This window comes from Equus quagga, chromosome 7, assembly GCF_021613505.1.
Source record: "Equus quagga isolate Etosha38 chromosome 7, UCLA_HA_Equagga_1.0, whole genome shotgun sequence".
NCBI lineage: Eukaryota > Metazoa > Chordata > Mammalia > Perissodactyla > Equidae > Equus > Equus quagga.
Window position 1 is genome coordinate 3,751,641 of NC_060273.1, and position 252,172 is coordinate 4,003,812.

Genomic DNA, 252,172 nt, shown 5'->3' on the forward strand with positions numbered 1-252,172 from the left:
CAAAGCTATAGTAACCAAAACAGCATGGTACTGGCACAAAAACAGACACACAGATCAATGGAACAGAATCAAGAGCCCAGAAATAAACCCACACATCTACGGACGGCTAATTTTCAACAAGGGAGCCAAGAAAATACAATGGAGAAAGGAAAAAAATCAATCAATCTTCAATAAATGGTGTTGGGAAAACCAGACAGCCACATGCAAAAGAATGAAAGTAGGGCCGGCCCGATGGCACAGCGGTTAAGTTCGCACATTCCACTTCTTGGCAGCCCAAGGTTCGCTGGTTCGGATCCCAGGTGCAGACATGGCACCGCGTAGCACGCCATGCTCTGGTAGGTGTCCCACACAGAAAGTAGAGGAAGATGGGCACGGATGTTAGCTCAGGGCTAGTCTTCCTCAGAAAAAAGAGGAGGATTGGGAGTAGTTAGCTCAGGGCTAATCTTCCCCCCCCCCAAAAAAAAGAAAGAAAGTAGACCATTACCTTACACCATGCACAAAAATTAACTCAAAATGGATTAAAGACTTGAATCTAAGATCTGAAACCATGAAGCTTCTAGAAGAAAACATAGGCAATACATTCTGTGACATCAGTCTTCGCAGCATATTTTCAAGTACCATGTCTGACGGGGCAAGGGACACTATAGAAAAAATGAACAAATGAGACTACATCAAACTAAAAACCTTCTGCACAGCAAAGGAAACCACCAACAAACTACCTAAAAACACAACCTAACAATGGGAAGAAGATATTTGCAAACCATATATCTGATAAGGGGTTAACATCGAAAATATATAAAGAACTCATACATCTCAACAACAAAACAACTAACAATCCAATAAAAAAAAATGGGAAAAGGATCTGAACAGACATTTCTCCAAAGAAGATATACAGATGGCCAACAGGCACATGAAAAGATGTTCAACATCACTAATTATCAGGCAAATGCAAATCAAAACTGCAATGAGATATCACCTCACACCTGTCAGAATGGCTATAATTAACAAGACAGGAAATAATAAGTGTTGGAGAGGATGTGGAGGAAAGGGAACCCTCATACACTCCTGGTGGGAGTGCAAACTGGTGCAGCCACTATGGAAAACAGTATGGAGATTCCCCCCAAAATTAAGAATAGAACGACCACATGATCCACCTACTCCACTGCTGGCTATTTATCCAAAGAACATGACAACACGAATGTGCAAAGATATATGCACCCCTATGTTCACTGCAGCATTATTCACAATAGCCAAGACTTGGAAGCGACCTAGATGCCCATCAAGGGATGATTGGATAAAGCAGATGTGGTATATACACACAATGGAATACTATTTGGCCATAGAAAATGATGAAATCCGGCCATTTTTGACAATATGGATGGACCTTGGGGGTATTATGCTAAGTGAAATAAGTCAGAGGGAGAAAGTCAAATACCTTATGATCTCACTCATAAATAGAAGACAAAAACAACAAACAGGGTCAGGCCTGGTGGCATAGTGATTAAGTTCGCCTGCTCTACTTTAGCAGCCTGGGTTCACAGGTTCAGATCTGGGTGCCAACCTACACACTACTCATCAAGCCCTGCTGGGGCAGAGTCCCCCACACACAAAATAGAGGAGGATGGGCACAGATGTTAGCTCAGGGACAATCTTCCTCAGCAAAAAAAAAAACACACACACATAGAGACAGAGATTGGATTGGTGGTTACCAGAGGGGAGGAAGGAGGGTAAAAGGGGCGATTAGGTACATGGGTACGGTGATAGATTTTAACTAGTCTCCGGGTAGTGAACATGATGTAATCTACACAAAAATCGAAGTATAATGATGTACACCCAAAATTTATATAATGTTATAAACCCATGTTACTGAAATAAAAAAATAAAAGAGGGGCCAACGCGGTGGCGCAGTGGTTAAGTGCGCACATTCCGATTCAGCGGCCTGGTGTTCGCTGGTTCGGATCCCGGATGCGGACATGGCACCACTTGGCATGCCATGCTGTGGTAGGCGTCCCACATAGAAAGTAGAGGAAGATGGGCACAGATGTTAGCTCAGGGCCAGCCTTCCTCAGCAAAAAGAGGAGGCTTGGCAGCAGATGTTAGCTCAGAGCTAATCTTCCTCAAAAAAAAAGAAAGAAAAGAAAAAACCCAGATAAAATTGAAAAATAAAATAAAACAAGTTTTGTTGAAGCTGAGTTAATCATGTGTCTCCTACTTTCATCCCCTTCATAAAAAATAAAGTCCAAGCTCCTTCGCATGACTTGGAAGTCCTCCGCGTCCCCGGTTCCACAGCTTCTCCACTTCGTCCTCCTCCCAGGCCAGGGTCTGCACTGCCCGCAGGTCACTGCCCTTTCTGACCACCCAGCGTTGTCCCTTTGGCCTGGCGGAGGCGTGCCCAGCGGCTTCCCAGACTCGCGGGAAGGCGAGAACGACGTATGTCATGCGTACTTTAGCACATTCATCACCTGTGCTGAAAGGACAATGCTGCGGACACCGCGGGTTAAAGGCAAATGTGCTAAAACTAATGTCACCTGCTCCCCTTTTACTGCGGCCTCTGGACCGTCCCACGTCACGTGCGCGTCGCGCCGGCCTCTCCCGTGACCGCGCGAGTCCCACGCCCGGGCCCCGCAGCGCGCGGCCTCAGCGACCCGCCACAGGAGCAAGTCGGCGAGCGCCTCCGCGCGGAGGGCACGCGGGAGCCGCACGTCTGCGGCGTTTGCGTGCGCGTGAGTGAGAACGCGCGGGCGCCTGGCGCGGAGCCGGGACCGGGCCGGGGCGGGGCCGGACGGGCGTGCTTGCGGGAGCGCGCGCGAGAGACGGCCTGAGGCGCCAAGGAGCATGCGCGCCAAAGGGGGGGCGGGGCGAGTCCGGGAAGGGGTGGGGCCGCGGCCGCGCCCCTGACTTCCGCCGTCTGCTGGCGAGACGACCTACGGTCTAGTAACGCGCCACCGCAAGGCTGGGGAGGGGGGGGATTTCCCTGGCCCCGCCCCCAGGCCCCACCGCTGGCCTATAGGAACTGAGCAGTCCCGCGGGCACCGGAAGGAGGCGGAGCCTGCGCCCTTTCAGGGGCTGGGCGTCCTGAGCCCAGCGCGCCCTCTGTTGATCCTCTTAGGAGCTGCATGGAACCCGTCGGGCACGCCTCGCACCTGACCGAAAGGGGTCGCTTTGGGGGACTTGGGAAGGGGCGTACCCCTCAACCCACCCCCCCCCCCGGGATTCTAAGCCTCACGCCTCAGAGGCGCAGAAATTTAACTAGATATACTCAAAAGGAGAGAAAATTACAGTTATAATGCTAAATTAAAGAAGCCAGACTCAAAGGGCTAAATATTGTTATGATTCCATTTATATGACATTTTGGAAAAGGCAAGACTATAGGAATAGAGAATAGATTGGTGGTTGCCAGGTGGATCATAAAGGGATATGGGGAACTTGGGACAAGAGGGAATTAATGGATGTCTTGACTGTGGTGGTGGTTATACAACTGTATGCATTTGTCAAAATTCACACAACCAAAAACTAAGTGTGAATTTTACTAAATGTAAATTACACCGTAATTTTTTAAAATACTAAAAACGGAAAGCAGATTGGTAGTTGCTGGGGGCTGGGAGGAGGGAGTAATGAAGACAGACTGATTAACAGTAAGGGGTTCGTTTTGGAGTGATGGAAATGTTTTGGAACTAGATAGAGATGATGATTGCACAACATTGTGAATGTACTAAATGCCACTGAATTATTCCCTTTAAAAGGGTTAATTCTGTTCTGTGAATTTCACCTTTAAAAATAATATAAAAAGTCCTAAAAAAACAAAAAATGCAAGCTCCTGCCTGCCTTTCCATTCAAGTTCATGTCTGGAGGCATTCATGGTGGGGTGTGACATGAATCGGCTCTTCTTCCACTCTGGCCTCTGGCCTCCCGTACCTGTCACAGTGTGAGTATGAGGAAAAGCAGGCAGAGAGGGACTCGTTGTACATCTGTCTCCGGTCATGGCAAAACCTAGGGATCCTGACCATCCTATGTTATAGGAACCTGGGGCTTGGTTGTTTGTTCTCTCCTCGCCTCCCGCCAAGGAGGAGTTGAGAGCTGCTTGTCCCACCCCCAACACCATCTCCCATCTTTGCAGAATACCCAGAGTGATCCCAAGAAATCTGAGAACCCCGATTTTTCATCACAACATCACACACAAATTGGGGGAACAGTGCTTGCCCACATCCAGTCCCAGCGAGTGGGCCCAAACAGCACCCCCTCCTCTACCCCAGGAAGCTTTCCCCATCCCCTCAGGACAACTCACACCCAGGAGACACGGAATCTAAAAAACAAAGTACAAACTTTATTTTGTTTCTTTATAAAGGCACCGTGGCCTCTTGGTTTTTTTCCCCTCGCTTTCTTAACAAAATATAATAGCTTCTCCTTGAACACAAAGACCTCAAAATTGTAAAACAAAAAACAAATCCAAAAAAAAAAAAACCAACAACAAACAAAACAAAGAGAGAGAGACGAAGACATTTTGGGGGGTTGAAGATGGGACACCCAGAGGGAGAGGTGGGGGCTGGGTGGTGGTGGAGAGTGGCGAATCCTAGTGCTGAGACGGGTGGGGAGGGGGGAAGGGCAGCAGCAAATCCCAACCGAGAAGCAACGTAGACCCCCGGACCCCCAACCCAACCAGACCCCCACCCAGGTAAGTGCTTAAAGGAGAAAGAAGAAACCCAAAAAGAGGAGGGGGAGGAGAGTTAAAAACTGACGGTCATAGGGCTGGCTCCGGGGAGGGCAAAAATACTTGGGGTTTTGTTGATTTTCCCTGTTCTTAAAAACACGTTTAAATGAAAAAATGCTTTTTGTCCGAGAGAGGCCAGGCACCCCAGTGTCAGCTCCCCACGCCCCGGCCGAGGCCCAGCCCCAGGGGCCCCGGTGGCTCCCACGCGCCTCTGCCACCCCACCCCGGGGACTTCGGGTTGGGTGGCTTCGCTCAAAGGTCGATTTACAGTATTGAAAAAGAGGTCATAAAAGAGACCCAAATGACGTCGTAATTTTGTAAAAATTCCTCACTCGTGCGCCCGCGTTTCTCCCTGTTGCTGCCCTGGCCCCCTCCAGCCCCCAGAAGGAAGAGGAGGGCTGGGGGTGGTCAGGGAAGCGCCCCGCTCCCCGCCGGCTCCTCCCGGCTCTGGTCCATGGCGTCGCTGTCCGATGCCTCCGAGTCAGAGGCGGTGTCCGAGGCGTGCGCCTCGGGGCAGCTGCGCACCGGCTTCACGATGACCGCTCGCCGCTGCTCCTCCTCCTGCTCCTGCCTTTCCTGGGTGCCCTCGATGTGCTGGATCGCCTGCAGGTCAGGCTGCAATGAGGATGGCCGGGGGCACGCGGGAACCCACTGGCCATCCCCCACCCCTACACCCCCAGAAAGGTCCAGAAGTAAGCCTGGCAAAGCTCCCAACCGCTGGGGGCAGCCAGGGGAAGCAAAGTTTAGGAACCCCTCTGCTGAGCTGCAAACCCCTCCAGAGGTGACAGGGCAGGGCTGCGTGGAAGTCACAGGTGTCTTTCAAAGTCCGCCTGTTCCCTCGTGGAACGTCTTTGTTTTAACTTTATTATTCACTTTGCTGGTTTTATGTGCAAGGAAAGTTCCAGGGGTTGACGAGCTTTTTTTCTGTTTGGGCTTTTTTGGTTTAGTTGTTTATTTCTTTATTTGTGACGTCCCTGGGTCTCCCAAAGGGTCCCTCACAAGGCTGGGCACAGCAGTGACTTTGGGCTTGACCCATACAGCGGATCATCTTTCTTCTTCCTCTGTATGAGGCTTAACTGTCACCCTCCCAGCCACGGCCACCTCTACCCCCATCCCAGGTCCTAGGAGATGGAGGCAAGAGAAAGTTGTGGGCCAACCCAAGAGCTGGATGCAGGGACTGTGAAAGCAGTGGGCTCTGAGAGCAAAGGATCCTCAGTGAACCCCATGTGGAGGAAAGGAACGGGGTCTTCCCTCTGCCCCTCCCCTTCTCCACAGAGCCACCTTCCACCCGAGATACAGATGCAGGGAAGGAGACCCATCCGGCTTCCAGACCTTGCCCCCGCGACGCTCGAACCCCATCTCAGTTCCCTGCAGCCCCCCACTTTCTAATCTCCTCCAAAGGAGCTGTTCCCAGAGGATGACCCTGCTGCCCCCTCCCTGAGCCAGGTACCTGCACGATGGTGTCCAGGTTTTGCCGGGACGTGGAGACAGAGTTGATGACCGAGGAGGGGCCCATGGTGACGACGTTGATGTGGTGGGAGGGAGGGGGTGGCGGCGCCGGCACGATCACCGTGGGGTGGTGGGTGGGGGCCGGAGTGGGCAGGAGCTGTGAGGCAGAGGCCCTCAGTCTTCCTCCAGAGGTTCTGGGAGCTGCTCCTTCCCTTCCGTCCATCACGGAGAGGATGGGCCAGCCTTCCCAAACCATCTCCCTCTGCCAACCACCCCAGCCCACTGACCTCCTTCCCTCATAGGGAGCTGGCCAATTTGTGACCACCGCCCCCCCCGCCACCACCCCGAGCTATCTTATTTTAAGAAACAAAGAAAAGGGGGCCTAGTGAGGGGCTTCCAGCCATCCGAGATCCCACAGCCCCTTCACTCCCCAGTGCCAAGCAAGCACTTCAGCATCTAATAATTACAGTGGTGGTCAGCAGTTTAGACTCTGAATTTAGACAGCCAGGGTTCAAATCGCTGAGGATCTTGGGCAAGTTATTTAACCTTTCTGTGCCTCAATTTCCTCATCAGTAAACGAGTCATCACAGCTCAGGCCTGAGAAGGCTGCTATAAGGATTCATTGTAATAAAGTATGCAAGACACCTGGGAACCACGAATGTCTGCCTTAATAAGAGTTAGACCCTGGGCCTGCCCTGCTGGACGCCCGGAGGCACCGAGGCTGACTCTGAGAGTCCCTCCCGGGTACCACCTGCTCACCTGGGTCCGCAGGTGCTGCTGTTCCCGCTCCAGCTTCTCCTGATGCAGCAGCCGCACCTGCTCCTGCTGCTGCTGCAGCTGCACCTGCTGTGCGATCACCTTGAGCTTTTCCGGGTACATGTGGGCCTCCAGCGAGCGTACCTGGGGGCGGAGCAGCAGGCTCAGGGGCAGGGCCCAGACCACACCCTAGCTCCTCCCGCAGTGCAGGGCCTCAGGTCGGTTGAGGTTGGCCTCCCTCCCCACGCTCTATCCTTCACAAAGCAGGCCATTCACTCCTGCTGCAAACCCTAGCATGCGCCGGCACCCTCGGGGTAGAGACCTGGGGTAGAGCCCAAAGTCCGACCATAGCCGCCAGGCCCGCCATGACTCATCTCTCCCGCCCTGGCCTCCCTCGGGCTGTGCTCACTACTGCCTCCAGGCCTTTCTTTGCCCTTGCTGTTCCCTCTGCCTGGTTAACTGTGAGACTTGGCCTCCCAAACTCGGCTCAAGTCACTTCCACAGAGAAGCCATGGGGCGGCCACTCTGGACCCAGGCCAAATCCCCCTCCTGATGCCCACCGCTGGCGCAGGGCCTTGATCACAGCTGCATTTTTACAATGTGAGATCCTTTGACTAATCTCCCCTACCCCTATGCACACAGCCCCAGGTGGACCCCCCACTCCTAGGCCTGGCACAAAGTTTTCAGGTGCTCCTGTAAATAACTGCTCAAAAGAAGCAGGGACAGGAGGAAAGGAAGAGAGATGGACAGGAACGCCCCTGCCCCGTCCCGCCCACCTCACCTGCTCCTCCAGCATCATGCGCACCGAGCGCTCCTTGTCCAGCTGCTGCCGCAGCTCAATCATCTCCCGTCGCAAGTCTTCCGCCTTCTCATCCTCCCAGATGTCTGGTGAGCCAATGCCCTCATCCTTGTCTTCTGCCCGCCGCCGCTTGGGGGACGAGCCACTCAGTTCCTGGGGACCCCAAGGGGTCGGTGAGTGTGCCTTGACACCCCTATTCCACCACCAATAACGGGGAAGTCAGGGGGCCCCATCGCAGCCCCCAAAGCTGTCAAACCCAGGTGCACCAGCACTGGGGAGCCCCAATCTGCAAATCCAACAAACGGCCAAAGGCCAGAAAGGGAGGCAGAATGAACTTGCTTTCCAAAAGTCATGCGGTTCCTCCCAGAGCCCACTTCACTGCACTTGACAGATGGGTAAACTGAGGCCCAGGCAGGAAGGCAAGTGCCTGAAGTAGGCAGGTCAGTGGGGAAGATGGGACCTGCAGCCACATCAGAGTCCCAGGCCAGTGGTTGGACCCAGGGCACGCCCATGCCGGGGAGAGGGTGCCAGGAGCGGGGCAGGGTGCTGAGGGGTCGGGAGGCCTCCACAGCATGCTACCTGGATAAAGCGCTTGAGCTGTGTGTTCTGCTGCAGGAGCCTGGTCTTCTCCTGCTCCAGGGAGAAGATGTACTCAGCTGTCTGCTGGAGGATGGCTGCCTGAGGGCAGGAGGGACAAGTCAGGGGCCCTGGCTGGCAGTGTTTGCCGAAGCTCACTTCCTTCTCCTCACTTGAGCCCACCACCTCCCCCAGGAAGCCCTCACCCACCTTGCTGAGCTTCTCTCCGTCTGTGTGGGGGATGAGGGTCTTCAGGGACTGGAAGCCCGCGTTGATGCTCTGCATGCGTCTCCGCTCGTTGCTGTTGGCGATCTCCCGCCGAATCCGCCGCTCCTGGTCCCTCTGAGTCTCAGGCGTCAGTGGAATGTTGGCAAGGCTGCCAGGGAAGACAGAGACATGCTCAGGCTAGGCCCCCGCCGTGCCCTGCCCCAGATGGGCCCGTCTTTACAGTTCGTCTCCAGAGGGCCCCGAGTGTAACTTGCATCCCTCCTGCTGCAAAAGATACCAAATCTGTCTGAGGCCCACAGATCAGGAGGTAATGGAGGATCCTGCTCTGGGATGCCTACGTGTCAGAATAAGCATGCAGACTCCAGGCCCTGGCCCCAGTGTCAGGCCAGCAGATTTAGGTGGGGCCCAGAAACGGGCATGGCTAACGAGAGTTCCTGTGATTCTGATGCAGATGGGCCCAGATGCTAATCGGAGACACCTGCTCCTGGGACACTTCTGAGCTCCCTGCTATGTATCTGGACCCCTCCTTCAGCATCACAGGCTTAGGAACTGAGGAAGATGTTCCTCCTCCCTTCCTATCCTCACAGCCACATCTCTAGCCACAAACTCCTAGGCAAGCCCCCAGCCGTCCCCAGGCACGCTGCGCTAAGACTTCAAAGACAAGACAGGTACCATTCACTCCTGGAAGGGGACACCAGGCCAACTACCCCTGGGGACAGTTCTCCTCCAAGCCCACCCACCCCAGGAGGCAGGCCCACCCTGTGCCAGGGAGGTGAAGCTGCCAGCATGCAGTGAGCAATGTTATTGCATATTATGTGACTGCATCTTGCAAGAGCGGCAGCGAGTGGGGTGAGAGAGAAGGCAGCCAGCGGAAGGGGGCGAGGCCGAGGGCCAAGAGGCGTTGGCGGGAGGTAGAGACAGCAGCGGGGCTTGTAGGCCCAACGCCACTACTCCCGAGGGGTGGGCCTGTGTGTGGCCTGGAGGAGGCATGCCCCCCTTCCCAGCCCTCTCCTGCAACTGCCCCCGCCCCTGGCCTGATGGCTTCCAGATGCTGGGCTCCCAGAAGAGGCCACCAGCCCCACCCAAAGCCACAGCCCTGGCTTCCTTCTGAGGGGCCCTCCCGGGGTGACCTGGGTGGCGAATGGGGAAAGGACTCTGGGCAGCCTTGTCCCATTGATGGGGGAGCCTGGGCTTAAGGAGGTAGCCAGGCCCCCGTACCCATCCCCAGGTGGGAAGGAGTTTGCTCGCAAACCCAGGAGGGGACACATCTGCAACAGCTGGAGACAGTCTTGCCTCCCCCCCATCATAGGCCCACTCCATCTCTCCCACCTCAGCTCCCTGCGGGACCCTGAACTTGTCCTTTCCTTCCTGGGCCTCAGCCTCTTCTCCCGGCAGAGAGGGTGGTCACCTGGGGGTGGGCTGGGAGGAGGCTCCACAATAGCCACTGCTGGGGGTCCACAAACAAGCCCTCTCCTCTACCTCCCACCCCCACCAAGGGCTGCTGGCCCTTGCCCCCAGAGTGCAGGTCTCTTGCAGGACCTTGGAATGTCAGCGCAGGAAAGGGTGCCCACAACTCCTACTTTATAGATGAGACTAAGGGCTTAGAGCGGGAAGGACATGGTTTTAGGGTCAGACAGTGGGGCATCTGGCTCTCCCACTTCTGGGCCAAAGGACCTCAGTTCTAGTTTCTCTGCCCTATAGTGGGGGTGACGGGTAGCTGGACTGAGAAAAGAGACGATGGCGGTCAGAGACCTGATATGCGGCTGCTTGCCTGCCCTTTGTGGGGAGGGCTCAGAACGGAGCCCAGGCTCCCGGGCCTGGCAGCACCCTCCAGACCTCTGCAGTGGGGGGATCAAAGAAGAGATGGGGAGGGATGTGCACAGGACGCCAAGCCACCAGGTGATGGAGATCTGTCTGGGAGCATCCCCGTCCCCCTCAGGAGAGATTCAGGGAAAAACCTCCACTCACCCAGTCCCTGAGTCCCTCCTTGTGATACCCAAAGGCCAGAGCTGACCAGTGGTAAAGGGTCAAAAAGGAACCACTTCCACCCTTGGGCCACCCTGAGTGCTGGCCCTTCCAGAAGGCCCACCTGGAGGGCCTAGCAACAGAATAATAAGTGAAAAAAAAAAGTCAGAACATGCTCAGGACTCGCTGTGCTGGGATTTTCTCATTGAATTGTCACAGTCTTCGTCTGGGTTATTTGGCCTCCTGATTCCTGTGAGATGAGGACAGAGGCTTGGCAAGGAAACAGCTACAGCAAGTGAGGGGGCTGGGACCTGAACTCTGATCCTAGAGCCCTGCGCCTACCCCAAGAGGTCTTGGGCCACAGAGCAGAGTGGGTTCTGCATTGTCCCAACAGACAGTTAGCCCTACAGGAAGGACCAAGCACATGTATGCATTGCCATCATGTTACTAATGCTTTTACATTCTTCCCTGTCTGAAACCCAGCATGGTGGCTGTGTTACAGTGAGGACTCTGGGGTCCTGGGAGGGGAAGTGACATGCCCAAGTTCAGGCAGCCAGACCGGGGCACAGAAGGCGCCTACAGACCCCAGAACTCAAGCTCTCCGCTGTCCCCTACTGCTGGTGCCCTCTACTGATGGCTCATGCACACCACCCACCGCTTACCAGAGCCTTTGTGTGTGGCCTCAGGAGGCAACACGCTTCCCTTCCTGACCAACGGTGGGACGAAGCCCAGAAGGGAAGTGACTTGCCCAAGTCACACCGTGACAGACAGGCAGAGCAGGGTGCAATTGCAAGGCACCTCCTGCCCTTCCCAGCCCCAACTGCCTCCAAGCAACTCCCCCACCAAAGCCAGAGCTCAGGGTACACCCCCCAACCAGCCAGCTCTTCTGTCCATGAAACCTGAGCCCTGGAGAGCTGACGTTCAGCCCCTCACTTCTCTCCAGGATGCCTATGAGCTGGGGAGACCAAAGGAGACCCCAGCCTGAAGGAGACCCCAGAAGGGAGAGTCCTGGTGCCCAAGCAGAGAGCAGGGGCCTGCCCCTCCTGCCTTTTCCAAATGTTCCATCCTGTCCCCTTTAACTCCATGTCCATCAGCCCAGCCTCCTGGTTCAGGAACCAGCTGCTAGTTAACTTCATGCAGACTTAAGTCCCAGAAAACAGACTTCACCCCAAAGCTATGATTCCTCATGAGGACTCAGGCTGCCACCAAGACCCTCAACTATAAGTCACTTAAATAGCCCTGGAAGTACCAGCTGAGTTTCTTTAATAGAATGCGGACTGACCAGGGGTTCTGATTGGTGGAATGTTGCCTAGCCAGGGATTCTCACTGGTGGAATCATGGCCAACCAGGCGTTCTGATTGCTGACCAACCAGAGGCTCCTATAAAGGAAAGCTAATTAGAATTTCCAGCTGATACTGTACTTGATAAAATGGACTTTTCTGCAAATGTCTGAAAGTTTCTTACATTTCCTTCTGAGTTTTGCAGAAGTAAACATGATTTACAGTATTGTAAGGTCCTCCACCCCGTCCACATCAACTTCAGACGCCCCAGGTGAGCAGGGAAGGTGGCCAGGTCCACTGACACCAAGTGTCTCTTGCATCTTTCCCTCCCTGACTGCCCTCTGACAGCCAGTCTCCTGGGGCTGGGCACCCATTGGCAAATGAACAGTTTGGGTACCTGTTCAGCCTCAGGTGCCAAGACCAGAGCTGCCAGTCTACTACCAGAGTACCCCCAGACAAGCCCCTAGGAATAATGCTGGCATCCCACCCAGAAGCTCAGGAGGAGGGAGCACGCTCTTCCAGTCTAGATCCTGACCTCAACCTGTCCCTCCCACCCAGCCCAAGGGCACTGGGTATCCCCCATCCCTACATCCCTTGCCCAAGTTAGCCTCAAATTGGCCAGGGAGAACTCTCATCTCACACTGCCCTGAAGTCACTCACACACCGGCCAGACAACATCACACAGTCAGAGGTAGGCAAGCCCACACGGGATTTCTCCCATACCCCAAAAGGAGGACAAGAGGGAGGAAGATCACCCTCACCAAGATGCCCAAGGCACTCATCCTTCCCTCGCAGCAGGCACTGAAGCAGCCTGGGGCCCTTGCCCCCTCACACTCCAACCAGCCTGCCACCCCTGCCCTCCGTCCCAGAATACACCACATCCAGGCTAGTCCCATCAGAAACACCCCCTCCCCACGGCTTCTCCAGCCTCTCAGAGGGAGCCCCGTACTGGGTTCAAGTCCAAACTCCAGCCCTGCTTATTAGCAGTGGAACCCTAAGCTTAGCCACTTCATCTCTTGGAGCCTCAGTTTCCCCATCTGTAAAATGGGGGTATACTGCCTGGCTTCATAGGGTGGTGGTGAAGTTTAAGAGATGGAGGAGAAACAGAGCGAGAGACTGAGGAAAACAGGATGCCTTGTTTGTCCAGAGTCTGTGTACCCAGAACTCCAGGAGAAACCAGGGATCTCTCTCAAAGGGCTGACAAAACCCTTGAGCACCGAGACTTCGAGCTCTTAGGACAGAGGCCAGTTCTGGTTCATTGTGGTATCTTCGGTCCCAGCACAAAGTAGGTGCCTCGTAAATCGGGATCAGGGACTCGACACACCCTCCAAGGCTCCTAATTGTCCTCTAACTCCTCTGAGGGGAGCTGGCCTCCTTCCCTCAACCACGGGCAGTAGGTAAACTCTTTAAGACCACCATGCTTCTAAGAGTTTTGAGTGCCATTTTAACAGCTGCCAGGCACTTTCCAATACACACAGCCACACTTCCCAGGTGCTCCATCTGACAAGGGCTGAGAGCAGTTAGGCGACAGGTCCAAAACCACAGAGCTTGCACGGGTGCCCGCTGTACAGCACGGCCCCCTCTGGTAGGTCTGGGAGATGGAGGAGAGAGGCAGGGAGTCCTGCTAGTCACTAAGGGATGGAACAAAGTCAGCCAGCCTGAGAAGCAAGTCCATCGAGCCAGAAGGTCCCTCCCAACCCACACACTTGATCCCCAACAGGTCTCCCACCTCAGGCGGCAGCCCCCTTCTGAGAAAACAAATCCAGAGGCCCCAAGTCCATACCCAGTGCACAGGCTGACCACTGTCCCGTAGCCAGGCAGGCTGAGCACATCCTCATGCCCAACCCTGGAGGGTTTGGCCCCTGGGGAACAGCTGGACTCCTCCGAAGAGGGGTTTGGGACAGAGACAGAGTGAAGCCAGAGCCCTAGGGGGCCCAGAGAGGACTGAGCCAAGGCCCAAGCCTGGTGGCCAGAGGGCCCCAGGGTGCCAAGCCTGCCCAGGGTCAGGCCTGGAATGTTCTCTTTAGCACCTGGAGCAGCTCACCCCACCCCTCACTGCCCAGCCCTCCCCTGAGCAACCAGCAGCTCCTGTAAGAACAGAGGCTCAGGGTTCAAGTGCCAGCCCCACCACTTGCTGTAGCTGTCCGCTTCCCAAGCCTGTGTCCTCATCCTACAGAGGAATCATACAGCCAGTTAACTCAGAGGAAGATCGTGACCATTCAGTGAAAAAAAATCTAGCAAAATGAGTCCCTAGAACATATTAAGAGCTCCACTTTTTTTTTTTTTTTAACCTATTACAGCTAAAGCCTCCAGGTGGACCTTCTGGAAGGGCCAGCACTCAGGGGAGCCCGGCTGGCTGCTCACTACCCTGGCCCGTCCACCCTGAACTGCAGAGTAGTTAAGGTGGGGAGCTCTAGGGCGGGGTGTGTGTGTACACGTGTGCAGCCACCTTCCTCAAACCTGCTTTCCGCAGCCCCTAGTGTCCACCAGCCTGGGCCACCCCGCCCAGGGCTCCTCCTCCCTCAATCGCCGCCCTGCCTGCCCGGGGCAGCGGAGCACGTGGCCCCAGCCCTGGGGAGCCATTTCGCTCCTAGAGCAGCGCGGCAGAAAAGGGGCCGCAGGTTCCAAACTTGGGCACGCAGAAGAACCCCTCACGAACCCCTCCCACGCAGCACCCCCATCCGCGGACTGTGTTCAATATGCAGATGCCCAGGCCATTCTCCTAGGGATCGGAGTTGCGGGCATGTGCATTTTAACAAGTGCCCAGGGTGATTCGGGTGCAGGTGGCACACGAACCCGTCACCCTTTGGTAAAGAGTGTATCTGGAGCAACCCGGCCACACGTAGAAAGCGGCTCCTGCGGAGGGCTGCGGACCTTGGACCACCCACCCACCCGGCTGGAACACCGGACGCTTTCCGTTTATGGCTGGGGGGAGGGGCGTGGAATGAGAAAGTTTGCAGCGGAGACCCACGTGTGACGGACAGCGGTCTCGTGAAGCTAGGGGCGGCCTCTGGCGCCCCCTCCCCCAAAAGCCCCCCAACCCGGCCTGCCTCGCCCATCCAGCTCGCGGGGACCGAGCTTTGTGCGGGGAAAGCGTGGCCCAGGCGCGCCTACAACTCCCACAATGCCGCACCCGCGGGGCGCGCAGAACTACAGCTCCCGCGAGGCGACGCGCCGAGGTCCGCCTACTCCAAGAGGGCTGCAGAGTCACGTCCAGGCCTCGCTAGTAAACAGCGCCCAGGCGCGGGCAGCGAGCGAGAGAGCCGCTGCCAACGTGCCCAGGTCCGCGGCGCCCCCGGCCGGCAGCGCCGGCCCCTCGGGTCCCGCCCACCCCCGCACCCCACGCGAGCACGCCCCGCGACCCCCCTGCAGCCCCGCTCCCTGCAAACACGCGCACCACCCGGCTCCCCGCCCCCCCCGCGCCCGGAGCCGCGGCGTGGCTGCATTGTAACCGCCCGCGCCCCGGCCCCACGCGCGCCCCAGGCCCCCCAGGCTCCCTTGGAGGAGAGAGCCCAGAGAGAGCGAGGAAGGAGGGAGAGGAAGGAAGCCGCCGCGGGAGGGGGGAGGAGGAAGCGCGGGGGGGGAAAGCCACCAGCACCAAGCATGGCCGGGACTGCTGCAGAACCACGTGGGTCTGTTTGCAATTTACAAACGTCGCGACTCGCCCGCCTGCAGCGGACAAAAGTGACCGGGGCCACTCGGGGCCCACACGGTCCGAGGGAGGAGGGTCCCCAGGCGGCGGGAGCCCGGCGAGCGGGGCTGCAGCCGCCCCGGAGGCTAAGAAAGGCGAGCGGGGTCGGCGGCGCGGGCCATGCGTGCGCACACACGCGCCCGCCCGAGCTGGCTGGCCGGGGGCTGCAATCGTGGGAAGGGGTTGGGGGGGAGGAGGAGTACACACCTACAGAGCCCTCCTATCACTTCTTTCTCTGTTTTCCTGAAATGTTGCAAAGAGGGCACCTTCTGAGTGGGCACCATAAAATACTCCATAGCGATCGGCCCCCCTCCTCTGCACGAGCCGGGTCCCGCGGTCCGCCGGAGAATGCAAGATGGAAATCCGAATCAAAGGGCAGCGCCGGACGGAGGTGCAGAATCGGCCGGTCCCAGATGCTGGCGGCGGCGGCGGCGAGGGGAGGGAGGCGGGCGGGAGGGGCGGGAGGGAGGTCTCTCCGGCCTGCCTCCCCGGGCGTGTGTATGTGTGTGTGTGTTTGCAGCTGATCAGATGTCTGTTTCAAGGCGGGAAACAGCTGGTGAAAACTCAGCACTCCCCCGGCCTCCTTCCGCGGAGTAAGGAATTGCATGTAAACAAAGGACTATTTGCAGCGCCCCCAGGGCGGCGCGAGGCCGGGGCGTGAGGGGCGCGGACCCCTGGGGGCCGGTGGCAGCCGGGGTCTGCGGGCCTCCCCCCCCGGCTCAGGGAGCCGGGGGCCGCGGGCCGGCTGGGGGGGCGCGGCGTGAATGGAGCGAGCTGCGGCCGAGCTACATGCGCCACTATGGGTGATGAGGTCCATCAGCTGACAGGTTGGCAAGCGTTGCAAAAAAAAAAAAGGCCAGCCACCGAGAGGGAGCCCAACCCGTGCGCCCGGGGTCCAGCGGGGACTGCCCGGTGGTGCAGGGTCTGCGCGCTCGGCGGCCCGCGGGGGCGGGGGATGCGCAGCTGGGCCCGGCGTGTGGCGCCGGTGGCGGCAAAGGCGGCCTGGGGTGCTGCTCGGGGCTTTTTCTTTTTCAGTATTTCACTGCACGGAGAGGAGCCGCTCTGGCGCGCTCCCTCCGAGCCCAGGGCCCCCTGGAAACTTGCGTCACAGCCACCGCTTCCCACATGTAACTTGGGGCCGACTTCGGAGGCCAGCCAGCCTCCTCCCTCTCTCCCTCCCTGCCCAGCTGCCCGCCGCTGGCCGCCCGGCCCGGGCTCCGGAGCCTGGGAATCCCAGAGCCGGGGAGGGGAGGGCGAAGAGGGGAGCGCCGGGCGCCTCGGATCCTGGAGCTGCCTTAGGAAGAGGGGGCCCCGGCGGGGAGGGAACGGTGGAGGCGGGCCAGGACGGCAGCGGCCACGGGGGCAGGCTGCCAGCGCGGCCAGGAGGTCTGGTGGCTGCTACCGGCTTCCCTTCTATCCTCCCCACCACTTGCCCCGTCCGCGGGGAGACTCGACGGCGGGAGGCCTGCCCCAGCGTAGCCGGGGCAGGCGGAAGGCTGCAACTTCTCATTCATGGCGAAGCCAGTGCGGGACTTGCTCCTCCGCCAGGGTGCGCTCTCTACTAGGGGTGATTGCCTGGGGCGCGGGAGGGCGGGAGGAAGGGACGCCGTGGCGGCGAGCTTCCGTCGTCCCCTCCCCTGGCTCCTGGAGGGTTGGCCCCTGGCTCAGGAAGACCACGCCTGCCTTGGAATGTCCTCCCTCCTGCCCACCGCCTTTCCCAATCTCATCCGCCTTCGAGGTTCCTCCCAAATCGCGCCTCCTAATTGAAACACTAACAACAAGGATTACTGTTATTATTAGGAAATATTGTTGTTAGATATTGCAAGCACCTTGTAGATGCCAAGTAGTTTTGCATGCATGTTTTCCAATCCTTAAAGCAACCTGCTGGGCAGTTTCCCTAAGTACAGATCCCAGACCGCTTAATATCACAGTCTCTGGGAGGCTTCGTTGTGGGGACAGGGAATGTGGCGAGGAAATGATGACATCTGGGAGACAACATATGATAGAGGGCCACAGAACTATGTACACTGAGCAATGTCTACAGATCCTGAATGAATGAATGAAAGCTGGGAGAACGAATGCTGTTTCTTCTACAGAACTGCCCTGAGGGAGCCTGGTTCCCTGTGAGCATGCTCTCACTCAGACTGGCCTCACCATTTCTGCCAAAGGCTCCATCTCATCGAAAGTCCTTGGCTGTCTCAGATGCACGAACCCAGGGGCCAGACCAGTGGCATAGTAGTTGGGTTCCAGTGCTCCACTTCGGTGGCCGGGGGTTACCCGTTTGGATCCGGCCATGGACCTACATACCATTTATCAGGCTATGCTGTGGCAGGCATCCCATATATTAAAAGTAGAGGGAGATGGGCACGGATGTTAGGTCAGGACCACTCCTCCTCAACAAAAAGAGGAGGATTGGCGAGGGTGTTAGCTCAGGGCTAATCTTCCTTTAAAAAAAGGGAACCAGATACACAAACCCAACCCCCCCTGCACTGGCTGCTCAGCCAACTCCTGCCCCAAGGCCTGAAATACCATCACTGTCCCCGCTCCCTGCTCTCACCCATCACTTACCCCTCTTTACAGTAAAAGCACAAGAAGTCCCCAAACTCCAGGCTGTCCCCTATTCCCAAGAGGCTCTGTACATCCCTTAGTCTGACCCCATTCCCGCCTCTTCCCAACTCCTAAACTCAGTCCACTGTGCACTCTGGAGCCCTCAGAGTGTTCAGCACAACCCCTTAGATCCTCGACCTCTGACTCTCCCCATCAGCTGCTTGCTCTAAATAAGGGGTCAGCAAACCTTTTCTGTAAAGGGCACCTTAAAGTTAGTTGTATAGTTTCCTATTGCTACTGTAACAAATTGCCACAAACTTAGTGGCTTAAAACAACATAAAGGTATTCTCTGGAGGTCAGAAGTCCAAATGGGTTATATTTGGGTGAAATCAAGGTGTCAGCAGGGCTGGTTCCTTCTGGGGCTCCAGGGAAAAATCCATTTCCCTGCCTTTCCCAACTTCTCGAGGCTGGCCCTATTCCTTGGCTCGTGGCCCCCTCCTCCATCTTCAAAGTGTATCACTTCAGCATCTGCTTCTTTCATCACATCTTCCTTCTCTGACCCGTGTGTCTCCCTTTTATGATGACCTTGGGCCTACCCAGTTAGTCCAGAGTAATCTCCCCATCTCAAGATCCTTAACTTCGTCGCATCTTCAAAGCCTCTTTTGTTATGCAAGGTGGCATTCACAGGTACCAGGGTTTAGGATGCAAACATCTCGGGGTACCATTATTTGGTCTCCCACACCATTCTTATTTTGTGGGCCATACAAAACCAGGCAGACGTTACAATATGCCCCAGCAATTCCACTCCTAAGCATACATCCAAAGAAATGAAAACAGTGACTCAGACAGATCATTATACACCAGTGTTCACAGCAGCCTTATTCACAATAGCCAAATGGTATGAACAACCCAGTGTCCATCAAGTGATGAACGGATAAACAAGATGTGGTCCATCCATGCAGTGGAATATTATTCAGCTTTTTATATATACATTTTGTGTGTGTGTGTGAGAAAGATTGTCCCTGAGCTAACATTTGTGTCAATCTTCTTCCATTTTGTATATGGGATGCCACCACAGCATGGCTTGATGAGCAGTGTAGGTCCACACCTGGGATCCAGACCCACAAACCCTGGGCTGCCAAAGTAGAACACATGAACTTAACCGCTACACCACTGGGCCGGCCCTTATTCAGCTTTAAAAGGAATGAAGATCTGTTACATACTACAGCATGGATGAACCTTGAAAACATTATGCTCAGTGAGATAAGCCTGACACAAAAGGTCACATATGATTCCATTTATATGAAATATCTAAAATAGGCAAATTCATAGAGACAGAAAATAGACTAGAGGTTATCGGGTGCTGGGGGGATGGCTGACTGGGGAGTTATTGCTTATTGGGTATGAAGTTTCTGTTTAGGGTGATGGAAAATGTTGGAAATAGATAGTGGTGATGGTTGCACAGCATTGTCAATGTAATTAATGCACTGAATTGTATATATTGTGAATACATGTATTTACATGTAATTACATTGTATGTAAATGTAACTTTAAAATGGGTTAAAATGCCAAATTTTATGTTACACATATTTTTGTTGTAAATGCCTTTAAGTAGATTCCGACTCCTAGTGACCCTGTGTACCGCAGAGCAGAACCCTGCCTGGTCTTTCTGTGCCATCCTCTCAGCTTCCAGCACTCTATCAGACAATGCTGCACTGCTATTCAGAGTTTTCGTGGCCAATTTTTTCAGAAGTGGGTGGCCAAGTCCTTCTTCCTAGTGTGCCTTAGTCTGGAAGCTCCACTGAAACCTGTCCACCATGGGGGACCCTGATGGTATTTGACATACTGATGGCATACCTTTTAGCGTCACAGCAACACGCAGCCACCACAGTGTGACAACCGACAGACGAGCGGTGTGGTTCCCTGACTAGGAAACAAACCCCCAGCCACAGCGGTGAGAGTGCCAAATCTTAACCACTAGACCATCAGGGCTGGCTATATACATTTTACCACAATAAGAGAAATTAATAAACAATAACAAAAATGGTCAATGGGCCCAACCCCATTGGTCCAACCACGGCCTTGCCCCTTTATCTTCTCACTTCCCTCCTTATCCAGCTTAGAGTTCACAGCCCATCAATATAGTCCTCTTGCATACCCTCTTCTTTGCAAGTCTAACCTCGCCTGCTCTGCCTCTAACCCCCAGGGCTGAACAGGATGGGAAAAGGAAGCCCCACAGCCTCGCTGACAGGTCTTCTTTTTAAATGCCGGACCAAGACCCTCGAGTGGGTCCTTGAACGGGCTGGCGATCCCTTCCTATTGCCCTGGTCCAATCTCCCTTCCACCTTCTCCCGTCTCCTCCTCCTCCCCACCTCACTCTCAGCTCATGACCTCACCTCCTGTTTCTCAGAAAATGGAAGCAATTTGAAGAGAAATCCCACGTGCTCCGTCACCACCTCTGCCTCCCTACCTGTCCCTGAGTCTGCATGAATGTCTGTGCTCTGTGCCTGCATGGGGAACCCTCCACAGGTGTTGTTTGAAGCTATCTCTCGAGCAGCTGTCTGCTCTCCTGCATCTCGCTGTGTGCCCTTTATGGGAGGTCCCCAGCACCAAGAATTCCCACCGTCCTTATTCCCACTCAGAAAACAAAACCCCACGCCCCCGACACCCCCTTCCAGCCACCCCCCTCCCTGCTCTCCTTCAGGGCAGAACTCCCCAAGGTGGGTGCTTATGCTCCCTCCCCGTTTCCCTCCTACTCATCCGCCCCCTAGGCTCCATGAAAACTGCTCTCTATAGAGTCACTGGTGACCTCCAAGGAGCTCTGGTTTCTGTCTTCACCAAAACGGATCTTGAAATTCTTTTTTGCTTGACATCTGGGACACCCCCAGGCCACACTCCTCAGACCTCATCTCTGTCTACACACGTTCCCTCCTCTTCAGACAAGAGTTCCAGAAAGGACTAGAAGCCTTGCACAGTGGTTCAGAATCCAGGCTCTGTCTGAACCCCAGTTCCAGGGTGACCCCAGGCGAAACCCTCAACCTGACTCAGCTTCCTTAAAAAACAGAGGCTGGGGGCTGGCCTGGTGGCGTAGTGGTTAAGTTCGCGTGCTCTGCTTTGGCGGCCTGGGGTTCTTGGGTACGAATCCCAGGCATAGACCTACACACCACTCATCAGGCCATGTTGTGGTCACATCCCACATATAAAATAGAGGAAGATTGGCACAGATGTTAGCTCAGGGACAATCTTCCTCACCAAAACAAAAACAAAAACAGAGGCCGTACAGTGCCTAGCTTACAGGGTGTCATGGGAAATTGGTGACACACCTGGCATGTCACAGCATCAGTAAGTGGTAGTTGCTATCATCACTGGTACTGGATTGCCATGGGTGGCTGTGGCCAGAGGTGTCTGAGCTGGCCCAGGGAGAATGACAGGGTTTGGAGGGACAGAGGCGGGGCTGGCTTTCCCCCCTCCCCTGCTAAAACTTTCCCCAGCTGCAAGAGAGCAAGCATGTTATAAGGTTCTTTGCATTGAACGGGGTGCTCACCTGCTTTACAGGAGAAATGCCCCCGCACAGGATCAGGTGCTGTGAAAATCAGCCCACAGACCACTTGTCCTTTAAAAGGGGAGTTTCTGTAAAGAGTGTAATCAAATAACTGCCCATGGACGATGTGTTAGAAATGCAGATTATCATCCACTGAGCTAGCACCCAGCTCCCTTTCTTCCCACTTGCTCCCCTTCCCCCAGCCTTGCCCCCAAATTCCAGGTAAGAGGATTGGATGAGAGTCATCAACAGGCTTTAGTGATGAAGGGATATATAAAATGTGGTCTATCCATACAGTGGAGTATTAGCCACAAAAACATATGAAGTACTGATACACACGCCACAACATGGACGACCCTGAAAACATGCTAAGTGACAGAAGCCAGTCACAAAAGGCCACATACTGTGTGATTCCATTATACAAACTGTCCAGAATAGACAAATCCATAGAGACAGGAAGTACAGGAATGGTTGCCAGGAGCTAGGGGGAGGAAAGAATGGGGAGTGACTGCTAATGGGTACAGGGTTTCTCTTTGCGGTGACAAAATTGTTCTGAAATTGACTGTAATGATGGTTGCACAAATTCCGTGATGTACTAAACACATTGACTTGTACTCTTTAAATCAGTGAGTTGTATGGTAAGTGAATGATATCTCAATAAAGTTGATAAACAAAAAAGGAATGGAGTACTGATATCTGCTACAACATGGATGAAACTTGAGGACATTATGTTCAGTGACAGAAGACAGAAGTAAAAGGCCACATATTGTACAATTCCATTTCTATGAAATGTCCAGAATAGGCAAATCCATAGAGACAGAAGGCAGATTAGTGGCTGTCATGAAATGAGAAGGAGTCAGAGGGAAAAGGGAAGGGACTGCTAATAGGTATGGGGGGCTTCTTTTCAGGGTGATGAAAATGTTCCCAAGTTGAATATGGTCGTGGGTGCACAACCTGTGAATACACTAATAATTGTACACTTTACTTAGGTGAATAATATGGTATGTGAATTACATCTAATAAAGCCGTTATTTAAAAACATCTTTGGGGCCAGCCCCATGGCATAGTGGTTACCTTTAGTGCACTCCACTTTGGTGACCTGGGTTTGTGGGTTCAGATCCTGGGCGTGGACCTACACCATGCTGTAGCAGCGGCCCACATATAAAATAGAGGAAGATTGGCACAGATGTTAGCTCAGGGCGAATCTTCCTCAGCAAAATAAATACAGCTTTATTGACCCTAAAGATGGCCAGAAATCCAGAGAGCCCCAGAAATCATGGGATCCCCCAGATCCTAGATCTGAAGGTTCCAGGGCTCCTTTCTTCGGCCAAAATGGGACCTGGTTGCTCTGATGGTGTCATCAGCACAACCTTTCTCAGAACAAACCTGCCCTCATCCCAGGCTGGTTGGAAATTAGTGTGAGCCATGTGAGCCCCAAAAAGGGGGATTTAACCTGTGGCCAGGAGGGAGGACTGACAGCACACGCGGCTGCTGCAGGCTTGACTCTATGTAGCACCCATGTGGAGGGGGAATCAATTTTTCTCATTTTTAAACTTTTGTGTACACGTGTATCTAGAATACTGTTCTTTTGGGACAGATGATGTATTCGTTTCCTGTTGCTGCGTAACAAATTTCCACAAATTTATTGCCTTAAAACAGCACGGTTGATTACTGCACAGTTCAGGAGGTCAGAGGGCCAGCACGGTGTGGCTGGGTCCTCTGCTCGCCAGCTGAAATCCAGGGGTTGGCCAGCGCTGCAATCTCATCTGGGGCTTGGATCCTCTTCCAAGCTCACTGGTTGTCAGCAGAATTCAGTTCCTCACGGCTGTAGGACTGAGGTCCCCATTGTCTTGCTGGCTGTCAGCTGGGGACTGCTCTGAGTGACTAGAGGCCATTCTCAGGTCTTTGCCCTGTGGCCCCCTCCATCTGAGCAACAGAGGGCGTCCCATACGTCGATCCTTCTCCTGCTTCAAATCTCTCTCATTTCCTCTTCCACAAGCAGCCAGAGAAAACTCTCTATTTTTAAAGGGCTGGTGTGATTAGGGCAGGCCCACCTGGATAAATTCTCTGTATGTGCCGTATAACACAACCTAACCACGATGTGATACCACATTCACAGGTTCTGCCCACGCTCAGTGGGAGGGGAGTGGACAAGGGCAAAGATCACTGGAGGTTCTAGGAGAATTCTGCCACCACAGATGGAGAGAACATGAAGGATGTGCAAAGAGAGTTAAGGGACTTCCCTAAGGACACACAGAGAACTGGAGATGGAACCTAAACCAGAATCGAGGGCCCCAACCCGAATTTGAGGCTTCTTCCTGTACACAAATATGCAAAGAGTGGGGAGAGGGACCAGGTGGCCTTTCAGGCCCCAGCATGCTGTGGTGCACATGGGGAACTCCAGCCTGCATGGAGGGGTGGGGGGCCGGGGGCGGGTAGTGGATGCCAGCTGTTGGAACAGGGATGAGGCCCCATAGAAGCAAAAAGTCCCAGGTGGGAAAGGATCTTGAATGCTCCAAGGAAGGCAGATTGGGGGTCAGATGCCCCTGTTGGGGTTTGGAGCAAATCCCAATATCCCCCAGTGCCCTAGCCCCCTTTCCTGCCCTAGCCACAGGGAGATCTCTGGGCCAACAAGGCTGGGGTCCCCCAACCACTAGAGGGCGCCCAGCACACACCATGCCTTGTGGGCAGGCAGTGCGTGAACACATTTGGGGAACCCAAGGCGGGTACTGTGGGGAGGTGCTGACCGCCAGCCTCCCCACACCCACAAGGCCCTACATTTCCCTGGGGCACCAGGGTCCCGAAGGCCCTGACCTCTCAATGCCCACTTCCTTCGACCAGCCCGATCTGATTCACTTTGTTCATAAGCAAGCCCTTGCAAAGGGGTCAGGAGTGCACCTGGGGGTGCCCCCATGCCCTCTCTCTGGCCCTGCTCCCCATGTTCCCAGGCCCCTGGGTGGGCTCCTGCCCTCACCTCTCCCCTCCCTCCATCGGCCTGCCCTGTCCCGGGTCTCCTCAGCTTTCAGACCCTCCTCCCCCACACTCCATAGGAATGTTTTCACCTCCCAAAAGTCGGGGACTTTTCCCCCAGGGAAACGTCTCTGCTCTTCAACATGGCAACAAGGAGGAACCAGGTACTGTGCTTCAATTAGGCGCATTCCCTTTATGAAAATTCAATGTATGGCCACCCAGCTGGACTGGTTTGGTTTTAGACAGAAATGGCTGTCTGACCGCTTCCTCAGTTGATTCTCTGTAAGCAGATGGGACAGTTATAACCATCTCACTGGGCAGACCAGGAACTCGAGGCATGGGGTACAGGTGGGACCTGACACCCAGCCTGGGCCCTTCCTACCAGGGTGTGCAGGGGGAAGGGGAGGACAGAAACTCAGGGCCTCTGGTCAATAGAAAAGGAGAGTAAGTCAGCCCAGGGACCAAGGGGGTGCAGCTAGAGAGGGCCAAGTATCAGCAGAGGTGCCCAAGAAACTGAGAGGGAGCATTTGGGGTTCAGGAAAAAGGCAGGAAGCAGAGGGATATAGGAAGAGGACAACTGGGGGTGCTCTTGAGCTGGGAGAGGATGTCCAGTGTCATCCTCCTCCTTCTCGGGCAGCCGCCTCTCCTCCAGAGGAGTGAACAGAGGTAAGGGAGAGAAGGCAGGATGTTAAATCCCATTTGAGGCTGGAAAAGGACAGGCTGGGACTAGCCAGGTCAGGGGAGGGAGAGAGGCTGCTCTGATAAGAAAGCAGACCTGGTGGGCTGCGAAGGAGGGGGCAGCCAGGAAAACGGGAGTAGCTGTCCCTGGGGCGGGGTGGGCTCAGAGCCCAGTGTGTGGGGAGACACATGTGTACGTGAGCACGAGTGGTCTGTGCCCACCATGGGCCAGATGCTGCTCTGGCAGCCTTACTTGCATTTGCTATCTCATTCTCATTGCAGCACCCGAGTCCTAGTGACCATATCATCCTGGTGGTCAGTGCCAGTGCTGGTGGCCTTCAGAGTCCTCACGACCGCCTGTGCTGCTGTCCCGCAGGACAGCTTCCAGGCCAGCCCCAGGACTCCAGACTTCACCTGGTACTGGCAGCCCAGCCCTGGCCAGGTAAGGTCGGATACAAGAGGGGAGCCAGCCTGGGTGCGGTGAAGGATGTGGAGGGAGGAAACCAGTCTTCGTGAAAGGGCAAGGTCAAGGACACAGTGATAGAGAACCCACATGCTGTGGTTGACTGTCAGTGCCCAAACGAAGGAACAACTGGAGGTCGGGAAGATTCCAGCTTCAAGTCTGGGCAGACAGGGAGGAAGGAGGGAGGTAAGATCTCCGGAGGGGAACCGGCTGGAGTAAAGGGACTGGTTTCAGGACCGCTCTCTCCTCCCCGAGCACCTCTGGACCTCGAGCCCATTTCCGGCTCTGCTGCTGCCGCCACCAGCACACGGGGAGTTAACGTCTGTCTGGTGCAGTGGCCTGAGCAGCAGCGGCAGCAGCAGCAGCGGTGCCAGTAACTCAGAAGCTGAAATGTGAGAAGCAGGAGGAGAGGGCCAGGGCTGGGAAAGGCTGAGCAGCAGCGGCCAGGAGAGAGGGTTTCCCTGGCAGGAGCCCGCGGCTCCGCTCCGGCAGCCAGAGGAGGTCCTCCCCTCTCCTGCCTCAGGCCGATGGCCGTGGCACCCACTTAGGGGGCTCCACCATCACCGACAGCACCCAAGCCCTTGGGGCAGCAGGTCCATGCTGCAGATCTGGGGAAGGGGTGGGCCGTGCCCAGGGGACCAGCAGAGACTGCATCGGGCCCTGCCCAGTTTTGCCGGAAGTACTGGGTGGGGAGGCGGGCAGAGGGCAGAGAGGGAGGAGGACGCAGAGGTCCCCTGGGGCCCCGATCTCAGAGGCCTGGCCTTCCCCCTCCTTGGCCAGAACTGAGTCATGGGAGCCTCCCGCTGCTCCAGGGGCAGGGAGACGCACAAAGCTCCCCACTCCCTCCCGGGGCCCGCTGCAAGCTTGCCTTTGCAGTGAGGACCGACTGTGCCTCCCAAGTGTGTGCGAGGTGCTGGGCACTGTGTGAGCACCCCATCTCCCATCTCTTAGTCAATCCCACAACCACGGTACCAGTGTCTCAGTAGGTATATAATTGTGACCCCCATTATAGATGAGCAAACGGAAGCTCAGAGAAGTTCAGAAACTTGCCCGAAGCCACACAGCCAGGGTGACAAAGCTGACTTGAACCTGGGCTTATCTGATGGCAGGACTCAAACACTTGCCCACCATGACCTGAGGGAAGGTGGAAGAAGCAGAGTTCACTAGCAGGTGAACACTTGTCTATGTGCCAATCCAAGAAGGCAAGAGATGAAAGGCAGCCCAGGGACCCCAGGAAAGCGGCTGTAGATGAAGCACAGGGCCAGTAATGTTTTGGCTTGCTGCCCCACGAGGTGGTGCGGCTGAGAACAGCATCCAGAGGAAGCAGGGGAAATGCCTGTCCCACTTGGATCTGTGGATGACGATTCTGCGGAGGTAGGAACCTCCTGTAACCCCCCTGAGTTATGTCCCCTGGGGCCACAGGATCTCCACAGAGCAGGTGACCGGAGCTCACCTTAACAGATCACAGAGCGCTTCAGGGGCTTGAAGTTTGCATGGCCCTTGTTTCAAGAGTCAGCAACATTTACTGTGGACAGGGTTCGGCAAGGCTCTGCTAAAAATGAACAGAAACACCTTAGTAGGCATCACGGGGGCCTGGTGGCCCGGAGCTGCAGAATCCCAGCTCCACCAGTTCCAGCTGTGTGAACTTGACTCCCCTCCGAGCCTTGGTTTCCTCATCCGCAGAAGGCAGTGTCGTGCCAGATGGACACGTAGAGCTGCTGTGAGGACTAAATGAGGTGTTTGTCAAAAAGCACTTAGATGGAGGGGCCGGCCCGGTGGTGCAGCGGTTAAGTGAACATGTTCTGCTTTGGCAGCCTAGGGTTTGCCAGTTTGGATCCCGGGTGCGGACATGGCACCGCTTGGCAAAAGCCATGCTGTGGTAGGCGTCCCACATAGAAAGTAGAGGAAGATGGACACAGATGTTAGCTCAGGGACACTCTTCCTCAGAAAAAAGAGGAGGATTGGCAGCAGATGTTAGCTCAGGGCTAAGCTTCCTCAAAAAAAAAAAAAAAGCACTTAGACTGAAAACCTTCGTCTTCACAAAAACTTGTACATCCATGTTCACAGCAGCACTAATCACGACAGCCAAAGGCAGGAACAACTTAAACGTCTACTGATGGATGAATGGATAAACAAATGTGGGCCGTCCACACAATGGAATATTATCCACCCGTAAAAATGGACAAAGTACTAATAATGCTACAACATGAATGAACCTCAAGAACGTGATGTTCAGTGAAAGAAGCCAGACACGAAAAGGCCATGTAGTGTCTGTAGAGACAGAAAGCAGATTGGTGATTGCCAAGGGCTGGGCGGACAGAGCAGTGGGGAGTGACTGCAGATGGGTTCAGGGTTTCTTTTTTGTTTTTAATCGATTTTATTTTTTTTAAAGCAGTTTTAAGTTCACAGCAACACTGAGCAGAAGGGACAGAGATTTCCCATACACCGCCTGCCCCCTTCACATGCATACATCCTCTATTATCAACATTACCCATCCGAGTGGGACATTTGTTACAAGTAATGAAACTGCTGGGGGTGACTTTTTTTTTTAAGATTGGCACCTGAGCTAACATCTGTTGCCAATCTTCTTTTTTTTCCTTCTTCTTCTTCTTCCCCAAAGCCCCCCGTACGTAGTTGTATATGCCAGTTCTAGGTCCTTCTGGTGGTGCTATGTGGGACGCAGCCCCAGCATGGCCTGATGAGCGGTGCCATGCTGTGCCCAGGATCCAAACCGGTGAAACCCTGGGCCACCGAAGTGGAGCGCACAAACTTAACCACTCGGCCACAGGGCCAGCGCCTAAAGGGGTGACTTTTATAGTAATGTGAATTATATCTCAATTTTTAAAAAGAAGTTAGTAAGAGTTCAGAAAATGTGGCTCTCATTATTACTATGTCCTTCAATGTCAGAGAGTCTGTCGTATAATGGAAGAGAACCGATGAACACATTAAAGAACGTTCAACATCCATAAGAGAGCCAGGCAGCGTGGTCCTGGCAGCCTGGAACGACCGTCACAGGGGGTCACACTCGGTGCACATGGGATGTGGAGGAGAGACCGATGGCAGGGGCTGCCGATCGCTGTGTTGGTGACGTTGGCTGATGTGGTGTTCCCGATTAAGCTCCGCTGAAGTACTGAGCACTGCCTTAGACAAGAGCCACGGGTCCTCGTGGCCAATGGGAAAGGCTTCTCCGAGGAGGCGGCATTTGCGCTGAGAATCAGAGGACTTGGGTGGCTTGGCGGGGATAGGACAAGCAGGCACCCGTGGACCTGTGCCACCGGGCAGGGCTGGCAGCAGCGGAGGGCGCCAAGCCCAGAGGGTGGCACACTCATTCCAGGGCTCCATGTTCCCCAAGCAGATTCTGGGAGGTGCTCTACTTCAGTTCACAAATAGCTGCAAAAAGCTCACAGTAGGCCTGCCCTCCGCCCTCCCAGAAGCTCCAGGTTTCTCCCAAGGTGTGGGAGAGGCTCAGACTACGCTAGGCACTGAGTTTCCTCTTCTGAGAAGCCCAGGCCTGGGGTCCCCTTCTGACCCACTCCCCCGTTCCAGGGTTCCAGGAGAAGAGAGAATATAAGAGATCAGCAAGCCTGATTCAGGCCCTCCCGGCAATGTCAAATGACCAGACACGCCTATGATGTGGCATGGGATGGACAGGGGCAGCCACTCCTCAGTAGAACTGGAGCAGAGCGGAGGACACCTAGGCCCCTCCTCCAGCCCCAGGTGGAGCTGAGGGCACAGGGAGGCGACACCCAGAGGCAGGCCTGAGCCTGCAGGCCTGCAGGTGAGGCCCACATGCTTCTCTCTCCATCCCTTTCCTGGCCCTCCTGCTTCCACTCTCTGTCCTGTGTGGTCTCTAACCCTCTCTGGGGAGAAGCCAACCAATACAATACTCCTTGGAGAAGAGAAAAGGTGCTGCCCACACGCATGCACACACACGCACACATGCACCGTCCTCTCAGCCCACAGGGCAGATCGCATAGAACCTAGGTAAAGGGAAGAGAATGAGAAGTGGACGAGTCAGCACCGTGCCTCCTCTGGGCCAGGCAGGTGCCAAGGGATTTGCCTGCACAGTTTCATTCAATCCTGCAAAGACTCCTCTGAGATTTCATAGATGAAGAAAAGGAGCTTCCGAGAGCTTAAGGAACTGAACCGGTGGGACACCGGGTAGGCAAAAGCCATAAAGCCGAGCACAGTGCCTGGGACAAGCCCCAGAGCCAGGCCTGTGGTAGCAGTTTAGCAAAGTGGGTGTGTCTGCTGTTTCTGCCTACCACCTGGCATTGGCTTCTTGGGGGACCCCCGAGTCCCACTTTCTCCATGTGGTTCTAGGAGTGTCAGCCCTGTGCTGGGACGAGCTCCTGACCCAGACCTGTCCAATCAGTGTCCAGGATGTGCTGGGCCACAACTGGGCCGAGGAGAGGGTCTTGCTGGAGTCCCGGGGAGAGACAAGCTGGGAGTTCACAGGCCTCGGGGAGTGCTGGCCGGAGAGGAAAGCCACCAGACGACATGGGCCAGGAGATGCAGGCCAGTGTCCCAGCACCATTGCTGGGCCCTGGACCAGCTAAGCCCTTGGCCTTTGCAGTTATATGAGCTGTTAAGTAACCGGTCTTTGAACCCACGTCTGACTGCAGAGCTAGGCTGTTTCCCTGCCCCAGGCTGTCCCCTTAGAGGATCTCATAGCTTAGGGGCTGGGACTATGCCGGGAGGGGGCCTCACCTCTCTCCCAGAATCCTGGGGGGGAATCCTGGAGGGGAGTGTTGGACCCTCTCGCCTCCTCTCACAGCAGCTCCATCACTCAGTTTGACCTTCAAAGCTGGCATCTGCTTGCAGGAATCTGTCTCTCTCCTCCTGGAATTCAGCCTCCAGATGTTGGATCCAAGGCGGCAGCGGTGGCTGCACAGGGCTCCCTCCAGAGTGAGTCAGCCACATTCCAAAGGTGCAAACACAGACGCCGCCCTCAGCAGGGCAGCCTGGGGCTGCAGACTTCCTCCCCAGGCCTGCTCGCCCCCACTCCCCTCCTCTCCCCTCCCCTCCCCGCGCGCCTCTTCCCAGCCAGACCCAGACCAGGCTTTGGGCTTCCTTTCCACAGACATTCTCCTGGAAGTGGAACAGAGAGAAAAAGAAAGCCACTGGGGCTAGGAGACACCCTGATCTGCTCTGCTCGCTCCCTCCTCTGCAGCGAGCACCGACCCCAGCCCAGACCACCCCCAGTAGACATGCATTCATTCATTCAACAGGTATTCATCCAGCACCTTCTCTGTGGTGAACGAGATATAGACAAGCCCCCACCTCGTGGAACTCAGCCCAGCAAGAGAGTCAGACAAGATTGGGTCCACGGACAGAAATCAATTCCAAGTGTGGGAAGAGCTATAAAGGAAAGAAAGAATGGGGTGAGATGGACAACAAGTGACAAAGGGAAGGTTCTGGGGGCCTCTCTCAGGGGTAACATGTAAACTGAGGCCCGAAGGATGAACCGAAAGCTCCTCTACAGAGTCCCGTCTCAGCCATCATTTCACGAGAACAGCAGCAATGGAACCTCAAAGTATCTCCCCCAATCCCTCGGCGAGTCCTTGAGTCCTCTTCCTTCCGCCTGCTGTCAGCACTAACGTGGGAAGTCTGGTTCATATTTTTTAATAAAAGCTTTATTGAGATATAATTCACATACCAATCAATTTACCATTTTAGAGTATACAATTCAGTGGTTTTCAGTATATTCACAATGTTGCACAACCATCATCATAATCAAGTTTAGAATATTTTTCTTACCCTAAAAAGAAACCCTGCACTGCGTAGCAGTTACCCCCAATCTCCCCCGCCACCGGCCCTTGGCAACCACTCATCTACTTTCTGTCTATAGGTTTGCCTACATTTCATAGAAAGGAATCATACAGTACATGGCCTTTTGCATCTGGCTTCTTTCACTGGGCATCTTGTTTTCAAGGTTCATCTGGGTTATAGCATCCACCAGTACTTCATTCCTTTTTAAGGCTGAATAACATTCCAGTGTGTGGACAGACCACAACTGTTTATCCATTCATCTGTTGATGGACGTTTGGGTTACTTCCACCCTCTGGCTATCATGAAGAATGCAACTATGAACATCTGTGTACAAGTTTTGTGTGGACATGTGTTTTCATTTCTCTGGGGTATATACCCAGGAATGGGATCGCTGGGTCAAATGGTGACTCTAAGTTGAGGAACCCCAGACTGTTTCAAAGTGGCTGCCTCACTGGACAATCCCATTGGCAGTGTGCAAGGGCTCCAGTTCCTCCCTACCCTCCTCTGCACTTGTTATTGACCCTCCTCTTTTGTCAAGGCCATCCTGGGGGCTGTGAAGTGGTATAGCACAGGGGGGTCTTGATTTGCAGGCAGTTCCCTAATAAAGCTTGCCCTCAGCCTGGCCTGTGACTCACCTGGTTCCTTCCATGCCCACACTGCCCCCACCCCCGAGGATTCCAATGCCTTCAAACCCTACACCAGGTCCTGCTGTGAGCCACTTCCTCCTTCACAAGGTCAAACCTAAATCCAGTGCAATCCAGCCAATGCCCACCACCCGCAGGCCTTCAGGTTCAAGGCGCAGTGGGGAATCAGACAGGACTCCTGGTCTGTGCCCCCAGGGCAGACAGTGAGGAAGAGGGGGCTCCACCAAGTTCCTACACCTCTCTTCCTATCTGTGCTCCCACTGCGATGTAATGTAATGCAAGCGAGAGCCTCATCTGTTCATTCACTGCTATCCCTGAGGCAGCAGGCATGCTGTAGATAGACAAAGAACGAGAACCCAGAGAGGGGGTTAGCGGTTAGAAGTTCAGGCTCTGGAGTGGTTTGCACTTGAGTCCCACCTCTGCTACTTTATGGCTGTGTGCCATGGGCGAATCACTGGGCTTCTCTGAGCCTTCCTCTCCTCACCTACAAAATGGGCCTGACAGTGATGATCTACCCAGCCGGGTGGTTTTGAGGATTAAATGTGATAATACAGATCAGGCAATATTATGTGCTAAGGACACCTAGAGATGAGGTCATGTAACGTCCGTCCTCACAAGATCCTTGTGAGATAGGACTATTACCAGCTTTGATGTTACAGACCAGGAAACCGGAACTCCGAGGGCTCAAGGAATCTGTTGGCTCACAGGGCTGGTTAGGGCAAAACCAGGATCTGAACCAAGACCCCTGACGCTGGCCAGGGACACTGACCCAACGCCACATGGCCCCTAACACAGATGGAGGAAAGCTGGGCAGTCTTAGAGCAGGTGACGGAAGGGCTGGTCCAGAGGGGGCCTGCCCCTTCAACTGATGCCCCTGGGCTCAGTGTCCAGCTCTCAGCAAAGTGGGCAGGCCACTGGGGAGTTCCCTAAGGAGAACTCCCTTAGGGAAGCTCCCTGGCGTGAGAGATGCTGCCGAGGTGGAAGCTGAACAAGCCTGGAGGGGGAGCAGGTAGGGGCGAGATGCAGAGAGACTGCGAGGCTGCAAGCCTGGGGCACTAGAACAGACACCAGCGGGGTGGGGGGCTCAGGGACAGTTCTATCAGGGAAGCAAAAAGAAGTCAGAAGTTTCTGGCAGGGAAGCCTGGCTACTGAGATGGGCCTCCTTAAAGATGGCAGGTGCTCTTTCCTCTGTCAGGGTGGGCAGCTTCGAGAAAGAGCTACGTAGAACCCACACTGGCTGGACCACCCTAGGGTGACAGGTGTAGCCAGATTCCCCTCAAATCAAAGAGCCTGGTTTTTGTTTTTCTGGGGTTCTTTCGTGAGGAAGATTGTCTCTGAGCTAACACCTGTGGCAATCTTCCTCTATTTTGTATGTGGGACACAGCCACAGTGTGGCTTGATGAGCGGTGTGTCGGTCCACGCCCATGATCCCAACGTTTGAACCCTGGGCATTGAAGCGGAGCACATGAGCTTAACCACTACGCCACCCGGCTGGCCCCTCAAAGAACCAGTGTGGAAGAGCCCCAGTGGGCTAGCCAAGGGGAGATACCAAGCTAGCCCCTAAAACAGTAGGCCTGGTGCACCCCAGAGGCTGGGTATAAATGTTGGGGACTCTCCTGAAGAGAGATGGGGGTTCCCCTCACTTCTGCCTCTGCAGCTGAGGAAAAGCATCCAACTAAGAAGGTCCAAGGCCAGAAGGGTAGGAAACACCTGGTTTTAGGGCCACGGGCAGGTGGGGAGGAGGAGCACACCCTGAAGGGCTTTAGGAGGTGAGGAGAACCACAGGCTGTTGGAGAAGCAGCTGAGGGGTCTCCGTGTGACATCTGCATGAGCGGACAGCTTAGGACAGAGCAAGGAGCTGAGCAGTAAGTGGGTGATCTAGCACAGCCTGCTCTTTTGGGAAACTTGGCGGGGGAGGGTTGGAGACAGGGCTTTCCCTTGAGACTTCATCATTTATTTTAAACAGGGGAACAGCTCAGCTGATGACAGCGCCCCAACGGAGACTGGAATGCATTTAAATCCAGTCGTGGAAAACAATTACACACCCCAGGCTCCGATCTGCCAGAAGGCTCCAGAAGGGGTTTCTCGTGGCTGCCTGGCTGGGAGGTCCAGGACAGTGGTTTTCCAGGTTTAGTCAGAGGACCACGTGCATCATAATCACTTGGGAGCTTGTTAAAAATGCAGATCCCTGGGCCCCATCCTGCACTTACTGGTTTAGCATGTCCAATTTGAGAACCCACAGAGGCTTTAAGACTCAGAAGATCGCCAGGGAGGTGAGGAGTCTGGAGGGAATGAGGGACCAGCTCAACACCAGTATACAACAATGTACAGAGAGCAACTGTTGGCCACAAGCCCTGGCCCACAGGGGTTGCTGAGGGGACCACCCTCATCTCCTTCCAGCATTCTATCCACAGTGGTCTCACGACCTCTCTCCCTCCACTTGGGCACCATCACACTCCCAGCTGGCCCCTTAGTTCAAGGCCAGATGGGTCCCAGGCACCTAGGTGGAGTCATTTACCCAGTGGGCCTAGCTCTAAGACCAAAGTCCCAGACTTCATGAGGAGGAAGCCCTGGCTGGATGACCCTGCCAGGCGCCCCCTAAGGTGCTTCTGGCCCCACCTGCACCAGTACTACCCTAGAATCTGGACTGATTCCATCCAGACACAAAGGACTGGGGACAAGGCCTGGGGACTGTGTCGCTGAGAAGAGCAGAAAGTGTCTCTGTCCCCTGCACGTCATCTCCTCTGCCATCCCTATACCCCCAAAATGTGTGTATGTGTGTGTGGGGGGGGATCTCCAAGCCAAACGCAAAGTATATCCCCTCTAGAGAGGTGAATCCACTCCTTGAGGAGTCAAACACTTTGGACTTGGATCCCGTCTCTCTTTATAGCTGTGTGCTCTCTGGCAAACCACTTAACCTCTCCGAGCCTCTTTCTCATCTACCAAACAGGCCTCATAGGAAGTTCCCCCGTAGTCCTGTACCCCCAGGACCTCTGACTGCCTGAGGACCTGAGGCTCAAACACAGAAGGCTGGGTCCCACTCCTCAGGGCCACATTTCACACCACAGACCAAAAGCCAAGACTAGAAACTGTGGCAGGCGAGAGAAGGGGCAAACTGCAAAAGACTCGCCATCTCTGCCCCCATTAGAAACCCACAAGCCTGCCTGGGACCAGAGGCACAGGCAGATTTTCACAGGAGCACAAAACACCCCACCCCCACCCCCAGCAGAGCAGTGGTCAGCACAGCCGGCAGGGCCCCGACTGGCAACCCCGAGGCCCTTCGCGGCTCCTCTGGGGGGTGGTCAGAGAACCGGCTGGCAGGCGTAGACTTGGGCGGGTTTTGTGTGTGTTCATCTCTCCAGGCTCACAGGGACGTCTGGGTGATTCTGCTTGTTCTGCAGTTGCTGGTGAGTACACACAGCCTGCCTGGCTGACACCGCCTTTGTTACCGCTCCTGCTCCAGAGCACTCAGCCATCCTGGGCTCTCCACCCCATCCCAACTTCCAGAAGCAGCCTCTTCCAGGCTCTGGGCCTTCCGCCCTCCCTCCCCCGAAGCCACTTGTACCTGTTCCAGAGCCTGGAGGGGTGACAAGTGCTTCCCAGACAACAAAAGCCTCTCCCAGGAGATCAGACGTCCGGGAAGGCTCCCTCTACACCCTCATCTGTGCACCCTCAACTGTGCACAGGTCTCAGGGCCCCAATGGCTGGATATGCATTACAGCAGCTTTGGGGCAGACTGTCAGCAAAAAGAACCCTGCCTGCACATCCCTCCCTTCAGGAGGTCAGTCACCACCCTCTCCCTCTAGCACTTTGGGAGGAAACTGAGGGGCAGCAAAGAGGACCTGTCTTCTCAAGGTCTCCAGGGCGTGTTTCAGACAATGACGTCAGTCTCCTTGGGCTCCAGTGCTGTGACCTTGGGCAAGTTATTCAACCTCCCGGAGCCCGATTTCCTCCCAGCTAACGGTAGGGCCCAGGAGGGAGGTCCGGGTTGTCCTGAGGATGAACGGAAATAATATGCGTACAGCAGCTAGCACGTCGCCGGCACCTACTCACCTAGTCGACAGGAGAGCCATTACTATCATTACTCCATCCTCATCACGCTCTCTCCCTCTCCACTCCAGCCACAGCGGCCTCAACGCCCTGCGGCTCCTCAGACCCCCAGGCACCGGCTTGTTCCCTCCTTCCTCCAGGTCTTGACTCAAAAGTCACCTTCTCAGGGACGCTCCCTGGCCGCCTGCTTGATGCCCTTCCCCGCGTTTCTCCCGACCCTGACACTCGTCTGACTACTGGACATTGGAGTGGTTCACCCCTTGGCCTCTCTCGCTCTGGAACTTAAGCCCCCTGAGGGCAGGTTGTGCCGCACCCTCCATCCTGTGCGCCACGCCAGCGGGAAGGAAGGATCCCCGTCGCGTCTCCCCAGCCGCGGGCGCCCTGGGGGCCCGGCTCAGCGGCGGACCCCGCCCTGGGGTCGCCCAGGCCGGGCCAGAGCAAGATGAGGAGCGCACACTGGGTACCCGAGCCGGCGCTGGAGGCTGGACCAGGCTCCAGGGGGCGGCGCTGGGGACAAAGGGCGGCCCTACCTGTGCGGGGGGCGCGGGCGCCTCCCAAGGGCGGCTCCGGCGCGCGCCCGCGAGGTCACGTCCGGGGCGCGCCCGCCGGAAGGAGGCCCGGCGCGGGGCGGTGGGCGGGGCGTCCAAGGCCAGGCCACGCCCCCCAGGCCCCGGGCCCGCGGCGGGGGCGGAGACAGTCGGGCCGGGGCCGCCCCGCACTTCCGCTCGCCCCAGCCGGCTCATTCATATTCATGAGGCGGGTGAGGGGCGGGGCCCGGGTCCCCCGCGGCGCCCCACCCCCGGCCCGAGGATCCCGCCCCGGCGGAGGCTCCGGCCCCAGTGGGGCGCCCCCGGCTTCCGCCTCAGGGAGGGAGTTTCCACTTGGTCACGACTCAAAAATGTGTGGCTCCCGCTCCTCCGCCCCCTCGTCCCTGCCCTGGAGGGGGGTCTCCTCCCTCGGAAGGCAGGGGGGCGGGGCCACTGGAGGGGCGGCTCCTCCTTCCTGGGGCAGGTCCGTAGGGATCCGGAGCCGACCCCTCCCTCCCTCCCGCCCTCCAAGTTAGCGCCCCTAATAATCCTCATTTTTAAAACACACTAGTAGTTCTAATTTATAGAGGACTTATTTTGTGCCAGACATTGTGCTCTTTATATGAAATACCTCTTTTAACCCTCCCAACAGTCCAACTGAGGTAAGTACGATATTATCATACCCAGAAGCTCAGGAAAGTTGAGTGACTTACCCACCATCGCACAGCCGGCCTCGGGCTTTTTCGGAGAGGTTGGTCCCATTGGGTAGCCGGGGCAGCTGCTTGCCCGCCACCACCTTCAGGAAATGGGCTTACCTAAGGCAATCCTAGCTGGCTGGGCGTGGCTGAGGAGTGGGTCGGAAGCCCCGTTCAGGGAAAAGCTATACACTGGGGGAAACCAAAGCACGAAGGCAGGACAGGCTCTACAACTTGCTGGACCCAGTGAAAAATGAAAATGCTGGGCCCTGTGTTCAAAAGAGATGAAGAATTTCAAGGTGGTGATCGCAGAACATTCAGCCAAGCATGAGACCTTCTAAGTGCCAGGCTTGTGTGACTGCACAGGTGAATGATCACGAAGCCGGCACTGATGAAGGAGCTCGGGGGCTCTTCTAGGGGGCAGAGAAGCCAGCATGGGCATCTCCACCTCCAATGTCACCCCCGCACCTCCATCCCAGGACCCTCAGCCCCATGCTAGCATGCAGGCCTTGACCTCCAGAACTCCAAAAGCTGAGCACATCAGGCCCTCTAAGACTAGTTTCCTGAGGGTCAGGTGAGTCCTGCAGGGACATTGTCCCAAAGCTAAATGACCCAGCTAGCCCTTGGGGCTCTGCCTCCTGGGCATTCTTAGCCCTGGGTCCTGTGGGCAGGTGGGTTGGGTCATAGGTGCCAGGCCAAGCACAGGCCCTAGTTCCTTTTGTGTTTTTAAGGAAGGTTAGCCCTGAGCCAACATCTGCTGCCAATCCTCCTCTTTTTGCTGGCTGAGGAAGACTGGCCCTGAGCTAACATCTGTGCCCAACTTCCTCTATTTTATATGTGGGACACCTACCACAGCATGGCTTGAGAAGCGGTGCTGGGTTTGCACCCGGGATTCGAACCAGTGAACCCTGGGCTGTCGAAGCTGGGCGTGCAAACTTAACTGGCACGCCACCAGGCTGGCCCCCAAGGCCCCAGTTCTGACTCCAAGCCCTCCTTTCTCCCTAGGGCAGGGTGTAAGGAGCAGCCAGGGCTGCTTCCCAGAACAAACACCCGACCCATAGTCAGCCCCAACCCTGGAGGTATGCATGGCAAGCCAGCGCCAACTGGGAAAGATGCTCACCAGGCCACCAGCTCCAGGTTCATCAGTCACCCTGATCTCACTCCCTGCATCATTCTGTCCTTGTGGCTGGGCCCCGCTCGCTGTGGGTTGTAGTCTTCATTAATAACAATAATAGTTCGTTACTGTTGTGCTCTTTCTCCCTGGAGGGCATCGGTAGAACCCTCTGTGCCTGTACACTGAGCCTCACACAGCCCTGGAATGGGCACAAGGATCGCCATTTCACAGATAGAGAAACTAAGGCTCAGCGAGATCCCCGACTTGGCTAAGTTCAAGGGCCAGAGTTCCCAGTCTGCTGCCATTCATCCATCCTGGTTCCTATCTTCTCTCCTATGTCTGCAATGTAGGTCTTAAGGCTCACTTCCTCATGTTGTCTTCTTCTTTTTTTTTTTTTTGAAGATTGGCACCTGAGCTAACAACTGTTGCCAATCTTCCTTTTATTTTTCTGCTTTTTCTCCCCAAATCCCCCAGTATATAGTTGTATATCTTTTTAGTTGTGGGTCCTTCTGTGCTATGTGGGACGCCGCCTCAGCATGGCCTGATGAGCGGTACCATGTCCATGCCCAGGATCCGAACTGGTGAAACCCTGGGTTGCTGAAGCGGAAGGCGCAAACTTAACCACTCGGCCACAGGGCCGGCCCCCGTTGTGTTGTCTTCTATTAGTCACTCTCAACTCTTCGAATAGAATAAAGGCTCTGGAAAGGCAGGAACCGTGGTTATACCATTGAGTTTCCTGCTGGACCTAGCATTGTGCATTCATTGAAGAACCACTTACTAAGCTCCTTCGCTGTGCAAGAAACTCTCCTTGCAGCAAGCAGGTGCATGTGTGAGAATGAGCAAGTGTCCCCTCTGGGTACTGACAGGTAAGGGATCCCCACAAGACTAAGAGATCTCCTGGGAAACATGGATGGGATTGCCTTGCCTAGTGTACACAGTAGGCCCTCAATGAATGTTGTTGCATGAACACATAATAAGAGCTTAATAAGCATCTTTGAATGAATGGGAACCTAGGAGGTGTTCAATAAATATTTACTGATGAAGGATGAGAGGATGAGATTCAGTCCCCCAAATATATCTATCAGCAAGTTTCTTAGTGAGCTAAGACTGCTATAACAAAATACCATAGACCAGGCAGCTTAAACAACAGACAGCTATTTCTCACGGTTCTGGAGTCTGGGAAGTCCAAGATCAAAGTTCTGCCTGCTTCAGTTCCTGGTGAGGGCTCTCTTCGTTGCTTGCAGATGGCCACCTTCTTGCTGTGTCCTCAAATGGCTGAGAGAGAGAGCATGGGAGAACACACTCTGGTCTCTCTTCCTTTTTTTTATAAGGACACTGATCCTATCATGGGGACCTCACCCTCATGACCTCATTTAAACCTAATTACCTCCCAAAGGCTCCACATGCAAATACCATCACATTAGGGGTTAGGGTTTCAACCTATGAATTTGGGGGGACACAAATATTCAGTCCATAACAGCAGTATTTGTGAAGCATTTACTATATGCTAGGCCCTAGGCAGGATCCTGCAGGGGGAGTGGCAAAGCATATAATGTCCTTGTGTCCTACTCCTTGGAGAATTTAGGTTCTAACAGGGGAGACAGTCCATAATGCGTGGGAAGGGAGCAGGTCACAAAGGATGGGTGTTCAGAGTAAGGACTCTTGGAGGGAGGAAACCCAGCAAGATGGCAGGGGAGGAGGACATTGCTCTTGAATGTCTCGCACCCACACCCTGCCATTATCTGATGCCCCAGGGAGGCAGCAGGCTATAACACATAGAATCAGACTGACTGAGATTGCAATCTGGACTATGCCACCCACTAGCCTCTAAGGTCTTGACCAAGTTACTTAGCCTCTCTGTGCCTCAGTTTCCTCCTTTGTAAAACAAAAATAACAATAGGAGCCACCCTCAGGGTTGTTGTGAATAATGAAAGCAGAGCATCCAGAGCAGGGAAAGAATTGGTCTGGCTCAGAAGTGAGGGTCTCTGGTTGATTCAACTCCACCAAGATTACTGAGTTCTTCACTCTTGTCCGACTTGCAGGAGCCAAATTTAGGGGTTTATTTGCAGCCAAGGGGACACTACCTGGGTCCTGCAACTGACATACGGTGGGCTGATGGGTCAGGTTTGACACCTGGTAATGATTGCTAATAATGTATTGAGAAGGTAGGGGCCCCTGGGGGGCAGAGTGGTTAAGTTCATGTGCTCCACTTCAGCAGCCAGAGGTTTGCAGCTTTCGGATTCTGGGCGCAGACGTACATGCTGCTCATCAAGCCATGCTGAGGTGCTGTCCTACATACAAAAAATAGAGGAAAACTGGCACAGATGTCAGTCAGCTCAGTGACAATCTTCCTCAAGCAAAAAGAGGGAGATTGGCAACAGATGTTAGCTCAGAGCCGATCTTCCTCACACACACACACACAAATGTATTGAAAAGGTACCTCATTTAATCTTCACAAGGATCTCAGAATGGAGGTGCTATTATGTACCTTCCCAATGTGGGAATCCGAAGTCAGAGTGCTCACTGGGAGCAACCTGCTTGTCCATGAAAACAGGTGTGTGTAGAAAAACACTATGAAAAAGACCCTTGAGGGTGAAGGTTTCTGATGGTCAATCCCCCTGATGGCTTGGAGATCGTGGGGTTTCCCTGGTCAGTTAATTCAGTTCCTGCTGGACTACAAGACCCATGAGGACAAGGATAGCTGGGGTTGTTCACCCTTTGTCCCCACTGTCGCACAGTGCGTGGCATCCTGCAAGCACTCGGCAAGCATTTTTAGCTGATATGAAACTAGCCCCTTGTGTACCTGTTTTCCATACACCTGGATTTTCCTGGGGCTGGAGCCGGGCCTGGCGGAGATCCGACGACGTGACGCCGCCGGCTGCAGGGCTGACTCGCCAGGATCCCGACGCCGGGAGGGGGCGCTCTGTGGCCCTCAGCCTCGGCCCCTCCCCACGCACCGGCTGGTCAGCGGACCGGAGAGTCGGCCCTTAACAGCCCCCTCCTGGAAGGCGCTAGGTCCTGAAGCTGGCCTTCCCCCGAGCCCATCTGCCGGCTAATGTTTAACTCGGCCTCACTCCACATTACCCAGACGAGGGGAACCACGGTGGGGTGGACGCGGGGGAGGTCACCTCCAAGTCACTGCTTTCTGGGCCTGCGGCGCCTTTTATGTGTCACCCAACAGTTCATGAGCACCTACTCTGTGTCTATTCACGCAACAGTCATGAGTACCTATTATGTGTCTATTCATGCAAAGGTACGAGCACCTACTGTGTATCCATTTGCCCAAAATACATTGAGTATTTACTATCTGTCCACCTAACAGTTCACGAGCACTTACTGTGTCCGCTCATGCAACGGTCCTGAGCATCTACTATATGTACCTTTGCTTAAGATGTAATGAGCACCTACTCTGTGTCCACCTGCACAACATGCCTCAAGCAGCTACTGTGTGCCAAGCGCCGTGCCAGGCGCAGGACATGCCATGTGATCAAGAAACACGCCTCAGGCTCTAGCGAGGGACCTTGGCATCAAATACACCAATGAGGGCAAAATCCCACCCCGAGTCAGATGCCTCACCTATAGAGGATGGTTTTCATCTATCTCCTGGACTCCTCAAGGCCAAATGCGAAGCGGCAGAGTTGGCCAACAGCAGGAGGGCTGTTTTTGAACCAAGATTTGCCACCAGACAGCAGAGCAGCCAGGAGATAACTGGGCAGGGGCTCGGGATTGGCCCGAACAAAACACACTCAAGAAGGCGAGTCTGGGTCCAACATCAGGAGGCAGAAAACAGCTTAGCCGGGGGCGGGGCTTCCCCACACGCGTGTATCCACTCATTCCACTTTCTAACTGAGGGCACCGCGCCGGGCGCTGAGGGTCCAGGCGCGATCAAGGACCCCCGCGGCGCTCAGGCTGGGGACGCAGGTTGTCCCAACTGCTGGGACCAAGACTAGGGCCGAGCGGTAGCCCGGACAGCTCCGGGCCGGACCTCATCCTTATTCCACCGTGAGAGAAACTGAGTCCGAGGGCAAGGCGGGGACCAGTCATTGCCTCGAAGCCTAGCTTGCGCCGCCCGGAATCCGGAGCCGGGGCCTCTGCCCGCCGGGCGCTGCCCGCGCGTTCCTGGAACTGGGCTGGGCGGAGAAATCAGGGCCTGCGGAGAGGCATTCCTGCCGCCCTCCTCGCCGCCCGGGGCCGCGGGGGGCCTGGCCAAGGTGACCCCGCGGGAGGGAGGCGAGGAGCCCCCGCCTGCTCGCCCGCCGCGACCTCCTCCATCTTCCCGGTCTCCGGGGCTTTTCCTCTGGGCCCGCACGCCCTCCCTCCAGTCCTCCGCGCTCCCGCCCCCCTCCCCGGGCTTCCCCGAGGGCGGGACGTCCCTCCCCCCGCCACCCCCAGGCCACCTCCGGGCCGTGTCCTAGAGCTGCCCTCGGGCCGGGGGCGGGGCTGCGGGGGGGCACCCGGGGCGCGGCGGGGATGGGGCCGCGGCGGACGCGCGCCGCTCGGCCGCGGCCCGGCGCCCCCTCCCTCCCGGTGCCCGCTCCCCGCGGCCGCGCCGCCCTCCCCGCCTCCCCTCCCCCGGCCCAGCGCCGGCTCCCCGCTGCCCCCTCCCCCCGACGCGCACGCCCCGCCTGGCAGCTGGCGCCCCGGGCCTGGGGCCGCGGCGGCGAGAGGGGTTTGCTGGGAGGGCGGGAGGGAAGCAGCGGGGGAGGGAGCAGGGAGGGAGGCCGCCCCCCGCGCCCCTCCTCCTCCCCCTCCTCCGCGGCCCGCCGGTCCCTCCTCCCGCCGCCTCCCTCCTCCCTCCTCCCTCCCTCTCTAAGACATCCCCGCACGGCCCGGCCGCCGCGGCCACCTTCCCTGCCCGAGCTGCAGATGTGGCGGAGCGGCCGGGCGCCGGGCGGCCGTGCCAGGGGAGCCCGCGCCCCGTGAGCCTCGCGCTCCGGCCCCCGCCCGCCCCGGCCCCTCCCCCGCTCGCTCCCCCGCCGCCCCCCGACCGCCGGAGCCCGCAGCCGGGAGCCCGACCGCCCCCGCCGCCGAGGTAGGAAGCCCCCGGGCGTCGCGCCGTGGGGACAGGGGCCGGGCGGGGGGGGCTAGCCTGTCGCGCGGGGGCGACGGGGGCTGCGGGGCCCGAGGGTCGCCTCCCCCTCCTGCGTCCGCGCCTCGCCCCGGGCCATTGTGAGCCCTCGCCGGGGCCCCTGCGCTCGCTCCCTCGCTCGCTGGCTCGCGCGCTCCCTCCCTCGCCGGCTGCCCGGCCCCGTCCCTCAGTCTCTGTCTTTCTCCTCCCTCCTTCCCTCCCTCCGTCCGGAGGCCGGGCTGAGCCGCGGCCGGGCCCGGGGCGGGAGCAAACTTCGGCGGGAAGTTGTTCGTCCACGGTGGGGGCGCGCCGCAGAGTGAGAGGGGGCCCCCGGAGCCTGGGCACGAAGTTGTCTGGGGCAGTCGGGCAGCCGCCCCTTCCCGCGGCCGTGCCGGGGCTGCTTCTGGGACGAGGTTTGAAAGGTGTCTCCTCCCTCGTCCCGGAAAGTCTCCCCCTGCTGCCTCTGGCTAGCCCCAGCCCTTCCTTGGGCCGGGGAGGGAGGCGTCCCGGGGGTCAGGACAGGGGGTGCTGCCGCGTCAGGACTGGGAGCTGGAGTCCTGTCCAGCACTTGTTCCTCCCCTGCTGTCTGGGTGGAAGCAGGAGGGCCTGGCAGAGAAGGCAGGGCGGCAGGGCGCGGGTATCCAACCCGCCTGAAGGAGGGTCTGGAGGGGGCGGGTGAGGGGGCGAGGCAGGTGCATCCCGACTGAGGAGATGCCTGCGCCCTGCTTCCCCGCCGGCCCCCTGGGATGGGACTGGAATCCAGGCTGGCACCTGGAGGCCTTGGCACACTGCCCTGCCCAGCCGGGTACTCAGGCCACAGCAGGGTAGCATGCCTCCTGTCCAGGAGGGCCAGCCTGGCCTGGCCTGGCCACCCGGCAGTGATGGTTGCAGGGAGGTGACTGGCCCTGCCCTGGGGCCTGGGAAGCGGGAAGGGATCCTGGGAGTAGCCCTGGGCCCTCAGCCATCTCAGCCCAGGATCTTGGCTCTGAAGGGAACGCTTGACACTGAGGGGGCAGCCAGGCCAGCCGGGGACCTGGCCAAGGCCTGGACTCCCGTGGTTCTTGGTCTGGGCCAGGGGCAGGGCCTGTGGTGGTCCTCAGAGCCAGCCATCCCGAGGGTCCCACATCCCTGTCCTGGCATCCTGAAGGGAAGGTGGGGCTTAGCCTGCAGCTAAGGAAGACAGACCAGGAGACACTGCTCCCCAAGGGCGTCCTCAGCCCCCAGGCTCAGGGAAGGGGAAACTGGCCCCTTCAGTCTACCCACGCGCCCAGCCCTCCCCGAGCCCCACTGTGGTGCCACAGTGCCACAGCTGTTCCGGCCCAGCCTACACATCCCTCCCCATGACCTCTGAGCCTTCCCCCTCTGCTCCTCCTTCCCTCCTCTGGGCCCAGGCTAGGCCTCCCAGCTGGCCCTAGCCCACACTGGGGGAGGGGCTGCACCTGGGGGCCCTTCCCAAGACACCCCTTGCCGAGCTCCAGCCCAGCCCATTTCACAGCCCACCCCTTGCTCCACATGGCCCTGTCCTCAGCCAGCCAAGCAGGAGGCAGTGCCAGGGGGTTGCCAAACCCCTTGTGGGGTTGGAGACCCCTTGGAAGCAGCCCTGTTTTCCTTAGCCCCTTCCCCTCCCCCTCCTTTCCGGAGCTGCCATTAGCGCTGACCCTCTGACCCCCCCATGCCTGCCCCCGCCCTTCCCTGTCTGTGACCTTTGACCTTTGGTGTTAAATCCCTCCAGCTGGGGCTCTTCGGCCCCTGAGTGACCCTGGCGCAGGCCCCCTAGGGGCCTCTCCCTACTCCTGGCTGTCTACGCAGGGACACCTGCCAGTCCCTCCTTCACTGATGGGGCGGGGGTGCCCCAGGAAGCCAGACTATGAGTCACCCTATTTCCAGGCACCACCGCTTTTGGGGTCAGTGGCTTTGGGGGATTCACTGGAGCTGGGCCACAGCCTGGAGTGTGAGTGGGAAAAGCCCCTGGCCTGGGAGTCTGATGTCCTAGATTCAAGTTTTGGCTGGGCCACCAATTCCCAGGGGTCCTTGGGCCAGGCTTCTCCCCTTTCTGGGTCTCAGTTTCCTCATCTGAAAAACCAAGGGGTCAGACAAGGTGAGCTTCCTGAGTGCCAGGGTCCAGGAGAAGACTGGAGGAGGGAGGGGCTGAGAGCGGGGTAAGGCCAACAAAAGCCAACTCTCAATTATCCGTGGGTGGAGCCAGTATGAATAACTGGATGCCACAGACATCCCAAAACCTCATTTTAAACAATCGTGTGAACCGCGTCCCCCAAAGCTTTTGTTGTTTCTAAAAAGCCCAGCTGCAAATGGGCAGCCCCAGTGCCGTCCTCTCCTGCCTCGGCTCCCTTGCTGGGAGTGCCCGCGGAGGGCAAACTGGCCTGCGGGAAGCCGGAGCTCTGCCAGGGCTCCTCCTTAGAGCCTGTGGGGAGGTGTGGACCCCTCTCAGCCCCAGTGGCAGGCAGCCCCCACACTCTCCCTTCTCCCCTCTTTCCCTGGCCTTGGCCCCAGGCAGTGGGAGTGTCTTCTGCCACCTAATCCTCCCAGGGTCTGAGCTTCCGTATCCAAGGAAGACTATGCTTTCCTGACGACATTTTCCCATGTGCCTTTCCATCTACCCTACTCGCCTGGAATCCGAATTTCCCACTTGGGCGAGGGGGCGGGGACGGGTGCCTGGCAGAGTTTGGGGCAATCCCAGGATGAGGGAGGGTGGCAGCAGCTGTGGCGGGGGGACCAGATGTTGGGGCCCGGGCCTGCAGTTGAGCTCTTTGGGTGGGGCCCTAGGCGTTGGGAGGCATGGTGGGGTTGGGGGGTAGACAGCTGCTCCTGGCTCTCCCCTCCAGCAGGGGATGACTCCCCAGGGTCCCGTGTCCCAGGGGAGGCTGAGGAGGCCCCTCACCTAAGTGAGAAGTTCAGATTGCAGTAGAGAGGCCCTAGCTGGGTGGAACGGGGGGCCCTGCCTTTTCCGAGGCTTGGGAGAAACCTTTCTCTATTCCGGGTTATTATTGTCATTTTATATTTCACATAGATAGATGACTGAGGCCAGAGGGCCAACCCCAGAAGGTACTGGGTGGTCCTCCCTTCACCCAGATAAGCACCCTTCTTAGAGGTGGGGAGCATCCCTAGCTGGTGAGGGGGGACTCAGGGGCCAGCCAGAAAGATGTGCCCTCTCTCCCCCCGAGTTGCTTCCCCTCCCAGGGCTTGTGAAACGGCCCCCTAGAGATGAGCTGGGGCCCTGATGTTCACCTCTCTGAGAGCACCTGGGCCAGGTGGGATGAGATACCCAGCCTGCTGCCAGCCCAGGCTGTAGGGGAATGCAGCTCTTTCAGGGCCCTTGGGACACATCTGCCCCAGTGGTTTCCGGGGTGGCTGCCTCAGCCCCACCCTGGGAGTTTTCATTCAGATGTGGCCGAGGGCAGCACTTTCTACCAGAACCTCTAGTGCTTTGCTGATCAGCCAGGGTTGGGGATGTGGGACAGGAAAGGACTTGCTGAGGGGGACACACACAGCCTGGAGTCAACCCAGGTTTCCCCTGTAAATGCCTGCTGTCTCTCCAACGAATAAAAATGCTAGCTTAGGTGTCCAGGGGTGGGGGTCTGGGTGGGGAAGTGGGTCAGGCGATAGAGCAGCATGGGGGGATGCCTTGTGACAACGCCCTGAAAAAACCAACACAGTGCCTTCCAATGGTCCAGCGAACTTTGCAGGCGTTGACATCTGTCACCTGAAATTGCCACATTAACATTTTGAGAGAGATCCATTGATCCCTATTTGACAAATGAGGAAACTGAGGCTCAGAATGGAAAAGGGCTTGGGCTGGAGTTCCTGGGGTTGCTATGGCTGGCCGGGTATGTGTCTGTGTGTGTCTGTGTGTGTCTGGTGGCCAGTCTCCCAGGCTGGGATGAGAAGGGATTCTGCTCTTTTTTTTTTTTTTGAGGAAGATTAGCTCTGAGCTAACATCTGCCGCCAATCCTCCTCTTTTTGCTGAGGAAGACTGGCCCTGAGCTAACATCCGTGCCCATCTTCCTCTACTTTTTATGTGGGACGCCTGCTCCAGCATGGCTTGATGAGGGGTGCATAGGTCTGCACCCAGGATCCAAACTGGGGAACCCCGGGCTGATGAAGCAGAACGTGCGAACTTAACCGCTGTGCCACCCGGCTGGCCAGAAGGGACCCTGCTCTTGAGGGGAGCCCAAGCTGGCCCCAGCAGCTGTGTGCCCTGGGCCCCAAGCCTCCAGGCCTTCCCTGGCACTGATCCTCAGCCTCAGCTCCAGACCCCTCCATGTGGGAGGTGAGGCCTGGCCCAGGTCTGCAGGGGTCCCCAGCCCTCCTTCCCATTCCCACTCTAGGGCTCTGGGACCCTTCCAGGGGAACTCTGGGAGCCTCACACAGCCTGTCCCCATGGAGCCCCAGAGGTCTGACCTGCCATCCTGGCTGGGGCGTTTCTCTCCAAGCTCCCTCAGACTGGGCAGGCTCTGGGTCCAGGCATCTTGAGGGGCGGGGAGCTCTGGCCTTCCACTCCCCCTCCCTCTCCCCCTCCTAGATAGGATGGAGTGTTCTGGTTAACTGGTGGCCAGGCTGGGAGGAGCCTGGGGGGCACAGAGATGGGAAGTGATTCCAGTGAGGGGGGGAACTTCCCATCTGCTCCAGATGCCCTGCTGGGGGATGGGCAGAGGGGGCTAAGAATCTTCCAGTGCCATGACTGGGGGCGGCAGGGGGTGGGCGGGTGCTGGCGAGGCTGGGGCTTCCTCAGGCCCTTTGTCTTCACTGCCTGAGAGGCCAGGTAGTACCCGCCACCGGGAGGGCCCGGCTCGTGAGCGTGTGACATGTGTGTGTACATGTACTCCCGCCTTGGCAGATGGCTGCCTGGGGAGAGGACTCAGACCTGGCCCCTGGCCCCCTCCTCCAGTCATGGCCAAGGGCGGGTGGGAGCCTGCAGAGGCCCCAGGAGGCTGCTGAGCTGCCTGAGTCAGCCCTGGGAGCCTCCAGGAAAACAATCCTGCCTGCTGACCGAGGGTCTCGTGTGCACAATGCACTCACAGGCTGGCGCCCCCCGGGACCCTGGGAGTGAGGAGGCTGCCAGCGGGGATTGGTGGGGGGAAACTGAGCCTCAGAGATTTGAGAGCTAGGTCCAGGGTCACTTGGGGTCAGAGAGGACAGAGGGGGCAGCGGAGCCTAGGGTTGTCTGGCCCGGGCCTCTGGGAATCCCCCCAGCTCCACTCCTGCCCCCTCATGCACTGCACGGGCATGACGTGGGGGCAGCTGTGTCCGGAGGAAGCCTCTCCCCCTTCCCTGCATCGTCCACCTGGGTCTGGCGGGCAAGTCCCTGCCTGCCTGAGCCGTTTCTCCCCTGGGCCACTCCCTCCTGCGTCCGGAGCCCCCCAGCTTCATCCCCACACTTCCAGGCTGGCTGACCCAGAGCTGTGATGTCCCCCTGCCCCCGAGGCTATGGGGCCCTCCATCACATTCTAAAATCTCCCCCAGCCAAGGCTTGCTGACTGTCTGCCTGCCAGCCCCGCCCTCCTCCAGGCCAGTCCCCCACCAGCACCTCAGGCCACTGAGTGGTCACCCTGCATGGTACTGTGGGCCCTGGGCCCCAGGGCCTGGAGCGGCCAGGCCTGGCAGGGCCCACCCAATGGGTGTTTTCTTTTCGGTTTGGAGGCTGCCCCCGCCTTCTGGACTTGCTTTGCTGCCCAGAGTGGACAAGCCAGGAGGGCAGGGGTGGCCAGGGGTGGTGTCGAGTTTGTGCTGGAGCCCCTGCTGGGCCCGGTCTTGCCCAGCTGTCCTGGGGTGGGTTCTGTGCCCCGCTGGGTGGGAGTGGCAGGAGATGAAGCTGGCAGCCATCCCAACTGACCAGGATGATGCTGGCCGCCTCAGCCTCGTCCAGGTCTGTTCCTGGGTCCCTTGCCCTGGACCAGGAGGAGGAGGCATCTGTGTCAGTGCCCAGGCCCTGCCTCTCACCTTTACCTTGGGGAAGCCACTTCCTTCTTTGGGCCTCAAGCCCCTCCATACCTACCCTCTTCACCTGGCTGGTGGGCGCCACGAGTAGATTCATTCACTCAACACACATTCACTGAATGCTGAGTGGTCGGGAAAGCAGAGGGCAGGTATGATGGTGCTGGTAGGGGGCGGTTAGAATGCTCGAGCTCCAGTCCTCCTGTAGGCCAGCCCGCTCCTTTCATGGGTATGGAAACTGAGGCCCAGAACCTTGCCCTCATCAAATCAGGGCAAGCCTGGTTTTCTGGCTCTGAGCCCCCAGTTCACGCTGCATTGTCGCCCAGTTCACACTGGTGGAAGGAATGGGCTCGGCGTGGGGGGCCGTGGGAAACGGGGCAGCCATCTGCTCAGTGAGGCCTTCTCCTCTTCAACACCCCCAGAGGGCTCAGAGCTGCCTGGGGCCCAGAGATAGCTTTGCCTGTTCTCGGCCCCCCTTCTTGGAAAGAGGCTCTGAAAGCCAGGTGCAGGGGGTGAGCGCCTGGGGCCAAGGGTCAGGGGATGGTGTATGTGGCACTCTGTCTGCAGGGCCAGGCATCCAGGATGTTCCCAAGAGCTGGTGAGATTGTGGCATTAGTGATGCATTAGTAGTGACCCAGAGTGAGTATGGCAGGCAGCACAGGGCCGCTGCAGGGCTAAGGACGCTGTCCTCAGCCGTGTGGGGACAGAGGTGGGTCCTCTGCTCAGCTCTCAGGCACCTGGAAGAACAACTCATGTACAGCTGCAAGAGGCTGAGGCCAGAGAGGGTGAATCAGGGAAGACTTGCTGGAGGAGGGGGTGGGAGGAGAGTGGCAGCTGGAGGAGAATATGGGAGCATGGAAAGTTGTGAAGCAGGAGCTGGCACCCAAGAGGTGAGCATCTGGCTCGCAGGAGGCAGGGAACTCTGAGAAAGGAGGTGCTGCAGGGGAGAGCCTGAGGACAGGAGGCTCTGGGCTGGAAAGGAAGATGGCAGTTTCTGTGTAGAGCACTCCATGGCCACCCAGTGCTCTCCAGGTCCTGGCCCAAGCTCCCTCTTGGGCCTGGTCCTCAGCTGAATGATAGGCAAGTTCTCTGTGGGTTGGTTGGGGCCACACCCCCAGGCCTGTGCAGCATGGGGCCCAGAAAGAGTGTGGGCTTTGGAGCCTGGAGGTAGATCCCAGCTGTGCTACTTAGAGCTCTGTGACCTCATGACTGAACTTCTCTGAGCCTTGGTTTCCCCATCTGGAAATTGGGGAGAATAGCACCTAATTCACAGGGTCGTAAGGATGAACAATGGTGAGTGGGAGGCATGCTGGTCTGTCCCAGCCCACAGAATTTATTAGGACCCGATGCTCCCTCTGCCCCAACATGTCACCCATGTCCATGTAGCTGACTCGGATCTGTCCCCCACACTTGGCAGGAGCAGCCCACCTCTAACACTGTTTCTCCACAGCCATGTTTCTTCCACCAAGGTCTGGGTGCCCTGCATCCTCCTCCATCTGTGGGCCCCCCAGAACCCAGCGGAGGGCCTGGTGTTGGAATGCATAACTGAGTGATGGGGTAAATGAGGCGGAGGGAAGGGCTAAAGTCCAGAGCCCGCCTTGCCCGCCTCCCGCTTGGAGTTGGCAGGTGCTGATCTGTGGGCCTGGTGCCTGTCCCCGGGTGGTGGGAAGGGTGGGCCTCGGGCAGGGGCCCCCAGGACTTGGGAGGTACTCGTGGGGTCATGCTGCAGCCCGGCTTGGTTTGGGAAGTGCAGTGTTTCCTTCTTTGTGGGGACCGGGCCTCATCCTGCTCCCCCTATAAGCCGAGATTCCTGGGTCCTGGACCCTGACGCTGGTTATCTGCTGTGTCTCGTGTGTACCGTGTGTGACACATATGCGTGTGCCAGTATGTCTGGGTGCCATGGGTGCCTGTCCACCCCTGTTGGACACCAGCCAATGCCTTTGCTGGCCCAGAGAGCCTTGGCAGAGTGCCCACCCCTGCCTGCCCACAGCAAGTGGCGGGGCTGCCTGTGCCTAGGCCTCGCTGGGTGTGTGTCCCTGTCTGGCTCCCCAGTGCTGGCCCCTCCCAGGGATTTGGGCGGCCTCGGCCCAGCCCTTCCCTCCCTGCCCGGGTGGGTGGGCGGGCATGGGGTCTGCTTGGCAGGCGTGCCTCTGGCGGAGGCCCAGGTGCAGGCAGTGCTCATGGCCCCATGCACCACCTCCCCTCCAAGCTGGGCAGACAGGAAAATACCAGACATAGTTGTGCAAAGGTAGCTGCAGGCAGGCAGGCAGCAGGGGGTGGGGGCCACCAGGCCAAGGGGAGGCCTCTGTGCCAGGCTGGCCCTTGCAGCTGGACGGGCATGCACATCTGTGTGAGTGTACGTGTCAGGCTGGGGCCCGTGTGTGAGCTGCTCCCCTGAGCCTGGTGTCACTCAGCTAGCATTGGGGAAGGAAGTGCATCTCCTGGGAAGCTGGGGCTAGTGAGGGGCGTCGGGGGAGCCAGCTGCATGCCTTCCAGCTTCGGCGCTGCCTGAACTATCCGGGTGACCTTGGCTGGCCAAGTTACTGCATGGGCCACCCCCAGCCTGGGGCCGGGAACAAGAATCCTGGCTACCAGTTGCTGGCGCCTCCTGTATGCCAGGCGCTGGGCCAGGCTCGACCTGCAGGATGCCCCCCGTCCCCACCCTGCCCAGTGAGTTGGCACCTTATCGTGGTGCCTGTTACCAATGAAGAAACCAAGGCTCAGGGGGAGTGACAGGGACTCATCTGAGGCCCCACAGCCAGGGGCAGGGGCACAGGGGACCAGGACCAGGTAGTATGACACTGGGTAGTGTTCTCTAAACGTGTCCCAGTTGGGGTTCCTGGCACACACCCCTGCTCAGGTGCTGCCCAGTTGGGGGCTTTCCCAAGGCCCCCATGGCCAAGAGCAGAGAGCTCAGCCCTGGCTGGGTCACGTGAGGATGCTTGCACTCCCACCTGAGTGGGGTCTGCCCTCCCAGGGGATCTGGGCAGGCCTCGGGTACTGGCTGAGCGCCCATCTTGGGATGGGGGAGGGGCCTGCCAAGCCGAGGTTCTCAGGGAAGGCGGACCCCACAGTCTTCCAGGAAGTGCTGCCTGCCCTGGCCCCTCTCCCGGGACCTCCTGGGCGGAGGCCTCAGGATAAGCGCCTCCCCTGAGTCCCGGGCAGAGGCCTGCTCCTTCCAGGGCTGCTCAGGCCTCTCTGGGGCCTCCCAGTGCCCTTTCTTTGATGCAGGCAGGCCCTGGAAGGTGGCTAGGGTTGGCTGGGGCTGGCTGAGGGCCACAAGCTGGTTTAGTTACACACTAAACAGAAACCCAGGTCTCCCTGATGATGGTGACTGCTGTGTCTCTGGGTCCACTGGGGAGAGCCAGTCCCCACTCAGCTGTCCTCACAGCTCTAGACTCCGCAATGGTGACAATTCATTCAAGTTTGATGAAATAACCTACTCTGTGCCCACTTCTGTTCTAGGTGCTGAATATTACATCTTAATGGCAAACACTGAGTACTCCTTGGATGAGCATTACTGCACTGATTGCTCCTCTGAGCCCAAAGGGGGGGCATCTTTTTTGTTATGGTAGATTTTTTTTTTTTGGTGAGGAAGATTGTCGCTGAACTAACATTTGTGCCGATCTTCATCTATTTTGTATGTGGGACGCTGCCACAGCATGGCTTGATGAGCGGCGTGTAGGTCTGCATCCAGGATCCAAACCCACAAACCCTGGGCCGCCAAAGCAGAGCACACAACCTTAACCACTATGCCACCAGGCTGGCCCTGGGGGTATATTATTACTATTATTATCATCCCATTTTAGAGATGAGGACAGTGAGATGCAGACTGGGAGGTGACTTGTCCTAAGTCACATGGGCAGGAAGTGGCAGAGCCAAGTTGGAGACCCAGGTGGTCTGACCTGTTGGAGCCCTGCTCTGCTGCCTGGTCAGGAAGGGGGCCCGGCGAGGATGAGGCCTGCCCCTGCCCCCAGCCCCCTCCGCTGGGCCGCCCAGGAGGGTGGAGCTCTTGGCCAGAGCAGGGAGCCGCAGCGGTTCCCAGGAATGCGGGGCTGTGGGGCCGTTTGCTTTGGCAGCAGATCTGCCCTCAGCTCTCCAAGCCTCCCTGTGGGCCCCCATCAGTTGGCCCCTCCAGTGCCCACCCACTGCCTGCTGCCCCTCCTAGGTTCTGTCCTCAGCTCCCACAAAGCCCTGGGCAGGGAGGGGGTGCCAAGGCAGAGCCCCTTTGCCTGCCCCTCCCCACATCCATGGGCACAGGAGGGGCTAATGGTGAACACAGCTTTTGGACTCAGCTGGGCTTGAGACCCAGCTCTGCCACAGACAAGCTATGTGACCCTGGACAGCCCACTTAATCTCCTTGAGCCTTAGTTTTTGCATCTGCAAAATGGGGATGAAATGGCACCTGCCTTGACTGGGCTTGCCACTCACTTGTGCAACCTGGGGTAGCAGCCTGCCCCTCTGGCCCTCAGTTGCCCCATCTGTAAGCCCAGCATGCTGATGGTGATGGTCCCAGTCACTAGACATGGGGGGCACCCATGGAGCTCAGGGGCACAGGGGAGGCCAGGAGCTTACTTCTGCTTTCCATTCGATATCAAGAAAGTCACGCTGGCTTTTGGGAGGTGCGTCTTGGGCCCTTGTCCCTAAGTCCTAGGCTGGACGGGCCACAGCTGACCAAAGGGCAGTTTCAGGACTACCCTGGGGAATAAGGCGTGTCCTTCACATTGCCCTTGACCACACTGGTACATTGGTGGTCACTGACCAGGACCCATGCTGCTGTGGGGTGGGCAGGGAGAGCCCCCATCTTACAGAGGGCTCTAGCCTCTCTCTGCTTCCACCAAGGAGACCCTGAGTGCTTCTCAGGTTGGGTTCGTCGAGACCCCCGCCCCGCCCAGGCACCCCTCCCGCCCAGGCTCAGGGCCACCAGCTGCCCTCCCCCAAGCAGGGAAGGAGGGGCATTATCCAGAGTAGGATTCCAGCCAACTCCTATCGGCTCATATTAGCCTGGTGACCTTGAGCCTCAGTTTCCCCATCTGTACCAAGGGAACCCGACAGCGTCTACTCACAATAGCCATTTCTGAGGGTTCAGAGAATTCATGGACAAACGGTGCCTGGCACATGGTAGGTGTTTCGTGGATGTTGACCTGGGCCTCAGTTTCCCCAAGTGTCGGAAACTGCCCCGCCCCGCGCTCACCCTGACCGCCCGCGGGGGTGGGGGGCGTGGGCTGGGCCGCAGGTAGCCGAAGGCGGGGCACGGGGGGCGTCTGCGCGCCGCGGGCGGCCGCCGGGCGCACAATGGCGGTCATTGTCTCGGCCGGGCCGGCCGGCTGGGCGGGGCCCGAGGGCCAGCGGCCCACCCTCGGGGTGACCCCTGCCGCGGGGGGAGGCCGGCCGGGGTCCCGCCCGCCGCCCCGGTGGTCCCCGCGCGCCCCGCGCTTCCTCCCGCTCCCGCGGCCTTAATTAGTTCCTTTCGCAGCTGGAGCCGCGGCGCGGGCAGCACGACCACCTCTGCGCCGCCTCCCCCGCCGGGACTCCCGCCCCGCAGGCCGGGATGGGCCCAGCGCTCAGGGGACCTCACCACCCCGCGCGAGCTGGACGCTAGTCGCATCAGCTGGGAACCAGCGGGAAACTGAGGCCAGGGGGTTCAGCACCCAGGCTCCCGCGGGGAGGGATTCCGCGCTGCGCACAAGGGCGCCTGCTGGGTGCTGGCCCTGGGGCTGTGAGAGAGACGTGGCTTCTGTCCCTTGGCCGGCTCCACTGGTTAAGAAACTTGCCTGCACCCTCAGAACAAGGCAGGTCTCCCTTTGGAGCATCCCTGTCCTCTAGAAAACGGACACCGAGTGTCCACCACCCCGCCCTCCTGGTGGTTGTGAACCGTAAACCCGGTGATGGGTGGCGCCGCTGGCCTCAGAGGTGACCACTGCGCCAGTCCCAAGGTTCCAGGCCGAGAGAACCCCGTCTGGGCCTGAAGGCCCGGGAGAGCTGGACCCTGGCTCTTGCCTGTCCCCCTTCACCCAGCCCGGGAACAAAGAGCAGAGCTGCGCCCAGAACTGGCCACTGCCAGCCTGGGAGGTGGGGAGTGGAAGGGGACACTCTGAGGTTGGCTAAGGTCGGAACAGTAGTAGGGTCAAAGGCAGTCTTCCCCCTGGGGTTGGGCCACCATTGGGAGGAAAATCTGGGTGGGGCCAGCCTGGGGTGGAGGGCTGCTGGGAGCTGTGGGTTTTGGGGCGGCTTCTTCCTCCTTTCCCGGGAGTGGGGACGGGCAGCCCCTGGGCAGGGCTCTGGCTTCCATCAGAATGAACCCTTGCTTTCCTGGGCAGAACCCAGTGGCAGGAAGTAGGGGCTAGGGTGGGGTCTTTGGGGACTGGGTCTGATGATTAAGTGGGGGGGCGGGTGATGGAATCTCCCCCAACTTGGGCACTGTCTCTGGCCTCCCCCTGGGAGACAGGCCCCTTTTGGGGCCCTCCCTAGTTTAGGTTTCGGCAGTGTCTCCTGCAGGTCTTCAGAACAAGGTGACCCAGGGCTTCTCCCGCACCCCAACCCCGCCCCACCCTGGCTGAGGGGAGGGAAGTAGGGCAGGTGCCAAAGGATGTTACTTGGGCAGCGTCACCAATGAGAGTCAGTGTCAGTTTGAATTCCCAGTTCCCAAACCATCCTGCTGTCATGGTCCCCTTCTCCGGAAAGCTGGATTGGGGGTGGGGGACGGAGGCTATGCAGAGGCCTGTGGCCCTAGGCCAGCCCAAGGACCAGGCCACCAGCCCTTCCTGGCTCCTGAATTCTTAATCAGCATAAATATTTACTTCCTTCCTCCCCCTCCAGGCTCCCAGCACAGAGGAGCTTCAGGGGAGGTTGGACTGGGCCTGTGTCTAAAAATAAACAGGTGGAGGGACAGGCGGACACACAGACAGACAGACGTAACTGGGGGGTGGGTCAAGCAGAGGGCAGCTCCCTGTCCAGCAGAGGAAGAGTAGAGGGGGCCCAGGTCCATCCATCACTGTCACCCACCCACCTGCCCCCTGGGTCTGGAGCTCCTGAAGGACAGGACGGCCTTCTGGCCCCAGCCCCTGTGGCATCACTGCACTGGCCCGTGCATGGTGGGGGGTTTGGGAGGTGGGGGCAAATCCAGACAGATCTGATGGCTCCCACCCGAGGGAGTCTAGCAGGGACAAGTCAAGCTACAGACCTGGGTCCTCTGGCTAAGTGCGGCCGCCTGTGCTCTGACAACACAGCCTCCTCCCTGGGCTCAGAGCCTCTGATGTTAGCCATGTGCTGCTGGGCTCCCGGGATGTGTCCTCAGAAGCAGAAGGTCCCAAGTGAAGGAGGGGACCACCTTCTTCTCTGCTTGGAGGGTCTTGGCTGAAGTGGACCTTATCTGGGGAGATGGATGAGCCAGGGCTCAGAACCTGGTGAAGACAGGTTTCAAGCTGCTGAGTGGGGACGTGGGGGCTGTCCTCCCCATCCTGCTCCATGGAGAGCTCTGGGCAGCTCTGCACGGATGTGGGCAACACTGGCCCCAAGGACACACACACACAATATAGGAGGTCTTTTGCCGTGTGGTGGTTACGGGAATGTTCTGTATTAAATGGCGAAACCTGGATTTAGTGAACGGCACAGGTATTGCATAGCGGTGGCCTGTTTAGCAGATAGATGTTCAGGCTGTAATCATCCCAATTGACACACGCAAGGAAACACTGTTTCGCCATATGCGAAAAGATTACCGCTGGAAATTTGAATTCGGAATGAAGTTACTCTGCTCTTGGGTCACTTATATGTGAAAAAAATTACACCGTTAAGAAAATGGTGAGGGGCCAGCCCGGTGGCACAGTGGGTAAGTGCGTACCTTCTGCTTCTCGGCAGCCTGGGGTTCACCAGTTGGGATCCCGGGTGCAGACATGGCACAGCTTGGCAAAAGCCATGCTGTGGTAGGTGTCCCACGTATAAAGTAGAGGAAGATGGGCACGGGTGTTAGCTCAGGGCCAGTCTTCCTCAGCAAAAAGAGGAGGATTGGCAGTAATTAGCTCAGGGCTAATCTTCCTCAAAAAAAAAAAAAGGTGAAAATTCCTGTGTGAGAACTCATAATAAAAGTATATCACCACCAGTAAAAAATAATATATGTATACATTTTACTAACCACAGACAGACCTGATCCACTTCCACCCTAGCCTGCCCCTGGCTGGGCCACAGTCCCTAGCTGCCCCCTGGTGGCAGCCCAGAGCCCTGTGGCTCCCCATGCCTATGAGGACCTCTCCTTTGGACCTCGCCTGGGAGGCAAGGCCACCTGTTCCTTCAGGCCAGGCTTTGCACAGCTTGCCGAGGACAAGCTTTCAGCCTTGTTCCCTCGGAGGTGACCACAGCTCCCTAGGTGGCCCGGCACAGCGGGCACTCAGCAATCAGTAACCAAGGACCACTAATGGCCATCTGGGAGGAACCTCATTGCTCCCCTGGCCTGGTTCTGGGTCTTCTGGCTCAAACCAGGCATGTGTCCCAGGCATGACTTCCCACTGGATCAGAAATGACCTTTGAGCCTTGGCTGGCCACTTCTAGGGAGAAGATCTGGCCTTGAATCTGGTGACTCTGCCACTTCCCAGCTCTGTAACCTAAGGCAAATGTCTCTGAAACGCAGTTTCACGGCAAAATGAACTCTGTGAGCTTGGCTTCTCAGAAAAGTCTCATGGGAAGTGGACGTGGAAGCTCTGAGTAGGTTGTGGGCTCCCTATGGCAACTGCTGTCCAGGGCCACTCAGAGGGCCGCCTACCCAGAGAGACAGTCCTCACACTACCCCACACCCACTGCCCCTTTGCTCCTGTGGGCTTTGATGGGTGCAGCTTGAGGAGGAGGTCGGAGTCATAATGTCACAGCACAGCTCCTGTCCTCCCCCAGGTTCTGGCCCAAATTCCAGCTTGGGAGCCCCCCACTGCCTGCTGCCACTTGCAACCCCAGTCCCCCATCACCATGCACTCCTTGGACGAGCCGCTCGACCTGAAGCTGAGCATCACCAAGCTCCGGGCGGCGAGAGAGAAGCGGGAGAGGACGCTGAGTGCGGTCCGGCACCGAGCTCTGCACAGGGAGCTCGGCCTGGTGGATGACAGCCCCACCCCGGGCTCCCCAGGGTCCCCACCCTCAGGTGCTGCACCCCGGGCAGGGCAGGGGTCCCTGGGCCCTCATGGAGCCGTGGCAATAGGAAGAATGTCCGAGGTGTGTCCACCTGGACGTCCCTGCAGCCCCTCCCAGCTTCTGGCTTAGAGCACTCCCCACACTCTGTCCATGCATCCCCCCGGCAGTCTGTCTTTAGAGGTGACATTTTGTCCCTGGGAGTACTTGCCCAGTTCACGAAGCTGGTGCAGCAGAGCCAGGATTCAAATGGAGGCTTCTGGGAAGATTTGGAGCAGCTGGTCAATGGGAGCAGGGGATTCACAAGTAGTGACAAAAGGCCCATGACCCATCTCCTGGGCTTTGAGGCAGTGCAGCTGGTCATCCAGGTCAGGAGATGGGACCGAGCCCAGCAAGTGCTCTCAGAGGGTGCTTGGCGCTTGGGCCTTCTGCTCCAGTGGACCCTAAAAACCAGATCTACCATGTCTGGGCTGGGCAGCTCAATCCAAACCTCTTATGTTACAGAAGGGAGCACTGAGGTCAAGGGGCCCGGGAGAAGTTAGAAAGGTCCGTATCGGCCAAGATGATGGGGAGCCAGGGGGCCTGGGTTCTAGCTCCTATTCAGTTCCTCTCCCTGTGTGCCAGCCATTCCCATCTGTAAAATGGGTACTTCCCACTTCTTGTCTTAACTGATGGCTGAGCTCTCGCCAGGTGGTCCAGGGGGGAGTGGCGTGGCTGGTGTCTGCTTCCATGGTCAGAGGCTGGAGGGCTTGGCCCACCAGGCCTCCTGGCTACAGCACCCCTGAACTGTGCCTCTCCCTCAGGCTTCCTGCTGAACCCCAAGTTCCCTGAGAAGGTGGAGGGGCGCTTTTCGGCAGCTCCTCTGGTAGACCTCAGCTTGTCACCGCCATCCGGGCTGGACTCCCCCAATGGCAGCAGCTCGCTGTCCCCTGAGCGCCAGGGCAATGGGGACCTGCCTGCAGTGCCCACCGCCCCGGTAAGGAGGGGTGCGGGTTCTGGAGAGAGAAGGTATATTGGTTTCCTGGGGCCGCTGTAACAAAGGACCACAAATGGGGTAGCTGACAACAACAGAAATGTGTTACTCTCTCACAATTCTGGAAGCTAAAGTCTGAAATCAAGGTATGGACGGGGCCGTGCCCCCTCCGAAGGCTGAGGGTAGCGTCACCCCAGTCTCTACCTCCATCATCACACTGCCTTCCTCCCTCTGCGTGTGTCTCTGTGCCCAGAGCTCCCTCTCCTTTCTCTCATGGAGACACTCACTGGTCACTGAATTTAGGGTCCCCTAATCCAGTCTGACCGCCTCTTAACTTGGTTACATATGTAAAGACCCTATTTCCAGACAAGGTCACATGCACAGGTGCAGGGGGTGAGGACTGGGATGAATCCTTGTGGGGGACACAACTCACGCACTGCAGAAGGAGACAGAGGGGGTCCAGGCCTGCTGGCCCAGCGGGACACTGACCAGTTCTGCCCCTTGCCCTCTCCCCCAGGACTTTCAGCCACTGCGCTATCTGGATGGCGTCCCCAGCTCCTTCCAGTTCTTCCTGCCTCTGGGCTCCGGGGGGGGCCCTGCACCTGCCTGCTTCCTCCTTCCTCACCCCCGCCAAGGACAAGTGCCTCTCGCCAGAGCTACCCCTGCCCAAGCAGCTGGTGTGTCGCTGGGCCAAGGTGAGTGGGGGCCAGGAAGAGTGGGGCAGGGTCCAGCGCGGGGGGCCCCACGTGGGCTCAGAACCCTCCCTGGCCCCACAGTGTAACCAGCTCTTTGAGCTCCTGCAAGACCTGGTGGACCACGTCAACGACTACCACGTCAAGCCCGAGAAGGATGCGGGGTACTGCTGCCACTGGGAAGGGTGTGCCCGCCACGGCCGAGGCTTCAACGCCAGGTGAGGGAGGGCACCAGGGCGAGAGGGGCAGGAAGGGGTGGGGGAGAGGGGCTCAGGCGTCCAGCAAGCTGAGCCACGCTTCTGTGCCCTCCCTGGAGCAGGTACAAGATGCTCATCCACATCCGCACACACACCAATGAGAAGCCACACCGCTGCCCCACCTGCAGCAAGAGCTTCTCCCGCCTGGAGAACCTGAAGATCCACAACCGGTCACACACAGGTGAGGGGCTGGGCTGGAGGGCGGGGGCTGGGCGGGCTGGCTGTGGGCAGAGTACATGGCCATCCCCCTGGCATCCCCGAGATGAGAGATGCAGCCCATCGCTTAGCAGTCCCTTTTGGGTACCATTTACTGAGGGGAACTCCTGTGGGTTAGACCCTGGACATACAGGAACACAGACATGTCTTCCTGTGTCACACTCACCATTGTTGTTCAGATGTTCATCTGACTGAGGCCACCTGTGACTGCAGATAGTGTGTCTGCTCCTCACCGTACTCCAGCACACAGTAGGCCAGCACTGGCTGGCAGAGCCACACATTTAATTTTAAATTACCTAATCACTACATTAAAAAAAGTACAAAGAAATAGGTGAAGCAAATTGTAATGATGTATTTTCTTGAACCTAATATATCCAAAATGTTATCATTTCAATATTTTAAAAAAATCCCTGAGACCTTGAAATTCTTCATGTGGTACAAAGTCTGCAGAATCGGTGTTTTTTCCCTCTGGTGTGTATTTTGCACTCGCAGCACATCTCAGTTTGGACTGGCCACGTCTCAAAGGCTCATGGCCTCACGTGGCTCCCGTCCTGGTCAGCGCAGGAGCAGATGGTTAGTAAGTCTGGAGCCGTTTTGCTGAGTATGCCAGATAAAGGGCAGCAGGCTTCATGCCGCACTTGGTGTGGGCCGCGCCCCTAGTAGGGTCTTTATGTAGGTATACGATCAAAGTCATCCATCTGCCTGTGGTGGTCACTGTCATCCAAAATTTGAAGCATAGGACTCAGGCCAAGGGCACGCAGTCAGGCCACAGCAGAACTGGGGTGACCAGGCTGGCTTCTCGTGGTTATGCCCTGCTGCCCCCACCTGGGGTCAGATCTCATGCCAGGTACTGGGGACACCGCCCCTCAAATCAGATAGTCGGGCTCTCAGGGACATCTCGGTCTGGGGAGGAACTTGGGCTGGGGAGACGGGGAGAGGGCGAGCCCCTCACGCCGGCACGGCCCGCAGGTGAGAAGCCCTACGTCTGCCCCTATGAGGGCTGCAACAAGCGCTACTCCAACTCGAGCGACCGCTTCAAGCACACGCGCACCCACTATGTGGACAAGCCCTACTACTGCAAGATGCCCGGCTGCCACAAGCGCTACACGGACCCCAGCTCACTGCGCAAGCACATCAAGGCCCACGGCCACTTCGTGTCCCACGAGCAGCAAGAGCTCCTGCAGCTTCGCCCGCCGCCCAAACCCCCACTGCCCACCCCTGATGGCAGCCCCTATGTCAGCGGGGCCCAGATCATCATCCCCAACCCCGCCGCCCTCTTCGGAGGCCCTGGCCTGCCTGGCCTGCCCCTACCCCTGGCCCCTGGCCCTCTTGACCTCAGTGCCCTGGCCTGTGCCAATGGTGGGGGCGGTGGGGGTGCAGGGGGCATGGGCCCTGGGCTGCCGGGCCCTGTCCTGCCCCTCAATCTGGCCAAGAACCCGCTGCTGCCCTCACCCTTTGGGGCTGGCGGACTGGGCCTGCCCGTGGTCTCCCTCCTCGCTGGCTCCGCTGGCGGCAAGGCCGAGGGGGAGAAGGGGCGTGGGGCAGGGTCAGCCAGGGCCCTGGGGGTGGAGGGCCACAAGACACCCCTCGAGAGGACTGAGAGCAGCCGCTCCCGGCCAAGCCCTGATGGACTCCCCCTGCTGCCGGGCACCGTGCTGGACCTGTCCACGGGCGTCAACTCGGCGGCCAGTAGCCCAGAGGCACTCACTCCTGGCTGGGTGGTCATCCCGCCGGGCTCTGTGTTGCTCAAACCAGCCGTGGTGAACTGAAGCAGGTGGACAGCTACCCGCAGCCCAGCCAGGAGCTCTCGGCCCTGCCCCCGACGAACGGAAACTCTTCTGTGAAATAGCAATAATGTCCTTCTGCCCCTGTGGCCTGGTTGGCTGTGTTCCCCCAGCAGACCAGCCTCAGACAAGCTGGGCAGCCAGGATGGTGCTAGAAGGTCACTGCTGGTGTCCCAGGCTCCCAAGGGAAGAACAGCTGTGCCCCTGGGTGCTGAGGCCTCGCTCACCTCTGGCCCGCCCCCTGCCCTGTCCTCCACCCAGCCCTCACTCCCCCTGGTCCCCACTCTGGTGCTCCCTCATCCAGTGGCCACCCTGGGCAGGTTGCCCTCCCCCGCTGCCTTGCCCACCTGCCAGCCATGTCCCAGCAATGCGGGCGGCTGGGGTGGCCTCTGTCCTCCTCCTGGCATGGGGCTCCCTCCCCACCCCCTCCACATGGTGAGCTGTGATGAGAAGCCCCCGGGATCGAGGCCCCACCGCCTCCTGCCTAGCCTCATGGGCCCCTGCTCTGGGGGCTGTTTGGACCCTTTTCCCTCTGGCCCACCCTCCAGAGGGAGAGCAAGACAGACGCAGGCCCCGGCAAAGCCACAGGAAAAAGCCACCTTATCCCTATGACAAGGCGCCTCCCCACGTGGAGAGGGAGGCCCGCTCTCCCAGCTGCCCCTCACCTTGTTAACAGCCAGCACTGCCAGAGGGGCGGCCCCTCCTCTGGGTGGATGGTGCTCTCCAAAGTGAGGGGATAGCCGACCACTCCTCACCCCTTCACCACTGGACCTCCTCCCTTGACTTGGTTGGGGGAGCCCTTGGCAGGGAGGGAACAGGTGAGGCTGGGCCTGGCTGGTGGCAGTGCCACCCTACACAAGGGGCCGCAGTGTCAGGAGGTGGGAGGCTGGCTGAGGACGACCCCAGGCTGGGACGCAGCTCCCATTCTGGGGGCGCCAAGTCACAGCCAACACACAGGTGAGGGAGGGCTCCAAGCCAGTGCTGGGCAAGGGAGCTTTCTGGAGGCCATGGACTGAAGGCCCTGGGCTTGAGGGCAGTGAAGCAGCCAAGGATGGCAATGGGAGGGCCTGGCCCCTCTGCCTGGGAAGGGGAAGCCAGAGGAAGTTGTGACATGGCTGTTTACTTTGGCTTTTCCCAGCTGAGCCTGTCTGAGGTGTCACCCCCTTTACTCCCCTCCCAGTGCCCGGCTCTCCTCATGGCAGGGGACAGAATAAACTGAGGCTGCTGGCGCTCCATGTGCCCCACAGCCATTACCCAATACCACCAGGCCCTGGGGACACAGCACGTGCCTCCCCCACCCTGAGTCCTTGCTGCTCCCTCCCTGGAGGTGGCCTGGTGCTGTCTGCGAGGCGCTGGCCTGGCGGTCAGGAGCTCTGGCTTCTAGGCCTGCCCTGTCCTTGGCCACAGTGACCCAGCACTCCATTTCCTCGGCTGTAGAACAAGAGAGCTGCGGGACAGCAGGGGGTGAGCAGCCCTGCGGTTCCAGGGCCCCCTGCTGTTCCTCTGAGCAGCTCTGCTGACCCTGCCCTTTCCTGGACTGCCCTTCTGTCCCAGAGGGGTCACCCTGACCCAGCCCGCCCTGACAGGGCCCTGCAGTGCTGGCTCTGCCCCTCGAAGGGGCTGTGAGTAAAGCAGGAAGGAGCTGGCCTCCTTTCTTCGGGCCCCACCCAGGACCCAGGCACCAGCCCCCCCCCGGCCCTACAAAGGGACCCAGGCCTTAAGTCCCTGGTCGGTCAGGGGGGTGAGGGGTTTGAGACTCAAGCCCAGGGAGCAGAGGAACAGGGCACTGGAAGGTGACATTAGCTCAGCATGTGACTCGGTGATAGACCAGGCTCGAAAGGGCCAGTGTACGTGTTGTTGTCGTCGGTTTGTTGTTGCACATTCCAGGATATCAGTATTTTAACAGGTTCTAAGTGCCTTTCTATCGTAGCTTATGTTTTTCCTCCTGTCGGCTCCATTGCTGTTAGCATAGAGTTTTAAAAAAAAAAGAGATAAGCTAATGACTATAACAATATATTCCTCCGTGTGAGAGGAAGTTTATAAAGAAACAATAAAAGTGAGTTGCAAAGATGGCTTCTGTCTTGGATGTGCCAGGAGCTGGGCCACCTGACACAAGATCACCTCTGCCGGCCCTGGGCCTGGCTCTGGGGTCACTGGCCCCAGACGGCAGCACCCAGAGGCCCTATGCTGGCCCTTCCTCCCAACCCTGTGGGTGCCACCACCTCTCAATCTGCTGCTGGGTGCTGGAAGGGAAGGGTGGGAAGGTGCTGAGGGAGCATGAATGTTTGGAGCTGAGATGGAACATTCCAGACAAAGCATCACAGGCTCAGGCCCTTGTCTGCCACTACTTGCTCTGACTTTGGTGAGCCCCTCAGCTCTGGGGAGACCCAGCTCAGGGCCTCAGTCCAATGAGAGGGTGGCAAAGAGTTCTTTTCCCCTTGGACGCACACTGGAGCATCCCACCTAGATGACTGACATGCTAGCGTTGAACCCAGCTCAGGAGGAGGTGGCCTGTGACAGAGCTCGGGGGCCCAGGGCTCTGTCCCCAGTGGGAGGGGCAGAAGCAGACCTGAGGACAGTGATGTGGCAGGCTGGGCCTGGTGCTGTGAGCAGAGGAGTGGCTGCGTCAGGTACGTCACAGAACGTGGCTGGCTCCCTGTGGGCTGGCAGGCTTCTCACCAATTGTGCCCACCGCGGTCCCACTGGGTGTCGAAGACACAATAATGGGGAGGTGGACGCTGCTGCCTACCCCTCCCCAGAGCACACAGCCCCACAGCTGGCACAAAGAGCGGCCTGCTTTGTGGAATGTGGATGTGCGCATGCGAGAAGTGTGGAAAAGACATTTATTACCGAGCTATAAATTAGAGGTGGCGAGGTGGGGTGGGGTGGGAGGTGCCGGCGGTCACGTTGGGGGCGTCTGCTCTCTCTCTCTGTCCTCCTGGGCCTGGATTCTGAGTTCCTCATCAAGGCGCTCCTTCGCTCGAACTACCTGGGGTGGGAGTTACAAAGAGTCAGGCAGGGCGGCCTGCACAGGAGGGGCCTCGGCCCTTCCCCGGGCCAGTTCCAGCTGTGAGTCCCTGGAGAGCAGTGGGTAGGTCTGAGGCGAATACAAATCCCTCCATTACCAGTGCCCGGGGGGAGGGTGGCCTGTGGAATCCTCCCCAGGGAGAAAGAGCCCAGGGCCACGCGGACATTGGGGAGCTGAGAGCACGCCACCAGCTAATGGTTCCCTCAAAGCCATGGCTGCTGGGGAGTGGGGGGCCGCTGTCCAGCGTGACACATGGCCCAGGCTGACAGAGCCTGACTGGCTGGCCCCATGGAGCTGAGGGAGTCCGAGGGAGGGGCAGTTTAGGGGGGCCCCCTGAGGTTGGGGCACCAGGGAAAAGCTCAGCACACCTTTCCACCTGCCAAGCTCTGAACTGCCTGGAAATGAGGAAGCCCAGGGAGGAGGTCTCATGGCTCGCCCTCCTCCCAGCATCGAAGAACTCTCACCTTTGACTGCAGGTAGAAGGAACCGCCCACGGATTTATCGTTCACCTTGAAAAGGTGTTCGTAGTTCTGCAGAGGAGGGGAGACCGTGAGAGGGTGTGCAGTCTCTGGGTTACAGAGGCAGGGGGAGCTAGGAGATGACAAAGAAGGAAAGCAAAAGGGCTCGACCCCTCCACCCTGCGTGCCCTGCTACGCGACCGCTAGGGGGCAGAGTGGTGGACAGGCCACGGAGGGGCGCTTGCTGCTACCACCCACTGCTCTAGGTCTCTGCCACTGCCTGCCTTGGGCCTAAAAACTAACAGGCGACAGTGGCTCACACAAGTCCGAATCCCAGCTGGCTGCAGCCCGAGTCCCCACCCCCTGCCCCTTTCTGCCAGGCCTCCTTCACTCTTCCCCACCCTGGCAGCCTGCTTCCTCTGTGCCCCATTTCTGAGTGGCCAAGGCAAGGCTTGTCTCAGAGCCAGCCTGTCGGCCTCACCTTCTGGATCTCCTCGGGGCTCAGCTTGGAGACGTTGAGAATCTGCTGTGCCTCCTGGAGGCTGAGGCCAGAGAGGTTGGAGGCGGCTGCAGACTGGTGTCCGGCGCGTCCCCGGGCATCAGCTGCTGCCCGGCTGGCTGTGTGGACACACAGGTAAGCGCTCTGCCCTCAGCAGCCCAGAACTCCCCCGGGCCTTCCAAGTGGGCGGCTCACCCCTGCCACATGGCACCGGAGAAGAGACACCAGGGACAGAGGTGTGTCTCTTCTCCAGGCGTGGTTTAATTTTAGGGGGTCAGGGGTAGTGAAGTGAAGACATATTTGCTCCACTGGAGGAAAGGAGCAAGGTCTGGTCACCAAACCTCATACTCCATCGCCAACCTGGACCATGAGATGGCCCCGACCCTCTTCCTCTCTCCCTGTCCCCTCATCCCAGGTGCATAGCAAGTTAGGGAGCTTTAGGCTACAATGGGGAGCAGAGTGAAGCTGTAGGCAGGAGAGGCAGCAATAGCTTCAGTCGAGACCCGGCCACCCACTGGTTACAGAAGCTACCAAAGCAGGCCGCCTTGGGTGACCTCTTCCCTTCCAATGATGCCAGAATCAGGAGCCAGTAAATTTTTTCTTAAAGGGTCACAGCATAAATATTTCAGGCTTTGCAGATCAACTGGTGTGTGTTGCAATTATTAGACTCTCTGCCTTGAAAGCAGCCTGATGATGTGGTCGTGTTCCAATAATCCTTTATTTACAAAAACAGGCGGTCAGGTGTGCCAGTCTACCGACTCCTGCTCATGTCAACCAGGTTTCCCTTACATGGGAATGTTCCAAAGTCCAGCACTGCCCTCCACCACAGGAAGTGCCCCAGGCTGCCCAAACCGCAGCTTGAAGAGGGGCTCTGCATTCACACCCGGCCCACGCGAGGGGCTCACAACCACAGGGAAAACCTGACTGGGGCAGGAGCTCCCAGCCCAGGGGGACATAGGGCCGGAGCTTACCTGCAAACTCCTGCCGCAGGGCCCGGGCGAAGGCCCTGCCCACCACCTGCGCCCCCATCACGATGATCTGGGCCAGGTACTTGGCCTGTGGGCAAAGCAGACATCTGGTGAGCGGGCTGCATTCTCAGGGCCCCCAGAGATGGGACCCTGGAGATGGCTGCTGGGTGCCAGGGCTTCTGGAGAGCTGAGGTAATGAGGCACAGAGCAGCAGCCACAGGCCACTTTGCCAAAGTGCCCTGAGAGAAAGCTTCTGCTCTGGGTGGCTTCAGGCGCTCATCGGATAGCAGGCCAAGGGGTGAACTTGACGTAGTCCCCAGAGGCAGAGGGGTTCCTCCCTTGGCCTTCGGGAGAGGCAGAAGTGCCAAGGCGAAGTGGCTACAGGGCACAGAGGCCACAGGCCATGGTCAGGGAGCCGGAACCCAGGACTGGTCCCAGACCCGCCACGAACTCACTCCGCCACCGTGGGCCAACAAAGGCGCTTCCTGTGCTTCTGAAATCGGCTGGTCCAACCTTAATTCCACCAGTGGGGAAACTCGGGGCCACCCTAATCCTCCCAACACTATTCAAGTCTGTTTTATTCAACACAACTCTCCACCTTCAAACAGCAAAAAGCCCACTACATGGGCATTTAGACAAACACACTAAGGACCAAGCGGTGAGGGAGAGTAGGACCAGTCACCTGTTACTAGGAAGATGGGACAACGTACAGACCTTACTGCGAACAGAGGCGACATATAGACAGCACATGTGAAAACGACCGTGTGTGTGCAAAATGGTACAAACGTGGGTGCAGAGGATGCTCCGGAGAACACTCACCACAGGTCAACACTGCACATCCAAGTGCTCTCTCTTCTTTATACTTTTCTGTGGTTAGATTTCCTATCAGTCAACAAGTATCGACTAAGCCCGGGGGGCCAGGCACCCTGACAAACACGTTCTATTTATTGCCTTGGACAAGATACTGAGGCACAGAAGGGCTAGTGACCAGCCCAAGGACACACAGCTGGTACTTGGGGGAAGGTGCGCAGGAAACCCAAAGTCAGTGCTACTAGCCATGGCATCCCCAGGCTGCTCACCTCACACAGGATCCTGGGGTCTGTCGGGAGGGCAACCAAGCACCTCAACCAGGATCAAGGACCCAACTCAAGGCCAAAGCGGGGCTAATCAAATTCTAGCAGAATCTAGACTCCAGAACCAGCCTTGCTTGGCCTCCAACAGACCTGCCCTTCCCTAACAGGCAGGGCAGAATGTGATTCTGGGCCACGAGTGGGAATAAATAAATGGAAGTGGGTTTGGATTTTACAAGGAGGTGGAAATTTCCTGTGAAGACTCTCCTGGATCAGAGGGAGGGGCAGGGCTGCAGCCGGCCCCACTGCAGGTGTAAAAACAAATGAGGCACTGAGTAGGGAGTCTTTTTTTTTTTTTAAGATTGGCACCTGAGCTAACAACTGTTGCCAATCTTTCTTTTTTTTTGCTTTTTCTCCCCAAATCCCCCCAGTACATAGTTGTATGTTTTAGTTGTGGGTCCTTCTAGTTGTGGCATGTGGGACGCTGCCCCAGCATGGCCTGATGTCCACGCCCAGGATCCGAACTGGTGAAACCCTGGTCCGCCAAAGCAGAGCGTGTGAACTTAACCACTCGGCTACGGGGCCGGCCCCCGAGTGGGGAGTCTACCTGACTACCCCTCCTCATCTAAAGCCACTCCCTAGGGGGACAGGCAGCTCTGAGATGGCTGGCAGGCCAGTAGGTGACTCCAGAGGGTTCCCTTGGCCTCAGACCACAACTTCCTCTGCTGCCACTCACTCAGCATAACCCCATCACACTGCCTTGGACTCACCTGTTTGCTCCTCTGAGGGCCATGATTGTTGCTAAATAATAAACATTAAGAACTGAGGCTGTAACTGGGCAGCTTCCCCCCACGAGGCTCCAAACCAAAGTGGCAAGGTGGCCCCATGGTTCCTGCTCCCAGAGCTCCATGGCTGCCGGGAAGGCTGGGCTGGCCTGCAAAGTTTCAGAGGCTACACCAGCTGGCAAGGGAGCTGCCTGATCAGCCCCCTGAGGCCAACAAGGTTCCCGCAGGAGCCATCTCCCGGGGGGAGCCAGCGTGGTGTGGTGGTTACACAGGCCAGCTTTGGAATCACCACTGTGCCAGTCCCAGTTGTGTGCCCTGGACAAGTTCTCAACCTCCCTGAGCCTCAGGTTCCTCACCTGTAAAATGTGCGCAACAAGGGGGCTGCCATAGGGATAAAATGAGACAAAGCGTATAAGGTGCCTGGCAGAGAGTTTGACAATACAGCAGGTGCTCAATAAATGCTGGTTTTCACTTATCGCTACTCTTTGTTTCACAAAAGGTGACAATGGCCAGATACTAAGGAGGAACGAAGCTCCTCTCAGTACCGGAGTGCATTCCATATATCCCCTGATTCCACAGGGGAGAATGCTGCAAAAAGCCAGGCTCTGTCCCGGGGAGCTTGGACGCAGCTGGAAGAGGAGTGAGAAGGCGGCTTTGGAGTCAGGCTGATCAACTGGGAATCCCAGCTTTGTTTCTTGCTAAATGGATGGCCCTGGGCAAATTACTCAGCCTCTCTGAACTCCAGGTTTCTTATCTGCAAAATGAAGAAAATAACACCCTCCTCACAGGAGTGCAAGGCCCTCAGGAGGTAAGGCACCTAAAACTAAGCGACAGACAGACAGCGGCAGGTCAGAGGAGTGCAGCTCTGCCAGCAGCTGTTACCATAGGTGATGAAGACAGCCACTGGCTGAGGCCTCTCTCGGAACGCCCTAAAATATCCCATAGTCCACGGACTGACACTCAGGCCTGAAGGTCCCAGGCAAGAGCAACTGGCTGACATGGCATCCAATGTCAGGCCAACCTGACGATCAAGAGGCAGAGGTCAGAGCCATAGGACTCCAAGCCTGGGCCCCACTGTGTTTGGCACATATGCCTTCTCAACAGGGCAGCAACACAGCCCAGTGCAGGACCAAAGCCCCGCAGCTGGGGCCAAGGACCATAGGCAGTGTCAGGGGTGGGGAGGCACTTAGAGTATGGTTTATCCCACGTCAAGTGGGTTGACAAAGGAGCCTGGCTTTCAGACAGACCCATGCTCAATGCTCTGTTCAAGGCCGTTCCAGGCCCTCGGGCTGGTGGGCAGACACTGCCACTGAGACTCACTCCCTTCTCAAGGAGGGACGGAGATACGAAGGGGGCTCTGTTCACCCAGGGCCCCTGCAAACAGCTGCTGGCATCACAACTAGGCAGGAGGGCGGTCAGGACCACAATTGTCACATTTGCTGAAGTATGCCTGGGGCCCAGCCTGTGGCCGGTGCAGCAGGCGCCCAAAACATATTTGAATGATTATGACATGCAACCAGCTCCCCATCAGCTCTGCTTTGACCAAACTGAAGTCTCATAAACTCTAAGACCCCAGACAGGGTTTCCAAATGCCTCCCATTTGCTCTTTGAAAGGAGGGCTCTGGCCATCCTCCCACAATACACACACAGTTCTCTACCGCTGCCACCTACAAATTCAGTCCACTCCCCAGCTTGGCATCCCCAGCTCTGACTTCTCTGCTTTCTTCTCCTCTCACCTCTCCACCCTGCAGCCACACCAGCAACACCTAGATCAGCTCTCCTACTTCTTTACCCCGAAGTCTCTGCAGCCCTGAATTCACACACCATCTAAGTTGCTCTTTTAAAGTGCACAATTCAGCGCTTTTTAGTATATTTACAGAGCTGTGTAAGCATCACCACGAATTCCAGAACATTTTTATCACTCCCCCCAAAAAACTCCATACCCACTAACCTTAAATATCCTCCCTCCTACTCTGATAATTTGTCAAAATCCACCATCCTTCACAACAGCTCTACACATCACCCTTCATTCTGAGGGAAACCTTCCCAGGCTCCTCCCAGAGCAGTCTTTCTTTTCCTGTTAATATACTGTCATATTGTCTTATTTTACAGACTCGCTTACTTTCTCTTTTAAGATACAAACTCCTCCAGAGCCACATTTTACTCCGCCCCCACGGCCCTTGAGGGTGGCTGAGTTGCACGCAGGAATGCATGTGAAGGACCCGTTTAGCCATCATAGGTCCCCAGTAAATGGCAGTGACTATTACAAGGCAGGAATGACGTGGTGGTAAACGTGTAGTCTCAGGACTCAGAAGGATCTGGGCTCAAAACTAGTCTCTGACACTTCTAGGGTAAGTGACCCTAGAGGAGTGAACATCTCTGAGCTTCAGGTTCCTTATCTATAAAATGGGGACAATGAGAGTACCAACTTCACAAGAATGACAAGAGAATCTACATAAAGCCTCAGCTCCGGGCCTGGCACTTGTAAGCTGTTATGTTATCCTCATCATTATCAGGTAAGACTGGCTGCGTCAATCACTTGGGGAACATACATATACAGCCTCTGGGGAGAGAGCGCGGGATGCTGCGCTTTTAAAGGGTCTCCAGGAGACCTGATGCAGCCAGCGCGGCCCAGGTCTGTGGACCAGCTCTTGGTGCCAGTGGTAGCGCAGAAACGCTCAGTTTTCGGTGTCGCGGGGCCCGAGTCGAGTCCCAGTTCTGTCACTTCCTTGGGAAAGTCTCGGAGCCCGTTTCGTCAGCTTTTAAGCGAGGATGATAACAGGACGACACCATCAAGCAAGTGCAGGGCAGAGCGGGGGCTCGCGGGCCGACCAGCCTCCACCTAGGCTGCACGCACAGGGGCGGGCGCACACGGCGAGCGCATCTGCGGGTATTGCCCGGCCAGCCAGGCCCGCCCGCCTCCAGCCAGGAGGCTCTCTCGGCCCCGGGGCCGCCAGTGCCCGCCTCGGTACCCCCGGTGAGACGCCCCCGGACCCCGCTTCCCGCCGGCACGCAGGAGGCACGCGGCGCCCGCAGCCCGGCCGGGACTCGTCAGCCCCGCCGCGGCCCCGAAACGGCCTCCCTTTCCCCGTGCAGCGCCCAACGTGGGCCTCACCATGGCAGCCGCTCTGCCTCGGGGACGCGGGCTCCGGCTTCCTGGCCCCGCGGCCGCGACACAAGGACGGCCGGCAGGTCAAAGGTCGAGGAAAGGAACAGAGAGCGCGTGCGCAAAGCCGTGAAGCGCATGCGCATTAACTCGACCTAGGGGGCGGGGCATGTGCGAGGACGTACACGCAGTGGGCGGAGTCGGAGGCGAGGCCCGCCTGGGAAGGCAGGTAATGCGCCTCGCCAGGACCTACTTGTGTATCAGGGTGCGCTAAGAGTAACAGAATATATCCGTCAAATACGGGGCTATTTCTTCCCTTGATTTTGAAAAAATATTTGGGACTAAAAGATATGCAATAGGGGCCGGCCCCGTGCTTAGTGGTTAAGTTCGCGGGCTCCGCTTCAGGGGCCCAGGATTTTCCCAGTTGAAATCCTGGGCCCGGACATGGCACCGCTCATCAAACCATGCTGAGGCGGCATCCCACATGCCACAACTAGAAATATACAACTATGTACCAGGGGGCTTTGGGAAGAAAAAGGAAAAATAAAAATCTTAAAAAAAAAAAGATATGCTATAAACATACAGTGCCTCCCAAACGTAACAAGATGCCAAATCCTCACAAATATTTAAGAAAACAGGAAACTTCAAGATACATCTCATTCCAGGTTCCTTCTGTCTGGGAAGGAGGGCTCATTCCCGGTTCCTTCTGTCTGGGAGGGAGGGCTCATTCCTTCCTCCCTCACGTCTTTGCTCAAATGTCACCCTAGTGAGGCTCACCTTGAGCCCCTACCAATGCCGCAAATTGCTCTTTTTAGTAACTGCTTTATTGAGATAGAATTCACCCCTTTTTTTTTTTCTGCTTTATCTCCCCAAACCCCCCGCCGTACATAGTTGTATATCTTAGTTGCAGGTCCTTCTAGTTGTGGGATGTGGGACGCCACCTCAACGTGGCCTGACGAGCGGTGCCATGTCCGTGCCCAGGATCCGAACCCTGGGCCACCGCAGCGGAGCGCGCGAACTTAACCACTTGGCCACGGAGCCAGCCCCAGAATTCACCCTTTTAAAGTGCACAATTCAGTGCTTTTAAATATATTTCCAGAGTTGCGCAACCATCACTAGTTCCAGAACGTTTTCATCAACCTCCCAAAATACTCCAAACCCTTTAGCCATCAGTATCCATTTCCACTCCCCCAGCCCCCAGGAAACTAATCTCTGTTCTGTCTCTTATGGATTTGTCTGTTCTGGATGTTTCATAGAAATAGGATCAGACTGTATGTGGCCTTTCGTTTCTGGCTTTTTAACCTCCATTCTTGATCCCTTCTATTTTTCCCCAAAGCTCTCATCACCTTTATTATGTCATTCATTTATTTTATGTTTATTGTTTATAAACTGTTCCCTCCCACTAGAGTGTGGATTCCTGGTAGGCAGGACTTTTAGCTTTTCTCCACTCTTGGACGTCAGCACCTGGAGGGGTGGCTGGCCATGGAAGGTATTCCACAAATGTTTGTTGAAATGAATGAAAGTCAGCCTGCCTTGACCTATGTTCCGGACCACTGCCCTTCTTTTCCTTCTATAAACTCTCCAAATTCTTTCTTTCCTCAGCATCCAGGCCATGCTTCCTGCTGTCTGAAATGTTCTCAGGTCTCTCTCCGTGGCTTAGCAGGCTTCAGGCCTTATAGCTCTCAGCTTAAATGTCATCTTTTCAGACCCTGAATGCCCTGCTTCCTCTTGCAGACAAGTGGCTCCCTTTCACATCATTTCTCTTCTTTATAGCTCTCTTCACGCTCCCCACCTGCTTACTTGCACACAGTCTAGCTCCACTGCATAATATGACTATAGTAAGTGCCTGGAGAGGCCTGTGTCTCCTGTTCACTCTAGTACCTACCATCCAGAACACTGCTGGATACCTGTGTGTTGGATGAATGAATGAGCTCCCAGCAGCATGCAGCTGAAAAGGCCTCAGCAGCAAAGCAGGGCCTGGGATGAGGGGGAGCCCAGGGCCAAACCACCCTCCCTATACTCCCCCGCCCCTTCCAGCCAGCCCAGAGACCACTGCAACACAAGAGATGGCCAGCTTAGAAGAGTTTAATTGATGAAAAGATCCAGAGTCTGTGCAGGCCCGTCTCTGCAGGGCTCTCACCCCCTTAACTGGGCCCTCAGCTCTGTGATGCCCCTTTTCCTGGCTTCAAGCCTGGGGAGCAGGGCGACTGGTCCCAGGCCCCTGAGGCTGGTGCTGCTCCAAATGGCCTGGCGGGGGGCCGGCCCCCAAGGCCCTTGACAAGAACTAGGGCAGCAGGCAAGATGGGGTGGCATATAATACTGAAGGTGCTGGGTGAAGCCAGCCCAGGCTGGGACCAGCCCAGGTCAGAGTAGGGAAGACAGGGAGCCCAGGGCCTGCCCAGGGACATGCTACTGACCCCCGACCCCCACCCCCCTGGCTCCACATGCTAGCAGGCAGCTGAGGAGAAGCAGCTGGTCCCAGAGAAAACAAAGGTGCAGACAATCCACCAGAGTTGCAGCGGGGCCCAGAGGCCATGGAAGTGCCCAGGGCCCAAAGGAAGCCAGAGCTTCTGGGATGAGGTGTGCCAGAGCCAAGGGGTGTCTTCCAGTTTGAGGGTGAGATGTGAGGTGTGCAGGGGGCACAAGGTGGTTTTAGGAGGTGGCGGCAGCAGGTGAGGCCAGAGGTGGCTGGTGGGCAGGCTAGTCCTGGGGAGATAAACCAACAAGTGGGAGGGAGTTGAGAGGGCCTGGGAAGGGGAGGTGGCACATGCTGCAGGGGTGTGTGGGGAGGGATAGATGCGGGGTCCACTGGTCCACTCACCCACTCGTCCTCGTCCACACCTTCGAAGGAATCCTGGGGGAGTGGGTCCTCCCGGTTCCCCAATTTCGCCACCATGGCATTCAGCAGCTGGGAGAGTGGAAAGGAGCAGAGGTGAGAAGGGAATAGGACTTCCAACCCCAAGAATGTCAGACCACAGTTTGAACTCTGTCAAGGCTGTGAAAGAGCCATTTTCATTAGAGCCCTGACAAAGTTAATGGTTTTCATTGAAAAAGCCACCTCGACAGAGACAGGGGAGCCAGAGGACAGACTGTGACACGCAGCACCGGAGTCACAAGACAGCTGTCTCCACACACTGCCTCAGACACTCAAATGTGCACGGGGTCCCAAAGGCACTTGGGTCCCAAACCTCCAGCCCTGGTTGGGTTGGGCCAGGCCAGAGCGGGGCCTCTCTCTGCCGTTCCCTGGCTTCCCGAGCCCTGTGCCCCGTGGGTGGTAGCAGTCAGCTTCAGGGCTCCAGAAGGTCTCCCCATCAAGCTCTCCAACTGAGATGGGGGTGACACTGGCTCCTGTTCCCATCTGAGTCGGGTTAGAGAACTGAAGGCTTGCGAGGGCAAGCACCAACTGAGAGACCTGTCCCCTCCCAGGGCCAGCCCCCTCCTGCGCCTACCTCTTCCTTCTTTTGCTGGTCCGACTTCTCTTCCAGGTAGAGCGCTGAGGATGGGGCCCGCCGGGCAGGGGCTTCACGGGGGGCCTGGCTCACTGGGGCAGGGCAGGGACAGGCATGAGGCATCAGAATCCCCTTGGTTGGGGCTCCTTACTCAACCCTTTGGTACCAGCCCCTAGAGGATTTCATGGGAGAGACCCCAGAGTGGCATTAACAGCTACTGACTCCTCTGTTCACAGGACCACCCTGGGCACCAGGTTGCCTGTGCGCGTGCGTGCGTGCATGTTGGGCTGGACACTTGTGATGGAAACACAGAACCTGGGCCCTGCCTCCGGGGGCTCAGAGACAGAGCCTGGAGACCCTGCCTCCTCATCCCTGGGAGTACCAGAGGTTTCTGCGTGCCAGCAGGGATGGAGGACTGGACTTGGGCCTTCTGCCCCTTTCTCCAACTCTCACCCACTCCCCTGCTTTCTACTTGCCCCCCGGTCCCTCATCCTACCTGGGGTCATGCCAGGGGGCTGCAGGCTGAGAAGCCGGGGCTGCCCGTTAGCGCCTTCCAGCCAGGCCTTGGCACTGAGTACCGGCTCCCAGGTGATGGCTGTGTCTGGGAACACGTCATCCTGGAAGAACTCTTTCTGCAATGGAGGGAGGAGGGGGCTGCCCTGAGGCACTGACCAGAGCCCAGGGCACAGTGGCATCCGTTGGTGGGCGGGGGGAGAATGGCAAGACCTGGCACCCCAGTCTGGGGTTTCTGAATCTCAGCATAGGAAGGGGTACAGGTGCCCCAAAGAGCAGCAAGTGGGGCAGTTTCGTGACAGGGCCAGCCAGGCCCCAAAGCCCCTGATGGACTGGGATGGGGGCTGGGCATCAGTGAGCGGGGATCCAACCTCACCCTGACTCGGGGCAGCCGGAAGGCGACGGGCTCCAGGGATGTCTGGCGAAGCCGCAGGCATCGGGCAAACTCCACTTCCCGCACGTCACACTCGGACTTGGGCAGGAGGACAAAGCCCTGGGGAAGCAGAGGTGTGAGCTGGGGCTGCAGCCCAGAGCTCACAGCCCCCCTCCCTTAGGACCTCCGGGACCAGGCCTGTGCCTGCATAGTGGGGTCCTGGCAGATGTTTGATAACCAGCTGTCTGGAGGAAAAACGCCCTGATTTGTAGCGTTGGTGTGAAAACTCCCACCTTGGCTGATGACTCGCCGAAGGCAGACTTGAGAAGAGAGGTGCAGTAGCTTGCTATGAGGTGGTATTTCCACCAGACAGACCAACAGAGCAAATAACCTCAAGAGCATAAATAATAGTAAAATCAGGTAAAATAACTAGGTAGTGATAAATTGGGTATTTATTGCCTTGGTTTCTAATATAATTTATTTGTAGGTTCATATAACTTAACCTCATATGGTTTAATTTTTAATAATGGTTGAGTTTAACAACCAGCTTCCCGGAGCTGCTGGGCACAGCTGGCCCGGTGACCTGCCGACCCCGTGACCTGCCGACCCCACAGGCCCCTGCACTTCCCCACATGGCCACGAGAGGGCGGGGGAGTCCTGTGGTCCCACCTAGGCAAGAAGGGCCACGGAGCTCGAGGGCTCACCTTGTGGGGGTCAGGGGACGTGAAGCTGTTGCACTCCAGGAAGAAAGGGGCCTCGGGGAGCAGCTCGTACAGGAACACACGGGTGTCACCCTGGGGGGGCAGCGGCGGGGAGAGTGAGGTGGCCAGCTAAAGCTGCCTTTTTCCCACCTCCTCTCACCTGCCCAGAGCCCCCCACGTGCCCACCACAGCCCACCTTGCCCGTGAGTAGCACCAGGCCAGTGTCTGGGTCGTAGCTGGGCAGCAGGGTCGAGGGAGCCACGTCCAGCCCCAGTATTGCCAAGGGGCCACCGGCCAGGGCCTGGGCCGAGTACAGGAGTAGCTGGCGCTCACTTCGGCTGCAAGGGGGGACCAGGGGACAGAAGCAGGTAAACTGGAGGGACTGGGGCAGGGCAGACTTCAGAAAGGACCTTGATCTTGTGGGGCTTGAGGGCTGAGGGCCTCAAGGCCAGAGGAGAGGCCTCTGCTCATCCTCTTTCCTGGTCCAGCACTCAGGACTACTGACCTGGCCTAATGCAAGAATGTCCTAAACTACCGCCCTGCCTGGGCCCTCCTCCCCTACCACTGCCCCCTCTGCTGCCCTCTGACCCTCCTCAGCAGAGTCCTGGCCCCAGCGCATGTCCCATGGCCACTGCAGCCTACTAAGCCTGGACTTTTCTCCCCACATTTTGCCTCTCACCCTCTGGTCCACCCAGGCTTGTCAGCTTCCTGGCCTTCCTGCCCAAACTTGAATGTCCTCTCCTCTGGGTCTCTGGTTACTAGCCCCTTTGTGATCCAGTTCAGATGACACCTCCCTTAGGAGGCCCTCCCTGATCCCTCCTCCAAAGTGCCAAATGCCCATCCCTTGGACCTTTCTGGTAGGATTGGCTCTGTGTTTCATGCACTTCACCTGCTCCCCACCAGGCATGGGCTCCTTGCAGCAGGGTGTGGCTCTCATCCCTCTGGGCTCCCAGTTGACTCATTCTTCCTCCCCGCCTCCCTGCCTCCCATCCATCCAATCACCCACCTACCCACTCATCCACCCATACAGCCACCCACTCATCCACCCATCCATCCAATAAGCGAGGAACGGGAACAGCTTCTGCACACCTGACAGGTATATGTATATCTGGGAAAAGGGGACACAGGTGCTTGCTAAAGTCTGGGGATACGGATAGTGGGCCTTCAGTCCTACCTGTCAAAGCCAGACACCAGCAGACAGAGACCATCACACACCCAGACAATGCGGGCTCCACGGGCCCCCTCGGGCCCTGGGCCTTCCTGTTGGGATACAGCACATAAGGCCCAGCTGGGGCTCCCTGGCCGGGTCTGAGGGCCGCCCCCAGCCCATCTTGCTCACCTGTAGTGGATCAGCGCCACTCCGGGGCTTGTAGACCCGCAAGCGCCCGTCCTTGCAGACAGTGGCCAGCTGCTGCCCGTCAGGACTCCAGGCCAGGCCAAAGATCTGGGGGCAGGTAGGGAAGTGAGAGGCAGCCTCTCATCTCGTGGCTGGGCGCCTGCCTCTACATCTGTCCTACCTGGTCCTGGTGGCCCTGCAGCCTCAGCCGCTCAGCTCCAGCTTGAAGGTCCCAGATCCGGATGGTAAGGTCATAGGAAGAGGAGGCCAGTATGTTGGCTGCCAGCGGGTGGAAGCGCAGAGAGTAGATCTTTTCTGTGTGGCCTGGGGGTAAGGCAGGGGGTGACTCCAAGCCCCTCAGGAGCCACTGCCCATCCCCTGGCCCCCTCCCTGGGTCCACCTGACCTGTGAGCACAGCCTCAGGAGTGGTGAGCACCTTCTCCAGGCCCTCGGGGGGCACCCGCCACAGTCGGATCCTGGCGTCTTCCCCAGCTGCAGAGAGTGCAGGCTCAGGCTCATCACTGCTGGGCCTAAGACCCCGGGGCTTCCCCTGCCCCCATTCAGGACCCTAGGAACCCCGCCTTGAGCCCAGCGCCCAGGCTCCTTACCCACAGCAAGGCGGTGGGGGTCAAAGGGGTCCCAGGCCAGATCGGTCACGGCTGCCCCATTCTGCAGCGTGGGCAGTGCTGTGTCAGGCAGGCGGCCAGGCTTCCGCAGCTGTGGGAGGTGCCCCCACCCCAAGGCCCATCAGTAACAGGCAAGAGGGCCTGGTCCCCAGGGGCTGCAGGGCAAGCAGAGTGCCCAGGCCCCACCCTGTGCAGCCGATGCCCCACTGCTGGGTGGCCCAAGCTCTCTGCCTCAGCCACCTCATGCTCGGAGCCCCAAGTGCCAAACGTGAGGCCCCAGAAAGTGAGGGGAGGCAGTGTGGAGTGGTGGAAAGAGCTCAGGCTTGGGGCTCAGGCAACCTGGGTTCAAACCCCAGATCCACCACTTACACAGTTGTGTGACCGGGCAGGTCACTAAAACTCTCTGTGCCTCACTGCTCTCATCTGTAAAATGGGGATAAGAATAGCATCCCCCATATGGGGCAGCTGGGAGAATTAAAGGGAAGAGAGGGACGCTGGGCGGGTGCCTGGCACATGGTTTGTGCTCAGAGAATGTGAGCTGGTGTGGGTATCCGATGCCTTTAGCGTCCTGAAGGGACCTGGAGGCAGCTGTGGTGGGGTGGGGACTCTCACCTCAAGCACAGCCACCTGCCCACCGCTACTCAGCAGGGGCACGGCCACACGCAGCTGGTTGGCACAGAAGCCGTCGCTCTCGCCGGGTGTGGTGAGGTTGAGCCCCTTGAGGTTGGTGATGTGGCTGTCTCGGTGCAGGACGGTGCCCTGAGCATGGCGGAACTTGGAACTGGGGCCTAGTGGGCGGCAGGGACACGGAGCCACCTGAGGATGCCCTGCCTGCCCGCCCTGCACTGTCCTGCAGGAGGACCCCAGGCCATCCCTGAGTCCTGGCTGCCTGCTTCCCTCACTGCAAGATCAGGCAAGGTGTGTGCCCAGGCCTCTGCCAGGCCAGCCAACACAGCTCACCCAGACGGTGCCTGGGAATGAGAAGCCTGGTGGAAGGCTGGGGCTCCAGGGAACGTCCAGGACACCCCCCTACACATGAGCTTCACTTCATCCCACGAGGATGAATGACTCCACCAGGAAGGGAGGCAGGACTTGGGAAGGGCAGGCAGGGCTATGGGGGGAGCCAGGGCCATAGGGGGAAGCAGGGCTGGGAGTGGCAGGGCTGTGGGAGCAGGCAGGGCTGTGGGAGGCAGGGCCATGGGGGGAAGTAAGGCTAGGGGAGGCAGGGCTATAGGAGTAGGCAGGGCTGTGGGAGGCAGGGCCGTGGGGGCAGGCAGGGCCGTGGGGGGAGGCAGGACTGGGGTAAAGAGGAGGATGGCTAGGGTGGGGGTAGACAGGGCTCCCACTCTGACGCACTTACCCAGCAGGCTCTGCAGTGACCTCTGGCTAGGGCTGGTGCCGATGCCGCTGGTGCTGGAGAGCGAGGGCCCCAGGCTGGAGGGCGTGGAGGGCGAGGTCAGTGAGCTGGGAGGGGAGGAGAAGCCCTCCTGGGGGAGAAGCACGGGGGTCAGCCAGCAGGCCCCTGGGTGTGTTGGCCGAAGAGAAAGGGGACGCCCAGGTCATCACTCTGGCCCCTCCTCCCGTGTGGGACAGTGGGCTGGGCATGAAGTCCCACTGTGGGGCATGGGGTGGGGACACAATCGCAGACACTGACAGGGGCTGGGGGTAACACAATGGTGAGCTGAGCTTTAGGCCATGGGGACAGCAGGTGGCAGCTGCTGGCTCCCAGCTTTGTGGGAGGGTGGGCCCAGCGTGTTTAAGATCTGCCAGTATTTCAAGAGAAGCCAGAAATCTTCATTTTTATGTGAAAAATCTCTCACTTTCTAAGTGTTTGCTCAGTTTAGAGAACACTGTGAGATTCTTTATTTATGCTCTGTGGGCCTCGTTTCTGTGTTATGCTCAACAGCCAGAAAAGGTTAAAAAGACCTTCGGGGCAGGCGGACACACTTGCCAGCTTTGACTCAGGGCCCCCTGGTGGTGTCGTGAGGAGGAGGCTGGGCAGGCAGCCTTGGCACTCACACTGGGGTCCATGTCGCCCACAGGCGTCTCCGCAGGCCTGGCCACCTCAGCGGGGGGCTCGGCAGGGTGCACCAGGCGGGAAGTGAAGCTGGAGCGGGGCCGGCGGGCTGGGTGGAGGCTGACCCTCTGCACCTGTGGGGAGAGGCCAGCAGGTGAGGCAGGAGGGATAGGGATGGGGGGCACAGGACAGCTGAGAGAGCGCACGGCCGGACTGTGGGCCAGTGAATGGGGCTGCTGCCAGTGGGCTTCCAGAGGCTGGTGGAGGCCAGGAGTGGCCCGCCAGGCCTTGGTCCTACCTGCTGGTTGCTCCCAGCCCACCAGGCGTGGGGGTCGGAGGCAGGCACACAGCCTGCAGTGTCTGGGAACAGGTCCTGATGGAACTCTACAGTCTGGTGGCAGACAAGCACATGGCTGGTGAGGCCCAGGTTCCTCAGGCCCTCCCAGCCCCTCACCCAAGACCCCCTCACCTTGCGGGGCACGTGATAGCTGATGGGCATGATGGCCGTGTCACTCAGCTGCAGGACACGGAGCACCTCGCAGCCCATGACGGCCAGCGCCCGCCGGGGCACGAGTGCCGCCCCCCTCAGCGCACTCTCCAGGAGGCACTGGGTCACTGTTGGGGACACCATGGGAGGATGGTCAGGGTGGGCAGGGGAGGGGAAAGGGGAGGTGGAGGAGGGCAGGGCTTACCAGGGCTCAGTGCTGGCTGCTGTGGGGCCACCTCGTAGCAGGACAGCTGACTCTCACCCTGAAACGAGCCCAACCTGAGTGCTGCTCACTGACTGCACCCTGGTGGCCTGGGGCACGCCCCGGCTTGAGCACCAGCCCCCCTCTGTTCCTCTCCCAGGACCTGAGCCACAGAACCATGGCAGATGTCTATGGGGCCCTGATGTGTGCTGGGCACCGAGCTGAGCCCTCAGTAGACTTTACTCGACCTGTTCGTCATCACCGTGCATAGACTGAGCACCAGAGATATATATTCAGTATTTACAGAGTGCCTGCTGCATGCTAACACTATTCTCTGCCTTGTCCTCATGAAGCTGACATCTAGGGGGGTTACAGTCACCCGACTGCACGGATGAAGACGCAGGGGCCTGGACGCGCAGAGCCCCTGAGGAGGCTGCTCGGCTGGGTGGCGGTGGAGCCTAGGCAGTGCCCTTCTGGTTCCTCCCTTCTGGGGGCAGAGGGCATCCTGCACTCCCCACTCACACAGCTAGCTGGTTAGGTCAAAGGTCGGGGCCAGGCCTGGCAAGTGAGGGCACCAGCACCAGTGGCCGACGTGGGTGGGCATGGGTGGAGGCTCCAGCTTCTCTCTCACCTTTCCTGCCAGGACCAGGAGCCCGGAGTCTGGGTCCAGCAGGGGCATCAGAGACCTGGGAGAGAAAGAGGTAGTTGGCAGGATGTGGTCAGCCACTGTGGGCAAGGGCAGCAGGACCATGAACCTTCTGACCCCAGAGAGGGGCTCAGGCCAAGCAACACAGTGGCCAGGAGCAATGCAGGCCCTCCAGCTGCGTTCAGCCTGGTCCCTGGGGCACCTCTGCCTCCTCTCCCTGTGCTACCAATATGCTGAGCACATCACCACGTCCCAGCCTTTCTTCCTGGGTCCTCCATCTGCCCACCTTCTTCACTCAGGACTCATGCCGTGGGCATAGGGAGCCATCCTCTCTTTCTTCACTTTAGCCCCGACCTCTGCTGCTCCAGGAAGACCCACACATGTTCTGCCCCAGGTCCCACCTTGGCCAGCCTAGACATCAGGCCAGGGAAGGCGAGGGAGGTGCCAGAACTGGGGGTTCCCTTCACTAGCACCCAGGGCCGTCAGTCCAGGCGCACCAGGTCTGCACTAAGGTTTGAGGGCCACCTACTCAGTCACCCCACGCTCCTGGGGCGTTGATGACATCTTAGAGACTTGTAACCCTGCTCTGCGCAAACCTTGAGCCCCTGTGCCCAAACCTGAGCCAGGGGCCAGGAGCAGCGGCTCCTTTGCCACTGTACTTCCCTCCCCTCCCCATTCTCGATCCCGTTTCGGAGACAGGGGGCCTGGGGAGGGACAGTGGCTTCGAATGTAGAGGGCAGGCTCGAAGGCCCCAGAGCCCCTGCCACCCTTTGCCCATCTCGTCTCTGCCAATAGCCTGTCACTGCCCAGGGATTTATGACTCCCCTCCCAGGGCCCTGCAGGGCCCCTCTGCAGCCCCTAGCCCTGTGAGTGCTCCTTCCTGGCTCAGGCTCTGGGGGGTGGGGGACCAGAAGAACTTGGACAGGTGCCTCATCTGTTTCTGATTCTTTCTCCTGGTCTTGGTCTCACATCCCTGTGGACCCGTGGGCCTGGACCCCCACCCTGACACTGACACTTGCTCCACACAGAACCCCATCCTCACTGTGGTTCCAGCGGTCAGAGGTCGCCCAGCTGTGGCAGCTGCCTCTATCCCTCACCCAGGCAACAAAGGGCCCATCCCCCTTCCTCCTCCCCTGCCCGTCCATCCCCTCCCGGCCAGCTGCCTAAGGTCCACTGCTATGCCCCCCCCACCCGCCAACCCCTGTGGGGAGACACAGAATGGGCTGGGAAGCTGGGTGGGGCCCTGGGTGTCTCCAAAGCTTCTTGGAGTGCCCTGGGCCGGTCACCTGTGAGTAACACAGCCTCTAATTACCTCAGGCCGGCATGGTGACCCGGGCTCAGAACTGCACTTCTTGACCTGGTCTGACCACTGCCTGCTGCAGGGGAGTGTGCAGTTGGGGGGACAAAGTGGGTGTGTGACCTGGGGTGCCCCCTACACTGATGCTGGCTCCATCAGGGGTGGATACAAGTCCCTTCCACAGCTCTAACAGGGCTTTCACTCACTCATTCATTCACAATCATTCATTCCTTTGGCAAGCTGGACTGTGCCTGGCCCTCAGCTCGGCCTGCAGGTGTGACCAGGAGTGAGTAGAACAGACCCCACCTCTGTCCTCAAGGAGCTCACGGCCTGCTGTGAGAGAGAGAGATATAGTCCCACAGATAAACACATGAGGGAAAAGTTCTCTAAGGACACACAGCAAGGGGCAGAAGGGCCTGACTTTGGCTGGCCACAGGGGAGGGGGTGTTCTGCAAGACCCAAAGATTAAGGAGGAATCAACTACATCAAGGGAAGAGAGTTCCAGATGGAAAAAGCAGCACGTGAAAAGGACCTGTGGCAGGTGCATGCAGGGCGTATCTGAGGAACAGGGAGAAGAATGGTAGCGTGGTAGGTGGGCAGGGAGGGTAAGGGCGAGGCTCGGGATGGGGTGGGCAGAGGCCAGACAGAACGGGGCCTGGTGCTTCAGGAGGGGAGTTCTGCCTCCCTCTGTCAGACAGCAATGAAAAGCGGATGGACGTCTTAACTGAAGAGGCACAGGATCAGATGTGTGCTGAGCAGAGATCTCTATGTGGAGACAGGAAGGAGGAGTGGAAACATGAGGTGACGTGGGGCTCAGGGCAGAGTCTGAGAGCGAGTGACTCCTGTGGCCCAGCCACTGCCTTGGTGAGCACTGGTGAATGGGCCTGCGGGTTCTGCTATGACACTGATGTCACCCGTGCTCGAAACCAAGCTCCTGAAGAGGCTCGACCTGACCTTCCTGCACCGCCCCCCCGCCAGCCCACTGACTCAGGCGCAGGGGGCACAGGGGCAGGAAGTCACAGAGGGTAGGGCTGGCTCCTCCAACAGGTCAGGCCGGTCTTCCTCGCCTTGGGCAGAGCCATCTGGGCAGCTCTGCCAGGCGGGAGCATCCTGCCTGCCGCAGCACGGGCCAGGAAATGGGGTCATGGCACCCAGCCCCAAGGGTTGACTAACAGCAGGCATAGGGCTGACCCCAGGCCTCGTAAAGAGAGCCAGGCCGGGCCTGGGACGCAGAACCAAGCCCCAGCCTGGCAGAGGGCCAGAGGTGGTGAGCGCTGGCACAGGCATCTCTCTCGCTGCCATGGCTGGGGGGGCAAGGGGGGGTGGCATCTGAGCCTGCCACTGGGAAGGGCTCTGACACAGGTCCAGGTGTGGGGGTCTGCTCTAGACCCCACATCTAGAAGGTCTAGAGCCCAGATCTGCCCCCTACCCTCAAGCCCAGGTCCCAGAAGACACAGGATAATGGTGGTACCAAGTGGGTCATGTTGGGGAGGGTCAGCCCCCTGACAACCCCAATACTCCTGCAGTCATCACAGTAGAAGTACCAGCTGTGCCTGCCAGGAGAAGCAGCTTCAAGAGTCCTCCTCTGGTTCTCCCCGCCAGACCTGCCAACCTAGACATCCTGGCATTGCCACCCCTTGAAAGCAGTCCAGGTTCCTTGGATCTGTCCTTGTCACCCAGGCTGGGCAGTGGGGACCCCTTGGACCAAGCCCTACCCCACATTCCTTAGCTCCCTCCCATCACAGAGGCTGCATGTAACCAGGTTCTAAGGGGGAAGGTGTCCTGAAGCCACATGAGGAAAAGATGGACAAACTGGACAAACTGCTCCTGGAAGCTGCCCTTGAGCCTCTGGGGGGATGGGAGCATGGCCTGTGTGAGTCCAGGCTCAGGATCGGGGTTGGCGGTGGACCTTTTAGGTAGATGGGATCTCCCCATCGGGTGGAACTGACCACAGAGGTGACCCGTTCCTTGGTGAAAGTCAGGCCAGAGGTCCTCAGGGCACCCCTGAGGGGCATCTGTGGACCTTCCTGAGGGCCTTAGGAGACACAGGGCCCAAGTAAAGGCATAGGGACAGCCTGACCAGAACCACACAGCACAGACTGTAAACTCAAATGCTTCCCGGGCCGGGCAAGACACTGAGTGAGTGAAGCAGCCTGGTATGAGACCACTAAGAGTGGTGGGGACTGGGGCGCCTGTGAGCTCAGGCGTTGGTCAGAGGGGGCAGCTGCCACTCAGCCCCAGCCGAAAGTTCCTGTTCAAAGCAAGCTGGGAAGTCCCGTTTTAATGCGAAACCACCAGATTTTTTAATGTTGGCAATGGCTTCAAAGTTTTAAAAAGTCCCATATAGGCCAAATGAAACACAACCAAGGGCCAGCTCTGGCCCGGGAGCAGAGGTTCACAAGCCATGCCCCACATCCACACATGCCAAGTATGGAGTGTAGACTGCTGCCCATCCTGAAAAGGGGTCCTCTGTGGAGAAGGCCTGAGGAGGCTAGGAGCTGAGAGGGGAAGTCTAGGTGGCTGTCCCAGTTGGACCCTGCTTAGCCCACTAGCAACCAGACACGGACACCACCCTGCCTTCTGGAGGTGATCAGGTCCTCCAAAGACCACTCGAACCCCCCTGCTGGTGTGGCTCAGCCTCCCGGGACAAGCCTTGGGGGGCCCCCGGAGACTTGAGCTGGCCTAGCCAAAGGGCCTGGCAGCAGGCCAGACTGGGGGGGGAGGGGTGTCCTGGGGCCCTCTGGAAGTTGGGAGCTAAGCTGAGTCCCCAAAGGCTCTGAGGTATGACTCTGGCCACAAACACGGAGGGGGAGGAGGGCAGAGCATTTTCCTGGAATCCTCCAAGGCAGGGGATTTTTCTAGACTAGTTCAGCTCCTGGCTCCCGTCCCCCCGCCCCATCAAGAGCCACTGTCAGCTGCACCCAGGTCCCACCCACTGACAGTGAGGCCCAACCTCTCACCTCATCCCAGCCTCCCTAGCACATTCTGGGCTTGAAGCTGCTGTAAGTGTGGGGCCTTGGGTACACTGTCACTTCCCCAAACTGTTTTCAGTTATGTTCAATTACAATACCAACTAAATGTTCACTTTATCCTCTATATCATTCATTTTATCATACAGTGCCGAATTCTGATAGACAAGTAGCTGCCCCACTCCTGTGTTTCAGTCCCTTCATCTAAAGTGGGGAAGGCAGTCCAGGGATGCTCATGGCCCCGAAAGCCGTCCTGGCTGAAAGGACCCCAGCACCCAGGCTCGGCATTAGAAGGCTAGGAGGCTCTCAGAAGGGCTCTGTGCGGCCTGCCCACGAGTTTCTGAAACTGGGATTAGCTACCAACAATAACACATTCAGAGATTTCACCTCTACAATCCAGATTTCCAGTTTCTCTTGAAAAATCCAAAGCTCTGGCAGGCTGCGGCAGGTCACGAGGGCTCAACCCTTACACCAGCTCCCACTTCCCCCACCCGCTCACCCCCGACTTCTCCAGGTCTCCACAGGCTCTGGTGGTCGCTCCTCCAGTTTGTCACCTGCCTGGCATGTCATAAGCATCCGGATTTGGGACTCTTGGTCTCAATATTCCCTTGCTTTCCACGCGCAAAACACTGATCTGCCCAGGGTTACATGGCTAACTACTGGCAGACCAGACTGGAGCGCTGGACGCCTGACTCCTGGCGGGCCGGCAAGGTCTCACCTTTCGGAGGTGGTGGGGTGAGGACCAGGCTGCCTGCCCAAACGACCCTTCAGCTGAGAGGGTGGGCGGGGCTCCGTCGGCCCCCGCCCCAGCCAATGGGGAGCCGCCCCGCCCCCTCCCGCGGCGGCCCCGCCCCCAGCTCTTAAGGCGCGATCCGCCTCCTGCGAGCCGACTCCGCAGCCCGAGCCCGGGGCGGGGAGACGCGGACTCACTGCCTCGGGACCCCAGGATCCCCTCCGGCCCGGCCGGCCGGGAAGGACTGAGGCCGCGGCCCGCCCCGCCCGGCTCCCGCCGCCGCCGCCGCCTCCCGGTGAGTGTCTCCCGGGCTGGGGGGCTGCGGACGGGGGCGGGGGCCGCCACCGGGTGGGTGGTGTACACGCGCCGATCGCGCGCGCGGACCCCCAGCCGCGCACACGCACTTAGGGCGGGCGTGCGGCCCCCAGCCCCGCGCGATCACCTGGGCCGATCCCGGCTCCCGGCGGGCGGGTCCCTCGTGCCCCCTGCCCGCGCCTGGCTCGCCCCCTCCTCCGGCAATCCTGGGACGCCGAGAGCCCCAGGCCGGGGTGCGCGCGCGCGCGTACACGGCTCACCGGCCGGCGGGGCTTCGAGCAGACAAAATAAACACCCCCCTCCTTCGCTTCCTCCTCCCACGGCTAGGCCCTCTGGCATGACCAGTTTTATGAATCAAACCCCTTTCAGGGGATGGCCAAGCCATAGTCTCAGGTTACTTTTACCTCCTGGAGTAGGATAGTCTGGTTCTGAGCCTGGAGCCCCTGGTGCCTGTGTGCAGATGGGCTGCCTGGGGTCCTAAGGGCCCTTGTCACCCAGGGCAGAGCCAGGGGTCACATGCATGCAGCCCTGGGGAGAGGTGGGGGGCGGTGGGTGGCAGGTATCTGATGCCCCATCCCCCTAGAGATGGTGGCAGGGGACCGACCTTGGCTGGCTGGGGCCCTTTGTGCTCCAGGTATTAGGGCGCCCCATCTCTCCCTCAGCCAGGGAAGGGGCTTTGCTTGGGCTATGAACTCAATGGCCTGGAGCCAGCCTAGTCCTTTGTGTCCCTGGGCTGGCAGCGCTTGGGCCTGAGGGCTGCCGAGGTCCCCTGTGGTCACTGGCAGGCCAGCCGATTGGTGCCAACCCTTCTGCCTCGCCCCCATTCGTTAACGATTACCACACCAGGGTTGCTGACCGCCTCTCTTGCTGGGGCCTAGGGGTGGAGTCTGCAAGGTGGGAAGGAGGAAGAGGCCCTGAGGGTCCTGGTGTCCCCCTTCTTGCCTTTTGCACCAAGGGCAAGTGAGGCTCTGGAGAGAGGCACCAGGACCACAGCCTCCCTCCCCAGGCCAAGAACTTTTGGGGCTGGGAGACTGGACTAAATATCAAAGGACCCTTCCCACTAGGCTGGTCCCTGGGTGCTGGGGGCATAGAGAAGTGGCTGGGCGGGTGCCCTGCGAGTGAGGTCCATTCAAGTTGGCCCAGCAGGCAGTGAAGTCCAGTATGGCCCCAGCTGTTGGCAAGGCCCAACAGGGCTAAGGGAGGTGGGGGGGGGGATGGGACAGCAGTCCCCTGAGTTTGCTGTCTTCTCCCAGGGGAATCAGCCCCCGGAGCTTCTGTAAACAGAGTGTCAGAAGCAGGAAGAGGGCTCTGGTAATGAGCAGCCCAGCTGGATCCCCTCCAGACCATTATCTGGCCTTTCCCGGGCCCAGGGAGGGAGGATGAATACATGCGTGCCAGGCTGGGGGCCCTGGGCACTGCCTGTCCCTACCTCCCCCAGCCTCTTGTGGCTGCAGACTAAAACAGCTACCCTGGGACTTGTGGGTCTGGAGGGTCAGATGAGGCTGGTGTCCCAGGGCGTTTGCTGGGATGGCACCACTCTCTCCAGACTCTGGAAGTTGGGGAGGAGGTTCACCATGAAAAGCCTCTCAGATATTGCCCAGACCTGGGCTCTCCCTAGGAAGCCCCCTCTGGCAGGCAGCCCCAGGGCCAGGGAGATGCCCCAGGCAGGGGATGGGTCCACAGCTCCTGGCTCCCATTCCTGACATCCCCATCACAGCCCTGGGGGAGCTGGGACAAGTCCTAGGTAAAGAGAGTTGAGTCCTCATGGGGGCTTGTAAGTGGACCTCATCTGGGCTGAGCAGTTTCTGGGAACAGAAAAGTAGGGTCCCCGCTGGGCCCCGGAGACAGCTCCCACCTCGGCAGGCCAGCCAGCCAGTTCCTCTCAGTGACCAGAGAGAAGTCTAGGTGAGCATCTACCCAAAGAAGCAGCTCTGACCGCTGGCAGGCCCTGAGCTCATGGGAAGGGCAGCAAGGCCACCTAACTGGGTAAGTGACCCTTCCCGGAGCCCCCCTCAGCTCTCCTTAGAGTCCCCTTCCTGGGCTGGGGAGCCCAAGGCTCTGCACTGCCAAGAAAACCAGCTCCCCTCACTGCTGTGGAATTTGGAGAAGGGGGAGCGTGTGTGTGTGTGTGTGTGTGTGTGTGTGTGTGTGTGTGTGTGAGAGAGAGAGAGAGAGAGCAGGAAAGCACGGCCCAGTGGGCGTGTGTCTGGCGTGGGCGTGTGTCTGCGTGCGCGTGACTGCAGCAGGGCTGTGTTTGGGGGCCGGCAGGGGTGCTGCAGGAGTCCCAGTGCACCAGGGCGGGTGGGGGCTCAGCCTTCTTCCTTTTATCGGTTTCCACATTCCAGAGTCAGCCGGATTGCTTTCCCTCAGCTGGCTGGGCTGCCTGGCCAGCCAGGCCCACGAGCCTCCCCCGCTTTTCCTCATTCCAGCCTCCCTGGGTATGAGGAGGCTGGAGCAGGCTCCCTTGGGCCACTTCGGGTTTAGGGGGTGGGGACAGGCGAGGGGCCAGTTCTTCTCCAGGGCTGGGGACAGCCCCCCCACCAGTCTCCTCCCGGGGAATGCAATAAGGCTCTGACATTCCTCCGAGGCTGCCTGAGAGATTTAATTAAGGAAGGAGAAGAGAGCTGGCTTGCATTGAGAAGGGGCTGCGTCTAGGGGGTCACTGGGGTCCCTACTGGCCTAGGCCCCGGACCTGGGTGGGCAGCAGTGAGAAATGAGAGGCCTGTGGGGGCGGCAGGGTTGTAGCTCCCCTGGTCAGTCCCACCTGCCCACTGATCACCTCACAGACCCCTGGAAGGGCTACTTCTGCCACAGGGTGACCCAGAACCCTGGGCATGGGGAGAGTGAGAAGAGCAAGACCCCCTGAAGGCCACTTCCTGCTCAGACCCTGTCTAGGCCCCAGACAGCCTGGGCCCAACTGGCTTGGGGCTGGTGGCCTCCCTTAGTGGCTAAGGTCTTCCTCTGGCAAATCCAGGGTTAATTGCAGGGTTAGGGCCTTACTTGATGGCTGCTTGGCCCTGGGTGGGGACAGGGCAGTGAGGAAGCCCCATGTCGGAGCCCAGCCCCGGTGGTATTACACTGGCATGTGCCAGCGGTGGCATCCAGACTGGCCCATTTCTAGTTGGGCCACAGCCACCACATAGCTCCCAGGGCAGCAGGTGTCCTCTGCAAACAGAGTGGCACCTCTCCTGACTTGAGATGGCATGTCCCACTGCCCTGAGGGCCCATTTGAGCCAGAGACTGGCCTTAGTCACTGGTCTTCCTGCCCTGGGCTGACAGGTCTGGCAGCTGCCAAGTCACCCACGGTGCCACTGAAGGCACGCACCTGGGGCCAGGCAGCTCCTCTGTGGAGGAGGGGCGGTGGGGGAGGGCCCAGCTCCTGCTCTTCTCCTAGTTACTGCCAGCCAGCCACACCTGCTCAGGGATCCAGACCCCCCCCCCCCCTTGACAGGAAGATGGGCTGACATCCTGACTGTCCCCCTTTGCAACCCTCCACCCCAGGGTCTGAGCCCTGGCTGTACAGGAGACTCACCCAAGGAGCTTCTCCAAAACACAACTCTGCCTGGGTCCCACCCCAGAAATTCTTATTTAATTGGTCAGGGGGTGGGGCTCGGGTATCAGGAACTTTCCAAAGCTTCCTAGGTGATTCTGATGTCCAGCTGGGGTTGAGAAGCCCCTGGGTTTATAGGTGGGAGATGGAGGCCCAGAAAGGGAAAGGAACTGGACAAAGTCATGAAGTGAAGTGTCGGGGCCTTTTCTGTACCATGAGCTGAGCTGGCCGGGGATGGTAGATGGAGTTAGAAGGGCAGAGATGCTGAGACTGGTGGGAATCCCCAGCTTAATCACAGGGCAGGGCCACGACCCCCACCCAGAGAGAGAGCCGTCTCTGAGGAACCTGAGCAGGCCCAGCCCCCTTGGTGAGGGCCCGGTACGGAGATCCTGACCTCTCTGCCCTACTGGGCCACGGGCTACTGTGTCCCAGGGATGGGGAGACGGGAGGACCCAGCCAGGGCCCTGAGCCTCCTCAGACACGTCAGCGAAACCGGAGCCAGCCATCCTGGCCGCCAGTACAGTCCCGCCTGCCTGGGGGGTTGGCAGACTCCTGGGCTGGGCTGCTGCCAGGCCTGGCCGGCAGTGCTTAGCCCGGGCGGGCCGGTGATGGGAGCCAGAGGCCTGGAGCTGCGGGGTCGGACCCGCAACACCCAGTCCCTGCATCCACTCCACATTGTAGGGCACAGGAAAGGGGTGTGCTGGCCTCTGAGTCTCGTCTGTCTGAATCTCTCCCCCGCTGGCCAGGCATGTGGTTTTCCCCAGGAGCAGTGAGGTGCTCCAACCTGAGGTGTGATGTGGTCACCCAAATGCCTGGGTTCCACCCACTCGCCAGCCCCTGCCTGACCCAGGGCCTGTGTGTGAGTGGGTGCCTCCAGGTGTGTCCCATACTTGGGGCTGGGTGGGGGCGCTCTGGTTGCCTCTGAGAGCTGAGATGACGATGTCCTTACTCACAGAGCCCCACCCTCTGCTTCCCCCCCCATGGTCATATGCTGAAGGGGACTGGCCAAAGGACAGCTCACTCCCCCCACCCCCTTCCAGAATTGAAGACACCCCCTCATCAGGCTGCTCTCTCCAGCTCCTCCCAGTGTCCCACGCTGGAGGGTGGAGGGCAGCCTCTGCATGGAGGCCTCACCCTGGGCCCAGGGGGCCTCCTGTCTGTGCTGAAAGCAGGGTAATGCACCTCTCACATCACTGCATCCTCACCCCGTGTGCGTAGAAGGCAGGGCTCAGGTTTTATGGATAACACTCTTAGTAACTAATGTTTCCTGACCACTTAGAAAGTGCTCCAAGTAAAAACTAAACAGCCCTAAGAAGCAAGCACTACAGCTAGCCGCCCCACTTCACAGGTGGGAACTGAGGTGAAGGGTTGTGGCCAGGCTGTCATGCAGCCAGGCTGTGAGTGCAGGCAGTGGGACCCTAAAGCCCTATCCCAACTGTCCCCAGGAGGGTGGCAACGCCAGCAGCAGAGCCCAGGCCTCTGCCTCCTGCCTCTTTCTACCACACCGTGGAGGAGCCAGGCCAAGACGAGGGTACATAGAGTCCAGATGGAGGAGGGAGGCCCTGGACCCTTTGCCCTCCTGCCCCCCCGCCCCCAAATCCCAGGGCTCTCTCCAGAACTCTCCCTACACCCTTTGCAAAGGGAAGGGTCCCACCTCCCTGCCTCGGGGTCAGAGGATCAGATATCAAAGCCCAGGCCCCTGGTCCTTCAGAGCTGCTGAAATTGCACTGGGCAGGGCAGCCATGACCGTACGAGACACCCCCACCCCCAATGCACACACACACACCAGCACGCGCCCAGACAGGCGGATGGCTCCCAGAACTTGTTAGAAGAACTTCCCCATTTGAAAACAAACAGAACAACACAAAGCTACAACCCTAGGTGCTCAGAACAACTCCACAGAGTGAGGCAGGGCTGGTGAGAAACTGAGGCCCACAGTTGAGAAGGGACCTGGGAGGCTGTTTAGGGGCAGAACTTGTATCCGAACTCAGGCCTCTGTCTCCTGCTGCCCCGCCCCTCCATGGTTGGTCTTTGCCCTCTGGGTCCCCTCTGGGGGCTGTCTGATCTGCTCTTGGTGCCAGGAGCCCTGTGGCGGAGGCCCTGGAGCCACCAGCCACAGGCTTGCCGTTTCCCAAAGCCCCAGTGCCAACTCCTCGCTGGGCAGCTGGAGTGGGGTTCAGGCAAAGGTGCTCACCCTTGCATCCTCAGGGCTGGGAAGCAGGTTAGCTGCCATCTGCTGGGGTCTCCCTAGCCCCAGATGCCAGGCCCCGTTCCCCATAGTCTCAGCCAGATTGCCACTCTCTGGCCCAGACAGACCTGTGGCGTCCGTGCCTCCCTCCCCTGTGATGACTTTACTGATTAAAGGGCCAGCAGACTATGGAGAGGAGCCCAGAGCCCATGCTGGCTCCCCTCCTCAAGGCAGAATGGGGAACACCTCCCAGCATGCACCCTAGGTCCCCCAGGGCCACACCTGGCTGCTCAGTGCTAAGTGCTCCCAGTCCTGGGAGGTGTCGACTCTGAAACGCCCAGGTGGACAGAAGGAGAAACCAAGGCGCTGAGAGAAAGCCACTGTCTGTGGCCTCACAGCTTGGACGCCCCTGGCCCAGGGCTGCCTAAACGGAGTGTGAGCTCTTAACTACGACCTTATACGAGGCCCAAGGGGGCTCAGGCCACAGGGGCGGCCAGGCTGGCCACGTGTAGGGTCCCCTCCCACCCCAGAGCCTGGCTGCTCCCTTCCTGACCCTGCCTGCCCCGCCGGGAAGGCTGATTCAGGGGGAGGCGGCTCACCCCCCACATGGACATGGGGGCAGGGGGGGCGCTCACAGCCCACATCTGGAGGCCAGGCTGCACTCGCTGCCTCTGAGTCAGTGAGGGCGGAGTGGGTCCACACAGGGCAAGCAGCCGGTGCAGCACATGGAGCCCCACTCAGGACGGCAACGGCAGGGCCAGGGCACATGAGGCCTCCCAGGTTCCGGTCTGAGCTTCATCTGCGGCTCAGTGCAAGGCCCTGCCCCCGCCCCCGCCCCCCACCCCGCCCGTCCACTCAGCATAGATGAGCCAAGCAGCTCTGGACACATGGGAGCAAAGACAGACAAGGCCTCCCCTCAGGGAGGAGATGGTACAGCTGAGACCCTAGAGAACAGGGGAGGCCCCCAGCTGACCTCTGAAGGGCAGCTGTTAGAGTGAACCAGTGAGGGGCAGAGGCTGATGACCTTACTTCCCTGGCAAAGGGGACCCTGTGGGGGGGGTAGGGCCCAGGCAGGCCCAACCTGGGTGTTAGGCCTTTACCTAGAACTGGCCCAAGACTACAGTGACCTCCCTAGTGACTTGTCTAATCCGTCCTAGGACCAACTGCCCCTCCTCCACCTCACAGGTCCAGAGCCCAGGTCCCTGGGGGAGGGGCAGCACAATGGATGGCAGTGGGGCAGAGGCAGGCTGGATGGGGGGCCATGTTACCTGCTGTGGCTGGACAGACGGCTGGCCAGTGTGGGGGAAGGGGAGGCCAAGCTCCAGCACAAAAGGCCCTTGTATGAGCAGGAGGCACCTGGAGGGGAGGGGTGCTGGCCTCTCAGGGACTGGGGCCCAGAGTGTAGGGACTGCTGCTGGGGGTGGTCCCAGGGCTCCCCTCAGGAACCTGAGCAAGGAGGGGACCATGCTATAGCCCTATCCTGTCTCGGGCAGGTCCAGCTATGAGCTGGGGCCTAGAGTGGCTAGGGGAGCTACCCCGACACTGGGTGGGACGGGGCCCCATATCATAAGGGGAGGACCATCACAGGCTCAGGCCCAGCCGCACCTGGACGTGGTTAAGGACCTGGGCTCTGGCTCAGATTTCCCGGCAGTGTGACGGCAGCACTTCACAGTGCCTCCAGGAGCCCCCCTTGCTTCTGTCATCTGGGAGTGATGAGAATGATTTCCACCTGGAATGGCTGCTGGTGGGGGGCGGGGGGACTAGACGAGGTGACTGTAAATGCTCAAGGGTGCTGGGGCACGGGGAGGGCTGCTGCTCCTCTCAGCGCTCAGCCCAGAGTGGACCCCAGAAATGGGAGATGAGCCAGTCTGTGGAGCGTTTCCAGGCCTGGCACTGCCTCTGAGGTCACCATGCAACCAGTGTCCCTTAACTGAGCCCCGGGTCAGCCCAGGGAGGCCAGCACCCCCTCACCTCTGGTCCTCTCATCACACCTCAGAGATGCGGGATCTGATCTAAAGACCAGGGTCCCTTCCTCCCTATCCCCCTCCAGGGGGACACCTGCCAATGGCTCCAGCCCCCTTCTGCCCCCTCCCCAAGAACTTTCCCACTGGCCACATCCTGGCGGGCCCACAGCTCCCGTCTTGGGCAGGTCTGACTTCACAAGTGGAAAAACACCGATCCCATAGTTTCCATGTGAAGTCTTCCCGCTGCGGTCTCTCCCCACTTGGAGGACATGAAGCGTGGCGGCAGGGGCCAGCAGCCCAGGGCAGCCAGCTTCTCTGCTTACGCGCTCGGCCCACTGCCCGCCCCGTCTCTCCCAGACACTGCAGAGAGGGGCTGCCGCTCCAGAACCCCCCTGTTGTCCCCCCTTCCCTGTCCACCTCAGCAGAGATTTGGGGGAGCTTGGGGGGAAGGCACAGAGCCTGATGCTTTTTGACCATGTGTTCTCTCTAAGCCACAGAGAGGCAGGAGGGCTGGGGTTAAGGAGAAGAGGGTTATTTGTGGTCACTGAATGTTTGGGGGCCTGGCCCCCCTCGGCATGCATCAGCCCAATGAACCCTAGTGACAGTGCAGGAAGTAGCAACTAATATCATAATGAGGTCATGTGACTGCTCAAAGTCACATAGCGAGGGAGTGACGGGGCTGGGACAGGAACCGGGCCTGGGCACTGGGGACCTGACTCATAACTACTGTGCGCTGTTGGATTTGGGGGCAGGGAGTGGTGAAAGGGGATGGGAATTCCCTTCTCAGTCCTTCTTGGCGTGGCTGTCCCCTGGGCCCCTGAATCATGGTCTCCTGTGTCTCTTCCCTGCTCACAGGAACCAGAAGATGCGCTCCAGGATCCCCCCACCCCTGCTGCTGCTGCTGCTGCTGCTGGCCCCGGGGCCTGGGGTGCAGAGCTGCCCATCTGGCTGCCAGTGCAACCAGCCACAGACAGTCTTCTGCACTGCCCGCCGGGGGACCACGGTGCCCCGTGACGTGCCGCCGGACACAACGGGCCTGTACGTCTTCGAGAACGGCATCACCACACTCGACGTAGGCAGCTTTGCTGGCCTGCCGGGCCTGCAGCTCCTGGACCTGTCACAGAACCAGATCGCCAGCCTGCCCAGCGGGGTCTTCCAACCGCTCACCAACCTCAGCAACCTGGACCTGACTGCCAACAGGCTGCGAGAGATCACCAACGAGACCTTCCGTGGCCTGCGGCGCCTCGAGCGCCTCTACCTGGGCAAGAACCGTATCCGCCACATCCAGCCTGGTGCCTTCGATGCACTTGACCGCCTCCTGGAGCTCAAGCTGCAGGACAATGAGCTGCGGGCGCTGCCTCCACTGCACCTGCCGCGCCTGCTGCTGCTCGACCTCAGCCACAACAGCCTCCCTGCCCTGGAGCCTGGCGCCCTGGACACCGCCAACGTGGAGGCACTTCGGCTCGCCGGCCTGGGGCTGCGGCACCTGGACGAGGGGCTCTTTGGCCGCCTGCGCAACCTCCATGACCTGGATGTGTCTGACAACCAGCTGGAGCACGTGCCGCCCGCCATCTGGGGCCTCCGGGGCCTGACGCGCCTGCGGCTGGCTGGCAATACCCGCATTGCCCAGCTGCGGCCTGAGGACCTGGCTGGGCTGGCAGCCCTGCAAGAGCTGGACCTGAGCAACCTGAGCCTGCAGGCCCTGCCGCATGAGCTCTCAGGCCTCTTCCCCCGCCTGCGGCTCCTGGCGGCCGCCCGCAACCCCTTCAACTGCGTGTGTCCCCTGAGCTGGTTCGGCCCTTGGGTTCGGGAGAGCCGCGTGGCACTGATCAGCTCCGAGGAGACACGCTGCCACTTCCCGCCCAAGAATGCCGGCCGGCTGCTCCTGGAACTCGACTACGCTGACTTTGGCTGCCCGGCCACCACTACCACAGCCACGGTGCCCACCACGAGGCCCGCAGCCTGGGAGCCCACCCTCTCACCTTCCAGCCTGGCTCCCACTTGGCTGAGCCCCACAGAGCCTGCCACGGAAGCACCTAGCCTGCCCCCCGCCGCCCCACCCACTGTGGGGCCTGTCCCCCAGCCCCAGGACTGCCCAACATCCATCTGCCTCAACGGGGGCACCTGCCACCTGGAGGCGCGGGGCCACCTGAAGTGCCTGTGCCCCGAGGGCTTCACAGGCTTGTACTGTGAGAGCCAGGTGCAGCAGGGCCCAAGGCCCAGCCCCGCCCCAGCCACGCTGAGGCCGCCCCGGCCCCTGCCCCTGGGCATCGAGCCTGCGAGCCCCACGTCCCTGCGGGTGGGCCTGCAGCGCTACCTGCAGGGCAGCGCCGTGCAGCTCAGGAGCCTGCGCCTCACCTACCGCAATCTGTCGGGCCCCGACAAGCGGCCGGTGACGCTGCGGCTGCCCGCCTCCCTTGCTGAGTACACGGTAACCCAGCTGCGGCCCAATGCCACTTACTCCATCTGTGTCAGGCCCCTGGGGGCTGGGCGGGTACCCGAAGGCGAGGAAGCCTGTGGGGAGGCCCGCACGCCCGCTGCTGTCCGCTCTAGCCATGCCCCAGTCACCCAGGCCCGTGAGGGCAACTTGCCACTCCTCATCGCCCCTGCCCTGGCGGCCGTGCTCCTGGCTGCGCTGGCTGCCGTGGGGGCAGCCTACTGTGTGCGCCGGGGTCGGGCTGCAGCAGCTGCAGCTCAGGGCAAAGGGCAGGTGGGGCCAGGAGCTGGGCCCTTGGAGCTGGAGGGGGTGAAGGCCCCCTTGGAGCCAGGCCCCAAGGTGACTGAGGGTGGTGGGGAGGCCCTGCCCAGTGGGCCTGAGTGCGAGGTACCGCTCATGGGCTACCCAGGGCCTGGCCCTCAGGGACCCCTACCTGCTAAGCCCTACATCTAAGTCCAGGAGTAATGGACCACCTGGGCCGGGCTCTCAGCCCCACTGGGACCAGCCAGCACCCTCCAGCTGCCAGAGCAAGGAAGTTCTCAGACGCCTAAGACAAAGACACGTTGTGGGAGTGGGGGCTGTTTGAGCGCAGCAAGTCCCTGCCCCTCTCTGGACCTCGGTCTCCTCATCTGTAAGATGCTGGGACCCAGGTGATGACCTCTAAGGTCCTCCTGAGCCTGAGTGCCTATGAGGACGACTTCTGCCCCGTCCTCTGCAATGTGCAAGCCCTGGGGCAGGGCTGGGCGGGGCCGGCCTGCTGTGTGCTGGTAACACAGGCCCCCCACCCCAAAGAGACTCTGGGGGCCAGTGAAGGAAGCCGCCAGAAAGCAAGCAGAGGGAGAGTGGGTTTGGGAATGGGGCGTGTGACCCCAGCCTCAGCCCCAGGGAGCAAAGGAACAAAAGAAACTGGAAAGAAAGATGCTTCAGGAACAAGTTTTGCTTTTGTTAAAATATATTTATAAGAAATCTTTCCCATTTATTCTGGGAAAATGTTTTTCAAACTCAGAGACAAGGACTTTGGTTTTTGTAAGACAAATGATGATATGAAGGCTTTTTGTAAGAAAAATAAAAGATAAAATAAAAAGAGTGTGTTCTGGCATGGCGCAAGGGTACCTGAGCTGGGTGGAGGGAGGATGGGGGTACAGGCTGGGCATAAGAGGACAGCCCTCTCTGTGGGGAAGTTAGGGGCCAGGACCCCTCTCCCCAGCGGGCACGAGGCCCTGGTCAGCATCCCCTGGGCTTGGGCGTGCTGCTGCTGTGGGCCATGCCAAGAATGGCAGCCCTCTCAGGTGTCCAGTCCTGGGCTGTGTCCGCCCAGCCTCCATTGAGGTGCCCAGGCCAGTCTCCCAGGCGGAAGCAGGGCCACTTCCAACCTGGGGCAGCCTTACCCTACCCAGGCCATCTTCTGCCAGCTGGAGCTCAGTGTTCCTGCGAGAGGCTAGGAGGCTCACGGCAGACACAGGCCAAGAGGGTCCCAGAGGGTCCCTCCTCAGGGATGGGTCTGACAGACAGTTCACTGCCCGCCTTCCTCTGTGGAGGGGTACTTCAGCTGTGTCCTGCCAGGCCCTTGTGCATGGACCCCGCGTGACCAGCGAAGCCCTTCCTGTAGTCCCGTTGCCCCTCCACATGGGCTCATGCTGGGAACCTTGCTCCTGGCCTCCTGCTCCAGCTGCAGAGAAGGGGCCTTGGTGGAGGGGCACACAGATCCTGAACGGTGGGAAGCCTCTGTAGGTAGGGAGGGAGGGGCCGAGCCAGGGCTGTTAGGTGGCCTGGGGACAGGACCAAAGGTCAGGGTCAAGCTTGCGAAGGCCAGGGGCCTTGTGATGCCCCTTTACTCTCTGCACTTGGGATGTGCCTGGTCTTTCCAGAAACCCCGGAAGTGGGAGTGTCCTCCAGGAAGGCCACAGGCCGAGGTGGAGGCAGGGCCAGGGATGCCGAGTGCAGCTCTGGCCTGGATCGGGGTGCTGGGAGCTTGAGGACAGTGACAGAAACACACCACCTCTTCCTAGGACCCTCGGGGTGGGAGGGGAGGTGGGCCCTGGTGCCTCAGAGAAGCCCTGCAAAGGCTGGAGTGAGCCTCCCCGAGGCCCCATACCCATATGCCTCCACGGGTCATGACCCTTGGCCCCCAGCCTCACCCTGGCAGCAAGGACGCAGCCCAGCCAGGCCTGGGGAGCAGGCCCTGAGGCCTGGGGCGTTGATGTCAGCGCCGAGTCAGGCCTGGCCACGCGAGGCTCTGGATTCAATTAGCGGCTGCTGAGGGTTCTGGCACAAGAAGGGAGGAGGCGGGCGGTGGGTCACTGTGGGCAGAGGGTGGTGGCAGTGGGCCTGGGTGGGGGCCCTTCTTCCTGAGGCAGTGGCGGCGGCAGCAGCCCAGGTGGATTTCCTGTGGGCCTGGGTCCCATTAGGGGAGCAGCTATGGCGAGGCCTGCCCTCCCCCTCGCTGCCCCATCAAAGGGGCCATTGTGGGCCTTTGGCCACTGCCAAACACGGCGGCTGCTGAATAAATGTTTTCACTGCAAAGCCAAACCTGGCCTAGTAGGACGGCAGGGGATGGGGTGGGGTGGCAAGACCCAAAGAAAGGGGGCTAGCCAGCCCTCCCAGAAAAGGTATTTGAGGTGTGCCTCAGATCAGGGGCCAAGGAATGAAGAGGGCCAGGGGCTGGGTGGGGGACCAAGCCAAGATGCAGCCCCTGCCCAAGACAATCCCAATGGCTCCGGGCCCGGACCAGGGGGACGTGGAGAAATGCCAGCCCCCAACTGTTGGGTCCTCGCTGCCGCAGGCCCTGTGCCATGTGGGCTACAAATCTCCTGCTTCATGCCCAACCACCTTTCTACAGAAGAGAATGGCAGGCTGGGAGAGGTGAGACAGCGGCCTGCTCAAGGCAGGCAGGGACAGGGTCCCAACTCCCTGGTCCAGGATGGGGTTGCCAAGTCATGGGATAGGGCTTGGGCATCTAGGAGAGGGGTGGGGCCATTGTGTGCAGCAGAGGCTACGAGGGGGAGGGAGGTTACCAATCTCCAGGGAATATGCTGGAGTGTGGGGCCAGTGCCTTTGGCTGATGGCTGAGCCTGGGGTTCGGGGTCTGGCAAGGGGTGGACACTTCAGTGTCAGGAAGCAAAGACAGGATTCCAGCCTCCACCCTGCATGGGCTTGCTGCTCAGGGGACCTCAAGAGAGGATGGACTTCTCCAGCCTCAGCTGCCTCTTCTGTAACATGAGGGGAAACATCCCTATCTTCCTGTGGCCCGAAGCCAACATAGCTGACCACTCACCCAGCCCAGAAGCCCCGCACCTGAGACAGGTGGTGTTTCTGCATCTCAGACTGGAGCATGAGCTGCTCCTTGAGTGCCAGGCCCTGCTGGTACCCCCACACCTCCACCCTGCGCTGAGCACAAGGCCTGACACACAGGAAGTGAAGGGCGGACATCTGCAGACCCGCCCCTGAGCCCAGCTTTACCCCGGGCTAGGACCCCGATGCCTTGCTCCTCCTAGCGTGGCTCATCTTCCCTCAGTAAGGTACACTGCACAAATGACAGGGATGAGCAGGGAGGAGGCCACAGGTGGGAGCAGCGACAGAGGCCCCTGGGAGGGGGGGGCCTAGCTCTCCCGGGGAGAGAACGGGGAGGGGCATGTGCCTGACCTCTGACCCCCTGTAGCTCTTACAAGAACATATACTGTTCTGCCCAAATTGAGATGGAAAATCTGTAAAATAGAGGACAGCAAGGGGGTTGTGGTGGAGACCCAGGGCTGTGCCCACAGTTAACACTCCACACACTTTCCATCTTCAGTCCAGTCCACTCGGCAGCCCCCGACACTCCAGGGGGCCAGTGGAGGGTTCTGGCTTCCAAGGAGCCTGGGAGGGCAGGGGATCTGCCACCTCTCAGGCCAGCCTGGAGGCTGACATGAATCCCTGGCATCCACCAGGGATGTAGAGAGCTGGAGAGTCCCCATTCCTCTGTCAAGGGTGTGGGCCTGGTGGGGCAGGGGCCAGAACTAGTGGATGGAGGAGGCGGGACAATGGCCTGGCTGCCCATCTGGGAGTGATTTGAAAAATTCCAGGCCTTGCTGGCCCTGTGAGGCTATTCTTAACTGCTATAATTACAGGGGCAGCCTTGGCCAGTGGCACCGTGGGGTCTGGGCATCGTTAACTCCTCCAGGGGCCATGCTGGGGCTGGGCCCAGGCTGCTCCACGGGGGAGGGGGACCCATCCCAGACCAGGGCGGGCCTGGAAGGCAGGAAGTAGTGGGCGGAGGAGCACTTGATGGCTAGGGCTGCGTCCCTTTGCTTGGCTGGGTCAGCTCCCTCCCTCTGCTGGGGGCCCTGTAGAGAAGGGGTTATCTGGCCTGGGGAATTGTGGAGGATGAGACACCAGCACAGCATCAGGGCCAAGGGAGGGACTGCTGGACATGGAGCCAGGAGGCCCAAGAGCTCCGATTTCTCCAGCACAAGGGGGTCCTAGTGACTCGCTCCTGAACCCCCAAGCGCCCAGAACAGGCAGGAGCCTCACACCCACTGTGTGGTTCTGAGGAAGGCACTGGATCTCCCTCAGCCTTGCCTCTCTCATCTGCAAAATGGGCCTCGCCAGCTCCCCAGCCTCTCCCTGGGCTGTAAGTGAGGATGCCGTGGAAGATCACTGCCACCCTGACCGGCACCTTCTCTGAAAGCTCTCACCCGGGTGACACCCTGGCAGGAGCTCTTACGGTACTTAGCCTTCCCCACCCAAGACATGACCCTCGCTGCTCCCAGGGCTTGAACAGGCCACTGTGCCCACTGAGACTTAGATTCCCCAGTTGCGAAACAGAAGATAAAGGGGCTGGACAGATAGCTAAGGACCAAGGTCCTCTCCCAGCTCTGACCTTTGCAGATCCCTGCCTGAGGGTGGAGGCGGTGTCCAGCGAGGCCCTCTGTGAGTCCCGCCGAGCAGAGCTAAGGCTTCAAAATGAGGACTAGGTCCCCATTCCACCTGGCCCAGCCAGGCTGATCCCCCACCCTCCTCAGCTGTGACATGGGGGACCATCACTGTAGGCCTCCTGGTGCCTGAGCTGGGTGAGCCTAGGCCATCCTTGCACAGAGCTGGCTTGGCCTGGACCTCATGGGCACTACCACAAACCCTCCTGCACATACTTCTGGGGAGGATGGAAGGATGAGGTACCCTTGTACTCCTAGGCTACCTGGGCACCCCCTGCCCCAGGACAACCAGGGACAGGAGAGTGGCTGGGGCTGAGGAGGTCTCACTGAGTTGGTGAATCCAAGGCCTACCTCCCTCTGCCACTCATGTCTCCCAACCTGCCAGCCCTCTGTCCCCATGTCACTTCATGTGACCTCATGTCCGCCCTGCTATCACAGCCTCAGGTCTCCTCGGCCCTCAGCCCCACCAAAACACCCACAGCAAAATCGAGTGCATTCCTGCGTTTCCCACCAATGTGTCTGCCAGGTCACAGTCCCCTCCCCAAATGCCAAAACACACCAGTGTGAGTCCCCAGGCCGGAATACTTCTCCATAACCACAGGCCCATTCTGCTGCTAGGGCCACATGCGACGGGGTCAGCCGGGCTTACCTGCCCATGTGGGGCTGTCTCGCCTCCCTGCTGGTGAAGCTGCAGGGGGCTTCTGCAGATCAGGCCAAGTGCAGGCTTCTTTTTCAATACACTGAGGCCTAGCTCAGGCTCCCCAACCACTCTGGTGATCAGCCCTCCCAGACAGGAGCTGAGCGGGGCGAGGCTGCTCTGGCTGGATCGGGCCTCCAGCTCTGCAGGAGGCCCCACCACGGCACATCAGGGGCCCTCACCAGCGGGGCTCATTCACGGACCTGGCCTCGAGACATCATCTGGGTCCTTGACACCCACCCCAGCCTGTCCCAACATGCAGCCACTCCTACCCGGGTGAGGTGTCCAAGGTAAGGGAGGTGAGGGCGCTGGAGAAGTGCCGGGTGTCCCAAAGCTTCACTTCACGCTCACGCATCTGTGAGGAGGGAGCAGAGAGGGCAGAGAAGAGCTCAGGGGGGCCCATCCCTCAGCCCCCAGGGCTCCCGGGGGAACCCAGTGTCTGAGGACACAGCGGGGCAAGGGGGCACTTCCCTGAGGGCAGAGCTTAGAGGGCAGCAGAGTGGGGGGTGAATCAGGCCAGCAAGGGAGGGTTTGGGTTTTTGTGTCCTGCCCCTTTAAGAACTCTTAGGTGACAAGCGACATGGGGCGGCTCCCTCCAAGGACTCTGGACTCTGGTCCCTGGGGGGTGCTACCATGGTTTCCAGGGTCAGGCTTAGCTATTGCAAATGGAATCTGCCAGTTTTCAGCAGCCATTGGTCCCCTGGGGCTCTGAGACCCGGCTGCACACAGGGCCGTATATGGACAGGCCTGGAGCTGGCCGGCAGCCCCCACATCCCAGTGGGCCTCATCCCCACCCTCTTGGTGCGGGTGCCCTGCTCACTCGGGAGGAGCCCTACCTGATTGAAGCCGGTGGACACAAGGTGCTCCTGGGTGCCTGTCCATGCCAGCCGGCCATCCCTATTGCTCTCGTGGGCCTGTGTGCTCTGGAGGAGGCAAGAGACAGCACTGAGCCACTGGAGCCTCCTAGAGTGGGCCACCCACCTGAGTGCACCCCAGAGGGCAGAAGGGGCCAGGGCAGTGTCCCCCCAGAGGCCAGCTGGAGATGGAGGAAGCCTCATGTCCCTGCTGGATGGATGCCAGCCTCCACCTCGGCTGAGGGAAGCTCTGAGTAAGAGGGTTGCCTCGGCCACCAGGCTTGGGCTCAGTCCCTCCTCTTAAGGGGACTGTCAGGCTGCCTGCTCACCACCAGGCAGCATGTCCTTGCCCCTGCAGGTGTCCTGGAGGAGGCACTCAGCTGTCAGCTATCATCCCCAGGCTCTGGGGACCCCGGTGCCCTCTCAGAACCTCCTTTTTCTTGTTTGTGAGCAGGGCTCATGTTGCCCGGGCTGCCTACTTCCTGGGGTCGTTGCGAGGATCAGCTGAGACTACATGTGAGAGGAGCGGGCCTGCTGCAAAGAACCGTGCAAATCAAAGGATTACGACGAGTATTACTGCTGCCTCCTGGCCCTGCCAGGGCTGGGGAGAGGGCCTGGGGCCAAGCTCTGGGGACTGTCCCCAGAGGAGCAGAGGAGTGCCTTCCTTGACATGCGGCAGGGCTGGAGCTGCCAGAAGGAAGGCTCCTTGGGCCCCAGAGGTGGAGAAGCGAGTTCACACCGCTGGTGGGTGGATAGGCGGCCCTGTCCCCCAGGCCCAGGCAGGGGGGAGCCGAGTGGGCCAGAGGAAATGCAAACAGCTCCCTCCCAGTCACCCCGGCCCCTGGAGCCTGAGACGAAAGACCCTGTTACCAAAAATAGCTCACCCCAAACTGTGGCCAGCTTCCTCCAAGCTTCCCACGATCTCCTTGGGAATGAATGAGGGAGGGAGGCAGCCTGCAAGGAGCTGGCCCAGCGCCCCCTCCCCAGCCCGCTGAGGCCGACCCCAGCGTGGGAGACCATTGGAAACAGCTCCGTGTCGTTCAAGGGGCTTTTCTCACTGCTGCCTTCCTACTCGGCTACAGCCAGCACAGGAAGTCGGGGCTGGAGCCTGAGAACCAGGGTCCTATACGCTTCTCTTCACACAAGAGGGGCTGTGGGGTCGGGGTAAGGGTCAGTCCTACCCCTGTCACCCAAGTCGGTCAGAGGTGTCGCGTGGGCTCTCGCCCTCTCACCGGTGTGCAGATATCCCCTGTGTAAGCAGCAAAGCAGATGGCTCACAAGCACCCGCACACCATTCATTTACTCAACAGACATGCAAGGCTCCCACAGGTCAGGCACTGTGCTAGGATCTCAGATGGGGGGGCCCGCACTTGGGTGAAGCACGGCTACTCAACTGTTTGTTCTTTCATAATAAGAATATTCGAGCTGCACACTATGCTAGGTACTGCGGACAGGGTAAAAACAGAAAAGGTCCCCAAACTCAGAATACCAAGTTGGGAGGCAGATGTGAACCAAACAGAAACAACTGTCACCACACATGATTATGGTGCCATGAAGGAGGAAAGTGGAGGTTCAGGGCGCAAGCCCCAGAGTCAGACTGCCTGGGTGAAAACCCTGCCCTGCCACTAACAGCCTCATCCCAGGATGAGTTCCTCAACGTCTCGGGGCCTCAGTTTCCTTACCTGCATAAAGAGCAGTGTAACAGGACATACTTTGGACAGCTGTTGCAAGGAGTAAGTGCTAAGGCTGGCCAAGTGCCCAGGGCTGTGTCTGGCATGTGCCCAATAAGCAGGATGACAGGGCACCATAAGAGTGTAATCGAGGGAAGTAGATTTAAGGTGACACTGAGTGAGGATGTGAAGGCTCGGCAGGCGAGAGCCAGGCAGGGCGACCAGCACCTGTGAAGAGTCACGGCCTGGAGAGCAGAGGCCAGCACAGCTGGCAGGTGGGGTGCAGAGGAGGTGGCTGCGCCTGCAGGGCTGTGGGCAGCCTTGGAGCGTTTTCACTCAGAGGCACAGCTTGGGCCTTGGCCTGTGGCTCCCACCTTCCTATTTCACACCTGGAGAAACCAGAGGCCCAGAGAGACAAACCCATCTGCCCCAAGCCTCCCAGCAGGGCCGCTGTTGGCTATTTGAGCCCCTGCCCCCTGTGTGCTGGGCCCACTGTTATCCTTCTCAGTCTGCACAAGACGGACCGGAGGCCAGGACAGGCAAGGAGACAAAACCACAGCTAGAAGGCAGCAGAGCCCGGACCAGGAGGCACCCAGGATTCGGGCTGCCCTGCCAGGCACCTCAGGTTTCCAGCAAACATCCTGGTCAAGCTCACATGGGTGGAAGCAGGCTGCCAGGCCCAGGCGGTACTGGGCAGGGCGGCATGGGCTGGCGAGTCCTGCTCACCCTGCAGCTCTCCACCCGCACCTTCTGGTCTCTGAGGGCACCAAGGGCACCAAGGAAGTTGAAACAAGCTAAGAGCTTAGGCTGAACCCCGCGTGCCCGCCGTGGGCACACCCAGCTCAGTTGGCTGGGAGCCTCAGTGAGCACCACGGGTGGGGGAGGGGTGGCCACCGCCCTCCCAACTCCCCTATCCTCAGATCACTGCAGTGATTCTCATTTTCAAAAATGGCAAGTTCTTCTTTGCTAACCTCAGCAGGACTTGGGGAAGAGGAGCCCTCTCTCCAGATCCGCACTTTCCTGGGGCAGGAGGGAGGCTGCAGCTGGGACTCGGGCATCCTGCTACCCTGATGCCCCAGCCCTTGTCACAGGAGGCTGAGGGGAAGATGCTGGTGGTAATCCTGAGCCTGCAGGCCAGGCCTTGGGCTTTTCCTCTCTCAGGAGACAGCCTCTATCCCCAGAGGCAGGAGGGCGTGAAGTCCCTCACTCCCTTAGTGTCTCCCCTACACCTGGCCCCAGGAAGAGAACAGGAGGGGCTGAGGCCAGGCAGCGCCTGCCCAGCACAGGGGCGCCAGGAGCAGACACATACCCGGCATTCCAGCTGCGGTGCAGCCAAATCCCCTCTCTGTCACCACGGCAACGCTTCCTGTGTGGTGTGGGGCAGGGCGGCTGGACTAGCAGCCCTAGGCTTCTTCCTTGGATGAGGGGACCTTCTCTGGTGGTAAGACCCCCACCACCCGCCCATGGCCCTCCTCACCAGGCTCAGTTCTGGGCTCCAGATGCTGGCCCCCGAGGCCTGCCTGAGACACGGTGGTGGTGGGAAGGCACAGGTCCACACACCTGCCGCCAGAGGTCAGGGGGCTCGTCCCAGGTCCCCTCTGGCCCCTGACAAGGGTGCTGAAGCCTCACCACTCCCTGGAAAACCCCTCAGCTGTGGGCTGCTCCTTCCCTGGCACACTCACAGCTTCAGGGCCTCAGCCACCCCCACCTGGACTCCGGCACCGTGAAGGGACAGCAGAGGGGCCCAGGGACTCTGGAGACAGACACATCGAGCCTGCCTCTGCCACTCAGCTATGTGACCCTGGGGCAGAAATGACCAAAGGGTCAACTTTACGGGACGCTCATGAGGGTGGAAGGAGGTTGTGTGTGCCAAGGACCTGGGATGTAATAAATGGTCATAAATGTAATCTAAAGACAACTAGGGGTGTGAACAGGAGCCAGCTGCCCAACCATCCCCTACTTCACACTCAGGTCACCAGAGGCAGGGACCAAGAAAGACAGTGGAGGGAGAACTCCCCAGGCCTCCAGGCTGTGGGGACAGCCATTAGGGCAGGGAAGGCAGAGGTTGGACGGAGGGCAGCGCATCCTTCCCTGACCCCCAGCAATGCCCCACTCTAGCAATGAAGGAGGATCTCAGGAGAAGGCACTCCCCGAAGGCCTCTCCCCGAGCTGGCCCCTCAGCTCACACCAACCCTGGCCGCCAGCAGCAGTTTCCCTAATAGAAGCCAGGTGTGGGCCAGATGCCCTGGGCGGAAGTGGGGGGCAGGGCCACGCAGAGGGCAGCATTCCAGGCCCCGCTGCCCCCGCACCAGCGGGCCAAGCACAGGCACCGTCCCAGCAGCTGGGAGGGGGTGGGAGCCACCCACGCTCTTCCCAGGTCCCCTTGGCCCAGAAGCCCCTTCAGGGGGGCTCCCTCCAGAACCAGATCCTCTCCTTCCCTGTTCTAGGAACTTGCAGCCCCTTGGATGGCAGCCACTCCATCTCCACCTCAGCACCATCACCGTCCTCCCCCGGCTGGAGGAGGAGAGGAAGGAGGAGGGGGAAAGAAAATGTTTCAGCCGGGAGCTGGCCCGAGGTGATGCCCAGTCAGGGCAGGAATGGGGGTGCCACGTGCTGTGCCCAAGGACCCTGGGGAGGAGAGGGTAACCTGAGAAAGCAGGGGGGGACAGGGCCTCAGTCTCCCTCCTTCGAACTGAACCTGGGGCCCCCTTTCTGGGCAAAGCCTTGGAGGTGAGCCACAGAAAGCTACAGGGAAACCGACCACTCACACCCTGAGACTCTAACAGCTACCACTGCCAGCCACAGGGCTGACAGGACCACGGCCAGGGCGGGGCCAAAACCACTTCTGTCTGGGTTGGTTGACATTTCAGGACGGGGCCCCTTTTGGTCTTCAGCCAGTAAGAAGTGGAATTGATTGGACTGTCCTGGGCAAAAAGGTGCAACTGGCTATGTAAAGGGGATCATGTGTGTGCGCACGCATGCAGGCGCGTGTGGGTGTGTGTATAGGCGGAATGAGGCTGGTGGATTACCCTACACTCGGGGTGGGGAACAAGTCCTAGACATGAAGCCAGGGGCATCTGTGATGGACCTGGGGCTTCGCTGGGGAGCTCTTCCTCTGAGCTGGCAGCAGGACCCTCAACTTCACCTTCCTCCGGGAAGTAGGCTCCTCAGCTTCTATAAAAATCTTTTTAAAAATGTAAACCCACTTTCTGCTTAAGACTCTTGTTGGCTTCCCACAGCCCAGGTGACAGGCCTTTCACCATGGCCCTGCCTCCTCTCGCATCCCTCACTCAGATGCCTAGAACAAGCTCCTCCCACCCCGGCCATCTGCATCATTCAGGCCTCAGCTCCGAACCAGCTCCCCAGGGAAGCACTCAACCATCCCAGCAAAAGAAGCCCCCCAAGCAATTACCCTGTATGTCTGTCTTATTCACCACAGAACATTCTGTGCGTGGCATCGAGCTGCTGTCGAATGAATAAATGATTCCCCAGGGGTTCAACGCCTGTAGCATGAACCCAGGGCCTGGCCTCCCTGCTTGGAACTCCAAATAAACTCCACACGCACACCATGCACGACCACAGAACAAACCAAACACGCTCAGCGCCTGGGTCCCATGGGTCTAGCAGGCCCCTCAGCACGGCCCACAGACCCCAGGCACAGACTGAGGGTCCACTGGCTGTGAGACTGGAGGGGTGCAGAGGTCTTTCGGCAATTTTGTGGCTGGCCTCTGCTGACCACGCCAGGAAGGGCGGGTGGGGATGAGGGTCTCAAAGAAGGAGAGGAAGTCAGAATCTCAAATTGGCTTCCTGAAGCCACAGGATGCCTCCACTGAAGGCCTGTGGGCAGCCTGGCTGCACCCACCCTGTGATCAAAGCTGGGCCCTCCCAGGACCCAGAACACACTTTCCAGAAAGAGTTTCCAGCAGTGGGGGTCCACCTCCCAGGTGACTCTTATGTGCCCACTGGGCCTTGGCCAGGGGCATGGGTGTGGCAGAATCTGTCTGCCAGGAGGCTGAGCCTGCCCCCGCCTGCTCCTCCTGGAGCTGCTGGGGCCTCAACCCAGCCCCGCTGCCCACACAACTCACCTGGGAGACCTCGGGCTTCACTCTGGGGTCAAAGATCCGCAGCTGCTTGTCCTGGAAAAGCAGAGAGGGGGAAACAGAACGTGATTAGGGCCAGCAGGGTCCCTGGGGGCCAGCCTGTCTCTCCATCCTCATGTTATGATGGTCCCACCCCCAACAAACAGGGCTGGTGTCAGGCAGACACCCCTTCCCGACCCGGTTCCTCCTTCTCCTCATTTCCTGCTCCAGTCACCCACAATAGAGGACTTAGTGACAAGAGTTCACACGTCCTGGGCACCTGCTATGTGTCAGGCATGTTACATGCATCATCTCCCTCATCTTTCCAACCACCTATGAAATGGCACTATCACCATGACTCCTTCACAGATAGAGAAACTGAGGCCCAGAACCAAACTCTAGGCTACAAGCTGCTTCACATGTGTCCGGCTGTGTGCTAGGCCCAGCCCAGAGGGGCTCATGGGATGACAGCATTTCCACACTTAAAGAACTTGGGGTCTAACCAGGACAACAAGCCTACATGTTCTAACCATCACTCAGCACAACGTTACTAATTCAGATTGCCGAGGGTGGAGATGGGAACAGAGAAAAAAGAAAAAAAGGAACCGTACCAAAATAAAATGTCCATACCTTGTATAAGGACTTTATTTCTGTGGAATAATCTCTGTGTGTGTGCATGTGTGTGTGCGTGTGCGTGTGCACTCACGCAAAAACATACATGCATAAAGAACTGGAAAGGGCAGAACCTGGATCTGTTGATTATTTACAGGCTTGGCCATGATAAACTGTTTTCTGCTAAGAGAAAGATGCAGAATAACATGGTGTGGTGTGATCCTACTCTGGTAAAAATACACAAAAATCCCTATATGTCTGACCACATTCCTGTATGTTTTACAAGTTTGCTGAGCAAGAAGAAAGGTCTTGGCCAGCATGGGCCATGTGTTCACGCTTGGTGCCAGGGGTGGGGGAAGATGTGGGGTGATTAGCTTTTCCTTTTTACATCTTAGCACGGCTCCACTTTGTTTCAATCAGCACAGAGTCATAATTTCATATTTTGAAAAACAATGAATCATCAATGAACAACTGGAATTTGAAATTAAAAACACAATTCCATTTACATCAGCACCAAAAGAACTGAAATACTTAGCTACAAACATAACAAAATATGTACAAGATCTATATGAGGGATATTACAAAACTCTGATGAAAAAACTAGATAAATGGAGAGATATTCCATGTTCGTGGATAGGAAGACTCAATGGTGTCAAGATGTCAGTTCTATGGCACTGCTTGGCAAGCCATACTGTGGTAGGCATCCCACAGATAAAGGAGAGGAAGATGGGCATGGATGTTAGCTCAGGGCCAGTCTTCCTCAGCAAAAAGAGGAGGATTGGCAGTAGTTAGCTCAGGGCTGATCTTCCTCAAAAATAAATAAATAAATAAAAATTTAAAAAGAAAAAGATGTCAGTTCTTCCTAAGTTGATCTATAGATTCAATGCAATCCCAGTGACAATTCCAGCAAGTTATTTTTGTGGATACCAACAAACTGATTCTAAAGTTTATTTGGAGAGCCCAAAGACTCAGAAGAGTCAACACAACATTAAAGGAAAAGAACAAAGTTGGAGGATTGATACTACCCGACTTCACCTTAAAGGTGCAGGAATCAAGACAGTGTGGTATTGGCAGAAGGATGGACAAACAGATCAAAGGAACAGAACAGAGAGCCCAGAAATAGACCCCTAGAGATACAGTCAACTGATCTTTGACAAAGGAGCAAAGGCAATACAATGGGGAAAAGACAGACTTTCTGACAAATGGTGCTGGAACAACTGTACATCTACATGCAAAAAAGGGAATCTAGACAGAGCCTTTACACTTTTCACAAAAATCAACTCAAAATGGATCACAGACCTAAATGTAAAATGCAAACCTATAAAAGATAACTCTAGAAGATAACATAAGAGAAAATCTAGGTGACCTTGGTTTTGGCAATGACTTTTTAGATATAACACCAAAAGTATGACCTATGAAAGACAAAAATGATAAGTTGGACTTCATTAAAATTATAAAATTCTGCTCTTCAAAAAACACTGTTAAGAAAATGAAAAGATAAGCCACAGAATGGGAGAAAATATTTGCAAAGCACATCTCTAAGAAAGGACTTGGATCCAAAATACACAAAGAACACTTAAAACTCAAAAACAATGGGGCCGGCCCGGTGGCGCAGTGGTTAAGTTCGCACGTTCTGCTTCGGCAACCAGGGGTTTGCCAGTTAGGATACTGGTTGCAGACATGACACCGCTTGCCAAGCCATGCTGTGGTAGGCATCCCACATATAAAGTAGAGGAGGATGGGCATGGATGTTAGTTCAGGGCCAGTCTTCCTCAGCAAAAAGAAGAGGATTGGCAGATGTTAGCTCAGGGCTAATCTTCCTCAAAGAAAAAAAAAAAAAAACCCACCTCAAAAACAAGAAAACAAACAACCCAATTAAAAAAATGGGTAAAGACTTGAACAGGGCCAGCCCTGTGGCTGAGTGGTTCAAGTTCCTCACACTCTGCTTCAGGAGCCCAGGGTTCATGGGTTCAGATCCCAGGTGCAGACCTGCTCCACTCATCAGCCATGCTGTGGAGGCATCCCACATACAAAGTAGAGGAAGGTTGGCACAGATGTTAGCTCAGGGCCAATCTTCCTCAGACAAAAAAAGAGGAGGATTGGCAATGGATGTTAGCGCAGGGCAACTCTTCCTCATCAAAAAAAAGACTTGAACAGACACCTCACCAAAGAAGACACATAGATGGAAAATGAACATATGAAAAAACGCTTAACATCATCTCTCAATAGGGAATTGTAAATTAAAACAATAAGCTGCCACTACACACCTATTAGAATGGCTAAAATCCAAAAAACTGACTACACCAAATGCTGACGAGGATGTGGAGCAACAGGCACTCTCACGAATGGGTGATGGGAGTGCAAAATGGTACAGCCACCACTTGGGAAGACAGTTTGGCAGTTTCTTACAAAGTTAAAAATACTCTTACCACATGATCCAGCAATTGCACTCCTAAGTATTTACCCAAATGAGTTAAAACTTATGTCCATGTAAATGTTTACAGCAGTTTAATCAAAACTGCAAAAAAGTGGAAGCAACCAAGATCTCCCTCAATAGGCAAATGGATACATGGAATTGGTACATTCATACAATGGAATATTACTCAGTGATAAAAAGAAACAGCTAAGACCTAAAACCATAAAACTCCTAGAAGAAAACATAGAGGAAAAGCTTCAAGACATTGGATTTGGTAATGATTCCTTGGATATGACACCAAAAGCAAAAACAGACAAGTGGGACTACATTAAACTTAACTTTTGTTCACCAAGAACACAATCAACACAGTAAAAAAACAACCTATAGAATGGGAGAGGGGCTGGCCCTGTGGCCGAGTGGTTAAGTTCACACACTCTGCTTCGGCGGCCCAGGGTTTTGCCAGTTCGAATCCTGGGCACAGACATGGCACTGCTCATCAAGCCATGCTGAGGCAGCATCCCACATGCCACAACTAGAAGGACTCACAACTAAAAATACACAACTATGTACCGGGGGAGGGCGGGGGTTGGGGGAGAAAAAAGAAAAATAAAATCTTTAAAAAAAAAAAAGAATAGGAGAAAATATTTGCAGATCATATATCTGATAAGGGGTTAATACCCAGAATATATAAAGAACTCATATAACTTAGCAACAAAAAATCAAGTAACCTGATTTTAAAAATACACAAGGGATTTAAATAGACATTTCTCCAAAGATATAACTGGCCAAGAAGCATACGAAAAGATGTTCATCATCACTAACCCTCAGAGAAACACAAATCAAAACCACAATGAGATATCACCTCACACTCATTAGGATGGCTACTATCAAGAAATCCAGAAAACACCAAGTGCTGGTGAGGATGTGGAGAAGTTGAAACACTTGTACACCGTAGGTGGGAATGTAAAATGGTGCAGCTGCTGTGGAAAACCATCTGGCAGTTCCTCAAAAAATTAAAAATAGAATGACCATATGATCCAGCAATTCCACTTCTGGGTATATATCCAAAATAACTGAAAACAGGGTCATGAAGAGACATTTGCACACCCATGTCACAGCAGCATTATTCACAACAGCTTAGAGGTGGAGGAACCCCAAGTGTCCCTTAACAGATGAAAGGATAAGCAAAACGTGGAATGCACGTACACTGGAATGTTCTTCAGTCTGAAAAGTGAAATCTTGCCACGTGCTACAACACGGATGAACCTGGAGGACATTACACCAAATAAAATAAGCCAGACATGCGGCCAGCCTGGTGGCGTAGCAGTTAAGTGAGCACGTTCCTCTTCTTGGTGGCCCAGGGTTCACCAGTTCGGATCCTGGGTGCAGACATGGCACCGCTTGTCAGCCATGCTGTAGCAGGCATCCCACATATAAAGCAGAGGAAGATGGGCACAAATGTTAGCTCAGGGCCAGTCTTCCTCAGCAAAAAGAGGAGGATTGGCAGCAGATGTTAGATCAGGGCTAATCTTTCTCAAAAAAAAAAAAAAAAGTCAAATCCATACATACAGAAAGTAGAATGGTAGTTACCAGGGGCTGGAAGGAAGGGGGAAAAGGGGAGTTGTTGTTCAATGGGTATAGAATTTAAGTTCTGGAGATCTGTTTCCCAACAACGTAAACACACTTAACATTACTGAACTGTGTACTTAGAAATGGTTAAGATGGTAAATTTCATGATATGTGTTTTTTACCACAATAAAAAAAAATAACCATCAGTCCACAAAAAGATGTGGAGGACCCATAAATGCCTATTACTAAGTGAAAGAAGCCAATCTGGAAAGGCTCCATATTGTATGATTCCAACAACACGACATTCAGAAGGGAAATCTCATCGAGACGGCAAAAGGATCAGCGGTTGCCAGTGGTTTTGGAGTGGGAGGGAGGGATGGCGAGGTGAAGCACGGGGCACTTTCGGGGCGGTGAAACCATTCTGCCTGACGCTGTGATGGTGGGCACATGACATCATGCATCTGTGAAAACCCACAAGATGCATAACATCAAGAGTGAACCCTAATGTAAACGATGAGCTTTAGTTAACGTAGAAATATTTGTTTAACTGTAACAAATGCACCGCACCAGGCCAGATGGAGCGGGGAGGGAGGGTACGGGAACTCCTGGTACTATCTGCCCAACGTTTCTGCCTGGCCCCTGCCTGGGTCCTTGGGATGCAGAGATAGCCAACAGTCCCTGCCCAGTGCTGAACTCTGTGACCCAAAGGTGGTTACGGGAAACTTCAGGGAGGAACTTGGACCTGAGCTGTACCTCGAAGGACAAGCAGAGCTTGTGTTGGGAAGGGAAAGGCATTTGAGGGAGGTGGAACAGCTTGAGCAAAGATGCGGAGACAGGAACTTGCTGGCATATGACAGCAAGGGGAAGACAAGGCCATGCAAGGAGAGCGCACAACGGGAACAGAGGTGGCCAGCCTGGAGACGCCCTGAAAGCCAGGTCTCCCGTGGCAGGTCAGTCCCAGGCCTTCCTGACACACCTGGTGGGGTTCCAGGGCTCTTGGGTCAGTCCTGGCAAAGCTTCCCAGCTGCAGTATACTAAGCACCTGGTGCATGCCAGGCAGCACAGGCACAGTCCAGGGATGAGCTCTGAAGCGCCACTCCACTCCACAGCCTCAGGCTCAGGAGGAGGCTGGTTAGAGACAGAGACGGGACAGATGAGGCCAGCGAGGGACAGAGGACTGAGACAGGCAAAAAGAACAGTGAGAGAGAGAGGAGAGAGAGAAACAGAGAGGGACAGAGAGAGAAAGAGAGAAGAGAGAGAGACAAAGAGAGGATGGAGAGAGAAGCAAAGGGGACAGAGAGAGACAGAAACAGTGAGGGACAGAGAAAGAGAGGGCACAGAGAGAGTTAGAGAGACAGAGAGAGGACAAAGAGAGAAAGAGAGAAGACAGAAAGAGACAAAGAGAAACAGTGAAGGACAGAGAGAAAAACAGAGAGAGAAAGAGAGGGGATGAGAGAAAGACAGAGAGAGGACAGAGAGAAAGAGAGGGGATGGAGAGAGATAGAGGACAAAGAGAGACAGAGAGGGACAAAGGGGACAACTATAGACAGAGGAAAGACAGCAAGGGACGAGAGAGAACAACTAGAAATAGAGGACAGAGACAGACAGGGCAGCAAGAGACAGAGAGGATAGGGAGAGACAGAGGACGGGCAAGAGAGACTGCCTCCTGGCAGCAAGGGTCACTCTCACCTGAGCGAGAGAGCCGCCGGGAAGAGCCACACAGCCTGGGTTTGAACACCAGCTCCACCACTGATGCGCTCTGTGACCTGGGTAAACCCTGAGCACTCGGAAGGATAGGGATGGTGGCAGCACCTCTCACGGGTCAGAGTCATAGTTCTTGGCACATGGGCGCTCCCTAAAGGCAGCTAGGCCATGAGTGCACGAGTTGGATGTTGGGTCCAGACCAGGGTTCAGACTGGGCACTGGAGGCTGGCCTGGTGCTGATGGGGGCCTGTGGGCCCAGGCGGAGGGGGTGGTATTGCGCGGCCCAGGTACATGTCGGCACTGGGCTCAGAGGCCCAACCGCCCAGGCAGGGTGGGAGCTCAAGGGCCCAAGCCTCCATCTATGAGGCCGGCACGCCCCCTAGCGGCCGCCTGCCCCTTCCCTCTGCCAGAGGAGCTGGGAAGGGAGCAGGAAGGGGCTTCGGTAAGGCCAGGGCCCAGGCCTTGCAGGAGAATCGAGGGTCCTGGGAGGTAGAGCTGCTCCAAGCCAGGATGGGAGTTAGAACCAAGTGGCCAGGGAGGTGCCCAACCAGGAGAGAGATGGTGCCGAGATGAAGGAGGCTCTGAGGGGAAGCAGAGCGTGCCCCACACCTGGCCCAAATCAGGCAGCCTTGTGCACAAACCCAGAGTCTAGCCCACTGACCACTGGCCAAGAAGGGCTCAGGATCCCTCCTGCTGAGGGCAGGCCCACCCACCAGCTACCCCTACATAGTCAGGGCAAACCCACGGGCACTTCCACCTGGCCTGCAATCACAGGTGGCAGCCTCCCCTCCTGCACCATTCCCTAAGGGTTTCGGTGTTGACTGTACCCACCCAGGATCCCGAGGCACCACCCCTTACAGCAGAGGAGGGTGGCAGTGGACGCAAGACCATGGTGCCTACCCAGGTCTTGGTGATAGGTGATGGTAACATCCTGTGAGAATAGCATCCTCTGCCAGGATGCAGACCCAGATCAACAGCATTGTACAGGTCCGGGAAGATGTAGGGGTGGCTCTCCTCTCGGCACCACTCCAGTGACCCACTCAAGAAATCTGTGCTTCTCGTCCCCATGACTTTAGGCTCTCTGGGTCTAGAAGGAACAGGAGAGTTCCACTGGACTCTGAGCTGTGTCCACTCACAGTAGCCTGGTCACACTAGCTCTTCCTCCTGAAACACACCAGCAAGCAACAAGTGGAGTCACCACGCCAGCAGGAGGTGGCAGGACACCATGGGGCACTCTGTGACCAATTTTGACAGTAAGTGGGGCTCGACGGCTCAGGGAGGAGGGGCTGGACGACCATACCATGAGGCCCCCTCAGTGACCAGGAGGGGGCCAGCCCCGGATGCGAGCCCAACACCAGCCGCATGGGGGGCTCCTCCCCCTACCTTTCCTCCTGTAAGATTCCAGCCAGACCCTGGAAAAGCTCTCCCCAGGGCGTGAACTTGAGACAAGGAGCAAGCGGTCCCAGCAGCACTGGGGGACTGCAGTGACTGCAGGGCTTGTGGCACGTTGCTCTGTCCCCGGTGCTGAGGGCTCATAGCTGTGCACCCCTCCTGGTACTGGGGCCCACATGTCCGATGACTGGTCAGTGTCGGGACAGGGTCTGGCTCCCCTGCCTCAACGTGGGACAGCTCCCTCGAACTTCCTCAATAAACCCTCTGCACACAACCCCCGGACCTGACACCTCCCTCCTGGGATTCCAAGTCCTCAGGTGCTCCACCACCACCCAGGAAGTCACTCTCGCCTCCTTCTCCCCGCCCATGTCCAGTCACCGAGGCCTGGCAGCTGCACTGCCCGCTCACCTGGGGGCTGAACTTCTCCTTACTGTCTCCCCACGTCCCTTCTCGCCCTGCTTCAGAATGCCATCCAACCACATACCCCGCCCCCCCCACCCCCCCCCCCCCCCCCCCACGATGCCCAAAGCTCTCAGAACAAAAATCTCCTGTGCCTCGTGCCTGGCTCAGCCCACCCTGCCCACCCCTGCCTGCAGCTCCCCCTGCTTGCACTCCTCACCAGGCTCCCAATTGGCAGGAATCCCTGGGAACTGTCCCTGCGTCCTAATCGATCCCTTTGCAGCCTTGTCAAAACCAGACTCAGCCACGCTGGGGGCTCTGCAGGTTCACACCAGTCCCCAGCTCTGGGGACAGGAGGCGCCTCTGGCTGCACCACAGGAAGCGACACATGTCAAGCCCCCAGACATCCAGGCTGGGGCTGGGGTGGAGGACTGGAGCCAGGAGACACTGGGCAGAGGACGCAAGGCTCAGAGGAGTCACCTCCTGCCAGGTGTCAGTCTAAGGCCGGGGTAGTCAGCAGGGCACCCTCCCTGGGAGGCAGTCCAGCCATGCGGCCTGAGTAAGCTCTAACAGAAGTGGCCCCAGCTTGCCCTGCGCCCCAGGCTTCCTTCCTCCCTCTCAGGCAGGCTGATGTGCGTGAGCGAGGGCCAATGAGAACAGTCTCTGCTCAGAGCAGTCATAGAACGTGGAGGTCACACCTGTCCCCCCACTGAGGATGCTGCCCCCGTCTGCCCAGGGCTGCTCTGTTACTGGTGAAACCACGTACCTTCCTGCCACCCTCCTGTCACAGACCCCATCTGTCACATGGCTCTGATCCCCTCAGGCATCCACTGCAGCTGTGAGGCCGAGCAGCAGCAGGTGGCCCAGAGCCAGGGCCCTGTCACGTGAACTCAGCCCTGTGGGACCAGCACCCCTGAGGCATCCATTTCCAGGTGACCAGTATAGGCTCAGAGGGTGGGACTGCTCGCCCAGGGGCACACAGGGGACACATGAGTCTCCTCCCAAAGCTCAAACTGGAACCCACAACCTCCACAGAACAGCCCCAGGGGAGCTGCACCTCCCCTCTGGAAAGCCGCTGGTTAAAATGTATCAACCACCCTCAAACTCTCCATGGCCCACAAGTGCTGGCCCGTCCCTGGTAGGGATCCGGGCCCCAGGCCTAGTTCTACAAGTGCTTTTACTAAACATGGCCTCTCCCATCGTTTACCCATCCGTGGCTGCTGCTTTGTTACAAGGCAGTGCTGACAGAGACGATGTGGCCTGCAAAACCCAAAGCATTTACTCTCTGGCCCTTTACGGAAGTTTGCCAGCCCCTGCCCTAGGCTAAGAAAGTCACACAGAAGACAAGAGAAAAAAATCTCTATACAAATACATTCAAACGCTACAAATGTATAACACAGTGACAAAAAGTGGAAGTAACCCACACATCTGACAACAGGGGCTTGACTGAGTAAACTCGTAAGTCTGTACAACATTTCCTGTGACATCTGTTACATTTTTGATGAACTGGGGAAAATGATTATTATGCTGAACAAAAAAATGCAGGATAGAGTAACAGCGAGTATGACTTCAACACATACAGAAAAAGATGCCTTAGAAAAAGCTCGAGAGAAAGATATCAAACGGTGACAGGCGCTGTCCCAGGCAGTGGGGGGGGGGGGGGGGGGAAGGATGATGGGTGATTCTTTTTCTTGCTCTTCATTTTTTCACTGCTCTCCAAAATTCGTGAAACAAGCACAAACTACCATACTTTGGTGATCGTAAAGTAAAACCCTCCTGTGATGACCCTTCCCTCCTCCCTCTATCCCATTCTGAGCATCTATCTGTCTGTCTGTCTCCCTCACCCACATGCCATGGAAACGCAGGGCAGAGAGGGTTTCTCATTGGAAGGGGAGTCACAGCCTAAACGCAGGACTCTGTCTAGGCTGGTCCCTCTGCCTGGGAGGCCTGTCCCCTCCTCCTCAGGAGGGCAGCCCCAATGCACTGTCCCCGGGAAGCTGTGCTCACCAGTGCTACCAGGCCACGGCTATGTGACTGTGACCATGACCCCCTTGCCCTTGCAGGGGCTTCTTGGGGGCCAGCAGCCCAGTCTTACTTACCTTTCATGGGGCTTCTAAGAAGGCAGAGAAAAGAAGAGGAAGTTCGAAATAGGATCCCCCAAGTATGCAAACCCCACATTTCTCCTTCAGAGGGGACCTCACCTCCGACCCCCTGGCCAGCTTCTTCCCCCTCCCACCACGCGTCGCAGAAGGTGTCCCCGAGGCTTTTTTTCTTTACCTTCCACCCGTCCATCACAGGTGCTCCAGGACACAGCACATCCTAGAAGGTCCTGAAGGTTGCCCATGTCCCCAAATCCAACAGGTACATGTCATCCACCTCTTAGCAGACTCTCCCTGGTGGTCCCTGCCATCTCCCTGGGGAAACCCTCTCACCTTGGGTCTCAAGGAACAGACAGCCAGCCCTCTCTTGGCTTCCTTCCTCCCACCAGACAGCTCTTTCTGTCTCCTTTGCAGGTTCCCATCCTTCCTCCTGGCTCACTCTACCCTCTTCTTCTCATGTCCTTCTCTTCCTCTTGGGAACACCCCCCCATCGCTCCACAGGTACCACGTAAACACAGATGACGCCTGCACTTCCACCTGCAGCTCAGACCACTGCTCAGAGCCCCAGTCCATGGACTCAAGTGACACCTCTGCTTGGAGATCCCAGGTACCCCTAGCCCAAAAGGCCCACAACCATACCTGGAAGCACCCTGTCTTTGTGGCAGGCCTCTCCTGCAGCCTGTAACCCACGAGCCATCCTCATGATCCCCTACTCTTCACTCCAGCCCATCACCAACCCCACGGCTCTCTCCTCCCCAAGTCTCCCGCCTCTCTGTCTGCTCCACCCCTGGCCTAGGACGCTCTGTCTCCCCTGGAAGTTGTCCCACCTTCATTTGTAGATATCACCCACCCCTGCAATGCCCTGTCCACAGTGCAGCTGGGGAGCTTTCACAATGCAAATCTGCTCCCCTCACGCCACGGCCCACCCCTCTCTGGCTTTAAACGCTCCAGTGCTTTCACCTTGCTTCTACAGTAACAAGTACAACCCTGTGCAAGTGACTGGGGCCTACACCCTCTGCTCTCCGCTCCCAGCCCTGCCTCTGCACCTGCAGCTCCCTCTGCAGGGTGCTCTCCCTGCACCACGCCATCAACCCTCCCTTCTGAGCCCCTGCTGGTCTCCCAGCCTCTCCAACCAGCTCAAAGCACCTCATGTCCGTCTTTCAGAGCCTGTATCACAAGTCACAATTATCGTTTCATCTGTACAACCCCCTAACCCACGTTGGCCACTCCACCAGCATGGGTCCAAGGGGACACAGGGTCTGGCATTAGCAAGGACCTCCAGGCCTGCTCACTGGATGTGGGGGCTGGCACAGTGCCACATGTACGGATGCTGCTTAACACCCCCTCACAGAAAAGCAGGCAGATTGGATAAAACAAATAGGTAGCCAGGTGAGGTTGAAGCCAGATCGCACAAACCAGGGCTCAGCATGGCCAGCGTGTGGCTTCACCTGGGTCTTTATCTGATAGGGACCTCAGGCCCTGGTACCAAGGTGGAGAGGGGGCCAGATGCAGGTGCAAACCAGAAGGTGTGAGGGCAGCTGAGGTGGGGGAGGGTTAGGGTGCTCACAAATGCCCATCGTGACCTTGGTGCTCTTCTGTCCCATGAATGCCCCTGAGCATGACAGGAACAGCCCAGGACTGGTGCTCTGCAACAGGATGGCCCCTGCAGAGACGGGCACACCTCAGGCCCCCGCTGGCACTTGCTCGAGTCTCACTGCTGTTTGCTTACCTTGCATGTCGTGCCCACCAGGGCTCCGTCCCGGCTCCAGGCAGCACCCTGCACCAGGTCCCCATGGGCTGCCAGCTCTGCAGAGAAGCAGCCAAAGTCAGGAAGGGGTCCAGGGTCCCCCACCCCATCCCAGGCAACAGGGGCACCAGGGAAGCGGGTGCGGGCAGGCCTGGCTTGGGGTAACTCCCCGGGGCAGAAGCAGCCGCTGCAAGGCTCCTTTCCAGGGGGAAAAGCAAGGGCAACAGCTCCTTCCAGACATGCAGCATTGCACCTGGGGGCTTCTTCCCTCAGCCCTGCCCTCGTCAGGCCCTGCTTCCACTCAACAACCTTCCAAGGCTGCCTGCTCCCCGGCCTGGCTCTCATTTCCAGTCACTCACCAACACCGCGCACCTGGGTCACACCAGCCCTCAGATGTGTCACACACACTCCTGCCCCAGGCCTCTGCTCAGGCCATCCCAGCTCCTCCCTCAGTGTGACGGTTTTGAAATGCGTCCACAAATTCTTTGACACTCCTCCTGTTATAGGCTGAATCGTGTCCTCCCTAAAAGATGCCGAAGTCCCTCAGCACCTGTGAAGGTGACCTTATTTGGAAATAGGGTCTTTGCAGATGATCAAGTTAAAATGAGGTCATTAGAGTGGGTCCTAATCCAATATGACTGGTGTCCTTGTGAAAAGGAATTGGACACAGAAATAGACACACAGAGGAAGATGATGTGAAGACACTGGGAGAAGATGGCCGTCTACAAGCCACGGAACGCCTGAGGCCACAGAAGCCGGGACAGGAACACAGCAGATTCTTCCTTGCGGCCTGAGAAGGAACCAGCCCTGCCAACACTCTGATTTCAGAATTCTGGTCTCCAGAATCATGAGATAATAAATCTCTGTTATTTTAAGCCACTCTGTTTGTGGTCCTCACTAGAGCAGCCCCAGGAAACTAACAGACTCTCCCTTCAAAACATCGAGCCCAACTCCCCTCCTCTCCCTATGAGCAAGACTCGGTGACTCACTTCTAACAAAGAGAATTTGGTGGAAGTGATGGTAAGTGACTTCCAAAGCTCGGTCATAAAAGGCACTGTGGCTTCCTCCTTGTTCCCTTTCTCTCGGATTGTTCACCGGGGGAAGCTGGCCACCATGTTGGGAGGGCACTCAAGCCGCTCACGGAGAGGGCCCACATGGGAGGAAACTGAGGCCTCCTGCCCACAGCCATCACTGTGTGAGTGACCATCTTGGAAGTGGATCCTTCTGCCCCAGTCAAGCCTTCAGATGACAGCAGCCCCAGTTGACATCTCGACTGCAACTTCACAAGAAATTCCAAGACAGAACCACCCAGCTAAGCTGCTCTCAAATTCCTCAGAAACTGAGAGAATAAATGTTTACAGTTGTTTTAAGCCTCTACATTTTGGAGTAATTTGTTCTGCAACAATAGATAACTACTATGCCAAGGTTTACTCTACTGAGGTTAATCCCAGCCTGCCACCTCCCGGCACCATGGTTTTAGCCAAGTTATTTTACCTCGTCTGGTACTTGGGAATGGCGACACCCCCCAGTGGAACGGCTGTGCTGTGCTGAAGAGCCATGAATCCCTCAGCACAGTACTGGGCACAGGAGAGGGGCTTGAGAGATAGCAGCTACAGCTGGAGTGACTCCCTAATAACATATTGCCTGGTGACCTTCATCTCTGCTGCAAGGGTTAGGCTGGTCTCCTCGACTTCACCAGGAACTCTTTGGGGGCAAGGCCTGCACCTTATAGTTCACCTCTCTTGTGGCACAAGATGACTCCATAGTGGGCACTGGCTGAGTTCTCAGTAACTGATGCTGTCAGGAGGGAACTTTGAGATACCCAGTTACACTACTGACAGCCCTGGGTCCCAGCCCCAGAGGTGGGGACATCACCACAGTGAGCTTAACCAGCCGGGACACTCTGCACAGCCCTGTGGGGCAAGTCCACCCTTCAACTCTCTGAGCTTCGTGTCTTTACCCTCAATGGGGATGAGCATGTCAAGGAGGACTCTGTGGAAAGGACTCTGTGATGCTACCACAGAAAAACCTGGGCTCAGCTGTAGGTCACACTGCAGGGTCATAGCCATTCTGATACTAAGAAATCTGACTCAAAGTTGTCATCATCTATGCGCGGCCTGAATGTTGGTGTCCCCCCAAAATTGCCATGTTGAAACCTAACCCCCACTGTGAAGGAATTTGGAGGCAGGCCCTTTGGGAGGTGATTAGGTCAGGAGAATGAGGCCTCATGAATGGGACTGGTGCCCTTACAAAAGAGACCCCAGAGAGCTCCCTTGCCCCTGCCTCCATGTGAGGACACAGTGAGAAGACGGCCAGCTCTGAACCAGGAAGCAGGCTCTCACCAGACACCGAATCTGCTGGAGCCTTGATCTTAGACTCCCAGCCTCCAGAACTCTAAGAAATAAATTCCTGTCATTTATAAGCCACCCAGTCAATGGCATTTTGACATGGCAGCCAGAATGGACTAGGACAACCTATCTTGGGAAAATGAGAGGAGAAGCATGCTGGGAGCAGAGGCTATAAGACAGCAAAATCCTCATCTCCCAGGGCAGCAGTTAGTAGTTTGTTTTCAAAACTGAAATGACATACGACTCAAGAAATAACAGTATAAGGAAATTATTTAAACATACAGAGGAAAAATCAGAAAAAACAGCTGGGTGAGATGAAAACAGATGCCCACAGGAAGCAGGGAGGGACGGGGTGTTTGTAAAGAGCCTTCCAGAATCTTACCACGGTTTCGCTACACACACGTGAAACTTTGAGACATACTGAAAACTCATGTCACCACAAAGAAACAAAGAAACTGCTGTCCAGATGGGGGCTGCCCAGGAGGGGTTGGCCAGTGTGGCCGTACCTGTGAGGGGCTGCTGCTTGGCGACATCCCAGACCTTCACAGCCGTGCCCGCCGCGCTCACCAGGACGCCATCCACGGTGGGGTGGAACTGAAGCACCTCCACCTGGACGTCCTCAGGGCCCAGTACCAGCCCAGGCCCTGAGGGCAGCGCCTGGCCAGGGGCTGGCAGCCGCCACAGTTTCACCTGCGGGAAGGAGCAGTCTGTGAGCTGCGAGGACTGGGAGCGGTCCCGCTGCCCCAGGGGTACCCTATGTTGGGGAAGGGAGGGAAACCCGGCTCAGGATCACAGTATGTGGTTAGAGGCTGGCAGGGGAGACGTGACTGTTGGGGAGCCCATGGCTCTGGTCTATCTCCTCTGGGCCTCCCAAACCACGGCAGCCCTGCTCTCCTTAGGCAGCTAAGAAACACAACACACAACAGGTCACAGCCACGGCTCTGGGCAAGCGCACGGGAGCACCTGGGAGCCAGCGTGGGTTGAGGAACTGAGAAAGTCCGGGCTAGCCCAGCCCTGAAAGCCTGTAGAGGGGCCGGAGGGACCGAGGGCCCTGGAGGGGAGTGGGAGGGACTGGACTGGGAGGGAGCAGGGCCCCGGGGGCCTTCTGAGCCCCCAGCTACAGGTGGGAGGGGCATCAAGCAGCTCTTTCAGCAGCTCCGCTCACCGTCCTGTCGGCTGAGCCTGTGGCCAGGAGGAAGTCATCAAAGGGAGAGAAGTCCAGGTCCATGACCAGGTCTGTGGGAGAGCAAAGGCTGACACAGGTCCCAAGAGAACCCACCAGAATGTCCCATTTCCATCCCAAAGTGATCTCCCCTCGAGGCCAGGAATCACAGCCCAGGGTTTCTGAGGCGACGCCTCTGCCCACATCTCAGTAGGCGACAAGTCCAAGAGGGAGCACACCTCTGGAAATAATAGCAAAAGCCATAGGCCCCTGCCTGTGACATATGTCCCTGAGAGCCCTGCAGCCCCAGCGTGGCCAAGGGCCCGGCATCGGGAAGTCAGCGGGACAATGGGCAGGGAGCTCCTAGGATTACCAGACACCTACACTCGCCCCATTCCAGGGCCCAGCCCAGGTGAGTGAACACAAGAGCCAGCCCCTGCTCTGGGCCCATGAGGGATTCACAAACGGGACAGACGCCACCAGCTCTAACGGACCCTCACCACCTCCAAGGGGAGACACACACGTCTCTGCAGACACAGCAAGAGGCCGGCTGGCACGCAGGGGGGACCCTAAGATCAGGGGTCAGGGCAGGCTTCGTGGATGGGGCGTGGTGGGCCCTGGAGGATGTGGAGGGCTGGTACGTGTTAGGACATCACAGATGCAGGGGGGCTGGGGGGACTTCCAGGCGCAGAAACCCTGCCACCCTACCCTGCAGGCTCTGCCCTGGACAGGGCAGGGCCCAGGCCAGGTGCGGCAGCCTGGCTCTCCCAAGGGAATGAGAAGCAGCAATATGGCCAATCTGAGCACTCAGCTGTGCCAGCAGGCCCGTGTCCTTTAAGTGCACTTATCTCACCAAGTCCTCACAACCCCTAGGATGGCACTGTAGCATCATCCCCAACTGGAGGATGAGGACACCAGAACAGAGAGGTTAAGTAAGCTGCCCAGAGCTGCACAGCTAAGAAGGGGAGAAGCTGAGATTCAGGCTAGCAGTCCAGTTCTAGAACCTACAACCTCAGTCCAACATGGCCTTTCCCAAATCGGAGCAGGCCCCAAGCCACCACCCCACAGCCCAGATGCTCTCTAAATACTTCCCAGCCCTCTGCTCCCCAGGGCAGCTGGGCTGAAGGGCTGCTTGGCCCTGAGCCAAGAGGCAGAAGGTAGCCCTGAAGGCAGGGCCCCAGGCAGAGCTCAGCCCACCACAGTCAGCCCACCACAGTCCCCCCACCACTGGCATCTAAGAAGGCAGAATGGCGCCTGAGACCTCAAGGACAGGTTCTGAGCGAGCTGCAGCTCAGCTACCCCAACAGCAGCTTCCTGGCAGGGCTGCGCCTGCAGAGAGAGGCTCTGAAGAGTCAGAGCGACTATGAGGTCGCAACTCGCCAAGAGAAGCCTGGTCCAGCTTCTACTTGGAGCCCTCCAGTAACAAGGGGCTCACCACTTCACAGACATCACCTACTCAGGGGCAGCTCCACAAAAAGTAAACAGCATCAAGAAGCAAAAAGCATGGTGTCGAAGAACATGGGGGTCAGACAGACCTGATCCTGGCTCTGCCAACAGCAGTGCCAACGTTGGTAAGTTCCTGATCTCTCTGAGCCTCAGTTCTCTTAGGTGAAAAATGGGTTATTTTAAAATCTACTTCAGGGGGGCTGGCCCTGTGGCCAAGCAGTTAAGTTCACGCGCTCTGCTACAGAGGCCCAGGGTTTCATGGGTTCGAATCCTGGGTGTGGACATGGCACCGCTCATCAAGCCATGCTGAGGCAGCATCCCACATGCCACAACTAGAAAGACCCACAACTAAAAATACACAACTATGTACCAGGGGGGCTTTGGGGAGAAAAAGGGAAAATAACATCTTTAAAACCTACTCCAAAGAGGTGAGAGTGGAGGCCGGTCCCATGGCCGAATGGTTAAGTTCGCATGCTCCACCTCGGAGGCCTGGGGTTTCCCCGGTTCGGATCCTGGGCACGGACATGGCACTGCTCATCAGGCCATGCTGGGGTGGCATCCCCCATGCCACAACTAGAAAAACTCACAGCTAAAAAAAATACATACTACTACGTACCAAGGGGCTTTGGGGAGAAAAAGGAAAAAATAAAATCTTAAAAAAAAGTGTAAGAGTGGATGAGAAAGCAGACTTTTTATGCGTGCTACAACACAGATGGACCTCAAAACATTACGCTACGTGAAAGAAGCCAGACTTCGAAGACTATGTATGGTATAACTCCATTTATGGGAAATGTCCAGAAAGGGCCAGCCTACAGAGCAGGAGGCAGCAAACATTCCCTGGATGGTGGGAAGCAGTCAACGTTTCAGGCTTTGAGGGCCAGAAGGTCTCTGTCACAGCTACTCGATGCTGCGGTTGCCGGGAAAGACAGCCACAGGCCGACTGTCACGGAAGAGGCATAGCTGTGTCCCAATCAAACTCCCTACAAAGACAGGCGGCAGGCCAGACTGGGCCACAATGGCAGTATACAGACCCCTGCCACAGAGGGCGAAAGACCAACGGTTGCCAGAGGCTGCGGGCCCTGAGGTGGAAACGGACTAACTGCAAAGGGGCACGAGGGATCTTTGGGGAAATGTTCTAAACCTGGAGGGTGGTACACACAGCCCTATAACTTTAATAAAAGTCAAATTCTTCACTTAAAACAATAAAGTTAACGGTATGTAAACGATACCTCAATAAAGTTGTTGTAAAAAGCTTTAAAAAAGGATGAGAAAATGCAGATAACATGCTTAGCACATAGGGAGCTCTCCATCAATCTTCATTACCATTACCTTATTTATTTTTTTTTGAGGACGATTAGCCCTGAGCTAACTGCTGCCAATCCTCCACTTTTTGCTGAGGAAGACTGGCTCTGAGCTAACATCCATGCCCAGCTTCCTCTACTTTATATGTGGGATGCCTACCACAGCATGGCGTGCCAATCGGTGCCACGTCTGCACCTGGGATCTGAACTGGCGAACCCCGGGCCGCCAAGAAGCAGAATGAACAAACTTAAATGCTGCACCACCGGGCCTTATTAACCTTATTAACCACCATTATCATCACCTGGACCCCTACACTGAGCCGCACACTGAGACCAGGGACCAAGAATCAGCCCCCTTCCCTCACTCAAGGCAGCCAAACAGGCGGCCAGCAATGCAGGCCAGAGGGCTGGACCCACAGCCGCCGTAGCTGGACAAGGAGAGGAGGCAGCCGGGCCAGCGCTGCAGCAGCCCGAGGAGAGCAAACTGTTCCTCAGAGTGGGCGGGATGCCAGGCGGGCTGCCAGGCGCCCCCAGAAGCAGCCGTGGCAGACAAAAGCTCTCTTTGTGAGGATCCCTCTCTGGCCCTACAGCCCAGCCAGCCCCTCCTTGGAGGGGCCTAAGCAGCCTGGCTGAGGAGGATGCCCCGTGGCGAGAGGTAGTCTCCTGGGTTGCAGGAAAGGACACAGAGCTAAGAACCATAGAGGGCAGAGTGCTCCGCAGTGACAGGGAGCCAGCAACAGCCTGGAGCCTGGTGCTGGCTGGTGCACATACCCCTCCCCCCGGCTGGACCACCTGGAGCATCCAGCTCCCCTCCTTTCTGCCCAGGCCAGAATTCTCTACCAGGACCCAGTCTTCTAATCTGGACCCCATCTGTCAGAAGGCACAGTGAGGATGACAGAAGGGATGTCGCAAGCCAAAGGACAGTAAAACCAGGTGAATATAAATCCTTGGCCCCAGAGAGGAAGGGGTAAGTTCTAGACTTCCTGGGTCCAAACCCCACTCACCTGAATGGCAGCCCAGGTGGGTCACGTGTCTCTTGTCCTCTCCCTGGCCTTCCAGAGGCACGATGCCCAATACACCTGTCAAACAAACATGTGGGCTCTGACTTCAGGCCTAATGGAGACCATCTACCTCCCTGCCCAGGACACCCAGGGAACATGAGGCCCAAAAGCTCAGCCTTGGACCTTCCCAGAGCCTCCACCAATCCTAAGATCACACCCCTCTAGACACAGTGATTGGTCAAGGTTAGGTGCTTGCTCCACACAAGAGCCTGCATGACACTGGATGTACAGAAGACACTAGAGAAAGTGGTTGTCTCTTTTTGGCACTGTGGGTCCTTAGAGGTCAGTTTGGGCCACCAGTTACCACTTTTCCCAGCTTTATCTGAGAAAGAAGCCATCACCAGAGGACCACAGAGCTAAGGGACAGGACAGAGGTCAGGGCTAACAGCATGTGTGAGCCTCTGGATACAGCTCTGCCTGAAGCCCCTGGATTTCTTAGTTATACAAAGCAAAAAGGTACCCAATTTTTGCAAAGTCAGTTTGAGGCCTGAGTTAATTATCACTGGTGACCAGGAGGCCCAAATAATATGGGAGCTTTTCAAATCTTTGTGTTCCTATCGACCCCAGCTGCCCCCAGACAAGGAGTGGGTAGCATATGGCAACAGCTGGAAACAAAGGTGACAGCCCTCTCCCCACCCTCCTAGTCATGCTCTTGGACACCACAGCCAATGTGGTTTTTACAAAATATACACACAAGCCCTAACCAAAACTGATCTGATTACTGCACATGGACCAGCTTGTAGGAGTCTAAGGCCCTGCAGGGTACTGACCTCTGAGCCCCGAAAGCCCCTCCAAACCTCTAGCCTGCAATGAGTCTGCCCTTCTCTCCCACTCGGTCTAGGGTGACAATGTCTGAATCCATGTCCACGTCTCTACCTGGACGGTCAGAGTTGAAGGCGATCAAGCTGCAGCTGGATTTGATATGGTTCCCACAAGAGGGGGCGGTTCCTGCTCGAATGTCACTGATCCAGGCCTGGAAAAAAGAATGGGAAATGTGAAGGCCAGGGTTCTGCAAATGCCTAAAGTTGGGGGTAGAGCATGATCCAGGGAACTCTCCCTTAAAGCTGCACCATTAGAGATTCATTGCTTTGGATCAAACCCTGTCCTGCCTCAAGTAGTCCCTTAGAAAACAAAATGTTCTTGAAATGATAACCTAAGTCATAAAGAGGGCAATTTTGCTTATTAAATCAGTTCTCTAATATGAGTGAGGAGGCTGTCAGAAGGGAGCTCAGGCTGAAAAAGCTCAAAAGGCTAACTGGGCAGTGTTTGTGTGTGTGTGGGAGGGAACTGATTCTGTTAAAATGGGGAGAGAGAAGTAGAGAAAGAAGCACCTAAGACAGAAGACAGACTCAACTTCCTCAGCATTACTGAAGGCCTCCACCAAGTACGGGGGTCTCCACCAAGCCCCAGGAGAAAACACCCAAGGTCAGAGAGGGAAAAATCAAGCCTTTCCACAAAGTCCCATAGACGGAAGAACGACACACCCCCATGAAAAGGCCGTGATGTTAACAGCCCCACACATGGAAGAGCAGAGGAGCACTTTCTCTGAAACGAAGATCAACGAGGTCCAAATGTTCTCTCTGTTGATATCAAAGCAACACTCCTCCTTGCTGCCCGACAATCGAGCACCAGTATTTCCCAGCCCACCCACCCACAACATCCTGGAAACCACCTCCACCACCCAAGTTTCTGTTTCAGTGTTCACCTGCCACGGGTAGGACCTCATCATCTTGCATTATTTTCCCCTCCTGATTCACGTTTACTGTACAAATACAGTGACAGGAAATATGTTTCAAAAGAACAGATCACCTGTTCTCGCATCTCTCTAACATAAACTGTGTTAAGCTCTCCCTGTAATCCCTGGTCCCATGCCTGTCTGTTTACCTTGCTGGACTGCGGCCCACCTGGGAACAAGCCCTAGGGCCCCTCAAGTACACTCCAGACCCCTCCAAGCAGTACTTGCTGCACTAAGAGAGATGGTAATAATGCAAAGCTGAGCACCTCTCTCCCCAACCCTCAGCCCCCTTCCAATCTTTCGATGGCTCCCCACTGCGTTCACAATATAACCCAACTTCTTCCTGTGGCCCTCCGGCTCTGCAGGACGGCTCTGGACTCATCTGACACCATGATGTGTGATCCCCATCACTGCCCTCCATCCATCCACCCTGGCCCACTTTCCATTCCTCCACTAGGCTCTTCCCATCCCACTCTTCCTGTGGGTGGCTGCTTCTTATCCTCTGGCCTCAGCTTAAATGTCACCTCCTCCCAGCAGCCTTCCCTGACCACCCTATTGAGATTAACTCCCACCTCACCGTCCACCTCCATCTCCATCCCAGCCCCTGATGTGTGTTTTCAGTGCACTTATTAAAACTTGCAGTACCCCTGCAGGCCTGTCTGCTTGCTGCCTGTCTCCCTCAGGAGACTGTAGGCAGCACAGAGGAAGGAAAACGCTGCCGTGTTCACCGTAGTGGTTCTAGCAGCTGGGAACAGCACCTGGGAGGTGCCGAGGAAATACTGCCCAGAAGATGAAAACGAGGCTTCTGGCCCAGGCTGTCCTGCTGTGCCTTGGCCCCTGATAGAGTCACTGGAGGTCACTTCCTAGGCTTAATTATTGGAGGACACTCCCAGGCCTTCTAAATAACACGGGGAGTGGCAGACCACAGCTGGCATCATCTCTGAAGCACAGCCCTCATCAGGTGAGCTGCCCTTCCGGGGGTCTGAGACGACACGCGGCACCTGGCTCAGCTCTTCCTCTGGGCACCACCTGCTCAAGCCTCCCCAGGCCCCACCCAGCCCCTGGTAGCATCACCGAGTAAGGAAGAGCTTGCGCCAGCCGCGAGAGGAGGAAGCGCCGGCGGAAACCCGAGAGAGGGGCACGCCTCTGGCCCAGGGGCTCCCTCTCTGCAGCTGACACGCCGCATTCGCCGAGGCCACGCAGAGAGGGCATGTCTCCCACACCCCATCCCCGGGCAGGGGCGATCGGGGCGGCAGGGAGGAGGAGCCGCGGCTCCCCGGCGAGGCCGACCGGAAGCCGGGAAGGCAGGCAGCCTCGCAGGCCTCAGGCCTTGGCCCCGGCCGGACGGGCTGCGCCGTCCCGGGGGTCCCGAGGCGAGGCGGGCGGGCCACGGACGGCGGGGCTCACGGAGCGGCCAGCGAGCGTCCCTTGAGCGCCGGACTCTGCCCGCCGGGCCGGGACAGGGCGCCTGGACGCCGGGCTCGGGCCTGAAGGGGGCGCCCCGGGGCCGGCGGGCTCGAGGGTCCTCATGCGGAGCCCGGCGAGCCGGGGGGGCGGCCGCCGGGCGAGGGGCGCCGGCGGGTCGGGCTCACCTCGCGGCGGGGCGGCCGGGCCTCCGTGTGTCGGAACTTGGACACCCTGAAGCGGTTCATGGCGGCAGGAACGGCGGCGGTCGCAGCTGCGAAGACCCAGGCGTCGGCTCTCAGGTGCAAGGCGACCAGCCGTGCCTCCCGCCACCTCCGGCCCCACCCGCAGCCCGCCGCCCGCCGCCCGCGGCCACGCCCCGACACGCCCTGGCCAATCGCAGGCTGCTCCTGCCCGCCGGGCCACGCCCCCAGCGCCTCTCCCGCCGCGCCCGCGCCGCCGGCCCTGCCCTCTGGCCAATCGCCGCTCGGTCGCCCCCCGAGGCCACGCCCCGATGCCGGGGGCGGGTGGCGCGGGTGGGGAAGTCACGTGCTGCGCGCTGTCTGCCCCCCGCCCCGCGGTGAGTGCTTGGGGCCTGGGGGCTACAACCGCGATTTTGTGTACACGGATTTGCCCCCGGAGGCTTTCTAGTGTGCGGGACGCGCCCTCTTGGGGAGGAGACGGGGCAGGAATGAACTGGCTCTATTTCAGAGACAGGGAACGGGCCCAGGCAGAGAGGAGCCCCTGGCCCCTGTCACACAGATAGTGTGTGGCAGCAGGGGAAGGGGAGCCCAGAGCTGATGCAAACCCCTGTCCGGGGATACCTTCCTCTAAAGCCTGCAGCCCACCCACCCTGCTCAGGCCAGGTGCACTCGGCGGGAGGGATGGGGCCTCAGCATCCCCTTATTAGGGCATGTCTTGGCTGCAGGCCTTGGCGCCGCAGTGGGGCAGGACTCCTCGAAAGAGATCAGTGTATCATTTACAGATAAGCGGAAGGGCGTAAGATGAGGACAAAGGGGAATCCCTGAAATAGCAAAGGTGCCCAATCGGCGCTGCTTGCTCAGTCCCGGGCAACTCAGGAAGAAAGGGGGCAGGTTCATTCCACCTGGGGCCACTCATTGCACCAGCGTTTCTCTTCGCTTTGAAAATTGACTCCGTGATTCCAGAATATGCTTTCTGCTTGAGGACAGACATAACACCTGCTCAGGCATGTCTGGAAAAGGGACTTTGATCTGAGGAATGCGAATGATTGGTCGGAAAATTGCCCTACCGCACCCTGCCTGCTGCAGAGAACAGGCTCACCCGAGGTACGCTGCCCAAGAGTGAATCTGAAAGCTTGGCCAGGCGATGGCCACAAAGGGACCCCAAAATGCGAGTTTTTTGTTTTTTTTCTCAGTTATCACAGGTAAACTGTGAGGACGAAAAGGCCATTTACTAGTATCCTACTGAGTTAAAAGTGACTTTGATCTCCATAAACTAAAAATAGTATGTCAGTAGAGTTGACTGAGGCCGGGGATTTGGAATTCTAAGCAGTCTGGCAGCCGCTGAGTTCAGCTTTCTCATGCCACAGACGCTTCAGGTTTTGCAACCCCAGCAGCTCTGGAAAAGGCACCAGCAGTGCTGTCTTGAGTTGGTTGTGGTGTTCAATTTCTGCAGATATTGCTTTTTTTAAATTGTGGTTAAAAGACATAAAATTGAACCTTTTAAAGTGTACAGTTCAGTAGTTAAAGACATTCATAGTGTTGTGCAACAGATATCCAGAACTTTTTCATGCAAAACTGAAACTCTACACCCATTTAAACAACAGCTTCCCATTGCCGACTCTTCCCTGGTAACCACCATTCTACTTTCTGTTTCTGTGAGTGTGACTGCTTTAGATACCTCATATAAGTGGAATCATATATTATTTGTCTTTTTGTGACTGGCTTATTTTACTTAGCACAGTGTCCTCAAGATTCCTCCATGTTGTAACATGTGACAGCATTCCCATCCTTTTTAAGACTATAATATTCTATTGTATGTACATACCACATTTTGTTTATCCATTCGTCTACCAATAGACATTTGGGTTCTCCCACCTCTTGGCTATTGTGAATAATCCTGCTAAAAACTTGGGTGTGGAAATATCTCTTCATGACCCTGCTTTCAATTCTTTTGTATATATACCCAGAAGTGTTATTGCTGGATCATATGGTAGTTCTATTTTTAATTTTTTTTTTTTTTGAGGAAGATTAGCCCTGAGCTAACTGCTGCCAATTGTCCTTTTTTTGCTGAGGAAGACTGGCCCTGAGCTAACATCTGTCCCCATCTTCCTCTACTTTACACGTGGGACACCTACCACAGCATGGCTTTTGCCAAGCGGTGCCATGTCCGCACCAGGGATCCGAACTGGCCAAACCTGGGCCTCCGAGAAGCAGAATGCGAACTTAACCTCTGTGCCACCAGGCCGGCCCCTCTATTTTTAATTTTTGAGGGACCTCCACATCAGATATTGCTTTTAAAATTACAATTACTAATAGTGCAGTACCATCCTTTAGTTACTGTTGGTTATGTGGTTAATTCCACAGTACACAGTAATGCCTATTTGCATCAACAGTATTCGACTAATAACTTTCTAGTTAGGGGATATTCAGACATTATGTATTATGGTCCAAATATAAACCAGCTATACATCTAAAACTATAAAACTCTTAGAAAAAAACATGAGCAAAAACTTCATGACATTGCATTTGGCAGTGATTTTTTGGATATGACACCAAAGGTCCAGAGAAAAAAAAATAGACAAACTAGGCTTCAGGAAAAATTTTTAAATTTGTGCACGAAAAGACACTATCCACAGAGTAAAAAGGCAACCCACGGGATGGGAGAAAATATTTTCAAATCATATATCTGATAAGGATTAATATCCAGAACCTATGAAGAACTCCTGAAACTCAACAACAATAAAAAACCCCACCTAATTTAAAACAGGCAAAGGACTTGAATAGACACTGCTCCAAAGAAGATATACAAATGGCCAATAAGCACATGAAAAGATGCTCAGCATCACTAATCATCACGGAAATACAAATCAAAACTACAGTGAGATACCACCTCGTACCCAATAGGATGGCTACTATCAAAAAAAAGAAAAGAAAAGAACAAGTGTTGGTGAGGACGTAGTTATTGGAACCTTTGGGCACTATTGGTGGGAATGTAAAATGGTACAGCCACTATGAAAAACAGTCTGGCAGTTCTTCAAGAATTAAAAATAGTGGGGCTGGCCCCATGGCATAGTGGTTTGGGAGTCCATTGTAGTGAAGTCCTCATTCTAGAAAACTCAAAACACTTCATGTAACTGAAGGAAGGGTCATTAGCAGAAAGAAAAGAGACCGGCAGGGAGAAGAGGGCAAAAAACCCACACAAAAGCGTTAAAGAGCCTTAGGCTGCATCCTTATTTTCAACTGCCATGCCAGAGAAAAGAAGTTTCCAATAGGATGTTCCCTTAATTTTCTCTGAAGTCAGTGGTTTCCATAAATCAGAATTTTGGCAAGAGAGGGAAGGATGAGGCCAGCTTAAGTGCCAACAACAAATTTCTTAGGGCCAGCCTGGTGGCGCAGCAGTTAAGTTTGCAGATGGCATGCCTGGGAACATCTGGGTCCCACGTTCCACAGCCCCTTGGAATCATTCCATACTCCCTTGGACAGGAAGGGAATTGCTACAACTAGAGAAATTGTGAGCTAGCTTTTATTGCCTTTGAAGAGATTGGCTCAGGGCCTTCTGCCCTCCCTGGAAAGGCTCTTCACATACATGGGGAGGGCAGCAGCCATCCCATTGCATAGCCACGGACTTGGCCAGTCCCTTTGTACCTCGGATGGTCAGTGTCAGGGTCCACGGGAAAGCACGGATTAGACCCTCTTGTCTCCCTTTGCCTTCAGCCCAGCACGTTGGAGGACAGTAGTTAAACTCCCTCTTAGCTCTCACCCCTTCAGGAGAGCAGGAAAGGGCCCAGTGGAACAGCAAAATGAAAAGTGCAGAGTGGGGGATGCTTTAGAAACTTGTGTTTGCAAGTAACATTTGTTTCTCCTTAAAACTGAAAGTTTTGGCTTTACGCTGAAGAAGAGGCAGGGGAGGTACATGACATATTCTGCCTGGGAACGTGGGTCGGTGTGGCCTGTGTGCTCATCGCAGTTTTTGGCACCAAGCCTGAGACGGATCCATTTGTGTCCTGTGACAGCTGAAGTCCTTGGAAGGCAGTGAAACAGTCTGTAGGTGGCCGTGGTAATAAATACTTGCCCTGCCTCCCTTTTGTTGTGAGAAGCAAACGAAAATTCAGCACGAGAAAGTACTTTGTAAACTACCAAGGGCTGCCTGACTGGGAGCTATTTATCACAAAGGTTTGAAGAAAAGAGCCCTGGTTTGGTTAAGACCTGGGCTTTGATCTTTGTTCACGTACTCACTAGCTGTGTGACCTGGGACAAGTCTTTTCATCTTTTAGAGTTTATTTTGTTGTTGCTTTGCGGCGGGGGTGGGGGGGTGGCATTCATTTGTAAAAATGGGAGTAGTCTTTGCCATATCTGCCTCACAGGGTTGTGAGTGTCTCAAAATATAAAACATGAGAACATTCTTTGTGAACTGTAAAGAGACTGTTCTTAGCACAGCTCAAGTGTTCAGATCTCTCCATAGCCACCGACTGCCTGAAATTCGTCCCACAGACATCTCCAGTGTGATAAGTCCAAGTAACAGTAACTCACTATCTTTATCCCCAAACTTGCTCCTTTCCTGGGTTTTTTAGCTTGGTATCACCAGTAGTTGGGGGAACATAAAAAAGTATATTCGTTGTCCCCCAGCAACTATCAAATCAAGGTGATTCAGGAACCACGACTGGGACAATTTCACAAGCTTTGTAACTAACCCATGTTTAGTAATTGTATCATCTTCTGCTTCTCTGCAGTGACTAGCAGTGAAAGAAACCACACACAGGCCTCGGCTGCTCTCATCAGGGAGTCTTTCTGGTGACTTCCGTGTTCTTCTCAAGGACCTGTTTTTCTCTTCTTTAGTAGCCACCATCACCCACTCCATTCCCTTGGGGTTCTCTGCTTCATAAGAGGAAATATGGAGTCCCCAACAATCAGCCTTCCTGCTATCCCCTAAAAGAAGAACACACTCCCCCTTTCATTGTGGAGGATTTTTACTGTTAATTACCATAGGCCGTAGATGGGTGGAAACAAAGACCAAAAAATGAGGAAGTTACAAAGCTGACCAAGTTTTCATATTAGTGAGCCCTCCTCCAGTTCCTAACTCACTCTGAGGTAGTAAATGAAAGTCCCTTCGGCTCTTGTCCTCAGCTTTTATTCCTGAAAGTTGTACTTCTTAACTAGTACCCTCCCCTCCTTTCCTCCCAGGTTTTGGGTTCCCTGCAGGTGGTAACTGTGTCTGAGTTCTGTGTACTGTCAGTGCTTAGCACAGAGCCTGGCACAGAGAACTAGCATATATTGAGCGTTACCATGTGCCAAGTACTGTAGGAAGCCTTTACATGGATTATGCCACTCACTCCTCAGATGATCCTTTGAGGTAATTACTGTTATGTCCCTGTTTTAGAGAAAGGAAACTGAGGCACAGAGAATTGAAGTGCGTGCCCAAGGACACACAGCTGGTAAGTGGCAGAGCTGGGATTCAATTCCAGGCAGTCTGACTCCAGAGCCCACAGTCTTAACCACTATGCTGGAGACACTTAAATATTGGTTGAATATATTAAATGAACTCCTTTCCCCACTTTCCACCCCATGACCACCTGGTTTCTCTAAAATGTCCCTTGATCACTTCAGTCCTCCACATTCCCCACTCCAAACTCTCAACTGTTCCTTGCAGTTTACGGTAGCCTCCTAACTATTCTGCACTGGGCCCATGCTTTCTAACCTTCTTTTGATCTCAGAGCCTGTGGAGAATTTGATTGATGAAAGCTATGGATATCTCCCCAGGAGTGAGGGGAGGAGCAAGGAGCACAGATCGTCTTAAACCTATCCATGAACCCTCAGGTTCTCTTCCTATTGTGTGGGGTGACGGTGGTGGGAGTCTGCAGTTGAAACTCCTTTGCAACACTTACCAGGCCAGGTTTACCTTTCCAGCCTCATCGCAGTCACACACCCTAAGGAAGCACGTTCACATCTCTGGACAGGTGCTTTTGAAGTTCTTGCTACTTGGAATACTCTTCTTGGAATACTCTTTCCCTCTACCCTTCCCTGACGCACTTTCCATCAAAATCCAACTCGAATGCTACCGGGCACCCCAATCCCCAACCTGTTTGAGAAACCCCTTCACCTGTGTGCCTGTAACACCGTTCATACCTACAATAGCATTCATCGCGTTATGTTAGTTGCCAAGAAGCCTGTCTCCCTCGACTCCCCGTGTGCTCCTCCAGAGGAGGGACGGTATGCCATTCATCGTTGTATCCCTGATATTCTAGAACGTGCGATATTCTAGAGTAGGTGCTCGCAACATTTATTACATCCGTTTTGGGGTAGCTCGATTCTCCTTTCGCAACCGGCAAGTTCACTACAGGTTTGGAAAGGGCTAACACGCATACAGGAGAGCTGAACGATCAGAGTCCTGCTCATAGGGAATCAGCCAGCGAGAAAGTGAGCCCGAGGCCAGGCTTTGGCAGTAGGGCACAGACTCGTGCCGCTCACGCCGACACTGGATGAGTAAGACTGACGCGAGAAGATGCTAAGTCTTGGATCAGGAGGAAGGAAACCGCGCACTGCATGCCGGGATCTGCGCGACTGACAGCCACACTGCACGCCGGGATTTGTAGTTCCGCCCCTTGCCGGGACTCTCCAACTAGTTACATTCAGCTACACTTAACCACATCCTTACACAGATAAGGAGCAGTCTTGGTTGTCAAGCACAGAATGACGAGGTTCTCCAGAGCAAGTCTACCTGACAGGACTGTCCAGACCAAACCTCATTGTGGCATCCTCTGCTAGGAAGGCGCGTTGGATGCATGTGCGGGTGCGCATGCGCAACGATTGCAACTCTGCGTGCGTGCGTAACGGACTCCGCCCCCGGTCCCACCGGCGCTGCGCACACGCGTTGTCCTCGCGAGGCCTCCTTGAGCCGGGCGGCGCAGGCGCAGTGTCCCCGGGCCAAGATGGCGGCGCGGTGCTCCCCACGCTGGTTGCTGGTGGCCGTGGGGACCCCGCGGCTGCCGGCGGCTGCGGGGAGAGGGGCCCGGCCGCCCAGGGCGGGCGTGGTTGGGGCGTCGCTGGGCCGCAAGCTGAGCGTCACCACCTTCCTGCCTTCCCTGGGAGCTCGCGGCCCCGGGGCGCTGCTGACATTGAGACCGGGTGTCAGCCTCACAGGTGAGGGCAGGCTCCAGCGCCCGGGTTGGGGCTCCAGGGTCTGGAAGGGAGTGACTGGCTTCGCTCCGGCCACGAGGCTAGCGGGTGGAGGTATCTTCCGACCTGTATGCGGAATTGCTTGTGGAGACAGGCAAGCAGGAGGGAGATAGGCCCAAGCGGCTACTCGGAAGCGGTGAACGAGAGGGAGCTGTTGGTGTCCCCGGCGGCGGGGATGAAACGCCCGTAGGCCGTGAACCTTCACCTCTCTGTCAACATTACTGGAGGCCTCTTTCCAGCCTGCCGCTGCTCCCTTGCCCTGTTCCTTTCCCATCCCTCCACCTTCTATCTTGTAGCGGAGGCAAAGAGGTAACGGCCGTCCGGTGAGCACCTGCTGTGCTGCTGGCCACTTTGTGCCTAATCTCACTGGATGGAAACAACAACCCTGCAAGGTGGGGATCGTCATCCCCAGTTCAAAGAATGGTGATTTGAAGTTCTAGCGGAGGAATTGACTCGCCCAAGGTCATAAAGTTAGATAAGGAGAGTTGTCTCAAACCCAGAGCTGTCCTTTCATAGCTTCCTCTCCTTCCACCACGTGGTGTAAATCGAAGGGCACACTTAGCGGTCTCTCTTAGAAGTTCTTAAGTTGGTAATTGTAATAAGAATGCAAACTTCTACTTCTTCTTGAGCACTTAACTGTGCCAGGCATGGATCATTTCCATGTGACAGACACTGTTGTTATTCCATTTTATAGATAAAGAAACTGAGGCCTAGTTGTTAAACAACGTGTAGACTGTCACAAAACTAAAAAGTGCTAGAGCCTTGATTCATAACCTGCTGCTTCCCTGATTGCGGGTGGTGATGTTGAATTAATATATATTAAACGTTCAATTGCTTAGCCATGGTGGCTTCTCATGCTGTGTGTTGGGTGACTTCCGTTACAGTGCAAGAAGAAAGAAGGAACCTGAACAACTGTGTGCCTGAATTGTACTAGTTATTTTTGTCTCCTGGAATTTGTGTAAATGATATTTAAGCTATCTGTAAACTTAGAAGATGATTAATTAAAGGGCCTTGGCAAGATACTTTACACAAGATAATTTCCTGTTGGGGTCCAGTTTTGTAACGTTGTCATTAAAGTCTTAGTAATTGCGATCACTTTGTACAGTGAACAGACTGTCCTCCAGTAGATTGTGTGTGACCTGGATGAATTATTTAATTCCTTTGAGCCTCTCTTAACTCTGAAAATGTGTGCTCTCATTCACAGGTAATTATTGAGGGCCTATCATTTGCCAGCCCCGGTGCTAGGTTCTGGGGATACAGCAGAGATCTTTGAGATTGGATATGGTTTGGATCAAGTGAGCCCATTTTTTTATTCTATTCCTGCCGCCTTTATTTCCTCATGGATGGAGCAGGAGTCTGTCCAGGTTTCCTGAGGATTATTTGGAGTGATGTCGTGCTATATTTCTCAATATGATCAAAAGGCGTTGTTTTTAGGTTTTGCTAACATTTTCTGGTGTCAGGGTTGTTTTAAGTAGAATTTGGCTGCATCTCTTTGTTCAAATATTAATTCCATAGGTAACTAGGAATTACATTTGTAGAAGTTTGGGGAGCATTTTTGATAATTGAGTATGTAAGAGAGAGACAGACAGAGACAAGCACTAAGTACTGAACCTTGTATGTGGCTCTTACTAAGGAACTGCAGTCAGCTGTTTTCCCCAAGTGAGCCCATAGCCCACATGTGCATGTTTCATATCAGGTGATGAACACACATGAGACATGGCATCCTTCAAGGTACACTCTGTTATCACATCTAAAGTCATTAACTCAGCTCCCAAGCCTTGGTCTGCGGTCTCATCTCAAATCTAGTAGTACAATGAGATGATATAAAAAAACACTTTAAATCTGACTTTTCTCCCAAGAGCAGAAAGAAGGCAGCTATTTGACACTGGGTTGGCCATTCTTTTTTTTTTTTGAGGAAGATTAGCCCTGAGCTAACCTCCACCGCCAATCCTCCTCCTTTTGCTGAGGAAGACTGGCCCCGAGCTAACATCTGTGCCCATCTTCCTCTACTTTATATGAGGGATGCCTGCCACAGCATGTTGATAAGCAGTGCATAGGTCTGCACCTGGGATCCGAACTGACGAACCCCAAGCCGCCAAAGCGGAATGCATGAACTTAACTCCTGCGCAACCAGTGGGGTGGCTGTTTTTATAACAATTTGGAGGCTAATCCTGTTCTGGGTTGTTCTAAAAAGGGCAAGACATTTATTGGTCATATCTTGGGGAAAAATTTGTCTATTAAAGGAACTCTTTCTAATTATTGCTAATCATCAATGCCTTTGGGTAATGTCAGAAGTCATCCAACTTGTAATAGTTAAGCGATTTGTCTTTATCCACATGGAGTTTTGCACATTACTGTCTCCCATTCTAACTCAAGGCAAAATTCTCTGCTCGTGATGTTGAAGCTGCAGCTGCCAGAGCCTTTGCCATGACCCACCTCCGCCTTCTAGGTTGGAAGGAGTGGGGAGGGAGATGCAGGATGGGACCAGGGTGACCTCTCGCTCCTGAGTGAAGGAGGCTTGAGTACAGGAGCACTGGGAAAATAGCTCTAGTATTTTCCTCAAATCTGACCAAGGGAAGGCAGCAGTTGTCTCCTAACCCTACCACTGCCACACTGTCTGCTTCTCATGTTCCAGGACATCTAGGGTGCAGCAACAGAAAACCAGTACTAGGGATACCAAAAATAGAGATTTACTTCCTGGTTCTGATTTTAATTATCCCAACCAGACCTACTCATTCTCCTGTCTGATTATCCCTTATCTCGCCCCCTTCCTGGATATTCTCAACATCCTTGGTTGTCTTTTGTGCTCAGATTAATTTTAAGTAGTCTCTCAGTTCTTGTTAGTTGAGAGCTATTTCTCATGCAAACCCAATCACCTCCCTGTTTCTTTCCTGTTTCCTCTCTGTTTACCACTTGCAGTGGCTCCCTATTGCCCTCAGGATAAAATCATGACTCCTTAGCATAGCTCAGAGGCCCTTCTACTTATTCCTAGGCCTGATTAATCATCATCTCTAACCACCCCTCCGTCACTGCCACCACCACAGAGTCTCTAGTTACATCATAGTATCTGCAGTTCCTAAATGCACCAGAACTTTCCCGTGAACCACTCCCTCCAAACCAAAGATGACCATATGTTGTATCAGCCAAATGGGGCACTTTTGAAAGTGAAAGGAGGTGCTGTCACAAATAATTCCAGGACTCCGCGTGTGAACCTGGCCGGATTCAAAGTCCTTCCTAGCCTAGCTAATTTCTGCAGTTTAACAGCAGGTCCCATAGAAGACTTTCCGTGAACTTCTTAGATTGGGTCATCAGTGGTTCTCAACTGGGGGTGATTTTACCCTCTCGGGGACGTTTGGTAATGTCTGGAGATGTTTCTGGTTGTCAGTTAGTGGGAGGCAGGGGAGTGCTATTGACCTCTGGTTGACCAGGAGTGCTGCAAGGCATCCTACAGTACAGAGGTGTGTTAGTTTGCCAGGGCTGCTGTAACAAAGTGCCACAGACTGGTGGCTTAAACAACAGAAATTTAGTTTTTCTTTATTATTTTCTAGTTCTGGAAACTAGAAGTCCAAGATCAGTGTTTTGTCAAGGTCATCTTTAAAGACCCTGTCTCCAATACAGTCACATTAGTCACATTTTGAGGCGCTGGGGGTTAGGACTTCAACATATAAATGGGGGGAAGGGGCACAATTCAGTCTATAATAGGACAGTCGTCTGTCCATGTCCCTCATGCCCCCCCCACACCAATCCCGTCATCGGCAGTGCGGAGCTTAGAAGCCGTGGTTAGAGGACTCTTGTGTATTCTTACTCTGCACGTTCTTCTGTGCTAATATCTCTTCCCACGCTGCCTCCCACACTCCCCTGCAGGACTGTAAGCTCCTTGAGGGCATTGGCCTTGACTTTTTATTCATCTTGTATCCTCAGTGCCTAATACGGTGGTAAGATTTTGAATAAATGTCAGCTCCAGGAGGGCAGTGCCTTTGAATGGTTGGCTGTCGTATCCCTGACGTGTAGCCCAGTGCCCAGCAGATACTCAGTGAATATTTGCTGCATGAATGAATGGTGAATATTTGTAAGTATTGAATGAATGGTGAACATGGAAGCTTCTCCTCTGCAGATGAACGCAAAACCTGGAGCTGCCTCGTGATCCTTGTTCTCTTTCTTGACCCCGCTCTCCCTTCTGCCTTTTCTTGGCCCCCTTTTGCACCCAGCCCCGCTCTCCTCATCTTCCAGTTGTCGTACTCTGGCTGGGGGTTAGGAGGCAGGACTCGAGGTTGTACAGCAGCCTCCCCCTTCACTTTGTGACAGGCCAGTCCAGGTTAGCTTTCTACCTCGGGCACAGGGCAGTTGAGGAGATGTGTCTGTTGGCCTCTCCTCCTAGTTGCTGATGCAAGAGACCTGAAAGGAGGGCAGGGCATGTGGCTGCCTGCCTCATGCTTTGGTTCCTTTCAGGTTGTCTGCTCTGGGGTAAACAGAGGTTCTGGCACAGGGCCTTTTAACCTTGTGTGTGTATATATGTGTATTTTTCTAGGGGAGGGGTCAACGCTTTTATCAGATTGTCTGAGAGATCTGTGACTCTAAGACTAAGAACAATTTACAGTCGTGTGTCGCTTAACGACAGGGATACGTTCAGAGAATGTGCTGTTAGGCGATTTCTTTGTTGTGCAAACATCACAGAGTACACTTACACAAACCTAGTTGGGATAGCCCACTACACACCTAGGCTAGATGGTATTAATCTTATGGGACCACAGTCATATATGCAGTCCCTCTTTGACTGAAATGTCGTTATGCAGCACATGACTGTGTAGTGGTTCCCAAACTTAAGTGTTTGACAGAATCATCAATTGGAGGGCTTGTTAAACACAGCCTGCTGTACCTGACCTCTAGAGATTCTGACTGAAGTCTGGGATGGGGCCTGGAAATTTGCATCTCCAACAAGCTGATGATGCTGCTGGTCCCAGGGACCACACTCTGAGAACCACCCTGTAAGCAGACATCCAAGGTTGCATGGTAGAGGGAGAGAACCAGGGGAGTTGTTAAGCATTAGAGACAAAGCATATGAAAATACCTGCACATGGCGGGTGCTCGGCAGTGTAACAGGGGAGCAAAGTCCCTTTTGAATCATCTCCAGGTGCAGCCCTCATCTCGGGAGCAGTACCTGTGGCGGTATTCTGAGGCTTCAGCTGTAGTGTAATCCCGCAGAATCTGCCCCGCCCAGTGCTCGGACGTTGTTTTGTGCTCTTCATCTGAAGTGGCTTTAGCGGGTTTTGAAGTGCGCTGAGTTTCGTCTCCTGTGGGCCTGGCGGAGAACAGGCCCTAAAGCTGTGACCCGTTTGCTTCCTCACAGGTAGATCCTGGCCAGTTGTTTACACACCATTTCTTTTTGTTGAGTATGTTCCCAGAGTGATTTTCTTTCCTTTTTTCTTTTTTAGGTGTAAAAAGTTACCCTTTTGTTTGTACTGCCTCCTTCCACACGAGTGCCTCTTTGGCCAAAGAGGATTATTACCAGATATTAGGAGTGCCCCGAAATGCCAGCCAGAAGGAAATCAAGAAAGCCTATTACCAGGTCTGTATGGAAGCCAGATTTTATAGACAAGATTGTGAAAGAAATCCTTTCCATCTAGTCTGATCCTGATCAGTGCGGTGTATCTGCCCAGGTGCATACGACACACGCAGCTGACAGTATAGAATGATATGATAAAGATGGGCTCTGCTGGACTGTGTTTCTCAGCGCATAACATCGTACTGGTTAATACTTCGGAAAAAAGGAGAGAGTCAGAACCAGAGATTTTTAAAAAAGTCTTTTTCCAGAGCTGTTTTGTCCTTAAATTTATTCTGTACCTTCTGAATCAGTAGGTACACTGGTCTGAGTTTTAGGTAGTGTTCTTTGCATTCAGATAAAAGTTTCTGGACTTAGAATTATTTCTTAACTCAGAGGGTGTGACATTCTTGTCATATCCTGAATGTATTTGGCTAATTGGTGAAGTGGCATGTGAGTTATCTAGACCAGTGGTTCCCAGACTTTTGCTCTGATCAACAAAATAAAAACTAAAATACGGGCTGGCCTGGTGGTGCAGGGGTTAAGTTCGCACGTTCCACTTCAGTGGCCTGGGGTTCGCCGGTTCAGATCCCGGGTGTGAACATGGCAATGCTTGGCAAGCCATGCTGTGGTAGGCGTCCTACATATGAAGTAGAGGAAGATGGGCACGGATGTTAGCTCAGGGCCAGTCTTCCTCAGCAAAAAGAGGAGGATTGGCAGCAGTTAGCTCAGGGCTAATCTTCCTCTCACACACACACAAATAATAAAATAAAATAAAATAAAAAAACTGGGGGCACCAAAGTGGGATTTCCAGCCTTTGTGTTTTGCCTAATATAGATGTTAAAAGTAATAAGTACAGACTATTAATGTCATTGATAAGAGAAGGAGCATCTTAACACTATAAAGATAGGAAAGCCATACTATCAGAGTAAAGAAGAGGTCTTTGAATAAGTTATAAGTTAAATACAAAAGTAAATTACCTTTATGAAAAATTTACTACAAGATTATTGATTTTTTGTGTGTGTGTTTGTGGGCAAGCAAAACCTTTATCCCAGCCCCATATTTGTGAACCATCTACTGATGGAGACCAGACTAATAGCCTGTGGCTTGGATGATTATTCCCTCTTCTTACCTTTTTTTAAAGCGTACAATTCACTGGTTTTTAGTGTATTCACACAGTTGTACAACCATCACCACAATCAATTTGAGAACATTTTCAACACCTCAAAAAGAGACCCAGCACCCATTAGAACTTATTTCCTATTCTCCTCTCTTCCCTGCCCTTGCAGTTGCTAACCTACTTTCTGTCTCTATAGATTTGCCTATTTTAGACATTTCATAGAAATGAAATCATAATATATATGGCCTTTGTGTCTTACTTCTTTCACTTTAGAATAATGTTTTCACGGTTTATGCATGTTGTAGCATATATCAGGGTTTCATTCCTTTTATTGGTCAAATAATATTTCATTACATGGATAGACCACATTTTATTTTTCCGTTCATCAGTTGATAGATATTTAGATTGTTTCCACTTTTTTGCTATTATGAGTAGTGCTGCTATGAATACCTATGTATAAGTTTTTTTTTAAAGATTTTATTTTTCCTTTTTCTCCCCAAAGTCCCCCTGATACATAGTTGTGTATTTTTAGTTGTGGGTCCTTCTAGTTGTGGCATGTGGGACGACACCTCAGCATGGCCTGATGAGCTGTGCCATGTCCGCGCCCAGGATTCGAACTGGTGAAACCCCGGGCCACTGAAGCAGAGCGCGTGAACTTAACCACTTGGCCACAGGGCCGGCCCCTATGTATAAGTTTTGTGTAGACTTATGTTTTCATTTTTCTTGGGTATATACATATACCTAGGAGTGGAATTGCTGGGTTGTGGTAACTCTATATTTAATTGTTTGAAGAAATGCCAGAGTGTTTTCCAAATCAGCTACACCATTTTGTGTCCCCTGAGCAGTGTGTAAGGGTTCTGGTTTCCCCACATCCTCCCCAGCACTTGCTGTTACCTGTCTTTTTGATTCTAGCCACCCTAGTGGGTGTGGAGTGGGATCTCACTGTGGTTTTGATTTGCTTTTCTGTCGTGGCTAACAATGTTGAGCATCTTTTCGTTTGCTCACTGGCCATTTGTTATATATGTATTCAGGTCCTTTGCCCATTTTTTGAGTTGTCTTTTTATTACTGGGTTGTAATGGAATGAGCAAAGGCATGGGGGTAGGAAGCAGAGATCCTGGCTTGGGAATCCTGAATAGCATGTCTCTTTTGAGCTGCAGGGTGAGCTACCTAATGCAAGAGTGAGAGAAGATTGGAAAGATGGAGGCTTGGGCCAAATTAATGGGATGTTTGAGGCCCTTAGCAAGTCCCAGAGACTTAATTTAAGAGAGAGTTGGGAACTATTGAAGTTTTTAGGTGTGGAAATAAAAAGATCAGGTAAAACTGCAATTTAAAACCAGAATTCTTTTTTTCTTTTTCTTGCTGAGGAATATTCACCCTGAGCTAATATCAGTTGCCAATCTTCTTCTTTTTGCTTGAGGAAGATTCACCCTGAGCTAATATCTTTGCCAGTCTTCCTCTATTTTGCATGTGGGTGGCTGCCACAGCATGGCTGCCAACGAGGGATGTAGGTCTGTGCCTGGGTCTGCCAAAGTGGAGCGTGCTAAACTTAACCACTATGCCACAGGCCTGCCCCCTAGAAATTCTCAAGGTAGCCTTTATGGAGCAATTACTGAGATCAGACCTTGATAAAAGCTTTGCTTGTGTTACGTCATTTACTCTTCATGGCAAGAGGCTCAGTGAGGTTATGACATACAGCCAAGCCCACACAAGCCGGTATGTGATGTACATGAGACTAAAACACAGGTCTTTTAGACTGCAAAAGGCCTTTCTTTTCCTTGTGCTGATCTCATGAGTGTACCAGCATATCTTGTCTTGACGTTTGGGACCAGCCTTCTGGCCCACTGTGATCTACTGGCCATGCCTTGATACCCCCCTTTGGGGGTTGGCATGTAGCGTCTGACATGCTCCTATGTGCTGGGGTGAGGACCAGCATCTCTAGAACCAGATTAAGCAGTCAGCTGCTGGCAGTGACAGAGCCAGGTGGCTTCCCGAGTCACTTTTAGCTTTAGGGTTCTGTGTACCCCCTTGCCCTCACCTAAGGGGCCTGTGGGAATCCAGGCTTGGAAGGCAGCCATAGCCACCACAAACACTGTGAAGACCTGCACAGCGCAGCATGCTTGGTGCAGCCAGGAGGTAGCCTTTAGAAAGCTCAGCACGCCTGTGTGCTCTGGATAGCCAAGTGAGATTTTATTTTGTTTTTCAATATTTTAATCTATGTTTTGAATAGGTAATACATGCCCCTTGTTCACAATTCAAAAAGTACAAAGGAGTATACAGTGGAAAGTCTTGCTCCTTCCCATTCATCCACATCGCTTCTGTAGCAATCAGTGTTACCAGTTTATTGTGTGTTCTTCCAAAAATAATTTATACAGCAGACACATCTGCTTATCTATCCAGTTATTGTCCTCTTTTTTTATTTTATTATTTTTTTTTAAATTAATGACTTTTTACTGCTTTATCAATAATGTTCTTTTTTTTAATGCTTTTTTGGTGAGGAAGATTGGCCCTGAGCTAACATCTGTGGCCAATCTTCCTCGCTCTCTTTTTTTTTCTCCCCAAAACCCTAGTAACAAAGTTGGATATTTCTAGTTGTAAGTCCTTCTAGTTCTTCTATGTGGGATGCCACCACAGCATGGCCTGATGAGTGGTGTGTAGATCCGTCCCCTGGATCTGAACCAGCGAAACCTGGGGCCACTGAAGCAGAGCGTGTGAACTTAACCACTATGCCACCAGGCCAGCCCCATGTCCTCTCTTTTTACATAGATGATAGTGTACCAGATATGCTGCTTTGCATCTTTCACAAAGGTGCCCAAGTTCTAGAATTTGTTGTTATTTTTGGTAGAGACTTGTTGTGATTGAAAATTGTGTACATATCTCAGATTTGAAGAGATGGTTTATTTTAAAGTCTTAAACTTTGTTTTAAGAATTGCTGTTTGGGGGCCAGCCCCATGGCCAGACTTTCCACTGTATACTCCTTTGTACAGCTTGTTGGGCCATGCTGTGACGGTGTCCCACATAGCAGAACTGGAGGGACCTATGACTAGAATTTACAGCTAAGTACTGGGGGACTTTGGGGAGAAGAAAAAAAAGATAATAAAATACCCCAGCTCTCCTATTAAAAAAATAAGAATTGCTGTTGGTTGTAAAGTTTGGGAGAGACAATGCTATAAAGGAGGTGGGATTGTGACTGATATTTGGGGTTGAGTTTTAGTAATTATCTTGTGTCCAGACTAATTTACCATTTCCTCCCTTAGCTTGCAAAGAAATACCACCCAGACACAAATAAGGATGATCCTAAAGCCAAGGAGAAGTTCTCCCAGCTGGCAGAAGCCTATGAGGTAATGCCACCCAGGTGTGTGCAGTCACTGTCATTCAGCTGCATGCATGCATTCGAGTGTGCTGCACAGGGCGACCTGACATGTCATAAGGTCCAGTGTGAAGGCTGTGTCCCCACACCAGATCACCTCATGGAAGAAAGGATTCTCAGGTCTCCTGCTAGATGTAACCTGGACTCTCAGTGAAGAACAGGATCCAATGATCTGTATAAATAGAGCTCCCCAGTTGGTTGGACTTGTAGCCAGTTCTGGGACCCCTTGTTGGATCGATTCATTCTGCACCTATTTGAATACCGCCCTCCTACTGAGGGCAGTGCTGTCTGGTGAGGACAGTGGGTACTGTAAAAGGAGAAGACTCACGTGCCCTGGAGGAATGTAAAATGTAATCAGAGGGACGAAGCGTACACGTGACAACTGCTGACTAGTTCCAGAGTTATTTAAAAGTGGGCCTTCTTCCCAGACTCTGACCGCCCTGAAAGGGTGCAGGATATATAGGATATCATGCATCTGCTGTGTGTGTGTGCATGTCCCCTCCAACCATGGGAGAGTAGGTTGCAGACATTGTGTCTCTTATCCCTAAGTACTTCTCTGTGTATTTTCTGGGAACAAAAGCATTCTTTTCCATAACCACAGTACAGTTGTTGAAATCTGGACATTTAATTTTGAACAGTGCCATTATCTGTACTTGGTGTCTGTGTCCCTGCACCTCAGGAGAGCCTGATTGCTGTGCCGTTCTCGGTAGGTGCTGAGTGATGAAGTGAAGAGGAAGCAGTACGATGCCTACGGCTCCGCTGGCTTCGATCCTGGGGCCAGCGGCTCCGGGCAGAGCTACTGGAAAGGAGGCCCCACTGTCGACCCAGAGGAGCTCTTCAGGAAGATCTTTGGGGAGTTCTCCTCATCTTCTTTTGGAGATTTCCAGGGTGTATTCAATCAGCCTCAGGAGGTAAGCATCTTGTTTTGAAGAATCATTCAAGTTTTAGCTGCTAAATGTGTTGCAAACAGATTTATCAGTTTCCATTTCTCAAAGAAAAAGGCAAAGCAGGTTAAATGAAATGATCTGGAGGCAGTCATCTTGGTAAGAAATGATTCCAAAATTTGGGAAGTTGTATAGGTAATAATGTGTGCATCCATTTTGACTATATTCTTAGAATTGCTTAATCAGAGAGCACCTAAGACTCTCAGAGTCCATTATTAAGGTGTGAGTATTTTATCTAGAGCCTGCTACATTATTCTAGGAGAGACACTGCTAATCCTACCTCTTCCCTATTTATGTCTTTTTAGAGAGGTGTTTTTTATTTTTGTTTTTGTTTTTTGGTGAGGAAGATTGGCCCTGAGTGAACATCTGTTGCCAATCTTCCTCCTTTCTTCTTTTTTCTCCCCAAAGCCCCAATACATAGTTGTATATCCTAGTTGTAAGTCCTTCTAGTTCTTCTATGTGGGATGCTGCCACAGCACGGCCTAATGAGTGGTGTGTAGGTCCATGCCCAGGATCTGAACTGGCAAACTCCAGGCCACCGAAGTGGAGCATGCAAACTTAACCACTATGCCACTGGGCTGGCCCCTCTTCCCTATTTGTGTCTTTTTTTTTTTTTTTTTTTTTTTTTGAGGAAGACTAGCCCTGAGCTAACATCTGCCAATCCTCCTCTTTTTGCTGAGGAAGACTGGCGCTGAGCTCACTTCCATGCTCATCTTCCTCAACTTTATACGTGGGACGCCTACCACAGCATGGCTTGCCAGGTGGTGCCATATGCACACCTGGGATCTGAACCGGTGAATCCCGGGCCGCCAAATCAGAATGTGGGCACTTAACCACTGTGCCACCGGACTGGCCCCCCCTATTTATGTCTTAATAAGACATTAGCAGAGTTGAAGAGAGAGGGTAACTGTTTTACGATCTGTTATGATTGTGGATCATTTGAGCTATTTGTAAGGACCTTGTACAAATATTATCTGTAAACATTTTCCGTTTGTTGAAAAGTACATTTTCACTGAAATATTAGGGCTGACCCTGTGGCTGAGTGGTTAAGTTCACACACTCTGCTTTGGTGGCCTGGGGTTTGCCAGTTCAGATCCTGGGTGTGGACCTACACACTGCTCATCAGGCCATGCTGTGGTGACATCCCACATAGAAGAACTAAAAGCACTTAGAGCTAGCTTGCACAACTATGTAGTGGGGCTTTGGGGAGAAAAAACCCCAACACATTCGCTCTTAAAAGTCTTGAGGGTTAGGGCAGAATCGGTTAAGTGAGTCGCGTCTGTTCTTACTTGGCAGAGCACAGGTAAGTGAAGCAGTTAAAGAGTAAAGTAACTGGTGGGGCTGGGGTGTGAATGGGCAGAGCACGGGATTTTTAGGGCAGTGAGAGTACTCTGTGTGATTTTCTCATGATGGACACGTGTCAGTACATGTGTTCAGACCCACAGAATGTACAGCACCAAGAGGGAGCCCTAATGTAAACTGCGGTCTTTGAATAATTATGATGCGTCCATGTAGGTTCATCCTTGATAGAAAATGTACCACTCTGATAAGCGATGCTGATAATGGGAGAGGCTGTGCATGTGTGGGGGCAGGGGTATGTGGGAAATCTCTGTCCCTCCCTCTCAGTTTTGGAAACCTAAAACCGCTTTAAAAAATAAAGTCTTTAAAATTAAAGTGGCCGGCACCCTCCCTTACTTCAAGAAATATGACAGGCTGTCCCTTGATTTCTTTAGTATATCATGGAGTTGACCTTCAATCAAGCTGCCAAGGGTGTCAACAAGGAGTTCACTGTGAACATCACTGATACCTGTGAGCGGTGTGACGGCAAGGGGAACGAGCCTGGCACCAAGGTGCAGCACTGCCACTACTGCGGCGGCTCTGGCATGGTGAGATGCGTGCGCGTCAGAGCCCCCTGGGCTTCCCCAGGGGACCCCCACCTCTTGCCAGCGCACTTCTCCTCACCATCCCTTTCTCTGTGCTCCTGTGGGTGTTTATTCAGCACTGCATGGGGCTTTGGGAGTCCATAACCAGGTGGGGCTATTTTATCTAGGACCTTCTGCACTTTTCCAGGAGTACAGACAGAGCAAGAATCTGCTGTTTTCTCTGAAAATACACTTTAGGGTATTTTGGCGATTTGAAATGGGTGGGGACGAGGGGACTTAAATTTTACTTGCGGTGTAATTATTTTTTCTTTTTCTTTTTGCTAAGTTTTTGATATAATTCGAACTTATACATTAGTATAGGGAACCACTCCCTTATTCCTTTTACCTAGCTTCACCAATTGTTAACATTTTGTCCCATTTGCTTTGTCATTTCTGGTGTACATTTTTTAAGAGCAAGAACATTCTTTTATATAACCATGGTACAGTTGTCAAAATCAGGAAATTTAATGTTGATAGAATACCATTATCTGTACTTACTCAGATTTTTTCAAGTGTCCTTATAGTGTTCTTTTTTTTCCTGGTCCAGGATCCAGGCTGGGGTCTTGTGTGGTATTTGGTTGTCATATCCTTAGGCACCTTTAATCTTCTACAGTTTCTCAGCTTTTCTTTTTCTTTTCCGACCTTGACATTTTTAGGATTACAGGCTGGCTATTTTGTAGAATGTCCTTCATTTTGGGTTCATTTGATACTTCCTCATGATAAGATTCAGATTATGCATTTTTGGCAGAAATACCACAGGGGCTTGCTGTCCTTTTCAATGGATCATGTCAGAAGTCACAGGGTGTTGGTTTGTCCCGTTGGTGATGATGTTACATTGATCATCATCATTTAGTTAGGGTAGTTATTTTTCCCTTTGAAATTAGTAGGGAAATTGTGGTGAGTTACCTCGACACTATTAGAAATATCCTGATCCTCATCAAACTTTCACCCAATAGTTATAGCATCCATTGATCTTTCTTGTGTGAATCAGTTATTACTGACAGTTGCAAAATGGTGCTTTTCTGATTCCAGCATCCTTTCTACATTTATTAGTTGGCATTCTAGTGAAAGAAAGAACTTTCTCTTCTCCATTTATTTATTCATTCATTTATATCAGTATGAACTCATGGATGCATGTTTTATTCACTGGGCTATAATCAGAATAATTACTTACCTAGATGATCAGATTGTCCCTGACTTGGCCTGTGGAAGTCCCTTGCAGCTGGCTCCTGTATCCTTTTGACACGTCCCCATCATTCTTTCAGCACTTCCTTACTTTTTATCACAACAGGATGTTCTGGACTCAACTTGTACTTTCCCTGTCACTCCCTGGAACCAGCTGTTTCTCCAAGGAGTCTTGGTTCCTTTTAATGTCTACTGGGATTTAGAAACCAAGATCTGTGCTATAGGTGTGCTCATTGTACCTGGAGTGTCACTGCTTCTAAGCCCGCTCAGCAGACAGAGCTAGGTGTTTTTGTGTGTAGGCACATGTGCACACATATAGATATATATACCCATATCGATATCTGTTTCCACATTATTCATATTATAGATACATATACACACACACCTGTCCATCCACCCACCATCCATCCAACAAACCAATGAGTTCAGCCTGATAGTTCCACTTCCTTTCCAACGCCACAAGGTTATCTAGTCCTCTGCCTGTCCACATTTGAAACTTTTTTCTGGTGAAGAGAAATCTGGCTCTGATTATCCTCAATATGTTTACTCATTTGCTCAGTCCTGTGACACATGAAAAGTAGCTTCAGAACTGTTACTCATCCCGCTGCAAAAACCAGGCCTACTTACTGGCATTTGACAGTTAGTGTTCTTTTTATCTTTGCATTGAGAGTAAATAGTGAAAATACTGTGTTCAAAAGTATTTAAGTCACTTCTTTTTCTCTCTCTTCACTATGATTATATTGTTTGCTTGAAATGCAGTTAGATTTCTGTTGATCAGGTGTGTATTCCATTTAGATGGTTTCCTTTTTAAGGGGATTAGGAAGTTCTCCACCACCCACCTTTAAAATCAAATCATTGTTTGTGGTGTGTAGGACGTGGGGTAGGGGGGAAGTTGTCTCGAGTGCAGAAAAGCTTAAAAAAGGAGACAAAAGTCCCTGATAATTGCCCCACTGTTAGCATTTTAGTGTGTTTCCTGCCAGTTGTTGATTAGGAATGTTTTTGTTTTATAATTTTTAATTTTTAGTTTAATAGGTAATATATGCAAATCATTAAAAATTCAGCAGGTGCAAATTATAAACAGTGTAAAGTAAGTCTCTCTCCCATTCTTTTTTTTGTTTTAAGATTGGCCCTGAGCTAAAATCTATTGCTAATCTTTTTTTTTCCCTTCGTCTCCCCGAAGCACCCCAGTACATAATTGCATATTCTAGTTGGTGGTGGTTCTATTTCCGCTATGTGGGATGCCGCCTCAGCATGGCTTCATGAGCAGTGCTAGGTCCACACCCAGGATCTGAACCAGCGAAACCCTGGGCCCCCAAAGCAGAGCGTGAACTTAACCACTCAGCCATGGGGCCGGCCCCTCTGTCCTATTCTTGATTTTTAGCCTGAGTTCCACTCTCAAGCATCGTTCTGTCCTTGTAAATGTAGGCCTATGTATGCATGCACACATTTTTTTTTTTTGAGGAGGGTTAGCTGTGAGCTAACATCTGCTGCCAATCCTTCTCTTTTTGCTGAGGAAGATTGGTCCTGAGCTAACATCTGTGCCCACGTTCCTCTACTTTATACGTGGGACACCTGCCACAGCACACCTGCCACAGCATGGCTTGATAAGCGATGCATAGGTCTGCACCCGGCATCCAAACAGGTGAACCCTGGGCCGCCAAAGTGGAGCACATGAACTTAACTGCTGTGCCGCTGAGCTCGCCCCATGTGCACGTTTTTTTATACCAAGGGTAGAAGAGTACAGTTAGTACTATTTGTACCTTGATGTTTTATTTTTATATTTTGGAAATACTCTGTATATAGAGCTGCCTCAATCTTTTTATGGCCACAGAATTCCTTCATACAGATATGTCATTATTTATTTAGCCAGTTCCCTATTATTGGTTGCTTAGGTTGTTCTCATTTTTTGCTACTGTAGACAATGGATACCTTCGAATAACATCACTTCTCATATTCAGTTTTTGAATGTGCAGGTATCTATTATGTGTGAAGTTGAACATCTTTTCTAAGATTTGAGAACCATTGTTTTCCTTGACATCTCTTCAGTCTTTTATCCTTCTTTTTATTGGGTAATTGGTCTTTTCTTATTCATTTGTAGAAACTCTTTATAAATTAAGTAAATTAGTCTTTTGTCAGTGATTTTAGTTGTGTTTTTTCTAGTTTGTCTTTTGACTTTGAATATGTTTTTGCCCATGTATATAATTTTCAACAGTTGAGAATCATACATGTAATTTTCCCTCATTTACTATAAAAGCATTTTTCCATATCTTTGAATATTTTAAAACACTATTATTTTTTCCCACTGAGGAAGATTCTCCCTGAGCTAAATCTGTACCAGTCTTTCTCTATTTTGTATGTGGGTTGCCACCATGACATGGCTACTGACAAGTGGTGTAGGTCTGTGCCTGGGAACTGAACCTGGGCCACCAAACACTGAACTTAACCACTAGGCTACAAGGCTGGCCCCTTTAAAAATAATTTTTTTTTTAAGATTGGCACCTGAGCTACCATCTGTTGCCAATCTTTTTCTTTTTTTCTTCTTCTTCTTCCTCTCCCAAGAGACCCCCAGTACATAGTTGTATATTCTAGTTGTAGGTCCTTCTGGTTGTGCTGTGTGGGACACCACCTCAGCACGGCTTGATGAGCAGTGCCATGTCCCTGCCCAGGATCCGAATCACTGAAACCCTGGGCCACTGAATCGGAGTGTGTGAACTTAACTACTCGGCCACAGGGCTGGCCCCTAAACATGGTTTTTTTTTTTTGAGGAAGATTAGCTCTATTATTTATTTATTTATTTATTTATTTATTTATTTATTTATTTATTTGAGGAAGATCAGCCCTGAGCTAACATCTGCCAATCCTCTTTTTGCTGAGGAAGACTGGCCCTGAGCTAACATCCATGCCCATCTTCCTCTACTTTATATGTAGGATGCCTGCCACAGCGTGGCTTGCCAAGTGGTGCCATGTCTGCACCTGGGATCCAAACCGGTGAACCCCAGGCCGCCAAAGCGGAATGTGTGAACTTAACCTCTCCGCCACCGGGCCTGCCCCTGAAACATTTCTCTTGTGCACATTGTGGTCACAGAGCCTTGGCTGTCAGAGTTTACCTGTGTCTTCAGGGTCCCATTTTTCTTCTCCTTTTGTTAGGAAACCATAAATACAGGCCCTTTTGTGATGCGCTCCACATGTCGGAGGTGTGGTGGTCGAGGCTCCATCATCACTACTCCCTGTGTGGTCTGCAGAGGAGCGGGACAAGCCAAGCAGAAGAAGAAGGTGGTGATCCCTGTGCCTGCCGGTGGGTTCTGGGGTTCTTCCGTGCTCGGGGCTGGGAGTGCCAAGGTCCTTGTGTCCTCTGATTTGGCCGTTGTAAAAGCTGTGGTTAAGGCCCGGGAGCCCTGGACTAGAGGAGGAACTAGAATCTCCTTGCATTCTCCTTTGTGCCAGTCGTTAAAGTCTCCATAGCACGTTAGGGAGAAGGGGCCTGACTTGCCCACTCTTCCCAATGTGCGGTGAAGGAGCTCCTCCACGCCTCCGTCTTTAGTCCTTGAGGCCAGCATTATCCCCACTGCCGGCCCAGTCTGCACCCACCCACCCTTGGGCCCCAGGGCAGCCTGTGACTGCTGTCCCCCACTGGCCCCTTCCAGGGCGTTCTTTCCATGGGGCAGTCTGATCATGTAACTTGCCCTGTTGAAGATCCTGCACTGACTCTCAGTGCACTGAGAGGGGAGGTCTGCTCACCTCTCCAGCCTCTGTTCTTACCAGTCACCCCCTTGTTGCCTGCCGAGACTTTCACTAGCTCCTTGCACAGGCCATGCTGCATCCCAGAACACAGCCTTTGTGTGTGCCATTCCTGCATCTGAAACTCACTTTCTACCTTGTGTTCAGCGGGTTAACTGTTCTGGAGCTCCCAGCCCAGGTGTCACTTCCCCAGGGAAGCCTTCTGGAACCCTCCCACCCTCCCTGTTCCTTTGTCTGGAGTTGTGATCTTTTCCTGCTAAGAACACGTCTCCGTTTGTAATGACACATCTATTAGTGTTGTTGTTTGGTTAATACTCATCTCCCCTACCAGACTGTGCACTCCCTGAGGTACCACATGGAGCTGGTACAAGGCAGGCGCTCAGTAAACCTGAGTAAATGAACAGAGGTTCTCTTGTTCAGTTGTCAATTATTTTATGCTGCACCTTTGAAAACTTACACCTATTGCTGTCTTGGATAATTGCATTGTTCCTTGTTAAGAAGAAACAGAATGAGCAAGGAAGTTGGTGGGTTGTAAATGGGCCTAAGGTAAAAGAAAAATGCCTTGGGAGGTCCCAAAATAATTGTTCTCTTTTGAACTTTTGTTCTTACTTATAGGAGTCGAGGATGGCCAGACTGTGAGGATGCCTGTAGGAAAAAGAGAAATTTTCATCACATTCAGGGTAGGTGCTCTGCTTGCATAGCTTCTGTCAGCCCTTGCTGTCTTGGAGAGGGTACAGCTGAGGCTTCTCAGGAGGTCGGAGCTTCCCGGGGCATTTCTGGCCATCCTTGTTTCTAAGGGGAGCAGTGGCCACTTCATTGGGGTTATTAAACATGTGTTATGTCAAGCATTGGTGCTAGGTGTGGAGACAACAAAGTTGCCTCAGGATGTTTACAAGTTGGCAACATAGGACACATAAAAATACAGAACACATCTTGTGTTTTTATTGATGTATCAAGTTGTTGGTAGGGGCAGTCAGGGCCAAAGGTGCAGTTTTACCTGCTGTATACCGGGGCTGACGTGGTTTTCTGAGATTAGGGAAATGTTAAAGGAGATAGCGCCTTCTACTGGCAGTTCCACTAGGTAGCTACTCGAGGAAACCCCACAGGTGTAGCAGGCAGAGGCACAAGGTGCGTGTGACAGCCTTGTTCATGGTAGCAAGACACTGACGACAGCCTGCCGTCCTTTGAAAAGCAGTGGCTGAGTGACCCACACTGTGGTCATGGGGTACAAGAGCAGTCAAAAGGAGCCACACGTGTCAGTAGGAGACATCTTGAGACTTCTCAGTTACAGATGAGGGAGAGGGGGCAGATTGTCAGAGGATGCAAGGAGAGGAGACCATCTATATAAGGTCTTAAACCCTGTGAGAGGGTGTTATATATTATTTACGGACATGTAAATATTCAGTAAAAGTAAAAAGATGCTGTTAGGAGTGATAAATATTAAATTCACTGCAGTGGTTACTCTGGAGAGGTAAGGAGGAGGCGAGGAAACTTCACCTGCATTCAGAACGTTTTATTACCTAAGCTGGGTTGTGGATACACCATGCGTGTTGTTTACTTAGCAGTTTATACGTGTGTGAAGTATTTCGTAATTTAAAGCAAAGACGAAAGTAAAGTTAAGGGTGCATCTTCTAGACTTAAAAGTCAAAGACAGAGACAGCAAGCTGAAAGCCAATCTGTGAGAAGGGTTTTGTAGAGAATTCAGGTTCTCTTGCTATCTAATAACGGAGAAGGAAAAAAAGAAATCACTGAAAGGCAGAAAATGTCTTTTAGACGCAAAAAATGGTGCTTATAAAATCAGAATAATTACAGTGCTGCCAGTCTGTCATGAAGGTGGCTTCTGTCAAATGACTGTTTGGAAAATAAACTGTTTTTGCCTTTATATATGTATTATTCTGTGTTTTTCTATACTTTCTAGTAAAATAGGCTTTTTAAAAAATATTCCAAAAGTCAATTTTACTTTTTTATTTCCTTTCACAATTGAGTAGTTTGACCTGAGACTGGCACTTGCATTGCAGTATAGAAATGAATCTGACACGTAACCCAGGAGCCTGGGGTGGTGTCTGCTTTGGTGAAAGTACACTCTCTTCCGCAATGCTCTGCTCTAAGCACGGAGCAGTGTACCGCGTGTAGGCCCTGAGCTCGGGCTGCTGGACGTGGGGCTGATGTCCGGTTCAAGGACTCCCTGTGTGTCATCCCCCTCTCTCGTGTTTGGCTCTAGGTGCAGAAAAGCCCCGTGTTCCGGAGGGACGGCGCAGACATCCACTCCGACCTCTTTATTTCTATAGCGCAGGCTATTCTCGGGGGGACAGCCAGAGCCCAGGGCCTGTATGAGACCATCAACGTGACGGTAGGAGGGCGTGAGAATGGCGTTGTCACCCTCATAATTTGTTGTTCTTTTTTTCTGAAACAGGAAATGGCTGAGAAGTGGCTAGAACTTCTGAACAACCAGCATGTTGGGGATTCAGAGGAGACGGGGTTTTGGGGAGGGCAGGAAGAATGTTAGGCATTCCTCGGCTGTGAGCCACAAACTCTAGGCTTTCCATGTGTAATCACCATGGAAGACAATTCCTGGGTTGCATCCCCTTTTCTACCTATTAGGTCTTGGGAACTGTGCTGCAGCATGAAGCAGGTGTACCTTGCCCTGCTGTGAGCTCATCTGCACCTGTTCCCACTCCGGTGCCTGATTAGGGGAGCAGATGCCTTTGGTGCCTGAGTCACATCTCAGGCCACCCCTGATTTCAGTAGCAGCACAGAGGACAGCCTCCTGTGAGCTCAGTGTGCCTCTCACTCCCCACCTCTGGCTCTTCCCACCTCTGGGCCTTCCCGCCTCTGGGTCTTCCCGCCTCTGGGTCACACTGTCTCATTTGCCTAGGGCCTTCTCCAGCCTCTCAGGAGCCCTTTGCAGGCAGACGTGGGGGCATTAGGTCAACCTCTGCCTATAGAGGCAGGAGCCATGGATAGGTGTTTGGTGGACACTTCTTGGGACCATTCTCTGCTTCTCCAGGGTCCTGGAATCCAGCTCCCGTGGAGGGCCAGAGAGCAGCCTCAGCAGCACACCCCTGTGTTGGCTTTGTCTCCTCCCAGTTTTTACTCCATGCCTCCTCCTTTCTGCTTCCTGCACTCACTTCCCCAAACTACCTGCCCCCAAGTCCTCGTCACTCGGGGTGGACCCCAGCTTAGCCAGTTTCCATGTGGTTGTTGGGGGGCTTGGTCTAGAAACCCGATTGGGAGTTCTTTTCAAGGAGTAAGATTGTCTTCATGTAGTGAAGTGTTTTCATTGGGGCGACTGGAGACCAAGGCAAACCACAGACTTCCTTTCTTTGTAGATTCCCCCTGGGATTCAGACAGACCAGAAGATTCGGATGAGTGGGAAAGGCATCCCCCGGATTAACAGTTACGGTTATGGAGATCACTACATTCACATCAAGATAAGAGTTCCGAAGTAAGTGCCCACTCAGGCCGCTGCGAGGCAAGAGCTCTGCACTTTCATCCCCTGGGCGGGAGCAGTGGAGCTTGTTTCACCTGTGCGGAGCAGTGCTGTGTGGTGGTCCAGCACCACCAGACTGCCTGGCCCATTGTGGCTCTGCCACTGTGAGGGTTGAGGCTGGGCGGGTTCCTTCTCCCTTTAAGTTAAGTGTATCCTGTCTGAGTGGTCCGTCAGTAAAGTGGACATAATAAAAAAGGTTGACCTCATTGAGTTGGAGGGTTAAACGAATAATACATGGGGAATGCTTAGCTATTGCTGCTGTAGTTTATTATTATTATTTTTGCTGTCAGGGTGCTCACAGTCTGGTGGAAGAGACAGATCTATAACCAGATCATGGTGCATGATGTCTGTGTCCTCTGAGAGAAAGATCTGAGCAGAGAGCTGCAGGCATCCAGAACAGGGCATGCCCGACTCCCCTTGCGAGAACTGGATTTCTGGCACTCCTTTTAATTAGATAATTTCCTATACACATGCTTTTAAAAGCTTTTTTTTTTTAATTTACTTCCAGTGAACTGTTTAACATAGTTCCAGTGGCACTTTAAAACAACTTAGGGTATTGTAAGAGATTTTCTTTACTGAAGCTCTGAGGGTGTGGCTCTTGGCCTCAGGGTGTGCTCCCTGCCTGGGTCAGGGTCCCGCATTTCCCCGCTCACTGCATGGGGATTGACTGAGTCCATTTCCTTTAAAGAGCTGCCTAGTGGAAACACTTGGCCGCTGTCTGTGCTCGGTCCACAGGAGACTGACAAGCCGGCAGCAGAGCCTGATCCTGAGCTACGCCGAGGACGAGACTGACGTGGAGGGGACAGTGAACGGTGTCACCCAGACAAGCACTGGTAAGATGGCACAGCAGCTTGTGGGCGTCCAGTCAGTCCCTCAGAGGATGGGCGGTTTAGAAGCATCTTCGGGTTTCCACTTAGGGATCTTCACGGAGCCTCCAAAGAGCCCAGTAGAAAGCGGGTAGCTGTGGGCTAGGAATAGCTGAGTACCGGGTGAGCTCCAGAGTAAAGCTTCCCTTCCTTCCTCTGTGTGCGGCCCTGGTTGCTGAGGTTAGAGTACTGGAACACTTCCTGCTGGAGAGCAGCTGTTCTCCTGAGTTCTATCCTTGGTTCTGCCACTTGCCTTGTGACCTCTGGTACATGCCTGCCTGAGAGCTCCTCATAACAGCTTACGGAGAAGACAGATTGGAAGGCTTTCTGCATTCCTGACCCAGAGCGCTTCACGAAGATTACAGTGTCTTGTACACACTACTACTGCAGCAATGAAAAACCGCAGTGACGTGACTCCAAATCTGCCTGTCACAGCCGGTCTAACTTTGAATCCCTCTGGCAATGAGCAAATGCCGTATTTACCCAGAGCTCAGATGCCATGCTCTGTCTGTAGAGTGTAATTAAATATCAGCGATTTGATTCCGAAATGCCCACAGGCAGAAGCTTTGGCCACGGACACTGCAGCCGTAGCCCCTCTTCCCGTGGGAGGTGGGGGTGCTGTGCCGAGGAGACGCTGGCTCTCTGTTGGTTGGGACTCCTGCTCGGGTCAGAACAGGCTGTGCCCAGGGTGTCATTGGCTTCAGCTGCACACCAGGTTTCCTCCTTGTTGCATCATTTTGTTTTTGTCTGGGTCCTGGATGCTCCTCTTGTGCTCAGAGCTCGAATGGTATTAGATGAGTGTATGTTTCGTTAGGAGCAGGCGGTTGAAGCTGGGGGTGGGTTTCCCAGTGAAGTGGAGGGCTTGATCTTGGTGCCCCCAGGGTGGGGGTCCCAGCAGCAGCAGTGTTTGCTGAGCTCCTGTTGAGTCCGGGGGACCAAGTCCTCCGTGAAAAGGCAGCTGCCACAAATCCTGTCTGTAGCCTGACCAAGCATGGAATGGGCACTTATTTTAATTGTTTGGAGTATAGACTCTTTTCTTATTTTCTTGTTATAGCCCTTGAACTAAAAAGGAGTGGGAGTAGTTATTCCACGTAACTCTGTGCACCTCTGGCTTCTCCTTCCCAAACCCCAGGTATTCCCACAGTCACAGAGCACGTGGAAATTGTTCTGCAGACAGCGCTCAGCTGTTCTCCCACCTCCAGGGGAGCTTGAGGTCTGCCTGGGCTGAGCCCTGGGTGGAAACCTGGGCCTCGCTCACTATTTTGGAATGTTGGTGTTCTTTAAAGCCCTTCCTGATAGCTTAAACTGAGAGTTGATCACACAGTCAGCTTATGAGTGTCCTTAGAACCCTCATTATTTTCACGGTTCCTGTCCTTACCCTCTTCCTGCTTTCAGCCAGGATTTATTGGAAACTTCCTGTGTGCCAGACACTTTGCCAGTTCTTCCTTTTAAATTTTTATTGACATAATTTTGCTGAGTAAAGCTTAATTTTAATATATGATTTCTGAAAAGTTGTTTGTAAAGTGAATTGCGAATGCCAAATTATCTGTTTTTCCCACTCACTTCCATTGTCATTTCAGAGTTGTATTCCAATGGGAAATTTAGCTCCCAGACATAGTTTTTTAAATGGCATTTAAGAATTTTAGAATTGGCTTCAGAGAATGCACTGTCCGTCTGTGACCTAGGTGTGGTTAGGCCTCTCGTTATACTGTGAGGAAAGTTTCTTTTGCAATCCACATATGAAAATCTGACAGTACATACAATTCCCTTTCCTGACAACTTCACTACCAGTGGGTCCTGGTTATTTAAGTAGAGCCTGAATCTCTTGTATTTCAAACATTTAACACAACTTGCTAGCAGAAGCTGTCCTAGAAGCAGCTGTGTTCAGTTATCGGTGGTCCCTAGGAGACAGTGTGCTCAGGTCACTTTCTAATAGCCTCAAGTACGCGTGAGTAGAGTCATTCGAGACTGACGAGAGTCGCTGCGGGTGCTCGCTGCTTCCTGGGTCTTTGAAGACTTGCATTAATTACAGGAAAGGGTACCGGCAGGTGTTTGGAATAGATACAATTCTTCAGGAAAGTGATGTAGTTTTTCAGAGGGTTTAGTATCGCTTGTTTACTTTTTTCCCCTAATACAGTTGCTGAAAACCTTAAGGGCTGACCCTAGCTTCGTTCCCAGTCTGTGAACCAGAAAGACTGTGGCGTGCTCAGGGACTCAGCGCTCTTGGGGCTAAGCAAAAAGACACAGGGAACTGGGGCACTCTGAGGTTACTGTGTGATTTTTTTGAGTTAGAGACACACTGTGGCTCATTGTTTGTGTTTCTGGATCATCGTTACTTCTTGTGATAACACACGGATGTACGTTTAGCTCTAAGTTTAGAGACTTGTTCCTGAGCTCGTTATTTGGGGATTCCACCTGCCGTTTCTCTTCTCTAGCGTGTCTGACAGCGTTGACCATAGAGCCCTTTTGTGCACAGCAGAGGCAGAGCAAGATGAGGGAAAAGACATTTCAGTAGAACAAGACGCGCTCTGCTGGCTCAGCCTGCGCACGCAGATGGCTCAGGGAGACAGGCTGTGAGTGTGGGCCCGCACCTCCACCGTCAGGTGGGTCCAGTCCTCAGAAGTCAGATTCTGGAGTCCTGTCGGCCTCTGTTCCTTCAAACAAATGTTCATTTAGCGTTTGCTCCTTGCTAAGAAGTGACACACAGAGACAGGGTCGCTGCCCCCGTCCAGCTTACAGCATAACAGGAAGCCAGGGCAAGCACTGAACCCCCAAATAAGTGGTAGACCTTTCTTGTCACACTAGGTGTTTGCAACTGTGGAGAAAATGTTTTGGCCCAAAAAGGGGATACAATTCTTGGAATGAATGTTACCTGGGTATTCTTCCCCTGGCATCACCTTAGAAGGAGCCATCAAACAGTTCTGACCTGGAGTCCCTGCCTGTGGTGAGCTAGGATGTTTCCTCTTTGAATCCCCAGCACCTTGTGCAGCACCTGGCCCCAGACTGGCTCACAGTCAATGTTGGCTGGGTTTATTTGAATTCATTTTCCAACTGTTGGCTGGGAAGTGCTCTGAGGGAGAGAGAGAAATGAAACCCCTTCTCAGGAAAGCCGGGTGTGGTCTGATAGAGGAGTCCTACAGCCTCAGGTTCGACCTGGGTCTCTGGTTGGCTGAGCAGCCTCTTCAGCTGTGGTCACCCTCTGAAGGCACAGACTAGAAATGCTCGTGCAGTGCCAGCCCGTTCCGCTGGAGTGGACTTCCACCACAGAACGTTTCCTCTGTATGCTGAAGTGCAAAGGTCATGCACCAGCTATATGTAAAGCAGCTTTGGCAGTAAAGTGGTTGTGTTTGTGTCCTTCAATGAGACCAGAAGGCACCTGAGGGCCCAGGACATCCTGTGAGGACATGCCCCTCCTCCCACCCCCGGCTGGCAGAGTGAGCTGTCGATAGATTTTGTCATCTGTGTGCAGGGCTCACGGTTCATTCCTGACATTTTGTTCAGAATTTTAAGTTCAGTGCTTATATTATTGATGTCCCTGCCAGTGGGAGTCCCTACTACTTTTACCAAATTTAAAATAGAGGTAAGACCCTGTTCCTGGTGGTAGAGGGTGAGAAGAATTTCTGGGTCTGGGTCTGCGTTTTGTTGTTTTATTGATTTGTTGTGAATTGTTAACCTGCTAACCAGGTGCTTGTTGTGGCTCTCCCAGACTTTGGCCGCTGTGGCCATGGGGCAAAACCACTTCCTGCCCTCAGGTGACAAGGACAGCAGAGTCGGGGGAGGAGGGTGATGGCAGTGGCTGAATGTGACTAGTAGTTAAGAGCTTAGGTTCTGATGTCAGATGATTCAGGTCACAGCTCTGCCATTATTAGCTGTACAGCCTTAGGCAAATTACTTCACCTTTCTTAGCCTCAGTTTTCTCACCTGTAAACTGGGATAATAGCACCCACTTCATAGGGTTCTTTTTTTTTTTTTTTTTTTGAGGAAGACTAGCTCTGAGCTAACTTCTGTCGCCAATCCTCCTCTTTTTGCTGAGGAAGACTGGCACTGAGCTAACATCCATGCCCATCTTCCTCTAGTTTCTATGTGGGATGCCTACCACAGCATGGCTTGCCAAGCGGTGCCATGTCCGCACCTGGGATCTGAACTGGCGAACCCCAGGCCGCCAAGGTGGAACATGCGCACTTAACCGCTGCACCACTGGGCTGACCCCCCATAGGGTTCTTATATGGTTAAATGAGGTCACCTGGGTAAAGCATTTGGCTTCGTACCTAGCACATGTTAAAGCTCCATGAGTGCTAACTCACAGTGTGACACACACACACATACACACACACACACGAAGATTTGCTCTCCCCTTACCAAAGACATACCAAATTCTGTACTCTTGTTCTCCCTTGTCCAAGGAGGCCCAGGAGTGATGGGAAATTTCTGGTTTGTGGATTCCTTTGTGTTAGGAGTGTCCGTTTTTGTTACTTCAGTCTTGATGTAGGAAAGGGTGACATGAAGGACTAAGGGAAGGCGCATCTGGCCTCACAACCTGTGGCAGTGGTGCCTCTCCCGAGGGCCTCCCATGGTGACTCTGCAGTGCGTGGGTCCTCATCTGGGGAACCCTGGGAATCTGGGGTCATCTGGCCACCTTGGCTTTGGTGATTGCTCAGACCTCTGTTAGCATGTCCTTGTTTGGGGCTGCTACTATCTCTTTGAGGACATTCCTGAGCTCTGAGAGCATGCCAGGTCCAGAGGACTGCCCGGGGGGCTGTACCCAGGACCACCCACCCCAACTGGGGCCTGTTGCGCAGAGCTTTGGGCCTCTCACTGACAAATGCAGCTTAGACTAAGATCTTGGGGTGACCATTTTTCACTCTGCTCTGCACTGTACATGGCACATGTCTCCCCTAGCAGGTTAAAAATGTGCCCTACTGGGGCTGGCCTGGTGGTGCACTGGTTAAGTTTGCATGTTCCACTTTGGTGGCCTGGGGTTCGCCGGTTCGGATCCTGGGTGCAGACCTGTGCACCACTTGTCCAAGCCATGCTGTGGCAGGTGTCCCATATATAAAGTAGAGGAAGATGGTCATGGATGTTAGCTCAGGGCCAGTCTTCCTAAGCAAAAAGAGAAGGATTGGCAGCAGATGTTAGCTCAGGGCTAATCTTGCTCTTAAAAAAAAAAATATGCCCTACAATTTAAGATGTTGAGTATAGGTCCATAGTCTAATTCATAACAAAAGTTTTCCCCTTCTGCCTAGTGGTTAGCAGATCTTTAAAAAAACACATTTGTGCAGCAGAGTTGCTCTCGGTAGTTTCAGCCTGGGCCTTAAAGAAACAGCAGAGGGCTGGCCCCATGGCTGAGTGGTTAAGTTCGTGCACTCTGCTTCAGCGGCCCAGGGTTTCACTGGTTTGGATCCTGGGTGCAGACATGGCACCGCTCATCAAGCCATGCTGAGGCGGCATCCTACATGCCCCAACTAGAAGGATCCACAACTAAAAATACACAAGTATGTACTGGAGGGTTTGGGAGAAAAAGGAAAAATAACATCTTTTAAAAAAAAAACAGCAGCAGAGGAGCTTCCCGTCATCCAGAGTGTTTAGGGTTAGGTGCCCCTCAATGGGGAGAGTTTACCTGGCGACATAAGGCTCCTCCGCTGCCTTTGCTATAGATAAGAAGGGCCCGTGTCATGGGATTCCAAGAGGCAGCAGGTCCTCTGCCTGGGTGTCCTGGAGATCGTATGTGCACACGGATGGAGTGTGGAAGTTCGTCGGTTGGTTTTGGTGGGTGTTCTTCACCTTCCCAGAGCCAATGGCATGGTGGTTAAGAGCCTGAGCTTTGGGGTCCAACTGCTTGGGTTTAAACTTAGTTCTCCCTCCCATTTACCAGCTCTGTGACCTTAGGCAAGCCACCTAACCTCTCTGTGCATCTGTTTTTTGTTTTTTTCGTCTGTGAAATTTACCTGTAAGGTCATCCTACAGATTGAATGAACTAATGTGGAAGCTGTGTGGCCTGGCTTGGAAGAGAAGGCATCCTGCACTTACTTTATTTCTGTTAGAATTGTTAAGATAGAGACAGCTGGTCATTGTCCCTTTCTGTTTCTTGTTTCCCTCTGCTGGCCAGTGACTCAAACAGTGGGGGTACGCTCAGGCAGAGTGGCCTGTTTCTTCAGTCATCTGACAGACGAGGCAGCCTTGGCCAACCTGGGAGCGGCCCCCTCTCCTTTCAGGGTGGCGCTTTGTGGCTCCTTGAGTGGCAAGCCCCCGGGTGGCCAGGATGGGTAGGCGGGACCTGGGATGGGACGCATAGAGGTGTGCACCCTTGACCCCAGTTCTTTCTGCTGTTTGTGCCCAGGTGGCAGCACCACGGATAGCTCCGCAGGAGGCAAGGCTAGGCCCGAGGCTGGGGAGGACAAGGAGGGATTCCTTTCCAAACTTAAGAAAATGTTTACCTCCTGATAGCCCAGCCGAGGTAGGAAAACCCTTGAGGTTCCTTCCCCCTTTGTTTCCTTCTCTGAACTAATCCCTATTTTCCCTCACTTTAACCACTGTCGTGCTCCCTGGCCCCTCAAAGTTGGAAGAGGTGCCAGTCTCGGGCATGGTGTATCTGGCTCCCTCGGAGCCAAGCCTCAGCCTGTGGAGACAGCTGCATTAGGGTAATGCGGCAGTCAGCCAGTAGTGTAGGGCTGAACCAGACCGCACCGGCCGGCCTTCTGCTGTGTCCACATCCTGGAGAGGTTGCACTGGGGGGCTGCTTCACAGCCCTCCTTCCACCAGCTCCCAGGGGGCTCTGCATCCAGCAGTGGTGAGGACCAGGTTGCCCACGGTCACAGAGGGCGAGTAGAGCCAGGCCTAGAACTCAGATCTCCGCAACCTGCCACCTATTTCTTAGTGCCCTGTCCTGCCTGGGAGGTGCAGGGCTCTGTAAACCTTGGGGTGGGGGCTGCTGGGAGTTGTACTTGCTCACTGTAGTGTCTCGGGACCCACTTTTTACTTGTGCTGGTGTCTGGTGGCTGGGCTCCTGGCACAGCTTCTTCTCAGTGATGGCAGAGGCTCACACACAGACATATGTTCCTCCTGTGATGCCAGTGAAATGTCACCGCTTGTGTCTTGGCTCAGGAAAACGGTCCACTGGAAACTAGGTCTGGAGCAGCTGCCCCTCCTTGGAGCCAAGGCATCTTGGAGACAGGAGGATTCCAGAGCAGCAGCACCAAGCCCCTGCCTGCAGAGGCCCTCTGGACTGCCTTGGCAACAACAAAATCATGTGACGACACGCCTCTCCACGCAACTCTCACGGTGGACAGCCCTAGGCGGTAAGGTGTAGCATGCCTAAGGGCTGCTAGAAGTCTCCTGTCCATGGCTCAGGCAGAGTAAGACAGCTGGAAACTTCTTGCAGAGCCAAAACTCTATCTGGAATCGACTGTGGTGGAGATCTTAGATAAAGAATTAAAGGCCATGCTTACAGCTTAAAAATGAAGCCTTAAGCTGCACCGAGTCATGAAGTGATTAATTTCCCTCTCATCAACCCTCCGGGAGGTTCCAGAATGAGTTTTTCCTGACAGATTGTCTTTTCCGGGAACCTGGGGCTTGTATGTCCCACCGTCATCCACCTCTCAGCAGGGGCATCCCTTGCTCTTCTTGGAATTTGTTTTAATCCTCAAAGGTACCAAGCAGCTGGAACATGGGGGCTTTGGGGCCTGGGGAGACATGTATGAAGAGGGTGCCTGGAGATGCCACTCCTGACCACATGGGCTGGGATCTTGTCAGGATGGACAGTCCTTCCTCCCACCCCCGCAGGGTGGCCTCTTAGCCCTGACTAGAGTTCTGTTGTTCTAAGTCAGGTGTGAGTGGGGCTCCTGCCCTTCTTGGGACCTCAGCCATCTGTGGCCGCAGCCTGGGGCAGACTAATGGCCTGGTTAACCCAGAGCCCTGCCCCCGCTGCCAGCCAGGGGCTTGGTTCCCCCTGTTCTCATTGTTGACATCTGTTTTCAGAAGTGTGTTTAAATTATTCAGTGCTAAGAATCATTGTCTTTTCCCATATAAATGTTTGTTCAGCAAAGGAAAGCACAGTCGAAGCAGTTGAAGGCTCTCCACTGTCCAGCCAGAGCAAAACATACTGTTTCCCCAGCCTCGGCCTGTAGGATGTGTTCCATGTTTCCAGATCCTCCCACGGTGGTAAGACAGGTTAATGGAGAACACTTCTGAATAGTTTCCTTTTGGTTTTCCTTCATAATTTACTAAAATAAAGCATCTGTTAGTCTGATTTAAGAATGTAAAATGATTCTGTATCAATGTAAATAAGGTGATCTACTGCAAAAAGATATTTAAAACCTAAATTGTGGTCATTCTTTCTTTGAAAGAGTAGAAACAGCTTTCTTCGGGTTGCTAAGCATGGGGGTTCCTAAGCATGGGGGTTCCTGGTGTTCATCTACAGATCGGGCCGCCCCACGTGCTGCTGGCCTTCCTGGGGCCAGCTGCAGAGGCAGTCAGCCTTCTGCACGGACTCATTCCTGCCCAAGAGCACACGCACACTGACGGAGGCTGGTGCTCTGACCAGCGCTCACCCTTTCCGGCTCAGTTTCCGGCTCAGCACAAACGATGTGATTTGAATGAATGTTCTAGGATTTGGTGTGTTGCTTTTTCTTTGGGAGCCTGCGCCATGAGTGATGTGCTGTGCAACCTTGTTATTACCTCCCTCACTGGGTTTTTTTTTCTTCCATTTATTTTCAGAGGAACATTAAGGTATATTTTTACGTTAAAATTGTTGCTTATTGTAGTTGAACTAGTCTGGCTCCCTGCAGAGCCTGTCTCGCAAAAGCCTTGATGCTGTCACAGCTGGAGTGGCGAGCACAGAGCTCGGTGCCCCCTCGGGGTCCTGGGCAGAGCAGGTTGAAGTGGGAGAGCACTCAGGGGGTTGGGTGAAGAGGTTGGGAAGGACCAGATGGGCAAGAACGGGGCTCAGCAGTGACTTCCCACCACTTTCCATACTTTCCCTTCATTCAGCAACATCTGTATAATGAACGGTGCACCCTGAGTGGGGGCCTGGCTCGACCCTCGATCCTGGGCACAGCAGTGGGGAGCTAGATGGCTTCTTTCCTGGCAGCTTAGGTTTCCTTCCTGGAGAAGTCAACCCAAGTCCCATTCCTGTCCTGTGTTAAAAGCAGAAGTTGGGAAGATTTTGAAAGAGAAAGGTGGATTTTCTTGCGAGCGAGGCACCATTACTGCTGTGCTGAGGTGTCCTTTCCTGGGTGGACGGAAGGTGGCAGTGCAACAGCTGTAGAATCAAGCCCTACTCAAGCCTGGGATTATTCCCACAGGTGGCTCCTCAGGCATTTGTCACCAGACTGCTTTGCAGCCTCTGAGTTAGGAGCGTGAGATGAGGCATTTAAGAATACAAAAAAGTATCTCTGGGCCCCTGGGCCTTTGGGGATTGAGAGGAGGGGAAGGGAGACGGGTGCTCAGCATTTGCAGAACTATCAGGGAGGGTGGGCTAGGGATGGCGCAGTCACATGTGGATGGGGCCGACTTGGCCCTGGACCTTGGCTCCCTCCTGGCCTGTAGGTCTCTGCTCTGATTTGTTTCCAACCTGAGCTACCCTTCTCCTCAGGCCTTTGGGTTCTGGTGGCTGGTCTTGCTTCCTTCCCTGTCACGAAAAGCCCCTTCAACGTACAAGAATCCTCTCCAGTCCCATAAGCCTCCCGGCTCCCTTGCATCCAGGGACCACCCCTGCCCTTCGCTCTGCTCTGCGACGCTGGAGCCCATCACTGAACACTGAGTTATACGAGCAGTCACGGCTTTTGCAGAAGGCACGTTTTAGCGCTGTTGTATGTTAATAAACACTATGAAATCCACACTTTGTATCTGTTCTTTTTCCCAATAATTTTATTGAGATAATGGTTTATAACATTGTGTAGTTTCAGGTGTACATTATTATTTATCAATTTCTGAATATATGTCATCGTGCTCACTACCAGTCGTCTAATTTTTGTCCGTCACCGTACATATGTGCCCCTTTAACCCGTTTTGCCCACCCCCACACACTTTATATCTTTTAACCAAAAGTTCTGCTTATTTGGCTTGATCCTCGTGAAGGAGGATCACAAATGGGCCAGTCAGAAACTTTACATAAAAAAGGGAAGTGGGTCCAAAGTCAGGTGCCAAGGGCACTGACTGACTGATCTGCAGCCTCGTTGCCCAAGAGACAGTAGGGAGTGGTAGAGACTGGCTCCCCTGTCTAAAGGAGACTGCTGCTCTTCAGCTCTAGCCAAGAGGGCTACACAGGAAGTCAGAGCCAGCGCTGCCAGATCTTCTGGTGCTTTCCAAGAGAAGCTGGGCATTTAGATTTTCATGTGGGGATTTCAGTTACCTCATTTTTTGGGTAACAGCTTTATTGAGATATAATTTACCTACCATACAATTCACCCACTTAAAGTGTGTAATTCAGTGGTTTTAGCTTAAGGTTTTGTAACCATCACCACAATCAATTTTGGAACATTTTTATCATCCCACAAAGAAACCCCATGTCTATTAGCAGTTACTCCCCATTTCCCCCTAAACTCCCTCATTCTCTGGCTACCATGAATCTACTTCCTGTCCCTATAGATTTGCCTATTGTGCACATTTCAAATAAATGGAATCATACAGTACGTGGCCTTTTGTGGTTCTTTCTGGCTTCTTTCATTTAGCATAATGTTTTAAGGTTCATCCATGTAGCCTGTATGAGCGCTTGCTTTTTTTTTTATGAGGCAGAGTGGCCCTAAGGTAACATCTGTGCCTATCATCCTCTATTTTGTATGTGGGATGCAGCCACAGCATGGCTTGATGAGCAGTGTGTAGGTCTCTGCCTGGGATCCAAACCCTCGAACTCTGGGCCACTGAAGTGGAACATGAGAACTTAACCACTACACCACCAGGCTGGCCCCTATGAACACTTACTTTTTTATGGCTGAATAATATTCCATTATATGGATAGATTATTTTTATCCATTCACTCATTGATAGACATTTGGGTTATTTCCACTTTTTGGCTGTTGTCAATAATGTTGCTGTATGGGGTGGCCCAGTGGCACAGTGGTTAAGTGTGCACATTCCACTTTGGCGTCCTGGGGTTTGCCAGTTTAGATCCCGGGTGCGGACATGGCACTCCCTGGCAAGCCATGCTGTGGTAGGCGTCCCACATACAAAATAAAGGAAGATGGGCATGAATGTTAGCCCAGGGCCAGTCTTCCTCAGCAAAAAGAGGACTGCAGCAGATGTTAGCTCAGGGCTAATCTTCCTCAAAAAAAGAGAAAAAATGTTGCTGTGAATGTTGTCTCATTTTAAAATGTTGGCAGCTACTTAAATGAGGTACTCAGAATAGTCTAGCTCAGCGAGTATAGCTGCCACGTGCCAGAGGAGGGGGAATGGGGAGTTAGTGTTTAATGGGGACAGAGTTTCAGTTTGGAAAGATGAAAAAGTTCTGGAGAGGATGGTGGTGAATGTACTTAATGCTGCTGCACTATACACTTAAAAATGGTTAAAATGGGAAATTTTATGTTCTGTATATTTTACCCAAGTTTAAAAAAAGTAAAAATAAATGTTGGCAGCTCACATATTTCAGGGACCAAATTTCAGAAGATGAGGCACATGAGGTGCATCTGACTGGGATGGTGTGCTGGGAGTCATCCCCTCCATGTGGCGCTGGACCGGACTCCCCAGCACTCTGTGCTGTGTGACCCACACGTGCTTCTTCCTGTAGTGATGTGTTGGGACAGGAGCACCTGGGGCAGGCAGGACACCTTGATTTCGGTGCGGTGGGCAAAGGGCCTTTCTTTCCAGTCACACTTGGTTATCACCAAGAGATAAGGAAAGGAAAGTGGGTGGACAGGAATGTCTATTACAAGTAAATTGGTTTAAAATACTAGGATTGTTGTCTTTTTAATAGACTATTTTTTAGATTTACAGCAAAATTGAGAGGAAGGTGCAGAGATTTCCCATATACCCCCTGCCCCAACACATGCATAACCGATGAACCTACACTGACTCGTCATCATCACCCAAAGTCCACAGATTAATGAGGGTTCGCCCTTGGTGCTGTACATTCTGTGGGTTTGGACAGATGTCTACTGATGCGTATCCACCATTATTTATACAGTCATTTCACTGCTCAGAATTGGGTTTTTGTGTACAGTGTGGATGGTTCATAGCCCTGGGGCATCCTAAATTGATGTGCATGGTTCTCTCCACTTCATTGGATTTGGGACATGGGCTGCTTCGACCACATCCGGGATGGGGCCGGTGGTACCACCCTTTAGAAGGAGAGACAGAAAGCAGCTGAAGGGGACCAGAGGCTAGCAGAGCTTGGACCACATGTGTCAGAAGGGAGAAGATGACCTGGGGGTGTCAGACACTGCTTGGCACAAATGACCTCATGGCATCCTCACAACAGCCTGGCCAGGCGGCACCAGATGAGCAAGCAGACCAGAGAGGCTTGGGGATGTGCCCAGGTCCTGCCGCTTGTGGGTGAGCAGTGTCTGGAGCCCAGTGTCGGCTCGCTGAAGTTCGCTCTGGGCTCTTCCCAGGCTCGGTACTGACCGTGGGCCATTCTAGGATCAAGGCAGAGTCATAGCCCCGGATAGGTGAGTTTCCCACTCTGGGGTCTGGGGGAACTTGGGCTTCATGTAGGGCTGCACGCAGATGACCTGTTGTGTTCTCTTGCTGACCCGGGTGGGCTCAGAAGCCCACACTGTCTCAGTCTTTCTCCTCCTACCCTGCCTGGCAGGCTCACTGCCCTCCCCTCAGATCTCAGAGGCTGTCCCTATCCCCCTAAAACAGCCCCTCCTCCAATTGTTATTTGTCCCTCCTGTTCTCTGCTGCCCTTGTGTCAATCTATACTCATTCATTGCATGTTTCATGGCTTTCCTGCTAAAAACTAAGCTCCTCAAAGGCAGGGAGCATCACTTTTTTGGTTAACGTTGTATTTAGGGCCCAGCACACCGTTAAGTTGTCAAACATATGCTTTTGCAATGAATGAATGGATGGAATGAATTTGGTAGGACTGCTACTCCTTTTTGTGACTGTGGGTATGGAGGCCAGGGTTGGGTAGTAAAAAGATGGAGGTTACACAACTCCATATGAGAAAAAAATAAGGCTGCCTCAGAACCTTGGGCGAGTGACCTGTGTTCTCTGGGCCTCCATTCCTCTTCTCTAGAATGAGTGGGAGATGGGAGGCTGAACCACCCCTGCCGTCTGAAAGCCTGGTGGACACTACAAACAAGGAGGGTTGTTACTTCCTTGGTTTTACTTCTCAGCCTTTGCTGTGAGCAGCTCACCTTTTCTCAGCAGTGTCCGATTATGGCGACCTGTGGTCCACAGAGCTGCCACGTTCCTTCATGCGTTTTTTTCCAGCCTGTTTCGAAGATCACCCACATCCTGGGGCTGCACCTGGAGGCAGGCCCGGCCCAGGAGGAGAGTGAGGAGAGAGGAAGGGAGAAGGGGCCAGTCATCCTGCCCTCAAACTCAAAGAAGGACTACACCATTGGCCTCACTTGCTTTCTGGAGATGAGGGCGCTGTGTGCAGGGATGTCAAAAGGCGTTGCTCCTGGCTGGTGTGGGGAGTCCTCCCTGTGCCCTGGGCTCTGTCCACGGTGTGTCAGTGAATTTCAAATGTGCAAACAGGGTGGTCAGAGCTGCTCCCTGGGCTGTGGTCACAGTGCTCTGGTTCACGCCTGTTGGACTAAACTTAAAATCGTGTATCAGTCATGCGTCTTCAGTTACTAAATGCTCTTCGGCCATCGAGCCTCCTTTGTTGCAGGGTCGGGGTACTGAGCCTTCACCACTTGATGACTCCCCTTGGAATTTTCATGCCTGTCGCTGTCCCAGCAGCTGCCACCCCAACCCCAGTTCCAGAAACAAAGCCCTCTTCTTTTGGAAGCCATCTGTGAGAACAATGGCCTTTATTTAAAAAATAATTTTTTTGTAACAAGAAAGGATCACAGTGACTGTGCCTCCAGTCCCCCCAGACAGGTTTGAGAGGTGGGCAAGGTCAGAGTCCAGCAAAGTCCCCTTTGTGCTGCTCCAGCCACTGGTCCAGCGTCCTGGCCTTGGGGTTAAGCCTCAGGGTCAGTTCGATGTTGCGGTCGGGTTTCAGGGCATAGAAACGGAACATGTTGGCCAGGTCCTGGGCACCAGGGAAGCCACGCTTCTCATACTCCTCAGGAGTTGTCTGGAAGCAGAGGGGTGTCTGTTAGGGTCTGTCAGCACCTCAGTGCCCTGAGGCGTTGGGGGCTGGGGCCTCCCGACCTCCCACAACCAGAGCTGCACTGCTGGCACCTTGCTGGCACTGAGGGCCTCACTGAGAGTTCATCTAAAAATGTTCTACTAAAGAGATGAAAGTTCGAAAACCACTGTTGTAGGTCAGTTTAAATCCTGTTCTTTCAAGATCGTGAGATGAAAACTTCTCAGTCCCTTCTAAGTCAGAACTCTGCTCACGTCACTTTCATGCTCAAAAGCCAAAGCTGTTCCCTTTTCCTGACCAAACTCAATCCTAACTCCTCAGCTCCTCAAATCCTCTACGACCTGCCTCAGGCCATTCTGTATTAAGACAGAAATATATGGCCATTTAGTGCACAGTTTCCAGTGCGTTTCACCGTGCTAAGGAGGCGTTTATGTCAATTATTCCACTCAATCCTCACAGCATCCCAAGGAGGTGGATACTCTGCACACACCCATTTTATAGATGAGGAAACTGAGGCAGCGAGGGGTCAGGGACCGTGCCCCAGGTTACACACTCGTGGGTGTTAAAGGCTGGGAACAGGATCTGAGTCTTGGGGTCTGACCAGCCCAAAATGTGTCCTGCCACAGCCTCCTCCCCATCACTGCTCTGCTTGGGTGTGGGCTCTGTGCATGGTTCTCTCTTGTAACAACTCGGGGTTTCCCAGATTTTCTTTAATGAGGGGGTCTTACTTTCATGACGGGAATGACAAACAAGAAACAAGGCACCTGGGGGGCTGGACAGGAAGGCCGAGGGTCAGCAGGGAGAGGAGGGAACCGTGGGCCTCCTGCCCACCTAGCCAGGCCAAGTCACGGGGTCAGGGGTGGGGCCCATCTCTTTGGCCTCTTTCCCCTTCCCCTCCCTCAAGTCACATCCCAGAGGGCCCCAGCACACTCTGCGTTTTCGTGCCTCCTTGCCTTGGCCCCTACTGTCCCTTCTTCCTGGAAACCTTCCTTGCCACTTGGTCAACCATGTAAGCCAGAAATTTCACTTGGCAGCCACACTTGGCTCCCAGGAACAGCACAACATAAACGTTTACAGCGATGATGAATTCAGGTGTACCTTGCTCAGAGAGCAATGGGGCAGCCCCAGATACCCATTCCTTACTGCCCACAGAGCCATTCTGGGGGTTAGGACAACCTGACCATGGCTGCCAGAGTCCCCTTGCGGGAGCTGAGCCATCACCAAGCCCCTAGCCTGGGGCAGCAGGGGCCCACCTTGGCGTCACGCACAGCCTTCCCGGTGTGCTTGGAGAGCAGGGCGGCATACTCTTCTGCTGTGTGCCTGCAGGTACTGAGCCCAATGTTCTGGCCAACGTATTCTTCTGGCATCTTCAGCAGACTGAGCACCACAGGACCCAGGTCACTCACGGACATGCCGTCCATGGGAACGTCACCCATGGGCAAGCCTGGGGGGGGGGGGGGGAAGAGAGATGGGCTAGAGCGTGACTCCGAGGAGTTGAAGCTGGTATTCCCACCAGCTAATTGACTGGACGTGTGCACAGGTCAGCGCTTGGCACAACTTGGACACCTCCTGGTGTCTGTGTAAAGCAGAAGCAGCAGTGGAACTGCACTGGGATGCGATCCGAGCTCTGCCACCTCGGCACGCTGTTTCAACTCTCTGAGCCCTGTTACTCCACTCTTAGAGGATGGAGAAGAACCCCGGACCTGCTCTCCCCTCCCAGGGCTGAGATGGGGACAAAGGGGACAGGAAAGGAAGGGGCCTTTTTTTTTTTGAGGAAGATTAGCCCTGAGCTAACTACTGCCAATCCTCCTCTTTTTGCTGAGGAAGACTGGCCCTGAGCTAACATCTGTGCCCATCTTCCTCTACTTTATACGTGGGATGCCTACCACAGCATGGCTTTTGCCAAGTGGTGCCATGTCTGCACCCGGGATCCGAACCAGTGAACCCCAGGCTGCTGAGAAGTGGAACGTGCACACTTCACCGCTGCGCCACCGGGCCGGCCCCAAGGAAGGGGCTTTGAAAGGTCCCCGGATATGGGCTGGTGTCCCTGGGGCCCCACCACTCCTGAGGCGTGGACCCTGCTGTACTTCGTCACCTCCTGGATTCCTGATGTGGAAACCTGTGGGTGGCATTCCAAACACCAACTCAATTACAAGAGTGCTTGATTAGCCAGAGGCCAGGGCCTAGCCCAGAGCAGCACTCAACAGCACTCCAGAAATGTGCTGAATTTATGAGTGTCTCTACCTGCCAAGTCAGTTTGGTAGATGGAGACGCAGAGCAGCGTTTAGATGTGGCGCCAGGAGTGCCTGGGTCCTGCCACTGTCCTCACCTATTAAAGGGGCCACTGCAGCTGCCCACTGAGGTCCCACAGGCACCTGGTGGGGATGGAGCCCCAACGCACAGACTGAACACAAGGGATACCCCTGTCCCCTGAATAAAGCTCTGCAAACTATAAAGGGGGTGCCAGTGTGCCAACACTAGGACCAGACCCTGCACACTGGTGGGCCAGACTCAACAGAGGGGAAGCTGGCGTTCACAGAGAGGGTAAGGGGTGGCCGGCTGAGGGACTGACCGCCCCCCACTCTGGCCTCCTGAGCATCCTGCTTTAACCCACTGGCTGATTGGCAGGATACAAGTTGCAGAAAGTTCTCTCCAAGCCAGGGGTCCAGGACATCCAGCTCATTTACAGATTTGTAAACGGGCACTGAGAAGAAAGTACTTTCCTACTTTGTAGAATCTACAACTGATCTATGTACTTCCAAATCCTCTCCTTATCTCTGAAGAAGTAAAGATACTGCACTTGTCTCTGGAAAGCTTTCCACTGGACAAAGCATCACCTCACCACACCTCGGCAGATTTTCTCACCACCCCTGAGAAAGTTACACCCATTGCACAGAATAGGAAGCAGAGGCCCAGTGAGGCTACACGCCTTGCTCAGTCACAGGCCTAATGTGAGATAGCCAGGGCTCAGACCCAGAACCATCTGACAACAAGCCCGCTTTCTGTGACACCCACAGCTGCATGTGGTGAAAGCAGACACTGAGGAAGGAGGAAGGACACTCACTCAGCAAGTAGCTCTTTCCACCTGGGGCTTTCTGGGGCAGGAAGTAAGAGAGTAAGTTCTCGAAATAGCAGGGCAGCCGCACGCTGGTCATGGGAACGCCGATGTCCCGGAAATATTCCTCCACCTCCCCTTTGCCATCAAAGTGGCCCGCAGCCAATCTCCCCGCCGTCAGCTTCTTGATGTTCTCCAGGCCACTGTAGACCACGTAGCGAAGGCCCAGGCGCTTGGTCAGATCAGCTAGCAGCTTTCCCTGGGCAGGAAAGGAGAAAGCACCAAGCTAGGAAGGAGGATGTGTGTCCCCAGTCATGGCCCTGACACCATGGACCCCTGTGATAAGGCTCCCTGTTCCGGAATGATACTCATACATGACACCACACCCTGATCATGGGATGGTAAGCCCTCTACCACCCACAGAACCATAGCGTCTCTTCTCTACATCATCCGGGTTGTTCTACTTTTGGTTGTGCTTGACCACGGCCCACTCATGTGCAATCTGAGGGTGGGCAGGTGTGTGGCCTGGGGAAGGCCCACACAGAGGTTTCCCATCTCTGCCTGCTCTGGCAGAGCACCCTGTCCACAGTGCTAAGATGTCTTCCTTGGAGAGCCCCAGAGTCCACTAGGGAGGAGCTACAGCTCAGGGGTTAAGCACACAGGCTGTTTGGGTTCCAGACCCGTCTCCGCATGGTACTAGCTGTGTGATCCAGGACAAGGGGTCTAACAGTTCTGGCCTCACTGGTTAAACAGGGACAGCAACACTACCTGCTGCATAAGCTTGTGCAGGGGGCTGGATGGTGGCCTCCGCGTCCTAACCCCTGGAAGCTGTGAATGTGACCTTATTTGGAAAAAGAGTCCCTGCAGATATAATTAAGTTAAGGGCCTAGAGATGAGATCATCCTGGAATACCCAGGTGGGCTCTCAATGCAGTGACAAGTGTCCCCTTCTAAGAGACAGAAGAGGAGAAGACACAAAGAGAAGACCATGGGAAGACAGAGGCAGAGACTGGAATGATGTGGCCACAAGGAGAGCCAGCAGCCACCAGAAGCTGGAAGAGGCAGGGAGCGAAATCTCCCCTAGAGCCTTGGGAGGGACGTGACCCTGCTCATACCTTGATTTTGAACTTGTGGCCTCCAGAATCATGGACAATAAATAAATTCCTGTTGTTTTAAGCCACTTGGCTTGTGGTCACTTGTTACAGCAACCGTGGAATACTAATACAGGCTGCCAGAATCATGAGACAACATCCGCTTCAACCAGAAAAGCTGTCTTCGTCCACCCTATGGAATGGGCTTCCACGTAAGACTGTAATCGAGGGAAGGGTGAAGGCTAAGAACAAATCTGGAGACCAGTGGTCCAATCAAATCTCCCTTTATTTTCAGAGGAAGAAAACAAAGACCAGAGCAGGGAAGTTACACGTCCACAGCCACATTGCAGCTCGCCGCAGACGAGGCAGGGCTGGAGTCGGAAGAGCATGGTTCTCAGCCTGCTGCCTTTTCCACAAATACCTGGGCACCTTCTATGTGACAGGCACTGGGCCAGTGTCTCCATCTTCAAAGTGACAAAAAGATGGCCATGTCTCATGGTTTTCCATCTCAGACATATCTCTCCCCCCGCCACGTGGAGTCAATAACCCCCTAACTAGAGAGAATCTGGGTGGAAAACAGAATAAAGGGAAACACAGATCATGTGATTTGGAGTTCATATGATCTTGGGATCAAAACATGTGAAAGGGAACATGGGAGACTTCTGGAATGATGGAAATGTATTATATTTTGATTAGAATGGCAGTTATATGGGTTTATTTTCAAATTTCATTAAAATGTACAATTAAAATGTGTGCATCTTATTATAAGAAAATTACAGGTCAACAGAGTTGGTTTTTTAGGAAATGTGAAAAGTCACTTGATGGCAAAGTAGACTAATGGTTGCCTGGGGCTGGGGGGAAGAGGGATGGGGAGTGACTGCTCACAGATATGGGGTCTCTTTTTGGGGTGATGAAAATGTTTTGGAATTAGGCAGTGGTGATGGCTGCCCAACTTTGTGAACATGTTAAAAACCACTGAATTTTTAACTTTAAAAGGGCAAATTGTACAGTAGACGAGTGATGCCTAAAAAAAAAGTTACTGGATGAGAAAGCAATCACCTCCTGCCCTCATCAAAGTCTAGGAGGTCTGCACGGGACAGGAGGGGAAAGGTCTGCAGTGGTCAGTGGTCCTGGGCAGGGTCAACACCTCTCTGGCAAGTCAGAGCTGCCTCCCAGCAACCAGCTGGGACCTGGGAGCTCCCTTTAGGATGCCCAGCTCCTAGCCCCAGCCTCCCCACACCCTCCCACATGCCCTCACCTGCTTGACCTCCTGCTCCTGGCTGCAGTTCTCCCAGTAGTTGGTCACGATGAAGGTGGCATGAGCCCCCATCAGGGCCAGCTCCATGCTGGCCTCGTCATCCTGGTCTCCCTGCACCACTTCTGCACCCCGCAGCCTCAGCTCCTTCGCTGCCTTCTGCCCAGGGTCCCGGGTCACCACTCGAACCCTGAATGTCCCGTCTTCCAGGAGCGTCCGGGCCACGGAGCCTCCCTGGGCACCTGCGATGAGTCAGAAAGATGTGCGGGGTCGGACCTGCCTGGGGGTCCTGCAAAGGGTGAAGGGTGAAGCCCAGAAGGGAATGCTCCGCCACAGCAAACACCGTAGACACTTTCTCCTGTCATCCTCACGAAACTCACCTTACAGCATTTTTTAAGTAACAGTGTTACTGAGATAGAATTCACTTACCATAATGTTCACCCTTTTAAAGTGTACAGTGCAGTGGCTTTCGGTTCTTCAGAGTGTGCAACCATTTCCACAGTCAATTTTAGAACATTTTCATTGCCCCAAAAAGAAAATCCATACCCATCAACAGTCATTTCCCGTTCTCCCCGCCTCCAGCCCCTGGCAACACTCATCTACTTTCTGTCTCTGTGGATTTGCCTATTCTGGGCATTTCATATACATGGAATCACACACTATGTGTGTGTCACTGAGTGACACTCTCACTGAGCATATTGTTTTCAAGGTTCATCCATGTTTTAGCAGGCATCACTTAAACTTTTATAAAAATTTAAAAATATATTATGAAACATTTAGCACATACAAAAATGGATACCAATACCCATCTACTCAGCTGTCAGCTTAATAAAGTATTACCTTATTACCTATACCAAGAAAATTGTAAAAATTAAAATCATCGAAAGGAAGTAAATGAAAATCATTCGTATATGTACGTACAAGAACAGTGACTATAGCACCATTTGCAAAAGTGGAAATTTACACACAACTTAACTGTTCTTTGGTAGGAAACTGGTTAAATAAGTGGTAAGTCCACATAAAAGTGATTAAAAAGAATGTGACAGATCTGTATGTATGACTTGGACAGGTGACCATGACATGTCCTAGAGTGGAAAAGGCAAATTGTGAAACTAAACTCCCTTCATACAGTTGTGGTGGGGACGTAAAATGTGCAGGCGCTTTGAAAAACAGTCTGGCAGTTCCTCAAAATGCTAAACACAGACTTACGCTAGGATCCAGCAATTTCGCTCCTAGGTATATACTCAGGTGAAAACATATGCCCACACAAAAACTTGTACATGGGGGCCGGCCCTGTGACATAGTGGTTAAGTTCAGTATGCTTTGCTTCAGTGGCTGGGGTTCATGTTTGGATCCTACACCACTCGCCAGCCATGCTGTGGCAGCAACCCACACATCAAGCAAGTGGAGGAAGACTGGCAGAGATGTTAGCTCAGGGCTAATCTTCCTCAAGCGGAAAAAAAAAAAAAACCAACAAACTTGTACATGAATGTTCATAGCAGCATTTTTCAAAATAACCAAAAAGTGGAAAGAACACAAACGTCTATTAACAGATGAATGGATAAACAAAGTGTGGTCTATCCATGCAATGGAGTATTGTTCAGCCACAAAAAGGAATGAAGTTCTGACACATACTACAACATGGATGGACCTTGAAAACATTATACTAAGTGAAGGAAGCCAGTCACAAAAGGTCACATAGCCTATGATTCCATTCATATGAAATGTCCAGATCAGGCAAATCTACAGAGACAGAGAGCAGACTGGTGGCTGCCAGGGTCTGGGTAAGCTGAGGGACAATGGAGAGTGGCTGCTAGTGGGTATGGGGTCTCTTTTGGGGGTGATGAGATCTTGTAACACTGATTGTAGTGATGGTCATAGAGCTCTGTGATTATACTAGGAACCAGTGAACTGCACACTGTAAATGGGTGAATTGTATGGCATGTGATTTATATCTCAATAAGCTGTTTACATTTAAAAAATATATATAGGAAAGAAGAAAACAGTTGGGGGCAAAATAAAATGCTACCATTTAAAAAATAATATCTATTTAGATACAGCTAATCTGTCTGGTTGGATACTCAAAGAACTTGATAACTGATGGATGGGTGGGGAAGGAAGAGGTGAGAGGGAGATTTTAATTTGGGTATTATGTGCAACTACTACTTATTCAAAAAAGTTAATGTAATTAATTTAAGAAAATTCAATGGGGGAGCCAGCCCATGGTGTAGCGGTTAAGTTCCAGCACTCGGCTTCTGTGGCTGGGTTTCTCGGTTGGAATCCTGGTGCGAACCTACACACTGCTCATTAAACCATACTGTAGTGGTGTTCCACACACAAAATAGAGGGAGACTGGGACACATGTTAGCTCAGGGCCAATCTCCCTTACCAAAATAATAATAATAATAAAAAATTTCAATGGGAATCTGTGCTTAGGTCCTGCCCCAAGGCCCTACATTGAGCCTGGGGTGCGAGCCATCTAACTCCTCCCTCCAGACCCCGAGGGCGTCTCCCGGCGCTGGGGGGCGCCCTGGCTCTGCGGGGCTGGGCCGGCTGGACCTCTGGGCTGGCCACTCCAGGGAATCCTGCGCCCGTGAAGCCTCGGACTCGGGTTCCACTTACCCGTGGCTCCAAACACCACCACCAGCTTCTGGTGCGCCATGCGAGCCGGGGCAGGAAATGCGGTCGGGAGAGGCCTGGGGGGCGTGCAAGGCGCGAGGTTGACGAGGATTGGGCCAGGGGTCCCCACCCAGAACGATCTGCTCCTGCACCGCCGAGGACCGAGGGGGCGCCGGTCGGGAGAGATCGGGGGCCCGCGAGCCCCAGCCCCGCCCCTCGCCCCCCACCCCCAGCACGGATCCCCTCCCAAGCCAGCATCACCTCTCCGCCGCGTACTAGGTGGGAAACGGTCAGAAAAGACCGCGATATTCGCAGCCGAGTCCACCGTGGAGGGGGAGGGTGGAACCGTGCGAAGGGCACCGACCCCCGCCTGCAGCTCCAGCCCCACCCTGGCAAAGCCACCCTTTCTCGGCCGCCCCGCGGGAAAGGACCCCAGGCCTCAGTGCTTCTGAACTCCCGCCGACGGGGCCCGACTCTGAGCGGAGCTGCCGCCATCCCCCCTCCACGGGCGCGGGTGTTTCGTCCCGGCTCCCGCGGCGCTGGGCGGACGTTCGGGACGTGCCTGCCCCGCGCGTGCGCAAACCGAGTTTGCGTAGGTCGTCGGGTACGAGCGAAATGCACGCGCAGAGGCTGGACGGCTCGAAGCCAAAAAAAAAAAAAAATTACCTCTTCATCTTGTATGAACATCTGAACTTCAGATACGGGGTGTTACGTAAAGATAATTAAATCTGTATCCGTGAGTCTTAACCCTCTGAGGCCCTTTCCGACTTCTTGTGTGCCTGACTCACGTTTGAGATTGCTCCTACTTGCACGGATGTGCGTTCTTTTTAACAGAAAAGTGAGATTTCCTTGTGTTCAACTGAAATGACTCAAAAATGACCATGCCACTCCTCTTCTGAAAACGTACTGCTGACTGGATAAGAGCATTCATTTTTTCTTTCATTCATTCATTGCAAAATGTGTATTGACCCACCCGGGAATGTCAGATTTGTGACAGCAGGCGCTTGTCTGTTTTCACTGCTGAATTTCCAGCACCTAAAATAGTCCCTGGCACAAAGTAGGTGCTCCGTAAATATTCGCTTCTTGACTAGTTGTGTAAACATCTGCGAGGCACTGGAGTTACAGGGAAATCAAACTAAAACTGGTATTATTTTCCTGAATCTGGTGGCGGAGACAACCCACAAGGTAACGTGTATTTTATTTATGTAAAATATTGGTTTTTATCATAAGATGCATGTATTTATTTTAATAAATACTTATTTATGTTTACTTGTGTTTACATTTATAAATGAAGATACCATCTGTGTGCTTATCTTGCATAAACCTCTGTAGTCTCCACACCCTGTAACATTATGCGTCTGTGCTCAGACTGTAGTTTGCCTGGAATACCTTCCTCTGAGATAGGGCTAACTCCTACTCGTTCCTTAAGACTCCACATAACCATCACCTCCTCAGGAAGCCCTCCCTGACTTCTAGGCTAGGCTAACTACTCCTGTTCCACTCCCATCTCTATCCCACTGGCAAAATTGTCTTTACCATATTAGACCGAGGGCTTACTGAGAGCTGGCCCATGTATTTTTTTGTCTCTGTATCTCACCCTCCTGGCACAATGTCCAGTACTTCGTAGGAACTCAATAAATACCTACTAAATGGAACCCAAGTGCATATTCCTTTGATAACAGATGAGGTTTTTCTTCAATTTGACAAGAGATTTTCACATAGTGTGGTATATGGGCTAACTATTCTGATTCAATACTGATTCCGCTTGAACTAAAAAAAGCCTCATGTGGCCTATCAAACATACATTGTACATCTGCTTTACTCATTACAGCAAAGAAAGCACTCTCTTAAGAAAGCTTACTTTCCCTCCTACACCCTATTAGTAACGCCGCTATTAGTCTCTTTCCTGGCATCAGGGTCATGTTGACCTGCTAATTTTGCAACTGAATACCTCTTTGAAACTTTGATGAATATGTATCCCAGGCATGTTTAATATATGTCCTTTGTATAAGGTATAAGACTGTACAGAAAACCATGCTTCTTCCTTTCTGGAAAAGGCCTTCCCAGGTTATAGTCCTCACTCTGGCTCAAGTAAAACTCACCTTATCTCTCTTATCTATAGAATGGTTATTGGTTATTTTGTGTTGACAAACTGCATGGGGATAAACCACAAAACCTGATGTTCCACAGTCTCCACTTCAAAGAAATAAATCCAAACAAGAAGACATCCAGCAGGACCAGCTGCGTAATTTGCAAGGCCCAGTGCAAAATGAAAATGCAGGATTCCTTATTAAAAAGTTACTAAGAATTTCAAGACAGCAAAAGCGGAGCTTTAAACCAAGTGCAGAGTCCTGAGTGTGGGACCCCATGCAACTACTCGGGTCAAAAGCCCTTGAAGCCAGTCCTGGTGCCAGGTTTAATTGAGTAGCATCCCAGGGCCATATTGGGACCCAGGCAACTCCAGTGCCTTTTTGCTTACCTGAACCTGCAGCTTGGAGGTCAGTATAGGCAATGAGAAGCAGGGAATGGCATCTCTGCCCCTGGGCTTCTGGCCAGTGGTGCTGGTGCCAGGGGGCTGTCAGGAAGTGGGCTGGCAGATTGGCAGCCTGGGCAAAGGTCTGGTCTCTTGAAGCCCCATCCAGCCCACAACCCAGAGGTCCCCTGAGGGCTGAGGGAAGAGATTTGGCTACTAACTAGTGTGTGCTCTGCCATGACTCAGCACTTCTGTGGGACTTTATATCCCACAAAGGACTTCCTGCAAAGCACTCGCCAGTTCACCCAGCCCAGTGACATGTACTGATAACAGTGGGAACCCTTTTCTGGGCTCCTCCTCTGTGTCAGGCACAGGCTAAGCCTCATGTTATCTCATGTGAAACTTTGCAGCACCGTCTCCTTCAATCAGTGCTTCGCAGTTTAATTCAATTTTATGTGTGTGTGTGTTTGGGGCATGGGGCAGAACAGTGTGTACTTCCTGTTATGTCTTTCTTAAAATTCATTCTTTTTTATTTGATTTTGATAGCCAAGAAATACCTAATGCATTTATACATTCTCATAAATAATTATACAGATAAAGCACAAGTGACCCTTGACCTCCCTCTGTCATTCTAGTGTGTAAACTTTCTCAGCTTTTGGATACATTTACATACCTAAACATGAATGTATAGAAAGATAACATTGTGAAGTTAAAAAAGATAAGAAGGATCATCTAAATATATTTTCCCCCAAATTTTATTATGAAAATGATGAATAAATGACAAGCAATAGGATATATTGGAATATATGAGGAAGCTATTTTGTTTAAAACTAATTTGGCCTGATCTTGTCTTTCCAAAAGGCCTGATATGGCCTGTTGAGCATGGCTTGTACATCTACTTTAAACATTTACAATGTCCCAAAGACAGGAATGATGCCCTTAAAGAGAGGGATGTAGCTTCCCCCCATATCAGCATTTCCTTGAGGATAAGCATCTTTTCCTAGAAACTAAGGATTAATTATCCATCTACCATACTTACCTCATGACCATTGATCTGCTGTGCCAGCAAAGTAATCTCGTGACTATTGTAAAAGGGACATTTCTATCATATGTGATGTATACTCCTTGTTCTAAGACGGTATATAACCACTCTGTACCCTCCACTTCTTTGTGAAGGTACTCTCTTGGGTTATATATCCTTAGGGTTGGCTCATAATAAACTCACCCCAATTTTGATTTATAGATTATGAATTATTCGCATCCACAAAAGTTTATAAACATACAGAAAAGTTGAAAGAACTGTATAGTGGACATTCATATACTTAACACTTAGATTCTTGGAATCTTAACATTTTGCTGTATTTGCTTTATCAGATGTCTATCCATCCATCAACTATCTTATTTTTTGATGCATTTCAAGTAAGTTGCAGACATTAGTACCCTTCAACCTTAAACACTTCAGCGTACACATTATTAAGAGTTCAATATTTGTTTTTTAGGTTAATTTACATACTTTCTAATGTATTTTTGTATTTTCCTACAGCTTGCTTTTCCCCCTTTCTATTTAATGTCCTCCCTCAGGTGTCTGCTCTGCCTTTTTAACTGTGGCACAACACTATTGAATGGATGTGCCCCTGTCCACGCCCACCCCATCCTCTTCTAATGGACATTTAGGTTGTTTCAAGGTTTTCACCGAAAGGGAGTATCCTGTTAGGTGTTGCAATGACCTTCCTCGTTTGTGTCTCTTTGGGTTCTTGCAAGTGTTTCTCTAGAATAGCTACCCAGAAGTGAGACTGTTCGATCAAGGAAGATGCCCACTTTAAGAGAGTTGCTAAATTATCCCCCGCTTCCCCATAACTCCCACAAACACTGCATATTTCCCATACCTTTGTCAACACCGGACATGACCAGTCATTTAATCTGTAGCCAGCCGGATGGTTAAGAAAATGACGGGAAGCCAGAGTGGCGGAACGGAAAGGGCAGGTGGAGCCCCGCGCCAGAGGAGCCTGACTAGGCGGTGACATTGGGCCAGGGAAGCGCGTACCCCGGAGGCGTCCTCATAAACACCAGCTCTCAGGAATGCCACCCCTCAGCCCGAGCAACCTACTTCCGCGGAGGACCTGGACTCCCAGAGGGCAGCCACGCGCCGCCGCAGGGGCGTGTCCTCCGCAGGCCCCGCCCCCGCTGCGTGCGCACGTCGGCCGCCCTCGCGCCCGCCCGCTCGGCTGCGGCGGCCGCGGCTCCTGAGGGAGAAGGTGACGGACGCGGGGACGCGGGGACTGAAGGACGGTAGAGCGGACTCGTGGTCGGTGAGTGGCCCGCGCCCTGTCGGGCCTTCCCGCGGGCTCTTCGGCGGACCTCACCGGCCCGGACTCTGGGGAGCTGGGCTGGATGGGCCGCGGCCCCCTGCGTCCCCGGCGCGGCCTCGGGGAGACCCGGAGGGCGGGGCGGGGCGGGGGGCAGGGGACGGCCGGAAGCGGGGAAGCGGGGGAGGGGGCCCGGCGTAGGGGGCCCCGCTTCCTAGACTACCGTTCCGAGGCCCGGGGAGGCCCGAGCCGCCGTTCGCGCTGGTCCCCATTGGGCCCCCTCCCGGCGTCCAGAGTGCGCCGGGCGAGGTGACCCCGGGGTCGCCGCGTGTGCCGTTGGCGTTCCCGGCGCGGGGTGGTGCAGCCTCCGACCGCCCGGCCCGCGCGCCCGTCCCCCGTGGCCCGCGAGGACCCGGCCTGCCCGGGGTCGGAGGTCGCCCCGGCGTGGCGGGCTGTGGGCGGGGGCCGGGCCTTTGCCCTCCTTGCTCGTGACTCACCCCCGTCGGAAGGGCCCTTTGAGTCACTGTCGTGACTCCACTGGGGGCCCGCGGCCGCCGCGGTGCGGAGCGCAGAGTGGGAGGGATCGACGCCGGGGGCAGCCGGTCTGTCCGGGCAGGGAGGGCGCCTGTCGGGCCCTGGATGTAGGTATTGGCCTGGCAAGGGCGCAGGGCCCGTCTGGGTCACGCCGATTGCCTCGGTTCTGGTGAACCCGTTGCGTGGCCGGTGGCTGTCGTCCCTCGTCGTGTTAACGTTCAGGGCTCTGCAGCAGGCAAGGCGGAGCGTGATTGAAAACAAGGAACCTCGAACGGCGCTCCGCGGTTCAGGAAGCCCCCCTCGCGCTCGGCCCCTTCCAAAATTCTCTGAGGGGACGTTTCCCCACCTGTAAGATGGGCTTAATGAGGAGAATCGGTTCAGTGACTTGACCTGCATCCCACAACCAGGAAGACGGCGCAGATGGTCTTGGTCATCTGCCTCCGGATCCGCTGCTCTTTCCTGAACAGAGTTGTAGGGATTGGAAATGGATTCTGTTACTTAAACTGTCTTCCTCTTCCCCCTAAACTCTCCTCCTAAGTAGAAGGAAACGGAAACTTACTGGTTTTGTGTATTTGAATTTCTGGTATGGCATTAACCAGTGTGTTCTGATTAAAATTTTAACTCCCATGTTAAAAATTACGATTTTCCTTTTGTGAGGTGGGGGATAAGGAATATATATTAGTAAATCTGTGCTTTGTTCATTAGTTTTTTTTTTCAAGAAACATCCCAAGACAAAACATCACGAGCTTATCAGGAGCTCGCAGTTCACTTGGGCGTTTACAAGTTTACTTGGTGAAATTGGACAAAATTTCAGATGCAGCACCTAAGCCAACACTGGTGAGGGTGGGGGCATTCGAGGGGCTTTGGAAATGCGCACTGGTTGAGTGACCTCGTCTAACTGGGGATGTGAAGAGGAAAATCTGTGATTCCCCTGCTGTCTTGCTTGATTTGCTTTTTTTCCTTTGCTTGGGTCAGTAAGGTGAAATGCTGTGAGTCACCAGAGTCAGGAGTATGAGCTACGCTAGAAATGACAATGCCACAGAGAAAATGAGTTAGAGAAAATAGGGTATTAATTTGTTACCTTTAGCTCACTCCTTGTCGAGTCTGTTGAAAAGCAAAACTAGACAGCTGGGGCTTTTGGGCTACCTTCATCTTTTGGGCTTCCTTTAAAAACTGACTCCCTTGGGGACCAGCTCCATGGCCGAGTGGTTAAGTTCGCGAGCTCTGCTTTGGTGGCCGGTTGTTTCGCCAGTTCGGATCCTGGGCGCGGACATGGCACCACTCATCAAGCCATCCTGAGGCAGCGTCCCACATGCCACAACTAGGAGTACCCACAACTAAAAATATACAACTATGTGCTGGGGGGCTTTGGGGAGAAAAAGGAAAAATAAAATCTTTAAAAAACAAAAAAAAACTGACTCCATTTAGGGCAGTTGGGTTCTGTATCAGGGTTGCACCAAAACTGGAATATCACTCCTCCAAGAGGAAGTTATTTTTGAAAATTGGAATTATATATTTCAGTGTAAAATTTAGAATTCAGCTTGTCACTTCTTGGAGAGAAAAGAGATGAAAAACTTGAACTATAAATTACCTCCTTATATATTATGGGCCATAGTTGACTAAAAAGTTATAAATAGACTTTTAATGCAGTCTTTTTTTCTGATAGTAATTAATGGGAGAATTAAGAGGTTTGGGTCGCATCTTCTTTTGTGTTCAACATAGTGAAGGTTATCTGCTTTGTAACTTAATTTATTATGTTTGGTTTATTTGTGCAAAAACATTGGATGAAAGCTCTGTCTTTTGTTGTAATCTGAATAATTTCTCAGGATGTTTTTGCACTGCTGAGAAGCAGCGCCATTACCAGTTAATTCTTGCCAGCAATGAGAGAGAGAAATCTGTAATTGGAACAGTTAATATAACTGGTTATACAGAGATTCTTAACCTGAATTCTGAGTACATGGGTGAACTTGAGGGGCCTGTGGTTGCTCAGGAATGGGATAGGCAACATTTTTTATATGTGATTGTCTTGGAGAGAGAGTTTCCAAGGGCTTCTCAAAGGGATTTCCAACCCCAAAAAGACTATTTATTATATTCTGGCAAACACCCTTGCTACTCATCTTCAGAAGTGCATGTTTTTGAATTTATATCTTCAGATGAGGAGGTATGTGGGTAGAAGATTAGAGACTGAAACCCTAGGATTCCTTTGTAAACAACAGCCTTCCACTCAACACTAACTGCCATGGGGCATGTGTGAGTGCTTGTTTCCATGCACACAATGATCTAATCTGGTTAATAGGAATGGGGCAGCTAAACCACCCTCCCTGATTAGTGTGGCTGGGGCTCCAGATCTACCCCCAGGGACCTTTCAGTTAAGTGCGACTGATTGGAGTATGCACCTGTCCACAGAGTTAGAGTGTTGGGAATGGGGTGAGTTGAAGATACAGAAACCATATGCTTTTTGGAAGGTCAGGACATTTTCAAGAAGCTGCTGGACTATTGGAAACAAGGTATGAAAGAGTAGAGGGAGCCCTGGCCCAGCCGCTGGCAAGCCCTGGGCAAGTCCAGGAACAGTGGCTAATTTAGGACCAGCTTTCTTCTGCTGCTTTGGACATATAGGCCTAAGAGATGGGCCTAGAGCTGCCATCACTTCGCACATGCAGAGGAAAATGGGAGCTGTCTATTTCAAAGTGAGTATCCTAGCTCCCCTTCGCCACAGCCAGCAAACTCAGCTGAGCTCAGAGTTCCTAAGGGCACTGGAGGAGCTGACTGCCTGAGTCCCCAGCCCCGACTACCACTTCAACTCTGCATGCTCCACTGTACTTGCTTTATATATTGGCCTGCCCTGTAGGGCTTGGTTTAAAAAAAGTGGTGAGCGTGCCTCTCAGAGCTCTGGAGCACATGACTCTGCTCGCTCTTGGCTTATAAGCTGTTGGACAGTTGCTCTCTCTTTGTCTACCTTCTTTTTTCCTAAAGTTATTAATTATTGCCTAATCATGTCCTTAGTCAACAGTAGATGTTCTGGATTATTTGAATTTCTTCTTGATAATGATTAATGGAGATGATAATGTTTGACCAATTCTGAGGACAATTCTTGACAATTATAATTCTTGACAATTATAGCCATCTGCTTCATGTATCTTTAATTTGTGTAGTTTGTGAGTGCTGCCTCATGGAACAGAATGTTACTCAGTTTTACAGTGGCAAATTGCTGTTTGGTTTTTTCTTTTCAGTAAATTGTGATCACTGTAGTATTTTGCTTTTCCCCTTACGATAATGATAACCTAATCCCTTGGTGTGTTTCCTCCAAAATGTGCTTAGAGACAGGATGTGGGCTTGTTATGAGATTGTACAGCTATTGCCTTCTTTGGGTTGCCTGCTTCCCTAGAGCAACAAACATGAAGAGACCACTGCTGCGAAATCCCTTCTCTAAAGCCAACTGGGGAATAAAGGGTTTTCACAGAGGTGGACATTGGGAAATGTCAGGTGGTTTGTGCATGCATGGGGTGGAGAAGTGCTGGCAAGTGTGTGTTACCTTGACTGTTAAAATTTTACCTATACATTTCTTTGAAAAAACCAGTAAGGCAGTGTTCTGCTCCTATTCAGACTTTCAAAGTCCTTAAAACAAAATCTAAAAGGTATGTTCTCAGTACCTGTATCTGGAATGTAAGGAAGCCAGTTTAAAACCAATGCAATGCAACATTTCTCCTTCAGAAATGACACAGTGAATTATTTGAGCACAAAGCATCACATGCTTAGTGCCCCCATAAACTCATCTCACCCAGCACCCCCTGTCAGTAGAAATTTCTACAGTAAATATGCTGCTCAAAAATGCTTACTGACTAGCCAAACGTTTTTCTTATTTCTGGCATTTACTTTTAACTGTCTTCCTTGTCATCTGCACTTTGAGAATACCTTGATTTTTGAGAATACCTCATATTCTGGTGCCTTGCATTGGGCAGTAGGGGAAAAAGATAAATGAGCTGTTATCTGGAAAACAGACATATAAACAAATACTGTAACAGGATACAAGTGCCATAATAGATCATAGAAGGCTTGCTTATGTAGTTCTTAATGTAATTTCAGGCCTCAAAGATCATCAAGCTCATTGTTTTCTAGATCGTATTTCTAGAAGTAGCACAACCCCATTTTCGGAGGAAGTATAGCAAGGAGTAGGGGAGCTGCTCTGGCTGAAATGGGTGGGGGAGGCCCATAGCCTTTCATGCTTTGCCTGCTCTTAAATGCCATCTTCCCTGCAGCTCACTGAGAGTGCCTCTCATTTTATAAATGAGGATGTTGGAGTTCCAGGGAAGTCATATTATATAGCCAGCTAGTAAGAGACCTGGTAGTAGAACTTTGCTCTCCTGATTCTTAACTTACTTGTCAGTCAGCCACCAGACTGGTAAATGGCAATTAGATTTCTCCCAGTTTTATGTTCCATTCCACAAAGAAGTCAGTAAACACATTTCTGTCAGGGGCTTTGCCGCTGCCTGGCTTCGTTACTGAGCTTGCTTTAAAGCTTTTGCCTTGTAGAGATCCAAGTACGAATCAGTCCTATTCCCAGGAAGGTACTGTGACCTTTTTCATTGTGATCCATGGACAGTGCCAAGTTGCACCATCTGCTAACAGCCTCTTCTGTTTTCTGGTGGAAATTCAGTTTCCCAGAAATCTCTGTAGAGGATATTTGATGAAGGTGTGAAGCATGGTATCAAGACGAATCTCATCTCTCTCTCTGTAAGCTGATGAAGGGCTGAGAAACGTATTAGACTCATGTCCCTTCTTGAACTACCTTAGCACTGCTTCTGAGGTTCGAGCAGGATTTCTCAACCTCTGTGTCGTTGACATTTTGGGCTGGATAATTGGTGGTGGTGGTGGCGGCGGTTATGGTGGTGGTAAGTGTTTGTGTGTGTGAGCGTGCAGACTTGTGCTTGTGCTTTCTGTGCATTGTGGGATGTTGAGCAGCAACCCTGGCCTCTACCCACTAGATACCAGTAGCACAGCCTACCCCCTAGTTGTGACAATCAAACATGCCTCCAGACATTGCCAGATGTCCCTTGGGGGCAAAGTGGCCCCCAGCTGAAAACCACTGTGTTGGGGATTGATTGTCATGATACATAAATGCAAATCAGATTTGTCACAGTATCAAATAAGGTTTTCAGTTACCTAAACCTTTATAGTGATGAGCTGCTCTAAAGAAACAAAACAATAATGAGCCGTGTTCTCCATCCTGACTCTCTGTAGCATGAAGGGGTCTTCACCTAACTTGTGTTCAGAGTCTCCTTGAAAGAGTTTGAACTGTCTTCCTTTAGGTCCTTTTTAAAATTTATTTTGTTAGATGTTCCAAGGTTTTTCTTTTCCTTTCTTGAAATCTGGTATTATTAGAATACAGAAGTTTTATAAGAAAGCAGAGGTTTTTCATAGTGAGCCTTTACCTCAAAGTACCCAGGATAGATTTGATGCTACCTGAAGGGCCTCTCATAGAGATGAATATTTCCATTTCTTATCTAAAAGTATATGGGAACATTTGTTAACTTTAAATGACACTTTCTTTAGTTTATTAAACAGTGTCACATGACATGTCGTAGTTTTGTAAGTAATTGATTTTATTTAATTCTCATACCTACCTTGCAGAGTTGTTATTACTATCCTTACACATGAAGAAACTGAGACTCTGAGAAGTTAAGTAGTCTGGTCTGAGCTAAGGCCATCCAGCTGGTATACAGCAGAACCCGGGTCTGCTCTCTCTTGTACATAACTAGAGGCTGCACTTCAACCACATCCCTGTGCTGCTTCTCGGCCGGTGTGTGGCCAGTGGATTGTGGATTCTCTCTTGACTGGGCTTAGTTCAGGTAACATTTGTTGGGTGCCTACCATAGGTCGGCTCTAGAGATCATCTTCACTCATTCACTCTACTCTTTTGGTATCATATCAGCACATTAGTATTGTACTGTACAGAAAGGAATTCTGTGCGTATGCCTTCTATTCAACTTGTTGAACCTGAGGCCAGTCTGGTGGCACAGTGGTAAAGTTCGCACGTTCTGCTTCGGTGGCCTGGGGTTCACCAGTTTGGATCCCGGGTGCAGACCAGTGCACCGTGTATCAAGCCATGCTGTGGCAGGCATCCCACATATGAAAAAAACAGAGGAAGATGGGCACGGATGTTAGCTCAGGGCCAGTCTTCCTCAGCAAATAGAGGATGATTGGCGGCAGATGTTAGCTCAGGGCTAATTTTCCTAAAAAAATAAACAAAACACCAAAACCTTGTTGAAACCATCTTCTAGAAATTTAGAAATTTTGAGATGGAGAGATTCAGTCTCCATGTCATACGATGTATTGTTGTTTGTTGTTAGTGCCCTTGAGTCAATTCCAACTCTTAGCGCCCCTGTGTACAGCAGAGTAGAACCCTGGCCGGTCTTTTTTTTTTATATGAAGGCAATTTATTAACAGAAAAGAATTATTTGAGGACTCCTGTTCACAGATGGCGACCACGGTGACCCCCTTTCCTGTGGGTGCTATCAGAAGAGATGGGGGGTGACATCCTCCATCTGCCTGATCTTCATTCCAGAGTGGGGAAGGGCTTTGAGGGCTGACTGGCCCTTGGGCCTGTTTCCTGCTGTGGCCCAGAGTTTGATGTGGAGGGCAGTGATACCAAGCTCCTTGCACCTCTGGGCTACATCCTGGGCAGCCAACATGCCAGTGTATGGTGAGGATTCATCTTGGTCATCCTTCACCTTCATCCCGCCAGTCACACGGCAGATGGTTTCCTTGCCAGAAAGATGAGTGACATAGACAAAAGTGTCATTGAGGGATGCAAAGATACGGCAGAAACCAAATACATTTTCTCCTTCAGCCACCTGAGATCTGAGGCTGATGACCTGTTCTACCTTCTTTTCCTATCCCTTGCCCAGTGCCATTTCTGTACTTCTTCCTGCCCAGTCTTTCTGCACCATCCTCTCTCACCTTCTGGTCCTCTGTCAGACAATGCTCTGCTGTTTTTCACAGGGTTTTCATAGCCAGTTTTTTTGAAAGTGGGTGGCCAGGTCCTTCTTCCTCAGTCTTTCTAGTGTGGAAGCTCTGCTGAAACTTGTCCACCATGGGTGACTCGGCTGATATTTGACATACCAGTGGCATAACTTTCAACATCACAGCAATGTGCAGCCACCACCATATGACAACTGACAGACGGGTGCTGTGGTTCCCTGACCTGGAAACAAGCATGGGCCGTGGCTGTGAGAGCCCAAAATCTTAACCGCTAGACCTCCAGGGCTGACTCATAGGATCTATGTATACTGAAATACAAATACTTATATTTGTATCTAAATTAACAGTCACATGTGGTATTTATACAGACACTGAATTACTGCCACTGACTGTTGCATGGGGAGGCTGTGTCCTGTGAATTTTATACTACTGAGGAAAGTAAAGCACATGGCTGTAGAAATTTCACACATAGACCAGGCAGAATAATGTATGGTGATCTATTCTCTCTTCCCTTTGATCCTAGAAGGCTTCATTGAAGAGCTGGAGCATCTAGAAAGAGAGTTTAAGGGCATTTTGCTAAGTAAGCACTGTGCCACTTTGATTTTTCTTCCTTTTAAGTGTGGTTTTGAGGGATGTTGCTAGAATTTGTTACTAACAGTGAAGTTTATGAATGTTTTGTCTTTAAAAAAATAAGTTTCATTGAGTTAAAGATTATCCCTGTAAATCAGCTCTCATTCTGAGAGGCTTTTTAGAGTAGAAGAGAGGGCTGCTGTTATAACTAACTGCTGGTCATTTCACATTGCCTGCGATGTATTTTCTTTACACTCCTACCCCTGGCTGTTCCTGTGGGCCATTGTGATTCATGTACAAATCAGGCCAGATATACTGAAGGAAGAAAACAGTTGAGAACCCTCATTCCTAGGAGCTGTTGTTGCCTGGTTCATTAATATAGGGAACCAGACAGTAGGGTGGCAGCAGGCTGACTGCTCTGTGCCCCTGACCACTCCTCCACTGGAGGCAGGGCCTGCCGGTAACTCTAGGAAAGCCGAGCCTCTTATTCTGAGGAAGTCTGATAGCTGCTGCTGCTGGTCCCCTGCTACTGTAGACACAAGCCTGTGTAGGATGGGGCCAGCCTCTTGGAGTTACCAGTTCTTGGTCTGGGCCTGTTTCCGTACCCCCACCTCACCCCCCACCCCCACACTGCCAGAATCTAGGCAGTTACTGTGAAGAAGGCTGGGAATAATACCTAACTCGGTAGGCCTGTGGGAACATGTTAAGATCCCTTGCAGGTCCAAACAGATATAGGAGTCACCTCATTAGATTGACCAATGCCTTGAGCATTGCTAATCATAAATAAGAAGTTTATGTTGACATACTTCGATTCTTGAAACCAGATCTTCTATTTCTTGGTAGTTACTGTGGAGATGGGTGCTGTAGAGCTGTGCAGACTCTATTGTGACCTCCCCTTCGTGCAGGGATGCCCCGGAGCCTCTGGCTTCATTGTCCACCAAGGTCTCAGAGGTCTGGCTGCTTCCTCTAGGCATCGAGTGGTGGGGGATACATCCTCCCCTTTGGGACCAACCATCTCCAGCCTTGGCTTGCCCTGCTAGTCAACAAAAGCAGGGCTCACCAGAGAACAATCTCGAGTTGCCATGTAATCTGACTGAGCCAAGGTGAGTGTTGCAGGGATGGGCAGCAGCAGATTCTATATCTCCAAATGGGACCCTGAGCATTTACTTCTCAGAAATCATAGGATTGAGCTCGTTTCATACTGAAAAAACAAATGGCAGGCAGTGGCTTAGAAAACCCTCCACTGCACTTGTAAATGCAGTGTAGTAAAGCCTCGTTTCCATGCTACTCGTACTCTGTGATGACACCATACTAATCTCACATGCATGTGCCACTCTGAAGGTTAGCTGGGGACACAGGAGGAATCACTTTGCATTCAGAAGGACTCAGAGTTGGTCCCAGCTTGACTGTTAACTCTTTGAGTGACCTTGGCCATATTACTTAATTCTCTTGATCTGAGTTTCTTCATAGTCAATGGGACCCTGCTCGAAAGTGACTTAGCCTAATGTACCCAGGCCTGTTAGACTTTAGTCCATTGCTCTTCCTCTGCACCACCCTCTCCTGGGTGAACTTGAGGGCCTTCTGCCCCTGCAGGAATGCTGCTAAGGCTCTGTTGAGCCTGTTTGTAGAGAGGAAAGCACCTGGGAGCCCATAGCACTTCTAGGTTTTCCAAAATGGAAATGCTTCAAAATGGAGATGCTTCAGCAGAAGCATCTTAACTACCCACTCTTTCTCTCCATCTCCAAATGCTATTCATAGTCATCATTTATGAGAGACCTGAAGCCACAGGTGACAACTGTTGCACCTCAGTGGAAGGAAATAGGACTGACCCTACTTTTATCCACAGGACACATACTTTCAAGATTGTTCCAAAGTTGGAATAATTTTTGCTTGATAGTACCTAGGGGTGACCCGTGGTCTCGTCAGCATTTGCTCTCTTACAACCAGCTCTGTAGGATGTCTCTTGGCTAGGCTTTGTTCTTATAAAATCACAGCCTAACCATTTTAGAATTCAGTCAGGGCTTGGGTTCCCCTCCCCACCTTCCCGGGAGGTGCTTCTCATGGAACTAAAGAGTCTTTGTCTTCCCAGCCCTAAGACTGAGTCCTCTAGTGTAAGGTGAGGTGGCACTTTGAACAGGGCGGGTCTTGTATTTATTTCATTAATGGTAGGAAGTGCTCTTTACCGAAACTGGTCTTCAGCACCAGCAACAGTAGACTTCTTGCCCCTTCTCTGCGCTCTTTTGAATGTTTCAGGTTCTCAGTGTTTCAGGTCGTCCTCAGTGTCTGCTCTGAATGTTTGCTCAAGTGGATTTGAACATGCTAGAGATGAGCACACCTCCCTCCCCAGTAAAAAAAAAAAAGCCTACCGGAGAAGTCTTGGACTTCTGAGTGATGTCAGGTTTTGAGGTTTCTAAGAGGCTGTGCCGTTAGACTAGTCAGCAGTTGTTTTGCTTTCTGGTTGCTTCTTGCCCAAATGTACAAGTGTGTGTTTAATAAGTCTGATGCAAGGACCTTGTGTCCTTGGCCTCCCCACTTTTCCAGGATTCCTTGTCTGAACTTGCTCTTTATCATGAGGTTAATACTCATCCATTCAGTGAACAGTGTGATGGAATTCACCCAGTGATTAAAATGAGAGGAGTGACACTTGTGAATAAGATTTCCACAGGAGTGGCAGCGCCAGAGTTCAGAGGAGATCTCAGGCCATTTAGTTTATAAACTCAGAAGCTGTTGACCTAGATGATGTGGTTTCCTGAGGGTTTGGGGAGGCCCCTCTTATCAAGTGCCTTGTCGGGTTAGAGCTGATTCAACCCCATCCACTGCTCCCAACATCTGGCTCAGCCAGCATTGAGCAGCATCTGCAGTGTGTGTTTTCTAGTCGTAGTGGTCACGTGTCTCACCTCAGACAGAACAGGTATTCCCATGTCCTGACATTGCCAGAGAATGAGGGCTGAGTCAGAAGTCCTCAGGTGTGACCTGCACAGAATTATCTATGGATTCCATATTGTTCCTCAGTGTTTCATAATCACTCAGCTGCTCATTTTCATCAACAACTTTCTCAGTAAGACAACATTTGAGGCAGCATTACATTTTCATGAAACACTTGTACACACATTAGCTCATTTAGTCCTTACAGCACACTTGAGAATGTGGAGCAAAGAGAGTTTTGTTACCCTGTTTTATGGATGAGGAAATTCAGCCTTCAAGACGTTATGACTTACCTATAGCCATGGAGCTACTAAGCATTGGGACTCCAGATCTAAAACAGAATCTTTCTAGCTCTAAAGACCATGCCCTTTGTGCAGGGCCCAGCTACCTTTCCATTCCCAAAGGTGAGCTGGGTCTATAGCAATAATCAGCAGTGAGCGGGAGCCCAGACGTGGCTCCTGTAAACTGACAGGTCCACTGAGCTGCCGCCTGCCCAACATTCCAGTCTCCCTGAGGTTAGGGAGCAGGGCGGGGCCAGTCAGGTGGCTGTTTACCTCAGGCAGGAAACAGGTCGCACCTCTTCTGCACATCCATTCACCTGGGTGGGATGCAAATGGCTCTTGGTACACTACATCCAGGAACAGGGCTTCTTCCCCATGTTGAGAATTTCCTGATGTTTTAGCAAGGTCTGAAAAGCTCACCCAGAGTGTCTCCTAGGGTTGACTAGCTAGTAAACAGCTCTGGGTTCATTCTCAAGTCCTTTTGTATAACTTAACTTTTGTTATAAAATGGTTTCACGGTCTTCTGTCTTATTTGATCCTCCTAATAGTCTTCTGGTATTGAACACTGGTGAAAAATGGAGAGAACCAGAGAGATTTGGAACTCTGAAGAGATGCACTTTCCCGCCCTTGGCTTCCTCTCTCCTGCTCCTCTTCCCTCCACAGTAGCCCTAGCATTCTTTGCTCCCCAGATCATATGTACGGTGTTAGAATGTAGACATATTCAGAAAAGAACTTTTGTGGTGGTGAACAACCTACTTGTTTATATCTGCTGAGGCCTGATGGGAATATTTGGCACCATTAAGACTTGACTTGGCCTTAATTAAGACTTAAGACTTGACTTGATTGTGGTATTGTTAAACAGAGACAGGTATTCCCACAGAAAAGCCTTTAGGGGATATAGAGAGAAGGAAGAGATCCTGTAATCCAGGAAAAGGAGAGTTTGGGATTCTTGTATTCTGTGTTTACCATCTAAAAATATTTATGGGGCACATCTTGCACATGGTTTTTAAACTGTGACCCTCCTGAATGTTGCCATATAAGTGGGTGGGGTGAGATCATAGACAAAGATGTATACAAATGAAAGGTATTTGTTCAGCCAAAAGAGTGGAAAAAACACACATACTCACCCATGGGCTGTGGGAAGGAAGCTGCACCAACGACCAGGGACAGGCCTTCAGACAGAAGAAACCAGAGGCTTCATTACCTACAATACTGGCTAAGAAAAGGAGCCAGAGCCTGATGGAGTCCCGGCCCTCACAGGTACACAGGTGAGGAGCAGCCTCAGTGCTGGGCACTGGGGGAGTGGACTTGGAACTGGGCCTGTGTAGAGGGGTCAGGGAGGAGCTGTGGAGCCAGTGCCCAGCTCCGATGTGGAAAGAGCAGCTGCGGGCAGGTACTGCAGGAGACTCTTGGCCAGCTGGAGCCCAGCGATGGGAGCAGTGGACTCTGGAGGAGTAGCGGAGAAAACAACACAGGCAGGTAAATGCAGGAGCCAACCACCTGGGCCCTATAGGATGAGAATGGTCTTGGCCAGCTCTGAGGCATGGGAAATATACATAAGTCAGTAGTTAGAAAATGCACACCAGGAGAGAGAAAGAGAAGGAAGGGGATGGAGGGAGGTAGATCCAAAGAAAGATAAAACCAGATTTCATACCAGTTAATTCAGAAACATAGTACCCAATTAAAATTTTTATTATTTTACTTGATATTTTAAAATTTAACCAATATTTTCTTGTTACCCACATACACCTCCTTCATTTAGTTAGCTTTCTCAGTAGGCATTCCATTTGTGCATCTGAAACAGTTACAGCTCAGGTTGGAGAATCCCCAGGGTACTGAGCTGTGAGTGATTTGGAACATGGTATTGGACTCTGAGAATCTGAGTCTGAGGGAGTCTTGATGATCTGTCTTGTGGGAAGGTTTTGGTTTAACTAGGGAAACAAGACACTGGCACTTGCGGAAGCTGAAAAATAGTCACTTCTTAATGTGATGTCAGTTCTATACAGGAGTGAACTCTCAAGCCTCTAACAGCTGTGTAGGAAGCAGGCAGGGACTCTTGATGCCCAGCCACAAGCCATTCATCCAGGAGGGAGCAGCCACTTCCTTCCCTCTGGCTGTTTCCTCCTCTGCACATGTGGGTGACAACACTAGCTCATGTTGTGGGCATCCAGTGAAGTACAGTAGTGGGTCACAGTTGAATGTACCAATTCCAGATTCAAGCGGGAGAATTGTTCTAATTCCAGGGAGCTGGTCGCCCTGCCTTTCCTTCCCCCTCCTCCCACCTTCCTCTTGAGTGCTGGCTGACCTCAGCAAACAGCTCCCTTCCTTCAGTTGTGGTTTTCTGGGGCAGAGAAAAACAATGAGATTGAAAAAGAAAATTGTTATAGATGAAGTCTTGTGTTGTTTTTGTTTTTTCTTAAGATTTTATTTTTCCTTTTTCTCCCTAAAGTGTTTCCAGTGCATAGTTGTATATTTTTACTTATGGATCCTTCTAGTTGTGGCATGTGGGACGCTGCCTCAGGATGGCTTGATGAGTGGTGCCATGTCCGCGCCCAGGATCCGAACTGGCGAAACCCTGGGCCACCGGAGCGGAGTGCATGAACTTAACCACTTGGCCCGGGGCCAGCCCCATAGATGAAGTCTTTATTGTGCCTTTTTGAATCACCGGATGAGGAATGAGTGATGGAGTCCTTGCATATGTTTCTGTCTGGTGGCAGTGCACTAAGCTGACACCTTCTGAGATTTGCTGGACCTGAGTCTCCATGGAGGAAGATTTAACATCGTTGAACATGTCTGTTCTTTTACAAGCCCTAGTGCCTTGAGCCTGCAATTTACCAGGAGCGGTGGCTTTGAAATGAGTGTTCTGGATCTATTGGCAGGACTACAGGAACCTCTTTTGCTGGAAGGAACATGGGTGATAGGTTGTTGCCACTTCTGTCAGATCAGGTGTGGAAGAGAAAACTAGTAGCCATCAAGTGAATGGCTAGGAGTACAGGAATTTTGGAGTTATGGAGGCAGATTTTATAAACAGAGGGTCACAGTTTTCTAGAGTTAGAAGAGAAAGAGGGCACATTGACCTTTCTGGAATTTGTAAAGGGCCCAGGGGACTTCCTGTTGACTAGTTAGCACAGTGCAGGATTCTAGCTGGGTTGCTTGCTCCAGTTCCTCTCTTTCTGTCTCTCTGTCCCTCTTTCTCCTTCTACTCTGCCTTTCCCTCCCCCTTTTCAAGAGAGTTGAGCCACTTTATATAAAAGATGGAGCCAATTGGCTAAAAAGTCCAACAAATAGTAAGTATTTGTAGCTTTCCAAATTTCCTTCCTGTCATCATCAGTATACTTACATACTTTTTCACATAGTTGTAGTCAGTATTTGGGTCCTTTTTTTAAGAAATAAGTTTATGTAGACTTTTCCATGCGTGGATGCATCCCATCAGCTTGTTGCAGCTGTGCCAGGATTCCACTGTTTGCTGTTGTTTGAGCAGTCCTACTCTATATTGTTAAGCTGTGTGACTTTTTTCTAATGTCATAGGGCTATTCCACATTTTGGTATGGATTACTGTTAGTACTTCTTGAAGTGAATGTACTGGAGTGGAATCTTTTTGTTGTTTTTGTTACGGAGTGGGGCAGCCTGTTGTCGATAATGAGAAGGTGAAGTCTAGAAAGATTCTACATTTACGATTTGGTCTCTGATTTTCTAGGAATTCCAGTGGTTCCTGCAAAGAAAAAAGAATTCAAGTGTAGAGGTCGGCCAGACTGAGTTTAGACATGTAGCTTTTCAGAGAATGCAGTGAAATCTGTTTCTGATGTTGCAAGACAGCTTCTGAATGCTGCACTATGTGGCCAGTCCCTTGAAGAACAGTGACCAGGCCATAGGGGTAGACACAGGCTGCCTCCCCTGGCACCCAGCCTGTGTGGGTTGAATGTACCAACAGAGCCTTCCTAAGCAGCACCCCCCACCCCGCACACAGATGGTGCTTTTAGCCTGCACTAAGGACACACTATTTTTGCTGCTGGGGTAGGATAAGCTGGTATCTATTTTTCCTTCAAAGCAAAATCGTTAAATCATGTTTTGAGTTTAGAAGACTCTTGAAGTAGTGGACATCAGATTACTTTTCAGTTTTTTTTTTTTAACTGCATATTGTTGACAGTATGCATTAGACCATTGCCTACCTGCCTTCTTTCCTTTAGGTTTTTTATTCAACAAGTGTTTGTTTTCCAGGCCCTGGAGCTACAGCAGTGAAACAGACAGCTGTGGCCCTGCCCCTGGGGCCAAAGTTAGGCCTTCTGCCAGGTGGGAGGAGGGAATTGGGGCTCTCAGGCAGGACTGAGGTGAAAGAGAGTGGGCAGAGTGTGCCTAAGGGGAGACTGGCACAGATAAATTGCTACTGAACAAAAGAAAATGCCAAGGTGGGCATCTGTGGAAGCAACATTCTCTTCCCCTGTGTTTTATTTAAGAGAAGCAAAAGGCCTTGTTGCTTGAGCAAGACTGCACCCTCCCAGAGCATGCAGTTATTATCCAGTGAAACAGTTAATGATCAGATTTAATCACGTACACAGTCACTATTGTGCAGCATAATTAGGTGCAAGAAGTTTACTGTTACTGCAGTTGGTAACCTAGGCAACCAGATTGCACTTGTTCTTGCTTTTGCCCACTTTTAGTTTCACCTGCAAGCAGCTTGAGGGCTGCAGTCCTCAGGTGCCTGGAGTGTGACCTTAGCACAGCCATGTGTTCTGCCACCTATCTAAAGACTCTGAGACCTTTTACTGCACCCTTCTCTCCTCTAGGTGTCCCAGAGCTCCCATCCCAGCACCCTCTCCTCTCTGCAGCCAACCTGAGTGCTGAGCAGCTCGGGACAAATCTTGGCTCTCAGGATGTCCAAGGGTGTGGAGCTCAGATGTTCTTTCTTAAAAGTCTATAAAACGAGATTAGCATGAACAAGCCGGTGTGGGGGTTATTCTGCAGCTGGCAAAGTCTGCCTTGGCCCCTGGGTAAAAGCACTCATAGCTGGGCAGCCTTACGTGCTCTCTGCGGTCTGTCCCATTTCTACTTTGTTCATATTGTTCCTTGTTCTAGATGCCCTTCCTCTCCCCCACCCTAAATGCTGTCTGTAGTTGAGGGTCCTGGGTAATTTCTCCCTTCTCCAGGAAGCCTCTCAGAATACTCTTCCTTCATGTGATGACCACCCTACCTTTGCATTCTGGACTTAACGTTAATGCACGGTACAATTCATCAGCATTATCGGAGAGGAGAGTATGTTTGATTGGGAGTCAAGAGAAGATCCCCATTTTCTATATATTCTGCTATTTTCTTTTTTTCCCCCAGCTTTATCGAGATATAATTGACGAAATTGTAATATGTTTAAAGTCTACAATATGATGATTTGATATACGCATACATTGTGAAAGGATTCCCACAATCAAGTGAATTAACACATCCATCACCACACATATTTACCTCTTCTTTTTAGTGAGAATGTTTAAGATCTACTCAGCAAATTTCACTTATGTAATGCAGTATTGTCAACTAGTCACCACTGCTATTCATTAGATCCTCAGACAATATTCATCTTTTAACTGAAATTTTGTACCCTTTTACCAACCTCTTCCCATTATGCCACTCTCAGCCCCTGGCAACCACCATTCTACTCTAAGAGTTCAACCTTTTTTTTTTTTTTTTTTTCAAAATTCCACATGTATGTGATACCATGCATAGCTTTCTCTGTCTGGCTTATTTTACTTTATGCTATTTATTTTCTAAGCATTTTTGGACAACATCAGTGAGCCTCAATCAAAATACAAGTCCAAACAATCATGTCTGGTATTTACTGAGTGCTTACTACGTGCACGTACTGCGCTAAAAGCCTTACCTTCTGTGCTCTCATTTAATCTGCCCTATCGTTAATCCCATTGTATAAAGGCTAAATCTATAGGCAAGAGAAGGTTCAGAAAGATCATGTTGAGCAAACCATGCATTATAATATTCCAAAAGCTAATGGAGAAGATGTAACTACATGCCTAAAGAGAAACTCAAAAAGGATATTTACCAACACATTAACAGTGGTTATATCTGTGGGTTTAGAGAGGGGTGGTTTTTGTTTTCTTCATTATACCTTTGAAGGACCATTTCTTACATGTCTTTGTCCCCGTCGACACCTATTTCTGGATGGAACACATAGGAAATGGTCAGTGAATAGATACTGGTTGAGGTAGAAAATGAAGGTGTCTTCTTTCTGTGACTTGATTTGGCCCCAATTTTGGTAGCTCTGGTTTCATGAATTACTTTTTAGTTGTTGGTGCAACAGTGCTGCTATTCATCTGGAAAGTTCCCCAGATGTGCTGCCCCTCTGCACTGCCAGAGTGGAGGCCTCTAGGGGTGGAGGAGGAGCTTGTCGTGTTGTGGGACTGTATTTCTCTGGCTGACGAAGGCTCAGCCCTGGCAGCAGGCACCGAGAACTGATTGGCCAGCTTGTGTGTTTTCCTTCAGCCCTGCGGAGTCTGGAGTAGGCTGGGGAGTGTCTGCTTGCTTGGTGACTCAGTGTAGCTGATGTAGGTTGTCCTCTGCTTTAAAGCAGAGCAACTTGAGCAGCCTGGCTTAATGTTCCAGTTAGTGCCCAGCTCTGCTGCTCTCTGCACAAGGCCACCCAACCCTTAACAGGTAGGACCAGCTGGTTTCAGATGCGCTTGCTGCCAAACTCAGAGCTACTGCGCCATTGCTTTTTTTACTTAAAGCTTTATCTGTGATGTTTTCTTAGTTATTTTATGTTTTAGGTAACTTTTAATTTTGATATAATTTCAGTCCACACAGAACAGTTGGAAGACTAGTACAAAGAACTCTTGTGTACCTTTTATCCAGATGCACCATCAGCATTTTGCCTCATTTGCTTTACTTGTGGCTGTCCTCCCTCCCTCCCTATCTCTCTCTACGTATATGTGTGTATACACACACACACACACATTTTCTGAACCATCTGACAATAGTTGCAGACTTTGTGTCCCTTTACTTTTGAAAACCTCAGTATGTATTTCCTAAAACATGGACATTCTCTTACATAATCACAGTACAATTATAAAAAACAGCAAGTTCAACATCAGTACAATGTTATTACCTAATCCACCGTCCATATTCAGATACAGTCACAGTAATGGCAGAGCTTTATTTTTAAAGAAAACAGTCCTGAGGCATGTGGGTGACTCCTTGGTTATGTTGGCTCAGAGGAGAGCAGAACCAGCAGGTGTTTGGGGGAAGTGACTGCTGTGAGCGCCACGTCACCAGCTCCTCATGTCTCTACAGGACCAGAGAAGTGAGAGCAGCAAGAACTACACTCAGCAACCATGTCAGTGGAACTGGAGACCTCAGAGGGGGTGGATGAGTCAGAGAAAAAGAGCTCTGGGACCCCAGAAAAAGAAAACCACACCAGGTGAGCAATGGGGGCTGGTTGAGTTGTCAGGTGGGCCCAGAGCCCAGCTTTGTGTGCTGGAGGCACCAGGCTGTGGTCAGGGGCCTTGCTGTTGTGGCCCCCAGGATGCCTGGTTGGAACTGCAGAGACAGCATACTGCACCCTGGACTGCTCAGCACTTCCCTGTTCCTTCCCGAGGAGGCAAGAGAGGCACTGCCAGGAGTGCTGAGTGACAGTGTTGGACGGTACTTCTAGTCCTGTAGGTTAAAAGCCTCGGCGTTTTTGGCATCTGGGGTGAGAAAGGGTAATCAGAGGCAAAGCTGGCACTTTTTCTAGTGTCTTCCATCTCTCAGAATGTGGGAGCAACTCTAACTCCAGAGGTTTTTCTTACTGGCTAGGGCCTGTTCACACTAAGCCTCAAGTTAGTGGGGTCTCTTCTTGATCATTCTTAGCCTCTTGTTATAGCCTTGTCATTGGCAAAGTTCTTTTTTCATATCTTGAAATAATTGCTAATAATAAATAACTCTCAGCACATGGGTGATACGAGCTAATCTCCTAAAGAAGCCAGCAGAGGCTGGGTTGTGAGAGGCCAAGTTTTTCTCACTCTAGTGGATGATTGTGTGGACACACGTGAGCCCCTGCCCAGTGCTACCATTTAGGGTCATGTGTTCTTTAGAGCCTTGTCCAGTATTGGCTACTGGCATCTATTGACACAACTTTATCCTGTGTAATTTTGTTAAGCAGCACAAACCTGGGTCCTGGCTCCAACCTCCCCAGTCTTTGTTTCATTCTCATCATCCTACCTCTGGGCCCAGCCACATGTAGTCCTGAAGAGGCTAGGAGTCCAAGGTGGGAGGAAGGCAGCAGGGCTGCCTCAGGAGATCCATGGTCAGTCCTTCACAGTGGTGTGGCTTCCAGGAGACATGTTCCCAAAGGCTGGCTGTTCCCTGGAGAAGCCAGCAAACACTGGTGGTATTAGAAGTGTGTGTTTCTTCAGGCACTAGGTGGCAACAGAAGCAAAGCATCCTTCTTTTGAGTGGTTCAGAGAGACATGGATACTGTTGAAGAGTAGGCCATAGACATCCCACATGTCACCCAAGTCCTTGGGGCAGACTCGGGTTTGCCTGCGCCTTGCTCCCTGGCAAGACCCTGTGTCCATACTAGAGTTGAGTTTCTGAATGGCCCCTGCCTCCAGCTCAGTGAGTGGACACCCTGGAGCTGGGAAGGGCTTAATTCACCCATGCAGCCATGCATGCATATGCGCATGCACACACACCCTCTCTCCACAGGATGGCTGACCTCTCCGAGCTCCTGAAGGAAGGGACCAAGGAAGCACACGACCAGGCAGAAAACACCAAGTTTGTCAAGGACTTCTTGAAAGGCAACATTAAGAAGGAGCTGTTTAAGGTTTGTGCCCTAGTCACAGACGGGTCGTGTTGGAGGCCTTAGTCCTGCAAGCAAGGTCCCCCTGGAGCTGCTCCGAGGGGGAAGCTGGCCCTTTCTCCACACTCCGCTCTTTCTTGATGTCAGGCTGTGGTTTTCCGGGCTTAAATGGAATAACAAAGTGATGTAAAGGAAGCAAAAGTGTCCACATTCCAAAGAATTCACCATGTCCTTCCTTTAAGGAACAGTTTCCTGGGTATGTGAAATAATTCACTATATAAAAACAAGCATTTGGGGGTTGGAAAGGGGGCTGCTGCCCAAGCCTTTGTCTCCAGCTGCTCGAATGTGGTGGGCTCGGGAGTTGCTGGCCAGGGCTTGCAGCCCTTTCCCATGGTCTCCTCCCATCACCCTCAACAGCTGGCCACTACTGCACTTTACTTCACATACTCAGCCCTCGAGGAGGAAATGGACCGCAACAAGGACCACCCAGCCTTTGCCCCCTTGTACTTCCCCTTGGAGCTTCACCGGAAGGAGGCCCTGACCAAGGACATGGAGTATTTCTTTGGTGAGGACTGGGAGGAGCAGGTGCAGTGCTCTGAGGCTGCCCGAAAGTATGTGGAGCGGATCCACTACGTGGGGCAGAATGAGCCGGAGCTGCTGGTTGCCCACGCCTACACCCGCTACATGGGGGACCTCTCGGGGGGCCAAGTGCTAAAGAAGGTGGCCCAGCGGGCACTGAAACTCCCTAGCACGGGGGAAGGGACCCAGTTCTACCTGTTTGAGAATGTGGATAACGCGCAGCAGTTCAAGCAGTTGTATCGGGCCAGGATGAACGCATTGGACCTGAACTTGAAGACCAAAGAAAAGATCGTGGAGGAAGCCAACAAGGCCTTCGAGTACAACATGCAGGTACTGCTGGGGGCCAGGTGGGAAGGGGGCCTCCGATGACAGGAGCCAATCCACAGCTGCCTGAACGGGCATCAGTACATTAGGACAGAAGAGCTAGAGCCTGCCAAAAAGGAAGTCGAGGGACGAAATAGGCCACAGAGGGCGAGCCCAGTGGTGGCTCTGCCTTGTTTGAGACACAGCTTGTGTTTTGGGAAGGTGGGCCTCCAGCATGTAGAAGTGTTGGGGAGAATGGAGCTGTCTCCCTCCTTCTCACCATAGCATTCTGTTCTTGAGGAATAGATTTACTCCTTTTTAGTAAGGGGTGCTATGAAAAGTCCTGCTTGGTAAGTTCAGGAAGAGAACCAAGGAGAGTGAGGAGCGTAACTCAGATTACAAGTAGCCCTTAGATGGTGCTGAGCCTGCGGAGGCTGATTCTATGCTCAGAGCCCAGACTAGACCTCAGCACCAGGAGAGTGGCCACTGGGGGAGTGAAGTGCCAGCCTGACCACAGGCCCGTCATCCCTCTGGTCTGACACATCAGCAGGCCTCTGAGAGCCACTCAAGATGGGTGCGCCCTGCCAGGGCCTCATTCTCCAATGTTGTTCTTTTTCCATCCTTTGTTGCTAAGAATACCCAGCAACTGGAAGTGGGTAAGTCTGTGTGCTTACATGGTGTTTGTGCACAGTGCTTTTGCTTTCTCCTCTCTCTGCCCTGATATTTTCAGTGTCCAGGGAAGATCCACCACAGTCAGCACTTGTGGGGTGCCAGGCAGCACAGGTACAGCCACCCCTCCCAGAGCTCGTGCTAGGGAGAAGTGCCAGGGCAGTGCGGCCACCCCCAGCATTGATTGGGCTGCTGGTTTGCACTCTTGAGCAAGCCTCACCTGCTCCAGCTCCCTCTGCATGGGGGACATTTTCTCTGAAAGCAGAGTATACAAAGTCCAGTGATGGCTGTCAATCCTCTGTTCCTGCAGATATTCAATGAACTGGACCACGCTGGCTCCTTGCTAGCCAACGAGACCCTGGAGGATGGGCTCCCTTTGCATGATGGGAAAGGAGATATGGGTAAATGCCCCTACTATGCTGCTAAACAAGACAAAGGTAGGTCTTGCGTGTCCCGAGCTCCCTCCCAGGGTGAGCATATCAGCATCCCCCACTGATGCGATGTCCCCTGTTGGTACTGCCATACAGGTGTCCTGGAGGGCAGCAGCTGTCCCTTCCAAACAGCCATGGCTGTGCTGAGCAAGCCCAGCCTCCAGTTCATTCTGGCCGTCGGTGTGGCCCTGGCTGCTGGCCTCTTGGCCTGGTACTACATGTGAAGGACCCATCACACCATGCTCGCACCGTCCTCCTGAGTGACCACTGGCCCACCCCCACCCCCAACCGGGACTAAACTACCACCTCAGGTGACTTTTTCTTAATGCTGGGTTTGAGAAAACAAGCAACCAATAAAAGCCAGATGCTGAAGCCTCTATCTGTCAGCATCCTCTTGGCAGGTCAAATGCTGAGCTGGGTTCAAGCCCATCCTCCCTGCAGCCCCCAGGCTATAGCACCAGGAGCAGCCAGTGCAGCTCACCGGGCTGACCTGGGCCTCTGGAACCAGCTCTGCTCCCTGGGCACCCACACCTCTGACCCGAGGCTCGTTCCCGTTGTTCTTCCTTGTGTCGGCATTTAAATGGAGATTTTCCCCGTCCTGGGAGCAGAGCACTCAGCAACCCTAGGCTGCCATAGCTATGTGGGAGGGAGGGGGGCCTCTCCAGATGCTGCTGTTCTACTGTGGGGCCTCTCCCCAGGGTCAGGGGGAGCTAAGAGGGGCAGAGGCCAAGCTTGCACCCTGCCTCAGCGGCCCTGGGAGCCATGTCCTGGGTAGCCGTGCTCGTCCCTCTCAAGCAGAAACCCCTGAGAGGGCTCTGTTCAGCTGTGACCTCTCTTCTCTGCCCTGTGTAAATGCTACAGCACTCAATAAAGCGGACTCTAACAGCTGCCTCCATACTTCCTTCTCGCCGCTCCCATGCAGCCCCCTCCAGCCCTTCCTGTGTTCCCAACACTGCTGTCACCTTCCCACAGCCCTCCTCTCCAGGGCAACGTCACTCTGACTGTCTCACAAAGACCCTTCAAGTCTACGTGGTCCTGTGGTTTTCTGACTCTCAGAAGTGCTTTGGAGGTTTTCTACTTTTTGAAATTTTTTTTATAAATTAGGATAAAAAATTATATGCTTGTATTATATAACAATTCATTGTCTAAAATAGAAATGACTTATTTTTATTACTAGGCGTCTGTTACCTGTTTTATATATTAAGGATGTGCAAAAGTTTAATTCACAAGAGTTAAATGGTGGGGAAACTTTGTTCGACTACTGACCAAGCCTATGCACCTTCACAGTTCAGATGAGAGGTAGGGGCAGAGCAGGCCCAGAACCTAGGGGTCCAGACTGCCTGCCCCCTGTTAGCCTTGAGACCAGAAGCCTCAGCCCCAGTGGCTCTGTCTTGCTTGAGGGAGTGAGAACCTGCCTACAAGGTGGGATGACCCTGAGTTCGAGCTAGGAGCTCCAGCTGAAGGTCCCGTGAGCAGATGCCAAGGTGTGGACATGGGTGAAACCAGTATCAGAGATAGTAAGGTGACCTTACAGCCCTGTGAAGCCAACTCATGCCCTGGCCCGGCACAGCTGGAATCCCAGTCCTCATCCACACTGGACTCTGGCTTGGTTTAATTAGGTACTTAAAGGTCAGCGTCATGCCTGGGCAGTCACTGTGGCATAAGCACTGACACCCTGAGGACTCAACCCCCTGCCCTTAGACTACCTGTAGCCCCTCCCTCTTTCCCTCACAAAAGGAAGCCAGGCAAAAGAGCAGAGGCCCAGGGCGGGGGAGTGAAAGGGCCAATTTAATGAGAAACTACAAACTGAGACCGGCCACAATTCAGTGACAGGAGGCCATGCAGTGGCAGTGCGAGACCAGGAAAGGGGTGGCAGCAGGATACAGCAGTCTACGTGGCAAGTTCACAGACAAACCATTCAGGAAATAAAGACAATGTGGGCTCAGGCCCAGGGCAGGGCTGGTGTCCACCAGGGCACTTCCGCTACTTGTGGCTGCTCCTTCCTCATCCCCAGCCTGTCCCCAGTCCAGTGCCCCAGCGCCTGCTGCTGGAGCAAGCACAGAGACAATGAGTCAGCCAGGGCGAAAGGCCCCACATTTACTGGAAAGAGGATCCATGGGGAACACACTGCAAATTTGAGTGCGCCCACAAGGAGGCCCCTCCTCTCTGCCATCTCTGGTCCCAGCTAGGGCACACTAGCTACAGAGCAGAGGTCGCACCCACACACAGCAAGGACATGGTATAGACAGATGGGCTAGGCTCCTGGGCATTCTTTTTGGACCCGGCAAAAATGGGTTCACAGAGGTGTGGCCAGAAAGGGAGCTGGGCAGGGGCCAGAGGCAAGTCCCTTCTTGGCAAGACAGGGCCCAATCACTTACCCCATGACCTATAGGTGTGCTGATCTCTCTGTCTTACCCCACGTGTCTCCTGGGCACTTGGACAATGTGTTAAGTGTTCCTAAGAGTTCTGAGGGTCAGGGTCATTCCTCCTATCATGCCTCTAGCACTTGAGAAAGAAACCCAGGCCTTATGACCCTGTCATGCTTGAGTCCACTGCCCTGCTTTCAGCCCAGCAGATCAGAAACGACTGTGGCTACAGGCACAGCTCTGCTGCAGGCCCCAAGTCCGGGGAACCAGCCACTGCTCTGGCTGCTTTTGGTCCCAGGGAGAGTCAGGACCAAACCTGTACTTCATTCAGAAATGGAGGAATGAGACCCCAGCAGGGAGACCGTGCGAGGAAAGCCTTCCCAGCTTATCTTCCTGATCACAAACACCAAGCAAACCAGCAACACACAAGCTCAGTGCCATCCCCCTGCCACTTGCTGACCCTTGGCCTTAAATCCAACAGAATTTCTGCCAGAAGAGTCAGATGCTCAGGGAAGGGCAAGGCGAAGAAGACAAGACTTCCAGGGGACCGGTGGAATGGCTTCCACCCCCAAGTGGGAGCAGGGAAGTAAGCCACTGAGCGCAGGGAGAGAAGCACAGGGGACCAGACTGACAGCGGGGAGTCCTGTCCCAGCTCCGTTAGCACAGGCGCTTGTACGTGTAGATGTAGGCTTTGCAGCTGGGGCACGTGTGCGTCACATCCTTGAAGTCGTTGATGAGGCAAGGGATCAAGCAGCAGCCCAAATCACACCTGCATCAGAGACAGGGAGACACGGGAAAGCCTGAAGGGAAGGTGCTGAGGGCCCGGGCCTATTCCAGCATGGTGATGGGTAGGTGAGGCCCCCACCCTGCGAGCACCCACACCACCTACCCCATGAAGCAGCAGAAGAAGCCCAGCACGAAGTTCATCAGACCAATCTCATAGGAGATCTTGGTGGTGATGGCCTGCTGGCAGTGGGGACACACCGTCTGCACAGGTGCGCCCTCAAAGATCTCTCCCTGCAGCACTGTCACCGTGGTGGCAGCCCCTGAAGGGACCAGGACTGTGGCCGTGTGGCCCCCAGGGCCAGGGTAGGGCCCTGGTGGGTAGGGCCCTGGTGGGTAGTAGCCCATGGGTGGGTGGGGGCCTGGAGGAGGGTAAAAACCTGGAACGGCACAGAAGACGGAGCAAAGACAGGTCACTTGCTTGCCATCTGCCCCATGTGAGAGGTGAGCACAAACCCCTAAGGCCCCCAGCACCCACGATGCAGGGTGAGGCCTCAGGGATGAGGACCTGGGCCAAGTGATCATCCACATTCTCTCAGCCCTTCCTGGTCCTAGCCTCATGGGGACCAAGACAGAGAGGCTACTTGGCCCAGCCAGACATGGCAGAGAGCTGACAACAGGGCCTGCCTGATCTCTCCTCTCCTTAGTCTCAGCTTGATGCGCTTGCTCCCTTGACTCTGACAGGCAGGGCTACCACAGGAGGGAAAGCCTTACCGCTCACCAGTCCCTCTCAGACCCACAAGACTCTCCTCCCTACCAGCGTCAGGTCCTGCACTGGAGTGCCACAGACCAGCCCACCTAGCCCGGGGCTGCCTGTGCAAGAGCCCTGGGCCCCTCTCTGGCCTGTGTAACTCCTGGCAAGGAGAGGCTCCTGAAGCACCCGCCACTGCCAGAGGGGCCTTCCCAGGAGCCAGCCTTCCTCCAGGCAGGGTCTGGGGCTGCTCTGGCTCACCCACAGCCCCTGCACAACAGTGTCTTCTTCTAGGACACCTTAACATGCCCACAATCAGCCCCTCTGCCCCTACAGTAAATACCCGTGCAGACGGGCTACCCGCCAGCAACAAAGGCTGGACAGCAGCCCAGGTGATGCACTGGGTGCTGGGCTCAGCAGCCGTCTGCGCTCCCCTCAGATCTCTTCCCAACTTACCTGGAGGCATGTAGGTGCCATCTGCATTCACGTGTGGGGGGATGAAGCCGGGTTGAGGCATTGGGTGACCCGGAGGCTCATAGGGTGGGGGACCAATGTCTGCAGGGGGCAGCGACATGCCCGGTGGGGGCTGCATCACAGCTGGGGAGGTGCGGCCTGGACAGAGAGGTAGGGAGAGGAAGCTCAGAGGGCCCCAGCTGCCCTTTGGGTGGGAGGGCTGTTCCAGGCACTGGCTTCTAGCAGCTGGGACAGTCAAGGGATGGGACCACTAGGAGCAGTGAACCCTACCTGGGGTGGTCGGGGCTCCACTTTTCTCCTCCAGAAGGGGGGCTGTGGGGCCTCCAGGATAAGGAGGGGGTGGCTCGTTCGACATCTTCACCACTTTTCCTGGACCTGAAGGGAATACCCAAACGTGAACTAAGCTCCCAGCCCCGCTACTAGGCAGTTGGGCATTGGTCTGTGTTGAGAGGTTGTTGCACAAGGTGTTGACAGTCCTCAGAGCTGCCTCTGCTGAGCCCAAGCACATAGGGCCTACTGTGGCTCTTCCCGCAGGTATCCCCTGCCCTCGGGCTCATGTCACCTTTTACTCTCCTCCACGTAAATCTCCACGCTCTGGACGGAGCAGGGCTGATGGGCTGGGACCAGTTCCTTTGGGAGAGCGGTCACCAGGCTCCCTCTAGGCCCTGGAGATGTCCCACCACTGCTGGGAGTACTCCAGCCCAGAGCCACCATCCTCCACACCTCTCAAGAAGCTACCAACCTGTGGTTACCTGCACTTCCTGTATGAAAGCCAGAGGGTGAGGGCAGCCCTGCGAGGACAGAACCTGGGAAGGTGAGCCCCCCATCGGTAGCTTGGGAACCTCATCTCAGGCTCCCCACAGGGCAGCTTGGCCACTGGTCCCCTCCTACTTAGGCAGCGCCAAGGCACTGTGGTGGGCTTGCGGGAGGGGATCTGGGAGACTTTTTACCTCAATCCCAGGTCCTCAGGAGGTAGGCAGGTGAGGCTCCTTGCAGTGCTGGTCTGGACAGTCACTCAGGGCTCTGGGGAGCTATTGGAGGGGGAGAACAACAGGCAGTGCCCTCAGCACCAGGGAAGAGCTGGCCCTGGGCACCTGGCCCCAACGCAGCCACGCTCCTGCCACCGCCCAACACAGCACCATCCTGCGTCTCTACCCAGTCAGCTCCCCCTTCCCCTTCTCACAGCTGCTGTCTCCTGGTAGCTCCATGGTGGCGACTAAAGCCAGCTGGGCACCTCTTTGCTTTTGTTGAGGAGTGGATGGTGTGGGAAGGAAGAAGATCGTGTCTGTCAAGTGAAACACTTCCTCATTTCTTTCACAGGGTTCACTGAGCGCCTGCTGCTGGGCAATGGGTGAGAAGCAGGGCAACCAGGCGACATTCCTGCCCCTGGGTCTGTGTTCTATCCCCATTAGTAAGGCGCTTCCTTTCACTCTATTCAGCATCATAAAAGGCTAAAAATTAGTAGCATTTTCCAGTGGGACTCTTTTTTTTTTTAACTGAAATAAAATAATATGAACTAGAAAAAGAATCTAAACAGTGCAAAAAGATACACAGTAAAAGCAACTCTCCTAGTGTAGCTCCCTCCTAGAGCCCCCCAGTGTTAAGTTCAGAACTGCCTGGGGTCCGTAAGTTTAAATATTTAACAAATCAGGAAGGGGCAGAGGGACCAAATCGAATCAACAAAAGACTAAAAAGATAAATTTGATTTTATCAAAACTAAAAACTTGTACTTCAGGGGCCAGCCTGGTGATGTAGCGGTTAAGTTTGCGCGCTCTGCTTTGGCAGCCTGGGGTTCGCCAGTCTGGATCCCGGGCGTGGACCTACACACCACTCATCAAGTCATGCTGTGGCAGGCGTCCCACATATAAAATAGAGACAGATAGGACACAGATGTTCACTCAGGGCTAATCTTCCTCAAAAAAAAAGACTTGTACTTCAAAGGACACCATCAAGAAAATGGAAAGACAACCTACAGAATGGAGGAAAATTTTTACAAATCATGTATCTGCTAAGGGACTTCTATTTAGAATATATAAAGGGGGCTGGCCCAGTGGCATAGTGGTTAAGTTCTCATGCTGCTGCTGTGGCCCAGGGTTTGCAGGTTTGGATCCCAGGTGCAGACGTACACTGCTCATCAAACCCTGGTGGCAACCCACATACAAAATAGAGGAAGATTGGCGAAGATGTTAGCTCAGTGATGATCTTCCTCAAGCAAAAAAGAGGGAGATTGGCAACAGGTGTTAGCTCAGGACCAATCTTCCTCACCAAAAGAAAATATTTTTATAGATATATTTTTATATACATATATTTAAAATATATATATATATAAAGAACTCTTCTAACTCATAAATAAAAAGACAACCCAGTTAAAAGATGGGCAAAGGATCTGAATAGACACTTCTTTAAAGATAAACACATGCCCAATAAGCACATGAAAAGAGGCTGAATATCGTTAGCCAAAAGGGAAATGCAAATCAAAACCCAAACGAGGTGCCATTTCATGGCCACTAGGATGGCTAGCATGAAAGACGGTAACAAGTATGTAGAGAAACGGGAACCCTCACACATGGCTGTGGGGGGATGTTAAATGGTGTCCCAGTAATTCTGCTCCTAGCTATGTACCCAAGAGAACTGAAAACATGTCCCCATAAAAACTTGTAGAAGAATGTTCATAGCATTATTCATAATAGCCAAAAGGTGTAAACAACTCAAGTGTCTTTTTCTTTTTTTTTTAAGATTTTTTATTTTTCCTTTTTCTCCCCAAAGCCCCCAGGTACACAGTTGTATATTTTTAGTTGTTGGTCCTAGTTGTGGCATGTGGGACGCTGCGTCAGCATGGCTTGATGAGTGATGCGACACCCAGGATCTGAACTGGCAAAACCCTGGGCAGCCAAAGTGGAGTACACAAACTTAACCACTCGGCCACCGGGCAGGCCCCTCAAGTGTCTTATCAACTGATAAATGGATAAACAAACCGTGTATTTAGCCATACAGTGGAATATTATTTGGCCATGAAAAGGAATGATGTACTGACACATGCTACAACCTGAAGTGAACCTTGAAAACATTATGCTCAGTGAAAGAAGCCAGACACAAAGACATGTTGTGTGATTCTTCATATGAAAAGTCCAGAACAGGCAAATCTATAGAGACAGAAAACAGATTAGTGGATGCCAGGGGCTGGGGGCTGGGCAGACAAAGAATCGTGAGTATGGAGTTTCCTTCTGTGGTGATGAAAATGTTCCAAAACTAATAATGGTTGCACAATTTTGTGAATATACTAAAACCCACTAAATTGCACACTTTACATGGGGAAATCATATGGTATGTGGATTATAATCAATAAAACTCATCTTGGGGCTGGCCCGATGGTGCAGTGGTTAAGTGCACATGTTCCACTTCAGTAGCCCGGGTTTCGCCAGTTTGGATCCCGGGTGTGGACATGGCACTGCTTGGCAAGCCATGCTGTGGTAGGTGTCCCACATATAAAGTAGAGGAAGATGGGCATGGATGTTACCTCAGGGCCAGTCTTCCTCAGCAAAAAAGAGGAGGATTGGCAGCAGATGTTAGCTCAGGGCTAATCTTCCTCAAAAAAACCCCCCAAAAATTAAAAAAAAAAAACCCTCATTTTAAAAACTGAAGGAAAACAAAATTGCCCAATCTCATCACCCTAATGCAGCCCGTCTCTGCATGTCCCTGCCAGTCTGTATGCACAGGCACTTGCATTTTTATATCATAATTGCTGCTGTGACAAATGGTTTTAAATTCTTTTAACATAATCCTCATCTTGCAAGACCCCATGACCATCAATTTTAATACTCCAAACGGACCCATCACCATTCACTTGACCAAGAAGCACTTAGAATGCTACTTGTTACTTTCATAAAAAACCGGGAACACCTTTTGCTAATTGCTCTTTCCCTTTCTTGGATTATGTCCTTGGGCTAAACTTGCCCAAGTGAGATTATTATATTAATTATTATATTATTATAATCTCAGAAGTAAGATTATTAGGTCAAAGAGTATGGATATTTTATGCCTTTAGTGAAGGATGCTGCCAATTTACAGTGCAAATTTTGGATACTACTATTATCACTAATTTGTAATGTTAAAATGACACATGGTTACTTTTATTTCTTTGATCACTATGAGGCAGAACATCTTCCCAAGTGTTTATAAATTATATGCCCACTCTTGTGAGTTGCTACCTATAATAATCCTTTGAAGACACAGCAGCCAATAAAAGACTTGTCCGAGGTCACGTGGCATATTAGAGGCAGACCTGAGTCTAGAATCCTGGCATGCCTCTCCTGCCCCCAACCCCTCACCTGCAGGTGAATTCCAACAGCACAAGGTCAAGAACAGGGAGCACCATAGCCACTGGACGATGTCACAGAAGTCCCCCGCCACCCCAGGTGCGACTGGCTATGTGCACTGGCCCTCAGGGCTCATCTCAGGCCACTGCCAGCCCACCAGGTGCCCTTCTAATGGGAGAAAAAGGCAGCCTTCCACAAGAGGCTTCACTTGAGTCTCTGGAAAACTCTGTAATATGCTTAGTGTTAGAACGTGGGCCGGCACCTGCCACAAATTCCCATCCCTTGCCCACCTGGGATGCCTCTGGAGTGGCACTGCTGTCCACCTCCAAGCCCTGGCTCACCAGGGAACCAGCCAGGCCTTGGGACACTCTGAGCAGGCCAGGAAGAAAAGCTGCCTTGTGCTTGGTGAGTCGCTTGAGCACCTTCAGGTTCTAAAAGGAACCAGCTTGGGTCTCCAGGGCCCTCCATGTCCAGGGAGTGTGCACGCACATGCGCCACCTCTGAGGATGCAGGTGTGGCCTGCCTTTTCATCAAAATCACTAGATCTAATTCCGTTGTCTCCTAGAGCACGATAATTCTACTTTTCAAATTCCACCATCATAATGACGGTACAAGCCCTGCACACAGGGCAGAGGCCTCCCCTTGGTGTCTACCCAACTCGAAGCTGTCTTCTGTGCCTAGAGCGGGCACTGCCGCAGACCACATGGACACCCAGAACATGCACAGGACACTTCCACTCCAGGTGCTGACTGCACCACCACCTGCTCCTGCCCCTTCCTTTGGGCCATGGGGCCCTGCTGCTCCTCTCTCTGTCTCCTCCCCTCCCCTCTGCACCTAGCACCTATCCATCAATATGAAGGAGGCAGGTTTCTGAAAAATGGCTTGTGAAGATTTTTGGAATTCAAACGCCAGGTCCCCCCAGCACCTCCCAATATAAAACCAAATATGCATTCCCACAAAACTATGTTATTTGAGGTGTGATAAAAACTCCAAGAATGCAATAATCATTTGAAAAAGTCACATGTCCAAAAGCAAAACAGTTTTCCAGTAAAAATGCACACTGCTCAAATTAGGCTACAGATGCAAATGTGGAATCTGAGATCACAGCTCCAGCAACTTGGCTGTTGGGCAGGAGCCAGAGTGGCAGCTACAAGAGGCTAAGGAAGGGGCCGAAAGACCCATGGGTTTGCAGTTCCCAACAGAGGAGAGGGAGGCCTGGGGTCCTGGGAGTTCAATAAAGTCAATTTGCAGCCCTGGAAACCCAAGACAGGCCTGTCAGCCTCCTGTTTAGATTTTGTAGCTCTGAATTGTGAATAAATAGGGAATTGTATGAAAACCTTCCTAAGTCTATCATAAACCAAACAGGAGCTCCTCTGGGGACACACAGACTTTACACAGTGCACCCCTTTACACTCTGGATTTTGTGGATGCGGAAGTATTACCTAGTAAAATAATAATAAAATACAGATAAATTCTCTGAGAACAGAGAGATGCAGCTGACAGCTCAGCAGCTGGCCAGCCAACAAGGTGCCGAGCCGCAGCGGCACAGGTGTGAGGGCACAAAAACAGGGCACCCAGGGCCTCAGAGCTCAGAATCCACTCTGCCACAGGTTTCATGAGCGCCTCACTCATCCCAGCTCATCCAAGAGCGTTGGGGAGGAGGTGTTCTCAGTGACCCAAAGCACATTAAATGAGAATTAAAATTCTTAAATGAAGTCATGTAACAGCGTAACAGTGCTGGCACACCTGTCAGAGGTTCAATGACGTGTAGCAACAGTCACCCCCAACACAGGCCACGAGGGCAGGTGGTACATTTTAGGAACATACTTCTCTTCCAAACTTTGCGGGGTTGCAGAGGTCCCAGAGACATTACTGAATCAGGACCTAGAGAAGTAGTAATCTTGACACCATCCTAAGAATCAGGTAACATTCCCTGGGTGCTTGCTGTGGGGGCTACACTGTGCTGTGTCCTGAACAAGTATGAACTCAGTCATCAGACCAGCGGACAGGGCAGCCCTTTGAGCACCTCCATTTTAGAGAAAGTAAACACGGCTCAGTTGCACACCTGGGTCCTACGGCCTTACAGTCACAGTTTTAAGTGTTTTCAAGGACTTCCTCTGAGCCTTAAATTCCTGTTTATCTGTTTTCAGGCACAGTTTTAGGAATGCTGGGGAATTTCCACTTAGCTCTGGATAAAAGGGATGTGCCGCCGTCCCAGCCTCGACAGCTCTTACTTTAGAAGCCACGGGCTCTTGGGGAGGCAGAGCTGCTTTCCAGAAGCTGGAAGTCTGGCCTGGAACTAAGCAGTATCCAGAAATGTGTGCAGGGCGGAAGCTGGTTTACTGGATGGCATCCTGTCACAGAGGCCTCAAGGGTCAAACTGACAAAGAAGATCAAAGTCCCCTCGACTGCATTTTCAAGTGGAGGACTGTCCTGGAATGATCCTGACCTTCGCCAGGGCAGGGAGGCTGCAAGGGGCAGGTGGCTGAGTTCGAAGGCTCAAGACTTGTGAAGTCCGCAGCTTTCCCATGCTGTTCACTCTCATTCATATGCCAGGCCTGTTTCCTTCAGAGGATCTGCAAGAAAACCTGTCGAATGGAAAGGGCCACAGCCTGCCACAGGGGACAGTGAGGCCCCAGGGAGTGTATCCAGGAGCCAGAGGCCCTGAGTGGTCTCTGGGACTCCTACAGGGGAGAGAAGAGAGCGGGCCTACACGTGTCCCTTGAGGCCCGATCTGGCCCATGCCCACAACAATACAGCCTAGAATCCACCATGCTCTTTACGTAGGAGGGAATTATTCCAGTCACCCTAAAGTGAGATGAAGTATGTCTCCACGTCTGTCTGTCTGTGGACGCACCACCTGCCCCCTCCCTGCTACAGTGTCACCTTCCCGAGGGTAGCAGGTGCTGGGGGTTTCTGGGGGCAGGACACAGTTCTCCCAGGTACAGAGCCAGGCGCTTTCTGCAAAGCCACACCCACAGCTTCCCTCCTCAGCCCAGTGGAATCCTGAGTGTCACCTGCTGTTTGGGCTGGATCAGCAGCCACTGCAGATCCTGGGCCTTCTCAGCGCTCACTGTGGATCCATTCTAGAGTGGAAACTTCTGCTCCATATCCCTAAGTTGGAAGCCCAGCTTCAGCCCCTCGACACAGCTCTGTCTTCAGCCACGTCGCAGAGACTGATCAGGCCTCAGACACACAGAGCAGCTCTTGCTTCTTCTCTGGATGAGCTCTAGGAGGGGCCAGGTGAGGGTTTTCCCAGGTAAGAGGATGAAAACGACATTCTGAGATGCCCACTGTGGGTGTTAGGGTATGGGGCCATGAAACCAAGCAAAACTGCCTCAATGCCCTCCACCCACCCCAACTCCAACCCCACCAATCCCAGGCTCTGTCTGCATCCCACACAATACTCTAAGCAGCCAGGAGGAATGTGACAGCTGCAAGGAAAGAACACACAGTCTTCCAATGTGGAGTCAGGATGGCAAGAACCCGAGACCCCAGCCCCCTCTCCCATTCTCTGAGGGGCAAGGATTTGTCTGCCCGTTAATGGAAAACAGGGGAACCAGGCAAAGTGTGGAGCTCTGGAGTCAGACAGCCCTGGCCTTGATTCCTATGGGGAGTCAAGACCCTCCCTGAGCCTCAGTCTTCCTGGGGATCTGGGACTAAAACCCCAGGCCTGGCACATGTCCAGTATCTGGCAGACTTGCTATGCAGAAGAAGGGAACACTTTAGGGTCAAAAAACACATCTACCGGGGTGATGAATATACTCTTGAATTAGACAGTGGTGATGGTTGCAAAATTGGTGAACATACCAAACCCACTAAACTGCACTTTAAACGGGTGGATTATGACTGTGAATTATATGGTATGTGAATTATATGATATGTGGATTATGGTATGTGAACTATATCTCAAAAAACAAAACCCACTCAGATCTGGATATTTCTTTTGTTTGTTTGTTTGTTTGCTGGGAGATTGGCCCTGAGCTAACATCTGTTGCCAATCTTCCTCTTTTTATGTGAGCTGCCACCACAGCACGGCTACTGACAGATGAGTGGTGTGGTTCCACACCTGGGAACCTAATCCAGGCTGCTGAAGCAAAGCGCGCTGAACTTTAACCACTAGGCCATCAGGGCTGGCCCTGGATGTTTCTCTTTGTGTGTACACAGATATAAATGAAAGAGACGAGAAAGAAACACCCCAGACCAAGATCGTTGCCCCTGGGATTGAAGCATGGCAGCCACAGTCCAGTGAGGCAAGGCTTTCCTTCATTATACTTTTTTTTTTTAAAACAACCAGAAGGTATTTGTATATTACTGCATAACTAAAAATAAAAAAAATTTGAAAAGAATACAATTTCAGGATAGGTCAGTGATGGGCAGCTTTGACTCTGGTCAGGAAGAGGGGATGGGTCTCTGCCTCCTGGTGTGCCAATTTCAGCTGCTTCCCTCTGGGTCTCCCCACTTCCAAGAGGAGTTGAAAGAACAAGACCTCTGGGCCCTGAGAAATGCCTCTGGCATTCTGCTGTGCTCCCAGCTATTCATCATTCACTGCGGAGCACTGCTGTTGGTCCAGGGCCAAAGCTGGCCAACTGGCAGCAGCCCAAGCCGGCCAGGCAGGCTCCCTGTGGGAGCTGGGTGGGTCCGGGCCCGGGCCAGCAGGATATACTGCTCACTGGCTACAGCCACTGCTGCAAACTCGATTCTGCAGGCTAAACTGTCCTGCACACACCCAAAGGGGTACCAACCCTGCCCCCGCCCCAGGTCTCTCCCACCCCAGACAGGACCTCTTGAGGAAGTACACCAACACCCCCTTCCGGAGGAAAGCACTGACTCAGAGGGCGGGGAGGGGCAATCTGAAGCTGAAAGCCATCTGTGCACAGTGGGCACTCCAGGAGGACTGACAATGAGCAAGGGGGATGAGGAAGAGATGGAGGGAGACGACGGTGCCCAGAAGGAGGACTCTCTGACATTAGTTTCCCTGAGGGTCTGCTAGAGCAGTGGTTCTCAAACTTTTTGGTCTCAGGACCCCTTTACACTCGACTGTTGAGGACTCCAAAAAGATTCTGTTTTTGTGGATTATATCTATCAATACTTACCATATTAGAAGTCAAAAATGAGGAATTTAAAAAAGTATTTATTAATTGATTAAAAATAACAATAAATTCATTATATGTTAACATAAATAAGTTTTTAAAATAACTACTTTCCAAAACAAATTTCATGAGAAGACTGCCATTGCTTTACATTTTTGCAAATGTTTTTCATGTCTGGCTTAAGAGAAGATGGCTAGCTTCTCATCTCTGCTTCTCCATCCAATCTGTTGTGATAGGTTGTTGTGGGTGAAGCAGGTAATGGGAATCCAGCTCCCACAGATAAGTGGTTGGAAAAGGGAGGGGGATCTGAATAGTCTTTGCAGAGAACTGTGGCTAGTCTTCGATACTACACCCACACTTGACAAGTGGTAGTTTCAAGTGTGATAGACAATCTGAATTCTTACCAATGAATTTTCCCTACTCTGTTACAATAAAATTCATTGGGCTACCTTGCTTTTAGGATGGATCTTTTGTAACATCATGCATGGGTCATTTGGAAAATACTGGTTCATGATTATGAGCCCTGATCAGGTAGATCTAGCAATTTAACACATCTCATTAAATAATATATCCCCTCAGAAAAATCACATCATTAGTATCACCACCAGTCTCATCAGAAGTTTGGCAAGCTTACAGTGACAGAAGTTTTCCAAAATTCTAACTAATTTTCATTTGAAAGCACAAATTTTATCATGGGCAACAAATAGGATAAGAAATTTATCATTGGCAACATATACAAAAACAAGAGGTCAGTTGTTTTCCTGAAGCAGCAGGCTCACTTTGCTCATTTTCAAGAAAACATCTGCTAACTCCTCAAGTCTGAATACCCAGAGTTTGTGTGTCAGTTATTCTTTTAAGTAAATATGGAGCTTCACAAAAAAAGGTAGTTGAGCTCACAACTCAAACAACTGTACATGTTGTGCTTTTCCTTGTGGCATCCATCATACTTCATGTGTGTGTGCTTTATGTGTGCCTCATATTTCATTACCGAATATTAAAAAGATGTGTACTCAAGGGTCAAGATTTAATAGAGTTATCATTTTTACTGCTTTTTCTTTTCTTTTCTTTTCTTTTTTTTGCCAAGGAAGATTGGCCCTGAGTGAACATCTATTGCCAATCTTCCTCTTTTTGCTTGAGGAAGATTACTGCTGAGCTAACATCTGTGCCAATCATCCTCTATTTTATATGTGGGATGCTGCCACAGTATGGCTTAATGAGTGGTGTGTAGGTCTGCACCTGGGATCTCAACCTACAGACCCCAGGCTGCCAAGGTGGAGCACGAGAACTTAACCACTACACCACCAAGCTGGGCCCATTATTGCTTTTTCTTAAATGAAACTGGCATGTGTGTGTGGTGAACACAATTACAACAACGACTAGTATGGTTTGAGTCAAGCTAACCCCAGCAGTAGTTTCCCTCCCCATTGCTTCTGCACCACCAACGCAAATGCCAACACAATGAAAAAAGGCAATACAACTCACAACGTCTTACTGTTGATATAAAAACAGTTCTGCCCTTCCGCCCCCTGGAAGGTCTCAGGAAGCCTCCAAGAGACTGCACATCACCTTTCGAGAACCGCTGTGCTAGGGGAACCCCTGGACTGTAAGAGGGTGGCTGCAGGCAAAGCAGAGTGAGGCAGCCCAGAGGACTGAGTTCCAAGACTGAGAGTGGTCCATCCTGGTGAGTCCAAGCCAGCTGCTGTTGCACCAAGGCCCTGCCCCAGGGATGTGCTTGCTGCAACGTGCAAGGCTTTCAAGGAAGCATCAGACTAGTCAGACCCAGCTCAACCATTTACTAGATATGTGACCTCACTGAGCCTGTTTCACTTGTAAATGGGGGTAATCATGCCTACCTCTTGGGGTTGGAGCAAACTTTAAAATAAACAGTGTATGCAAAATGCCCAGAGCAGTAGCTTAGGGCCTAACACACAAGAACACTGAATAAATAGCACCTGCTAGTATCATCCTTTATTTTGAACAACTTCCAAGAACAAGGAAAACACAACAGGCACCAACTCCTCTGCCATGGCAGCTTCTGCTCCCACAACATCAGGGAACCTGGTGTGTACTCCCCACAGGGTCCCGGGGACTCATAATGAAACCCAGCCCGAGCGGCTCAGCCCGGCAGAGTTCATCCGCAGCACAGCCAAGCTGAGGCCACCTGCTCTGTGAGATTCCTGAGACAACTTCTGGAAAGAAGAGATACAGAGGGTTCCCGACTTATGATGATTCGACTTCTGATTTCTGACTTTAGGATGGTGCAAAAGCAACACGCATTCAGCGGAAACCACACTTCCAATTTTGAACTTTGATCTTTTCCTGGGCTAGCGAATGTGGTCCGATCCTCTCCCATGATGCTGGGCAGCGGCAGCGAGCCACAGCTCCCAGTCAGGCCTGCGGTCACGAGGGTGAAGGACTGACCCACTGACAACCATTCTGTACCCAGACAGCTTCCGGTTTTCACTTTCAGTGCACTATTCGATGAATTACATGAGACATTCATCACATTATTATAAAATAGGCTTTGTGTTAGATGATTTTGCCCAACTGTAGGCTAATGTAGATGTCTGAGCACATTTAAGGTGGGCTCGGCTAAGCTATGATGTTCAGTAGGTTTGGTGTGTTCAATGCATTTTTTACTTAATATTTTCAACTTAACGATGGGTTTATCAGGACGTAACCCCATCGTAAGTCGAGGAAGATCTGTATTAGCAATCCTCCTAAAGGGCCATCTCTCCTTACAGGCGGCTGCCTTGGAGCTGCACGGTCAGTAACGCCCCTGGGAAGGGCACTCTGCCCAGAAACCCTGGGCGTCCACCCAAGACACTGGTGGTAGGGAGGTGGCTGGGCAACAAGCTGCAGGGCCATATTTCCCAGGGCCAGGCTGGCCTGTTCCCTGCCTGTCCCCCAGGAGCTCACCCTCCCAGCAGCCGTGGCACCAGGATGCCAGCTGGCCTCAGAGGGGCTCCCCTGTCCCCAGGAGGCAGGTTCCAGGCATCTGGCCAGGAGCAGGGCTTGGGGCTTTGCTGGGGAAACTGAAAGGCAGCTTTGTGCCTCTCCTACAGCCTCCCATCTGCTGAACAAAGGAGGCGCCCACTGCTCTGGGAGGGGCAGAGACCCAGGGTGAAAGCCAAACACTCTCCTGGGTCCCCTGGGTCTCCAGGATATGGGGAGATATGGGGAGGGGGGCACACTCAGCCCCTGCCGAGCATGCAGGCCCAATGGGACATGCCCCTTCCCAGGGAGGCCTGGTCCACAGGTAACTTCATCGTCCGTACTCCACCTGCCCACCTTGGAAGCTGCATGAGAACTGAGACACAGATGTGGATAAGACATGAAGGACCATGCAGTGTGAGGTGTCCTTATGACGGGGGACTTATTTGCCAGGGATGGCCAATGACTCCCTGGGCAATGCCACGTACTGTCCTGTTCTCTCAAGTCCCCAGGAGTGGGCTTAAGAACAGTATATGTGGTGGCCACTCAACAGAAGCCCTAGAAGAGGGTATGGTGGTTCCTCTGGGAATAGCCAACTGTCTGTTCATGCTGATAGTTGTGTAGCATCGACTCTGTTGGGTACAGGCTGGGGGAGTGGCAGGGAGTGAGAGGCGTGGTCCCTGCCTTCCAGAAGCTTACATTGAGTGGGGGAGACAGGCATTAAATAATCACACCAAAACCCCCAAACCTAATTACAAAGTGTGACCAATGATGTACAGCAAAGTCTAGGGCACTGTGAAAGTACAGAAAGATCGGCCCATTCTGGGGGTCAGGGAACCTCTCTCCAAGTAAGCCAAGAGGAGGAGGCCGAGTTAGAGACCAGCAGGCAAAGGAGGGGATGGGGGACAGCGGCAGGAACAGTAAGACACAAGGCCTAATGATGGAGGCTGCACCTGCTGGTAGTGACTAGATAGCCTCCTGGAACCCGTGCCCAACCTCAGGACTCCTTCAGAGGGACTCAGTCCAAAGGGCTGCTTTACCAGAGCTCACAGACCACAGATCCCCATGGAGGATGTGGGCCAAGAGACAGGACAAGGACCACAGGGCCAAGCAGCTCACAGCACCCTGGCAGCAGCACCCCCGCCCTTCTCCACGGAGTGGTGCCCCCCCATCACCAATGGAGTGTATGAGCCTGGACAAGTTACTTAATCTCTCTGAGCCTCAGCTTCCCCATCTAGAAGACAGAATCCCATTTTTATTCCGGGCAGCAGTGTCTTTGTAAGACATTCCCAGCCCTTCTTGCAGTCACCTGTGACCACGTGACTAAGCTCTGGCCAATGAGTCATAAGCAGAGTGAGGTACAAACTTGTGGGAAGGTGTTAAAAGGGGAGCCACCTCAGCCAGGAGATGGACCTTTGACCTCCTGCCTGCTGCCTGGAATATGGATGTGACAGCTCTAGCAGCCATGCTTGACCATAAGGTGCCCTTGGGAATGGAAGTCGTACTAAGGCTGACCAAAGGTGCTCAGGCCCTGAATGACCATGGAGACACCATTCCAGCACTGAACTGACCACCTCCCATATCTGCCACGTGAGAGAGAAACAAATGAACTTGTTACTTTGTGTTTCCTAGTAAATGAAGCCAGACCTGATCCAAATAATCAGAGATACGGAAGTGCTAGTTTTCCAGCAATTCTCAAATCACTGTAGCCAGAATTTACTTGTGATTGGTAAATTTCCAGTTAATTATTAACAAGGAAGGAAAACAAGTGTCATTAAAAATATATAGCACTACTCAGGCCTGAAGGTACATAAATAAGTGGCCCATAATTGACAAGCTCCCATTACGGACTTCCCAAAGACGGCTTCTCTAGCTCACACCACCTCTGCCAGTGTGGCGGCCACAGGCTCGCTGAGCAGACCCTCAAACTGCCAAGTTCCAGCACTTGCAGGACTGGGAAATCCTGAATGCAGCCCATTTTCCATTGTCCTTATTAATGGAGGCAGGACTAGAGAGACAATTCCTCCCTCACATAGCATCACTGGGGGCTGTGAACCATTTATTTTTACACTTGAACATGGATGTACATAATGCCTTGGGAATTCTAAACACTTCAAAACAAGCTAAAGTTAAGACACAGAAAGGACCAGAAAGCAGACGTGGTTTTCCCATCTGTCTGCTCTCCTCCCATCCAGCCCTGCACACTCCTCCTTGGTCAGTATCATGTCTCAACAGAGCAAGTAGATTAGCCTAAGCCAGTGGCCCCAGATGCCATTGCCCGTGCTGTTCCACGGGGAGGCTTGAGCCCTGATGTCACAGGCCAAGCTGGAAGGGCAGAATCCTCACCTACTGGTGCCCAGGCACTAGGTTCCATGCTAGCCATCTGGCCACCTAACTTTCCAGAGTCTCTGTTTTCTCATCCGTGAAATGGCAGCAGCCACCCCTGACACACAGATTTGTGATAAGGCATAAATGACTCGTATATGAAGATCACACAGCTCTGAACCTGTCACAGTGTTCAATAAACACAAAAAATTGTTTTCCTTACTTGTATTTATAGAGATGCAAACAGAGCATGAGAAGGCAAGTACACAATATGACAGAAAAAAAAGAAAGAAAGAGAATACATTGGTTGCTCTTATCACAAGCAACATCAACAAGGCAGGACTCAAAGAAAGGTTCTAAACTAAAAAGTAGTATGATTTCTAGGAACTGTGATGATGATGACAATAAGAATCATACAGTTCACATCATGCAGAATTCCTGTCAAGCCCTGGCAAACCACTCTGTCTCCCGTGACAGCCTCAGCAGCACCTGGGCCACAGCGGAGCACGTAACATGACTTTTCGGGAGGACAGTTTTGCTATTTGTATGTTCTTTTTGACTCATAAATTCCACTTCGAGGCATTTCTCCTACAGATAAATGAACACATGAGCAAAGATTCACATGCAAACATGTTGACATGTATCAATTCTTGATGGTCAACCAAAGGGACTGCTTACCCATCTGGTTTACTTACACAATTTAACTGTATTTGCCCCCCCAAAATAATATACATCTATTTTTATTGACATAGAGAGATGGTCTTGATACAGCACTGAATGAAGAAGGAACATAAAAGCAGTATGTATAGTGCGATTCTACTTTAAAAGTGTGTATTTACATATACATTACACACCACATGTTCAGAAGGGTTTTCTCTGGGTAGTGAGATTTTGGATTTGTTTATATATAAACACACATACAGAAACTTTTTTTTCTTTTTGAGGAAGATTAGCCCTGAGCTAACTACTACCAATCCTCCTTTTTGCTGAGGAAGACTGGTCCTAAGCTAACATCCGTGCCCATCTTCCTCTACTTTATATGTGGGACGCCTACCACAGCATGGCTTGCCAAGCGGTGCCATGTCTGCACCCGGATCCGAACCAGTGAACCCCGGGCTGCCGAGAAGCGGAACATGTGAACTTAACCGCTGTGCCACCAGGCCAGCCCCAGAAACTTTTTATTTACGTGTAGTTTCTAGTTTTTCTGGGATGGGCAGCTCCTTTGATTGGTTTCTTCCTCAACATGCTCATATAATTGTGTTAAATTTATGTGTATTCCTTCTTACTCCAGAAAGGTGCCTCTGACTATAATCTAGTCCTGCCTATAGGAAAAGAAATGCTCCAAGTAGCAAACCCAAGGACTAGACTGTTTGTTAGTTTTCCTCTCATAAGCTGGCGTTATGGTCTTTACATCAGTCTCACGTGACTGTGGTAGCATGAGTCAGGTCTCTATAGGAGGTCACCTTCCCAGTGCTCCAGGAAAATTGAGGGTCTAGATCCAGAAAGTCAGAATGTAAAGGCCATCCAAGGTGGTCTAGTCTCAGAGAACTGCCTGGAAAGCCAGCAGAGGGTCTCCGGGCAGAGGAGGGTAGGTAAAAAAAATCCCAATAGACATGCTAAAACTAAGACCAGTGAGGTTACTGGGCTTGCCCAAGGCCACTAGCTGGAGCTGGCCATACTGGGAGTATAGCCCAGGCCTCCAACTTGTTGTCCAGCGATCTCCAGCCCTCGGAGCTGGCCCCAGGCAGGACAGGGCTCAGGGGCTTGGTTTCTGCGTGTTCCACTGTTGGCACAGAAGGAGAAAGTATGGACAGGAGGGGAATGAGGAGCCAAACAGATACAGCTGCAACCACCAGTGAATAAGCAAGTCATCTATACCTGTCGGACAGGCAGGACTTGGGAACTAAAAGGCTGACTAATTTTAGAAATGCCACGAGTCTAAAGAACCATCACTCAGGCAATCAAAACAGAGGCCTGAAAAGAAAAAATCCTTATCTCTGCCTTCATAGAGCTGACACAGAACAGTCTTTGGATTGACTGTTTTAATCAGTTATCTGAGATCAAGACGTACCACCTTGAGCTAGGAAAAAGCGAGAGGCCCTTAAGTGCAGCCAAGCCACATGGCCACTACAGTCATGGCCACCCAGCTGGGAGTCTTATTTTGGACACAAATGCCTCCTGGTCTCGCTGGCCCAGGAGAGGAGCTCAGCCTGTAGCCAGGCCTTACCCAAGTCCCCCCATTCCATGGGAGGCAGCAAACCTCTACGCTCCCAAGAGAATGGCTTTGCTTTTCTGCCTTCTCTTGCTCGGAGTTCCTGTATATACCTGAATATATACAAGAGTCCTCCTCATTTTCACTCCGAATAGTAATGGAGTGTCTCTGCATCATTTAAATCCCTCCTATTACAGGGCCTTCTCTCCATTGTTTTGAACAAAGCACTGCTGGGTGAAGGACGTTCACTGCAGTCAGTGCCAGCGTGACGTGCTTCTAGAGGTCACCTGGATGGAATCAGTTAAAAGAAAAAAGCCAAAAGACAGTAGACATGTAGCAGATTAGTAATCATTCCTTGGGTGAGACCCCATAATTGCAATGGTTGGACGTTGCCATAAATGCCCCTTTAAAGGGCACATGGGAAGAAGCTGTGTTACAGGACTGATGGAAAAACCCGGAGAAAACACAACGGGCCAGGGATACACTCTCCAGTGGATGGGTCCCTGTAGCCAGGGGCGCTCAGACCACCTGCAGTGATCATCACGTGGGTCTGGCATCCATGACAAGGACACAGTGTCCACAAAGGTGAAAGGGAAGAACGGGAACAAAAGTGCTCTGGGAAGCGTGAGTGGGGAAGAAATCTCATCAGTATTCTAAATTACATGACACGAACATACAGCAGATGGAAGTTTAAATTCCTGTCACTCTAAAAGGACATCTGACCTGAAGAGTTCACTTGTGCCAGTTGGGAGAGAAGCATTATTCTGGATCTTCTCCTTGGGAAAAATGGGAGCGCATGTGATATCTAGGGTTGCCTTACTTTTGGTCATGCATGTATTTCTCTATGATTCACACGACTGGAGACCACCTTTCAGGCTTGAAATGTCATTAGAGATCACGAAGTCCAAAGTCTCAGCAGATGGATGTTCGTTTAGTCTTCAAACGTTTACTAAGCCCCCACCACAGGCAGGACCGGGTGCAGGGCGGGAGATAACTGTGGGCAAGACACTCAGCGCCCGCCCTCGGCCACGCCCTGACCCAGAGCCTGGCCCAGCTGCTGGGAGACAAGTCCTGACTCCCGCCCACTGCTCCTTCCACTGCACCTGTCCCAGCCCTGGCTCTTTCCTCACACATTCTCCAAAATCTTTCTCAAAACATGCTTGAGTAGGATCTTATACTGCCCACAAAGTGCTTCACACAGTGGAATTCTATCATGAGTTTACATGGCCTTCACTGTACCCAGAACAAAAAAAGAGAAATAAGTGAAGTGAGCTGACCAGTCTCCCTGCCTCACGGTGAGGGCAGGGCTCAGGAGGGGAAGGGGACATGGAGTGTGCATGTTGTCTCCTTTTGTAGCGAGTGTCTCTGAACTCCCAGCTCACAGGCAACTGGAGGACTTCACAGGGCAGCTGGACCATGAAGTCTCTGCTCTACCAGCTGACTTTAGGACCTACCACTGAATGTTCACCTGGGAGTTCAACTCTGTATTCAAACTTTAGTCCCCGCGCTTCAGGGAGTGACAGGGCGCTCATAGACCATGGTCCCTACACCTCAGGACTTTACCAGCCACAGAAAAATGGGACAGCTGAAATGCAGGCACAGCATGCAATTTTATTCAGCACATAAATACGGAGCACTCACTAGCGTCAGGCACTTTCCTAGGTCCTGAAGATGGGGAAACGTCTGTCTTAATGGAGCTTACATTCCGGTGGGGGGGGGGGGGGGGCTGTAAAACACAGAAATAGGTAAAATATGTAAGGCATCAGATGGTGAGGCATGCCATGGAGGAACAAAGAGCAGGGAGGGGAGTGCCGCGGGGCTGCCGTTTTAAGTAGGAAGGGTTTCTCTGAGCAGGGAACATTCAGGCAAAGACTGGATGGATGTGAGGAGCGAGCCATGTACACAGCTGTGGAAAACAGGTCCAGGCAAGAAGAGGTTAAGTGCAGAGGCCTGGAGTGTGTCCACACAGCCCGGGGCTGGTGGCTGGGGCAGAGTGGGTGCCCGGCAAGTGTGAGGAGCCGAGGACAGAGAGGCTGAAGAGGCAGCGAGGGGAGGAGGGCCAGGTCCTCTGGCCACTGAAGAACACCCACTTTCACTCTGAGTGAGATGGAGGGCTTGGGAGGTCAGGTTGTCCACACTTCTCCACTTCCTGCACTATGCCTGCTGCACTAATGTGGGTCCCCCAAAGTCCTGTTATCAAGAGGCCGCTGCGGGGCGTGGGGAACCCTATACTACTTAGCTCCCACCTCCACAGGCACCGTTTCTTTAGGGCCAGTTTGACTGCAGCCACAGAGAAATGGGTCACCATGTGTCCCACACGCTCCCCAGGCAAAGCAGATAAACACAGGTAACCTGAGCTTGCCTACATGGGGGCAGAAACTGAGGCGTGAGCCTCAGGCAATATAGAATGCCTGGGAGTCCGAGAGCTGAGAAGTGGTCACAGGAGGCCCTCTCACCTGGAGCAGCGCAGAATTCTTCCAGTTCTAGGATAAGCCAGTTTTATTCAGCAAAACCCACTATCCAAGTTTTTTTTCTTTTTTCAAGTGACTACCTGTTTAAGAATACTTAAGATTCTTGACTCTGTAATTTAGCCAACATTTTATGGACCCTCTATGGAAGTCACTCACCTCATGGTCCCTGCCCTCAGGGAACCGAAGATCCAGCTGGGAAACCAGCCCACACTGCAGAATTTATAAAACATACTGAGCAAAACCCCAATGAGAATCTATGACATAAGGTATTCTGGTAGGGGAAGGGGTGGTCTGTGGGCTGGGGCACTGGGGAAGCTTCAGGGACTGGGTGGGCCCTAGGCAGGCCCTTCAGGAAGGCAAGCAAGGCATTCCAAGCCTGGGGCAACAGTCACTAAGAGCAGGGAGCAAACAGAAGGCTGTTGTCAAGGGCCAGCCTACCGGGTCAGACGGGCAGCCCCTAGAGTGCAGGGGTGGTGCCTGGGGCAGGTCTCTCCACAGCCCCCAGCAGCATATCAAATATCGGCTGACTGGGTGGATGAGTGACACAGCCTGGCTGGTACTGTGGGCAGGAGCTCTCTTCCCCATCCCATAGGCTGTGTTTCAGTTAGCAGTACCCCAGTCACGAAGATGGATGTTTGAGAGGCATTCCAGACTTTTCTCTGCCCGTTACGCCTTGACCTGTCAGCAAGTACTGTTAATGCCATCGTTCCAAAAGCTCTCAGATCCACTATCTCATCTACTGGTCAAGGTTTAAGGGGAAAAGTCCACACCTGCCCCAGCGTTCCAGATCTCTCTACCACACTGCTCTACCCACCCCAGACTGTACCTCACCCTTCTCCAAACCAACCAAACCTCACCCCCACCCCCACCAAAGGAGCTTTTCATAGACCCTTCCCTCAGGCTCCAAACATTCTCCCACCCTCTGTCCAGCAAACCTGAGCCTTTCTTGTAATCTGCCAGGGTTTCCTTGGCCCTCATTCATCGCCCCGCTGGAAAACAGTGGGACTCTCCCACTCAGATCCCTGGGACCCTGATCAGCACCTGACACAGGCTGGTTGAATAGGTGAGTCCGTGAGGTTTGGGGTTAACTTGACAAGGCTTCCTATGCTATTCCTAACCCAAATGCCCACCACCCACAGCCATGGGGCCAGAACACAGCCTCGGCCGAGATGGAGTCCACCAGCTTCCTGATGAAAGTGTCTTCATTTATGGCTAAAAATCCAGTCAGGAAAAAACCCCTTTCTTGGCTCAACTCCATGGGGCAGCTTTCACGATGGGGCTGGGAGAGCCCAGCTTCCCCTCAGCCTCGCTCCCTTCAGTCCCTGCTGTTGCAGGAGAGCTGGGTTTGGAGCCCTGCTCGGCCATTATTCGGCACCCATGGACAAGCCACTCAGTCGCTCCAGCTGCTTCCTCAGCTGTGAGACAGAAACCTGGGCTGCCCCCACGGCTGCTGCGGCTACAGAACACAGGGGAGAGCACTGTCAGTGGGCACAAAGCACACACGAAGGGCACACACCGCCAATGAAATCTATTCCTGCTGTTCCCCAACTTGTCAGGCTACTGCTCTTAACGTTAATTAGAACGGAGACAACCAGCTCGCTTCTTCCCGAAGCACTGAAGGGCTAGGATTCTCCTCGAACCCCACCCAAGGAAACTTGTCCACGCTTCCACCGCCATCCACCTTCCCTGGCCTCTACTTCTCCTTGAAGGGGAAGTGCAGACATTCGACTAGATCTGAATTCAGACTGAATCAACACTTATGAGCACGTTATGTATCCAGCACATTCGCAGTTTTTACTGGACCCTCATGACACCTCCTTGTGCTAAGAAGAGATGGAGCTGGGTCATCCAGTAGACAGATCATGCAGGGGCTCACAGAACCCACAGATCAGAAGCACCAAAAAGGTGATGAGAAATGTTTTCTGGAAACATGACCCGACGTTACCAAAAACGCATCTCAACAGCTTTCATGGAAAGAGTGAGAATGTCAGTGGACTCCCCTACCCTGCACTGCATGGGCTGTTCTTGTCTAACATTAGGGGACCCTCATCTTTTCAGCACTTACAGGGGACACAGGTCTTCATCTGGCCTGGGTGTTGCTCTTCACCTATCACAGATGAGGCAAGGGAGGCTCTGGGAGGGCAAATGCTTTGTCACACAGCTTGAAAGTGACAGAAAGGCCTCCAGCGTGGTCTGCCCAGTCTAGGAAGTACTGGTCCCAGGACCCCCCCATTAGCACCAGAGCCTGATGACTCTCAGTGTTGGAGAGGTAGTGAGGCTGCAGGCTCAGGAGTGACCGGACCTGCTTCTCCCTGGGTGAGTGGCCCTCTCAAGGGAGGGGCTCTGCCACAGGCCACAAAGCCAGGTGCCCCACTCCTCTGCAGCACTAAATTACAAGGCAGCCTCCACCCCGTCCCAGGAGACGTGTCTGAGAGAGCCCTGACTATGCAGAGACCAGGAGACAGAAACCTGCACATTTCCATTCTGTGCACTCTGTCTTCAAGTCCCCTTGTGGAGGCACAATAAACCTCATGCCACCACTGCCAGCCTGGCTCTCCTCCTCTCTCCTCCCCACTAAGGGCCAACATTCTCTGCAGAGCTCCCATTGCACGCTGCCTTCTCACCAGCACAACTGCCTTCCTCCACATAAAGACAGAAACATCAATCTAAGATGCCATGACTTTAACTGCCACACTACCCTGTGTCCTCTACGAGTAAAAATATGTCCATGCCCTTTGAATGGTGTTTCTGAAAGTGGAGATGCCTCTTCACTCTTCTCTTCTCTCCCTCTCAGACAACTGAACAGGGTTAGGGGTTGCTGTTTGTGGCTATGGAACAAAGTACCTGGGCCCAAGGGACTCAAAGCTTGTCAGCTGAGTTATGCAGCCCTGTTCCCCTAAAGCTTTAGAAAACCGAACCAGCAGGGTCAAACTGGGCAAGCTTATAGTATAAGCCGAGAGAGAACGTGCAAGCTGGTGACTTACATTGATTATTGCCAACACGATCTGCTGAGGCAACCTGGCTATCAGGACACATTCCATTAGCTCCCCCTCAAAACAGTTTTGTTCCCTGAAATGTTATTCTATGTCACACGTTCCATATTCCTGCTCTTAGGGTGATTCTAGAACCATGTCCTGCTGTTTTCAAATCTTGTAAGAGCCCACAGAAAGCTCGTTCCTGGTTCCAGAGGCCCATCCTACAGAAAAACCTCCCGCTCCTCAGGGATAGGAGACAGGCAGAGAGACTTGCAAATACCCAGGGCTTCTGTTAGTTAAAAAACAATAAGCAAGAAGAATCCTAAGACTACGCAATTATATGCACGATTAACTATTTGGGAGGGACACAGACTGATGTTCACAACTTACTTTGACACACATAAACAAAAAACAAGATGGACTGTTGGATGGTTAGATTTATGATAAGGCACAATGAAATGTTGCACATTCTAGGTGGTATTCTATGGGTATTCCCTGTAAAATTTCTTCAACTTTTCTAGTATGTTTGAAATTTGTCAAAATTAAATGTTGAGGCAGAGGGCAAGGCAGAGCTGCCATGCCTCTCCCCACCCAACTCTCAGATTCGCCCTGAGGGAAGGAACAAAGTACCAAGGAGAGAGGTGACACCCGCCTAGGCGGTGCCCTCCCCGGCAGCAGGCTCCAGAATAGGTTAAAAACTGGTATAAATGTTATGCCCAAGGTCCTCCATCCTCCTCGCTTTAGGACAGAGGTTCGCATCCCCAAGTGTGCCCGAGAATTATCTGGGGAACTTATTAAATATAGAGTCCTGGACCACGTTCCATAACTGCTGAATCAGAACCTCGGGGGGTAGGCCCCAGGAGTCGACCCTTTTAACAAGGGCCCGGGTGATTGTGATGCAGAGGATTTTCGGCCTACGTGTGGAGAAACTTACAGGGGCTCAATCCTTACCTGACACCTGTTGAGAGGCCTCGTGAGAACATTTAGGGGAAAACAGAAACACACCCATAAACGAGTCAAGTGCCCAAACCCGGGCTCGCATGACGCCGTGAGTTCAACTACACCAAGGTCCTCGATGGCATGAAGCTGGGCCCAAAGCCAGACCAGGTCACCGCCTCCCCACTTGGCCCGGCATGTGCCGCGCGCACTGGGATTGACAGATGTTGGCAAGCGGAGCGGGTAGGGGGAGGGAGAGCCGCGCGGGGCCCCTCGGGCCTGCCAAGGTCATCATGCAGCGCAGCAGGGGCTTATCTGTCGCCGGGACTCTCCTCCCGATTCCCTTTCCTTAAGGAAACAGCCTCCGCAGAAACCAGAGATGGTATTTCCCCAACCTTTCCTACAGAAGATGTGGCAGGTGTGATAAGCGGGACCCGAGGAGCGGGCCGATAGCACCCGCGCACCGGGCCCCGGCGCCCGCCCGGACCAGGCTAAGCTGTCCCCGCAGCCCCGCGGGTGGCCGGCCAACCCAGCGACGGTACGACGTCAAAACCCCCAGGGCTGTTCTGGATTGTATCAGCGTCCCAGGAGGAGGCGACGGGCCCGCTGCGCCGCCCCCGGGGTCCCTTTACCTCGAGAGCCCAGGCGCCCAGGGCCGAGCGAACGCCAAGACAAGTAGGGTGCAGGCGATCGGAGGACGAGACCCTCAGCCCAGCGGGGCTTTGCACGCACACCGCCCCCCGCTCGCCCGCCCAGAGGCCTCTGGGAGAAGTAGTCCGTCCCCACGCCCGAGGCGCGCGGTGTGGGCTCGGGGAACTACAGCGCCAGCATGCACCGCGCGGGCGCCGCGGGCGGGGGAGGGGAGGGGGCTCCGCGGTCCGAGGTCATCCCCTCCCTCGAGGGCCGCGAGCGCCCAGTCCCGCTCCGCGGGGCTCCGGGGGGCTCCGCGGGAAGCCGTCTCGAATGGCCGAGGCGACTCACCGTCCCCGCGGCACCCACGGCGGCCGCGGCAGCAGGAACGGCCGACTCCGCAGGTCGCCGTCGCGCGTCTGTCAGAAGGAGGCGGGTAGGCTTTGGAGCGGGGCCGAGGCCTGTGGCGTCACGGCGAGGGGCGGGGCCGTGAGGTCAGCGCCGGGGCGGGCCTCGCAGCGGCCCCGGAGGAGCCCTGGTGACGTCAGGGGCAGCGGAGACGCTTCGGCCCAGCGGGGCACGTGGAAGGGCCCGGGGCCTGTTTTGTCACGTGAAGAAGGGACTGGAAGACGGGGAAGGCCCCCGTGAGCTCTCCTGCCCGGCCCCGCCGGCGGCAGGGCGTCGTGGCAGGCGCCCCTTCCTTCCGCCCCGCCGCGTTTGAGTTTGGGCGCTGTCCAGCCTGTGGACGTACGCAGAATGGGACAGGTTTGGGTCGCATGATGTGCACGTTTTCAGCTGAGACTGAATAAGGCGACACTCTGCCTTCTTGTTTCAGCTCTCATGCTGTAAACAAGTGTCATTTTTGTGGGTATTTAGTGGGATATTTTTCGCATTTTTGTGCTTTTGGTTGGTGATTTTGCTGTTTTAAATGGCCCTCGAGCATAGTGCTGAAGCGCTGTCCAGTGTTCCTAAGCACAAGAAGGCTACGTGTTAGAAAAGCTTCGTACAGGCATGAGTTACGGTGCTGTTGGCCTTGCGTTCAGTGTTACAGAATCAACGACATCCATTAAATAAGGCGTCTTCAAACAGAAACCCTCATAAAACGTGATTGTGTATTAATTGGTTGATGCACGTGGGACTAGACGCTGGCAGGAACCGCACCCTGTATTTCCCCTAGGGTTTGTGCAAATTTATGGAACATAACTGCCACTAATAATGAGACTCAACTGTCTATGATTCAAGTGACATTTTAAAGAGTCATTCTGATTGCTGTGTGGAGAATGGTTTAGACCAAGAGAAGCAGTTAGGAAGCTGGGAGACCAGCACATACGTCATTTAAAATTTTTCTACTAACAATGTTAAAAAAGTAAAAAGAAGCAAGTGGCATTAGTTTTAATAATATGTTTAATTTAACCCAATACATGCAAAATACTGTTTAAATATAAAAAATTATCAATGAGATACTTTACATTCTTTTTTCCACACTAAGTCTTTGAAATCCAGTGTGTATTTTATACTTACCGCACTCCTCAGTTTGGACCAGCTACGTTTCAAGGGCTCAGTAGCCATATGTGGCTCATGGCTACCGTATTGCACAGCGCAGATACAGAAAATTTATTCATTTGCTCATTCAGCCTAGCAAGGTCTTGTTCTAGGCCTGGAGATACACGGAATGGAGTAAAGCCCAGTCTGAGTTCTCAGAGGGCACACAGTCCAGCTGGGGAGACCGATGTTACAGCTTGTGTTGAAGACGTCAAAGCAAACGTTGAGAGGTCGGGGAGGGAGTACCCAGTGGAGGAAGACGACACTGAGAGAAGAGGAGATGAATATTGAAGTTGGGCCTTGAAGCATGAGTAAGAGTTCCCCAGGCGAAAGAAGTGGGGAAGGACGCTCCAGGGAGTGAAAACTGCTTATACGGAGTCCCGGAGAAAGGACACAGGGGATGTCTCTGAGGAAATGCAAGCAGTTCTTCGTGGCTGGGCGGTAGGGATGAAAGGGGAGGATAGAGGGTGGGGAAAGATGAGGGTCTTATAGCCCAGTCTATGGAGCGTAGAATTTATCCTGTTCAGTAGTAATGAGGAATGTCGACCAGCTCTGTGTTTTAGACAGAGCATTGAGGCAATGTGTGTGTATGGGGAAAATTGGAGGCAGGAAGACCTGTGAGGAAGGGAAGGGGCTCTTGGATGGATCGAGAGGAAAGACCCAGGGAGACTGAGGACACGGTGAGAGAGGAGGGAGGGCAAAGGGCGATCCGGAGTGTCCCATGCGGTAGAGGTCAAGTAGAACAGGCCCTGCAAACCTTACCATGCCAGAGGCTGGGGGAGAACTTACTGACCCTTCGGAGGCCACTGTATAGCAGAGGGTTTGAGAGCCAGTGAGGGCCTAAAATTTACTGAGGTGGAACTGACTTCTAGTCTCGGGCCGCAGCACTGTGTGGCCTTATTCAAAATCTTAAATTTTCTGGGGCTGGCCAAGTGGCACAGTGGTTAAGTTTGCACGCTCCACTTTGGTGGCCCGGGGTTCACCAGTTCGGGTCCTGGATGCAGGCACACCACTCATCAAGCCATGCTGTGGCAGCATCCCATATGGAAGAACTAGAAGGACTTACAACTAGGATATACAACTATGTACTGGGGCTTTGGGGAGAGAGAAATTTAAAAAGAGGAAGAGCAACAGATGTTAGCTCAGGGCCAATCTTCCCCACCAAAAAAAATATTTAAAAAGAAACTGTGCGAAATAATAAATGTTTGTGTTAAAAAAATCTTAAATTGTCTAACTACACAATGGGGATAAATTTCATACCAGCTTCATAGAGCTGTTGTGAGGGTGCAAGGGCATACCAGTTAGGTCACTTTGTATGGTGCTTGGCACATGCCAGCACTTAGTACAAGCGGTGCTGTTATTATTTGCTCTCCTTTGGGTGCTCTGGGCCTCAGCTCCCTCACTTACAAAGATGGAACTGCCATCTCCCACTTGCAGGAATCAAGGAATAAATGCGATGAGGGAATTGTATTTGCACTTAAAGCTAAGGGCAAATGTTCCTCAGAAGATGAAACATAGACTCCCCAGCAATTCTACTCCTAGGAATATGCCCAAGGGAATGAAAACAGGTCCACACAAAGAGCTGGACACAAATGTCCATAGCATTTGTTCATATTCACAGCATGAGCGTTCACTTTCACTATAGCCAAAAGAGTGGAAATGACCCATCAGCTAACAAACAGAGAAACAAATGTGCTCTAGCCATGCAGTGGAATATTATTTGTCCAAAAAAGGATTAAATTCTGACACATGCTACAACATAGATGAACCCTGAAAACACTATGCTGAGTGAAAGAAGCCAGTCACATGCGACCACACACTGTATGATTCCATTTACGTGAAATGTTCACAATAGATCCAGAGAGACAGAAAGACTAGTGGTTGCCTAGGACCGGGGGGATTTCAGGGGAAATGAGGGAGTCACTGCTAATGGGTGCAGGTTTTTCTTTTGGGGGTGATGAAAATGTCCTAAAATTGATTATCATGATGGTTGCACAACTCTGTGAATATACAAAAAAGCCGTTGAATTGTTCACTTAAATGGGTGAATGTGAATTATATCTTAATAAAGCAGTTATAAAAAAAATAGGGAGAGACTATACTCAAAGCAACTCAGCAAGAATCAGACACATAATGAAACAAGAAAGTAAAGGCCAGGGCCTCTGAGCAGAGACTGGGTGACCTTACCCAAGTTGTTTGCTGTAGAATCCTCGTGGGGGGAGTCTGAGACCCGGAGCCCACCACGGCCCCATGGTAGGTCAGGGGCTGTCATTGACCATCTCGCAGTGTAACTGCTCGTCTCACCTTTTCCCGGGGAGCATTTGATTTCTGCAGACACCTCCCCTCCACACGTGTAGGCACACGCAGCTCCTTCCGTGTCACTGGCCTCTGAGCCTCACACTTGTGTTGCAAAGCCTTTTATTTTTAGTCCAGATGTTACTGTAACTGGGGCAACGGGAGCGCCTTAGGCCAGTACGCCTTCAGCAACAGGTGCTTTTGTACCCGGTGGCCCCTGCCACCAGATCATCCTCTTGACACTGGATGAACACCTGTTGGCCTTCAATGGGGCCGGCTCACAGGGTTCCTGAGAACTGTTTGCCTCCCAGGTTGCGCAGAAAACAGCACAAAGGTGGGGAAAGTGGGAGCTCCTCCATCCTCTCTACAACCAGTGCCATCTGCTGGCAAAACGGCAGCGCAGGGAATGTGGCGGATTCTCCAGCTTGCCTGTCGTTCCCTGCCTTGGAACCTGTGTTCCATTGCACAGCGGGTAATGTTCATCCCTTAGTTCAGTTCTCTTAGGCCTGAGTTAAAATTAGGCCGGATTCTTACACTGAGACCCATAAGGAAAAGGGCACACGTCTTAAGTATTGAGCCCGATGCATCTTCATATACCTCGCTCCTTAGGGCAACCAGCACCAGGTCAAGGTGATTATCCCCAGCAACCTCCTCTGTGCCCGCTTCCACTCACTGTCCCCCCATGAGAAAGTTACCTGCCTGACTGCTAAGAATAGATTCGTTTTGCCTGGTTTTGTATCTTCTATTACAAGGTTGAGCCAGCTGGAGCATCCTGTGTGCAGTTTTGTAATGCAGCACTCCAGGTGACTAAAGGGGTTCTGCCCACTGGAGCAGAGCTGAGCATCACTGGGGTACCACTGTCCTCCCACAGTCCTCTCCCTCCTCATTAACCTCCTCCGCCCATCAGGATCATCCATCATTGGCCTGAAAGCCTCAAACAAAATCGTGTGATCATTTTGGGAGATGCAGCTAACATCACTGAGCACTTACTCTGTGCCAGGCACCAGGATAAGCACTTTACCCACACACCTCTCTTCTTTCCCACAAGGAGCCTATGCTCATTTACCTTAAGCTGAGCAGAGAGTGTAATGTGCTCAGAATTGCAGAGCCAGTGGCCGGCAGACCCCAGCTTTTGTGACTCTACACTGGTGGTCTCCTCACCCCTCAAGCTGCCCTCTAGAGATGGTGCGAGCCAGCACAAATGAGGTGAGAGAGGAAGCTGTCATTCTCAGGCCTGTTCTTTGCAAAATTTGTCTTTACACCAGCACAGGACAGGAAGGGAGCCCACCACCCCTGTCCATTGATTTGTTTGAGTTGTTGCAGGTTCCCAGACCGTTGATACAGAAAAGTGCTCTTATCAGGAGTGTGCAGTGTGACGCATTTTCATAAAGTGAACACACCGATGTACCCCCTTCCCAGTAGCCTGCCTCAGGCTCCCTTCTAAGCATGAGGTCCCCCCAGGGTCACCACGCTCCTGACTTCTAGCAGCAAAGGTTAGTTTTCTCTGTTTTTGGACTTTTTATAGAAATGGTTTCATACAGTATGAACTCTTTTATATATGACTTGTTTTGCTCAATTTTCTATACATGGGTCATCTGTATCATTGCACATAGTTGTTGATGTTCATTCTCATTGCTCTATGGTAGTCCATTATGTGGATATATCACAGCTTGTCTGTTGTGCTGTTCATGGGCATCTGGGTGATTCCCTCGTGGGCATTTTTAGTTATTGTGATATTGGTGTCACAGACATTCTAGTGCATGGTATGAGTATGTTCTGTTGGGTGTCCGCCAAGGGGTGGAATGGCTGGGTCGTAGGGTGTGCATACTTTCAGCTTTGTAGACCTTGCCACACAATTTCCCAGAGTACTTCTACCAGTTTACGCTCCACCGGAGCATGTGAGAGTTCTGCTGGCCATAGCCTCGCCAACACCTGGAATTGCCAGACCTTACTATTTAAATGCTAAAACAATTCTAAATGGAAACATGAATGATTTCAAGTTAACATCTATTCTGTAGTATTTCTATCATTAATATGGCCCATGAGAGTTGGCAGCTCCTTTGCGTTTGTCATCCGTTTAGCAAACAGCTACTGATCCCTCCTATGTGCTGGGCTGTGTGCTGGGGCTAGAGAGACAGAGAAGAAGGAGAAACGCCTCTGTCCTGAAGGAGCTCCAGGAGCGCCCTCGCTTCAGGTCTCAGCTCAGATGTCACCTCCACAGACCCCTGAGCACCGGCCCCCTTTATCTCATTGTCTGCTTCATTTTCTTCATAGCACTTACCGTCATCCAAGGTACCTTATTTATCTGTTTGTTTACTTGTTTGCTCTCTTCATGAGGGCAGGAATCTTGTCTGTTCAGTGTTCTGTAGCCCCTAGAATAGTTTATGGCACATAGTTGACATTCAGTAAATATTTGTTGAGTGAATGATTGATTGAATAAGTGACTGGCAGGACAAGAGCTGAGATCTTAGATTCAAGTCCTGGCCCTGCCACATATTAACTATGTGTGACCTTCGGTAAATTATTTAAGTTTTCTGATCCTCATTTCCTTATCTATAAAACAATAGTGCTTGAACTGGCAGAGGAAAGAACTAGAGAGCTTGAAGCTAGATTGACAGAGATTATGCAACCTTCAAAAAATAGAATAGAATGAAGAAAAATGAATAGAGCCTCAGAGAAATGTGCACCAGCATATGTTAATGGGAGTATCAGAAGGAGAGGAGAGAAACGAGCAGAAAAAATATTCAAAGAAATGCCTGAAAACTTCCCACATGTACTTTTAAAAAAACTCATTAATCTGCACATCCAAGAATCTTAAAGAATTCCAGGTAGGACAAATGCAAAGAGATCCACACCCACACACATCTTAGTTAAAAAAAAACAAAACAAAGAAAAAAGTCTTAAAAAGAGCAAGAGAAGAATGACTCATCACATGCAAGGGAACCCAAATAGTATTAACAGCTGACATCACCAGAAGCAATGGAGGCTGGAAGGCAGTGGGATGATGCATTCAAAATGCTAAAAGAGAAATAAGGATCATCCCTGTCTTGTAGGATTATTGTTTGCATCAAAGAAATCGTAAATTCAGTGTCTGACGACAGTGCTTCCCTGAACGCATTATTAAGGTACATAGGGTGTTGCTTCAGATTGTCTTCAAATTCTTTTGTGTTATTTAATCCACTCTATGTGAGTCAACAGGGGCAGCTCAGTATTGTTAGGGCAGAAGGTAAAAAGCAGCCTTCTAGTATTCATCTGGAGGTTTGCCAGAAGCAAATATCTCCATTTATGGTCCTTCTTAGGAGAAAGGCTCTCTATAAATGGCTGTTTTATTCATTCATTCAATCAGTATTTATTGGGCACCTACTATGTGCTTGCTAGAAGCAGTCTCCTATTGGAAGGAAGATAAAATCTACCTCCAGGAACTCATAGAGTAGTGAGAGAGAATGGCACTAATCAAACAGCCACACAGATGACCTTGACAAGCATGTGAAGAAAAGACATGAAAAGTGCTAAGATTCCAGAGTCAGGGACATTTACTGTAATCGAGGAGATGGGGAAGCCTTCCCTTGGAAGGTGATGGCTGAACTGAGGTCTGAAGGATAAGTAGGAGTTCCCTTTCCCAGGTAAAGATGGGAAGGAAAAGTATTTCAGCCAAGGAGACTACATGTGCAAAGGCCCTGGGGCAGGAAGGAATAGGACAAAGGCACAGGGACTAAAAGAAAGCTAATTTGAAAATTCCATGTCTGATAAGTAGTTAATATCCAGAATATATAAAAAATTCCTGTAACTCAACAACAAAAAAACGAACAACCCAGTTAAAACATGGGCAAAGGACTTGAATAAGTGTTTCTCCAAAGAAGACACAATTCAAGAAGATATGCTCAACATCACTAATGATTAGGGAAATGAAAACTAAAACCATAATGAGATACCACTTCACACCCATTAGGATAGCTATTATCAGAAAAACAGAAAATAAGAAGTTCTGGTAAGGATGCGGGAAAATTGGATCACTTATGTGTTGCTGGTAGGAATGCAAAATGATACAGCCACCATGGAAAACAGTATGGTAGTTCTAAAAAAATTAACTGTGGAATTACTGTATGACTTAGCAATTCCCTTTCTGGTTATAAACTCAAGAGAACTGAAAGCAGGGACTTGAACAGGTATTTCAAATACACCCATGTCCCACCTTCGTAGCAGCTTTATTCACAATGGCCAAAATGTGGAAGCAACTCGTGTCCATCATCCATTGATGGATGAGTAGATAAGCAAAGTGTGGCATATACATAAAGTGGAATATTATTCAGCCTTAAGAAGGAAGGAGATTCTGACACATGCTACAACATGGATGAACCTTGATAACATTGGGCTCACTGAAATCAGCCAGTCACCAAAGAACAAATACTGTATGATTCGATTTATATGAGGTGCCCAGAGTTATCCAACTCATAGAGACAGAAAGGGTGGTTGCCAAGAGCTGGGGGAGGGGAGAATGGAGAGTTGTTGTTTAGTGGGGACAGAGTTTCATTTGGGTGGATGAGAACAATTCTAGAGCTCGATGAAGGTGATGGCTGCGCAACAATGTTAATGTACTTAGTGCCGCTGAACTGTGCACTTAAAATGGTTAAAATGATAAATTTCACGTTATGTATAGTTTAGTACAATTTTAAGAAAGAAATTCAGTGTGCTATACTCAGGGAACAGAGAGAGCTGCTATGAGTTGAGGCTAAAGAGGTAAGAGGTGGGCCTAGCCATGCACCATGTAAACCATGTCAAGTGGTTTGGTCTTTGTCCTGAGCAAGGGACTGGAGGGCTGGCGGTGGACAAGGAGGGGAGTGGATGGAACTGGGAGATATTTAGGAGGAAAATTCAATAAGGCCAGGTGAAGGATGTCATGTGGGTGACTGGGTGAAGGAAGGCATCTGGAACATCCCTGGGCGGCTCCTGGAGACCTCTGGTCTGAGGTCTTGTTAAGGGAGCTGGACAGTGCCCTGTCCAGGTCCCAGTGCAAGTGTAGACTTTTATTTTCTTCTCCCCAAAGCCCCCCAGTACGTAGTTGTATATTCTAGTTGTAGGTCCCTCTGGTTGTGCTATGTGGGACACCGCCTCAGCATGGCTTGATGGGTGGTGCCATGTCTGCGCCGAGGATCCGAACTGGGGAAACCCTGGGCCACCAAAGCAGAGCATGGAAACTTAACCACTCAGCCACGGGGCCGGCCCCCACAAATGTAAACTTATATTTTATGCCCCCCAAGAAGAAATTTGGGCACTTGCAGCCCCTACCCACCTGGACACACCCTTCTGGGTGGGTGGACATCAGGGGACCCAGGGAGTGCAGACTCTGATTGACTGTAGCCTCTCCTAGACGCACCCACCTGCCCCTCACCACTGAGTTACATGTGTGCTTTCCTGACTGTGACGTTTGGCCAGCCTCGCAGATGAGCACTTTGGACCAGTCAGGGGTTCTTCTGGTTGCAAGCAACGGAAACTGAGTCTGGTTACCTGAGCAGAGAAGGACTCGATTAGAAGGTCATGGTTGCTCAAAGAGTTGGGTTCCTTGACTGGGGAACTGGAAACCTGGGCCTGGCCACGATGCCACCACAGGACAGCCTGCCTGGGAAGCTTAGGGTGCCATTGCCCAGTGGCCCGGCCACTGGGCCCTTGACTGCACTAGGGTTGTCCTGAAAACCCCCTTCCCTTTTCATCCGCCCTTCATCCTAGCGAAATAAGAGCTGTTAACCCCATTTTAGAGACGAGAAAGCTGAGTCTCGGGGAGGTGAGTGGCTTTCCTAAGATCGGGTATCTTGCATAACATGGGAAGTGGCTGAGTCACTGCTGTCCCACATACCACCCCCAGACCAGTGCCTAACCCGTGGCTCTCCACAGCTTCCAGCGGGTTAGTCCAGAGCCGATTTGCATTTAAAGAGGCTTTTTAAAATATTGGTCCTCAAATTCAGAACCAGGGACAGCAGTTGCCTTGTTGATTTTTCACACCTAACCAAAAATGCAACCTTGGAGCAGGGGTGGGGAGATCTGATTGGACCGTTAGCTTCTGCGCAGGGAGCAGGTCACCTGCACCTGTTGTGCAAGCCCGCACCCCCAGCCCGAATAAGCAGAGTGTCCCGATGCTAGGCAGCCAGAAATGGCAGACATTCACCCCAAACTCTAATCCTTCACCAGCCATCCTTCCCCCTCACAGTTCTTCCTGAAGTGAGAGAAGAAAGGTCACCTAGTCATCATACTTTGGTGTTTATCCAGCATGAAAAATGAATGACTCGTCTGGGCAAAGCGGATGAATGGCACTTTACAGAACTGATTTAATCTTGACATCAATTTATTTGGGAGGGAAAAAAAATGCTGCTTCTCATTTCCAGTCATGTTAATTGGTGTCTGGCTCCGACCAGCCATTCAAGGAATGTCGCAGCAACAAGTTTGTCCTGAAATTGTCTGAATTAGGGTTCTGCCATCAGCACTGAGCAGTGCCAGATCACAGCTGCTATCTGTTGACCTCAGGGCCGGTTCCCTTCCCAGGGGGCAGCACATCCTCTTGGGAGCCAGGATGCCCTGTGGAGTGGCACGGTGGCCTCCTCCACACAAGCTGCCAGGTCTTCAGGTCTTTCATTTTTGTAATGGATGTTTTATTTCCGGGCCTAGAATAACATGACTTTTAGATTTTATGGATCCTTTCAAGTCTAATACATTAGATTTTTTTTGCATTTTCATCATAAGTGTTTTAATTTAGCTGCATCAAATCACCTGCAGCATACACAGCTTTCCCAAATCTTGCCATTCTTTACCATGAAGTGATTGCACACATGTGTGCACATAAATGCAGGTCGGTACTCTCCATGCCCAGTTTCTCTGGTACAGTGTGGGAGGGGACCACACCAGCTGTGAACCCCAAGGGGTATCTTTGGGGGCCATCTTAGAGGCTGGCTACCCCAACAACCCAATTAAATTAGTGCCCATCCCCCACTCTCATTTTGTCCTATTTTGTTATATTAATAACTCTTATCACTCCCTGAAGTTATTTTCTTGCTTTGTTGTAAAATAAGTATCTTTCTCCTCCACTAGCCTGCAAGCCCTGTGAGATCAGAGACTCCTCAGACCTGCTCACTGTGGGCTCCTCCATAATTAAGAGCAGCCTCTGGCACATAGTAGGTGCTCAGTAAATATCGGGGAGGAGAAGAATGAAGCGTCGGTGCCAGGCCCAGGGCGGGTGCTGCGCCATGAATCTGTCTCTCTGTGGTGGGCGTGCAGCGCTTGTCGTGAAGGCCTGAGACCAGACCTCTCTGAACTGTTGCAACCTGGGCTGATGACGGAGCTTCCCTGTCTCAGATCCCAGAGGAGCACACACCGTGGGCCCCAGGAGCTGCCAGCACCAATGAGACACTTCTCTAAATGCCCACACCCTAGCTTCAGAGTCAGCCGGGGAACTAGTAACCGACACTCCGCCTCCCACCAGGACTCCTGAAGTGAAGACCCCCTCCCCCCAAACAAGGGAATGGTTTCAGATGCTGGGCTCCCCCAAAATGACAAAGAGCCGTTATACCCACTTACCCAGCCTGGTCCCCAGTGACCAAGAATTGCTGCAAATTCTGTCACCCACATTTCTTTGTAAGGCCTGTGGGGAGCCCCCTGGTCTGGCCCCACATCCACCTCTGCAGCCTTGTGGCTACACTGAACTACCCACTCCCTCATCTTCCCTTGCCCACCTAGGAAAGTCTTGCTTATGGTTCTGTAATGATACAGCTCCACAGTCCCTTGTCTGCAGTTCCAAATCCAGAAGCTCTGACGCTGCCGGGTTCTTCCTAAGTTTGCACTTCCTAAGTCTTTGCCTCCAGGCAAGACCACCAGGAAGCCTCTGCAGTGGAGCAGAGTTGAGCTTACTGACTTGTTGCCACAAAGGGGAACGTACACCGTGGGTGTTCTGATCACCTCCCATTCACCCCATTGGTGAGGGAGGGACCCCCATCCCCAGAAGTACGAGACTCACTCTGGACAGGTGAGATGGACAGCTGTTGTTAACCACAGATACTCTACAGATCTGTATATGTATACTCTATACGTTTATACATATATAGCTGGGGGATTAGGACACCACCTGCCACACAGCACTGCTCGGGTTGCACTCGGGAGCAGAGCCAGCAGGGGCTGTGGGCTGCAGGCTTTGTGGTGACAGGGGTGGGGCGCCCCCTGGTTCCCGCGGGAGGGCGCGATTCGCTCATTTGAATAGTTCTGCAGGCTGGCAGGGAACTGAGGCCCCTCAGGCTGAGAACAGGGTGCAGTGCAGCTGGGTCTGGCTGGTGGGGGAACTAGCCAGGAGGGGAGCCTTTCTGGCTGGGTGGGGGGCACATGTGACAAGAACAGGGGGACTCGAGGGGCTCTGTGCGGCTCAAAGATGTCAAGGCAGCACTTGAATTTGTAGGTCTTACAACACAATGGGGACCCTAGGGCATCTGTAAGAGGGTTCAGTTAGAAGGACTTATTATAGGATTGGGGTCCATGGGGGAGTGTTCTGGATTGGGTACTGTCAGGAAGCAGGGTCGTTCTGTGACTGGGTCTTTTAATCAGTCCTGTCTAGAAAGTGGGAAGAACGAAGCAGAACTAAAGCTCTGGTGGGTAAAGAAGCAGTGGTCACTCCTGTTAGCCAGGGTGCGGGGCTCTGCAGTCAAGTTTGGGGTTTGGACAATATTCTTGTTTTTGT

General features: G+C 53.3%; 8 protein-coding genes and 1 long non-coding RNA gene across 23 annotated transcripts; 4 read left to right on the forward strand and 5 right to left on the reverse strand.

The window, feature by feature from the left end:
- Positions 1-4,303: 4,303 nt before the first annotated feature.
- TFAP4 (transcription factor AP-4) lies at positions 4,304-15,963 on the reverse strand. Its single transcript, XM_046668699.1, has 7 exons — positions 15,660-15,963; positions 8,499-8,664; positions 8,292-8,390; positions 7,695-7,865; positions 6,917-7,057; positions 6,159-6,314; positions 4,304-5,311 (listed from the first exon to the last, which is right to left on the reverse strand). Exons 1-7 carry the CDS (start codon positions 15,746-15,748, stop codon positions 5,117-5,119), a joined length of 1,017 nt encoding a protein of 338 aa, XP_046524655.1. The 5' UTR covers positions 15,749-15,963; the 3' UTR covers positions 4,304-5,116.
- A 12,409-nt stretch (positions 15,964-28,372) lies between these two features.
- On the reverse strand, positions 28,373-36,722 carry LOC124241669 (uncharacterized). Its single transcript, XR_006889288.1, has 3 exons — positions 36,648-36,722; positions 30,935-31,012; positions 28,373-30,742 (listed from the first exon to the last, which is right to left on the reverse strand). It is a non-coding gene; the product is annotated as an uncharacterized LOC124241669 (long non-coding RNA).
- A 6,563-nt stretch (positions 36,723-43,285) lies between these two features.
- Positions 43,286-64,574, forward strand: GLIS2 (GLIS family zinc finger 2). The gene is given in 8 exon segments (XM_046667571.1): positions 43,286-43,485; positions 58,354-58,597; positions 59,388-59,560; positions 60,075-60,143; positions 60,145-60,252; positions 60,334-60,467; positions 60,569-60,687; positions 61,692-64,574. Coding segments are annotated over 7 exon segments (1,575 nt in total). The 5' UTR covers positions 43,286-43,485; positions 58,354-58,425; the 3' UTR covers positions 62,492-64,574.
- Positions 64,575-65,335: 761 nt separating this feature from the next.
- CORO7 (coronin 7) lies at positions 65,336-133,180 on the reverse strand. 5 transcript variants are annotated; one of them, XM_046667569.1, is made up of 31 exons: positions 133,017-133,179; positions 130,566-130,662; positions 129,633-129,707; positions 125,885-125,955; positions 125,226-125,409; positions 122,354-122,430; positions 110,440-110,490; positions 104,667-104,753; positions 104,103-104,185; positions 82,756-82,810; positions 82,128-82,185; positions 81,905-82,050; positions 81,734-81,826; positions 81,438-81,569; positions 80,779-80,905; positions 80,031-80,206; positions 79,401-79,509; positions 79,198-79,284; positions 78,974-79,116; positions 78,796-78,900; positions 78,631-78,716; positions 77,653-77,794; positions 77,460-77,549; positions 76,759-76,875; positions 76,366-76,501; positions 75,870-75,961; positions 75,242-75,328; positions 67,463-67,547; positions 66,474-66,610; positions 65,999-66,064; positions 65,336-65,495 (listed from the first exon to the last, which is right to left on the reverse strand). In XM_046667569.1, the coding sequence occupies exons 1-31, from the start codon at positions 133,074-133,076 to the stop codon at positions 65,409-65,411; spliced, it is 3,141 nt and encodes a 1,046-aa protein (XP_046523525.1). In that variant the 5' UTR covers positions 133,077-133,179; the 3' UTR covers positions 65,336-65,408. The 5 variants fall into 5 exon arrangements, with proteins under 5 accessions (XP_046523525.1, XP_046523521.1, XP_046523524.1 ...); XM_046667565.1 differs by lacking the exons at positions 65,336-65,495; positions 65,999-66,064; positions 66,474-66,610; positions 67,463-67,547 and adding an exon at positions 74,496-75,126 and having other exon boundaries at positions 133,017-133,180; XM_046667568.1 differs by lacking the exons at positions 65,336-65,495; positions 65,999-66,064; positions 66,474-66,610; ... (1 more) ...; positions 125,226-125,409; positions 125,885-125,955 and adding an exon at positions 74,496-75,126 and having other exon boundaries at positions 133,017-133,180.
- VASN (vasorin) lies at positions 87,875-104,094 on the forward strand. The gene is made up of 2 exons (XM_046667570.1): positions 87,875-88,064; positions 96,642-104,094. Exon 2 carries the CDS (start codon positions 96,652-96,654, stop codon positions 98,674-98,676), a length of 2,025 nt encoding a protein of 674 aa, XP_046523526.1. The 5' UTR covers positions 87,875-88,064; positions 96,642-96,651; the 3' UTR covers positions 98,677-104,094.
- A 6,748-nt stretch (positions 133,181-139,928) lies between the features above and the next one.
- Positions 139,929-170,694, forward strand: DNAJA3 (DnaJ heat shock protein family (Hsp40) member A3). 3 transcript variants are annotated; one of them, XM_046666932.1, is made up of 12 exons: positions 139,930-140,168; positions 145,637-145,770; positions 150,119-150,202; positions 150,942-151,142; positions 152,909-153,061; positions 157,430-157,577; positions 158,636-158,700; positions 160,242-160,370; positions 161,350-161,465; positions 162,246-162,343; positions 168,714-168,830; positions 169,478-170,694. In XM_046666932.1, the coding sequence occupies exons 1-11, from the start codon at positions 139,958-139,960 to the stop codon at positions 168,815-168,817; spliced, it is 1,443 nt and encodes a 480-aa protein (XP_046522888.1). In that variant the 5' UTR covers positions 139,930-139,957; the 3' UTR covers positions 168,818-168,830; positions 169,478-170,694. The 3 variants fall into 3 exon arrangements, with proteins under 3 accessions (XP_046522890.1, XP_046522888.1, XP_046522889.1); XM_046666934.1 differs by lacking the exon at positions 160,242-160,370 and having other exon boundaries at positions 139,929-140,168; XM_046666933.1 differs by lacking the exon at positions 168,714-168,830.
- Positions 170,695-176,275: 5,581 nt separating this feature from the next.
- On the reverse strand, positions 176,276-187,204 carry NMRAL1 (NmrA like redox sensor 1). Of its 2 annotated transcripts, none has more exons than XM_046665967.1 (6): positions 187,072-187,204; positions 184,596-184,669; positions 181,977-182,215; positions 179,638-179,887; positions 177,827-178,017; positions 176,276-176,561 (listed from the first exon to the last, which is right to left on the reverse strand). In XM_046665967.1, exons 2-6 carry the CDS (start codon positions 184,633-184,635, stop codon positions 176,382-176,384), a joined length of 900 nt encoding a protein of 299 aa, XP_046521923.1. In that variant the 5' UTR covers positions 184,636-184,669; positions 187,072-187,204; the 3' UTR covers positions 176,276-176,381. The 2 variants fall into 2 exon arrangements, with proteins under 2 accessions (XP_046521923.1, XP_046521922.1); XM_046665966.1 differs by lacking the exon at positions 187,072-187,204 and adding an exon at positions 184,854-185,090.
- Positions 187,205-189,220: 2,016 nt separating this feature from the next.
- HMOX2 (heme oxygenase 2) lies at positions 189,221-212,308 on the forward strand. The gene is made up of 6 exons (XM_046665965.1): positions 189,221-189,374; positions 207,950-208,076; positions 209,345-209,462; positions 209,856-210,347; positions 211,300-211,426; positions 211,517-212,308. Exons 2-6 carry the CDS (start codon positions 207,991-207,993, stop codon positions 211,642-211,644), a joined length of 951 nt encoding a protein of 316 aa, XP_046521921.1. The 5' UTR covers positions 189,221-189,374; positions 207,950-207,990; the 3' UTR covers positions 211,645-212,308.
- Positions 212,309-213,180: 872 nt separating this feature from the next.
- On the reverse strand, positions 213,181-240,329 carry CDIP1 (cell death inducing p53 target 1). 8 transcript variants are annotated; one of them, XM_046665973.1, is made up of 8 exons: positions 239,629-239,799; positions 223,068-223,279; positions 222,500-222,626; positions 216,685-216,765; positions 216,005-216,109; positions 215,717-215,872; positions 214,676-214,949; positions 213,181-214,555 (listed from the first exon to the last, which is right to left on the reverse strand). In XM_046665973.1, exons 5-8 carry the CDS (start codon positions 216,087-216,089, stop codon positions 214,444-214,446), a joined length of 627 nt encoding a protein of 208 aa, XP_046521929.1. In that variant the 5' UTR covers positions 216,090-216,109; positions 216,685-216,765; positions 222,500-222,626; positions 223,068-223,279; positions 239,629-239,799; the 3' UTR covers positions 213,181-214,443. The 8 variants fall into 8 exon arrangements, with proteins under 8 accessions (XP_046521929.1, XP_046521930.1, XP_046521932.1 ...); XM_046665974.1 differs by having other exon boundaries at positions 222,500-222,638; XM_046665976.1 differs by lacking the exons at positions 222,500-222,626; positions 223,068-223,279; positions 239,629-239,799 and adding an exon at positions 239,978-240,329 and having other exon boundaries at positions 213,181-213,464; positions 214,419-214,555.
- Positions 240,330-252,172: the final 11,843 nt, after the last annotated feature.

Bases quoted from the DNA above. Each gene is read 5' to 3' on its own strand.
- CDIP1 (XM_046665976.1), bottom strand. From the start codon at position 216,089: ATGTCGAACGAGCCACCCCCTCCTTATCCTGGAGGCCCCACAGCCCCC. The intron at 215,873-216,004 runs GTAGGGTTCACT...CTCTCTGTCCAG, and splicing joins TGGAGCCCCGACCACCCCAG to GCCGCACCTCCCCAGCTGTG. The intron at 214,556-214,675 runs GTAGGTGGTGTG...TCTCTGATGCAG, and splicing joins TTCTTCTGCTGCTTCATGGG to GTGTGATTTGGGCTGCTGCT.
- DNAJA3 (XM_046666932.1), top strand. From the start codon at position 139,958: ATGGCGGCGCGGTGCTCCCCACGCTGGTTGCTGGTGGCCGTGGGGACC. The intron at 145,771-150,118 runs GTCTGTATGGAA...TTCCTCCCTTAG, and splicing joins TCAAGAAAGCCTATTACCAG to CTTGCAAAGAAATACCACCC. The intron at 153,062-157,429 runs GTGAGATGCGTG...TCCTTTTGTTAG, and splicing joins ACTGCGGCGGCTCTGGCATG to GAAACCATAAATACAGGCCC.
- TFAP4 (XM_046668699.1), bottom strand. From the start codon at position 15,748: ATGGAGTATTTTATGGTGCCCACTCAGAAGGTGCCCTCTTTGCAACAT. The intron at 8,391-8,498 runs GTGGGTGAGGGC...TCCTGCCCTCAG, and splicing joins ACGGAGAGAAGCTCAGCAAG to GCAGCCATCCTCCAGCAGAC. The intron at 7,866-8,291 runs GTAGCATGCTGT...TGGGGTCCCCAG, and splicing joins AGCTCAAGCGCTTTATCCAG to GAACTGAGTGGCTCGTCCCC.
- NMRAL1 (XM_046665967.1), bottom strand. From the start codon at position 184,635: ATGGCGCACCAGAAGCTGGTGGTGGTGTTTGGAGCCACGG. The intron at 179,888-181,976 runs GTGAGGGCATGT...TTTCCTGCCCAG, and splicing joins AGGAGCAGGAGGTCAAGCAG to GGAAAGCTGCTAGCTGATCT. The intron at 176,562-177,826 runs GTGGGCCCCTGC...CTCTGCTTCCAG, and splicing joins AGGCTGTGCGTGACGCCAAG to ACAACTCCTGAGGAGTATGA.
- CORO7 (XM_046667569.1), bottom strand. From the start codon at position 133,076: ATGAACCGCTTCAGGGTGTCCAAGTTCCGACACACGGAGGCCCGGCCG. The intron at 77,550-77,652 runs GTGGGCTGTGGT...CTGCCCCCCCAG, and splicing joins TGGTGCTACTCACGGGCAAG to GGTGACACCCGTGTGTTCCT. The intron at 66,065-66,473 runs GTGAGGCCGACA...CCTCCTCTGCAG, and splicing joins GCCCCGAGGAGATCCAGAAG to AACTACGAACACCTTTTCAA.
- VASN (XM_046667570.1), top strand. From the start codon at position 96,652: ATGCGCTCCAGGATCCCCCCACCCCTGCTGCTGCTGCTGCTGCTGCTG.
- HMOX2 (XM_046665965.1), top strand. From the start codon at position 207,991: ATGTCAGTGGAACTGGAGACCTCAGAGGGGGTGGATGAGTCAGAGAAA. The intron at 208,077-209,344 runs GTGAGCAATGGG...CTCTCTCCACAG, and splicing joins GAAAAAGAAAACCACACCAG to GATGGCTGACCTCTCCGAGC. The intron at 210,348-211,299 runs GTACTGCTGGGG...CTGTTCCTGCAG, and splicing joins CCTTCGAGTACAACATGCAG to ATATTCAATGAACTGGACCA.